The 288,358-nt window shown below is 48.7% G+C and overlaps 6 protein-coding genes and 1 non-coding gene across 14 annotated transcripts in view; 2 read left to right on the top strand and 5 right to left on the bottom strand.

Annotated features, from left to right (window-relative positions):
• Positions 1 to 3,637, bottom strand: part of DLST (dihydrolipoamide S-succinyltransferase) — a 10,143-nt gene extending 6,506 nt beyond the window's left edge. Inside the window, exons 1-5 of the mRNA XM_088447485.1 lie at positions 3,498 to 3,637; positions 503 to 536; positions 383 to 431; positions 174 to 229; positions 18 to 92 (exon numbers count right to left, since the gene is read on the bottom strand). Of these exons, the coding sequence (XP_088303611.1) occupies positions 18 to 92; positions 174 to 229; positions 383 to 431; positions 503 to 536; positions 3,498 to 3,554 (271 nt within the window). The 5' untranslated portion in view covers positions 3,555 to 3,637. The remainder of the gene's footprint in view (positions 1 to 17; positions 93 to 173; positions 230 to 382; positions 432 to 502; positions 537 to 3,497) is intronic.
• A 13,480-nt stretch (positions 3,638 to 17,117) lies between these two features.
• On the bottom strand, positions 17,118 to 17,307 carry LOC148505970 (U2 spliceosomal RNA). The gene has a single exon (XR_015869829.1). It is a non-coding gene; the product is annotated as a U2 spliceosomal RNA (small nuclear RNA).
• Positions 17,308 to 31,947: 14,640 nt separating this feature from the next.
• Positions 31,948 to 149,816, bottom strand: YLPM1 (YLP motif containing 1). The gene is given in 22 exon segments (XM_088447486.1): positions 31,948 to 32,186; positions 32,344 to 32,505; positions 32,635 to 32,756; positions 46,273 to 46,324; positions 59,120 to 59,239; positions 60,829 to 60,912; positions 61,495 to 61,578; positions 61,670 to 61,846; positions 61,933 to 62,052; positions 62,163 to 62,225; positions 62,336 to 62,463; positions 62,543 to 62,637; positions 62,717 to 62,915; positions 64,467 to 64,559; positions 64,643 to 64,835; positions 73,502 to 73,613; positions 74,257 to 75,047; positions 75,050 to 79,868; positions 122,426 to 123,336; positions 124,151 to 124,345; positions 142,176 to 142,418; positions 149,365 to 149,816. Coding segments are annotated over 21 exon segments (9,129 nt in total). The 5' UTR covers positions 149,746 to 149,816; the 3' UTR covers positions 31,948 to 32,186; positions 32,344 to 32,358.
• A 37,918-nt stretch (positions 149,817 to 187,734) lies between these two features.
• FCF1 (FCF1 rRNA-processing protein) lies at positions 187,735 to 198,210 on the bottom strand. 4 transcript variants are annotated; one of them, XM_088447490.1, is made up of 8 exons: positions 198,103 to 198,210; positions 196,169 to 196,236; positions 196,022 to 196,093; positions 190,407 to 190,555; positions 190,233 to 190,305; positions 188,781 to 188,868; positions 188,265 to 188,359; positions 187,735 to 188,153 (listed from the first exon to the last, which is right to left on the bottom strand). In XM_088447490.1, the coding sequence occupies exons 1-8, from the start codon at positions 198,103 to 198,105 to the stop codon at positions 188,105 to 188,107; spliced, it is 597 nt and encodes a 198-aa protein (XP_088303616.1). In that variant the 5' UTR covers positions 198,106 to 198,210; the 3' UTR covers positions 187,735 to 188,104. The 4 variants fall into 4 exon arrangements, with proteins under 4 accessions (XP_088303616.1, XP_088303617.1, XP_088303619.1 ...); XM_088447491.1 differs by lacking the exon at positions 198,103 to 198,210 and adding an exon at positions 198,007 to 198,044; XM_088447493.1 differs by lacking the exon at positions 198,103 to 198,210 and adding an exon at positions 197,931 to 197,951.
• A 22-nt stretch (positions 198,211 to 198,232) lies between these two features.
• AREL1 (apoptosis resistant E3 ubiquitin protein ligase 1) lies at positions 198,233 to 256,185 on the top strand. 3 transcript variants are annotated; one of them, XM_088447487.1, is made up of 19 exons: positions 198,233 to 198,338; positions 200,562 to 200,707; positions 202,874 to 203,100; positions 203,253 to 203,490; positions 203,570 to 203,733; positions 203,818 to 203,989; positions 204,223 to 204,440; positions 204,518 to 204,595; positions 208,483 to 208,624; positions 208,962 to 209,083; positions 213,685 to 213,760; positions 220,695 to 220,804; positions 230,368 to 230,547; positions 233,011 to 233,136; positions 236,611 to 236,740; positions 236,815 to 236,873; positions 250,985 to 251,074; positions 252,926 to 253,101; positions 255,661 to 256,185. In XM_088447487.1, exons 2-19 carry the CDS (start codon positions 200,692 to 200,694, stop codon positions 255,761 to 255,763), a joined length of 2,427 nt encoding a protein of 808 aa, XP_088303613.1. In that variant the 5' UTR covers positions 198,233 to 198,338; positions 200,562 to 200,691; the 3' UTR covers positions 255,764 to 256,185. The 3 variants fall into 3 exon arrangements, with proteins under 3 accessions (XP_088303613.1, XP_088303614.1, XP_088303615.1); XM_088447488.1 differs by lacking the exon at positions 198,233 to 198,338 and adding an exon at positions 198,346 to 198,378; XM_088447489.1 differs by lacking the exon at positions 198,233 to 198,338 and adding an exon at positions 198,444 to 198,462.
• Positions 256,070 to 267,293, bottom strand: NPC2 (NPC intracellular cholesterol transporter 2). Of its 2 annotated transcripts, none has more exons than XM_088447494.1 (5): positions 267,194 to 267,293; positions 257,130 to 257,325; positions 256,941 to 257,048; positions 256,678 to 256,850; positions 256,070 to 256,446 (listed from the first exon to the last, which is right to left on the bottom strand). In XM_088447494.1, the coding sequence occupies exons 2-5, from the start codon at positions 257,242 to 257,244 to the stop codon at positions 256,357 to 256,359; spliced, it is 486 nt and encodes a 161-aa protein (XP_088303620.1). In that variant the 5' UTR covers positions 257,245 to 257,325; positions 267,194 to 267,293; the 3' UTR covers positions 256,070 to 256,356. The 2 variants fall into 2 exon arrangements, with proteins under 2 accessions (XP_088303620.1, XP_088303621.1); XM_088447495.1 differs by having other exon boundaries at positions 257,130 to 257,222; positions 267,194 to 267,270.
• A 10-nt stretch (positions 267,294 to 267,303) lies between these two features.
• On the top strand, positions 267,304 to 284,166 carry ISCA2 (iron-sulfur cluster assembly 2). 2 transcript variants are annotated; one of them, XM_088447497.1, is made up of 4 exons: positions 267,304 to 267,408; positions 272,122 to 272,221; positions 273,424 to 273,539; positions 283,867 to 284,166. In XM_088447497.1, exons 1-4 carry the CDS (start codon positions 267,365 to 267,367, stop codon positions 284,039 to 284,041), a joined length of 435 nt encoding a protein of 144 aa, XP_088303623.1. In that variant the 5' UTR covers positions 267,304 to 267,364; the 3' UTR covers positions 284,042 to 284,166. The 2 variants fall into 2 exon arrangements, with proteins under 2 accessions (XP_088303623.1, XP_088303622.1); XM_088447496.1 differs by having other exon boundaries at positions 267,305 to 267,408; positions 272,119 to 272,221.
• The last annotated feature ends 4,192 nt before the right edge of the window (positions 284,167 to 288,358 follow it).

Genomic DNA, 288,358 nt, shown 5'->3' on the forward strand with positions numbered 1-288,358 from the left:
GGGGTCTCAAATCTCACCTTTTTCCCACCTGACATCTCCTTCTGTGACGGACTCGGCAAATGCTGGGGTGTTAACAGTCACCACATCCTGTCCTGGAGGAGGAGAAAGTGAAACAGGTTACAGCAAGGTCACTGCCTGTATTTCAGCTGTTCGTCCTCCCCGTGGGCACTTACTGTAGACTGTGGATGTCCGGTAAAACCTGGCTGAATTTAGGCCCGATGCGGACACTCTGCAAGGACAGAAACCAAATCAACAGCCAATGTTTCCTATTATCTGCCAAACTCCCCAGAAGCCATACCCCACAGCTCCAGACAATGCGAGGCGATGGCTAGAACTCCCAATAGCACTTATCCTGCAGTATACACGTCATACACACACTTACTGGTGGTTCCTATGGTCACTGACTGATGCGACGCGATACCCTGCGGTCTCTGAAAGACAAACATCATATGAGCAGTTGTACTGCTGTTGTCTCCAGGGTGATACACACTCACTTACTTACGTATAAGAGGGCGAATCTGAGTGTCAGCAGAGCCCTGGAAGAGAGGCAGCAAGTGTCAGATCATCAGGGCGACAGGATAATGATACGTGTATATTATATAGTAGGAATATACTTGGGGACCCTGGAAATACCACTGCATGCTCCAGATACCCCGACCTGCACTCTACCTACTGCCTCAGATCTGCAGGTTATTACACAAATGTGGGCAGGAAATAAATGGTTTTGCTGTAATCCCAATTACAGACAAATTAGGTGTAATCTGGGATTGGGTGTGATACACAACACCACGCAGCAACTCAGACGTGGGCGTGATACACAACACCCCACAGCAACTCAGACGTGGGCGTGATACACAACACCCCACAGCAACTCAGACGTGGGCGTGATACACAACCCCCCTCAGCAACTCAGACGTGGGCGTGATACACAACACCCTACAGCAACGCCTTACTAATAACAGCAGGAGGCAGCAATACAAACAACTTTTCAGCCTAATTTTACACTCAACCAGCAATCACCAGGCTGCAACTTAACATACACCCAGACAGTCACATAACCAGATATTAACAGAGACCACACACGCCAGCTGTCACTCACGGTGAGGGTTCTACATCCTTACTCCATGTGCCTAGGTGGTCCCGCATTGTACCAATGACATGTACCAGTCATGTGATCTGCATTACCCCCCTATGTATCAGTCATGTGATCTGCATTACCGCCCTATGTACCAGTCATGTGATCTGCATTACCCCCCTATGTACCAAGCATGTGATCTGCATTACCGCCCTAAGTACCAGGCATGTGATCTGCTTTACACCCCCTACGCACCAGTCATGTGATCTGCATTACACCCCCTACGCACCAGTCATGTGATCTGCATTACACCCCCTACGTACCAGTCATGTGATCTGCATTACACCCCCTACGTACCAGTCATGTGATCTGCATTACACCCCCTACGTACCAGTCATGTGATCTGCATTACACCCCCTACGTACCAGTCATGTGATCTGCATTACACCCCCTACGTACCAGTCATGTGATCTGCAATACACCCCCTACGTACCAGTCATGTGATCTGCAATACACCCCCTACGTACCAGTCATGTGATCTGCAATACACCCCCTACGTACCAGTCATGTGATCTGCAATACACCCCCTACGTACCAGTCATGTGATCTGCAATACACCCCCTACGTACCAGGCATGTGATCTGCATTATCGCCCTAAGTACCAGGCATGTGATCTGCTTTACACCCCCTACGTACCAGTCATGTGATCTGCATTACACCCCCTATTTACCAGTCATGTGATCTGCATTACACCCCCTATTTACCAGTCATGTGATCTGCATTACACCCCCTATTTACCAGTCATGTGATCTGCATTACACCCCCTATTTACCAGTCATGTGATCTGCATTACACCCCCCATGTACCAGTCATGTGATCTGCATTACACCCCCCATGTACCAGTCATGTGATCTGCATTACACCCCTATGTACCAGTCATGTGATCTGCATTACACCCCCTACGCACCAGTCATGTGATCTGCATTACACCCCCTATTTACCAGTCATGTGATCTGCATTACACCCCCTATTTACCAGTCATGTGATCTGCATTACACCCCCTACGTACCAGTCATGTGATCTGCATTACACCCCCTACGTACCAGTCATGTGACCTGCATTACACCCCCTATGTACCAGTCATGTGATCTGCATTACACCCCTATGTACAAGTCATGTGATCTGCATTACACGACTATATACTAGTCACATGATAGGAAGTTTACATAAATCAAGTCTTGATGTTTTAAGGAAGGCCATGATTCAGAATCAGTATGGAATATTTCAGGACAAATCAGGCCAATATAGGTAAAGTTCAATTACCATATTTATCCTTATGTTTGCAGATTTTCTTTTTTTTTTTTTTTTTTTTGCATAACTCCCTATGACGGTAATTACACCCCGTGCAGCAGTCACTTGGTCCGCATTTCACCCTGGCATACCAGTCACATGACACCCATTGGACCCTCATGCACAACACATGCGAAGCCCCCTGCACAAAAGTAATGTGATGCCCACTGCACCGGTCATGTAACGCCCATCGCACCCTCATGCACCAGACATGTGATGCCACTGCACCGGTCACATAACACCCATCGCACCCTCATGCATCAGACATGTGATGCCCACTGCACCGGCCACGTAACACCCATTTCAAAAGACATGCGATGCCGACTGCACCGGTCACGTAACACCCAACGCACCAGACATGTGATGCCCACTACACTGGTCACGTAACACCCATCGCACCCTCATGCACCAGACATGTGATGCCCACTGCACCGGTCACATATCACCCATTGCACCAGACATATGATGCCCACTGCTCCCCAATTATCAAGTGATGCCCATTGCACTAGTTACGTAACACCCATTACACCCCATGCACCAGCCATGTAATCCCCATAATCCATTACACCCCGTGCACCAGGAGGATTTGATCAAGGGTCAGATTTCCTACCTGTCCCAACCAAATGGAGCCTCCAGTTATGAAATCTTTCTGCCTATAGAACTGGAGGCCCATAGCGGGGACCCCAAATTTAGAATTACAGGGGAGAGCAGGGGGACCCCAAATTTAGGGATACAGGGGAGAGCAGGGGGAACCCAAATTTAGGGATACAGGGAAGAGCAGGGGGCGGGGCAACAAATTTACACATTTGCCCTAGTTACACTGCAGTAGAGAAAGGGGGTGAATGGAGGGGGGGGGAGGGTATAGAGAGGGAGTGAAAAGGGGGACAGTGAAAGGGGAGAGAGTTTCATCAGAAGCACTAAGGGGACATTTTATGGCAGAGGATAGAGTGGGGAGTACAGGAAGAGTCTTATGGGGGAGAGGGGCAGATTTGGGAGGGTTAGGTGGGGCTCAGGCAGGAAACTGAGAACCAAGCCCCGCCCATCCAGCGCCGCCCCCCCCCCCGGGACTCACCCGCCTCAGAGCGGTCACTGGGCATCGCAGAGCCCGGGCCAGGCAACGGGACAACATGGTTGTGACACGGCTCAAGGACACGCCGGAAACAGGACCGGACTGGAGTAATGACCCCAGCGGGAGAGGCGGTCACCACTTCCGGCAAGAGACTCTCTGAGTTCCAGCAAAATATGTCCGTGAATCCAGCGCTCAGGCGCCATTTTCCCGTAGTCCATGACTCATGGCGCTGTATGGTCGGGTCTTAGGGATGATGGAGCCTGCAGAGGAGACAGGAAGTGCGTGACTAACTGCAGAATGTACCACTGTTACAATGAGAGGGGGCACCGGAATGTTCCACTCGTGCAAGGGAGGGATAACTCTTTATTCTGGGGAGACCTGGGCTGCTGCCATCCCACTTCCTCTCTCATGTCCAGTCTCATAAACCCCAGCTATCCCAGTATGCTCATTATCTCTCATTTGTATATTATTATTATCATCATCTTTATTTATAAGGCGCCGTACGATGTAAACATAGAAAACAGTAACGGTATCAAAGCATAAATAAAATCGGTTACTTGTGTACTTTACGGACTCATTGCAGAGAGAACTCAATGAATGTTTTAAATGGTACATGTGTAATTTCCGTACACAAGTACCGAAAGTTGTCCCTGCGCGGGAGATGCCCACCTCTCTCCACTCCAATCTGTCCTCCATGCTGCTGCTTTGCTCATCTTCCTCTCCTACAAGCTCTCCACTGGCTCCCCTTCCCCTTCAGAACCCAATTCAAGGTTTATATACTCTCAAAACCCTCATCCAATCCTCTCCCATTTACATCTCTGACCTCATCTCCCTTCACACTCCTGCCCGCCCACTTCGCTCAACAAATGCACACCGCCTCTTCTGCATACTGCCTCTGGAACACTCTCCCTCTCCGACTCTCCACCTCTCTACAAATCTTCAAACAGGCTCTCAAGACTCACTACTTCATCCTAGCCTTCCAGCTCTCATCCTAACCCCCTGCTACATGCTCCTTCCTCCCTGTGTACCCCACCTGCTTCACACCCATTTGTTTGCCCCTTTAGAATGTAAGCTTTCACGAGCAGGGCCCTCTTCCTTCATGTGCTTCTCCTTACATATTGTTTCATCTACTTCCTTACTCCCCACAAGGGGACCTAACACTTGATTACTGATTCCCTGCTGCTTATTTTGAGTGTTATGATCGCTAATACAACAATGTGTATAAACCATGTCCTTGTCCTGCATTGTATTGTACTGTAAGTCACTGGTTTCTTATATGTTGTGGACAATGGAGGAGGTGCCCCTTCAGAGCTTGAGTCCAGCGGCAAACGCCTCCATTGTCTTCCATAATTCTGCCCCTACATGGGATGGTATCTGGGTGATCTCTGCTCATTTACAAATAGCAGTGATACATGGGTCTCACTGTGGTCACAGGCTGCTGCCGCTGACAGGTCAGGGAAGGGGGGCAGGCGTCAGACCCAGGTTCCTCTATCAAGCCTGAGTACCCTCTCCCATCTAAAAGAAATTAGACGCGTTTATAGGGTGCCAAGAAGGGGGGCTGTACTCTTTAACCATTGCCAGACCTGTTGGAAGAGCCCTGCAGACCTCACCACTGATGCAGCACTTCAGGTTGCTTTGTGCTTGGGAGAGAGGCTGCTGCAGCAGTCAGTCTTCTAGCTCCCTGCGTTGTTTGGGGGTGTACACATAAACCCCCACTCCCCAGTGGATTTTTTCTCTTTTGTAAAGAGGGGGTTTGGCCACACATCTCCAGGTTCGTCACGTTCCCTACCAGTACCGGGGCCCGTCAGAGTGGTTGGCAGCCCTGTTCATAGGTGCACAACTGGTGTGGTGACACTGTCCTCTGGTGATGGACTACCACTGTATGCCATCTTGCTGCTACTGCAGGCAAAAGTAGATGTTCTGTGCGCAGGAGGAGGGGTAAGGGGTGACAGGCATAGTGCTGCTGGTGCACTGGCAGGTTGGCTGGGATCTGTTACAGGGGGCAGCATAGGTAGGCCTGAAAGGCTCTTGCTGCTGGGGTGATCTATGAGCCCCAGCTGTGGCAATGTAGCTGGTTCCATCCATCTCCCTTTCAGCTGACTTAAGGCCTGATTCAGCAAGGATCGATATTCTGCTTATACGCACGCAACAGTTTGTGCACTGCTTCCGCATAACGCAACAATCAGCCGATTGTGTAAGTATAAGCAACTGCGTTCGTTGCTGAATCAGGGCCTTAGATAAGACATCATGAATCCTCCTCTCCACGGCCAGTCTGTTCTGTAAACCTTAACTTGGGAGTGACGCAGGCCCCAATAGCGTCCGTGCCATCAGTTCTCCATACTCTACTGGCTGATTGTAGCACTTGGTTGGCGAATGTCTCTGTTGCATTTCCCGCCTCACATGGTCACTTCCTATCCCTCCTAGGTGGTAAGCCCTGGGGTTACAGAACAGACTTGGGAGCAGGAGCATCATCAGTCTACTCTCGTCTCCTATGTAAAAGCTGATGGCTGAAAGATAAAAACGTCACGTCAATTTGTATTTCAACTTAATTTTGTGTTTTAATATCAACATTTTCTCTTTCCAGCACCCTTCAATAGCTATTGCCCAGGATTTCAAAGACCACTGGAATTTGCCCAATTGTGGAGAAGCCATTCAGAGCCAGATTAAGACCGCTCAGGGCCCTAGGTAAGATACTGCCTTGGGGCCTATATTAATGTATATATAAATAAACACAGTATATCTCCCTCACACAGCTCCCCACCCCCACAGATCCCACACACACACAACCCTCCTCTCGGTCCCCCACACATAGATCCCACCCTTACACAGATCTCCATACTTACACAGTCCCCCCCCCCCCCCCAAACAGCTATTCACTCCTCACAGACCCTGTCCTCTCACATAGTCCCCCAAACAGCTCTCCCCTCCACAGATCCTGCCCCACCACACAGCTCTCCTCACACAGACCATGTCCCCTCACATAGCTGCCCACACAGCTCTCGTCCTCTCATCAGTTAATAAAAAATGGTGGTCTATCATGAAACACAAGAGGAAAAAAAAAGGACTCTTAAAAAAACTTTGTGTTACCTTCTCCAGCCTGTCATTATTCTAGGACAACAGATGTGTGGTCTTCAGAAGATGGGGTGTGCGCAACCAAAAGCCTCATCATAAAATGGTGATTTGGGACTTTATATTACTCTTTAAACAGTGATTTTTCTTTTTGTTTTAACACAGAGGTATATTTACTAAAGGGCGGCTTTTTAGAAGTGGAGATGTTGCCCATAGCGACCAATCAGATTCTACTTATTTATCTAGCACCTTATAGAAGATAATAGCTAGAATCAGATTGGTTGCTATGGGCAACATCTCCACTTCTAAAAACCCGCACTTTAGTAAATATACCCACACGTTTTAAGGATATCCCTGCTTTACTTCAGATGGTTAAATCAAATTGATTGAGGTACTTAAGGCACCTGTGTTCAAGCATGGATATTCTTAAAACCCGGACTGTAATGGCAGAGTTTAGGTGCTCCTGTTGCTGCAACATGCAGAAATACATTGCAACACCGGATCCTATAGGGGTGCGTCAGCATGAAAACATAGCAAGGCCGGCAGCTTACTGTGACAGCGAATACATATGTAAATGAGTTTCTCCTTCATAGACTAAAAAAAAATAAAATGTCCCTCCTCCCACCTATACAAACATCTGGCTCATCTCTGACAACAGGGTGGATAGAGAAATGGGTGGATCCTTGAAGAACATTGAAAAAGAAAGTAAGGACATAAATCAACCACATATATTACACACAGTCCTGGATATTTAGAATGTTTTAAAGGAAAGTTGTGGAGAAATAAGCGCTATTTAATAACAAAACAATAAAGAAATCAGGAAATTACATCATGCAAACATTGGGCCTGATCCAGCGAGGAACGCAGTTGCTAATACGCACGCAATCGGCCAATTGTTGCATACTGTGCATGCATACGCATCGCAGTGCGCGAACTAGCTACTGACTACTGTCGAAGCTGGATAATTGGCTGAGACAAGATCAGCTTAAAATTAGATCATAACTACGCCATCTTGAAAATTAGATCACAAGACGCCATTTTGCGAATGGCCGCCCAGCGCCATTTTTGCTAAACTCACACTTAAGTACATATGGCGATGTTACTATTAGCATCATGCGATTGCATCTTTCACCATTTCTCATACACACATAAATATGCACAGTTGCGCTGTTAACTAGTCGCACATTAGCGAATGCATAAGACCCTGTATGAAAAACGCTGTTTATTAGCTTCATGCACACGCATCTGCCCCAAGTTAACTAGCGTCTTGCTATCAAACCGCACATACTTACACATTACATATTTACATACAAGGTTCCATAAGCTTTAAAGTATAAGATTCATGTTTGTTCATTTATTATAATTGCTGTGAAATAAAGGTTATTTGGTAGCTCAGGTTTAATACATGATAAGTATGCCGTACTTGGTATTATACTGATCTGCACCCTCTCCACAGCTTCCCGGTATCGTCGGTGGGAAGATCGCAACATGCATTCGCAACTTATGGACCGCAGAGACTTAAAGCACCGAAATGTACATTATATGACCAACTGTTTAGATTTGCATGAGGCGGGAAACAGAGGCAACCAGCTGTCAGAGGCCGGACCATGTCTATTTGAATCAACCTGTTAAATGCTCTGTAACAGATGCATCCCCCTTGGGAACCAATGGCATCAGCGACAAGCCTCTCTAATGTGTTGTCTGTTTCTGTGAGAGTATAAACGTGTGTGTTGTGACCCCAGTCTGAGTCTTCTTGCTGAATGCTGATTGACGGAGGTTTCTTGCTGATGCCAGGATCTGGCCCAGAGCGCTGCGTATGTATAACTGTACTTGGGTCTGTATAATTTCTTTGCGCTAAATTGTACTTAGATCATAGCGTGTAACTGACTGTACTTTTACTTGAATAATACTTTGTGCTTTGGAAACACAGGTTCAAGGTCTGGAGTCTTTATTTAATGTATGACTGCGTACGCAAATTGCGTCAACCTTAGAGGTTTATAGTTAGGATATTAGAAGGTATAGGTAGGAGTGTATAGAAGTTCAAAGTCAGTATCGTTACTACGTAGACCCATCACAGATTGACCGAAGTGCAGTTTGTGGGTGGTAACGGGGTGGAGGGTCAGCCGAACACAAGCGCACCAGTGCGTTTCAACGCCGTTGCAGGGGTGTGCATAAATTAGTCTCTGCGGTGCCCTACGCAGCCTGAGGCCTCATAGCGTGCCCTGAAGTTAGAGATTTCTGAGTGTGTGCGTGAGGCTGCGATGGTACTCGATTGTACCGATGGTTTTGCACTCTTGCTAAACATTACGGGTGTGTATAAGGTAGAGTGGGCGTCCTTATGTAGTGCAGAGGCAGCATTGCTTAGCATACTATCACCGTTGAACTGCGTGCGTAATCGCTATTGTATTCGCAGTTGCGTTCCATAGTGAATCAGGCCCACTGTCCATAAGGAAAGGCGCTCCTGGAGAAGCGGAGATGTTACAATTGGCTTTGCAGTGTACTGGTATCAAACTAATAATAGTAGTGCTGTATAGCTCCGGTTAGGGGACGCATTTTTTAGAGGGGGTGGGTGGGGTTTTGCAGAGTCGTACCTAGACTTTTTGGTGCCCTGTGCCATAGAGAACATTGGCGCCTCCCCATTTTTTAAATAGGGACATAAGCATCTGAAAAAGGACCATGGCCTTATATGGAAGTGTCAGGGAAGAGATAGGAGAGGCCAGGAGATGCTGGGGATAAATAGGGACATTATATAGTGCACCTGAGAGAGGGCCATGGCCTCATGGGGAAAGGCCAGGTAAAAGATAGGGGAGGCCAGGAGATGCTGGGGATCAATAGGGACATAGTATAGTGCACCTGAGAGAGGGCCATGGCCTCATGGGGAAGGGCCAGGGAAGAGATAGCGGAGGCCAGGAGATGCTGGGGATATATAGGGACATAGTATAGTGCACCTGAGAGAGGGCCATGGCCTCATGGGGAAGGGCCAGGGAAGAGATAGCGGAGGCCAGGAGATGCTGGGGATAAACAGTGACATAATATAGTGCACCTGAGAGAGGGCCATGGCCTCATGGGGAAGGGCCAGGGAAGAGATAGGAGGAGGCCAGGAGATGCTGGGGATAAATAAGAACATAATATAGTGCACCTGAGAGAGGGTCATGGCCTCATGGGGAAGGGCCAGGGAAGAGATAGGAGGAGGCCAGGAGATGCTAGGGATAAATAGGGACATAATATAGTGCACCTGAGAGAGGGCCATGGCCTCATGGGGAAGGGTCAGGGAAGAGATAGGAGAGGCCAGGAGATGCTGGGGATAAATAGGGACATAGTATAGTGCACCTGAGAGAGGGCCATGGCCTCATGGGGAAGGGCCAGGGAAGAGATAGGAGAGGCCAGGAGATGCTGGGGATAAATAGGGACATTATATAGTGCACCTGAGAGAGGGCCATGGCCTCATGGGGAAGGGCCAGGGAAGAGATAGGGGAGGCCAGGAGATGCTGGGGATAAATAGGGACATAATATAGTGCACCTGAGAGAGGGCCATGGCCTCATGGGGAAGGGTCAGGGAAGAGATAGGAGAGGCCAGGAGATGCTGGGGATCAATAGGGACATAGTATAGTGCACCTGAGAGAGGGCCATGGCCTCATGGGGAAGGGCCAGGGAAGAGATAGGAGAGGCCAGGAGATGCTGGGGATAAATAGGGACATAATATAGTGCACCTGAGAGTGGGTCATGGCCTCATGGGGAAGGGCCAGGGAAGAGAGAGGGGAGGCCAGGAGATGCTGGGGATAAAAGAGGAAGCTACAAGCGAGAATGGTAATAAATAGGAGAATTGACAGATCCAAACAGCGCCTCCCTGCCCTGCGGTGCCCTGTTCTATGGCACTGGTCACACTACCCTAGTTACGGCCCAGGGGTTTTGTATTAGGTATTAAACAGATAATAGTGCTACATAGCATTGGCTAGGATAACCATCAGTGGCTTTGGTTTAAATTGGTAATATAAGTGCGCCATACCACAACTGTACGACACTCATTTAATCATTGGGTTGGGGTGGTAATATCAGAGCTACATTGCTCTTTCCACTTTTAAATTAAAATCATTAATATTTGAAAACATATATTTGCATTTTTACACTATTTGTTCGGTTAGAAAACCTGTATTTAGGCTATACCAGGGCTGCCCAGCACAGGACGCAGGCTATTTTATTGTTACTGGTAGAACTTAAGATGCTATAAGGCACTGTTGGCTAACCTTGACACTCCAGCTGTTATGGAACTACATAACCCAGCATGCACTGCTACAGTTTTGCTATTAGGGCATGCTAAAACTGTGGCAGGGCATGCTGGGATATATAGTTCCACAACAGCTGGAGTGTCAAGGTTAGCCAACACTGCTATAGGGTAGTGTAGAGTACACATCAGCAGGTCACCTGCAATCATCCAAGTCAGGGGCATTCAACATGCTGCCATCCAACTGCTGTGGAACTAAACATCCCAGCATGCCCTGTCACAGTTTTAGCGTGACCTAAAAGCAAAACTGTGGCAGGGCATGCTGATATGTGTAGTTCCACACTGATGACATAATTTTCGACTATTGTAACCATCCCCGTATTCAATTACCAAGACTTTTCGCCGATGCGAAAAGTCTTTGTAAAAAATAGAGATAAGTTTTCTCCAGTGTTTAGCTGGCGAAAGAAAGTGCAGAATTGGGGTTTTGGGGTGCAGGCTTAAAAAAAAAAAAAAAAAAAAAATAGCCTGCACCCCTGGGAATAGTCCCTAAAATTAATGTATGTCAAAAAAAGTAAAAAAAAAAAAATTGGGACATCCCAAAAAGATATTTTACATTTTGGGGTAAAAAAAATAAAATAAGGTACAAACTTCTAAAATAGCTAAATGTAAACAGAGGGGTTCCCATATATGCGGCAGGTGTTTTCTTCATTGGGGGGAGTAGCGGCAGGTGCATTTTTGCAGAATTTAAAAAAAATCATTTTAGGGACGTAAAAATATGCTTGCACCCATTTTCATGTACCCCAAATTTGATGTGCAGTTATTTTTCCCCAAAAAACCCCGACTTCCCTTCAGCATGCAAAAACGGGGTACCCATAGTGATCCCCCATGTCTGGACATCTTTAGGGGGGTCCAAGGATGATTTCCCGAAAATTGACATTTTTTTTCACCGCTTCGTTTCACCCGGTCCCGTTTTCGCATCCATGGAAATTGAATACAGTGAATAGCGGGCACGCATGCGATACTTTTCCACCTGAAAAACAGGTGAAGGCGAAAAGTACAGCAGGCAAAAAGTCTGCACTTTTCACCTCAAATTGAATACGGGCCCTAGTCGCAAACTGATACAACATCCAGCTTCAGGAGACTGCACTGATTAATGTGATATGCGGCACTTGTATATCTGTGTGCAACGGAGCCTGTACACAAGGCACAATGGAACTTGGCGTGGCAAAAAGCAGCAGCATTATCGCTGCATACAGATTCAAAGACTCATCGCACACAGATATACAAGTGTTGTGACCAGGATGCCATTTAGGGTGAAGATGATGCCCGGGCCAAGTTGAGTCACATGGGCACTGGCACTCCAAGAAGGGTTGTGTAGCAGGACTGCAGCAAGTGTGTATGACACATCTGTTTGGCACAATACTCACTTTAAGGCATAAACAGAAGATATTGGGATTTATAAACGTGGAATAAAGCATATAGGTGTACAAACGTGTCTGATAAGCAAATAGAAGACACAATCTATGACTAGATCACTGCAGACTGTCACATGACCATCTCACCGACGTTCTTTCATTCTCAGACGAGGGGACAGAAGTGACATCAATGCGGATGTAATTACACACGTCAACTGTAGGCAGTAATGTGAGACAGATGGTCGCATTGTCCCCTAGATTGTAAGCTCCTAGGAGCAGGGTCCTCCTCCCCACAGCCTTCTTCTCTAGCACTTCTATGCCTGTCTTCACCTTCAGAGCTGTACTGTGTATGGAGAATTGTGTTGCTAATTGCTACTTGTGTAGTTTAGATTTTGGTTACTGTATTGCAGGGGTGGGGAACATTTTTTTTTCTGCCGAGGGACGTTTTGATATTTATAACATTATTGACGGGCCTGATGCAGGCCACGCCCCCTGTGTGATGTCACAGAGGGGGTGGGGCCACAATCGCCCGTGATTACATCAATGCCCGGAGCATCCCAAGGATGCTCCAGGGAGCTGTAAGGACAGCAGTGTGACCGTCTGAAGCACCCCAAGAATGCCTGAGGCGGCACGGCTACATAGATTCTGGCTGCAGGGTGGCATTCTAGGCATTCTACTAGCCAGATGAGGCTAACAGAAAAAAGCTCAGAGGGCCAGACCAAACTATTCCGGCGACCTTATATGGCCCTCGGGCCTGAGGTTCCCCATCCCTGCTGTATTGTAATGTAATGTTCTGTGTCCTCTTTACTGTACGAACGTCACTGCAGACCACTTATGGCACCCTATAAATAAACTGTAATAATTGTCTTGCAGGACTACGGACCAGAGGTTTAGGAACGATCATCGCTTCCGGTGCATAGCGCACACACTCAAATTCCCGGGCCAAATGGTTGTAAATCAGCTGTTAGGCCCAATTATTTTATAGTGTGTAACTAGCTAAAGACTAGGATTCTCTCGGATACTATAGAATTTAGTTGAACTCGACATAATACATATGTATTCTTGATGGAGATGCTTGCTCCACTGAACTAAACTTAAAGGTTAATAGTAACTATACTAAATTTAACAAGACGGGGCATCAGTATGATATATGTTGGGAAGGGAGTGATAATAAAATGATGAGCGAGCCAAAATTAAATGAACTTTTATGTATAAGTCGCCACTAAATGTCTGCACCGGACCATACAAGAGCTACAGGGGGGGGGGGAGATAACTGAGCACTCAGTGACACTGAACCCATCATAAAAGCAAGCATTGGGGAACTACTGGGGGGGATAACTGAGCACTCAATGACACTGTACCCATCATAAGAGCAAGAATTGGGGAACTACAGGGGGGGATAACTGAGCACTCAATGACACTGTACCCATCATAAGAGCAAGCATTGGGGAACTACAGGGGGGGGATTACTGAGCACTCAGTGACACTGTACCCATCATAAGAGCAAGCATTGGGGAACTATAGGGGGGGATAACTGAGCACTCAATTACACTGTACCCATCATAAGAGCAAGCATTGGGGAACTACAGGGGGGGATAACTGAGCACTCAGTGACACTGTACCCATCATAAGAGCAAGCATTGGGGAACTACAGGGGGGGATAACTGAGCACTCAGTGACACTGTACCCATCATAAGAGCAAGCATTGGGGAACTACAGGGGGGGATAACTGAGCACTCAATTACACTGTACCCATCATAAGAGCAAGCATTGGGGAGCTACAGGGGGGGATAACTGAGCACTCAGTGACACTGTACCCATCATAAGAGCAGGCATTGGGGAACTACAGGGGGGGGATAACTGAGCACTCAGTGACACTGTACCCATCATAAGAGCAAGCATTGGGGAACTACAGGGGGGGATAACTGAGCACTCAATGAGACTGTACCCATCATAAGAGCAGGCATTGGGGAGCTACAGGGGGGGATAACTGAGCACTCAGTGACACTGTACCCATCATAAGAGCAGGCATTGGGGAACTACAGGGGGGGGATAACTGAGCACTCAGTGACACTGTACCCATCATAAGAGCAAGCATTGGGGAACTACAGGGGGGGATAACTGAGCACTCAGTGACACTGTACCCATCATAAGAGCAAGCATTGGGGAACTACAGGGGGGGGGGATAACTGAGCACTCAATGACACTGTACCCATCATAAGAGCAGGCATTGGGGAGCTACAGGGGGGGATAACTGAGCACTCAGTGACACTGTACCCATCATAAGAGCAGGCATTGGGGAACTACAGGGGGGGGATAACTGAGCACTCAGTGACACTGTACCCATCATAAGAGCAAGCATTGGGGAACTACAGGGGGGGATAACTGAGCACTCAGTGACACTGTACCCATCATAAGAGCAAGCATTGGGGAACTACAGGGGGGGATAACTGAGCACTCAATGACACTGTACCCATCATAAGAGCAAGCATTGGGGAACTACAGGGGGGGATAACTGAGCACTCAATGACACTGTACCCATCATAAGAGCAGGCATTGGGGAACTACAGGGGGGGATAACTGAGCACTCAATGACACTGTACCCATCATAAGAGCAGGCATTGGGGAGCTACAGGGGGGGATAACTGAGCACTCAGTGACACTGTACCCATCATAAGAGCAAGCATTGGGGAACTACAGGGGGGGGATAACTGAGCACTCAGTGACACTGTACCCATCATAAGAGCAGGCATTGGGGAGCTGCAGGGGGGGATAACTGAGCACTCAGTGACACTGTACCCATCATAAGAGCAGGCATTGGGGAGCTGCAGGGGGGGGGGGGGATAACTGAACACTCAGTGACACTGTACCCATAAGAGCAAGCATTGGGGAACTACAGGGGGGGATAACTGAGCACTCAATTACACTGTACCCATCATAAGAGCAAGCATTGGGGAGCTACAGGGGGGGATAACTGAGCACTCAGTGACACTGTACCCATCATAAGAGCAGGCATTGGGGAACTACAGGGGGGGATAACTGAGCACTCAATGACACTGTACCCATCATAAGAGCAGGCATTGGGGAGCTACAGGGGGGGATAACTGAGCACTCAGTGACACTGTACCCATAAGAGCAAGCATTGGGGAGCTACAGGGGGGGATAACTGAGCACTCAGTGACACTGTACCCATCATAAGAGCAAGCATTGGGGAGCTACAGGGGGGGATAACTGAGCACTCAGTGACACTGTACCCATAAGAGCAAGCATTGGGGAACTACAGGGGGGGATAACTGAGCACTCAGTGACACTGTACCCATCATAAGAGCAAGCATTGGGGAACTACAGGGGGGGGATAACTGAGCACTCAGTGACACTGTACCCATAAGAGCAAGCAAATAGCATAATTGAAGAGGATTAAGACACAGCTAGTGTGGAGCACCAGTGACATATCTAGGGCTAGGGGGAGGACAAGAGGGAAGGGGACCTTCCTATGAGGGATTATACACTAAGGGGAAGAGCTGAACAGTTGGTGGGTGAACTGGGAAGGATACAAGGTGGAGTAGAGGAAATGAGTTATGAGGAAAGCCGGTAAACATTAAGAAAAAGTTGTCTAAAGCTGGGAAGACAGGTGGAGATTGACAAGATGAGCACTTGCATTCCAGATGGGGCACAATGAACAAAATCTCTGAGCCGAGCATGAAAGCAAGTGACCAGGGCTGGAGGGAGGGCCGCATTCAGACGCAGAGAGGAAAAAAGGGGAGTATAGAAATAAAGGGGAGGGTCTAATAAACAATGGTGAAGAGTGTACATTCTTAGGGGGATTGGGAGTAAGTGTAACAGGACGCTCATTATAGCGTCATTATTATTGTTTAGAAGCGATTCATATGTAACATTGTAATACATATGAATTGCTTCCAAACATCTAAGTGGGATATACTGAGTATGATCCATTTTATATCTTCAATTTTCCTACAATAAACATCCATACTGTTAACCTTGCAGTGCTAAATATGGGCTATATAATCTAAATTTATATATATTATTAAACTTACTCAGAGGAATACTGGTTTATTTACCATAAGCCACAAATAATTCTTAGAATTATAATCTTGCAGAGATAAGAGACTGCACTGGACGCTAATAAACAGATTATATATCTAATGCGTGCTCTGGTACAGTGTGATGTATACAAAAATGAATTGCAGAACACAGTGATACACTGTACCCTAATATGCACACCAAATATATTTATAATATGGCTAAAAAGACGACTTCTCTAACCTGGTTAAGTCCTTTTCTTCGAACTCCATAGGGGACACAGGCTTATACCATGGGTATAGGGTGCAGCAGGAAGAGTCCGGGCATAAACTAGTTAAACTTCTCCCAGCAGCCCTGGCTGCTCCCCCCCCCCTATACCCCGTCCCCAGGCGGGCCAGTTTAGTTAGCAAGCCCAAGCTTCGAACTCCATAGGGGACACAGGCTTATACCATGTGTATAGGGTGCAAAACGCGAAAGGAATACTGGAAACAAGAGTAAAAAAACAGGCAAGACATGTCTCCCTTTCCTCTTCACACTTCCATATGGGACACAGGCTTAGACCATGGGACATCCTAAAGCTGTCCCATTAAGGGAGGGGACGCGCCGCAGCTGCGCTGAGAACCCCTTCGGCCAAAAGTCGCTTCTGTGGCAGCGAAGGTGTCAAATGAACCGAACCAGAATAAAGTATGGGCAGAGGACCATAGGGCCTCTCCACAAACCTGCTCAGCCAAGGGCACCTCTGGCGAGCCAACCAAGAAACTCAATCTGGTGAATAAAATACGACTGTAAAGACCGAACAAAAAGGACCGCCATCGCCGAAATGTGAATCAAACGGAGCCAACTGGCTAAGTCCCATGTGGAGTCCTAACCACAAAGATCCCGAGGACCGGTCCAGAAAGTACTGCAATACCCGGTTAATGCATGGAGTGGACAGAGAAAGCTCTTCTTCCATCTCCCGGTTCTAAAAATCCATTCAATATAAAACCCCCAGATAGGGGGCGAATCAGATATTAAACTGATAAGAACAGAGACTACACTGGATGTTAGCCAAAGGCCGAGAAGCGATAGAAAATGAAGGACTACCGTAGGAAAGTAGCCTAAGCAAATTCAAAGAACAGCCCGATCCCAGTGAAAAAGCCCCAATGGGGGGGTGGGACAGGCAAGGCACTAAAGAGAAACACTCAGAGCATGAAAGCAGTCATCCGTGTAAGCAAACAAATGTAAGCAGAGTCCAAGGGCACGAAGAGTTCGAAGCACCAAAGACAAAGTCCAAGGACCCGTTGGACAACACCGTCCGATGAGAACACCTGGAGAGTTCGTACGTCAGGCATCAGAGAGGTGGAGGGACAATTCAGCCCCACCTGCAGAAGGTAGAGGAATAAAATTCCAGTCAGAACACCAAGCAAAATAAATCCGCCCAAGCAGTGACAAAGTCTTGCAGAGGAGAACTTATGGGCAAACAGCATAGTACGAATGACTGACTTGGAGAATTCTGAAGTGCTCAAGACAGAGTCAAGAACGAGATGGGCCAGATACAGATAGAAGCACGGGCCCGGAGACAGAAGATCCGGTCACAAGGAAGATACAGCAGAGCGTTGATAGAAGATCTGCGGACCAACTCACCAAGACCCATAGGAGGCAACCAGGATTAGCATGCCTCCCTCCCACCGCAGCCTATGGAGGACCCGCAGGATCCACAAAATCGGAGGGAAGACATGAGAGAATGAACTGCCGGACTGGCAAGAAGTTCACTCAAAGGGCTCCCGGAACCCTGGTACAGGAGCAGTAACCTCGGTAGTCTGTTTGTGCAGAGATGACAACCAAGGCGATGTCTGGCTACTATCAGCAAAGAACTAGGACCCAAAAGGCATCTGGACAAAGACCCCATTTGCCTGGGGAGATGCTCAGGTGGCCGAGGATGCTGAAACACTGCCATAATGAGAATGTGACTCTCCTGGAGTATGCCAGTCACGTTATCGGATGAAATCTGGACCATTGCTGTAGTAGCAGCGGAGCCAGGCAGAGAGCTCTGAAGATTGTTCAGAGATCCACAAAGTTGAACGGCACCCGGTTCACGAAAGTTGTTCACGGACCCTGGAAGGTTGTACCCCGTGTGGAATACTGAAGAAGGCGACCACTGTCTAAGTGGAACGTATGGAAAACAAGAGGAAGAGACAAAACTCCCAGGAAGGTGAGAGTTATTGGTGGGATCTGTTCCACAGAAACCACCCTCCATCTGAAGAGGCCGGGAGTGAAACTGAGCACGCTCCGCCATGAAGAATGTGGAGACAAAATGAGCCCAGGATTTGAATGTAAGAGTGTATTGACACTCAGCGATGACTCCTGGCCTATAGGTTCCAAGCTTTTCTGGTAAGACCACCCTCTGTACCTTGTAATCCAGCAAGGCCCCCCCCCAGATGGTACATCTCCTGCGATGAAGTCCAGGTGGAATACAATCCAAAAATGAGCTTTCCGAGGGACTGGAGAGACCGGTGTGATCCTTGAGAACATCCGGAGACCGGGAAAGGATCAGGTTGTTTAGAGAAGGTAGAAACCTGATGCCCCTGCGCGTAAATGATTTACCATGACTTTCGTTAAAAGTCAATGGGCTACCGCTCAGGCATCCTGCGCGGTAGCCATCCAGGTGATGGAAACAGCAAAAGCCGGCCTCTTGCGCTGGGTCCCCCCCCCATGTGTAGGTCTGCTTAGTCAAGCGCAAGCCTGTCAGTAGGCCTGGAGGAAGGATAACAGGTAGACCTGGGCTGTTTAGCTCAGGGCCTGGAAGAGTAAGCATTGACAGAGGTTGGCCCTTGGTCTTTACCTCCGAGGAAAGGAGCGAAAATTAAGTTAGGGACCTATGTAACAGAAGGGAGGAAGGTTGTCCTGGATGCCATCATTGTGGCTACAATCCTGTCCAAAACAGGATCTCAGTGAATGACCTGAAAGCGGCAGATCCCCTGTACTAAAGTCTGTCAGCTTGCCATAAATGAAGCCAGAGAGCTCATCTAACCGTCACCAAGGATATTGAAACCCTGAAGTCAGGACACCTGTAGCTATTGTTGCCCCTCCTATATAAAAGAGGGCACTCTCTGATGTTCCACCTGACGCAGCTCTTTCCAATGGGAAACTGAGCTGAGGCACTCCTAAAGAGCATCCGTCCAACAGCCAATGGCTTTAACTACACAAGCAGAAGTCAGGGATGAATGCGCATTAGCGTCTGCAGAATAAGTCCTTTTTGAGGAAAATTCCATTGTCCTGTCCGTCGGATCCTAAATTTGGACTAGGAAGGGTATCATTCTTGACTAGGCGGGCCAGGTGAGCATCCACAGAGGCGGTGGCTCATTATGCCCGGTCCACGGGAGCTAGAGAATTGAAGGAAGCAATGTGCTTAGAAGGGGAGGTGACTATTAGGGCGAGCCCTCCGTAGGTCCACATGCTGCGCGATAGATGGGAATTCCGCAGAAACCATCTACTGAAGCTTGAAAACCGAACCGCTAGTCTTAGGGGTCTGTAGCCTACCGCACCTGGTATTCCCATGCATCAAAGTACTGGTTAGCTTTCGAGATCAGACGATATCAGGCATATTCAAGGAGGTATGCCATAGGCCTCTGCAACTTTGAAGCGACAAACCGCTTTTATCCTGATAAACTGAGCGGCTACATCTAGCTGCAGTATGGAATAGACAAAGGTCTTGCCTGACATATCGGACAGTGTCCCAGTGAGCTGAGGAACTTCAGATTACCGGACAGGGATGCAGCATTATCTAGCTTGTTGCCTTAAGTGCGGTTCCTGTCCAGCCTCTGCTTAAGCAAGAAAGGTTGCATCCATGGCTTCTAAGGCAGATTTCTTTAACATACCCAGCTAGTGATACCAGTAGGGGCAGCAGACCCTGGGGTTGACAGTCATTGTGATGGATATTCTGACACTACAGAGGATGTTCAACTGCAACCTTACCTATGAGGTAGTCCAGGCCAGTTCCAGGTGGAAGTCGTGGCTGACGGACACTCTTGCTGCGAATCGCCAGACACAGAGACCCTCGTGGTATGGAGCCTGAGGAAAATGTACAGAGGTACAAACCCTGCAGTTACACAACAGTGAAGCACTCCCATCCCTGGGTGCTTTGCTCTTGGAAAACATGGTAAGCAATACAAGGCAGTCCCCACACAGGTAAACTACCATGTGCAATAACAGGGGGGAGTGCAATGAATGTGTCCTCACCCCACAATAGCAGGGATTTACAGGCTAGGGATTTACTAAACTGTCAGAAGACAATTTAGAAATAAAATGTACTTCTGAACACAAATACATGCACACAGAAACATTCAATGCTGTAACAATGGGCAATTAATGCTCAACAATCAGGAGCTTCATGTACGACCTGACTGCAAAGGAATAGGTATACAGGAGCCCTTTACTGAGACTGACTGAAGCACAGGGTAAAATGGCTCCTGTGTCTCAGTTGGGAGGTGAGAGAAGTAGAATCTCTGTTGCTGAACTAGATCCCCCCGAGCAATGGCTACTTCTAACGAAGCGCCCCATTGCCTGTGCCCTGGTTGTCTAGCGGAGGCGCCAGGCTGCCTGGGCGACCACGGTCAGCACCGCTGGTGGTCTCCCACACTAGCGTTAACAGCTGCTGCAGCGCGGATCCCTGTAAGCAGGGAGACACTCTTACCATAGAGCGCCATCCGTGCTCCCTTCCCCAACGTCTGGCTGCGGGACCAGTGTGCTTGGGGACCGGCTGATGTCACTGACCAGCTCGCCAGTGCGGGCGTCCTATAGGTCTTCAAGCGCTGTCCACTCATAGTAAAAAAATAAAATAAATTAGATTAAATTAGTGAAAATGAAAAGAACAGCCTCTAACATGTACCTTGCTATACTGCAGGGCACCAAACTGAACTGGCCTGCCTGAGGCTAAGAACGGAACCGTGGCTGCTGGGAGAAGCTTAACTAGTTGGTTCACTGGACTCCTCCTGCTCCACCCATGGTTTAAGCCTGTCTCCCCTATGGAAGTGTGAAGTATGAATACACCAGATGAAATATGAGTAAACTGTGTGTTAATTCTTTGATCCACATTAATAAGATCGAAGATAAAATACTTGGGAGACTAAGATATATTAATATTTGTTATATCGACTACTAACCTTAACCCCATTACTTTACTCACTTATATCAAAATACGTTTTCTGAGCAATTTTTAACCTTAGAGACACTTGTGGCGTGTGATTAACATATACTGCTGAAAAGTTGATACCCCCTATTAGCCCGTGCTTGTGCACACATCAGTAATAGGGAATACTTTTATCCCATAATACATTAAAATGTTTAATTCAAAATAAAATTATAACATATGAAAAAAAGACAGCAAGACCATAATATTTTAATCACATTTTCAAACTTTATTTCCTTATTTATGACAATTATATATATATATGATCTATCGTTTTTAATACTTCAGGCAGTTTTAAATTTATAAAAAAATTAGTTATGGTTTCTGGTTTCTTACCTTTGTTAACTCTTTCTTCAAAGTCCATAGGGAGACCTTGGGGTGTAGGTGGTGGTTGAGGACCGGGCACCACGCAGTTAAAGCTTTCAGCTCCAAGGATGCATAGGCCCACCCCCTATACCCCGCCCTTGAGGCACCTCGGTTCGTGACAAGCCAAAGGCCGGAGGAAGAGAAGAGAGAAGGAAGACTGGTACACACAAGAGTCACACTCTCACGTAGGAGACAGGAAACAGGTGACCAGAAACATGTGAAGCCAGGTGCGTCAGGGTGGGTGCCCTGTGGACTTCGAAGAAAGTTAACAAAGGCAAGTTTTATCACAACACATTTTCTTCAGGGTCCATAGGTTCCACAGTGAGACCTTGGGGATGTCCCAAAGCAGTTATTCAAGGGTGGGGACGCTCCTGCTCTGAGAGGAGAATCCGGCGTACAAATGAAGCATCCTGAGAGGCAAATATATCGAAGGCATAGAACCTCAGAAGAGTGTGAGCAGAGGACCACATGGCCGCCTTACAAAGCTGTTCAACTGAGGCACCACGGTGAGATGCCCACAAGAGACCCACAAAGCGAGTAGATTGAGCAGTAACAGTAGCCAGAACAGGAAGGCCTGCCTGCGTGTAAGCCTGCGAGATAGTCATGTGAAGTCATCTAGCCAATGTCTGTTTGTTGGCTGGCCACCCCTTCATGTGAAATCCATAGAGCACAAATAAGGAGTCTGATTTCCGTAGAGAACTGGTACAGTCCACGTTGATCCTGAGGGCATGGACCACATCCAAGGAGGCCTCACCTGCCGATAGGTCTGGTGATTGAAAGGCTGGGACTACAATTTCCTCATTAATGTGGAAACTAGTAACAACTTGTGGAAGGAAACCAGGACGAGTCCGAAGCACAGCCCTGTCCTGATGGAATATCAGAAATGGGGAGCGACAGGAGAGCGCTCCTAAATCCGACACCCTTCTAGCAGACACCATAGTCAGAAGAAAAAGTCTTCACTGTGAGCCACTTGAGTTCCACAGATCCCAGGTTTTCAAACGGAGGACATTGGTGGGCACGGAGAACTACTGACAAATCCCATGGAGCCACTGGAGGGACAAAGGGAGGTTGTATACAGAGGACACCCAGTAGTGGAGCAAGTCTACGCTGGAACCAAATGGATAGAGCAGAGGCAAGGCGGAGTCCAAGGTCCAATCCAGCTTGAAGGAAGGCCAGGACTCTGGAAATCCTAAACACTTGAGGGTCACTAGGAGTTGAAAAACCTCTGGGTGAAGAGACCATTACTCGGTATGCACGTCGTGACGGCTGAGGAAGTCTGCTTTCCAATTGAGAACTCCCGAAATGAACACCACAGAGATGGCCGGGAGGTGACCCTCGGCACATGTCAGAATGCGTGACTCTTCTGTCATTGCAGCCCGACTTCGAGTGCCTCCTTGATGGTTGATGTAAGCCACTGTTGTGGCATTGTCGGACTGTACCTGTACAGGTTTTCCATGAAGTATGTCCTGAGCCAGTATGAGGGCCCTGTAGACAGCTCGAAGTTCCAATATGTTGACTGGCAGGGGGAGGCCCGTCACATCATGCTGAGGGCTTGTCCTTGGATATTGAAGCAAGGGCGTCTGGTGGTCCAGGCCTGCTTGGTCCTGGGTTTGGAGGCCCTAGTGGAAGCAGACTGCCTAGCAAAGGACTGACCTTTAGGCTTTCCTGAGGACAAAAGGACCTAAAAGATGTAGAGGCTTTGTAGTAGTAGACGCTAAAGGCAGAAATGCAGTTCTTGATGCAGCCAATGTGGTTACAATCTTGTCAAGGTCTGGGCCAAATAAGATTTCCCCATTGTAGGGCAATACTTCCAAGTCCTTCTTAGAATCTGCATCGGCCTTCCATGAGCGTAGCCACAGGGTACGAGCGGGGAGACTCCACCATGGCTGAGACTCTAGAAGTTAGGAGACTGGCATCCAATTTCTCTTCTCCAATACAGTAGGAAGCGGCATCGTGTATGTAAGCTATGAAAGATATCTGATCCCTAGATGCATTTGAGGGAAAAAGAAAAGGAGTCTTAAAGTGCATCAACTTTAGCCACCCATGCAATAGCCATGGTCGGATGAGCAACAGAAAGAGTACTGTACATCGATTTAAGGCAAGCTTCAACTATTCTATCCATAGGGTCCTTCAGAGAGGATACTGTAGGGATAGACAATGTAGCGCTCTTAATCGCGTAACATGGGAATCCACCGCAGGGGGTCTCCCATTTTGAACAATGAACCGTGGGAAATTGATAACAGGAGGTCAGATGTTTTTGGGGCTGAAATCTCTTACTAGGTTGTCTGCCAGTTGATCCGACAGAGGGAATTCTGCTGAAGCCACTTTTTGTCGTTTAAACAGAGGGTTCTTTGATCTAGGGGCTGGTTTATCTTCTATTAGTAAAATGGATCTAACAGCTCGCACCAAAGCAGGAATATTAATTTTTGACTGACTCTTCCTCCCTTGGAGGGGAGTCTGTTAGATCAGCATCCTCTGCCTCCTCAGAATCGGAGAGCTGCATGGACTGTGAGGAGAACAGTACACAGACGTTTTACTGGGTAGGGCTTCTCACCTTGCAACATAGTTTGAAAGGCTGTAGAGATAGCCACCAAGCTCTGTACTGAGCTAGAAAATACATCTATCCATGGAGGGGGGGGGGGGGGGGGAGGAACAGGAGGTACCTGTACAATCTGAACCTGTTGTGGCAACCCCAGAGGGGGAATTACAGCCTGGTGTGACAACCTCATAGGGGGGATTACAGCCGGGACCGCTAGGCGGTCCGCAATAGTAGCTAGCACCTCAGAAACGGAAGCCCAAGGAGGCTCTTGTGCAGGAGCTGGGGGTTTGATGGGCCTGGTGGGGTATAACACTTAGCATATAACCCATCTTGTATCGAATCCTCCTCACTTAATCCTGCAGCACATAATTTGCATGATAGTAGTATGGGTGCAGATGCTTGCTTGCTACTCTTGCCCTTGCTAGACATAGCTGCAGAGTAGTATAGCACTCAATATGGCACTGGGTATAATGCAACCACTAGATATGTAGAATACAAGTAGGAATACAATATACTGATCCTGTCTTATACTTGGGCTAGCTGCAGGAGCGCACAGCACAAATATAGCAGTGACAACCCTCACAAATACAAGAGATTTAAGGCACAGGAAAACCCTGCACACACCTGTATGTCAGGGCAAAGTAAGGAAAAAAAAAAAGGAAAGGTATATAATGACAGTATAGAGAAATATACAGACAGGCAGCGCTAGCATAAGTCACATATAATGCAGAAATACAAAAGAACTGCAGAATTGCACTACAATCAACTACACAGATTCTGTGGTCAGAGACTCAACATCTGGTAAGGCTATAGCGCTACATAACCAGACTCCAGGGTGAGGAATGTAGGAGGACCAGACTCAGCATTTTCCTGAGAGCGCTGTGGCTGAGCCTGAGAAAATGGCCGCCAAAGACCTCTTAAGGGGCGTGGTCAGGAGAGCAGCTCAGGGAATGGCGCCCTGAGCTGAGGGGCCGCTTTAATTGGGAAATCTGACCTCTCCATGCTGATTGTTAACCAGGACGCTGGATTTTCGCTTCATATGTATCCTGGTGGTTTAGTGGATCACTGTGGACAAAGCCTGTGTTCACTCAGCACCTCCGGTCCGTCCAGAGACTGGAAGTAAGATTGCCAATGCGTGGGTCACCGCTACCTGTCCCCTTGTGTCCGGAATACAGTTTGGGTTAGTCTAGCAAGGTCCCCGGGATGTCCTGTGGACAATCTGCTGCTACCCGCTCAGCAGAAAAACTACAAATAAAAACAAAACATAAAAATAAAGCCATCTGGGCTGCCTAAGCAGCCCACTGCAAAATGGTGACCCGACTTCAGCAGTGTACCGACGAAACTGAGGTGCCTCTGGCTCAGGGGGATGGACCGATGCATCCTGGAAGCTGAAAGCTTGGTGCCTCAACCATATACACCCCAAGGTCTCCCTGTGGAGCCCTATGGACCCCGAAGAAGAAAGTCATTTCGTATTTCTCCTCTTGTGTGCCAGGCAAAAAGACCATTACTTTTCTCCTATGTTCAAAAATATTTGTCTTCGGCAGCACCCACAAATAAATGTATTATATATTGTAAATAACGATTTGGTGTTCAATATTACCTGCCAGTGTAGAAGTAGTCCCTTTGTCCCCAACCCCTATGGCAATATGGGCCTAATTCAGATCCGGAAGTCGAAGTTTCACGGAAGTGGAGCGATTGTTACCCATTGGGCATATGAGTAGGCAGGATTGGGCGTCCATATGCCCTTGGAGGCTTTGAAGATATCAGCATATTTTTGCTATTGTGATCTGTAAGAGATAGCAGCCGTGATAGCATTTGAATGTGGTTCCGAATCAGGCCCCATGTATGATACGGAACCCGTACAAGTGGATTTCAGTGCGTTCATGCTATGTATAGGCCCAGTATGTCAGGACACTACACGTCTTACACAGCAGCTGGAACCTAAAATAACACAAAGCCAGAGACACAAATCAATGTGAAATATTTTATTTAACATGATATAAAACAAGAATAGGTCCCCCCCCGTTCTGCAATATCTTCATGTACCATGGCATTTCTAAGATGAGTTAGTCTCATAAAGGTTCACAGGTCATTCTCAGACATACATGTGGAGCCAGCGTGTAGATCAGACACCAGTGGTGCGGTTTGTCCTCAGGACTTTCCTCATATACCCATGGACCAGACTGTCAGCCGCTAGTTTCCACCTTACAGATTAAAACAACCCCCACACTGTGATGTACAGGAAATGCTACGAGAGGTGGGGGGGATGTAAAACAAAGCTACCACCATCCAAAATCCATCCAGTCACCTACCTACATGGTTTCAGGAACGCCTTAGATGAGACTCTGCGCTGGTGTCGCACACTGAATCCACAAGGAGAGCGACAGGAAGTGTTGTCTTTCACATCAGACAGCAGCTTATTGTGTGTTTAGATTAACATTCTATGACAGAAAACAGGTGACGTGTAATGTATGGGGGAAAAACACAAACAAACACACTGGTCCTTAGAAGACAATACACCTAGCTCAAAAAGTTACAAAATGTGGAACTGACAGGGGTGACCATACATGCCCAAAAGTATTAGACAACTCTTTATAAACAATGCACGTCCATTTATTTACCGTGAAGTACAACATGCAGCGATGCATTGGTGTAAGATTGTATGTACACATGCCCATTTGGATTCCTAAACACCATGTGATAAAATGCAAATAAAGACTTGGTAATATATACAGTGACAGGTGGTTCATGAGAGCGACTACTACTCATTGGGACATTATATGGATCCACCTCAATGAGAGCTCTCTGGGGTCAACTCTGAAGCACATGGATCACCACGGTTTAGACTAAAATGTCCAGATCTGGCACATGTATGATCACCACAAACATAAATTCATGCAGTCACCATGCCACCGCATCCTGCCATCCAACCATTCCAAGTACTTGACTGAAAAGTAATGAAAACTGTCAATTTTCTCCTGGTCCTTCTAAGTGAATCTTCTTCCCGCATCTCTAACCTCATGACTTCTGCTGTTACCAAAACAGGATCCTTTTCATTTCTACAATTTCCTCTAAATAGATGTCCACCACTGCTGGGTGGCAGATGAAAGTCTGCCTAGTTGTCTTGTATGTATTTTTTTTTTTTCCCACAAGTGAATGTCCTGTACCAGGTAAATCATTTCAGCCTATAAAGTTTGTCAAAAGTATCAAGGTTTAACGCCTCAAAACGTGTCAAGAGCTTCCAAGTCTGCTCGATTTCCAACCACTCATTCTTTGGTGCTCCAAGAACTTCTGAGATGCACAAGCATCCTCTCAGTGCTCCAATGACCTAACAACTCCATTGCATCACACTGGTGCTCTGACGAGATCACACCGCCTTCTCATCGCCTGGTACTTCAGCTGTGTCACGCCACTTTAGGTCTACTGGTACTTCAGCAGCATCAAGTCACCATATGTCCTCTGATGCTTCACTGTAGGTCTTTTGCTGCTCCAGAAACATCAATACACCATATGTCTGCTAGTGTTTCAGCAGCATCAAGACTGCCAAATGCACTGGAGTTGACACCCTTAGGTAGTTGCACAACTAAAAACAGCACTGCTATGCAAAGGAAACGTGTTAAGGTGATTTTACTGGTTATCATAAAAGTGAGCATTTCTTAATATCAATACTGCTTAATTAACTGGTATCCCGAAACAACTCTTCCCCACTAGCTAATCCCAGCATGGCTCTTGCAGCCACAGGACAGAGAAATGCTAGCAGGAAAGCCAAAATATAATCTTGCCTCATAGTTTCAACACATACATACATACAGACCAAGTACTCCCCCAGCTCGATAGTCACAATGACCAATATACAAAAGGAACAATGTGTATTGTGGTTGTTCCTAGGCTGTCGACCGAGAGAAATAAAAAACAGAAAATGTGGTTGCATTATCTTGTTTATTGAATTGTATTTGTACAAAGCGCTTTGATGGTGGCCGACTTCAATCGTGTTGTGGGTAATGTTGCTTATGAGCGATGCACAGCAAAATATCCTTGCGGAAGCTAGGTCAAGACACCCTCACATTCACTGGTATCCCAGCTGCATCAAGACATAGTGGCATAGTCTGGCGCTTCAATAGCGTCCCGGGTCCTCTGGTGCTCCAACAGCAGCACGGGTCCCCTGGTTCTCAAACAGCAGCACGGGTCCCCTGGTTCTCCAACAGCAGCCAGAGTCCCTGGTTCTCCAACAGCAGCACGGGTCCTCTGGTGCTCCAACAGCAGCACGGGTCACCCGGTTCTCCAACAGCAGCCAGAGTCCCTGGTTCTCAAACAGCGTCCCGGGTCCTCTGGTGCTCTAACAGCAGCACGGGTCCCCTGGTTCTCCAGTAGCGTCAAAACTTCCAAACATTCCGCTGCACCGACAGAATTATTACACCCTTAGGTAGTTGTGCAACTAAAGCAGAATTGCTGGGCAAAGTAAATTTGGGATGTGAGTGATTTTATTGGCTATTTGATCTCTTAAAATGAATTACATAGTGTTGGTTTGGGAATTCAGATCATAACAAGATGGGTCCCGAACCAAATGTAATTCCAAACAATCACCAGGGTCCTCCTCCCCACTGTCTCACAGCCTTCTTCTCTAGCACTTCTATGACAGCCTTCATCTTCACAGCTGTACTGTGTATGGAGAATTGTGTTACTAATTGTTACTTGTGCTTATATTTTGGTTAATGTATTGTAATGTTCTGTGTCCCCTTCACTGTTTGTATGGCACTGCGGGTCACTTGTGGCGCCCTATAAATAAAATGTAATAATAATAATAATCACCAGCCGATACCAACATTCCTCCCCCATAAGCAGCCACAGGACGTCAATCATACACAAAGGCTGGCAGGTTTGGCGATATAAAATCATAAGGCTATTCTATTCGTAACACACGATGTCTCTTCATTAAGATAATTTGGTATTTAAGAGAAGCAGTTATTCTTAGGAAGTCGATGCAGATAAATAAAAACAGAAAACGTGTTGGCATGGTCTTTTTTTTTTAATCATATTTGTTCAAAATGCTTTCATGGTGGCTGACTTCATTTGGGTACTGTTGCTTAAAAGTCACATGATCCTCTGGTGGGAGCCAGGTTCCTACAGTATTACATGTCATGTCTACCAAAGGTTGGCGGAAACCACAAAGCGCACACTTGCAGAGTTCCACAAAATCACTGTTCATCCACCAATCTGGCAATAAGCAAATGTTACAGTGAACAGCAAGAATAAGCTGACCTATGGGTATGACTTCATTTATGATGAAACTAATCAGTCAGCACCACTGCATAGAATAGAAAAAGATATTATGCGATTTACATGATTGACCAATAGAATAATAAATTACAGAAGGGCCAAAAATATAGATTAAATGGAGGGTTCTGTGTGGCACACGGGTAACTAGACTATTACATTCAACTTTATATATTTTATTTTAACAAAGACTGTTACAACTATAGGTTAAGACACAATCACATTAAATTGGTAAACACCAGCATCAATACATACTGGAATAGTCTGGCGCCACAGCAATGACATTAAATCCCAAGACCTCTCATCAACAGTTCAGGTCCACTGGCATTCCAACAGGATCGACGGCCCAGGTCCTCTAGTGCCCCAAAGGTTTAGATCCTCTGGTGATCCGACAACCCAGGTCCCCTGGTGCTCCAAAAGCATCAGCCCAGGTCCCCTTGTGCTCCAAGAGCATCGACTACCCAGGTTCACTGGTGTTCCAATAGCAGCGACTACCCAGGTTCTCTGGTGCTGCAACAGCATCGACTGTCCAGGTCCCCTAGTGCTCCAACAGCATCGACTGTCCAGGTCCCCTAGTGCTCCAACAGCATCGACTGTCCAGGTCCCCTAGTGCTCCAACAGCATCGACTGTCCAGGTCCCCTAGTGCTCCAACAGCATCGACTGTCCAGGTCCCCTAGTGCTCCAACAGCATCGACTGTCCAGGTCCCCTAGTGCTCCAACAGCATCAACTGTCCAGGTCCCCTAGTGCTCCAACAGCATCGACTGTCCAGGTCCCCTTGTGCTCCAAAAGCATCGACTGTCCAGGTCCCTTTGTGCTCCAAAAGCATCGACGGCCCAGGTCTACTGGTGCTCCAACAGCATCAAAGGCAAAAGGTCTACTGGTGCTCCAACAGCATCAACAGCCCAGGCCTACCGGTGCTCCAACAGCATCGACGGCCCAGGTCTTCTGGTGCTCCAACAGCATCGACAGGCCAGGTCTTCCGGTGCTCCAACAGCATCAACAGCCCAGGTCTTCTTGTGCTCCAACAGCCCAGGTCTTCTTGTGCTCCAACAGCATCGACGGCCCAGGTCTTCCAGTGCTCCAACAGCATCGACGGCCCAGGTCTTCCGGTGCTCCAACAGCATCGACGGCCCAGGTGCGCCAACATCGACGGTCCAGGTCCTCTGGTGCTCCAGTGGCGTCAAGACATTCCAAGTCTTCTGGTGCACCAGTAGCATAAATGCACCCTTAGCTTGCTGTGCAACTAAAAAGCAGCATTGTTGGGCAAAATAAATATGTGGGTAGGTGATTTTATGGCTATGAATGATTTTTTTTAAAGTGAATGTTATATAGTGCTCACATAGGGAATTCATATCTTAACAGCAATATTGGTTACTAATGAAATAAAGTCCCAAACCACCTATCACCACTAGCTAATTCCAACAGGATGTCAAACAGACAAATGCTGGCGGGTACATAGATATGAAAACATAAGGCGAGATAACATACGCAATGCCTCTTCATAAGGTCAATTTGGTATTTAAGGTAAGCAGTTATTCTTAGGCTGTCAATTGAAATAAATAAAAGCAGAAAATGTGGTTTCATTGTTTATTGAAATGGCATTTGTACACAAGTGCTTTCATGGCGGCCAACTTTTCCTTTGTGTTGTGGGTTATGCTTCACATGATCAATCACACACAGCAAAATATCTTCAAGTGGAAGACAGGATCCTATAATATTACATGTCACGTGACCCAAGTGTTGACTGTGACCTCTGACACTTGGAAAGACCCACGAAAATCACGCTTCATCCACCAATAAACCAGTGTTACGGTAAACAGCATTAAGGACTGCTCCATGGATACAACCCCTTTTACGACAAAAATGCTTTGGTTACTTGTTCACTCCATAAAATTTAAACCACAATCAGAGCAAGTGCAGAAAAAGTTGGAAAAACGTAATTTGCAAGGTCAACCAAAAGAACAAAAATAAATGGAGGGGAAACTAGTAACTAGATGCCTGTGTTCAACAGTATTTACATATTTGTAAGAAAACAGTTACACAAAGCTCGATAAAAGAATGATGCAAGACAGATTTGCACCACAACTGTTCTTCCCCCCCCCCCTCGGCGCTTTCACTTGCTGATTTTTTGGTTCTTAGGACATTTCTGCTGTCCACTGCTAGGTGGAATTAGAGATCTGTCCAGAAGGTGCAAATCAGAAATCATGTGTGATTTGTGTAACTGCTGCTGTGGGCTATCCTGTGTCATATCAGGGAAGTTTCAGGACGTCTAATATTGAACTCCAGAGTCAAGTCTTCGGCTTGTCGAGAATAAGTCAACACAATTAATTTGTTATAAACAAGGACGAATCTGGAGCATTCCTGTGTCCAAAGATACTTTATTTCATTCTAATCACAGTAAACTAAATGAACATAATATAAAACTGAAAACATGCACAATTCAGGAACTGCATTGTAACTACAACAAATTCTATTGGCGCCGCTGCTGGACTTGTAGCACTTGTGCAGGATTCACCATTACATGAAGAAAATAAACAAAGATAATCTTCTGGAATGAAATACAGACATCTGGAACCCTGTCTACTTCTGTCGAAGACCTGCAATACAGAAATGACACAATAACAGCAAAAATAGGCGCATAGAACAGAAATTGCCAAGACGGACACTATGAATACAGTCCATAATATAACAGAGGAGCTGAGCGAGCTCTTGTTCAGATCTTCTGCACAGAGTTTTACAAATGGACGGGCTTACCTACACTGACAGAACTCAAATGTATTTAGTGCGGTTTAACGCTCGTTCAGCCAGGTGTCCACTTTTATCTGTAATCTTATCCCAGTCGGTCTGGCCAACCACAAATCCAATGGCCCTTTTCCTGTCCGCATCTTTCTTTTCTTCCAGATCTGCCCATCTGACCTAGTAAGAAAAGGGTCATCGAGTCATGGTTAGACTTTAGAAACACACAAATCCCAATGCTTTATTTATACAAACTACATATAGCATTACAAGACAGAGCGTACAAAATTGTGTCCTAGTCGTTTTTACCCTTTTCTTGCCAGGCTCCGACTCCCGAGAGTCATAATCGTCTGGAAGTTGCAGATAATCTTCCAGGCAACCAGTCATTGACTGCCAGTCACGCTTCCTGGTCTTTAATCCATCCAGTTTATCTGAGGAAGAGAAGCATGCTGTTATACCGCCCGGCTCACTAATGAATCCAGAGCTTACATTATAGTGTTTGATCTGGCATAAGAGAAATACAACACAACAGGTCCAGCAAGTAACAGTCAGCAAGCTAAAGATGGGATTTCCTATTGAGATCCATCTCATCAGTAATACCTAATCTGCCTTCTCACTCATATGCCAATGAACACAGGACCTGATTCAGATGGACGCAGAACACACGGCAGTCTGTTTCTTTGGACACAGGTTTGGGGGTGGGCCACCCACCCCCAAACCAAGGCTGTGGCTTTCAGACACTGCGAGCGTGTTTGCAGGATTTGTTCTACACATGCGCAGTTCACCCATCATCAAGCGGGTATGTAAACTATCGGATTTACGTACTAACCTGAATCAGGCCCACAGTCTAATCTCACATGATTTGGTCTTTCTTTTAGTAACCCACATATATGGGGACAACACTTCATGCCCTCCAGGCACATTCACAACGCTGAATGATTTAGCGCTAACAATTGGAGATGTCCCGAGTGCTGCTCATGTTGGGAAAAATATTCTAAACTATTGTGAGGATCATTCTGTCTTTGCTGCTAACAAAAAAAATTCTGAAGAAAATTACAAAAAAAAAAAAAAGGTACCATAAAAAAAAATAAATCTAAAAAATAAAATACAAAAATGTAATTTCTTGAGCAATGGATTAGCTTGGCCAGTATATACTTCTGTCCTTCCATAGTTAAGCATCCAGCACAACATCCGAGATAGCAAGGTGAGATTTCTGTATTACGACATCCGCAAATCTCATCATAAAAGTGTAGATTACACCAGTGGTTCTCAACCTCAATCCTCAAGGTTTTACCAACCGGTCATGTTATAAGGGTTTCTGTCTGTGGAAGCTGGTGGGATAACTGCTGACCCAGCAAAATATATTAACTCACCTGTGCATGATTAAAAAGAAAAATCCACAAAACATGACCAGCTTGTGATGTTTGAGGACTGGAGTTGAGAACCCCTGGATTGCACAGAGAATGTGGAGCGGAGGCAGCTCTTGAGCCTTGTACATGCTCGCGAGTAATCCAAACAAAACACAGTAGACTAGTCCACACTAGGAACCAAACCGCAGCTAATGAGCCAGAACATATTTATTTGACCGAAAAGGTGACATTTAAAACAAGGTGAAAGTGGTCCTGTAGCACCTGGCCATTTTACAATGACTCAATATTCCATTTCTAGGTCAAACCATATAATCAATGGGAAGGGAATGCCTACACTAACTCTTTGAGCTAGCAACCCGCCCAAGTAAAATAAGTGATTTCTTGTTTCTTCCTGTAATATGTACGGTTGGAGAATCTCTCTCGCATCAGTCTTTCCATTTTGGTTGAATTTAGATTACAGTAGTCACATGACCTAGGTGCTTCAGTCCACAATTCCCAGTTTTAAGCAGTCATGTGACCAGCAAGTTTTCGCTCTGTATGTCTGTGTGCAAGAGGGGGGCAGACAAGCCAAACCGGCTTTAAGTAATCGAGTTCCCAGATGAGCTTTCGTCTAACACTTTAGCCAAGTGTGCATGAAAAATGGACACTACTAAATGTGAGCAATGAAGGGCTCAGAGTCTGTGCGCAGAAATTTGTACCATTCGATAGGAGAGATCAATATCAACCCAACAAGGGGGACTGAATCACCACATGTAACAGTCATACATAAACCCCATTCCACGATACATCCCCTAATTTCATAGATAGACCCCACTGTGACACAGCAGAGCTTGTGGTACATGCATAGTAAGTGACCACAGAAAGAACATCTTAAATAGCTCACGGTTCTATAGAAAACAACAGTATATTAATAAGATACAAATATATTTTAATAGCTGATTAACCTGTTTAGCTAGTAGACACCAATACCACCGTATGTAAAATAAGATGATATTCCAGGACGGATGGAGAATATAGGCCAGATAAGCAATATACTCCCAGGAGAAGGGTTAACATTGTTAAAGAAAACAACCCAATATATGATTATTTACAGCTCCCCTTCTACCTAAGACAGTGTCTTTCACTGCTATCTCATCCGCTGTCCAATTCCTACAGACTGTGGACAGCAGAAGCAGTCAGACACTTTCACACCCGGAACTCTTTCTATCCCCTCTACCCCTAACACCTATAATATCTAATTGTAAGATGCATTAATGAATGCTGTACATCTATAACCAGGGAGTTGCATTATACGATAGGAATCTCTAGGATTCTATGCATTCACATACAGCTCTAACATTGTGCGGATTTAATTCACATATATTGTTGCTGTGCATTTTGAATTTGCAAGATTAATATACAAATCCTAAAGGTGCATACACACGTAACGATTTTTTGAACGATTTGTCGTTAACGTCGTTCTCATTCAAAAAATCGTTCCGTTTCGGAGTTATAACGATGAACGTTCAAGCGCGCTCCCGTTTCTAGTTATCGTTCGTTTCAGACTGTCCAACATAATGATTTTCATTAAGGGAAGGAACATTTTTCGTTCATCGTTGTAAAAATCATTCATTACACTTCAAAAAATCGTTCACTTTTTCAAGGGAAAATCTGACAGAAGATCGTTGGTTACAAAATTGTTACACGTATATGCACCTTAAGACTGTACTTACATGAATTATTACAATATGTATAAGAATGATCAACTGCATTATTTTCCCCTTTTTCTTTTGATTATATTGACCATTTTGAAACTCATTTGTGAAGTTTACATATTTTTGGCCATTTGGAATTCATTTGCAGATTTTTCCCACTACTATTTCCATTATAGCTGAACAACTGAATGTGTTCTCCTAATTAAGGCTTATGATTATTTAAGTTACGTTGATCAAATGGGGCTCATGTGACAATTTATGCTGTACCAGTCAATTAGGGAAACTTATTTTAAGATTTTCAGACATTCTAGAATACCGGTGACTAATTTCTATTGCACAGGGTAATTTATTAATTGACTGGCAGACTAAGGGTTAGAACTATATGTCTGATACAATTTTGTATTAGGACAATTGATAAAATACTAAGGGATTTATATTTTGACAAATGTATCTCAGTTTTGTAGGAATTAGTATTCCTTAATTTGTTTGTATACATTTTATTATTCCGTAAAACGTGCATCACCTTTAATATTTAATTATTATTTTACATACTAATTTCTTTTTCTATGTATTTTTATTGGGTATATAATACTTAAAAAGTTAATGTTATAATAACATATATATTCATCTATAATTCAAAGCTGTGCCCCAAAACAGGAGTTTTTTCTCTTTCCTCTTTTGCAACTGGTAATTGAGCTATTGGATTACACAAGCGTTTTTCAAGCGCTGTGCCCAAGTATGTCGCCGTAGAAGCCGAGCAATGCCCGCAAGTGCGCAGCCGCTGTTGTGGTCCTGGAGCGATCAAGACTGGCAACCACACCAGTTCCAACTTCGGGTCCGGGCAGTGTTAGGCTTCTCCAGACGGCACAGACTCAGCCCGAGTCGTGACCTATGGAGACGCAACACCGCCACGTCATCATCCAAACATTGCTCACTCTTGTCTCTGAGGCTGCAGCCACTGTTGGGTGCCTGTGCATGAGGGACTGGGAACACCTCTTCTCTGCTACTGACAGGTCAGGGAAGTTTTTTTGTGGGGGGGGGGGGGCAATAATGAATGTGTGTTTTAGTTTTTTCTATTCTTTTTTTTTTCATTTTCTGTGGGGACCACCTTTTTTTCGCATTTTCAGTGGGGGGGGGGAATGTTTTTTTTTTTTTTTTTTTAATTCTCTCTGGCGGACAATGTGGTTATTTTTATCTTCTTCGGGGGCCAGTGTGGTTTTTTTTCCCCCCTGCGGGGGTCAGTGTTTATTTAAATTTTATTTTCTGCAGGTGCCAGTTTTTTTTTTGTTATTATTATTATTATTATTTTCTGTGGGGGCCAATGTCCTTGTTTTTTTTCTGTGGGGGCCAACATGGTATTCTGTGAGGGCCAATTTGGCATTATTTGGAATGTGCCAAGGTGGGAACCAATGTGGTTTTTTTAATTTTTTCCGAGGGACAATTTGTTTTTTGTATTTTCTGTAGTGGCTATTTTTTTTTTCTTTTTGCGGGCCAATGTGTGTGTTTTTTTTGGGGGGGAAGCAATTTTTTTTTTGAGTTTTGTGGGGGCCAATGTGTTTTATTTTATATTTCTGTGGGGGACAATGTTTTTTTTTTTTATATATATATATATATTTGTGGAGGCCAATGTGTTTTATTTACTTTTTCTGTGGGAGCCATGCTTGTTTTCTTTCAAAGGGGTTAATGTGTTTTATTATTTTCTGTGGGGGGCAATGTGTTTTATTATTCTCTGTGCGGTTATTTTTTTCTGGGGGGGGGCAATGTGTTTTTTTTATTTATGAGAATGTCCATGTTTTTTTGTGCATTATTATTTTCTGTGGGGGACAATGTGTTTTATCATACGGTGAGGGCCAAAACCTGGAAACAGCAAACATCAACATATATTAAATATATGTCGATATTCGTTATAGATTATATTTGATATAAAAACTGATGCTGTGCCGTGGCAATTTTAAAATCCTGATCAGTGTGCCGCAAGTTGAAAATCACTGGATTACACTAAACCTTGGGCGCAGCACCAACCTTGTTGCATATCTTTTTTATATGGATAACATATATAATACAAATTATTTTCTACCATTCTTGTGCAGAATCATAGCTTTGTCGCTATTGTTTAGAAAAACACATTCATGGAGTCATACAAGTTATTGGGTTTCCTATTTCGTCATTTAGAAAGGGTTAACTAAACAAAGTCACCTCTACATTTTAGCCTCATAAAAGGAAAAATTAATTCCCGATCCAAAAATTGGCAATTGGCCCAATTACCGATGTCTTCTACTACAGGTGACTTGTAAAGACTACTTCAATCTATTTGTACTTTTTTTTTTGTGTATTTGCCATATGATAAAGAGAATGGCACAGAATAGCCTCCCTATCAGTCAGGACGCCCTCTTCCTATGCATTCATAACTAATGACTCCATGTATAGTCCTTGGTACAAAGTTCATTGGACACATTTTTTATCATCATCAGCTACATTTATACATATGTTAACCTCCAAGGTGCATTTAAAAAATAAAAAAAAACTAACTATAAACAAAAAAAAAAAAAAAAAATCAAGTCTACTTTTTATAAACACTTTTTAAATTATATTTGCTGAATTCCCTTTAAGGTTGGGCCCTCATACTATGTCTGCATGGCGTGAATTTATGATGAATTTTATACAACCCAGGATTATTTAACCTTTGCAGATGCTGCCCGACACTATGCGTTGTTACTCACCTTTCTACTAATAATTCCCAAATCCTTTGCTTCTCCGGTCTCTCATCGGAGTCCCATGTCATGTGAAATTAGTATTGGTATTATCCCAGCCGGGCGCATAACCCGACATATACCTACATTACATTTCAATGCCTTGTCTAAATGGGTCCGCAGCAAATTATTATCAGACTCTGCATTAATATGCTGGCATAACTCATCAGGTATGGACAAGTTACATTCTGGGCCATCAACAAGGTCATTAATAATAAAGGTGTCCAATAAACCCACAGTTAAAGCTTAATGTGATCAGCATACATACTTTTTTGGCCATCAGGACAGGGCCCAACACTGATCCCTATTCTACACACATGCCTTAGTGTTATCACCAGATAGGGACACGTTACATTCTGGGCAAAATGCTGATCCCAAACTTAAACAGTTACAGAAAAATGTAACTTCGCTGTGGAGGACGAGTCTCCTCATCATCATCCACATGTACACTTTAACTCTAGCTGAAGAGAGGGACTTGTCGCCCACTGTGAGAATGGCCGGTGGGAATATGCAGGCAGCCGACGGGGAGTTCATGGAAGTGCTGTCGGCGTGCACATGCACACAGACGGCACTATAATGAGAAACAAAGAAGGAAACAAAAATGTAAAAGGTGGGGGGGAGGGAATTTAAAATCACTTTAGTACCACCATCGTGTTACAAAGAAAAGGAGTCTCCTCTTTCAAACTATGCGACCTCACAGAAATTTATGCTTGGTGATCAGTGTGACACTAGGCATTAAAAACCTACAATAGAGAAACTTAATGGCATCCAGGAATGGGGGAAGGGAGTCTTCCACTTTCAAACAATATACCCCCACCTCCCTCAGTCGTTATCTGGTGATCTACAGACAATAACTGACAATACACAAATATTACAGTTTCCACAGATGTGGGGGATCTAAAGCCCATATCTCCCCCATCTGGTCTCAAACATATAAAAAAAATGAGCCCTCATATAATTCAGTAGGTTGTCTAGTTAATAAAACTGTAGGCCTTGTTGGGCTACCATTTTCTTCCTATATATAGGAAGTTTAAATAAATATAGCAAAAATTTTAAAAAATAAATCAAGTGAATTTTTATATAAAGTAGATTTTTTTTGCAAAAAAAACAAACTTTACACCAGTATATCTGATAAAGAGGACATTTGGAACGTGTGAAATATTAATTTGAGACTACATGACAAACACCATTATGTGCATTTCAAGAACAGCAACGCAGTGTATTCAAAACAGAATGTTAACAAGTGCTTGAATTCTCCCCTAATCACTGTTAAGAAATGTTTCCCCCTCCTTCCTTCTTTTAGAGAGTTCATTTGTGAAGGAATGACATGCTTGACATATCATTTATTACTTACTGTAAGTTTTAAAGGGATCACAAAGATTGTAATTTTATGTCCTGATTCTCCATGGATTCCCCTCCCCCTTCGTTGGGTGGACACATTTAAATATCTAGGGATTTGGATTAGTAACACCTCGTCAGTTTACGTTGCTTTAAAATGTCCAACCACACCTGGTTTATTTAAAGGCCAAAACCTGCTCATGGAGCAAATTGCCTCTCACTCTTACCGGTAGAGTAAACCTAATTAAGACGATAGTCAAACCCAAACTTTATATTTTTCATCACTCGCCTATTTATCTTCCAATATTCATTATTTCTTAATGTGGAGGGTCTGGTCTCTTCTCTGGTCTGGGTGGACGGCCGTGTCCGTATTCGATACAATACTCTTACTAGAGCCAAAACAGATGGGGGTTTAGCACTACCTCATTTTCGTTTTTATTATGCGGCTCAATTATCACATTTGAGGCTTTGGTTACAGAACACCTCAGTGGAGGCTCTGCACATACTATTAGTAACTCAGGCCACGCCAGGACATACACCTTTACAAGCTCTGCCTGCTGGCAAGGAATATCGATTGTGTCCTCAGTTGACAACTCAAGCTGTAAAAATTTGAACATCTGTTCATAAACTTGTAGGGTTCAAGGACATTGACCAGACATCCCTTTATGGAATGCTAAGTCACTGTCAGAACTATCCTCTCTTCAGGCTAGTGTTCTAGGGTAGCAGGGGTAAAGTTACACTGGGGCATATTTATGAGGGCAATGTGTTGAAATAATTCTCCCAGCTACGTGATGAGTACTTGCTCCCACCTAATATATTTTACGGATACTTACAGCTTAGACATGCTCTAACAGCTCAATTTTCAGGGACACCACCCAATATTCAGGACTCACCACTTAAATAATTTTTTTCATCTATTAGTTCCAAACAAACTCTCTCCTCTCTATATTCGTATATAATGGCGCCTCATCACTTCTAATTTACCATGCCTTAACTTATTGTGTGAGGAAGATGTGGGTCCCATGTGTGATGATTATTGGTCTAAGGCAGGGATTGGGAACCTCAGGTCCGGGGGCCGTAGTAGGCCCCCGGATTTATTTGGTCTGGCCCTCTGAGCTTTTTCCCGTTAGCCTCGTCTAGCTAGCAGGGTGCCTAGAATGGCACCGTGCAGCCAGAATCTATGCAGCAGTGCCACCTGGAGTGTCCTTAGGATGCTTCAGATGGTCACACTGCTGCCCTTACAGCTCCCCAGAGCATCCTCAGGATGCTCCGGGCATTGCTGTAATCACCAGCAATTGTGGCCCCATCCCCATGTGACATCACATGGAGGGGGTGTGGCCTGCACCAGGCCCGCAAATAATGTTCTATATATCAAAATAACCCTCGGCAGAAAAAAAGGTTCCCCACCCCTGGTCTAAGGCCTTGGGAAGTCTGAAAGAATCCACATCATCTATTAGATTCCAACAGATCCAACTGTTTATAATACACAGAACTTCTCACACCTGAAAGTCTTCTTAAATTTGGGAGTCTTACTGATGCTAAAATGTCTCAAGTGTGGGTGTACTACGGCACTTTTTGGCATCTCCTTTGGACATGCCCATAGGTTCAGAGTATCTGGGGACAGGCGATTAGAGTGCTTGCCTTTACCAGTATTTCTCAGTCTGTTCTCACACCGGCAGTTTGTATACTTGATCCTCTGGCAAACGTTACCATTGACCATTGTACCAGACAATATATTCTTAATTTGTGCTCCTTGGCCAAGGTTTGCATTACACGTACGCATGGCTAATACAGGTCCAGAGTTCCAGGAATGAGTTTCCCTGGTCAATAGCAGTGTGTCCCACGAACAATATCTATACATTGCCGGTAAGGCTGAACCCAAATGTAATCATATTTGGCAGAGGTGGTTACAGTCCAGGTAAAGTGTTGGATGATAGGTCCAACCCCCCCCCATATTCTGATAGCCTGAATCAATGACCAGGAGCACATAGTGACACTTTTATTGCCAGTAAAAAAAAATGTCTAGTGGCAGTTCGTTTTTTTTTTTTTCTTTTAAATGTTTTTTTTTTGTATACATGTTACATTCTGATGTTCTGTTTATGTCTCAGTGATGTCTTGCGATGTTACCAAATCTCTGTAGTCTGTGCTGTTTTTTTGTATTAATTTGATGTTTGAGTTTTGTTTTTAATTACAATTTTTTTTTTAAATTATTATAGGTGTATTATGTTTGTTTATTAAAACTAATAAAAAAAAACAACCAGTTTAAAAAAAAAAAAAAAAAAAAAAAGATACATTTTATAGCTGCAAAGTTTGACCCACTGAAAAAGCAAGATATTGGCGAAACCCAATTTAACTATAGTGTTTAATATTGAATTACTATTAACATTCTATTTATTTTTAATTCATTTTATTTATTGCCAATTATCACTCATTACGCCCTACAATTTCTGGTATTCAATCTGTATTATTCCCAGCAACTTAAGTATAATTACTCTCACGTTATCTACCACACTATTCCATCACCTACTCCCACAATTTGCCTCTCAACAGTCATAATCCCCCCATTTCCCAAATATACAGCTGCCCTCTATACATACTATATTCTTACCATACTCTCTACTGTCAAGTTTATTACCATACAATTTGCTTTTCTATTAAATTCTATTCTTTTACCTGGTTTCTTACCATTTTCTCCCACTTTCACTTGCACTTTTCTATGGAAATCACAATTCATGTTTTTCTGTCCTTAACCTAGTTTTTATCCAACACAATGGCCGCAACCCATAAACCAGTTCAGATGGCTCCTCCATGTTCTTCCTGCCACTATTACCCCTCCAATGCAATGATTAGCATACCCGCTAGGCTGTTTCAGCCGGGCGTCACGTCCTACCCGATTTTAAAGTGACAGAATGCACCCTGCCTTTTTGTGGCGCCCCGCTAAAAACAGTCTGCGGGTGCCGTCCCAACCTGTGGGCGGCAGTGTCCCGCGGGTGGGGAAAACTGTGGTGTAGCGATCAGTCAGTGAATAGATGTACCCGGCATCTATTCACAGAGAAGGGAGAGCTTGGGGGCAGCCTGGCATGTCCCCAAGAGTGATGAAAAGGGGGTGTGTCTTATAGACATGACCCCTTTCTCATGGCCATGCCCCCTTTTCGTGTGCGCCGGAGTGCCCTTCCTCTAGGTCAAAACACTACAATGATGTATTGATAAATGACAATATATAGGATTCTACATATTAGGAACAGAACATGGCTTAATGCTGGGACACTAAGGGAGCATTAAGTAAACTATAAGAATTACTACTGGAGCATATAGGAACAGTGCATAAGGGAATGAGTGCTACATGGGACAGTATGGCGAGGACAGAGATAATAAGGGAATAAATGTATGTGGACAACTTATAGTGAAATGGAATAATAAACTATGTGGCTTTTAATAGATACATATAGAAGTCTATGGAGGTAGTGATGCATATAAGATAAAGGGCAAACGTGAAGACGTATTCCAACATCTATGCTAAACGGTTTTCTATTAGGTGTAATATTGTTATTAAAGACTGCTAATGACAAAATGTTTTATGTTTAATTAAGATCTACATTGGCGTGACATATTTCCAGATTTTAGTACCATTGTCCCTATAATGCGTTCTATATATTGTAAGAGTAAATCGTTATCTACTCATACTGTATAAATCTATAGCACAATCTGTGTACATGTGTCAGCAAGGAAATATGAGTCATGTATAGGACTGTAAATCCCATGTCTCGGATGCTGTATATGGGGAACATGTGAATAAGCATGTAGTAATACATGGGCCAAACGCAGAGTGTTCATCCACAGTAGAAAAGGAACAGTATTTTTGTGCACATTGGAAACCACCTTTGCGAGTGGTTAATGAATGGTATTCATTATTGTTTAGCTAATAAATGTTACTATTAGCCTATTTCTCCTGTAACGGAATGGCTAAGAATTCTTGATCTGGGATTCAGATCATTTAGACCCTAATCACTAATAAATCCTTGTTGAAGTGCTGTGTTCCTAGCATAAACCAATGTATAAAGAACAAGGGGAGACTATTCATAAAAGCTTGGAGAGAGGTGATAAAGTACCAACCAATCTGCTCCTGTCATTTTACAGCATATGTTTGAAAAATGACAGCTAGGGCGTCAGACGATAAGGCCCCTGTGGTGTAGTGAGGACGCGGACAATCCCGGGCCCTGACAGCAGCGGCTTCTGGTGAGTCTCTGACACCAGAAGCAAGGACTGCTGCGTGCAATTCCCCGTAAGCGAAAAATCGCCTTACCTGACACCTCCGTATATATCCGTTTGCAGTCCAGGTCGCAGCATTGCTGCTAGCAAGCTTAGCCGCAACCTGCCGAAATCAGCAGCCTAGTTACTGGTGTTGCGGCCCAGTATATGCGTCTTAATTCAGACGGTTAAGCCGGCCATACATGGTGCGATATGGTAGCCGATCCAACGGATTGGCACGATATAACTGATATCGTACCGTGTATGGACATGATATCGTCCCGTGCGCACTCCCTTGGGGTTGTCCATTGCATCCCCAGATCTTACGGAAAATTCACTCGATCAGGGGATGCGATGTACGACCCCATGTTACGCTATGCGGATGACAGAAGGGGGTGCAGCCATATCGGGCGGTCGGCCACCACTTCGCTCGGTGTGGGGGGACCGCCCGATATGTCATGCATCGGATCGACCGTCGTCATACATGGTGCATATCGCACTGTGTATGCCCCGCTTTAGTATTGCCAACACAAAAACATGAAATAAAACATAAAAGCTTAGGACTGCCAGAGCAGTTCCCTGTTACAAAAAGTGCGTCTTGATCCTGCCACACCAAATGAGCAACTGAAGTCCTATGGCTAGGGGCGGGGTATATATGGAGGAGGACCCAAGGCATCCTGGGAGCTGAAGCTTTAACTGTTTGGTGCCTGGTCTCCAACCATAATATCCCCCATGGTATCCCTGTGAATCCCCATGGACCCTGAAGAAGAGAAGAGCATTTGTTTTGACACATACGCAAGATGTGCTAGACCATAGGTTCTCAAACTCGTTCCTCAGGACCCCAAACAGTGCATGTTTTCCAGGTCTCCTCACAGAATCAAAAAGTTAATTAATTAGCTCCACCTGTAGATCTTTAAACTGTGTCAGAGATTAATGACTGCATCTGTGCTCCTGCTGGGTGACCTGTGCAGGGTCCTGAGGAACGATTTTGAGAACCACTTGCTAGACAATGGCAGATATGTGGAACAGTGCGCTTGCATTTCTCAAAGGACAATGATTTGATATCAATAGGGTATTTGGCACGGAAGATCCAGCCAGAGTCCTTTCACAATGTCTTAGAGGCAAATTGATTCATCTCCTCTAAACCTTTTACTTGGGGCCAGAGTCTATGATCTGGAGGATCAATGTGTACGACGTCTACATGACAATTCCCAGGCCTGACCTCCATATACACCGTATGTCTCCGATACGGAGAGGTCTGTATGAGCCAAGGCTGGCTTTAATTTCATCTATCTCCACCCCACCCCCCCATTTCCATAATGACGCTGTCTTGTGTGTTTTGTTGGCGTATAAAACTTATGGATTTTTTTTACATTGACTTTTTGTACAAGGTTCATGGACAAAGGTGAGTTTTACAAAATATTCATTGAGAACATTCAACTTAAGAAAACTTGTCACAATAAAACACAAATGACATGTATCTGTTAGAACTAACAATAAGATGTGCAGACATGCGACGTCAAATTAAATGTTTCTTGTTTATCATTAGAGAGCTATGCTTAGCTGTGAGATTGTGGATTTTATTCTGCGTTTCTGTAGTTTGTCAGAGTTCCCCACATTCTAAAAACAGACTAAATAGATTAGTAGGATGAGAGTCGCACCATCAGACTACACACAGAAAATACACTTCCCCTGTGTATAATCCGTGCCAGGGGAGCATTCCATGGTTCTCTGTGGAGTCGCCTCTATTTTGACACTAGTGTATCACCATTGAGTAGATAGGATTTAAATTTATAGGGACTACACAGAACAAAAAATTAACATTGTTTTTCACGTTAATTTCCTTACTTACAGTCACGTAATGTACCTGCAAATCTACTCTGTGACTTGTAACTTTCTTAGCAATACTAAATTCTGCGTACTGTAGAAGAGGCCTGGTGCACAAATTTAACATTTTAACGTGTTTAACCCAGTTTATGTCGCACAATTTTTTTAAAATTATTATTATTTGAATCCACCTATAGCTATTAGCTATGGATGTACTGACTGAACAGGGGTGCATAGGAATGCAGCTAGGGAGCCAAGGAAGACACATGGGGGTGACAGGCTCCTGGAAATAGCAAGGTGAGCACTGTGCGGGTTCCCCCCGTACCTGGCATAAGAGGGACTTAGATACAGAACCTGAGACCCCCGTGACCCCATGTGCTCCAAGAATCTCCAAAGATTCCTTCACGTACTTTATATAGCTGCTCTGTTTATCAAACCTCTACATCCATGCATCGCTCTCTATAGACGCACACTCCCAGCAGAAGAGACAAGTAGTCACCATATTAAACACCTTTTCTCTCACTTGTTTTCTTTTTATAAAATGTTGCAAAGCGTAGGCGGTTTGGGATGACCGGAGGTGAATAAAGGAGCCAGTTTCTGGATTTTGTTTCAACAGATTTAGGGAGGACGTAAACATGACGCGTGTGGAGTGTAGTGATATTACACGTGTAACGATACCCTTATACCCTTTCACTGAGTATGGCTGCAACAGGCACTCACCAAGTTTAGCTTCAGAGGTATCCATCTCCCATTTGCTTTTCGGAATATAGCCCTGTGTCAGGGGAAAGAGAAAGCTGGAAGGGTTAATGGGAAACAATGACATCCTGTAATAAAAAAAAAATTATACTAGGAAACCCAGTGTACAAGAACATACAGAGTCAGTCATTACATGCCTCCGCAACAGGGGGCTTGTACAGGAACATACAGAGTCAGTCATTACATGCCTCCGCAACAGGGGGCTTGTACAGGAACATACAGAGTCAGTCATTATATGCCTCCGCAACAGGGGGCTTGTACAGGAACATACAGAGTCAGTCATTATATGCCTCCGCAACAGGGGGCTTGTACAGGAACATAGAGTCAGTCATTACATGCCCCCGCAACAAGGGGCTTGTACAGGAACATACAGAGTCAGTCATTACATGCCTCTGCAACAGGGGGCTTGTACAGGATCATAGAGTCAGTCATTACATGCCTCTGCAACAGGGGGCTTGTACAGGATCATAGAGTCAGTCATTACATGCCTCCGCAACAGGGGGCTTGTACAGGAACATACAGAGTCAGTCATTACATGCTTCCGCAACAGGGGGCTTGTACAGGAACATACAGAGTCAGTCATTACATGCTTCCGCAACAGGGGGCTTGTACAGGAACATACAGAGTCAGTCATTACATGCTTCCGCAACAGGGGGCTTTTATCAGTAGAAGGTGCTGCAGGTGACGTGCTGGACCCCACAGATGGATTCACAAAATGAAGGGATAACATTAAGTGTCGATGAGCCCTAAGACTCTGTACGGAAGATTCCAAATGTGGGATTTCTTTTGTGCTTACATTAAATCATTTTCTTGTAGTCCATTGGGGCACAGGCTTCTCCCCTTCTATATCTTACCCCCCCCTTTTTTTTTTAAGCAAAGGAGGGTATTCAATTAGGCTACGAAAAGCCGTTATTTTCGCCTGTTGCAATTATCCCCGTATTCAATTTCTAAGACATTTCACAGGTGCGAAAATTCTTTGTTAAAAACCGGGGATAAGACACATGGCGGAAAAAAAAAAGGTACAGAATTGGGGTTTAGGGATGCAGGCTTAAAAAAAATAACCTGCAGCCCTGGGAGAGTCCAATAAAAGTAATGTCAAAATTTAAAAAAAAAAAAAAAAAAAACCTCTGGACACCCCAAAAAATGTACTTACATTTTGGGTGCGAAAAAAAAAAATATTGGGGAAAAAAATTCTAAACTAGCGAAAATTCCCAAGTATGCGGCAGGTGTTTTCTAGAATGCAGGTGGTAGCGGCAGGTGCATTTTTGAAGAATTTTAAAAAATGACTTTAGGGACTTAAAAATATGCTTGCACCCATTTTCATGTACCCCAAATTTGATGGGACTAGTTATTTTTTACAAAAAAGTGCTATTCTTCGCCCCTTCTTCTAAAGCCACATTTATGCACATGCAGTGGCTATTAAAAACTGACTACCTTCAGTAGCTCAAAATCGGGGGTACCCATAGTGATCTCCCATGTCAGGACATCTTTAGGGGGGGTGACAGGAAGATTTCCCAAAAATTTAATGGACTTTGATACTCACCTTTCCCCCGGGTCCCGTTTTCGCCGGATCCTAATTGAATACTGGGATAAGCGGGCACGCGCCCGATACTTTATCCCAGTAAAAAAAATGGCGATGAGGGCGAAAAGTCAGACCTTCGACTTTTTGCCCCATATTGAATATGGCCCAAAGCCTTAAATAATAGGTCAGAAGTACAGTATTGTTGTCCTTGTTCTAACGAGCTTAACAATAAAATAAACAATGAGGTATAAAGGGAGGACATCCAGTGCTGCCCGATGGATTTCGCCAATGGGTTCCGCCAGAAGTATAAAAAACCTAATTTTCTCCAACACAAAGGTTTACCATGGGGTATCTCAAAGCTAATCCTAAGGGAAGGTACGCTGCAGTGTGCAACACCTTACAGAAAAACTAGGGTCTGAACGAAAAACGATTATTAATCTGCTAAATTTCGCGAAGCTTTGCACTAAAAGCCAGACGACCACACAGCCCCGATGGCTCCCACCAACCTGGTGGAATGCGCACTCGCTTTTCAAGTAACAGCTGATCTGCCACAAGGTAAGCATGGAAAAATGACCAAAGCAATCTTATTCAGCAATGGAAGCTAGGCAGCCTTTTGTGAATTATCCACCCTGTGCAAGGCATGGGTCTTATGGATATAGGCACTCAATGCCCTTACCAAATCCAGAGAATAAAGAGCCCTTTTCTTCAGGGGAAGCATCCCGGTTTAGAGACGGGATCACAGATGTCCTGAATCAGATGGAACTTGGAAGACCACGGTTGGCTGAGAGGAAGGCATGGTTCTAAGAACAGCCCTATTTGCTTGGAAAATGGAGAGGAGATCTGTAACAGAGCCCCCAAATGAGGTTTGAACCTTATTCCAGAACATCCTGCAGAAATAGCAGCAAATGGCCAAAGCAAAGAGTCTGGAAACCCCTGTGTTTTCACAACAAGCAATCGATGTGCCAATTACACAGGACCTGCTTTTGATCATGGTCTGGACCACACTGTGAGAAGAACCATAATGCTGGGTACAAATTTAACGATGTGTACCCAGCACGATTTTGTTAGTGATGTGACCAGTGAGGGTCCCAGCATCGGCAAGTGCATACACACTTACCGATGTCGGCAGTGACATCGCGACAACTAACCCCCAGCCCCCTCCCCCCGCTAACGATGTTGCCTGGTCCGACAGGGTGATTTTGCCGACTATGCGCGGGAGTGTACATAGTCAGTGACATTGAATGTATACTGAACAATGTTGCCGATATGTTGTCCGATTCAGCTGGATCTGAAGACTATAGTATTGCCTAGTGTGTACCGCTTTTAGGATTGTGGCTCAACTGCCTCACTGTTCGTGCTATGTGAGGGAATCTCTGGTCATGAAAAAGTCCACAACTTAAAAGATCGGGTCTTAGAGGCAGGTACCTTGCTGGGCCGTCTGCCATGCTTAGAATGGTAAAGCAGATTGACGTTCCAAGGAACAGACACAGCATCTACCAGAAACGCCTGCAGATCCTTCATCCTGGAGCAGAAATGCTCCACCTTGTGATACAACAGTGAAGCTATCATGTTAACATTTGATTGCACCCACTTGCCCACCAGCTGTTGAAAAGCATCAGCTAGTGAGATTGTCAGGATGAAGTTTGTCTGCTGAGTATATCTGTTTCTAAGATTTCCACTTCTGGGATGAATACCATGGCGATAACTAGAACCTTTTATTCCAAGCAACTCATGATGATGCTGGTCTCTCTCATGGCCAGGGCACTTCTGCTGCCTCCTTAGCGATATGTGTAAGCCACAGACATGGCACTGCCGGACTATCTGGTCAGACCTTCCTCGCAAGAACGGTTAGTTTTAACTCAAGAGACCAAAGAGCCTGTAACAGAGACTGAAGAACGATGGCCGGTTCCGAAATGGAAAAGAACAGGACTGAACAGCAAATCTGAGGAGGCACTGGTGTCCCCCTGAACATGTAAAAACACATCCTCGATCCATGCCGTTGCTAACTGTCCACGAAGATTCAATGTTGGACCTGTCCACCCTCAATCCAAGGATTCCAGGTTCTGAGGTTCTGATCAAATAAAAAGATGCGAGTAAAAACCCAGATGCTTCTGTTGGAGTAACTACTCATGCAGAAAGAAGGGACTAAATGCCACCATCCCTCAGGGCAAAAAAGATTTCATCTTGTTGCCTAAAAAACTGCCTTGTGTACAGCTATAATGTATCCCCAACTTATGATGCCTCTGAGCCAGGAGTCTAGCGTTCCTGCTAGGCTGTTTTATCGGGGCACCGCGCCCTGCCCTATTTCTAAAGGACAAAAAGCACCCTGCCCTCTGGGGCGGTGCGGGTCGCAGTGTCACGTGGGTGGGGAAAACGGCAGTGTTAGCAGTCATCGTCGGTAACTGACAGCAGCGCTTGGGGGTAGCCCAGCATGTCCGTAAGTGTCAGACACGCCCCCAAGAGTGACGAAAAAGGGACGCGTCTTAAAGACACATCCCTTTTCATTAGCTACGCCTTTTTTAGGGAGCACGCACATGTGCCCTTTCTCTAGGTCTGGCACCGGGCAGGGTGCCAGACCTAGAGTGAACACTAGGAGTCTACGGTGGAAATTAACCAATTATTCTGGAAGGGGAGTTGACTGGCACCCACTATTGGAATACCAGGGTGGGCCGCTCGCCTGTCAGACTGACTGCTGGATGGAGGGCTTGGGAGCTGGCAGCCTAGTTGCCCAAGCCCGCTCACCCCCCTGCACCCCTCCACGGGGCGGGAAGGATTGATCTCTGGAGATCGGACTCCTCGACACTCCGTAGAAAGTTGAAAAACTGAGAAAAGAACTATCCCACCAGTGGCCTGGGAAATAATATTATCCAGTCTAGGACCAAACAGAAGTGTAACAAATTGTTCTGGCTGGCGCCTTCTAGAAGAGATAGGCTGGCCTTAGTTTGCAGTCTTGGGGAGATGCAACCAATGTAAATGGATAATAAATCAAAACTAAATATGGATCATTCTTGTTACTCATACATATAAAGGGGATGGTACCGTCAGCAGCATCCCAACTGTCAGAATCCCGACAGATTGCGGAGGTAAGTATTATGGTTAGGGGGAGGCTTAGGCTATACGGAGAGGGTTAGGCTGCAGGACGGGAGGGTTAGGGTAAAGGTTATAATAAGTACAGAAATCCTTCGGTATTCCGTACCCAATCCATATAAAGTGAGCCGATTGTCAGTAAAAATGGTATACTAGTCTTAACTAAAGATTTTGTTTTTTATTTCACAATAGAAGCTCCCCAAAGTATGTGACAACAAATCAGATTTCACCACCCTCGTTGTCCCAAGGCGAAGCTAAGCTGAGTTTATTGGGTGCTCCTTAGCGGTGTAAAGGAGGCCTCAATTTCCTTGTGCTATCATGTAACAGCAGTGTTTAAAACAAGAGATATGGTAAGAACTTACCTTTGTTATCTCTGTTTCTACGAAGTCCATAGGGTCCACAGGGTTGACCTTGGGGTATAGCTGGATCTGGATCCACGGGCACCACGCAGTTAAAGCTTTGCTGCTCCCAGGATGCACTTGGGTCCGTCCTCCTCTATACCCCGCCCCGGCCACAGGCACCTCAGTTGGTAAGCAGCTAAGGCCGGAGGAGGAGACTAAACAGAGAGAAGGAAGACTGGAACACACAAGAAACCATACTCACAGAAATGGGAGACGGAAAACCGGTGACCAGCCACACAGCCCATTTGAAGCCAGGTGCGTCAGGGCGGGCGCCCTGTGGACCCTATGGACTTCGTAGAAACAGAGATAACAAAGGTAAGTTCTTACCATATCTCTTGTTTTCTACTTCAGGGTCCATAGGGGGTCCACAGGGTTGACCTTGGGGATGTCCCAAAGCAGTTCAACTAAGGGCGGGGACGCTCCTGTGCTGAAAGGAGTACCCGGCGCCCAAAGGATGCATCCTGAGAGGCGAAGGTGTCAAACGCATAAAACCTCAAAAACGTCTGAATTGAAGACCAAGTAGCCGCCTTACACAGCTGAACAGCGGAGGCGCCACGTCTAGCAGCCCAAGAGGGACCCACAGAACGAGTGGAATGAGCCTTAACAGAGGCTGGCACAGGTAAACCCTCCTGCGCATAAGCCTCACAAATAACTGAACGAAGCCAACGGGCTAACGTTTGCTTGTTGGCAGGCCAACCCCTCTTGTGAAAACCGAAGAGGACAAACAAAGAATCCGACTTCCTAACCGAAGCAGTCCGGTCCACATAGATTCTAAGTGCCCGGACCACATCCAAGGAAGCCTCACCAGCAGAAAGATCAGGTGACTGAAAAGCTGGCACAACAAGTTCCTGATTAATGTGGAACTTTGAAACCACTTTGGGCAAAAACTCAGGACGCGTGCGGAGCACTGCCCTGTCCTGGTGAAAAATCAGAAAAGGAGGGCGACAGGAAAGCGCCCCCAATTCTGAAACCCTCCTGGCCGAAGCAATTGCCAGGAGAAAAATGGTCTTAAACGTCAGCCACTTGAGCTCCACCGACTCAAGCGGCTCAAAAGGAGGACCCTGCAAGACCCTCAGTACCACCGTCAAGTCCCACGGAGCCACCGGAGGCACGAAGGGAGGCTGGATCCTGAGAACACCTTGGAAAAAGGTGTAAACATCTGGCAGTGTAGCAATCCGTCGCTGAAACCACACGGACAAAGCACACATGAACCTTCAGAGAGGCCAGGCGTAAGCCGAGGTCCAAACCCGATTGAAGAAATTCCAAGATTCTGGAAACCCGGAACACCTGCGGATCATAGTTTCTGGATTCACACCACTGAAAATAAGTGCGCCACATCCTGTGGTAAATCCGCGCGGAAGCAGGCTTGCGTGCCCTAAGCATGGTACCAATCACTGAACTGGAGAAACCCCTAGACCTCAAGACTGCTGTCTCAAGAGCCACGCCGTCAAAGACAGCCGACCCAGATCCGGGTAAAGGCAGGGCCCCTGAGACAACAGGTCCCGACGCTGAGGAAGAAGGTACGGAGCGTCGATGGAGAGGCACCTCAGATCGGAGTACCAAGGACGTCTGGGCCACGCCGGAGCCACCAGCACGAGCGTGCCGCCGTCCTGCTTGAATTTCCGCAGAACCCGAGGAAGTAAGGACATCGGAGGAAACAGATACGCCATGTGAAACGTCCATTTCACCGACAGAGCGTCTACCAGACAGGCGCCTGCGTCTCTTGTCCTTGACCCGTAAACGGGCAACTTGTGATTGTGACGGGAGGCCATCAAGTCCAGCTCCGGCAGCCCCCACCTGTCCACGAGTAGCTGAAACACCTCTGGGTGAAGCGACCATTCCCCGGGATGCACATCGTGACGGCTGAGGAAGTCCGCCTCCCAATTGAGGACTCCGGGAATGAAGACTGCCGAGATCGCTGGAACGTGACACTCCGCCCAAGCAAGAATGCGAGACACCTCCGACATTGCTGCCCGACTGCGAGTTCCCCCTTGGTGGTTGATGTACGCCACCGTGGTGGCGTTGTCGGACTGCACCTGAACCGCCCTTCCGTGAAGAGCGGGGCCGGACGACTGCAGGGCCCTGTACACAGCCCGCAGTTCCAGGATGTTGATGGGGAGAAGTGCTTCTTCCGCGGACCAACGACCCTGAAGCGATAATGAGCCGGTCACTGCCCCCCAACCCCGAAGACTGGCATCCGTCGTGAGCAGGACCCAGTCCGGGATCCAAAAGGGGCGCCCCTCGACCAGATGCGCCGTCTGAAGCCACCAAGCCAAAGACTGCCGAACCTCCGCGGACAACACCAGCATCTGAGAGCGGATCCGGTGAGGTAACCCGTTCCATTCCGATAGAATCAGCCCCTGCAGGGGCCGGGAATGGAACTGGGCAAATTCCACCATGTCGAATGTCGACACCATGGACCCCAGAACTCTCATAGCTGAATGGACCGACAGGCGGCAACTGCTCAGGCAACTGTGTATCCGCAGCTGCAGGGAGGAGACCTTCTCTGGAGTCAGGAAAATCCGCTGCTGACGAGAATCCAGCAGGGCTCCCAAATGAGCCATCCGCTGTGATGGAATCAGGGAGGACTTCTTCCAGTTTATCAACCACCCGTGTGCTTGAAGACAAGCAATGGTCAGGTGGAGATGTCGAAGAAGCACCTCCGGGGAGCTCGCCAGCAGCAGAAGATCGTCCAGGTACGGCAACAGACGTAGACCCTGACCCCGAAGGTGGGCAGCCATAACCGCCATCACCTTGGTGAACACCCTCGGAGCCGTGGAAAGGCCAAAAGGCAACGCCCGAAATTGGTAGTGATGGTTCAGGATAGCAAACCTCAGATACCGCTGATGTGCCGGTGCTATGGGCACATGGAGATAGGCGTCCTGGATATCGAGGGAGACCATATAATCCCCGGGTTCCATCGCCAGAATGATGGAACGTAACGTTTCCATCCTGAACCTGGGAACTCTGAGGTATCTGTTCAGAGACTTCAAATTCAGGATAGGGCGATGAGAACCATTGGGTTTCTGTACCAGAAACAGAGTAGAATAGTACCCCGTCCCGCGCTGAGACAGCGGAACGGGAACAATGACCCCTGCTTGTAGCAAGGATTCTATAGCTACCTGAATCTGACCAGCTTTGGTCTTGTCCAGAGAAGGACTCGTACAGAAAAACTGGTGGGGCGGCCTGAACCGAAAAGACAGGGCGTACCCCTGAGAGACTACTTCTCGAACCCAGGCATCCGTGGTGGTATTGTGCCAACACTGGGCGAATTGGAGAAGTCGGCCTCCCACTCTGGGGTCCCCCAGAGCGTCCCATCAGGCAGCAGGCTTATCCTCCTGCTTGGAAGAAGGGCGCCGAGCACTCCATGCCTGCTTCTTGGGCTTGGGTGCGGCCTTGGTCGCCGAATGTCTCGGGAAGGACTGGCCCTTGGCCTTACCCTGAACCCGAAAGGACCGAAAGGCAGAGCTCCTCACTTTAGCCGTCGCAGAGGCCGAAGGGAGAAAAGCCGACTTGGACTTAGCCAAAGTATCCACTATTCTGTCCAAATCCGGACCAAATAGTAAATCACCATTAAAAGGCAAGGCCTCCAGACCCTTTTTTGAATCTGCATCAGCCCTCCAGGACCTCAGCCACAGGGAGCGCCGAGCAGACACCGCTGCAGCCGACACCCTAGAAGTGAGCAGGCTGGCATCCAAAGACGCTTCCCCAATATAGGAAGCTGCATCCCGCATCTGTCCCACTAACGCTCTCTGGATATCCGGAGCCTCATCAGGAAAGGTATCCTCCAAGGCATTGGCCCATGCCTCAATGGCTTTAGCCACCCAGGAGATAGCCATGGACGGGCGAGCCACCGCCCCGGAAAGAGAATAAATGGACTTTAAACAAGTCTCCACCTTCCTGTCCGTGGGATCCTTCAAAGAGGAGATAGATGGCAATGGCAGCGTCGCGCTTTTGATCAAGCGGGTAACGTGGGAATCCACCGCCGGCGGAGTTTCCCATTTCCTGCAATGAGCTTCAGGAAAAGGATAGTTCGCCGCCAACCTCTTCTGTGGATGGAACCTCTTACTAGGTAATTGCCAGGCCGCCGCCATATGATCCGATAATTGATCAGACAGGGGGAACACAGTTGAGGTCACCTTGGCCTTTTTAAAATTAGGAAACTTCGACCTAGGAGCCGGCGCATCATCCTCAACATGTAGGATAGCCCGCACCGCCCTAACTAAGGCTGGAACATTAATGGAGGACTTAGCTTCCACCTCCTGCCCCATGACATCAGAGTCAGAGTCCTCATGGATTTCTCCATCATCTGAGGACACTTCCGAGTCCGACAACTGCGCAGCTAGTGAACTCACAACCGGACGTTTAGACACCCTTGGTGGCACATCACCTTGCAACATGGACTGAAACGCCGAGGATGAAGCCGCCAGACTCTGTACGGAGCTGGATAGAACATCCACCCAAGGCGGAGGAGCCGTCGGAGCAAAACTCTGCAAAGGCACTACAGACTGACGCGTCCCTGGGGAAGACTGCACATACACAGGCAGTCCCGAGTAAGAACCCACAGTCTGGGCCCCGGGGGAAGACCGCAACATTTGTGGAACCCTCGGGGAATGGGGGATGGTGGGCTGCGGTAACGCCCTAGAAGGGACCGCTGATGGGACCGATAACCGGTCCGCAATAGACGCCAGCACCTGTGAAAACATCGCCCAAGGAGGGTCCTGTGATACAGGGGGGTTGGAGGGGCCCGGTACCAGCTGGCACCGCCCGCACAGACCATCCTGAGATAAGTCCTCCCCATCAACTCCAGCAGCACAACGTCTGCAGGAAAATAGCACAGGAGCCACAGAGCGCTCAGTCTCCTCATCAGACATGATACCGTAAATCACAAGAAATAGGTATCACCAGAGGAATTACGGTTTTAACACCCGCGCACTCACCAGTATGCGACACAACAGCCCAGATATGGTACTGTGTAGCACACAACAGTATGTGACTGACCCCACAAATACGTGTTTTATATAAGTGAGGGTCTCAGAAAAACGCCCTTCCCCCACACACCTGCCGGGCCGTAGGAGAAGGAAAGGGATAGTTATAAGCTGACAGTAAGGAGAATAAGTCACAGACAGGCAGCACTAGCAATAGTCACATACAATGCAGAAAAGTTAGTACTCACTGCACCTTCCGCTACAATCAACCGCCCAGATTCAGTGTCTGGGAGGGCTATAGCGCTGTGTACACTGTCCTTTTGCAGGGGAGAGGTACACAGGGGGACCGGTCCACTTGATACCGCCTGGGAGTCTGCGATGTGCCAGTAAAGATGGCCGCCGGAGACCTCAGAGGAGGAGTGGCCGAGAGATAAGAGCAGCTCAGCGACGCCAGACTCCTAGTTGAAAGGCGCGCTGAGCTGAGGGGAGGAGCCGCTAGACAGGGAAGGCTGCCTCCCCTGGCTAGCAATTAACCCCCGGGTTGCCGGTCCCGCTACCAGCCTGATACCCTGGTGGTCTAGCGGACACGCGGGGTATTCCTCAATTGAGGGGGAGCCCGCCGCCGCCGCTAGCGCCTCCGGTCTGTCCCCAGAGACCGGAGGCTCCTGACTGCATTGAAGTATCCGCGGCCCGCGGCTTACCTGATCCCCGTCGCGTCCGGCAGCAGTCAAGGGAGTCCCCAGAGCCCGGCTAGTACAGGCTCTGGGGTCCCGCCGCGATCCCCAGAGCTGTACTGGCGTCGCGGCGCCAGCGGGGAGAAGGAGCGGCAGCGTGGACATCCTAAAGGACAGTCTGATGCTGCCGCTCTAACAGTGTAAAAAAAGTAGAAAAAAATAAAAAATTTCTCTTTTAAAATAAAGCTTAGGGGCTGCTCCTGCAGCCCCACTGCGACAGGGTGACCCGACTCCGGCCGGGCACCAACTAAAACTGAGGTGCCTGTGGCCGGGGCGGGGTATAGAGGAGGACGGACCCAAGTGCATCCTGGGAGCAGCAAAGCTTTAACTGCGTGGTGCCCGTGGATCCAGATCCAGCTATACCCCAAGGTCAACCCTGTGGACCCCCTATGGACCCTGAAGTAGAAAATTGGAATGCTGGTGACAAACAAGCAAGCTTTGGGGGCATCCACCTTAGGCGGGAATTACCATATCAGGGAGAAAATAGTTACTGCAATTTGCAGGATACTTGACATCTTCAACCAGGCATAATCCATCCTTTAGAAAACAGGGCCTTCAACTGAGAAGATGGGGAGAGAAAAAGTGAGGTTCTTTTTAAGTTTAAGCAGCGATGTGACCAGAATCGGATTCCCCGATGTCCCAGAGTTCTAATACCTGTCTGACAGGGCGCACTAGATCATGCACTTCCAGCTTCCCAGTGGAAACCACGTCAGGACACAAGGAAACCTCAGGGTCAGAGCCTTTCACCCCCTGCCAGCCTCTTGGCAGAAAAAGTCACTTGGATTCCTCCTAAGCATGGGGAAACATTGCAAGCTACTGCTCCTGTGGTCTTAGGGAGGTGGCAGATCAATAAAAAACAATTTGCACTAAAAGAGGCGGCAGTCATCATAACCTTCTCTATGGAAGGGGACAGTTGCATGAGACCCTGCACTGAGACCATGCAGAGTCATCAGGCGCCATCACAGTGGAGGCCCTGTCTGAGACACTGTGGGAAGCAACGGCACTTTTCTGTCAGTGCTATGACTCCCAACAAGAGGAACAGAGGAGGGAGAAGCCGTGCTTGCCTCCCAAGTGTGTCTGGATAGGCTGGGGCATAGAACTAGCAAAGGGCTGGCTATGTCATCTTAGGGTGAGTGGTTACTGGCCCTCTGACAAACATACGTTTGTAGCACAGGGGAATCCAACCACTCACTGAGCACAAGGAAAATGGCATCCGGAACAGGCAAACATTTTCCCACTGTATCTACTTCAAGCCTGAGATCTGGGCGAACCCTTCCCAGACAGATAAATGAGAGAAGAAAAAGGACATGACCACTGTAGGTTACACAATCCGGGAGTATGAGAAACAAAAAAAACAGCCCAGGGAAAACCCACCAAGTAGCAATGCTAACATGCCAAGTGCACAGCTACCAATTATACTTGAATCCCCCTTACCCCAGGAATCCTGCAACTACCTCACCCGTGTAGTACCAATTAAAGGGCTAAACGTGGCTAAAAATCTAACTCCATGCACCAGGAGTGGGTTGTTAGGTTCTGCACTTCATTGTATTATCCTGGGTACTACACGTAGTCTCCCATATCCAAAAATTCAGAGATACGGAATATTCCAATACATGGAATTGTTTTTTTTTACCATTACTTAGTGACTGATAGTTCACTGTACACTAACTATGCTTAATTATTAAAGATATTGTATAAAATGACCTTCAGGCTGTGTGTATAAGGTGTATAATGAAACAAATATCTCATTATGGTATGCAAATATTCCAAAGTACAGAATAATCCGATATCCAAAATACCCTGGTCCCAAGCATTTTGGATATGAGACACTCAACCTTTACTTATGGTGGCTGATGTATGCCAGTGAAAAGGGTTTCAAAATGTGACACACATCTATACATGGAATAACAGGTTACAACACATCAGCACATATATTGGAGACACTCTACAAATGTGGAGCCCCGGTATTACACTCAGCAAGCTTTAGGAGCAGAGAATGGGAAGATCAGACTCTTTGGGATCAGATTTGGCCAACAGGGCTTGGAGGTGGGGGGGAATGGGGGAGTGTCATAAGTATTCCAACTACAGAAGTGGAGGGGGATGGAAACGTGAACATGTTTGACACTGATCATTTCATACATTTCTCGAACTGTAGCCAGACATCGCAGCCGCTCCTACCCGATCACTCTCCTCCTCCTCGGACGGCCCCTTCGCATCTTTGTCTGCCTCTGTACTCGGCTCAGAATCCTCCATTTCAACCTGGATAAAAGAGAGAGAGTCAGGACACTGTATGCTTTTCTGTCTGAGTCTCATCAGGTCACCCAGAGCTGCTGGAGTCACTGTGCGCTCGGCCGTCTGCTTTCTGCTAATGCAGCCTCTATGACCGAACAGTGATTGGATCATGTGTCTTATAGCTCCTAACAAATCTACTCATTGGCTTTATAACAGAGGCAAACCAGGTCTAGCAAGCTAAAATTCAGCAACCATTCCGAACATCCTCATATCAAACAAGAGAAAGAGAATTGGTTATCATGACACGACTACCCCTTTTCTTTTCTCTTGTCGTTGGCAGCGCCCCTGAAACTGAATACCACATGGTTCATCCAGAAATCTTGTGACAATGTATCTAGGGCAGAAGTTTATTTTCTTTTCATGCAACATCCTCATAAGTCTGCAGTAACATGCCAGTAACTGAAGTGCAAAAGGCCATGGGCTAGCAGTATGTAAAGGTAATGGTAAGTGGCGTCACTGTTCTGTGAAATGCCCAGACCTGCATCAGTAGTAATCTGACATATCGTGAGTCAGTTTGACCACCAGCTAGGCTGCTCGTGGCAGGGCGACTTGAATTATCGGAGTTCAAACGGGGCATAATACTGGGTGCCCGACCTATGGGACATTCCATTTCCAAAGTTGTGCGAACAGCCATTATTCCTTGATTTACAGCGTCACGTGTGTATTGGGAATACTTCGTAGAAGGCATTACAGGTGCTTAACGATAGTGACCAGCGGCTTCTGGCCAGAATGGTCCGTGGCAACTGCGAAACTGGCTCGAATCACATCCAATGCAGGTACTAGCTAGACACATATCCAGCAGGTCAGTGCATTTTTCTTTATCTTCCATGGGATATGGGAGCAGAAGACCCACTAGAGTGCCCCTGTTAACACGACACCGCCGCCGGACACAGAGCCTCACCTGGGCTTGTGACATTGCTAATTGGGCTTTGGAGGACTGGTAACATATGGCGTGGTCCGATGAGTCACAGTTCCAGTTGTTTCAGGCTGATGGAAGGAATCGAATGTAGCACAGACCCAATGAGGCTATGGACCCTAGCTGTCAACAAGACACCATACAGACTGGTGGTGGTTCCATAATGGTGTGTTCCCGTGGCATGGGTTGGGTCCACCGGAACAAGTCATTGACAGATAACCACCAAGTTGAATTTGCAGACATTCATGAACCCGCAAAATGATGGAACACTCCAGTAGGATAATGCACCGTGTTGTCTTTCCCAAATTGTCCAGAATTGGCTAGAGGAGCATTCTGGAGAGTTCTAACAAATGGTAAGGCCACCACGTTCGCCCAACATGAGCCCTATCGAACATTTATGGTACGCGGTGGAGAGTTCCATGCGCACCCGTCCTGCACCTACAAATATCAGGGAGGTCATTCAATCCACTTGTGGAATCGATGCCATGTCGAATTTCTGCACTTCACCGGGCTAAAGGTACTACACGATTCTGGGTATCTATCCCATGACTTTAGGCACTTCAGGGTATAATGTACCCTGAAGTACATTATATGACATCTCCAGCCACGACCTATTATAATAGGGATTTGTTTCACTTACCTCCTCAATGGCGGCATCCTGAAGCAGGGAGCGGATATCTAAGCGAATCATGTGCCGCGGGGCTGATTCCCAGTTATCTGCCATCTGTAAGAGAACGGGTAAGTGAGGCGCCCTCGGTATGGAATCAGTATGCAATACCGCCGGCCGTACAGCGGTTCAAATCCCGATAGCGGAAGCCCAGCAGGGGGTGAAGATCCCTACAGCTGATTTTGATAAGTACCCCTAACTCTCCCCCTTAGGGGTGCCTAACCCTAACCATCCCCCCCTAGTGCCTAACACTAACCTCCCCCCTTCCCCGCAGCCTAAACCCAAGTCTCCCGGGGGGCGGTGCCTAACCCTAACCTCCCCCCCCGGGGGTGCCTAACTCTAAGCCCCCCTTCCCCTAGCCTAAACCTAACCATCCCAGGGGGGTGCCTAACTAAGTCCCCCCGGGAGCCCTAGAACCTAACCCTCCCCCCACCGCGCTCGATGCCTGGCTTACCTTCGTTCGGTATGCTGGGCGCTGGGCTCCCTGCATAGGTCTAATGACAGGCATCAGGATTTCGACACCTGTCATTAGTACCTTGCCGGGATTTGACAGTCGGGAAGCCAGCGGTCGCCATTTCGACAGCCGGCTTCCTGACTGCATCCCCTCAGTACAGGGCGCACAAGATCAATGACGTTTACCCTGTTAATATCCTTCAGCTTGCGCCCATGCATATTTCGTTTTGCACACGTCTGAGTGTCAGCAGCGATTTCAGCCAAGTAGACCTGCGACAGGAAGAAACATACTAAGCAACTACAAGCCTTTGATTCTGCAAAGAACACAAACACACCACAGCAGCCCAGAAAGTCACTTTACCTCAAAACCTTTGGTCTTCGCTGCACTCCAGAACTGTTCGAAGTGTCGCACACGGTCATGGATACTGTCCAAGATGATGAACGGGAAGAAGCCATCATCCAGTGTCTTTTTGAATGTTTTTAACATGCCACTGCGATAGGTCTCCTCCATTTCTGGTTCATACTCGTACTCCATGACCTGCAACAACGTAACGGACTTACAGCATGAGAACGCAACGCAGGGCATAAGTAGCGGCATCCTCTTCTCCTCCTCTCGTAACTCACCTTTCTTTTAACTTTTTTACCAGACTCTGGGTCTTTTTCAGTCTTCTCCACCTCTGTGATGAAATAGTCATCCAGACTCAAGACCCTGGGAGCAGAGCCACCACACTCCACCTCTTTATCCTGGATAAAGACAGAGAATGGATGAGTTTGTTTGCACGGAGGAAACCCAACCACCTGCACCAAAGGTCAGTCAGTAATGCTATACAATGGGGCAGGACAGATGCACTCACCCTGATCAGCTTGGCAACGTGCGTTTTGCCACTTCCAGGCAATCCCCTCATGATGACGACAATCTAGAAAAATGTAATTACGGGTCAGATCTAGGTAAGGTGAGTCGGCCAGTGACCATCTTGAGCAATTTGCAAATGACTATAGACATTAGGAGATGGAATCAATGTCTTACCCGATCTGGCCGGCTGCCACGGCCTGGTGGCTTCAGGAGATCATCCACATTTTTGGTCTCCGGCTTCTTCTCTGGCGGAGGGACAGACACAGGAGGTGTCCTTTCCTCTGAGTAACTCCTACGGGATCCTGCAAGGAAAACAACTGCCTTCAAATTCTGAGCCTCCCACCACGAGTCTTAAGAAACCAGTGGTCAAGTCTTCCTCACCTCCAAACGAGGGGGGTGGCACATCGTACGCTGCCCTCTCAGGCTTCCGGTCACTGCGACGGCTGGAGCTCTCTTTGTCACGGTAAGATGATGACCTGAACATGTATGGAAAGGTCACCAACACAAGCAAAGGAACCACAAGACAAATACCCTTTCCTCACAGTGATAACTGACCTTTCTTCTCGAGAGGAACGATCACGGTCAATCCTTTCTCGGTCATGTTCTCCTCGTTCTCTGTGTGTCTCTGAACGGTCACGGTCCCGTTCTCGCTCTCTCTCTCTTTCATACTCTCGGCGGTCAGGGGTTTTACTGCTTGGCCGCTCGAAGAAGGGATCCCGGTCCCTGAGGTCTCGGTCAAAGCAATCAAAATAATCTAGACAAAGAAAGCTTGCATGAGGGCATTTATAACCAGCCACATGGACGCTGCCGTAGCACACAATACCCCCCTCCCCCCACAGGTAGGTAGATAAAATGAGAACTGGAGAAGGCGACAGAAGGGAACCTAGTGCAAGGAGACAGGCTCTACAGTATGATGCAATACAAAGCACTACAATATAGATCAGTGAGTTACAGGCTGTGATCCCTGGACCTGGCCTTACCAAAGCCCTGGAAGGAAACCTGTGCCGGAGATCTATAAATTAACACGCCCCCGTCCAAATGCTAAAAGTAAAGCTGAGCACATCAGGCCGTTTGGGGCACATGGCTGGGGGCAAATACTCCTCTGCTAGTAAAGTGAGTGAAATGACAGTGACCAGTTGGATTCTCATGCACAGACAATGGTATGCCAAAATTAGTTAATGGGACAGTGTGTAGGCACTTTATATAAGAGCGTGCAGCAGTGGCATTGCTTTTACCATCACTGCCCCCTAAAGTAATGTGTGTTATAGCTGTATGAGCCGATAAACATCATCGTTCCAAAAATCCAGCTGTGTTCTTGGGACCAATCCACCCTCTGCTGGCCTGCATTCAGCCCAGTGTCCTACGGCAGCATTCCAACACCTACCCAGCGTTCCTGATTAAAATTAAGTGGTCAGGAAGGATTCAGCCAAAGCATCAACAAAGAGATGCTGCAGCAGCTACGTATTGCCCAAGTAGTGAGAGTGGGGCTAATGAAGGTGGCAGTGAAAGCCTCCTGTAACGGACACGGTTGTTGTAAACTTAATACACACAGCTGGTGAGGGGCTGGTTTGGCGAAGCAGCGTCCAAAGGACTATGTCAGTGACCAACACCAAATGTGTCACTAAAATAAAAAAAATAAAAAACAGTGAAACCATTAAAGCGTTTAGGTATGGACAGTGGCGGTTAAGTACCCTAACCCACCCCCTCTCCTCCCCCCTAACGTTCCCTTAGTGGTTCATAACTCTAACCTCCCCCTGGGGGTCCCTAAACCTAACCACCCCAAACGCCGCCCCATGGCTAACACCTAACATGCCCCACTTATCTTCGTTTGGGATGGTGGCTGTTGGGATTTCGGTGTCGGGCTAAAGATAGGCATTGAGTTTCAACGCCTATCTTTAATCCAGAGTAGGTCTTAATCCAGAGTAGGTCTTTCGACATCAGGATTCCGACCGCTGGTAAATTAACTACATCCCCCCCCCCTTAAAGCATCATGACAATGTCAGCCCTTCTGGTCACATACGGCATTGAGTGAGCTGAATGACGGGGGACACATGAAAGTGATGGGATAAGGCAAGCGTGGTGGCTTAGGGAGACGAGTACGGTGTCATGTGGTAACGTGATGTGTTCAGAGTGCTGTACAGGACATCTAGAATATGATCTACTGCTTAGCGTCTATATCCCTCTGATACTGTAAGAAAGTGAGAGCATCGGCTTCTCCATGTATGTAACAGAAGGTGATGCACACTGTGCCCCGAGATACTAAAGAGCTAATTAGGGTGACATGAGCTCTGCGGATGGAACTGACCTTTATGGAATGGTGGAGTTCCTCGCTCCAGCTCTGGTAGAAGCATCACCCTTTCCCCATATGCTGTCTGTTCTACTTTCCCAACTGTAAGATCTAGGGAGAGAAGGGGAGAATGAGACTTCCAAGTCTAGAACTTAGCCTGGCACATGGCAGGTAATGATGGGTAGATATCGCACCGCGCCCGTGTCCATAGTCTACAGTCTGCTGAATCCCGGACAGCTTGGAACCTCCTTGGAGACGACTCCTCTCTTCTTCCCAAAGCCCACTGAAAGAGTCCTCATCCCAGCAATCAGCAGCTCTTCTATCACCCTGGGGTGTATGCAATATGGTAGAGGCAGACTCTTCTCCCTTCACTAACCCATCAGAAGGCTGAGAAAAAAAAAAAAAAAAAAAGATTACACTAAATACAATGTACTTCAACAATCCGAAATTTACTATACAACACATGCTATCTGCATTTCTTATAAGCCATATGTACATCTAATGCTTTATCCTGTATTACCACTATATGCTCCTTACCTGGCATCTCACACCACCACTACACCCACTAACCAGTAACTGCAGGATAAATCGCCACTACATTATCCTTCCCTGTAACCAAAATCACACCCCATCACTACCACCTTCTTACCGGTAACCAACACTGTACCCCACCACTGTATGCTTCTTACCGCTAACTGGCATCACACTCCACCACTATATCCTGCTTACCGGTAACCACTACTGTATGCTTCTTACCGCTAACTGGCATCACACTCCACCACTATATCCTTCTTACCGGTAACCAACACTGCACACCACCACTATATGCTCCTTACCAATAACTGGCATCACACTCCACCACTATATCCTTCTTACCAGTAACCAACACTGTATGCTTCTTACCGCTAACTGGCATCACACTCAACCACTATATCCTGCTTACCGGTAACCAACACTGTATGCTTCTTACCGCGAACTGGCATCACACTCCAAAACTATATCCTGCTTACCGGTAACCAACACTGCACACCACCACTGTATGCTCCTTACCAATAACTGGCATCACACACCACCACTGTATGCTCCTTACCAATAACTGGCATCACACACCACCACTATATGCTCCTTACCTGTACCCGGCATCACACCCCCCCACTATATGCTCCTTACCAATAACTGGCATCACACACCACCACTATATGCTCCTTACCAATAACTGGCATCACACACCACCACTATATGCTCCTTACCAATAACTGGCATCACACACCACCACTATATTCTCTTTACCTGTACCTGGCATCACACACCATTACTATATGCTCCTTACCTGTACCCGGCATCACACACCACCACTATCTGCTCCTTACCTGTACCCGGCATCACAAACCACTATATACTCCTTACCTGTACCCGGCATCACACACCATTACTATCTGCTCCTTACCTGTACCCGGCATCACACACCACCACTATATGCTCCTTACCAATAACTGGCATCACACACCCCCACTATATGCTCCTTACCAATAACTGGCATCACACACCACCACTATATGCTCCTTACCAATAACTGGCATCACACACCACCACTATATGCTCCTTACCAATAACTGGCATCACACACCACCACTATATTCTCTTTACCTGTACCTGGCATCACAAACCACTATATACTCCTTACCTGTACCCGGCATCACACACCATTACTATCTGCTCCTTACCTGTACCCAGCATCACACACCACCACTATATGCTCCTTACCAATAACTGGCATCACACACCACCACTATATCCTTCTTACCAGTAACCAACACTGTATGCTTCTTACCGCTAACTGGCATCACACTCAACCACTATATCCTGCTTACCGGTAACCAACACTGTATGCTTCTTACCGCTAACTGGCATCACACTCCACCACTATATCCTGCTTACCGGTAACCACCACTGTATGCTTCTTACCGCTAACTGGTATCACACTCCACCACTATATCCTTCTTACCAGTAACCAACACTGTATGCTTCTTACCGCTAACTGGCATCACACACCACCACTATATGCTCCTTACCAATAACTGGCATCACACACCACCACTATATCCTTCTTACCAGTAACCAACACTGTATGCTTCTTACCGCTAACTGGCATCACACACAACCACTATATCCTGCTTACCGGTAACCAACACTGTATGCTTCTTACCGCTAACTGGCATCACACTCCACCACTACATCCTGCTTACCGGTAACCAACACTGTATGCTTCTTACCGCTAACTGGCATCACACTCCACCACTATATCCTGCTTACCGGTAACCAACACTGCACACCACTACTGTATGCTCCTTACCAATAACTGGCATCACACACCACCACTATATGTTCCTTACCTGTACCCGGCATCACACACCCCCAGTATATGCTCCTTACCTGTACCCGGCATCACACACCCCCACTATATGCTCCTTACCAATAACTGGCATCACACACCACCACTATATGCTCCTTACCAATATCTGGCATCACACACCACCACTTTTACCAATAACTGGCATCACACACCACCACTATATGCTCCTTACCAATAACTGGCATCACACACCACCACTATATTCTCTTTACCTGTACCTGGCATCACACACCACCACTATATGCTCCTTACCAATAACTGGCATCACACACCACCACTATATTCTCTTTACCTGTACCTGGCATGACGCACCATTACTATATGCTCCTTACCTGTACCCGGCATCACACACCACCACTATCTGCTCCTTACCTGTACCCGGCATCACAAACCACTATATACTCCTTACCTGTACCCGGCATCACACACCATTACTATCTGCTCCTTACCTGTACCCGGCATCACACACCCCCACTATATGCTCCTTACCAATAACTGGCATCACACACCACCACTATATGCTCCTTACCAATATCTGGCATCACACACCACCACTTTTACCAATAACTGGCATCACACACCACCACTATATGCTCCTTACCAATAACTGGCATCACACACCACCACTATATTCTCTTTACCTGTACCTGGCATCACGCACCATTACTATATGCTCATTACCTGTACCCGGCATCACACACCCCCACTATATGCTCCTTACCAATAACTGGCATCACACACCACCACTATATGCTCCTTACCAATATCTGGCATCACACACCACCACTTTTACCAATAACTGGCATCACACACCACCACTATATGCTCCTTACCAATAACTGGCATCACACACCACCACTATATTCTCTTTACCTGTACCTGGCATCACGCACCATTACTATATGCTCCTTACCTGTACCCGGCATCACACACCACCACTATCTGCTCCTTACCTGTACCCGGCATCACAAACCACTATATACTCCTTACCTGTACCCGCATCACACACCATTACTATCTGCTCCTTACCTGTACCCGGCATCACACACCACCACTATATGCTCCTTACCAATAACTGGCATCACACACCACCACTATATCCTTCTTACCAGTAACCAACACTGTATGCTTCTTACCGCTAACTGGCATCACACTCAACCACTATATCCTGCTTACCGGTAACCAACACTGCACACCACCACTATATGCTCCTTACCAATAACTGGCATCACACACCACCACTATATGCTCCTTACCAATAACTGGCATCACACACCACCACTATATGCTCCTTACCAATAACTGGCATCACACACCACCACTATATGCTCCTTACCAATATCTGGCATCACACACCACCACTATATGCTCCTTACCAATAACTGGCATCACACTCCACCACTATATCCTTTTTAGCAGTAACCAACACTGTATGCTTCTTACCGCTAACTGGCATCACACTCAACCACTATATCCTGCTTACCGGTAACCAACACTGCACACCACCACTGTATGCTCCTTACCAATAACTGGCATCACACACCACCACTATATGCTTCTTACCTGTACCCGGCATATCACACCCCCACTATATGCTCCTTACCAATAACTGGCATCACACACCACCACTATATCCTTCTTACCAGTAACCAACACTGTATGCTTCTTACCGCTAACTGGCATCACACTCAACCACTATATCCTGCTTACCGGTAACCAACACTGCACACCACCACTATATGCTCCTTACCAATAACTGGCATCACACACCACCACTATATGCTCCTTACCAATAACTGTCATCACACACCACCACTATATGCTCCTTACCAATATCTGGCATCACACACCACCACTATATGCTCCTTACTAATAACTGGCATCACACACCCCCACTATATGCTCCTTACCAATAACTGGCATCACACACCACCACTATATTCTCTTTACCTGTACCTGGCATCACACACCATTACTATATGCTCCTTACCTGTACCCGGCATCACACACCACCACTATCTGCTCCTTACCTGTACCCGGCATCACAAACCACTATATACTCCTTACCTGTACCCGGCATCACACACCATTACTATCTGCTCCTTACCTGTACCCGGCATCACACACCACCACTATGTGCTCCTTACCAATAACTGGCATCACACACCACCACTATATCCTTCTTACCAGTAACCAACACTGTATGCTTCTTACCGCTAACTGGCATCACACTCAACCACTATATCCTGCTTACCGGTAACCAACACTGCGCACCACCACTATATGCTCCTTACCAATAACTGGCATCACACACCACCACTATATGCTCCTTACCAATAACTGGCATCACACACCCCCACTATATGCTCCTTACCAATAACTGGCATCACACACCACCACTATATGCTCCTTACCAATAACTGGCATCACACTCAACCACTATCTGCTCCTTACCAATAACTGGCATCACACACCACCACTATATTCTCTTTACCTGTACCTGGCATCACACACCACCACTATATGCTCCTTACCAATAACTGGCATCACACACCACCACTATATTCTCTTTACCTGTACCTGGCATCACGCACCATTACTATATGCTCCTTACCTGTACCCGGCATCACACACCACCACTATCTGCTCCTTACCTGTACCCGGCATCACAAACCACTATATACTCCTTACCTGTACCCGGCATCACACACCATTACTATCTGCTCCTTACCTGTACCCGGCATCACACACCCCCACTATATGCTCCTTACCAATAACTGGCATCACACACCACCACTATATGCTCCTTACCAATATCTGGCATCACACACCACCACTTTTACCAATAACTGGCATCACACACCACCACTATATGCTCCTTACCAATAACTGGCATCACACACCACCACTATATTCTCTTTACCTGTACCTGGCATCACGCACCATTACTATATGCTCATTACCTGTACCCGGCATCACACACCCCCACTATATGCTCCTTACCAATAACTGGCATCACACACCACCACTATATGCTCCTTACCAATATCTGGCATCACACACCACCACTTTTACCAATAACTGGCATCACACACCACCACTATATGCTCCTTACCAATAACTGGCATCACACACCACCACTATATTCTCTTTACCTGTACCTGGCATCACGCACCATTACTATATGCTCCTTACCTGTACCCGGCATCACACACCACCATCTGCTCCTTACCTGTACCCGGCATCACAAACCACTATATACTCCTTACCTGTACCCGCATCACACACCATTACTATCTGCTCCTTACCTGTACCCGGCATCACACACCACCACTATATGCTCCTTACCAATAACTGGCATCACACACCACCACTATATCCTTCTTACCAGTAACCAACACTGTATGCTTCTTACCGCTAACTGGCATCACACTCAACCACTATATCCTGCTTACCGGTAACCAACACTGCACACCACCACTATATGCTCCTTACCAATAACTGGCATCACACACCACCACTATATGCTCCTTACCAATAACTGGCATCACACACCACCACTATATGCTCCTTACCAATAACTGGCATCACACACCACCACTATATGCTCCTTACCAATATCTGGCATCACACACCACCACTATATGCTCCTTACCAATAACTGGCATCACACTCCACCACTATATCCTTTTTAGCAGTAACCAACACTGTATGCTTCTTACCGCTAACTGGCATCACACTCAACCACTATATCCTGCTTACCGGTAACCAACACTGCACACCACCACTGTATGCTCCTTACCAATAACTGGCATCACACACCACCACTATATGCTTCTTACCTGTACCCGGCATATCACACCCCCACTATATGCTCCTTACCAATAACTGGCATCACACACCACCACTATATCCTTCTTACCAGTAACCAACACTGTATGCTTCTTACCGCTAACTGGCATCACACTCAACCACTATATCCTGCTTACCGGTAACCAACACTGCACACCACCACTATATGCTCCTTACCAATAACTGGCATCACACACCACCACTATATGCTCCTTACCAATAACTGTCATCACACACCACCACTATATGCTCCTTACCAATATCTGGCATCACACACCACCACTATATGCTCCTTACTAATAACTGGCATCACACACCCCCACTATATGCTCCTTACCAATAACTGGCATCACACACCACCACTATATTCTCTTTACCTGTACCTGGCATCACACACCATTACTATATGCTCCTTACCTGTACCCGGCATCACACACCACCACTATCTGCTCCTTACCTGTACCCGGCATCACAAACCACTATATACTCCTTACCTGTACCCGGCATCACACACCATTACTATCTGCTCCTTACCTGTACCCGGCATCACACACCACCACTATGTGCTCCTTACCAATAACTGGCATCACACACCACCACTATATCCTTCTTACCAGTAACCAACACTGTATGCTTCTTACCGCTAACTGGCATCACACTCAACCACTATATCCTGCTTACCGGTAACCAACACTGCGCACCACCACTATATGCTCCTTACCAATAACTGGCATCACACACCACCACTATATGCTCCTTACCAATAACTGGCATCACACACCCCCACTATATGCTCCTTACCAATAACTGGCATCACACACCACCACTATATGCTCCTTACCAATAACTGGCATCACACACCACCACTATCTGCTCCTTACCTGTACCCGGCATCACAAACCACTATATACTCCTTACCTGTACCCGGCATCACACACCATTACTATCTGCTCCTTACCTGTACCCAGCATCACACACCACCACTATATGCTCCTTACCAATAACTGGCATCACACACCACCACTATATCCTTCTTACCAGTAACCAACACTGTATGCTTCTTACCGCTAACTGGCATCACACTCCACCACTATATCCTGCTTACCGGTAACCAACACTGTATGCTTCTTACCGCTAACTGGCATCACACTCCACCACTACATCCTGCTTACCGGTAACCAACACTGCACACCAACACTATATGCTCCTTACCAATATCTGGCATCACACACCCCCACTATATGCTCCTTACCAATAACTGGCATCACACACCACCACTATATGCTCCTTACCAATAACTGGCATCACACACCAACACTAAATGCTCCTTACCAATATCTGGCATCACACACCACCACTATATGCTCCTTACCAATAACTGGCATCACACTCCACCACTATATCCTTTTTAGCAGTAACCAACACTGTATGCTTCTTACCGCTAACTGGCATCACACTCAACCACTATATGCTCCTTACCAATAACTGGCATCACACACCACCACTATATTCTCTTTACCTGTACCTGGCATCACACACCATTACTATATGCTCCTTACCTGGACCCGGTATCACACACCACCACTATCTGCTCCTTACCTGTACCCGGCATCACACACCACCACTATCTGCTCCTTACCTGTACCCAGCATCACAAACCACTATATGCTCCTTACCTGTACCCAGCATCACACACCATTACTATATGCTCCTTACCTGGACCCGGTATCACACACCACCACTATCTGCTCCTTACCTGTACCCAGCATCACAAACCACTATATGCTCCTTACCTGTACCTGGCATCACACACCATTACTATATGCTCCTTACCTGGACCCGGTATCACACACCACCACTATCTGCTCCTTACCTGTACCCGGCATCACACACCACCACTATCTGCTCCTTACCTGTACCCAGCATCACAAACCACTATATGCTCCTTACCTGTACCCAGCATCACACACCATTACTATATGCTCCTTACCTGGACCCGGCATCACATACCACCACTATCTGCTCCTTACCTGTACCCAGCATCACAAACCACTATATGCTCCTTACCTGTACCCAGCATCACACACCATTACTATATGCTCCTTACCTGGACCCGGTATCACACACCACTATCTGCTCCTTACCTGTACCCGGCATCACACACCACCACTATCTGCTCCTTACCTGTACCCAGCATCACAAACCACTATATGCTCCTTACCTGTACCCAGCATCACACACCATTACTATCTGCTCCTTACCTGTACCCGGCATCACACACCACCACTATATGCTCCTTACCAATAACTGGCATCACACACCACCACTATCTGCTCCTTACCTGTACCCAGCATCACACACCACCACTATATGCTCCTTGCCTGTACCCGGCATCACACACCATTACTATATGCTCCTTACCTGTACCCAGCATCACACACCACCATTATATGCTCCTTACCTGTACCCGGCATCACACACCATTACTATATGCTCCTTACCTGTACCTGGCATCACACACCATTACTATATGCTCCTTACCTGTACCCGGCATCACACACCATTACTATATGCTCCTTACCTGTACCTGGCATCACACACCATTACTATATGCTCCTTACCTGTACCCGGCATCACACACCATTACTATATGCTCCTTACCTGTACCCGGCATCACACAACATTACTATATGCTCCTTACCTGTACCCGGCATCACACACCATTACTATATGCTGCTTAACTGTACCCGGCATCACACAATTATACCCTCCTTACTAGTAAACGCACCTGCAAAACACCCGTAGAGGACGGAATTCCAGTGACCGATTTTTGCTGAAGGTCGTCGGGTTTTGTTTCACTCAGAAAATGCTTGAAGTTGTCCAGCTGCTCTTTCTGCTCCCTGCACAATGCAAACACACAGTTAAAAATGCCAACAGTCATGCAATGGAAACATTAATACCTGTATCTCATGGAATCTTTCATATGGAAAAAAGCAAAACAAATCTTAAAAATAAAGTAAATTGGTATAAAGATGTCTCCAATCATAAGGCATGTGTACCCCTGAATACACTCCTTGTCGTGATAGAAAGGGGAGTTTAACAAAATAGGTTGGGCTCTAATTTTCAATTCATCCAAACGCACAATCCCTTCCCCCACATATATGCTATCTTTTTTTAGCAATTAAAGTATTAAAACAAGAAGGGAAGTATTAATGATGCATTACTGTATGCAACATTTGCTGTACACTGAAAAGATGCAGATTGAATTTTTGGTCCAGAACCACTGCACCAACTTTATGCACAAGATCACTGTTATGCTAACTCGAAGCCGACTGGTTGCTATGGGAACTTCTCCACCAATCCACTTTTCACTGCTTGTGGAGGGGTGTGACCAGTACTTCCCAGGGTGTACAAAATAATCAGTACTCTAGGACCCCTCCGTGGTACCAGACACAGTATGTTGGTGGGCTACAGTACAGGGCTACTTTTCAGGGATTTCCAACATGCATTGTCACTATTAATGTAAGCAAACTGGTAACTTACCTGAGCATTTTCAGTTCTTGGGCTGCTTTCAGTATGATCTCATGCTGTCGTTGGCTCAGAGCCACCACGCTAGATGGAGTAGGTATGGGTTCAGAACCTGTTGGCTGTTCAGGGAGCATCAATGACACAGGAGCTATGGGAGTTTGAGGTGGAAGTGGATTCAGCCTGTCATCCACTATCCTTTCTTCTGGTGGATTCCATCGATCATCCCTAGGCTCAAGTTCTGGCCTGTCATGAAACGCAAGTTTCCTATCATCGTGCCACAAGGGACGTTCTGGGTATTCCCGAACAACGATCTCTCCACGATCACGAAAGTCTCTGTCCTCCAGATCTCTTCCAACTTTCAACAAATCCTCAACATACCTGTCGAGGGGTGGAAGCGGTGGTAGTGGGGAACGAGATCGAAGTGGGGAGAATGGACGTGGAGACAGGGGTCGTGGAGGAGGCATCCAAGGGATGTCTCTGCGGGGAATATCTATGTCTTCTGGAATTCTAGGATAATCTCTGCCGATTTCAGGTTCAAATAAATAACGTCTTTCTCTCCTTTCAAAATAACCATCTCTGTCCAGCTCCCTTTCCAGAAGCATGTCTAACCAAGGATCACGTAGAACATCTAGATCACGAGGCAAAGACTGCAGATGGAAAGGCAGTCTGTCATCCCTTAAATAGGGGTCTCTGGGGAAACCTGGCTCGTTATCTCGGCTATATCTGTCTCTTTCCCAATCATCAACCCTTTCTCTTTCCAAAGATAAATCTCTCCTCCCAACATCTAACATGGGTTTGAAAGGCAACACATCTCTCTCTCTGGAAACCTTAGCTCTCTTGGGAAATTACCTCTAGGAAAAGGTAGTAAATCATCTGGATCCTCTCTAAATGGTGGTCTACCATCTAAAAATGAATCCCTTGACCCAAAACCTCTATCGCCTGGGACGTCTATTACATCTCTATTTCCTGGTCTGAGTGGAACTCTATCATTAATAAATCCTCTTGATCGTCCCCTTCCCCGATACTCAAAGTGTGTTTCAAAATTCTCTCTTCTATGTCCCTGACTGGGCCAGTCGTCATCTGGATAAAGCTCATTTTCATCTGACTTATCAAACTCACTTAAACCTTCGATTGTGTCTGACTCACAGTGTTCATCTTCAGCAACGTTTACTTCTTGGTCAGAGTCTTGCCTTAAGTACATCTGGTGGGTTTCTTGGCCTGACTGGATTCCTGGTTTATGGATTACGGTCTCAGGATCATTCCCTCTATAAAGACCTGGGGACTCTTTATCATAAGTAGGTCTTGAATGGCCCACTGGCCTGACAGGCATTGGCATCTGGGGGGCTCCCGGCCTGACAGGCATAGGCATCCGGGGGGTTCCGGGCCTGACGGGGCCATGCGCCCGGGGAAATCCCGGCCCGACGGGGCCAGGCGCCCGGGGAAATCCGGGCCGGACGGGGCCAGGTGCCCGGGGAAATCCCAGCCCGACGGGGCCAGGCGCCCGGGGAAATCCCGGCCCGACGGGGCCAGGCGCCCGGGGAAATCCCGGCCCGACGGGGCCAGGCGCCTGGGGAAATCCCGGCCTGACGGGGCCAGGCGCCTGGGGAAATCCCGGCCTGACGGGGCCAGGCGCCTGGGGAAATCCCGGCCTGACAAGGGCAGGCGTCTGCAGGAGTGCCGGCCTGGTAGGGGTAGACGCCTTGGGGGCACCCGGCCTGACGGGGCCAGGCGCCTGGGGGGCAGCCGGCCTGACGGGGCCAGGAGCCTGGGGGGCAGCCGGCCTGACGGGGCCAGGAGCCTGGGGGGCAGCCGGCCTGACGGGGCCAGGAGCCTGGGGGGCAGCCGGCCTGACGGGGCCAGGCGCCTGGGGGGCAGCCGGCCTGACGGGGCCAGGCGCCTGGGGGGCAGCCGGCCTGACGGGGCCAGCCGGCCTGACGGGGCCAACCGCCTGGGGGGCAGCCGGCATGACCGGGCCAGCCACCTGGGGGGCAGCCGGCATGACCGGGCCAGCCGCCTGGGGGGCAGCCGGCATGACCGGGCCAGCCGCCTGGGGGGCAGCCGGCCTGACGGAGGCAGGGGCATCCTGCCTGACGGGGGTGGGCACCGCTGGCCTGACAGGGGCAGGCACCCGGGGTATATCCAGCCTGACAAGGGCAGGCGTCTGCAGGGGTCCCGGTCTGGTAGGTGTAGACGCCCGGGGGACTCCTGGCCTGACAGGGGTAGGCGCCTGGGGAGCTACCGGACTTGGCATCCGGGGGGCTCCCGGCCTAACAGGGCCTGGCACAAGGGGGGCTCCCGGCCTGATAGGGCCTGGTGCACGGGAGGCTCTCGGCCCAAAAGGCACAGCTGCACGAGGGGTTCCTTGCGTGGGAAGTAGTGGAGCCTGTGGTTCTCCTGGTCTGACTGGCAAAGAAACCTGTGGAGCACCAGGCTTTACAAGAGCATCAGCCTGTGGAGCATCCAACGTAGTGGGAGGGGCTGCTGGAGGGGCACTTGACTTATCAAAGGATGTTGTCTTATTGTCATTCTGCTTATTAAGGGAAGAGGTCTGAAGAGTAGCCACCTGCTTATTGGATGGACTTGAGACAGGCACCTGAGGGGCACTTGGCTTTGTAGCCTCAGGACTAGGAGTCTGTGAAGTGCATAACTCACTGGTACCAGACAACTTTGAAGAATTCAAATTACTGGCATTAGACTCATGAGGGCCAGCCAACTGAACAGCAGAGTCCAGAGAAACAGGCACTGATGCCTCAGGGTTACTTTCTTTATTGGGGTTAGGTAGCATTGGGTCAACTGGCGTACTACAACTAGGTGCCACAGTGTGATCAGTTTTTTTCATATCTGTTTTAGCCATACTAGAGTCCGTTTTCTCTAATTTGTTGATATCAGAAGAGGTTTTGCTGATGATTTTAGGAGACTCTTGCACTGCTGGACTATCACTTTTGCAATGCGAGTCTTCCTTGGAAGGTTTATCAACATTTTGCATTTCTACATCTTTGTGCTCCTGTCTAGCTTGGCCATGAGTACTAAAATCTGACATTTTCCCTAACTGGGTACTAGCTATCTTACCCACCTGATTCACTTTTCTGAACTGGCTTTGGTAAGAGAGTGTGGGATTGTGCGTTTTAAAATGTACACCAGGAAGATTAACTTCCTTATCAGGCCTTCTCTCTGGAGGAATAATTTGACCATCCATTTTGCCTTCAAGAGTAGTGCCAAAACCCTCTTTCTGCCTATTCGACGTTTCATCACGTTTCTCCAAGTTGGATTCGCTGCGGAATGGTTGTCTGCTATCCAACATAATATTTTCATGAGGCCACCTGTCCCTGCAAGTGTCCCTTTTATCAGCCCAACTGTCCTGAGACGAAATGTCAGGAGAGGCAAACCTGTCCTGTGCTTGTTTTTCGGAAAAGCTTAAATTATCCTCGTGTGTATCATCAAACTGCTCTTGAGGTGAAGGAATCCCAGGCCCGCCAAAGCGGTCCCGCGGTCCCTCGGGCCCGCCAAAGCGGTCCCGCGGTCCCTCGGGCCCGCCAAAGCGGTCCCGCGGTCCCTCGGGCCCGCCAAAGCGGTCCCGCGGTCCCTCGGGCCCGCCAAAGCGGTCCCGCGGTCCCTCGGGCCCGCCAAAGCGGTCCCGCGGTCCCTCGGGCCCGCCAAAGCGGTCCCGAGGTCCCTCGGGCCCGCCAAAGCGGTCCCGAGGTCCCTCGGGCCCGCCAAAACGGTCCCGAGGTCCCTCCGGCCCGCCAAAACGGTCCCGAGGTCCCTCGGGCCCGCCAAAACGGTCCCGAGGTCCCTCCGGCCCGCCAAAACGGTCCCGAGGTCCCTTTGGCCCGCCAAAACGGTCCCGAGGTCCCTCGGGCCTGCCAAAACGGTCCCGAGGTTCCTCAGCCTGCTTCCAATGCTGCTCATGCCCGCCGAAACGGTTTAGAGGTCCCTCAGACTGCTCCCAATGCCCCTCAGGCCCTCTTAAATGGTCTCCAGGCACCTCTGGCCCCATGAACCTGCCCTGCTGCGGAGGCATCTCTGGCCCTCCGAAATGGTCCCGAGGCGGAGGCACTTCCGGCCCCCCGAACCGGTCCAGAGGAGGAGGCACCTGTAGCCCCCCGAACCGGGCCTGAGGCATTGTCGGCCTGCCGAAACGGCCCTGAGGTGGAGGCACCTCCGGCCCGCCGAAGCGTTCCCGAGGCGGAGGCACACCCGGCCCTCCAAACCGAGGCGGAGGAACCTCCGGCCCTCCAAACCGCTCCCGAGGCGGCGGCACCTCCGGACCTCCAAACTGGTCCCGAGGCGGCGGCACCTCCGTCCCTCCAAAACGGTCCCGAGGCGAAGGTATCTCAGGCTCCCCGAACTGGTCTTCTGGAAGATGCTCTTGAAAACTAAACCGGTCCTGGAATGGATCCTTTGGAGCACCAAATCTATTCCGCGGGGGCCTCTCATGATTACCAAAATTTTCCAGAAATCGACCCTCTGGAACATTGAATCTGTCATGAGGGTGTCCTACAAGAATTCCAAATCTCCCACGTGGAGGCTCACCGGGAAACCTAGCTCTCCCTCGTGGAGGTAAATCAGAATGACCAAACCTGTCCTGAAATGGAATCTCAGGGGTACTGAACCTGTCCTTTGGGGGGCCTTCAGAAACATCATACCTATCAGAAGGGGGATTTGTGTGCTCTCCAAACCTTTCAATAGGTGCACCCTTAGAATCACCAAATCGGTCCAGTTGGGCGCCCTCAGGAACTCTGTCAGAGCTAAATTTATCTTCACCTATCCTGTCTATTGATTCATTTGCTGGAACTCCCCACCTATCTTGAGGTAACCTCTCAGGACTTTTCCACCTGTCTTGCAAGGGGTCTTTGGGATCATTCCATTGGTCACCAGGGGTTTTATCACATTTATTACCCATGTGTTCCCTTGTATTATCCACTCTGCCAAAATGAGAACTTTCAGGTACATGCCACATGTCCCTTGGGGAGTCCTCTACTGTATCAAAATTTTGTCTATCTGGATTATCGGACATGCCCTTAGAAGGCGCTTCCAACCTATCTAAAGTGAACGCACCTGATCTGTCCTCCCTATTAGTAAAAGATTCTTTGTTATCCCACTTATTTCTAGCAGCTCCTCCAGGCATGCCCCAACTACGTCCTTGAGGTAGGACAGATCCATCCCATGATCTACGTATATGTTCTTCTGGTCTGCCACATGTGTCTCCTGGTACACCCTGCTCTCCACCCCACTTCTTTTCTAAAGGTTCATCTGATCTGTCAATACTGTCACTAGTGTCCCATTTTTCAAGGTTTTTACTACCATCTGCTGAACCTAGTTCCCAGGTATCTTTACTTGTTTGCAACCGGACATTAGGCTCTACATATTGCGGTGTTTTATCCTTAGAAGTCTTTGCGGATTCAACTACACCAGATTCAGCCGGCTGCTCCTGTACCCAGTGTTGGCTCTGAACTGGGAAAGCATCCTTAGCAAAATGTGGAGGTCCTCCAGCTGATGTACTAGAATTTGACACCTGAATGTTCTTTCCAACTAGCATAGGACGAGGCCCATGAAAACCATGTAGTCCTTGAGGGCCAGGGGATTGAAATCTTAAAGCTGGGGAAACAGGACTTTGGGCAGCAAATCTGAAAAAGACAAGAATGAGACAATTAAACAAAGAATGCATCACAAAAATGTCAAGGATGACTGTGCTTTATATTCTAACATTTCTTTCTACCATATTTTATAGTTTCATCTTACAGAACTGTGTGGCGATCAGCACTGAGAAGTGGTATACAGCCATGTGATATAGAGCTTGTACTGAACACATTAATAAAACCGTGTGATAAAGGGCTGGTACTGAGCAGGGGGACACAACCATGTGATATAGCACTGGTACTGAGCAGCAAAATACAGCCATGTGTCGAAGCTGGATTATTGGCTGAGACAAGATCAGTTTAAAATTGAATCGCAGTGACACCATCTTGCGACTGGCCACGAGACGCCATCTTGGAAATGAGATCACAAGACGCCATTTTGCGAATGGCCGCCTAAGCGCCATTTTAGATAAACTCACACTTTAGTACATGTGGCGATATTACTATTAGCATCATGCGATTGCATCTGTGACCATCGCCATAAGTTACGGCGATTCACCAAAAGCCCATTTCATGACTTTACATAGTTTGGGTGCTCTGGATAAAGTGTATATTATTATAATTCCCCTAAAGGATATATTTTCAAAATTGGATTGCATTAGCTAAACAGAGCAAATGGCCACGTGACAACTAGCCTGTGTAGATAAGCTTCCTGGACATAACGTCTGCTCTCACTCCAGGTGGCCCTGCTCCAATTCAGCAACAGGGTCGTTTGCAGCACCTTACATTAGCAGGCTTCCTGCAATAAAATACCTTCAAAGCCAAGAGTGTTATCTGAGGTTTGGGTCTTGTACCTGTGCTAATTTGCATTTACACAAGAACCTGGGAGAACAAAAGACTGTGCTTTTGAGCCTGGGAAGGGTGGGGGCTGCTGAGAGAGAGGGGGGGGGGGGGGGGAGACATGTGGAACTATAATGCTCAGCATTCCACACTGCTAGGTGTTGACTTAATTTAAGTGAGATTTAAGTGCACCATTTCTCACACACATTAATGCGCACAATTGCATATTAGCGAATGCATAAGATCCTGTATGAAAACGCTGTTTATTAGCTTCATGCGCATGCATCTGCCCCAAGTTAACTAGCGTCTTTACATCACACCCTGCATACTTACACATTACATATTCACATAAAAGGTTTAATAAGCTTTAAAGCATAAGATTTAAGTTTGTTCATTTAGCATAAATGCTGTGAAATAAAGATTATTTGGTAACTAAGGTTTTATACATAAGTAAGCCGTGATTGGTATTGTACTGATGCGTACTCTTTAAACAGTATTCCGGTACCATCGGTGTGGAGATCGCATCATGCATTCTCAACTTATGGACAGCAGAGACTTCAAGCAACAAAATGTACATAATATGAACAACGGTTAGGATGATTGCAGGAGTCAGGAAACCAGAGACCCCCAGTTAGAGGCTGGGTTGTGTCTATTTGAATCAACCTGTTAAATGCCTTGTAACATATGCCCTCTCCTTTAGGTTGTTTATTTCTGGGGGGTATAAATATATGTGGGCTGACCCTGGGTTCCTAGTCTTTGTGCTGAATGCTGATTAACGAGGGGTTTCTTGCTGATGCCTAAAATCTGGACCAGAGAGCGCTGCGTATATATAATTGCACTTGGGTCTGTAAAATCTCTTTGCGCTATTATATGAGGATCATAGCGTGTAACTGCTGTACTTTACTTGAATAATACTTTGTGCTTTGGAACCACATGTTCTAAGTCTGGAGTCTTTATTTACTGGATGACTGCGTACGCAAATTAGCGTCATCCTTAGAGAATATTAGAAGGTATAGGCAGGAGTATATAGAGGTTCAAAGGCAGTATCCTTAGTTGGGGGCTCATAGTGAAGTCACTTACCTACTCACACGGCACATACGGTTATCGATATCTCAGCAAAGGGTAGAGTGGCCACATGCGGGGTTTACCTGCAACCGCTTTGTGCTGAAAGATCGCTATCCGTTTTCGTGTGAGCCAAGGAAGCTGACTAGAATCCAGGGACAAGAGAGGAAAAAGTTTGTTTTCCTTTGTTGATAGAACCTAACGTTTAAAGGAGTGCCGCAGTGCTGAGCACGCGGCTGAGTCGCAGTTTTGCGCACAGTAAAGACGCACTTTTGCGTACGCAGCTAAAAAGTTGTCATACGGTTGTGTGGTAGTCGCATTATTGTGTATGTGACTGGTCGCACAATAGCGTATACGTACTTCCGATTGTGCTGCCACGTGTTTAAATAAAGCCGTTGAGGTTTACATTTTTCAATTGTTATCAATATCTGGGTTAACGTGTATTTTTCTGCGCAGGAAAAAGTGTGTAACAGTGAGTATTAGTTGGTAGGGGTAACTTGTTCCCTACAGTTAGAGGTACCGTATGACCTTTAAGGGCTAAGTGCTAGTCGCTGGGTAAGCAGCTTACCGTTTTATACACAGTAGCAGGTGTACATGTTGTCTTTGTTGTAGAGAGGTGCGTGAAAATATGAGATATGGTAAGAACTTACCCTTGTTATCTCTATTTCTACGAAGTCCATAGGGTTCCACAGGATACCTTGGGGTATAGGTGTGACGTCAGTCGCAGGGCACCAAAGAGTTAAGCTTTCAGCCTCCCAGGATGCACTAGGTCCCCCTCCTATACCCCGCCCCCGGGCCAAGGCACCTCAGTTAGTTACCAAGCCATAGGCCGGAGGAGGAGAAGGAAGAGAGAGAACAAAGATCTGGACACATACAAGAATCACATTCTCACCAGAGGGAGACGGAAAACCGGTGACCAGAGCAAAGCCCATCTGCAGCACAGGTGCGACAGGGCGGGAGTCCTGTGGAACCCTATGGACTTCGTAGAAATAGAGATAACAAGGGTAAGTTCTTACCATATCTCATATTTTCTACTTCAGGGTCCATAGGGTATCCACAGGATACCTTGGGGATGTCCCAAAGCAGTATCCATTAAGGGTGGGGACGCTCCTGTGCAGAAAGGAGAATCCGCCGCCCGAAGGAAGCATCCTGAGAGGCGAAGGTGTCAAACCTGTAATACCTCACGAAGGTATGGACAGAAGACCACGTAGCAGCCTTGCAGATCTGAACTGCCGAGGCACCACGTCGAGCTGCCCACGAAGGACCCACAGACCTAGTGGAATGAGCCTTCAGAGAAGGAGGGACCGGTAGGCCTTCATGAAGATAAGCTTCAGAAATAGCCATACGGATCCAGGCTGCCAAAGTTTGCTTTGAAGCAGGCCAACCCTTTTTTCGGAAGCCAAAGAGGACAAACAAAGCGTCCGACTTCCTAAACGAAGAAGTGCGGTCAACATAAGTCCTTAAGGCCCGCACAACATCCAAAGAGGCCTCACCCACGGAAAGACCCGGTGAGTTAAAGGCCGGAACAACTATTTCCTCGTTAATATGAAACTGGGAAACAACTTTGGGAAGAAACTCGGGCCGAGTGCGGAGCACTGCCCTGTTCCCATAAAAAACCAAGAAAGGGGGTCTACAAGAAAGAGCCCCTAACTCAGAAACACGTCTGGCCGAAGCAATGGCCAGAAGGAAAACAGTCTTAGCTGTTAGCCATTTAAGATCCACTGAGCCCAGTGGTTCAAACGGCGGTCCTTGGAGAGCCCTCAGGACCACAGCCAAATCCCAAGGCGCCACAGGTGGACAAAGGGCGGCTGAATGCGGAGAACACCCTGCATAAAGGTGCGCACATCCGGGATTGTAGCAATCCTACGGTGAAACCAGACAGATAGGGCCGAAACCTGTACCTGCAAAGAAGCAAGGCGAAGCCCATGATCTAGTCCCGCTTGCAGGAAGGCGAGAATCCGAGACAGACGAAACTCCCGCGGTGCATAACCTCTCGGTCGACACCACTGAAAGAACGTATGCCACACGCGATGGTATATCCTCGCGGAAGACGGTTTCCGAGCTCGCAACATGGTACGCACCACAGAGCTGGAAAACCCCCGGGACCTCAGCATGGCCGTCTCAACAGCCACGCCGTCAAAGACAGCCGAGTCAGGTCCGGGTGAAGGCAAGGACCCTGAGACAGAAGGTCCGGTCGTAGCGGCAACCGCAGAGGAATGTCCACGGACAGACCCTGAAGGTCTGAGAACCAGTGCCGTCTGGGCCACGCGGGAGCTATCAACAGGAGCGTCCCTCCTTCCTGTTTGAATTTCCGGATTACCCGTGGAAGAAGGGAGACCGGAGGGAACAGGTATGCGAACCGGAACGTCCACCAGACGGACAGAGCATCCACCAGAGACGCCCCTTCGTCTCTTGTGCGAGACCCGTACACCGGCAACTTGTTGTTGTGCCGGGACGCCATGAGGTCGATTTCTGGAAGACCCCACCTGTCCACCAGTAGTTGAAAAACGTCCGGGTGCAGGGACCATTCCCCCGGATGAACGTCCTGGCGACTTAGAAAGTCCGCCTCCCAATTGAGCACTCCCGGGATGAAGACCGCTGATATGGCCGGAAGATTGCGCTCCGCCCAAACCAGGATCCGAGAGACCTCTACGAGAGCCGCCCGACTGCGAGTTCCTCCTTGCCTGTTTATGTAGGCCACGGTGGTAGCGTTGTCCGACTGGACCTGCACCGGGCGACCCTGGAGAAACCGCTGTGCCTGCTGGAGAGCATTGAAGACCGCACGGAGTTCCAAGATATTTATTGGAAGCTCCGCTTCTGTCGGCGTCCACCTGCCCTGGAACAAGTGTGGACCCGAAACTGCTCCCCAGCCCCGAAGACTGGCGTCCGTTGTCAACAGGACCCAATTTGGAACCCAGAACGGACGTCCCTTGTTGAGGTGGGTCGTCTGTAACCACCACGTAAGGGACAGGCGAACCTCCTGGGTGAGCACAATCGTCTGGGACTTCAGAGACTGAGTCAGCCCGTTCCACTTGGACAGGATCAGGTGCTGCAGAGGTCTGGAGTGAAACTGGGCGTATTCCACCATGTCGAACACCGACACCATGGAGCCCAGTAACCTCATCGCCGAGTGTAAGGACACCCGGCGGCTGTGCAGACAACTGCGCACCCTTGACTGTAAAGCAGAGATCTTGTCCTCCGTCACGAAGATCCTTTGCTGTCCCGAGTCCAATAAAGCTCCAAGATGCAGAATCCTCCGAGACGGGATTAGAGTGGACTTCTGCCAGTTGATTAGCCAGCCGTGCCGTTGCAGCAGTGCAATGGTCAGGTCCAAGTGGCGTAACAGGAGCTCTGGAGATCCTGCCACCAATAACAGGTCGTCCAAATACGGCAACATGCGGACTCCCTGCAGCCGCAGAGAAGCCGCCATGACCGCCATCACCTTGGTGAAAACACGTGGTGCTGTTGCCAGGCCAAAAGGTAACGCCCGAAACTGGAAGTGGTCGCTGCTGATTGCGAACCTGAGGAACTGTTGATAGCGCCAAAGAATAGGGACATGCAGGTAAGCGTCCTGAATGTCCAATGACACCAAGTAGTCCCCAGGTTCCAGCGCCAGAATGATGGACCGTAGGGTCTCCATCCGAAACTTCGGGACCCGCAAAGACTTGTTGAGTGCTTTGAGGTTGAGAATCGGACGATATGACCCATTGGGTTTCTGTACCAAAAATAGATTTGAATAGAAACCCTGGCCCCTCTGGGAGAATGGAACCGCCACTATAACTCCAGCCTGGAGCATAGTGTGCAATACCTTCCGCAGCTCCGTAGCCTTGTTCCGGTCTGATGGGAGACCCGTGGTGAAGAAGCGAGCCGGGGGTCTGTGCCGGAAGGAGAGGGCGTATCCGTGAGAAACCACCTCCAGAACCCAAGTGTCTGTCGTAGTGGTCGACCAACACTGGGCGAACTGTAGCAGGCGGCCTCCCACCCTGGGATCCCCCAAAGGGAGGCCCGGACCGTCAGGCCGCAGGCTTGTCATCTGGCTTGGGGGCCGGACGTCTGGTACTCCATGCCTGCTTCCGGGGCTTGACCGATTTCTTAGGGCCAGCCTGTCGAGGAAACGACTGTGGTTTGGGCCTGCCCTGGGCCCTAGATGACCGAAAGGACGATGGTCCCGAACCAGAAGGAGCAGCGGCCGACGGGAGACAGGCAGATTTGGCTGCCGCCAGCGTGGCCACAATCTTATCCAGATCCGGACCGAAGAGAACTTCTCCGGTAAACGGCAACGCTTCCAGACCTTTCTTGGAATCTGCGTCCGCCTTCCAGGATCGCAGCCACAAGGTGCGACGAGCAGCTACCGCTGCTGAAGAAATTCTAGACACCAGAGTACTAATGTCTAGAGCCGCCTCGTTGATGTAGGTGGCCGAATCACGGAGATTGCCAATCAACTCCGCCTGATCGGCCGGACAGTCGGATTCAAAAGAAGCCTCTAATGAATCCGCCCAGCGCTCCATCGCTCTGGCAACCCAGCAAATGGCCATAGCCGGCCGTGCTGCCCCCCCTGCAAGGGAATAAGCGGACTTCAGGCAGATTTCTACCTTGCGGTCCGTAGCATCCTTAAGGGAGGACATGGATGGCATCGGCAATGTGGCACTACGGACAAGACGGGTCACGTGAGAATCCACCTGTGGAGGGGATTCCCACTTCGCAAAATAATTATCCGCGAACGGATAAGCCACCGCCAGGCGTCTCTGCGGCTGATATCTTTTGCCAGGTTGTTTCCACGCCTCCTCTAAATGGTCCACCAACTGACCCGAAAGAGGAAAGACTGTGGCATCGCCCTTCACATCTTTGAAAAAGGCATACTTAGATTTAGCCGCTGGGGGAACTTCGTCCTCAATCACCAAGGCTGTGCGGACCGCCCGAATAAGTCCAGGAATATATACTTTGGACTTAGCATCAGCGTCCTTAGTATGGAGAGGTTCCTGATCGTAAGGATCTAGAATCTCCCCATCATCAGACGTCCCTTCGTCATCCTCATAAGGAGCGGACAGAGACGCCACCGACCTTTTATGAGACCGCATCACAGACTCCCCTTGCAACACATCCGACAAGTGCTGTACAGAACTCGTCAGGGAGTTAACCCACGCTGGCTCCTGAGAACCCGGGAGCTGGGAAATAGGGAGACTGTGGGGTACCACCAATTGTCGTGGGAACCCCTGCATGGGTGACGACACCACAGACTGCTGGGACAAACCCATCGGAGTAAACGCGGGCTGCGGAGCTAACTGGCCCACTAAAGCTGTTAACGCCTGAGCGAAACAAGCCCAGGGCGGCTCCTGTACCGGTGCTGTAACCGTAATAGGCCGCGCCATGGACAAACACTGCCGGCAAAGGCCCTCCGCGCTACCCTCCCCCTCCGCTAACGGTACTTTGCACGTGGTACACTGTAGCCGGAGGGGAAAATCACTTTCAGACATGATGGCACCACGTATGTGACCTCTCTCACCAATTAAGTATTAAATAGGCGAGAGACCACCCTGCAGCACCGCACCGCAAGGGCTTTAGCAGAAAGAACAGGGACAGTAATAAAGCTGACAGTTTAGATGAAGAAAAGATTACAGGCAGCAGCGCTAGCACAGTCACATACAATGCAGAGAAATAACAATTCCTGCACTAACAGCGCTGATCACTCAACTACACAGACACAGGGCCTGGTAGGACACAGCGCTGCATACACAGACCTGACCACAGCGGAGGAGAGGTATGCGGGGGGACCCAGACCACGATGCTTCCGTCCAGCGCTTCCAGCAGCGTTCACCATGCGTTCTGGAGAAGATGGCCGCCGAGGAGCAGAGAGGAGGCTGGCCTGGGGGAGGAGCGCTGCCACAGGACCAGTCGGCAGCATGCAGAGAGGGCTGTGTGCAGCGGGGGAGGCGCCGACTGTGAGACAGGGAAGGCGCGCTCCCCTGGCATGCATTTAACCCCTGGGACGCCGCAGCGCTACCGCTCTGCTGCGGTCCGCTGTCCCAGGGGGTAGTGGAAGCGCAGGTTGGTCGCCTGGCTCCACGCTGCAGCCAGTCCCCAGGGAGCCCCCTGCCTGGGGACTTAGGACCATGTGATCAGCGGGGACCCACCGCGGGACCCCGCTGCTTACCTCTGTCCCCCTTGAATCCGGCCATGGTCCGGAGCATCTGGGGTCACCGCTAGCTGTGACCCCAGACGCCCACCAGCATCCCCGGATCAGTACCGGCGTTCTGGTACCGGCGGGGTGTAGGGAAGACAGCATGGACGTCAGGACTGACTGTCCATGCTGTACATCCAGTTGTGCAGCCACAGCTGCATGAAGAATAAGCTTCAGGGGCTCTTCTAGCCCCCACTCCAACAGGTGCACCCGACTCCGGCCGGGCACCAAACTAAACTGAGGTGCCTTGGCCCGGGGGCGGGGTATAGGAGGGGGACCTAGTGCATCCTGGGAGGCTGAAAGCTTAACTCTTTGGTGCCCTGCGACTGACGTCACACCTATACCCCAAGGTATCCTGTGGATACCCTATGGACCCTGAAGTAGAAAGTAGCCTAATTAAACTTCCATAGGTGTGGAAGTTGCCTTTTTCATCTTATCCAGGTGTGTGGGCGCTGCCGTTTAAATCATCCACAGGTAAGTGAAAGTATCTTGATTGTCTTTCACCAGTTTAAATCTTTATTGAAAAGCATAGGAGTGGTCTCAGAATGGGAGCCATGCAAACAATAGAGATGTTAGACAATGATGTGCTGCTAATGGAAGCGCAGTTTGGATCGGCCCGTCGCATTATGCATACTAAGTACGGTACTTATGCGATAAGGTATTGTGATGTATGGTTTAAAATGACGATGAAGAGTGTTAAGACTGTTTCCCAGACTTGGTAGTTTTGATAAAAATGTATTAGATAATGTCCAGGATCACATCAGTCTGATGCGCTCCCGAGAGAAAAAGGTCAAATATTATGAATGTTTAAAGTTGTGGCAGCATGAAGGGGATGCGTGGCTCAAAAATGCACAAGCAACGCAAACTAGCGTTGCGAGCGCATTGCCAGAGAATACATCCGCGGCGCTGAATTGCAATACGGACGAGCCGCAAAATGGCGCGCACGTGCAGCAAGGTAGCGTTGTGGAGAGTATTGCCAGCAGTTCACGCTCCCCACCCCCACCTTATGTGGATGGAGATGCAAGTACAGTTACCAAAAATACCCATAAAAATGTAACAAGAAATTTGTACCCTCTCTTAAGCAACTATAAAGAAAATGTTCATGATGTGGATGATGAGCCTATTGTAATGTCTGCCATTTCCCATGCTGTGCAAATGATGGATGCTGCATCACCACAATCAGGAGTGGTGCCGTCATCTCCATCAGTAACAGTAAGGGAAGTGCTAACACCCTCTGCACCCGTAGAGGAAGTTGTTAATACCATACATAGCAGCAACATATTAAACCCCCAGCCTGGTAACAAGGTCAAAAGGTAGCAGCGCTGCCGGTCTGCATCCCATTCGGACAATAACCGTTCCAAATGGAAATGCAGATGCGAACGGTGTAGTGCCCATGAGGGAAGTGGTAATGCATTGTCCCTGGACAAGAGCATAAATCATAAATTATTTCCCCGATCCCAAAAAGGAACTAGCCAAATGTCAAAGATTTTTGAGAAATTTGGGTAGTTCTCATGAGCCAACTAAAAGATTGGCGGGTGGTGTTAAGGGCCTGTCTACCACACAATACCGACGTGACAAAATTTATCACGGATTGTGTATTGGATGGTGACGTTCCCTTAACAGACCAAGTAAACCAAGGTAACATTTCCCGCATTGTAACTGAATTGGATATATATTTTCCGGTAATAGTTAACTGGAACAAAATTTTCACCATTAAGCAAAAGGAGAGTGAATCTGCAGAAGATTATTGCGACAGGCTCTGCAGGCTATCACCCAGTACACTGGGGTAGAAAATATTACAGATAGCACTCACCACAGGGGAATGATAGTCATGGTACTAATGGACGGTCTGAAAGAGAATTTAAAGACTCGGGTTCAGACCTCACAACCTGGCTGGAGGGGAGTCACAATAGATACACTCATAGAATCTGCCATAGAACATGATAAAAACATCTCAAAGAAGAGAGAGACCCAGAGCGAAAAACTAATGGCTGTCAGTATACAAGCTCTGGAGGGAATGACGGTAACATCACAGCCAACAGACACACTTGCATCTACACACACACTTACACCTGAACAGTTATATGCCCTCACTAACCCCACACAACAACAAACACAGCTCTATTCCACAAACCCTATACAACCACAGGTCCCATACTACTCACAAACCTCATATCCCCCACAATACCCTTACCCTCCCTATCCTTACCCATATCCACCACCTTTACCCTCTGCTCAAACCTCACAACAACACATGTCTTCACCCAATCCACGAACATGTTTTAATTGTAAACAAACAGGACACTTAAGTAGAAACTATACAGTAAAAACAGTAGGAACCCCAAATCAGGGAAGACCTGGACATCCCCATAAGGGATATGCACAGAGACCAGCAAATGTCCAGCAGGCACCAGCTCCAATTGTGGCCGTAAATGCTTTATTGGAGAATGGTAGCCAACGCTAGGGGTCAGGTCATACCTGTAGTCTACAGATAGTCAGGTTAACGGGAAGTACTAGGGAAGAACCTGTCATGATGGTTGATGTAGCTGGTACTGAATATCCTTTTCTTGTAGACACAGGGGCGACCAGGTCAGTGATAAAATCTCCCTTTAATTTACAGGTGACCAACGAGACAGTACCAACAATGGGTGTAACAGGTAAAGTGGAACATTATCCTTTAACAAAGTCCACAGAGGTTACTATTGGGCCGTTGCATACCAGACATTCTTTCCTTCTGGCTGCTGCGACTCCTACTAACCTGCTGGGTAGAGACTTGTTATGTAAGATGGGATGTGTTATATATTGCACCCCTGATGGTGTATTTTTAGATATCCCAGAGAGTTGCACACGAGGTGCGGGATATGTTGGACACTCCCTAAAGGATAATGTATCACTCTACAAGTTTAAATGAAAATCCATCTCAGGTAGATGAAATGTTGTCCCAAATTCCAGATTCCCTTTGGACTAAGGATGGACAGGACACTGGATTAATGGCAAACGTAAGCCCTGTAATGGTAAATTTAAAAAGCGGTAGGCAAGCTCCAAAAATTCCCCAGTACCCACTAAAACAGGAGGTAGAATTAGGGGTTTTTCCAATAATTCAGTGATTATTGCAACAGGGAATTTTAGTTCGTACAGCTAGTGCAGCCAACAGTCCCACCTTCCCGGTGAAGAAGAGTGGTGGGAGTGGTTATAGGCAGGTACACGACCTTAGAGGTGTTAATAAGGTAGTAGAGAGCCAATTCCCTGTAGTGCCAAATCCAGCTGTCATCCTGATGCAGACCCAACCAAATGCAACCCATTTCACTGTCATTGACCTCTGTTCTGCTTTCTTCTCTGTGCCTCTCCACCCTGACTGTCAGTATCTATTCGCATTTACATACAGAGGTGTACAATACACATGGACACGGTTACCCCAAGGTTTCATAGACAGCCCCAGTATCTTCTCCCAGGCATTGCACGACTGTTTACAATCTTTTCAACCTGCCAATGGATCTGTTCTAATTCAATATGTGGACGATTTATTGCTATGTTCTGACTCGTTTATGTCATGTTTCAATGATACTAAACTTTTGATGCTTCATCTCTCGCATACAGGACACAAGGTGGCTAAGGACAAACTACAGCCGTGCCAATACAGAGTAAAATATTTGGGACACTGCCTAACCCAGGGGTTACGACATCTTACAAATGATAGAATCCAGGCCATACAGAACATGACACTGCCGCAGAATCAACAGCAAATTCGTACCTTCTTGGGAATGTGTGGATTCTGTAGATTGTGGATCCCAGGTTTTTCTATTTTGGCCTTGCCTTTACAGGAATTAGTCTCTTCCTCAAAGCCTGATCGTTTCATACACACAGAGGAAACAGAGCAGGCTTTTCTTAATCTTAAGGATAGTCTGACAAAAGCTCGTGCATTGGGAATACCTGATTATGAAAAACCTTTTGAATTCTATTGTACGGAAGCCGATGGTTGTGCTGCAGGTGTCCTTACACAAAAACATGGTGATGCCAGTAGGCCCGTAGCATACTACAGTGCCCAAATGGACACTGTGGCAAGATCACTCCCCACTTGTTTGAGAAGTGTAGCAGCTACCGCTTTATTGGTGAGTAAAAGTGAGGACGTAGTATTGGGTCATGATATGATTGTCTACACTCCCCATGCTGTATCTGCTCTGTTGAACTCAGCTCAAACCAGACACGTCTCTTCGGCTAGGTTTACCAAATGGGAACTAACTCTAATCGCACCCGCAAACTTCACTGTTTACGTTGCAGCACGCTGAATCCAGCAACGTATTTACCATATGTACAACATGATGTACAAAGGGTGGAAGGAGGCGAGTTGCTGGCGGGAGGTGAGTTCAGCGGACATAATGATATGCACGATTGTATGGAATATCTGAATCAGACCTTTACTGCTAGACCTGACATACACGACACACCTTTAGAGAATGTGGATGTGACTTTTTATACGGATGGGAGTTGTCAGACAGACACAGGTGAATTATGTACAGGTTATACTGTTGTAAATGACAGACATAGAAGCTAAACCTCTTGGTCCTCCTCACTCAGCCCAGGTGGGAGAGTTAATAGCACTAACTAGAGCGTGTGAAATGGCAGCAGGCAAATCTGCTAACATTTACACTGACTCGAGGTATGGGTTCGGGGTGGTGCACGATTTTGGGGCTCTATGGCGTCTGAGAAACTTTATGACAGCAGCAGGCACACCAGTTGCACATTCCCGACACATAAAACATCTTTTAGAAGCAATCCAACTGCCCAAAGCGGTGGCAGAAATTAAATGTAAAGCCCATACATGTGAGGATGATCCGGTGTCACTGGGCAACAACAGAGCCGATGAAGTTGCAAAATGGGCAGCAGGGTTAAAAATGTTCTCCAACTGAAAAAGTTATGTCTTTACAAACAATTGATATGCTGAAATTGAGATGCAAAATTTGTGTTCAATTCAGGAAAAATCCATTTGGAAGTCCAAGGGATGTGGGCAAGAGTCCTCCGGGCTCTGGAGGGACAGACAAGGTAAACCAGTAGCCCCCAAGGCATATTACACCCCAGCCTGTCTGAGGCAGCACACGGTCTGACTCATCTGGGAAAACAAGGTATGTGCAAATTGGTGAGAGCATACTGGTGCGCACCAGGTTTTTCTTCACAAGCAGAAAAGATAGCAATGTCCTGTCTGACCTGCTTGAGGAAGAACATAGGGAAAGCGATCCCTACCGAACCGTCCCACCGACTGATGGACCTTTCCAGGTGATACAAATTGATTTCATCCAATTACCACCCTGCAGGAATCTTATTAATGTATTAGTGTGCACTGATGTATTTTCTAATTGGGTTGAGGCCTACCCAGCAGCCCCTAATACTGCTGCGTTTACTCCCAAGAAAATAGTTCAGGAATTTGTATGCACGGTATCCCTAAATCATTGAGTGATAGGGGTACTCATTTCACAGGTGATGTTTTTCAAAATATGTGTAAGCTGATGGGTATTAATAGCCGACTTCACACCCCCTACCGACTGCAAGCCAGTGCCAAGGTAGAGAGGATGAACGGGACTATTAAAAATAAGTTAACTAAAATCATGGCAGAGACTGGACTAGGATGGCCAGAAGAGTTACCTTTGGTCCTACATAGCATAAGGACCACTCCTAGACCCCCTCTAAATCTGTCTCCATTTGAAATACTGTTCGGTAGACAACCTCATTTGATTATAAGTCCACAGGAAGACTTGAAGGGTGACAACGAGGTAACTGTAAAGTATCTTATATCAATGAGTAAGCAGTTAAAGCAACAGCAGCAGAAACTGAAATTGTTGTCCCATGATATGTCTGAAACTAACTGTCATGATGTTGAACCAGAAGAATATGTTATGATCAGAAATTACTTGCGTTCAGGTTGTTTGACTGATCGGTGGGAAGGTCCGTACCAGGTGCTGCTGACGAGTACTACATCTTTGAAGGTGGCTGAGAGAGATACCTGGGTCCATTCCACTCTCTGCAAAAAGGTCAGTCAACCGGTGGAGAAACAAGTCGGAGACAAGGCTGATAGCGTGGACCTGCCACTTGCAAGCTTGTTCCGGGAGGATTGAAAAGGTCGTAGTGAGATACCTGAACTAAGAGAAATTTGCAGGTCTTGTTGTGACAATGGACGGGCCTGCTGTGTTCATTTTCATATTCTCTTTTAGAGTGTTCACCAACCTGGTCGGTTCGGGAATATCCAGTTTCTGTGATGGGAGACCGATTGAGGAAATGGGAGCTGATGGCAGTGCTGATGAAGTGGAGTCAGGAGGAGTGCAATGCCAATCAGGGGAGTGTCTGACCAATCTTAGTACTGTTATTGTTAAGAGAGCTGTCATTCCGGATAGTCGGGGACAGTTTGGAGGTTTATCGTCTGAAGATTCCTGTATTTGTGAGCTTTCTGGGTCCCTAGTTGATGAGAACTGTATCCAACGGTGCCCACCTAAATATAACGCGTACTGGGGTGGGTATCCTTTAGAGGATTATCATAGCATGGTAGGCAAAGTGTTAAATCAAACTGATTGCTGGGTGTGTTCACATGTGCCACAGGGACAGCTTAATGCAGGGTTGCTGCCATTTCCGCTGAATATCACGGAAATTTTAGAATTACAAAAAGGGAAAACATTGGATGGAAAATTTCTCTCATCCAAACCACCTAATTTCAAACTATATCAATTCCAAGTAGATAGATCACTTTTGTGTTTATTATTTATTATTATTATCCTTTATTTATATGGCGCCACAAGTGTTCCGCAGCGCCTTACATAGCACATAGAACTAAAAAGTGAACAAGAAACAAGTAACTTACAGTACATTACAGTGCAGGACAAGGACACAACTTATATACATTGCTGAAATAGTGATTAAAGCACTCACAATAAGCTGCCGGGAGTTGGCAGTCATGTGTTAGGTGCCCTATGGGGAGTAGAGTAGAAGAAAATGTAAAGAGAAGCACATGAGGGAAGAGGTCCCTGCTCATGAGAGCTTACATTCTAAGGGGAGGGGCAGACAGACAGGCGTGACATAGAAGGGGAAGATAGGAAGGAAAGAGCATGATGTGGGTTAGGATGAGTGCTGGAAGGCCTTGATGAAGTAGTGGGTCTTGAGAGCCCGTTTGAAGATTTGTAGAGAGGTGGAGAGTCTGATGGGGAGAGAGAGCATTCCAAAGGTAGGGAGCAGCACAGGCAAAATCTCGGATGCGGGAGTGGGAGGAAGTAATCAGTTGGCATGAGAGGCGGCATGCATTAGTTGAGCGAAGTGGGCAGGCGGGAGTGTGAAGGGAGAGAAGGTCAGAAATGTATGCGGGAGAGGATTTGGTGAGGGCTTTGTAGGCGAATGTAAGAACCTTGAATTGGCATCTGAAGGGGAAGGGGAGCCAGTGTAGTGCTTGAAGGAGAGGGGAAGCAGATGTAGAACGTCTGGAGAGGAAGATGAGCCGAGCAGCAGCATTAAGAACAGATTGTAGTGGAGAGAGGTGAGAGACTGGGAGGCCAGCTAGGAGAAGGTTACAGTAGTCCAATCTGGATATGACCAGTGAGTGGATGAGGGTTTTAGTGGCATCCTGGGTGAGGAAGGGTCTAATCCTGGAGATATTTTTTAGGTGAAAACGGCAGGACTGCGAGAGGTGCTGAATGTGCGGTTTAAAGGAGAGGGAGGAGTCTAGGATAACTCCAAGACAGCGCACTTTGGGGCTAGAGGAGATAGTTGTGCCATCAATAGATAATGAAATTGTGGAAAGTGATGTAGTGGAAGAGGGTGGGAAGATGATCAGCTCAGTCTTAGACATGTTAAGTTTAAGAAAGCGCTGGGACATCCACGAAGAGACAGCAGAGAGACAGTTGGAGATACGGGTAAGGAGCTCAGGGGTGGAAAGGTAAATTTGAGTATCATCTGCATAGAGATGATATTGGAGGTCAAAGGAGTTAATGAGTTCACCTAAAGAGGATATATAGGGAGAAAAGGAGAGGTCCAAGAACAGAACCTTGGGGAGCTCCTACCTTTAGCGGAAGTGGAGGGGAAGAGGAGTCATGAGAGGACACAGCGAAGGAACGATCATAGAGGTAAGCCAGGAGAGGGCAGTGTCACGTAGACCGAGAGAGTAAAGGATTTGCAGGAGGAGAGGGTGGTCTACAGTGTCAAATGCAGCAGAGAGGTCAAGGAGAATGAGCAGAGAGTAGTGGCTCTTGGATTTGGCAGCAAGGAGGTCGTTGCTGACTTTCGTGAGGGCAGTTTCAGTAGAGTGGAGAGATCGGAAGCCAGATTGAAATGAGTCAAGGAGGGAGTGGGAGGAAAGAAAGGTGGTAAGGCGGTTGTAGACAATACGCTCAAGGAGTTTGGAAGCAAAAGGGAGAAGAGAGATGGGTCGATAGTTGGAAAGTATGTTAGGATCAAGGGTAGGTTTTTTAAGAATGGGGGAGACAAGAGCATGTTTGAATGCAGAAGGGACAGTGCCAGATGATAGGGAGAGATTAAGGAGGTGAGCCAGATGTGAACAGGAAGGAGACAGGTGGGAGAGAAGACGGGAAGGGATAGGGTCAAGAGGGGAGGTCCGGATGAGGGCCATGACTTCCTCTCCAGAAGCAGGGGAGAAGGATGTCAGAGTTGGTGAGACAGAAGGGGAGGGGTGGTAAGGGCAAGGAGGGGGAGGAGTGCTGAGGGTCTGATGGGATATGATGTCCTCACGTATGGAGTCAATTTTAGATGTAAAGTAGGTGGCAAAGTCAAGGGCAGAGAGCGAGGAGGGAAGGCAAGGAGGAGAAGGGCAGAGTAGGGAGTTGAAAGTGGCAAAGAGACGCCAGGGGTTTGAGGACTGGGAGGAGACGAGGTTCTTGAAATATGTTTGTTTGGAGACAGGGCAGCACTGTAGGAAGAGAGAATAAATTTGAAATGGAGGAAGTCAGCCTTAGAGCGTGACTTTCTCCACTGACGTTCTGCAATTCTTGAACACTTTTGTAGGTATCTGGTGCATTTGGAATGCCAGGGTTGTGGTGTGGATCTGCGAGGGTGAGTGGTTATTGCTGGAGCAACAGAATCAAGAGCAGAAGTAAGGGAGGAATTGTACAGGGAAGTAGCTTGTTCAGGACAGGAGAGAGAAATGATAGGGGAGAGAAGAGAGTCCAGCAGGAAGGAAAAAGCAACAGTGTCAATAGCCTCAATATTACGCTTATTAATGGTAGCCTTAGGAGTTAGAGGAGGGGAAGGAGGGATAGGTTAAAAGAGAGAAGGTGATGGTCAGAGAGGGGGAATGGGCAATTGGAGTAATCAGAAATATCACAACGGTGCGTAAAGACCAGGTCAAGTGAGTGCCCACTCACATGGGAGGGTGAGGAGGTCCCTTGGGCGAGACCAAATGAAGAGGTGAGGGTAAGGAGTTTAGCTGCAGAGGATTCTGTGGGAATGTCAATAGGAATATTAAAATAACCTAGGATAATGGAGGGAAGATCTGAGGAGAGAAAGTGAGGGAGCCAGGAAGCGAAGTTGTCAAGGAATTTGGAGGGAGAGCCAGGGGGACGGTAAATGACAGCTACTCTGAGGTTTACTGGTTGGAAGAGGCGTATAGCATGAACCTCAAATGTGGGGAATGTAAGGGATGGTTTAGAGGGTATTAGCTGGTAGGAGTAACTGGTGGATAGAAAGACCTCAACACCACCACCATGGCGACCCCCAGGCCGGGGGGTGTGGGAGAAGGCAAGGCCCCCAGAGGATAGAGCAGAAGGAGAAGTGGTGTCAGAGGGTGAGATCCAAGTTTCAATGATGGCTAGGAGATTCAGAGTTGGAGATAAAGAGGTCATGGGAGGGGACCAGTTTATTACAGACTGACCTGGCATTCCAGAGGGCACAGGATAGAGAGATGGCATTTGTGGGGGAGATGTGAATAAGATTATCCGGGTTGCTGTAACGTGGAGGTAAGCTTAATTTGGGGGACCAATATGAAGCGAGTTTAGTGATGGTGCGGGCACCTGAGCTAGAAAGGAAACCTATTGGAGGTGGGCAGGGAGGGAGATGTGGATGGCAGTGGGGTGAAGTGACAGGGAGAGTAGTGTAGGAGGAGGGTTTGGTGGTGGGGTAGTAGGACAGAGGGGGGGTGGAACAGGAAGAAAGTGGAGTAATGGGTGAGGAGTGAAGAGTGGGCAGACAGAGGAGGGGGGAGAAGGGGAGGAGGAGGTGGAAGAGATAAGGGGGAAAGGATAAAGGTGGAAGCAGGGGGCAGAATAGAGGATTAGGTAGAGACTGAGTGAAGGAGGGAGTTGACGAAAACCTTGTCATGGTGTTTATAAGTAAACAAGAGGAATGAAATTTGGAAATGTAAATGAGATATGAGTGCAAGAGATTTGTAGGAAAGCAAGTGAAAAAAAACAGTGATGTATCAAAAAACAGTGTATTAATATGTATGCAGATTAACAAGATTGTTATAGGGAGGATTAAAAGTGGGGTTCTAATGTGTGCGGAATATGAAAAATAATGCAGATTGTAAGCAGATAGAGGATGTGAGGCTAGGCAAGAGAGCTGAGATAAAGGACAGTGTTTCAAAGTAGATAGATGTAAACTGACATGGGAAAAAGTACGATAAGCATTGATTTGTAAGCGAGAATCAGAAGGCCAGCATTATTAATAGCAATAGAAGTGTTCTTGCCGTGATTGTACAGGGAGTCCAGTTGTAGTCTGAGTCTTTAGATTGTTGAGGTTTATTGCTTTATGGACCTTTTTCTCCTCGGTGTAACGCAGGTCTAACGCTAGTTATGCACTTAAATACACTGCACTTTGAAAAGCTGCACCCAGCCAAGGCTTTACCAGCCAAACTACTGACACTTAAACAGGGATGCAAGCAAGTGTGGACACTAATTAATGAAAACCCCCAATTGGCCAGCCAGAGAAAGCTAGCAATAAAAATGGCTTAAGTCAACAATGACCACATACCATACATCTAAGGCTACAAATAAATCAAGCATTCAATTTAGTCAATAGACTGAGAGAATCCTTGATACAATTTAACTATTTCAAATCATAAGGCATTAGAAACTATAGCATAAGGATTCAGTAAAGAATAAGCTAGTTACCTATGATTATTATTAATAAAGGAGGCACAGGAGGTGAAATACTTTGCAGTCACAGTGTTTAAACATAACCAACTCCAATAAACCCGGGAGTTGGGAAGTGACGGGGAATAATCAGACGATGACCTTCTCACAAAGAGCTGATAATGAGTCCATAAACCATGATCTGTTACGCTCAATTAAATCTAGTGGGAAACATTTTAGGTATCGGTATACACTGAGTTCCACCAAAGAAATTATTGGTAAGGTGCCAGATGGTTATTGTGCTAAAATAATACAGCCAGAAACTTGCATGTACCAGATGGATGGAAGACCCAGAAATAGGATTGCTTGCAAGGGAAATGTGCTTAATGATAATGATGCATACCATTCCTTATGTTCTCCCTGATAATGTATATTTTATATGTGGAAGAAATGCGTATAAGTGGCTCTCCCCGAGTTCCGAAGGTTTGTGTTACCTGGGAAGAGTAGTCCCAGAAGTTATGACCCTCACACATGTTGAAATGCTTGGTATCCATAAAATACACATCACCATATCTTCACACACAATATGAACACAGAGGCCAACGAAATATGATACCTGGTGACGTACACAAAGCCACTCAGTTAATTGGTGAGACAACTGGCTTTCAAGTTTTAGTCGCATTGGATCCCACCAGGATCGCTCGGGGTACATTAAACTTTAGATATATTCAGGAACTTGCTAAATTGATAGATAATATCACCGAGATGTACGATGACACATTCAGGTATACAGGGAGAGAATTGCAAGCGTACAAGAAAGAACTGGTGCAACACAGGCTAGTGTTACTGGAGGGTATTGCGTAACGTTGGCCACCCAATTTGGAGTAAAATGTTGCACCTATGTCACCAATGATACCAGCGACCCCAAGTAGGTGATAGACCGGAAGATGGATGAAATTCTGCAGCTAAAATGGGAGTTTCGTAAGAACCATAACGCTTCAGTGGCTGAAGTAAGGGAGAAGATAGAAGGATGGGTTTCATGGCTGAACCCAGTGAAATGGTGCTCAGGTCTAGGGGAATGGGTCCAAGAAATGATCGCCAGTATAGGCAAATTCTTAATCCTTATACTGATTGTCATCATAATAATTGGCATGTGTGTCAGGTGTGTTCCTATTGTGTTGAAGTGTGGAAAACTTAAAAATAGAGTAAAACGAAAGAACGAAATTATGATGGTGGTCAGTATGAATACAGAGGTAAATACAGAACTGCATTACAACCCTGAACTAGGAAATACCATAATTTAATGTATTATATTTAGTCATGCATAGAATGTATTATTGAAATGTTATTTTTAAAAACACCTCAGATAATGAAAAGTCTCAATTCCCCTTCAAGACTTCCTTTATAGGACTGGTGTATCCCTACACATTTCACATGATCTTCCAATATCCGCGATGTGCGTATAATAGTAGTTTTATTTCCCCACTCAGAGACACATTATTGATGGATTAAGAACCACCTTGTGCCATCCCATAACACCACTAAATAGTATATAAATGTAAGCCAAAATTATATTTTAAAATCAGATTGTGATAGCATGTTGTTCGCTATCAAATGGTGGACTGTCAAAGCTGGATTATTGGCTGAGACAAGATCAGTTTAAAATTGAAACGCAGCGACACCATCTTGCGACTGGCCACAAGATGCCATCTTGGAAATGAGATCACAAGACGCCATTTTACGAATGGCCGCCTAAGCGCCATTTTAGATAAACTCACACTTTAGTACATGTGGCGATATTACTATTAGCATCATGCAATTGCATCTGTAACCATCGCCATAAGTTACAGAGATTCACCAAAAGCCCATTTCATGACTTTACGTAGTTTGGGTGCTCTGGATAAAGTGTATATTATTATAATTTCCCTAAAGGATATATTTTCAAAATTGGATTGCATTAGCTAAACAGAGCAAATGGCCACGTGACAACTAGCCTGTGTAGATAAGCTTCTTGGACATAACGTCTGCTCTCACTCCAGGTGGCCCTGCTCCAATTCAGCAAGAGGGTCGTTTGTAGCATCTTACATTAGCAGGCTTCCTGCAATAAAATACCTTCAAAGCCAAGAGTTATCTGAGGTTTGGGTCTTGTAGCTGTGCTAATTTGCATTTACACAAGAACCTGGGAGAACAAAGGACTGTGCTTTTGAGCCTGGGAAGGGTGGGGGCTGCTGAGAGAGGGGGGGGGGCATGTGGAACTATAATGCTCAGCATTCCACACTGCTAGGTGTTGACTTAATTTAAGTGAGATTTAAGTGCACCATTTCTCATACACACAATTGCATATTAGCGAATGCATAAGATCCTGTATGACAACGCTGTTTATTAGCTTCATGCGCATGCATCTGCCCCAAGTTAACTAGCGTCTTTACATCACACCCCGCATACTTACACATTACATATTCACATAAAAAGGTTTAATAAGCTTTAAAGTATAAGATTTAAGTTTGTTCATTTAGCATAAATACTGTGAAATAAAGATTATTTGGTAACTAAGGTTTTATACATAAGTAAGCAGTGATTGGTATTGTACTGATGCGTACTCTTTCAACAGTATTCCGGTACCATCGGTGTGGAGATCGCATCATGCATTCTCAACTTATGGACTGCAGAGACTTCAAGCAACAAAATGTACATAATATGAACAACGGTTAGGATGATTGCAGGAGTCAGGAAACCAAAGACCCCCAGTTAGAGGCTGGGTTGTATCTATTTGAATCAACCTGTTGTTAAATGCCTTGTAACATATGCCCTCTCCTTTAGGTTGTTTATTTCTGGGGGGTATAAATGTGTGCGCTGACCCTGGGTTCCTAGTCTTTGTGCTGAATGCTGATTGATGAGGGGTTTCTTGCTGATGCCTAACATCTGGACCAGAGAGCGCTGCGTATGTATAATTGTACATGGGTCTGTATAATCTCTTTGCGCTAAGATTATATGAGGATCATAGCGTGTAACTGCTGTACTTTACTTGAATAATACTTTGTGCTTTGGAACCACATGTTCTAAGTCTGGAGTCTTTATTTACTGGATGACTGCTTACGCAAATTAGCGTCATCCTTAGAGGTTTATAGGAAGGATATTAGAAGGTATAGGCAGGGGTATATAGAGGTTCAAAGGCAGTATCCTTACATGTGATGGAGAAAAAGTACTGAGCAGTGGTATTACAACCATGGGATATAGCGATGGTTCTGAGCAGAGGGATACAACTGTGTGATAGAGCGATGATATTGAGTAGCATGAATACAGTTGTGTGATAAAGATCTGATAATGAACAGATGGGACACAGCTGTGTGATAAGTGGATTTTTGTACTCACCGTAAAATCCCTTCCTCAGAGTCCATCTTGGGAACACTACGGTTTGCCATCACATGTGGATAAGAGGTCTAGGTATAGGAAACTGGCACTGAACTAGTTAATAAATACAGAAACTGGAACCCCGCCTCCACTAACCCCTCCATCCTGCGCATAACCTCAGTTTCGATGTTTAGCAAGGCCGGATAGAGGAACTAGAAAACTAATTATTTGAAAAATACATTAGTAAAAGGGCTGTAGCCCCAAACATTACCTCGACACCATATCATGGAGGGATCGCAGTGTTCCCCAGATGGACTTCAAGGAAGGGATTATACGTTGAGTACAAAAATCCAATTTCCTCCATCATTCATCTGGGGAACACTGCGGTTAGCCATTACACGTGGGACCTCCCAAAGCCAGCTAACAAGGGGGGGGGCGGGGGGAAACGGCTGGTAGGGCCACACGAGCGCCCCCCCCATACAAAAACCAGTAAAACTTGATGAAGGTATGCACAGAGGACAAGATAGCTGCTCTGCACAGCTGCTCCACCGAGGCCCCATGGCGTACAGTCAAAAATGCTCCAACTGCCCGGGTAGAATGGGCCCTGAGAGAATCTGGAACATCGAAAAACACGCAAGCCAGACGAATGGCAGAAGTGACCCACAGCGCAAGAGAGGCCCGGGAAGCAGGCCAACCTCCCTTTGGGCCATTGAATAATACAAAGAGCGAATCTGTACGCCTCATTGCACTTGTTTGATCCAAGAAAATAGAGAGCTTGGGCCATATCCAACAATAGTGAGGAAGAAGCTGTAGAAGACGAATCCTTGGAAAAAGCCGGGAGAACTTTATCTTAATTAAGGTGAAATTTAGACACCATTTTAGGAAGAAAGGATGACTTTGTACACAAAACCACCTGATCCAAATGAAAAATTACCAAAAGGTGGTCTACAAGATAGGGTGGCCAACTCAAACTCTTCTGACTGAAGTGGTAGCCAACAAAAATGCCATCTTTAAAGTTAGGTAACAGAGTTTTACTGATTCAAGAGCCTCTTGAAGAGCCTCCAATACCAAGGTTAAATCCCAGGGGTGGACAGGAGGTACATATGGGTGTTGAACAAGTGAAAACGTCTGAACTTCTGGAATATTGGCAAAACTACGCTGAAATAGGATAGAAAGAGCCGACACTTGCCCTTTCAAACACAACTGAAGACCTTGAGAGAATCTATCCCGAAGAAAGGACAAAAGATGCAGTAAGTGAAAACCAGCGAGTGAAAGACCTCTTCCTTCACAGCAGGAAATGTAATGCTTCCAGACCAGATGGTAAATTCTGGAAGTTATAAGTTGACGAGCTTGAATCAGTCTACTGACAGAGAACCCGTAAGCTCTTAAGGTTTTGGTTTCAAGAGTCATGCCGTCAAAGCCAACTGACTTCAATTTTGGTGTAAGCAAGGATCTTGTTGGAAAAGGTCTGCCCGTAGTGGAAGACGGAACGAATATGCGGCCAGCATACTCCAAAGGAGAGAGAACCACTGGTGACAAGGCCAGTCTGGGCCAATGAGAATGACCGGAAGACCCTCCCGCCAGATTCTTTGAAGTACTAGGGGTAACATGGACAGAGGCGGAAACAGAACCTAGATTGAAGGTCCAAGGAGCAGACATTGCATTCACTAAGACCGCCTGGGGGGCTCCAGATCAAGCGCCATAGTGAGGTAGTTTCTTGTTAAGCAGAGAGGCCACAAGGTCTAGGTCTGGAGGCCCCCACCTGTCTGCAATAGCCTGAAACACCTTTTGATGTAACTCCCACTCTACGGGATAAATAGTGCGGCAACTAAGAAATTCTGCTTCCCAGTTGTCCACTGCGGGAATTTGTACTGCCGAGATGGCAGGAACCTAAAGTTCCACCCGACGTAGGCTGAGATTTTATACCTCCCAGTTTCCATGCTTCAAGTCCCACCTTGTTTGTTTACATAAGCAAACGCTGTGGCATTGTCCGATTAAATACGAACCGGATGGCCCTGTAAGAATGTCTGAGCTTGTAGCAGAGCAAAGCGAATTGCCCGCAACTCAAGGATATTGATGGGAAGAACAGACTCCTGAAAAGGCCAATGCCCCTGAAAACGTTGATCCAGAAGCACTGCACCCCATCCTGTTAGACTGGCATCTGTTGTGATGATCACCTAATTCAAAATCTGAAAGCAGAAGCCCTTTGTCAGATTCTAAGAGTGTGAAGTCACCAATGTAGGGAGTCTGTCTATTCGAAGACTTTTTGTGAACCAAATGAGAAGAATCTGGTGTTGAAGTGGTCTGGCATGAAACCTGGAGAATGGAACTGCCTCGAAGGCTGCTACATATCTTCCCAGAGCTTGCATGCACCTGAAAACAGACTCGATGCAGCTTAAGGATCGTACTCTGGATTGTAGGTCCTGTATCTTTTGTGAAGGAAGGAAAACTCTGAGAAACCGTCGAATACGAGACCTAGACACATCATCCGCTGAGCCGGCAACAGGCTCGATTTTTGGAAATTCACGATCCAGCCATGAGCCTGCAAGATAGAGATCGTGATCTGTAGCTGTTGAAGTAGAAGGTTCTCCGATGGAGCCCTTAGTTAGAGATAGTCTAAATATAGAACTATGGTTACCACAGCAATCCTTACTAAAGAGACCGTATGAGCCATAACTTTCGTTAACACTCTTCGAGCTGTAGAAAGTCCAAAAGGATAGGACCCAAATTGAAAATGCTGATCCCCAATGCAAAACGGAGAAGGTGTTGATGCCCTCTCCAAATGGTGATGTGGAGGTAAGCGTCCTTGATGTCTATTGACGCTAAGAACTGGCCCGCTTCCATAGCTGCAATAATGGAGCGCATTGCCTCCATTTTGAATTTTGCCAGAAAAAAGGTATGGATTTAAAAATTTGAGATTCAGGATAGGACAAAATGACTAGTCTGGTTTGTCCACTAGAAAAAAGTTGGAACAAAAATCTCCTTGTTGCTGAATGGGAACCAGAGTGATAAATGCCAAATCTGAAAGAAAACGAATCGACTGCAGCAAAGCCAGACGTCTGCCTGGATTTTGTGGTAAAGGAGTTAAGAAAAAACGGTGTGGTGCGTAGTCGTCTAAATCGAGAATGTACCCTCTGGTTATGATGCCTTGCATCCACCATTCCAGATTTGATTGAAGCCAAACATCTCGGAACTCGAGGAGGTGGACCCAAACGACCTGAGAGGGTTGCTGGGTCCCCAGACAGTCGTGCAGAAGGCTTCTCTGTAGGCTTGGCGGCAGGTCGACGGGTATTTGTTGTACCTCATGCTCGAAAGGGTCCCCTACGGGGATAATTGAATATTCCTTGAAAGGACTGAAAAGATCCTCTTCCTTGTGGTCGTTAGACACGAAAACAAGGGGCTCTAGTCTTAGGAGTAGAAAACGGAAGATACGAACTCTTGCCCCCAGTAGCTTGTGAAATGATCTTCGTAAGCTTGGAACTAAATAGAAACAAGCAAAGCCAGATCGACCTCTGGGCCGAAATCGCTAATGCAGAAACTCTTGACTCCATGGAAATTGTGTTCAACGAAACATCACCCACATAAATAAGGGCCTCTTGTACTTGTTCAATAAGAGTACCTAATTCAGAATTTTCATCATCAGATGGAAAACAGACGACATCTGGATTACCCAGGCCTCAACCGCTAAAAACCGGCGCTAGCTAAGACAGGACGAAGAGAAGCTCCTGTATGGGTAAAAGAGATATGGTAAGAACTTACCTTTATCTCTTTCTACGATGTCCATAGGGTTTCACAGGATACCTTGGGGTATAGGCGATGGATGGTGTTCAACAGGCACCGCATAGTTAAATTCTTCTCCCAGGATGCACTGGGGTCCCTCTCCTATACCCCGACCCCAGGTCAAGGCACCTACAGTTACGTAACAAGCCATACGCCGGAGGAGAAAAAGGTAATAAAGTCTGGAACACTCAAGAATCACATTCTCACAAGAAATGAAACTGAAAACCGGTGACCAGAGCAAAGCCCACCTGAAGCACAGATAAGACAGGATGGGAGTCCTGTGGAACCCTATGGACTTCGTAGAAAGAGATAACAAAGGTAAGTTCTTACCATATCTCTACATCAGGGTCCATATGGTATCCACAGGATACCTTGGGGATGTCCCAAAGCAGAACCTTTAAGGGTGGGGATGCTCCTGTGTAGAAAAGAGAATCCGACGCCCGAAGGAAGCATCCTGAGAGGTGAAAGTATCAAAGGCATAATACCTTACAAAGGTATGGACAGAAGACCACGTGACCACCTTACCAAGCTGAACAGCCAAGGCGCAACGCCGAGCTGCCCATGAAAGCCCCACAGTCCTAGTAGACTGAGCTGTAACAGAGGGCGGTACTGAAAGGCCCTCATGAGCGTTAGCCTCAGTTATCGTCATACGAATCCACCTAGCAAAAGTTTGTTTATTGGCTGGCCATCCCTTCTTGTGGAAACCATAGAGTACAAACATGGAGTCTGACTTCCGAAGGGAAATGGTACAGTCCACATAAATCTCGAGACCACATACCACATCCAAGGAGGCCTCACCTGCCGAAAGGTCTGGAGAGTTAAAGGCTGGCACTATTTCCTCCTTAATGTGCAAACTTGACAACACCCTAGGAAGGAACCCAGGGCAGGACCAGAGCACCGCCCTGGTGAAAATCAGAAACGGAGGGCGACAGGAGAGAGCCCCCAAATCTGACACCCTTCTGGCAAAAGCCAGAAGAAATACAGTCTGCGCTGTAAGCCACTTGAAATCCACTGAGCCCAGGGGTTCAACTGGAGGGCCCTGGAGAGCCCTCAGGACCACAGCCAAATCCCAAGGAGCCACACTACTGGAGGAACAAAGGGAGGCTGAATGTGAAGAACACCTTGCATAAAGGTGCCGATATTAGGAAGAGCAATCCTACATTGGAACCACACCGATAGGGCAGAGACATACACCTTCAGTGAGGCAAGGCGGAGACCATGATCTGAACCCGCCTACAGGAAAGCCAGAACTCTGAATATCCTAAACACCTGGGAATCGTACCCTTTAGGGTGACCCCATTAAAAGCAGGAATGCCACACCCAGTGGTAAACCCTGGCAGAAACCGATTTCCGAGCTCTGGGCATGGTGTTAACCACAGAGCTGGGAAAACCTTTGGACCTCAGGAGGGATGTCTCAAGAGCCACGCCATCAAAGACAGACGACCCAAGTCCGGGTAAAGGCAAGGACCCTGAGACAACAGGTCCGGATGTTGAGGCAACAGCAAAGGAGTGTCGACAGAGACACTCTGAAGATCCTGGAGTAATGTAAGCCACCGTCATGGCGTAGCCTGACCGAACCTGCAAGGGCTTTCCGTGAAGTACGAGTCTGGCTTGCTAGAGGGCCCTGAAGACCGACCAAATTTCCAATATGTTGATTGGTAGGGCATGCTATCCACCGACCCTGAGAGAGTGTGGACCTGTCACTGCGCCCCAACCAGAGACTGGCGTCCGCCATCAGGGGGACGCAGTCCGGAATCCAAAAGGGGTGCCCTTTGGAGAGGTGACGTCTGTAACCACCAGGCAAGAAACCGACACCTCTAGAGAGAGCACCATCAATTGTGCTTTTATCCGATGGGATCTGTTCCACCTGGAGAGGATCAATTTCTGCACAGGCCTGGAATTAAACTGGGCATATTCCACCATGTGGAATGACGATAGCATGGGTCCCAGCATCTGCAGAGCTGTGTATTTACAGTCGGCGACTGTTTAGGCATCTGCATACTTGAGTCTGCAAAGTGGAGATCTCTTCAGCGGTCAGAAAGATCCTCTGCTGTTGTGAATCCAACAGAGCTCCCAGATGGAGCATGTCTGAAGCACAGACATAAGTAGCTGCAGATGGTGGGGAAGTACTTCTGGAGACCATGCCAACAGCAAGAGGTCGTCCAGGTAAGGCAACCGGCAGACACCCTGCATCCACAGATGGGCCGCCAGGACAGCCATAACTTTGTACTGCACCTCAAGTGTTTCCCAAACGGCAGAGCCCGAAACTGGAAAGGTTGCTGCTGTAAAGCAAACCTGAGAAAAGGCTGGTGAGAGGAAGCAATTGGAATATGCAGGTATGCAACCGGACTATCCAGCGACACCATAAAATCCCCAGGTTCCATAGCCAGTATAATGGAGCTTAGGTTTCCCCTCCAGAACCGAGGTACCCTGAGAAAATTGTTCAGAGACTTGAGATTAAGGATAGGCCGGAAAATCAGTTCGGTATCTGAACCAGAAAGAGATTAGACATCCCGTTCCTCCCTGAGGGAACAGGACAGGTACCATGACTCCTGCTAGAAGCAAGGATTGTATTGCTTTCTGGATTTGTAGGGCCTTGTCATAGTCTGACTGAGGGCCCGTGCATAAAAACTGATGGGGAGGCCTTCTACGTAAGAGACGCACCCCTGAAAGACCACTTCTCTTACCCAAGTGTCTGTGGTTGTCTGAGACCAGCACTGGGCGAACTGAAGAAGTTGGCCTCCCACCCTGGGATCCCCCAAGGGGAGGCCTGTCCCATCAGGCTGAGGACTTATCCTCGGACTTAGCAGCCGACGTCTTGTACCCTAGGCCCGCTTCCTGGGCTTGAGTCTTTTTGAGGACTGTGTCTAGGAAAAGGCTGACCTGTAGGCTTACCCTGTGGCCGAAAGGACGAGGTCCAGGACCCAGAAGCAGTATACACCGAAGGCAGACACACATACTTAGCCGCTGCTAACGTATCCACAATCTTGTCCCAGTCCGGACCAAACAAGATTTCACCATTATAAGGCAAACACTTCAATCCTTTCTTAGAGTCCGCATCTGCTCTCCAATAGCGCAGCCATAAGGAAGAGCGAGCTGACACAGCAGCAGCCGAAATCCAGGAAGCTAAGAGACTGACATCCAAAGCAGCCTCATTAATGTCTATGCGGCTGAATCTTGGCGCTCACTCCCCCAGTGTGTCCTGATCTCTGGTGGCATCCGAAGGAAGGACTCCACTAGGGAGTCTGCCCCAGAACTCCCCTAGACCACCCAGAAGATAGCCATAGCCAGCCTGAAGCCATCTGAATGGCAATAAATCGACCTTATTATCCATAGTATCTTCTAGGGAAGATATGGGCGGCATAGTTTTGTAAAGCAGCACTTTTAAATAAGCGCAGCACATCCATTGCATTTGGAGGCGATTCCCAGTTGGTACAATATTCCTCAGAAAAAGGGATAGGCATAAGCCAGACGCCTTTGAGGCTGAATTGGTGATATCCAAGCTACTTCCATGTGCTCTACTAGCCAATCAGATAAAGGAAACACCGAAGTAGTAACCGTTATTTCCCTGAACAGAGAATGCTTTGACAGAGTAGTTGGCGTTCGGCCTCCTCTAAAACCAAGGCAGGGCGGTAACTTACTTAGTCTCCGCCTCTCGTGGAGAGGACTCGAATCAGAGACATCTATAATCTCCCAGATGTCACGTTATCGTCATCAGTGTAGACTGAGGTGACGGCATAGGCCTCAAGGCCGGTTCAAGGGGTTTATCCTCCTGTATCAGAACCTGGAGGACAATCCGCCAGGGTTTACCCTGTAGTAGAGAGAGTATTTACCCATGGAGGCACAGAGCATGGGTGTAACGTGTTGAGACGGGCCCTGTGAGGGCAAAACCGACCACTGTGGGAACCCCATCGGGGAAAACACAGGTGGTACAGCCAAACGTCTCACCAGGAACGTCAATGCCGGAGCAAAGGACGACCAAGGAGGCCTCTGCGAGGTGGCTGAGACAATAGAGAGGCCTGGAGGATAACACCTCTTGCACCATGTCTCCCATACGAGACAGAGTAAACCTCAAAACCTATGTTAAACCTCAAATACGTGCAGTATAACACACCCCCGACACCACCTATACTGAGTAAACCTATGATAAACCTCAAATACGTGAAGTATAACACACACCCCGACACCACCTATACTGACTGATATTACTGGACAGCAGGACTGGGGAAATCATTCACATCATCCTCACTTACAGTACATAGCAATGAAGGAAGTGGGCACAGTTTGTGACAAACCACACAATAAGTATATAAGTATATATCTGTACAGATGTGAGGTATATTAAACACCCTGACAACACTTGTTGTGAGGACTACAGAAAAACGTATAGCTATTTAGTTTGACAGAAAGTTAGATATACAGAGCTAGCATTTTAAAATCACATATAATGCAGCAAACATCTGCATAATGGCACTATAATCAAAGACACAGAGTCTGGTAGGAATAGTGCTGCACACACTGACCTTATGAGGAGAGGTATGCAGGGGGACCCGGACCAGGTATCCACAGAGACCAGCGTTCTGCTTGTAGAAAATGGCTGCCGCAAGATCAGAGGAGGCAGGCAGGCCTGGGGGAGGAATGCTGTCACAGCCCACCAGACCGCAGTGGCAAGGTGCTGTGAGCAGCAGGGGAGGCGCCCGCTGTGTGACAGGGAAGACGTTCTCCCCTGCAATGTTATTAACCCCCGGGCTCCACGCGCAGCCTTCCCTAGTAAGCCTCCAACCCTGGAGACAATGAAGGACCATGTACCAGCGGGCACCTACCGCAGACGCCCGCTGCTTACCTGCAGTACCCCCGTACAGCCCGGCCACAGTCCCGGGCCCTCGGAGTTCCCCAGAAGCCCGCCGAGATACCCGGGTCAGTACCGGCGTGTCTGTGCCAGCGGGGTGTCGGAGCGGCAGCACGGACAACAGTTGGACTGTCTGTGCGGTCCGCTCTGAAGATCTTCTGGGGCTGGTAACATCTTCCTCCATGCAGTGACCCGACTCCGGCCGGGCACCTACGAAACTGAAGGTGCCTTGGACTGGGGGTGGGGGTATAGGAGAGGGATCCCAGTGCATCCTGGGAGAAGTTTTTAACTATCAGTGTCCTGTATCTGAAGTGTGACGGAGCGCCTCAAATAAATGTTTAACGCCCGAGGAAGCTGGAGAATCTTCCTCCCAGGCAGAAGTATACTCCCAATCAGGATCCCCCTCCTCAGGAGATGAGTCAGCCGCTCCAGAATCCACGGGAAAAGCGGGTAATTAAGGGCGGAGCCGCACGCCGTGCGGTAAAATGGCACCCCGCCTCCGCAGCACAACCACCTCCAGAGCCACGTCTACACTTATGGAGGCGCTACTCGGCGTCTCAGTCCATCCTCTTGTGCTGTCAAAGCACTCAGCTTTCTCCTTCTCAGACTGCTGCCGGTTAGTCCGTAGACCGGTTCAGTGACCCCACAGAGGCAAAGGTGGGAGTAGGCTGTAACTAACGCTCACTCCCTAGAGCATGGAGTCTTCTGCTAGCAGGGACTGAAGCGCTGAAACAGGTTTAATTTATAATAATTTTCTAACTAAAAAGTCAGGGACAAATAAAAATGTGCCTTACTCCTGTGGCACTAAACTAAAACTGAGGCTATGTGCAGGAGGGAGGGGTTAGAGAATGCAGGGATTCCGTTTGTTTTTATTAACTAGTTCAGTGCCAAGCTCCTATACCTAGACCTATTATCCACATGTAATGGCTAACCGCAGTGTTCCCCAGATGGATGATAGAGGAACAAGCCATGGTAATGAACTGACAGACACAGCCGGTGATAAAGCTCTGGTTATGAATAGCCGTGTGATAAAAGAAAAGATATGGTAAGAACTTACCTTTGTTATCTCTCTTTCTACGAGGTCCTTAGGGTCCACAGGTGACCTTGGGGGTATAGGTGGATGACGTAGGCATCGGGCACCATGCAGTTAACATCTGTCCCCCAGGATGCACTGGTCCCCCTCCTTAGCCCACCTCCCAGCCAGGGCTTTACTCAGTTTAGTAGCAAGCCAGAGGCCGGAGGAGAGTACTGTGAGAGAGAGAAGGAAGTCTGGAACATACAAGAATCACATTCTCGCTAGGAAGGAGACAGTCTGTAGACCAGACAACACCATAGCTACCGTACAGGGCGTAAGGGCGGGTGCCCTGTGGACCCTAAGGACCTTGAAGAAAGGGAGATAAAAGGTAAGTTCTTACCATATCTCCTCTTTTCTACTTCAGGTTCCTTAGGGTCCACAGGTGACCTTGGGGATGTCCCAAAGCAGTTCCCCTTAAGGGTGGGTACGCTCCTGTACAGAAAGGAGGTCCCGCCACCCAAAGGAAGCATCCTGAGAGGCGAAGGTATCAAATGAATAATACCTCACAGAAGGTGGAGCTGGAAGGCCCTCCCTAGAGTAGGCCTCCGAAATAGTCAGACAAAGCCATCATGCCAAAGTCTGCTTCGTGGCAGGCCAACCCATTTTTATGGAACCCAAAAAGGACAAAGAGGGAGTCTGACTTACTTTATTACAGAGAACGGTCCACAAATTCTGAGGGCTCGCACCACATCCAAAGTGGCCTCACCTGCTGAAAGACCCAGCACCATAATTTCCTCATTAATGTGGAAACTTGTCACCACCTTAAGAAGGAAACCAGGGGGAGTACGAAGTACTGCCCTGTCCTGGTGGAACACCAGATATGGAGAGCGACACGAAAGGGCCCCCAAATCTGACACTCGTCTAGCCGAAGCAATGGCCAGAAGGAAAACGGTCTTAAACGTAAGCAATTTCAAATCCACTGATTCCAGTGGTTCAAAAGGCGGGCCCTGCAAGATCTGAAGGACAACCGCCAAATCCCCAGGCTCCACCGGAGGCACAAAGGGTGGCTGAATCCACAACACACCTTGTAAAAAGGTGCGCACATCCGGCAGAGTCGCAATCAGTCTCTGAAACCACACAGACAGGGCCGAGGCCTGTACTTTCAGAGAAGCCAGGCGGAATCCTAGGTCCAGGCCTGCCAGGAGGACAGCCAGTATCCTGGAAATCCTAAACGTCCGAATATCATACCCTTTAGGGGTGCACCACTGAAAACAGATGTAAACCCAAAAAATGGGTATGCACCTAGCGCTCACTCGGGTGTTACTGTTCTAAAAGAAAGGGCAGCAAGGTGCTGAAGAGATACCCCTTGTATCTCACAATGAATACACTTACAAGATTGTATGTGGTAGCATACAATATAATAGACCTGCGCCTGTGGTGTATCGATAAATTTAGAGGACGTGAATAAACGTATCTAAGATGGAGAGTTGAAGTTATGCCTGAGTAAGGTTATACACAAATGGATGTCACAGAGAGTGGTGTTAAATCTAATTTATTGATTAGATTAATAATAAAATAGTGCAGCTTAGCAATGCTTTTCAGGGGGGAGCAAACTGTAGTAGGGTAGATATAATGCGCCAGTGGGAGAATGGTGATGAAGAGGGGAAGGTAGTGGTAGGTAGGCTGTGTAAGGGCAGGCGTCCCTGACCCTTCCTAAAAGTCACTAGTCCAGGGTAAAGATGCAAAAGTCAATGGCAGAAGTCCTTTGATACTGTTGAGGTCTCACCTGTCTTTTCAAGTCCTGTCGCTGTATCTTCTTCTTGATGATCTGGACCTGCTGGCGATGGGCGCGCGCCTGCGCTAATAGCAGTTATCTCTGTCCGGTGTGCACCTGGCCTTAGCTACTATTGGTGGCGCGGCATCAAGATGTCGCGAACCAGATAGTGCCCGGCTCCGGTGGTCCCGCTCGTGAGTGCCGGCGTGTAGCGCTGCGTCGCTTCCAGCTGATCCCCGCAGTGCGTCCTGGAACCTCCGTCACTTCCGGCTCGGCGGTATCTAAGGATCCCGTGTTCCTGAAGGACTAAAGTGCTCCGCGATCGACTCACCCTTTGGTGGAGACTTTCTCCTGAAGATATCCTGTGAGGAATGTAGTGGTGTAAAAGATGTCCTCCTACGCGTCCTGGCCATTTGGCCTTCCTGTGTTATATGAAGCTAAAAAGTAGGAGTGCCACACGCTGTGGTAAATCCTAGCAGAGGCTGGCTTCCGTGCACTCATCAAGGTGTTAACCACCGCACCAGAGAAGCCCTTTGACCTTAAGAGGGATGCCTCAAGAGCCATGCCGTCAAAGCCAAGCGACCAAGATCCGGGTGAAGGCAGGGATCCTGTGACAACAGGTCCCGAAGTTGAGGTAAGAACCACAGAGTGTCTTATCGACAGACTCTGAAGGTCTAAGTACCAGTGCCTCCGTGGCCATGCTGAAGCCACCAGCAGGAGCCCGTCTCCTTCCTGTTTGAACTTTCTGAGTACGCGAGAAAGAAGGGACACCGGAAAAAAAAAAAAAAAGGTACGCGAACCGAAAGGTCCACCTGACAGACAGAGCATCTACTAGTAGAGCGCCTGCGTCTCGTCCTCGATCCATACACTGGTAGCTTGTAATTGTATCGGGAGGCTATTAGGTCCACGTCCGGAAGGCCCCACCTGTCCCACCTGTCCACCAGGAGTAGAAAACACCTCCTGGTAAAGAGACCATTCCCCTGGATGCACGTCGTGATGGCTGAGGGAGTCCGCTTCCCAATTGAGGACTCCGGGTATGAACACTGCCGATATGGCCGGCAGATGGCCTTCTGCCCATGTCAAGATGCGTGACACTTCTCGCATGGCTGCCTGACTTAAGAGTTCCTCCCTGGTGGTTGATGTACACCACCATCGTGGTGTTGTCTGATCGCACCTGCACTGGTCTTCCTTGTAGGATGTCAATTGCTCTTGTGAGAGCCAGGAACACTGCCCTTAGTTCCAATATATTGATTGGAAGGACGGTTTCCTCTAGCGTCGACCGACCCTGAAAAGAGTGGGGACCTGACACTGTGCCCGAACCCCGCAGACTGGCATCCGTTGTCAGTAGGGTCCAGTCCGGTATCCAAAAGGGGCGTCCCTGGGTGAGATGCTGAGTTTGCAGCCACCAAGCCAGACACGACCTGACTTCCGAGGATAGCACAATTGTCTGTACCTTCAATTTCCGAGGTGATCTGTCCCATCGGGCAAGGATCAATGTCTGTAGAGGACTCAAATGAAATTGTGCATACTCCACCATGTCTAACGTTGACACCATTGACCCCAGCAATTGTATTGCTGCATGCACAGAGACCCGGCGACTGTGGAGACATCTGCGTACCCGCGTCTGCAACAGAGATCTTGTCTGATGTTAGGAAGAGCTTTTGCTGTTGTGAGTCCAATAGAGCTCCTAGATGCAGCATCCTCTGCGACTGAGTTAGAGACAACTTCTCCCATTTTATGACCCATCCATGTGACTGAAGCACCGAGATGGTCATCTGGAGGTGATGGAGAAGTACCTCTGGAGATCCTGCCAGGAGCAACAGATCATCTAGATATGGTAATAGGCGGATCCCCTGCAGCCACAGATGGGCCGTGGATAGGCCAAAGGATAAAGCCTGGAACAGCAAGTATTGCTGTTGCACAGCGAACCTGAGAAACCATTGATGTGAAGCAGCAATAGGGATATGCAGATAGGCATCCCGGATGTCCAGGGATACCATGAAATCCCCCGGTTCCATAGCCATGATGATAGTAGGTAGCGTCTCCATCCGGAAACAAGGAACCCTGAGGAATCTGTTTAGGCACTTTATGGTCAGGATAGGATAGGATGGCAGGTCCCATTGGGCTTTTGCACCAAAAACAAGCTGGAATAAAACCCCATGCCCTGCTGGGGCTCTGGTACTGGGACAATATACCGCCTCCTGTATCAGTAAGGCTTTGTCCTTGTTGGAGACATCCGAGTGGAAAAATTGGTGAGGGGTCGGCTGCGAAATGAGAGGGCATAACCCCGAGAGACCACTTCTCTTACCCAGGTATCTGTTGTGGTCTGATGCCAGCACTGGGCAAACTGAAGTAGTCGGCCTCCAACTGTGCGGTCCCTCAAAGGGAGGCCCGTCCAGTCATGCTGTGGACCTATTGTCTGGTTTAGAGCTGGACACCTTGTACTCCAAGCTTGCTTTTTGGGTCTGCCAGTCTTCCCGACAGCCGTCTGCTTGGGAAATGACTGGCTTTTAAGCCTAGTCTGAGCTCTGTAGGGCTGAAAGGAGGGAGTTCGGGAACCAGAGGGGACCGAGGCTGATGGCAGACGAGCCGACTTGGCCGCTGGTAAAGTGTCCACGATCTTGTCTAGATCTGGGCCAAACAATACTTTCCCGTTGTAGGGTAAAACTTCCAGTCCCTTCTTAGAGTCCGCATCCACCCTCCAGGAACGGAGCCATAAGGACCTGCGCACTGTGACAGCTGCGGCTGACACTCTGGAGGATAACAAACTGACATCCAGAGCTACCTCATTCATATAGGTAGCAGAGTCACGTATCTTGCCCACCAGGGACAGCTGATCCTCTAAAGCATCAGGAGACAGGAACTCCTCCAACAGATCTGCCCAGGATTCCATGGCCGTAGCTACCCAAGAGATAGCCATAAACTGTCTGGCCACTGCTACTGACAAGGAGTAAATGGACTTTAGGCAGTTTTCCAAGTTCCGATAAGTTGAGTCCTTTAAGGACGCAATGGAAGGCATAGGTAAGGTCGCACTTCTGACTGTCGAAACTGGATTATTGGCTGAGACAAGATCAGTTTAAAATTGAATCGCAGCGACGCCATTTTGCGAAATGGCCGCCTAAGCGCCATTTTAGATAAACTCACACTTTAGTACATGTGGCGATAATACTATTAGCATCATGCGAATGCATCTGTGACCATCGCCATAAGTTACGGCGATTCACCAAAAGCCTATTTCATGACTTTACGTATTATAAAGGATATATTTCAGAAATGGCTTTACAGTATGTCAAAATTGGATTGCATTAGATGAATAGAGCAAATGGCCACGTGACAACTAGCTTGTGTAGATAAGCTTCCTGGACAGTGTCTGCTCTCACTACAGGTGGCCTGGCTCGAATACACACCTTACATTAGCAAGCTTTCTGCAATGAAATGACTTCAAAGACTTGAGTGTCATCTTAGGTCTGTCTCTTGTAGCTGGGCTATTTGTATTTCACGCAAGAGACTGGGAGAATAGAGTTTTTTTCTTTTGAAGCCTGGGACAGGTGGGGGCTGCTGACAGAGGGGGCATGTGGAACTATCAGGCTCAGCATGTCACACTGCTAGATGTTCACTTAGCGAGATTTAAGTGCATCATTCCTCATACACACTAATACGCACAATTGCGCTAACTAGTGGCATATTAGCGAATGCATAGGACTTTGTATGAAACCGCTGTTTTATTAGCTTTATGCGCACGCATCTGCCCCAAGTTAACTAGCGTCCTTATATCAAACCCCGCATACTCACACATTACATATTCACACACAAGGTTTAATAAGCTTTAAAGTATAAGATTTAAGTTGGTTCAGTTAGTATAAATACTGTGAAATAAAGATATTTGATAACTAAGGTTTTATACATGCTAAGAAAGCCGTGTTTGGTTTCGTACTGATGCGTACTCTTTCAACAGAATTCCGGTACTATCGGTGTGGAGATCGTATCATGCATTCTCAACTTATGGACCGCAGGGACTACAAGCAACAAAATGTATATTTTATGAACAACTGTTAGGATGACTGTTAGGGGGAGGGAGGGCAGAGACCCCCAGTTGTTGGGAGGCTGGGTTGAGTCTATTTGAACCAGCCTGTTAAACGCTCTGTAACAGATGGTTCCCCCATGGGAACCAATGGAATAAGCAAGAAACTTCTCTATTGTCCTGTCTATTCTGGGGGGTATAAACATGTGTGCTCAAACACTGGGTCTTTAGTCTTCTTGCTGAATGCTGATTGACGGAGGTTTTCTTTCTGAATGCCGGGATCTGGTCCAGAGCGCATGCGTATGTATACTGTACTTGGGGTCTGTATAATTCCTTTGCGTCTAATTGTGTCTGGATCAATAGCGTGTAACTGACTGTACTTTTTACTTGAATACTACTTTGTGCTTTGGAACCACATGTTCTAAGTCTGGAGTCTCTATTTACTGTATGACTGCGTATGCAAATTAAGCGTCATCCTTAGAGGTTTATAGGTAGGATTTTAGAAGGTACAGGCAGGGGTATATAGAGGTTCAATTTCAATATCGTCATGACCAAGCGTGTTACATGGGAGTCAACTACAGGAGGTGAAACCCATTTCTTGAAGTACTCCTTAGGAAAGGGGTATGCATTGACCAGACGATTTTGCACCTGGAACTGCCTCGCCGGAGACTTTCACGCCTCCTCCAGAGGATCCACTAACTGATCTGACAGAAGGAAAATGGCTGTAGAACTTTTAACCCTCTTAAACAAGGGGTGTTTAGATTTAACAGCCGAAGGAGTATCTTCCTCCTCAATGATCAACACCTCTTTTACTGCTAGGACCAGGCCCGGAATGTAAACACTGGACTTGTGCTGCTCATCCCTTGGGGATAGTTTTGAGCCAACCTCTGGAAGCACCCCATCGTCCTCAGACGACCTGTCATCCTCGTCCACATAGGGATGGCGAGGAGACAAAGAAGGCCTTTTTGCCAGCACCCTAGGGGTCCTAGATAGTGAATCATGGTCAGAGACCGCAGACAGGTTGACCTGAGACCCTTGTGGTACATTAACCACCTGCACTGCCAACTGGATCTGTGGCATAGGAGCCAGAACCAGCGGTTGCTGTGAAGACCCCACTTGAGGGAGCATAGGGGGCACAGCCATGCAAACCATAAGCGTGTGCAGTGCCGGAGCAAAGCACGCTCACGGGGGTTCTTGCACAGTCCCAAGGACTGAAGAGGGACCTGGAGGGACATAACACCTGCCGCATAAACCCTCATGCAGCACATCAGTCTCCCCAATGCCCGCAGCACAACGCACACAGGACTGCAAGGTGGGGATAGACACCCGGGTATTATCCTCACCGCTGGACATGGTGAAAGAATATATGTGTGTAAATAGGGGGATACACCAAAACTGACTGAGACCTAACCAGACCTAGACAGCAAGTCAGAGGTTAAACGTAAAAAACAGTGTACAGCAATATTTTTAGTAGAAAGTAAAGCAGACACATTCAGATGCTAGCAGTCACAAACAGTGCAGGAGAAAAACTCCACGCTACCTGGTACTTTAAATCAACCTTAAAGTCACTGAAGGCTGAAAGGGTTAAAAATGCTGCAAATCAACTTCAAAACCAAAAGGGTTAATGAAGGCTGGAACTACGTACCAGATCCGGAAATCAAAGTATGTAGGGGGACACAGGACACCAGCTACTCACCGCTGCCTGGGAGTCAGAAAATGGCCACCAAACGCTTGCTGGAGGGCGGTGCCTGTAGGGAGAGTCCACTTCAGCATGGCCTGAGAGCAAGGCAAAGGCGCGCTGAGTGGGGGGGAAGGAAGGGGCCGGCTGATGTGCAAGCGTGCCATCTTCCCTGGCCAGACTAAGAACCGCCGGGCTCTGGCGGTCTGGTGGACGCCGGGGTATGGGGGGCCGAGCGCCACTGCTGACCGGCGCCGGGCGTCCCCTACACCCGGCACTAACTGGCTGCCCCGCGGCGGCTCCCGTCCAGGGATACCGCGCACAGTATTCTTTACCTAACCTCCCTTCCTGCAGCCCTGGGAGTAGACATGTCCCGCTAGCAGGGACAACGCTCCTGCCCAGACTCACAACTCTGTGCAGTGACGTGGCTCCGTCGGGGTATCGCCCCCCCTGCGATTCCCCGTGCTCCCCAACCTCTCCGGCCGGGGCCAGTAATGCCCTGGCTGGGAGGCGGGATATGGAGGGTGACCAGTGCATCCTGGGGGAGAGAAGTTAACTGCATGGTGCCCGATGCCTACGTCATCCACCTATACCTCAAGGTCACCTGTGGACCCTAAGGAACATGAAGTAGAAAGCTCTGGTAATGAACGGACAGACAACTGTGTGAAATAAGGAGACTTGTGTCTTACCTGGTTAGGTGCATTTCTTAGAACTCCGTAGGGGACACAGGCTTATACCATGGGTATAGGGTGGAGCAGTAGGAGTCCGGCACCAACTAGTTAAGCTTCTTCTCTCAGCAGCTGGTGGCGGGGTATAGGGCAGGGGGTTCTAGTTTAACTAGTTGGTGCCTGGACTCCACCTGCCATACCCTATACCCATGGTCTAAGCCTGTGTCCCCTATGGAAGTATGAAGTAGTAAGCAATGCTAATGAGTGGTGGGATACAGCAATTATACTGAGCAATGAAGCACAACTGTCTGTCCCTTTTTCCGCTTTTTGTTATGTTACAGCCTTATTGCAAAATGGAATCATTTCATTTTTGTCCTCAAAATCCTACCACAACACCCAACAATGACAACTTGTAAAAAGTTTGAGATTTTTGCAAATTTAATAATAAAAAAAAAAAACACTAAAGCTGCATACACAACGATTTTTTGAACGATTATCGTTAAACAATATCGTTTGAAAAAATCGTTCACTTTGAGTCAAACGATGAACGATTATCGTTCATGCGCGTTCACATTTGTAGTTTGTAGTTCAGTCAGACTTGTCAACTCAGCGATTTTCATTAAGGGAATATGCAAAAATTGTTTGTACTTCAAAAAAATCATTACACGACATAAAATCGTTGTGTGTGTATGCAGCTTAAGAAACCACATGTACATAAGTATTCACAGCATTTGCCATAAAGCTCAAAATTGAGCTCAGGTGCATCCTGTTTCCATTGATCATCCTTGAAATGTTCCTACAGCTTAATTGGAGTCCACCTGTGGCAAATTCAGTTGATTGGACATGATTTTGAAAGGCATACACCTGTCTATATAAGGTTCCACACTTGATAGTGCATGTCAGAGCACAAGCCAAGCATGAAGTCCAAGGAATTGTCTGTAGACCTCCGAGACAGGATTGTCTCGAGGCACAAATCTGGGGAAGGGTACACAAAAAATATCTGCTGCTTTGAAGGTCCCAATGAGCACAGTGGCCTCCATCATCCGTAAATGGAAGCAGTTCGGAACCACCAGGACTCTTCCTAGAGTTGGCCGGCCGTCTAAACTGAGCGATCGGGGGAGCAGGGCCCTAGTCAGGGAGCTAACCAAGAACCCAATGATCTCTCTGTCAGAGCTACAGCATTCCTCTGTGGAGAGAGAACCTTCCAGAAGGACAATCATCTCTGCAGCAATCCACCAATCAGGCCTGTATGGTAGAGTGGCCAGACGGAAGCCACTCCTTTGTAAAAAGCACACGGCAGCCCGCCTGGAGTTTGCCAAAATGCACCTGAAGGACTCTCAGACCATGAGAAACAAAATTCTCTGATCTGATGAGACTCAGATTGAACTCTTCGGCGTCAATGCGAGGCGTTTTGTTTGAAGGAAACCAGGCACCGCTCATCACCAGGCCAATACCATTCCTACAGTGAAGCATGGTGGTGGCAGCATCATGCTGTGGGGATGTTTTTCAGCGGCAGGAACTAGGAGACTAGTCAGGATAGAGTGAAAGATGAATGCAGCAAGGTACAGAGACATCCTGGATGAAAACCTGCTCCAGAGCACTCTTGACCTCAGACTGAGGCGAAGGTTCATCTCTCAGCAGGACAACGACCCTAAGCACACAGCCAAGATATCAAAGGAGTGGCTTCAGGACAACTCTGTGAATGTCCTTGAGTGGCCCAGCCAGAGCCCAGACTTGAATCCAATTGAACATCTCTGGAGAGATCTGAAAATGGCTGTGCACCAACACTTCCCATCCAATCTGATGGAGCTTGAGAGGTGCTGCAGAGAGGAATGGGCGAAACTGCCCAAAGATAGGTGTGCCAAGCTTGTAGCATCATATTCAAAAAGTCTTGAGGCTGTAATTGCTGCCAAAGGTGCATCAACAAAGTATTGAGCAAAGGTTGTGAATCCTTATGTACATGTGATCTTAGTTTGTTTCTTTTTAATTAAATTTGCAAGAATCTCAAAAAAAAAAAAAAAACTTTTTACAAGTTGTCATTATGGGGTATTGTGTGTAGAATTTTGAGGACAAAAATTAATTTATTCCATTTTGGAATAATGCTGTAACATAGCAAAAAGTGGAAAAAGTGAAGCACTGAATACTTTCCGGATGCACTGTATAGTATAGAGGTGTCTAAACATTTGGTTTATATTACTTTAAAGTTTAAATATGTGAAGTTATTACAGGATTAAAGCATGCTGGGAGCTCTGTGGTTCTTCCACAAGAGTCACCAGTCTGGTGGGAAATGAGGTTCTGTACTCACTCACGGTTCAGACTGTAAATACTAGCTTACCTTGGACCCCCTCTATTCATCTGAGGACCAGACGGTGATTGCTCCAGGTCAGGAAGCTTTGATTGCCCAGACGAGGTCTTTAAAAGTGATGTGTCTACATCTTTGAGTCCAGAGTGTTTCGCCAGTGATTTGGAGCCAGGGAGATTTGCGGTAGGAGCTTCTGGTGGAGGATTAGGGGAAGGAAAAGGAGGGACATTACTGACAAGGGGAGGACATCTTTTGTGATCTTGCTGCGTCTGATAGGGAAGACTTGACTTCTCATCTCCTGCGACTGATGGTACACTTGAGTTTTCTGTAGATGAAGGTTGAAGCCGGGTGGCAGAAGGCTCTGGGAGATAGGTAACTGGAGGTGGTGGTACCTCAGCACAGACTGTGCTACTGACAGGTGGCAACGGTGGTTGCATGGCTTCAACAGACGGGGTGGCGACAGGTGGTGGTGGTGGTGGTGGTGGCATTGGTGGTGTGGTAAGGGGAGGGAGAGGAGGCAGAGGCTCAGAATACGTTGCTGTTGGTGCAGAAGGGAAGGAAGGTGGAGGAACACTGCTGTAGAGTGGCAGTCCTGGGGTAAAAGGTACGTTTATTCCTGTTGGTACAGTCGGTGGAACTGCAGGAGCCATGACTGGCGGGAATGCAGAGTACTGAGGAGCCACAGCAATGTAGTGACTGCCTCCATAGTGCTGCTTCAAACTTCTCAGAGAGGTCACTTTGTCTTTTAGCTGAGTTCTGGTGGATTTCATCTGTGTCTGCCACTGTGCCCACTGTACGTGGTAACTCTGCAGCAGTTCCTTGTGTGGGTAGGTCTGGAGTAATTCCTGCCACTTTTTGAATTGATGTTCCCACTCCTGCTGGAGGGGTAGGAACTGTTTCTGTTGCATCTCATGGTGTTGTAGCTGAACATCCACAGACATTGCCTGTCACAAAAGACACAGGAAGAGAGTCATGCGCAGCTCATTGGGTGCTGCACCCAGAGGGTGCTACAGTCACAAGGAGTTACCCCTCTCAATCTATCCAGCACCTGCTTGACTGACCAGCTGACTACAGAGTACATACCATCTAAAGTCCCGAGTCCCAGTGTCAGCCAACTATATATTCTCATCCTTTTGTCTAGTTGATGCCTTCTCTATACCTATAGTTATAGTGTGTGTGTGTGTGTATGTATGTATACGCCAGCCAGTCACACGGTACCAAAGCCAGTCACACAGTACCCCGTAGCCGCCAGCAAGGCACATGATGCCAAAGCCAGTCACACAGTACCCCGTAGCCGCCAGCAAGGCACACGATGCCAAAGCCAGTCACACAGTACCCTGTAGATGCCAGCCAGGCACACAATGCCAAAGTCAGTCACACAGTAGCGGGTGGACGCCAGCCAGTCACATGATGCCAAAGTCAGTCACACGGTACCCCGTAGAAGCCAGCCAGTCAGACGATGCCAGAGTCAGTCACACGGTACCCCGTAGAAGCCAGCCAGTCACATGGTACCCTCTAGACATCAGCCAGTCACACGATCCTCCCCTCTCACCAGCACCCACCAGACGCCTGCCACTCACGCGATTCCCCCCACCCCAGCCAATCAGTTACAGTATCTCACACCCTCCCGAAGCAAGTCATACGAACCCCCCCCCCCAACCGATCCTTCCCTACCAAAAGCCAGTCCCACAATCCCCTCCATAGACACCAGCCAGCTCCCTCTACACCCAGCTTAGGAGTCAGACACCCGACACTTACAGCAAGATGTGGTGGCTCCTGTAGGATCTGCTGGTAGCTTTGGAGAAGTTGCTGCAAAGTGCTGTGTTTCTGAATGATCCCCTGGTACTGGAAGCCCAGGCGGTGCTGCTCATGCTGCTGCCAGTGAGCGGCCGCTTCCTGCAGGGTCTTCAGTCTCTGAGCCTGCTCTGGGTCCTCTGTCAGGTTTATATTCGGCTAAATGGGCAAAACAAGAGCATTACCATTTGTATCCACAGGGGACAGTATGAGCGATTTAACTACTGAGCATGAATAGAAGGAAGACAAAACTGAAGGTGGGTGACAATACTCACACGCATAAAGCTAGACTAACAATGGCCATAGTGTGACAATCCTGCCATTACTAAAACCAGCTCAGGATAGATGCAAATGTGCCCTAAGAGCATTATTCATACAGATTTACATGTATTCCCTGTAGTGCTCAGTCTGTACCTTATATATACTCTATACCATTAGGATAGACAAGCAAAGCACCCCCATATTTCTGCTTCATTTCCTCTAACACCACATGAGATTAATTACTTGCCAACTGAGAGTGGAAGAGAGGTGCCCTTCTCACCCATACTGTAGCATAAATAAGAGCAGCTCCTATACACAGAGAACCCATACAAAGTGTCCACAAAAAAATAAAATAATAATAATGTTTAAAATATATCCACACTATGTGCATCACTAAAGGGGCAATTCATATCGGAAAGCAAGGTAACCAGGTTTGATGCAACAGTCATCCCCTGGCTTTAATAATCCACTATTCCCTCACTGAAGTGGCAGGAAAACAGGAGATATGGTAAGAACTTACCTTTGTTATCTCTGTTTCTACGAAGTCCATAGGGTCCACAGGGTTGACCTTGGGGTTATAGCTGGAACAGGATCCATGGGCACCACACAGTTAAGCTTTTAGCTCCCAGGATGCACTTGGGTCCTCCTCTATACCCCGCCCCCGAGCCACAGGCACCTCAGTTGGTAAGCAGCCTAGGCCGGAGGAGAATATGGAACAGAGAGAAGGAAGACTGGAACACACAAGAAACCATACTCACAGCAATAGGAGACGGAAAACCGGTGACCAGCCACACAGCCCATTTGAAGCCAGGTGCGTCAGGGCGGGCGCCCTGTGGACCCTATGGACTTCGTAGAAACAGAGATAACAAAGGTAAGTTCTTACCATATCTCCTGTTTTCTACTTCAGGGTCCATAGGGGGTCCACAGGGTTGACCTTGGGGATGTCCCAAAGCAGTACAACTAAGGGCGGGGACGCTCCTGTGCTGAAAGGAGTACCCGGCGCCCAAAGGATGCATCCTGAGAGGCGAAGGTGTCAAACGCATAGAACCTCAAAAACGTTTGAATTGAAGACCAAGTGGCCGCCTTACACAGCTGAACAGCAGAAGCGCCACGTCTAGCAGCCCAAGAGGGACCCACAGAACGAGTGGAATGAGCCTTAACAGAGGCTGGCACAGGTAAGCCCTCCTGTGCATAAGCTTCACAAATAACGGAACGAAGCCAACGGGCTAACGTTTGTTTGTTGGCAGGCCAACCCCTCTTGTGAAAACCAAAGAGGATAAACAAGGAATCAGACTTCCTAACCGAAGCCGTCCGGTCTACATAAATTCTAAGCGCCCGGACCACATCTAAGGAAGTCTCACCAGCTGAAAGATCAGGGGACTGAAAAGCTGGCACAACAAGTTCCTGATTAATGTGGAACTTCGAGACCACTTTGGGCAAAAACTCAGGACGAGTGCGGAGCACCGCTCTGTCCTGGTGAAAAATCAGGAAAGGAGGGCGACAGGAAAGCGCCCCCAATTCAGACACCCTCCTGGCCGAAGCAATTGCCAGGAGAAAAACCGTCTTAAATGTCAGCCACTTGAGCTCCACCGCCTCAAGAGGCTCAAACGGAGGACCCTGCAGGACCCGTAGCACCACCGCCAAGTCCCAAGGAGCCACAGGAGGCACAAAGGGAGGCTGGATCCTGAGAACACCCTGGAAAAAGGTGTGAACGTCTGGTAGTATTGCAATCCGCCGTTGAAACCACACGGACAAGGCGGACACATGAACCTTCAGAGATGCAAGGCGTAAGCCGAGATCCAATCCTGACTGAAGAAATTCCAAGATCCTGGAAACTCTGAACACCTGAGGATCATAATGTCTGGACTCACACTACTGAAAGTAAGTGTGCCACACTCTGTGATAAATCCGTGCTGAAGCAGGCTTGCGTGCCCTGAGCATGGTACCAATAACCGAACTGGAGAAGCCCCGAGACCTCAAGACGGCTGTCTCAAGAGCCACGCCGTCAAAGACAGCCGACCCAGATCCAGGTAAAGGCAGGGCCACTGAGACAACAGGTCCCGACGCTGAGGAAGAAGGTACGGAGCGTCGATGGAGAGGCTCCTGAGATCGGAGTACCAAGGACGTCTGGGCCACGCCGGAGCTACCAGCACGAGCATGCCGCCGTCCTGCTTGAATTTCCGCAGAACCCGAGGAAGCAGGGATAGCGGAGGAAACAGATACGCCAGGTGAAACGTCCATTTCACCGACAGCGCGTCCACCAGACTTGCGCCTGCGTCTCTTGTCCTTGACCCGTAAACGGGCAACTTGTGATTGTGACGGGAGGCCATCAAGTCCAGCTCCGGCAGTCCCCACCTGTCCACGAGTAGCTGAAACACCTCTGGGTGAAGCGACCATTCCCCGGGATGCACGTCGTGACGGCTGAGGAAGTCCGCCTCCCAATTGAGGACTCCGGGGATGAAGACCGCCGAGATCGCCGGAATGTGACCCTCCGCCCAAGTCAGGATACGAGACACCTCCGACATCGCTGCCTGACTGCGAGTTCCGCCTTGGTGGTTGATATACGCCACCGTGGTGGCGTTGTCGGACTGCACCTGTACCGCCCTTCCGTGAAGGGCCCTGTATACTGCCCGCAGTTCCAGGATGTTGATGGGGAGAAGTGCTTTTTCCGCTGACCAACGACCCTGAAGCGACAAAGAGCCGGTCACTGCCCCCCCCCCGGAGACTGGCATCCGTCGTGAGCAGGACCCAGTCCGGGATCCAAAATGGGCGCCCCTCGACCAGATGAGCTGTCTGAAGCCACCAAGCCAAAGATTGCCGAACGTCCGGAGACAACACCAGCATCTGAGAGCGGATCCGGTGAGGTAACCCGTTCCATTCTGATAGAATCAGCCCCTGCAGGGGCCGGGAATGGAACTGGGCAAATTCCACCATGTCGAATGTCGACACCATGGACCCCAGAACTCTCATAGCCGAATGGACCGACAGACGGCAACGGCTCAGGCAACTGCGTATCCGCAGCTGTAGGGAGGCGACCTTCTCCGGAGTCAGGAAGATCCTTTGCTGACGCGAATCCAGCAGGGCTCCCAAATGAACCATCCGCTGTGATGGAATCAGGGAGGACTTTTTCCAATTTATCAACCACCCGTGTGCTTGCAGGCAAGCGATCGTCAGGTGGAGATGTTGAAGCAGTACCTCCGGGGAGCTCGCCAGCAACAGGAGGTCGTCCAGATACGGCAGCAGCCGTACATTCTGGTTCCGAAGATGTGCGGCCATGACCGCCATAATCTTCGTGAACACCCTTGGTGCCGTGGAGAGGCCAAAGGGTAGCGCCCGGAACTGATAGTGGTGTTGAAGGATAGCGAACCTCAGATACCGCTGGTGTGAAAATGCTATCGGAACATAGAGGTAGGCGTCCTGGATGTCCAGGGACACCATGTAATCCCCCGGTTCCATCGCCAGAATGATGGAACGTAACGTTTCCATCCTGAACTTGGGAACTCTGAGGAATTTGTTCAGAGACTTCAAGTTGAGGATAGGGCGATGAGAACCATTGGGTTTCTGCACCAGAAACAGAGACGAATAATACCCCGTCCCTCGTTGTGATAGAGGAACGGGAACAATGACCCCTGCTTTCAGCAAGGACTCTATAGCCTCCTGAACCTGTAACGCCTTGGTCTTGTCCTGAGAAGGACTTGTGCAGAAAAACTGGTGGGGTGGTCTGTGCCGAAAAGACAGGGCGTACCCCTGGGAGACCACTTCTCGAACCCAGGCATCCGTGGTGGTATTGTGCCAGCACTGGGCAAATAGAAGAAGTCGGCCTCCCACTCTGAGGTCCCCCAGAGGGAGGCCCGTCCCATCAGGCCGCAGGTTTATCTTCCTGCTTGGAAGAAGGGCGCCGAGCACTCCAGGCTTGCTTCTTGGGTTTAGAGGCAGTCTTACTCGCAGACTGTCTCGGGAAGGACTGACCTTTCGCCTTACCCTGAACCCGAAAGGAACGAAAAGCCGAACTCCGAACCTTAGCAGGCAGTGCCGCCGAAGGGAGGAAGGCCGACTTGGATTTAGCCAGGGTGTCCACTATTTTGTCCAAGTCCGGACCAAATAGTAATACCCCATTGAAAGGTAAGGCCTCCAGACCCTTCTTTGAATCAGAGTCCGCTCTCCAGGACCGCAACCACAAGGATCGGCGGCCAGACACCGCTGCAGCCGATACCCGCGAGGTCAGCAGACTAGCATCTAAAGAAGCTTCACCAATGTAAGAAGCAGCGTCCCTCATTTGTCCCAACAACGCCCGCTGGACATCCGGAGCGTCGTCTGGGAAGGTATCTTCCAATGCATTGGCCCACCCCTCAATGGCCTTGGCCACCCAGGAGATGGCCATGGACGGTCGGGCCACCGCCCCGGAGAGGGAGTAAATAGACTTTAAGCAAGTCTCAACTTTCCTGTCCGTGGGATCCTTCAGCGAGGATATCGACGGTAATGGTAAGGTGGCGCCCCGAGTTAAACGGGTGACATGGGAATCCACCGCCGGTGGAGTTTCCCATTTTTTACAATGTGCCTCAGGGAAGGGGTAATTAGAAGCCAACCGCTTCTGAGGAAGGAATCTCTTACTGGGCGCCTGCCAAGCTACCGCCATATGATCCGTCAACTGATCCGACAGGGGAAACACCGCAGAAGCCACCTTAGTTTTTTTGAAACTAGGAAACTTCGACTTAGGAACCGGTGCCTCATCCTCTAGAAGAAGAATAGCTCGCACCGCCCTAACTAGTGCTCGCACATTAATGGACGACTTGGTATCCATTTCCTGGACCGAGGCGTCCGAGTCAGTGTCATCAGGGACCTCCCCATCATCTGAGGAACCCTCTGAGTCCGATACCTGAGCAGCCCGTGTCATGAGTGGGCGTTTTGAAATCCTAGAAGGCATGTCAGTCTGCAACATTGACTGAAAAGCCGAGGAAGCGGCCGCCAAATTTTGCACGGAGTTGGAGAGCACATCCACCCATGGTGGAGGAGTCGCCATAGGGGCCTGAAAAGGTACCACAGGCTGCTGCGGCACAGGGGAAGCCTGTATATACATAGGCAACCCCGCATAGGGACCCACCGACTGAGACCCAGGAGGACTCCGCAATAACTGCGGGACCTCCGGGGAATGGGGGATGGTCGGCTGGGGCACCGCCCTAGTAGGGAGAGCAGTCGGGACCGACAGACGGTCCGCAATAGACACCAGCACTTGAGAAAACATCGCCCACGGTGGTTCCTGCGCCAGAGAAGGTCTGGATGGGCCAGGAGCCACCTGGCATCGACTACACAGGCCATCCTGTGACAAATCCTCCCTATCTACTCCTGCAGAACAGCGTCCGCAGGAGGCCAACACCGGAGCCACTGAGCGCTCAACCTCCTCGTCTGACATGACAGAATATATTATATATCTGGCACCAGGGTAGAAGTAAAACGCACTCACCGGTGTGCTGAACAACAGCCCACAATATGGCACTGAGTAGCACACAACTGTATGTGACGGACCTCACAAATACGTGATCTATATAAGTGAGGTCAGTAGAAACGCCCCTCCCCCACACACCTGTAGGGCTTGTAGGAGAAGTAAAGGGATAGGTATAAGCTGACAGTAAGTAGAAAATAAGCACAGACGGCAGCACTAGCAATAGTCACATACCATGCAGAAGATATACTCACTGCACCTTTACACTACAATCAACCTGCCCAGATTCAGTGTCTGGGAGGGCTATAGTGCTGTGTACGCTGTCCTTAATCAGGGGAGAGGTACACAGGGGGACCGGTCCGCGTGCTCCCTGAGATCTGCGCTGCCACTGGGAAAATGGCCGCTGGAGACCTCAGAGGAGGAGTGGCCGTGTAACTGCAGCTCAGCGACGCCAGACTACGTGCTGAAAGGCGCGCTGAGCTGAGGGGAGGAGCCGCTGACAGGGAAGGCTTCCTCCCCTGGCTGGCCATAACCCCAGGGATGCTGGCTTCCCGCTTGCCCCTTTATCCCTGGTGGTCTAGTGGTCCCACGGGTTATGGGGGGGCCCGCCGCCACTGCCAGCAGCCTCCGGTCTGTCCCCAGGACCGGAGGCTAAAGGACTGCATTTAAGGCATTCCGCGCGCCGCCGCTAGCCAGCGACGCGCGGCTTACCTGAATCCCCGGCGACTCCGGCAGCAGTCCTGGGAGGTAGACAGAGTCCGGCTAGTACGGACTCTGCCCTCCCGCCGCGATCCCCAGATCAGTACTGGCGTCGCGGCGCCAGTCGGGGATCAGAGCGGCAGCGTGGGCGTCTGTACAGACAGCCCTTCGCTGCCGTCTGTAGTAAAAAGATTAAAATAAATAAAATCTAACTTAAAATAAAAAAAGCTTCTGGGGGCTGCTCCTGCAGCCCCCCTGCGTGGTGACCGACTCCGGCCGGGCACCAGCTTACACTGAGGTGCCTGTGGCTCGGGGGCGGGGTATAGAGGACGACCCAAGTGCATCCTGGGAGCTAAAAGCTTAACTGTGTGGTGCCCATGGATCCTGTTCCAGCTATAACCCCAAGGTCAACCCTGTGGACCCCCTATGGACCCTGAAGTAGAAAGAGGATTTCTTACTCACGTTTCATAGGGGGTACAGGGACTACGCTGGGTAGAGGCTGGCAGATGGAGTTTGGGCACCAATTAAATTCTTCAAACTTGAGCAGCCCAGGCTACTCCTCCCCTATACCCTGCCCCCAGCCAGGCCGGTGTCTAGTGTGTACCGTCCTCAATAGAGACGGGATCTGGCGGAGTGCCACCATCGGCAAGTGCATACAGGTCCGTGGGGTGACACTAGCTGATATGCTCGATATGGTCGGTTCCTCATTCTGAGTCCATAGGGACACTGGAGACATTGAGGTATATTGTGTTATATCCAGTAGTACAGGTAAACTAATTATAAAGCCCTGAAAAGACCTCAGTTATGATTAAATGAGCCCCGCAGGACAGAATAAATGAACAAGGAGGAGGAAGAGAACTATGTTCTCAGACATCAAACAAAAGAGGAGAATAAAAGCGAACAATAGTTGGTGCCTAGGGTCCCCCAGTGGACTGAAAAGGATTTAACACAACTATATTTTCTTCATCACTGGGGGACACGGGAGAGATTAGGAAGATCCCAATGTTGCCTCTATCAGTTGGTACACTTAGTGGGGGCGTCATGCTGCCCAGGAGGCACTCAGCAATCTAGTAAAAAATGCCTCCCAGCCCAACTGTAAGCAACCAACTTCTCCTCTGCACATTATAGACGATGAAGAGCCTCCGTCTTGTGGACATCACTTCTCCTCTGGACACAAGTCCTTAATGCCTGACCGCATACAATGAACAAAGAAAGCCATTAACCTATTATTGCCTAGACCCAGAATCACACCAGATACCCTAGTCCTCACGGAAAATGAGGAGACTCCCTAGCTCTCAAACACTACTAGCAGTAGAAATGGCCAGGTGAAAAACAGAAACCTCTCAGTCTTGGGAGACTTGGAAGTCCCTTGAGTAAAACGTCACATACTAAACCACCTTGAAGGTCTCCAAGGACTTTATGCAAAAATTAAAAGATGGTAGGGATTTATAAGAAAAAGAAAGTGATTGAGGTGTACATTATCACCGCTAGCCTTAAGCTGGGTACACGCTTAAGCGATATATCTGCAGATGATGGTCGTTCATGCACACTGAACCACCATCATCTCCATGCTGCAGCGGTTCCCGGCGGGTGGGGGAATGTCCCGCTCCCCTCCCCTGCCGCTGTGTGTGTACAGGCGGTCTGCTGATCGCCCGTACACACCTCACGATGGACAGATATGTCTGCAGACGGATTTTCGCCTGTAATTGAATACGGGCCTTAAACTGGGTACACGCGTAAAGATTTTCTGTCCAACCATGCAACTAGTTGATTGGTTGGAATGAAACCTGGTAAGGGATGAAAGCAAATGACAATCAACAATTTCCTCCCAAACACAGGAAAATGGACAAAAACTGTTGTTAGAACAATTTGTTTACATCAAACATTTAACAAACTCGTCTGACCGACCATTTTCATCTGTTTTCTGGCATTTAGGAGCAAAATTGCTGATCATCATTTACTCCCATACGTTACCAGATTTTCATTCCAACCAATCAACAAGTTGGACAGAAAATCTTTACGTGTGTATGCAGCATTAGTCTTAGATTGGTAACATTTGGAGTTCAACTTTGAAGTCCTGTAGCATAACCTAACAGATAGCACATTTATAATAATCATACAGAGCTAATACTTGCTAAGTGGTTAATGAACATAATATGATCACATGTCCATAGAACACTAATATTAAATACTGGCTTAAAAGAAAAAGGAAAAATTAACAGGTTTACAATAATAATTAGTGATTTTTAACTGTGAAATGAAAAAATAGTGGTTGTTGGAACATACAGGTTAAGGATAGGATATGGGCTACTTGGGTTCCACCAGTGTCTGGGACTAACATAACCTGGGAATTACCTGATAGCACTAGACGAACCCTAGACACCCTATGATACACACAAAACTTGTACAGTTATCAGTAAGACTGGCAATGTATGAAACAGAACTTTTCCACAGATGATAGGAACGAATGACATCTAGGGGCATATTCAATAGGTGCGGAAAGTCCCGTACTTTTCACATACCGCACTTGCGCGTTTTAGTCGCGGAAACTTATCGTGCGCGCCCCCGCTATTCGCCGTATCAGTGTAGATGTCCCTGATCAGCCCCCCTGGAGCTATTTGGGGTGCTTTAAATTGCCTCTATATAGCGTCTTTGCACAAGTGGTGAAGATTAGCATTTAGCAGTTTTTGGAGAAAATTACTAGTTCTAGCAAACTTGGGGTACATGAAAATAGGTGCAAGCATGGTTAAAAAATGCAAAGTGAAGTCTTAAAAAATGTTAAAAACGTACCTTCAGCAAGCACATGCAATAATAATAAAAAAAAACACCTCCCCCATACTTGGAGATCCCAAAAAAGTTTATTTTGCTAGTTTTTAAGTTGGTACCCCAACTTTCTACTTTTTCACCCCCATTTTCAAAGTGCTTTTTTTTCCCCCCCCCCCCCCCGTCTTTTCACGCAGTTATCCTTTTGGGGGGTCTGCCCAAAGGGTGCAGAGTGGTTTCAGCACCTTTACACTCCAAAACCGCAATTCTGGACTTTTTTCCCGCCGGGTATTCATAGGCGAAACTTTTTCGTCAATTACACTGCATTTACTTTCTGCCTACGCGAAAAGTCTCTGCAATTGAATACGGCGAAAAGTTTCCGCCTGGTGAAATGACGTCATCTGCAAAACTTTTTCGCAGATTACGGCTTTTCGCCACTAATTGAATACGGCCCCTAGTGGGGAAAGGGAGCGTATGTGCTACACTTTTGAAACATTGTATAAAATTATTACAAACCTGACACTAATAGGGGTATTCAATATGGGAGCGATAACATCGTTTTTGCGTTAATATCGCACTTATGATGTCATTATCGCAGGTTTTAGTTTTACACCGTATTCAATTTCAAAGACTTATCGCAGTTTTGAAAAGTCTTTGATAAAAAACAGTGATAACTTTTCACCATTGAATAGGTGTCGAAAAAAAGGTGCAGAATTGGGGTTTAGGGGTGCAGGCTTAAAAAAAAATAGCCTGCACCCCTGGGAATGACATTTAAAATAGAACTGTGTCAAAAGAAAGTTTAAAAAAATAGGGACACCCCAAAAAAATTAATTTAAAAATTGGGGTGAGAAAAAAAAAAATGGGAAAAAAATGATTAACAATAGGGAAATAGGTTCAGGGCTATTCTGCAAGTATGCGGCACGTGTTTTCTAGAATAGATTTATAGCGGCAGGTGCACAAATGCAGAATTTTTAAAAACTGACTTTAGGGACTTAAAAATATGCTAGTGCCCATTTTCATGTACCCCAAATTTGATGGGACCACTTAAAAAAACGAAAAAAAAAAACCTAAGTGCTCTTCTGCATTACTTCTTCAATGTCGGGAAAAAACACCTGCTGCGGCTACTTAAATCCCCGACTTTCATTTAAAGGCTAAAACGGATCCCCCATGTTTTTACAACTTTAGGGGGGTCTTACAATTTTTTTAAGGAAAAATTCGTAACTTTACGCAAATCCAACTTCGGAGGCTCCCGTTTTGGTTAATTTTATATTGAACACGGGGATAAGCGGGCGCGCGCCCGATACTTTAACGCAGGTAAAAACTCCGATATGAAACGTTAACTTCGACAGTGAAGTTAACGTTTCATATTGAATACCCCTCTTAATAACTAGACTAGTATATCATCCTTTTTACATGGATAAAAGTGAAACATTTTGAGACACTATACAGAATAACACGGAACACTGAATAGAGGAATAAAATACTCTGGGATTCATACAAATGGATTCAGGCCACTGAGCATTTATTACTACAACTATAAGAAGAGAACAATTAAAGACAGAAGCCACAGCATTGACCTTCTATATTTTATTTTCACAATTTATCTTTACTCACTAAAAATGTTTTTTTTAAAACATTTCACCTAATTATGATATCATGACGATTATCTTATTAATGCATACTAATAAAGATTAATTCCTTTAAATAACTAGTTAATATCGTTCATATAGTCTATTGTGTATGTGGCATAAAAACTGCTTCGGGATAGCGTGCTGTTTTAGGATGTTAACAATTAAAAGACCACGGACTGTGAGCCAATAAGGACTTTTCCAAGCCCTGGGAGACCAGAGTGCAAAAAGGCCCGAGATAGCCATACGAATCCATCTGGCCAAAATCTGTTTGTTAGCAGGCCAGCCCTTCTTATGGAATCCATAGGACAAATAGAGAATCTGTTTTCCTAAAGGAACTTGTAAGGTCCACATAGATCCTGAGGGCATGGACCACTCCCAAGGAAGACTCCCCAGCCGAAACATTGGGTAAACAGAAGGCCGGGACTACAATTTCCTCATTGATATGGAATTTAGAGACCACCTTGGGAAGAAAACCAGGGCGAGTACGAAGAACCGCCCTATCTAGATGAAAATTCAGAAAGGGGGTGCAACAAGACAGTGCCCCCGAGTCTGACACCCTTCAGGCAGAAGCAATAGCCAGAAGATAAGTCTTTGCTGTTAAACATTTGAGATCCACTGATTCCAGGGGTTCAAATGTAGGGCCCTGAAGAACCACAGACAAATCCCAAAAGGAGCCACCGGAGGGACAAAGGAAGGTTGAATGCGGAGAACACCCTGTACAAAGGTGTGAACATCCGGTACTGTAGCAATCTTGCATTGGAACCAAATAAAGTAGAGACATGAACTTTAAGTGAGGCCAGGTGAATTAAAATTTCCAGTCCAGCCTAAAGGCAGGCAAGGATTCTAGAGACCCGAAAAATTTGCGGGTCATAACGTCTGGCACTACACCACTGAAAGTAAGCATGCCACACTATGTGATAGATCCGGGCAGAAGCTGGGTTTACGCGCCCTGAGCATAGTCTGTACTACAGCAGGAGATAATCCCTTAGTTCTTAAGAGGGATGTCTCAAGAGACACGCCGTCAAAGCTAGACGACCCAAGTCCAAGTGTAAGCAAGGACCCTGAGACAAGAGATCCGTCTGTTGAGGCAGCAAAAGAGGAGCCTCGATGGAGAGGCTCTGAAGGTTTGAGTACCAATGTCGTCTGGGCCATGCTGGAGCCACCAGCAGGACCGTGCCTCAGTCTTGTTTGGACTTCCAAAGAACTTGAGGAAGGCGCGAGACCACAGGAAACAGGTACGCCAATCGAAAGCTCCACTTTATGGACAATGCGTCTACAAAGGCTGCTGCGGCGTCACTTGTACTTTATCTGTACATCACCAGTTTGTGATTTTATCGAGAGGCCATGAGGTCTACCTCTCGGAGACCCCACCTGTCCGCAAGAAGTTGAAACACTTCCGGGTGAAGAGCCCATTCTCCGGCCTGCACATAGTGACGGCTGAGGAAGTCCGCTTCCCAATTCAGAACTCCGGGAATGAACACGGCTGAGATTGCAGGAAGGTGTTTTACGGCCCATATGAGAATGTGAGCCACTTTTGACATGACTGCCCGACTAAGAGTACCTCCATGGTGATTGAGGTAGGCTACTGCTGTGGCATTGTTGGACTGTAACCTGCACAGCCCGTCCATAGTGAGGGCTTTGTATACCGCTCGAAGTTCCAAAACGTTGATCGGTAGGGTTGTCTCGACCGTTGTCCAACGGCCGTGGAATGAGTGCGGGCCAATCACCGAGCCCCAACCCCGGAATCCGTCGTTATGATCACCCAGTCCGGGACCCAGAAGAGACGACCTCTGGTTAGGCAAGACGTCTGGGAGAGACGAACCTTTGGGGAGAGAATCATCGTCTGAGACATTAGACGATGAGGCAATCCATTCCACCTGGAGAGGATTAAGAGCTATAGGGGTCTTGAGTGGAATTGGGCATATTCCACCATGTCACCATGTCGAAGATAGTGACTATGGATCCCAGGACCTGCATCGCTGAGTGAATGGACATACGACGAGTGTGGAGGGGAAGCAATCGGGAAGCCGACTGCCTAAATACCGGCAGCCGGATTCCCGACTGTCTTATCCCGTCATGGATGTAGACGCCCGCATTTCCCCGACGCCGGGAGACTGGCGCCCGGCATCACGATCGTAGTGATGCCGGGCGCCGCGAGCGGACAGCCGTGGGGGGGCAGGGTTAGGTTTAGGGCTCCCGGGGGGGACTTAGGGTTAGGCCCCCCCCCGGGAGGGTTAGGCTAGGGGGAGGGAGGGTTAGGGTTAGGCACCCCCCCGGGGGACTTAGGTTTAGGCAGCGGGGAAGGGGGTGGTTAGGGTTAGGCACAGAGGGGGGATTAGGGTTAGGCACCCCTAAGGACAGTTAGGGTTAGGGGGGTTAGGTTAGTCTATACTTACCTATCCACGATCGGGATTTCCAGCGCTGTCGGGCTTCCGCTGCTTCGAACCCTGCTCCTGTCGGGCTGCCGCTGACGGGAATCATACCCATTCCGTGTGGAGTAGTCTGCAGTGTGGAGATTTTGTCTGCTGTCAGGAAGATTATTTGAACCGGAGTACCTAGAAAAGCCCCTAGATGGACCATTCTTTTAGAAGGGACCATGGAGTTTTTTTCCAATTGATTAACCAGCTGTGATCTAGCAGAAAGGTTAATGGTAACCTGAAGGTGCTGTTGAAGAACCTCTGTGGAGTGTGCTAATAGCAAGAGGTCATCCAGGTACGGTAGCAGTCTGACTCCCTGACTGAAGGAGGTGAGCTGCCATGACAGCCATAATTTTGGTAAAGACCCGTGGGGCTGTAGAAAGCACAAAGGGCAGAGCCTGGAACTGAAAATTTTGTCGTTGAATAGCAACCTGAGAATTTTTTGGTGAGAAGGCGCTATAGGTAATATGGGTGCAGCAGCTACTCTGTTACCCTTGCCTGTGTTAGACATATTGCAGAGTAAAATAGCACAACAGTATGAGGCAGAATATCACCACTATGTTGATAACACAAGAGGGAAGTAAGGGAAATAGCTAGTTCAAGCCTGTATAAGACTGTAGAACTTTAGCACATATATGGCACTATGGACCTCATTCAGACCCACTCGTGACAAATTCACTCGCTCCGGGGCTCGCTACAAAAGGGGCGGCTGTCGCTGTTGATCAACAGCTCGCCCCGTTTTGTATTCGGGAAGGGGGGGTGGCCAGACAAACGGAGGCATTCCTGAAGGAACGCCTGCCGTTTGTAGGCGGCCCTACTGACAATCAGCAGTGATTTCAGTTGGTAGCTTCCTGCTCTGTTAGTGCAGGAAGCTACCTGGGGCTTGCGGGAGACGTGTCCCGGCGCCAAGGGTCTCATCGCAAACTACCCCGATGGTCGCGACCATCACCTGGTCACTCGCTAAAGCTGTGGGTGGTCACCCACAGCTTAGCGAGCGGCCAGGAGGCCGGATTTTAAAGAGGAAGCGGCCGCCCTCATTCAGAGTGAGGGCTCGCATTTTGCGAGCGGCTCTGAAAGAGGTCCTATGTGTAGTGCAACTGCCCCAGAATGCGACAACTTCACAACTCCAGTGAAAAATGAATTATATATGGTCCCTGAATACACCGGTATTGTAAGGGACCGAGAGAGAAAGAAAGTGATAGTCAAAGTTTGACAGTATAGGAAACATCAAAAAGAGACAGCGCTAGCAGATCGCATACAATGTAGAAAAGTAACTGCATAATTGGCACTAAATACAACTACTCAGCCTGTAATGTCTGGTAGGCAATAGCGCTACATAACCTGGCTCCAGGGAGAGGTATGTAGAGGTACCCGGACCCTGCGTTCCCGCAGAGGGCTGTGGCTGGGCTGAGAAGATGGTCGCCGGAGGTCTGAGGGGGCGTGGCCGGAGAAGAAATGCAGCTCAGAGCAGATTAGACCCTGCGGAATGGCGCCCTGAGCTAGGGGAGGGGCCGCTTTAACAGGGAAAACTGGGCTGCTCTGGATGATTGACACCAGGGATGCTGGTTTCCCGCACCATGTGTACCCCGGTGGTCTTAGTGGAGCATGCGGACTTCCCCGATGTAAACACCCAGCGTCCTCTGGTCTGTCCCGAGACCGGAGGAAAGACTGCCCGCGTACGGGTTACCGCAAGCAGTAACCCGCCTTACCTGTCCCGTGTCCGAGTTGCAGTCTTTGGTCATCCCGCGGGGCCAGCTAGCAAGGTCCCCGGGGAGCCCGTCGAAAGTACCAGATGGAACTGGAGTTGCAACGCCCGGAGGGTTGATGGAGCGTCAGCACAGACGTGTCAGACAGTGTGATGCTGAATGCTTGTACAATAATAAAACTATTAAATCAAAGAAATAAAAACGCAGTGCACAGTCTAATACGGTGGTCTTACTCCTGCAGACACCAGTACTAACTGAAGGGCCTCTGGCTTAGGGGTGGGGTATAGGGGGAAGGACCAGTGTATTCTGGGAGCTTTAACTGTCTGGTCCTAATCTCCACCTAAACCTCAAGATAGTGTTCCCGCTAGGCCTTGCCCTATTTCTGAAGGGCAGAAAGCAGACTGCCATCCAGTGCGGCGCACCTCTGAAACAGCCTGCAGGTTCTGTCCCCCCAGCCGCAGGCCGCAGTGGGCAAAACGGCAGAGCTGCGGTCACCGACATTCACAGTGACCGCGGAGCTTGGGGCAGCCCAGCATGTCCGCAAGTGTCGGGCAAGCCCCTAAGAGTTACAAAGACAGAATTGTCCTTGCTCTCGGTCCGGCGCCTCCAAGTTGGAATCGGGAAGCAGCCGGGAAGCCGGCAGACGAAATCCCGACTGCCGGCTTCCCGACTGTCTAATCCCGGCAAATGTCTATTGACAGGCGTCGAAATCCCGGAGCCTGTCATTAGACCTACGTCGGGGGCCGACAACCGGCTTACCAATCGAAGGTAAGTCGGGTGCAGACAGCCGCGGGGGGTGGGGGTGGGAATGGGGGGGTGCTAGGCTAGAGGCTCTCGGGGGAGGGGGGGGGGGCCTTACGGTTTGGCACTGGGGGGGGGGGGGGATTAGGGTTACGCACCCCTAAGGGAGGGTGGGGGGGTGGAGGTTAGGTTAGTAAATAGAAAATATACTTACCTGTCGGGATCTTCATTGCCGGGCTTCCGCTGTCAGGATTTGAACTGCCGGCCATGCGGCCGGCGGTAAATCATACCGATTCTGTTGGAATCAGCTGCCACACTGCCCTCCGCATGGTATGGAGCCTCAGTAATATGACTAATAGCAAGCCTAGAGGCATTAATCAACCCCTGCACTGATGAGGCAAAACATCCAACCTAACAACTCCTGAGCAGCAATCACAGGAACCGAAGGATCCTGGCAGACCAAACTTAGTACATCACTGCCTATTTTAAAGGGTTTCTATATTATTACAGAGTGTACGCTATTGTGACTTCCAGTTACTGTTCCAGCTCTAGGTTGAGTATTTTGATATATAGGATATGATATTAATGTGGGAAGTACAATACCGATATATAGAGGAAAAGATACAGCTCAGCGTACACGGAAAGAAAGATCACTGGTGAGCACAGTAGGAGATCCTCTGGAAGGGCACAATAATCCCCAATACTAGGGTCCATTCTACGGCACATGGAACAGGAGGTGTACCCCCAGGTGACTTCATTAGTGGTTACATTTTGAATGCTACTTTTAATTTTTTTACTGGTGTGTGTATTTTTTGTGTTTTGTCTTGTGAAGGTAACTCTTCCCTTTCATGCACCTAGTTCACCTTATAAACTGACTTGCACAACTTCCAATAGATGTACCACAGACCGAGAAGCATATGTGTGATCAGCAGCTGTCAGGGAATGCTGGCTCATGTAGTGTCACATTGACTCTTGGGTCACCTTCCAGTAAGTAAGCGCAAACAAATGTAGGACCCAAAAGAGAGACTCTCACTGTTTAGCTAAAACCGCTCTTAGCAGAAGTACGTGAAGTGGGCGAGAGGTTTATCATAGATTTGCAAATGTATGTAGCTAACACTTTTGCATTTTATTCACACAGAGTTCTAGTTTATTTTTACTGTATTATTGCAGTGTGCTGGGGGTTGCTGGTGTTTTTGTAGTTTCACCTTGAATAAGTCTTCCCCCTAGGATAGGGGTGGGCATTAAGCCAGCCCCCCCCCCCCCCCCCCGGTTGTAGAACTACACATCCCAGCATGCCTTGCCACACTGTTGCAAAGCATACTGGAATTTGTAGTTCAACAACGGCTGGAGGGCCGCTGATTGCCCACCCCTGCCCTAGGAGATGTAAGAAATAGTGCCGCCCATTGAAGAAACTGCATTCCTAAAAAACTGGGAGTGCATAGAAAAGTTGAAGGGGTGTGGTCAGGAGGAAACACCATGAGGGGCCGAGTGGAACCCTAATCTATGAAATGGGACAGGTTTTTATGTTGGGAGTATTGTGGCTGTGAGAGAGGGGAGGGCTGCAGCAGAGACTGCACTGCTGAGTGTCAGAGCTGCATTAGAGGGGTCTATACTACTGCCCCATGTGATGGAGAAGGGGGGCAGATGCGTTTGTGACCATCTGTATATTGCTGGCCCTCATCGAGCAGAGGCAGATGTGTGTGTGACCATCTGTATATCGTTGGCCCTTAGAGTGAGAGCAGAGAGGGGCAGAGTGAGACATTCTGTACATTGTCTGCTGAGAGGCAGTGAGCAGTAGCACACAAGTGAGGAATAATGTACTTGCATAGGGTGCGCCCTGCATTAAAGCAGCAGAGATGAGAGCGGCTGCAGATTTGTGGCAAGCTGGAGAACTAAGGGCACCCGCCAGCAAAGTGCCAGCTGGACCCATTTGTGTAAAGTGCAAAACATTTACAGTAACTATTCTTTAAGTCGGTGCTGGTGGAGACTATATCCATAAGATCGTTAAATGCCATCTGACATGCCAAGTATCTGTTGCAGGAGGGAGAGGAGCTGCTGTAACCGTTCTCTTGTGAAAGTCATGTGCAGGAGGAGAGAGACAGAGAGATCATTTTATAAGAGAAGGTCTGAAGCTCAAATCATTCCATCATAGAACTGTTACCGCATCTGTCTACACCGATGTCTGCATGTGTGACTGTTACAGAGCCTGCATGGACAGGGAGCCCCTTCTCAGGTACTGCCCAGACCCTGGAGAGCTAGCCTGGGGCAACGAGATGTGTATCACTACATATGCACCTTTCACCACACTTATTGGTTACACAAGTAACTTACCTGATCGTCCTCTGCAGGTGGCGGTGGCTGAGTCTCTTGCACAGGAGGCAGCGGTGGTGGCTCTTGAGCAGATGGTGGGGGAGTATAGCCAGTGGACACATACAGCCTGCTGTCCTGGGCCTGAGGAGCGCTGTGTGTGTTACTACCTGCAGCCGCTGCAGCGGCCGCTGCCTCCTCCCTGGCAAGATCCTTCTTTCGTTGCAGACTTAGGAGGTGCTGCTTATAATAGTATTGCTGCTGCTCCTGAAAGATCAAACAATGCATCACTGCTGGGACCACTTCACATAGGGGACCCATGTGTGTTGCTAGCTACTATATAAATATGCAGTGGCTTGCAAAGGTATTCAACCCCCAAAAGAGTCAAATTTTTCTGTATTAAACACCACTTGCACAGATTGTATTATACACTATTATTATGAAGCAGTTAACTTCACGGAAATTTTCAACTACAAAATTTATTTGCCTGCAAAATATTAAAAAAAGAAAAAAAAAAAAGAAAAGTGCTGCTTGCATAAGTATTCAACACCATGCAGATTAGAACTTGGTGGAATCATCTTGTGCAGCACATACAGGTTGGTTGAATGACATTTGTGAACTGCAAATCACATTTTCAATTGGATTGAGATCTGAACACTGACTTGGCCATTATTGACATTTACCTCTTTGGGCCATATTCAATTTGAGGCGGAAAGTCAGAGGTCGGACTTTTCGCCATCATCGCCGTTTTAGGAGGGGATAAAGTATCGGGCGCGTGCCCCCTTATCCCCGTGTTGGATTAGGATCCGGCGAAAACGGGACCCAGCGGAAACGTAAGTAACAAAAAGTCCTCTCCTCCTCTTTACAATCCTTCAAACGGGCTCTCAAGACCCACTACTTCATCAAAGCCTTCCAGCTGCCATCCTAACTTTCTGCAACATGCTCCTTCCTCCGCTTACCCCATCTGTGTCACCCCTGTTTGTCTGCCCCTCCCCTTTAGAATGTAAGCTCTTACGAGCAGGGCCCTCTACCCTCTTGTGCTTCTCCTTACTTTACTTTCACCTACTTCTTACCCCCCACCAGGGCACCTAACACTTGGTTGCTTATGCTCTGTTGCATATCTAGGTGTTATGGTCACTTATGTATCAATGTATATTATCCATGTCCTATTTTTTACTGTAAGTCACTTGTCAAATTATTTGTTTATGTACTTTTTAAGGCGCTGCGGAACACTTGTGGCGCCATATAAATAAAGGATAATAATAATAATAGTAAAGTCCTGACAATTTTGGGGAAATCATCCTGGCACCCCCATAAAGATGTCCTGACATGGGGGATCACCATGTGTACCCCCGAGTTGGCCTGCTGAAGGTAATTGGGGTTTTTAAATAGCAGCGGCAGGTGCATAAATGCGCCTGTGAAGAAGTGATGAAGAATAGCACTTTGCTTTTATTTTTGCAAAAAAAAAAACTACTTTCATCAAATTTGAGGTACATGAAAATGGGTGCAAGCATATTTCTAAGTCCCTAAAGTGATTTTTGAAAATTCTTCAAAAATGCATCTGCTGCTACTACCCGCAATGAAGAAAACACCTGCCGCATACCTGGGATCCCCCAGGGATTGATTTCACTAGTTTAGAAGTTTGTCCTCCAATATTTTTTTTTACCCCCAAAAAAATGAAGTACCTTTTTTGGGGTGTCCTAAGGAACTTTTTAAACATTTTTTGACACAGATTACTTTAATGGGACATTACAAAGGCTACATGCTTTTTTTTTTTTTTATCTGCACCCCAAAACCCCAATTCTGCACTTTTTTTCGCCACCTAAACAGTGGTGAAAACTTATCACCGTTTTTTAACAAAGACTTTTTGCACCCGCGAAAAGTCTTTGTAATTGAATATGGGGATTAGTGAGACAGGTGAAAATTACGTCACATTGGCGATAAATTTGGGTTTTCGCAGGCTAATTGAATATGGCCCTGTGTTGTTCAGTCACACCAGTGTTACTTTGCTTGGGATCATTATCCTGCTGGAAGATGAACTTTCTCCCAGGCTTTAGTTTTCTATCAGACTGAGGGGGGAAATTCAAATGGGCACGCTATTGAATAGCGACGGGAGGGACTCCTGAAACTATTCAACGAACTGCGCTGTTTAGTTGCGCTAAGGATTTCTTCTCGCACCCCCCTGGGGAAGCGAGGAGAAATCCGACCAAAGTGCCGGGCACGCAGCAGTTTTTCTGCATAGCGCTGCACTAACAGTCGCGCGCCCGGCACTTTGGTCAGAGAATGCCAGTTAACGCACCTTAACACCCTTGTTAATGCACGATAGGCTCGTTAACCGGCAATTCTCCGACCACACAGCGCAGTGTATTGAATAGCTTCGGGAGTCCCTCCCGTCGCTATTCAATAGCGCGTTCAACTGAATTCCCCCCTGAATTCGGTGGTCATGCAGTATCTCTCCTTTTAAACAAAACGCCCAGACCCCACTGAGGATAAGCATCCCCACAACATGATGCCGCAAGCCCAATAACTCGCTGTTGCGATGGTGTTTGCTGAGGAATGGGCAGCGTTAGGTTTGTGCTACGCATGAATTGGGCCCAAAAAGCTCTATTGTTGTCTCATCTGACCACAAAACCTTATCCCAAACTGGCTCACGCATTTGTTTTTTTTGTTTTTTTGGGTTTTCTTCAGCAATGGCTTCTTTCCAGCCATTTTCCCATAAAGGCCAGTTGTATGCAGAGCTCTTGATATAGCTGACTGGTGCACACTCACTCCAGTCTCAGCCACTGAGCTCTCTAGCTCTTGCAATGTGAAAGCTGCCTCTGTTTGGCACCCTCTTGCTTTGACTCTGAGCTTTGCGGGACCGTCTTGTCTAGGCAGTGCCTGGGGGGGGGGGGGGGGGGTTTACGGCAGCTTCCATTTCCTCAAAATTGATACGACATTGCTCATTCAGAAATAAAAGCATTAGGATATTATTTTGTAGCGGTTTCCTGTCTTGCGCATGTCTGTAATTTTAGCTTTTATTTTCTTAGAATGCTCTTCTTTGGTCTCATTGTCACAGCTATGACCAATGTTATATGAGGGAGGGGGGACTTATCTGTAAAAGCTTTTTACAATCATTCACAGGAGGAGGCCAATTTAAAGCCAATTCTCAATATCTTCCATCTGTGTAAGCTTGGAGCTTCCACAGCACATAAGTTGAATACTTATTCAAGCAGCATTTTTTTAGTTTTTATTTTATTTAAAAAATAAAATAAAATAAATCAACAAATATTAAATAAGGTTGAAAGGGGGCTACTGTATGTATAAACATAGATACCAACATCCCTCATTTCCTACCCGTATAGTGGGTCAATTTCTCTCAAGTGGTCAAATTTTATATTTTTAGATTGCTTTAGATGGTAGAGCCTTGGAACAAAAAAACAAACATTGTTCTCAGCAAAGTTTGGGCTACATTTTTGATAGCACACTGATTACCTTATCTCACTCTTTATTAACTGAAAAAAAGGGGCCCACCAGAACAAAATATTTGTGAAATGACGACGTTACAGTGCCACTATATCCGTTTTGAAAAATACCTCAGGTTTCAGGGGTCTATTTACTAAGCCTCGGATGGAGATAATGTGAATGGAAAGTACCAGCCAACCACCTCCTCACTCATTTTTTTTAAACACAGCCTGTGACATGGCAGTTAGGAGCTGATTGGCTGGTACCTTATCTCCTTTCACTCTATCACCATCCAAGGCTTAGTAAAAAAAAAAAAAAAGACCCCTCAGTTTCTTGTGGAAGCTAAATATACACTAGTAATTTGAAATTATATTTTTTCAAAATTTTACCTATTTTAGGCCTAAATATCTGGTTGGTTGAAGTCAATGTTTATATGATACTAAGCTACTGCGAAAATTTCAAGTTTGAGGCAGAATCTAAAATTAAATATTTTTTGAAATAATTCATTTTTTTTAATGAAACATATCTTCTAGAAATGTATTATATTTTTTAATTGTAATAAACAAAATTAGGTCTTAAAACAGATAAAACACTAATATACTAAGGTGTAGGGTAATAGTTTGAATACATATGGGTGGCACAATACCACCTTATTTTTTGTTTGGTACTTAACGCTAGTTCCACTTCAGTCTAATGCTGGGTACACACTGGCCGATATATTGGTCGATCAATTGATCGGCCAATATATCTGGTGCCCGTCGGCCAGTGTGTACAGACAATATATCTGTGAAGTGCGTCATTCACAGACATATCGCATCGGCTTTAGGCCCCCATACATCAGAGATTGATTGCAGCAATTGTGCAATTTGCAATCGATTGTGTATAAAAATCTTTCCCTTTTTCAATCGATTGCAGATTGTAGAATTGCCACAATCGATTGAAAAAAAGGGAATTTTTATACACAATCGACTGCAAATTGCACGATTGCTCTAATCAATCTCTGATGTATGGGGGCCTTTTGCTGCACAGCCAATGGACAGATATGTCTGCAGACAAATCTGTCCATCGGTAGGTGTGTATGGGCGGTCTGCAGATCGCCTGTGCGCACACAGCGGAAGCCACGGAGGGGGGCGGCCCCGCCCCCCTGCCAGCGGGACCTGCGGCTGCCGGACAGATGATGGCTGTTCAGTGTGTATGAAGTACAATCTAAAGATATATCTGCAGATCACTCGATCGGCAGATATCTTTCAGGTGTGTACCCACCTTAAAACATTTTTCCGATGTTGCCAACAAAAGATATTTAGGCCTAAAACAGCTAAATAAATGTAAAAATAAAAAAGTTTTAAAACAAGTTGTACACAAATCTGACTTTTTTTTTTTTTTTTGCAACAAATGCCAAGTGTGTATGTAGCTCCCACAAATAACTGAAACCTGAGATCTATTTCCCAGCAGAGATGGTGGCACCTTGAAAAGCCTTAATTTCACAAATACTTTGTTCTGATTGAGCCCCTTTTTTACAGTCATTACAAAGTGAGAGAGTAATCAATGTGTGACCAAAAATGTAGTCCAAACTTTGCTGAGAACAATGGTTCTCACAATGGTGTCCTATAGCTCAATCATCTCCCAGTCCATGAAAGTAGATGAAAATCTGTCTCCCATGAGGTCATGAAGGCTGCTATTCCTAAACAGAAGTAAAGGGGAGAATTCTGACACACTGGCATTTTTTTATTTTTAAATATAGTTAAGCAACCTTTGTTGGACTACTTCATTTAGATTGCCCCCGCCCCATCGCTACAATAGCGCGGGTCCCCCCCCCCCTGCCCATACCTCATCGCTACAATAGCGCGGGTCCCCCCCTGCCCATACCTCATCTCTACAATAGCGCGGGTCCCCCCCCTGCCCATACCTCATCTCTACAATAGCGCGGGTCCCCCCCTGCCCATACCTCATCTCTACAATAGCGCAGTTCCCCCCCTGCCCATACCTCATCTCTACAATAGCGCAGTTCCCCCCCTGCCCATACCTCATCTCTACAATAGCGCAGGTCCCCCCCTGCCCATACCTCATCTCTACAATAGCGCAGGTCCCTCCCTGCCCATACCTCATCTCTACAATAGCACAGGTCCCCCCCTGCCCATACCTCATCTCTACAATAGCGCAGGTCCCCCCCCTGCCCATACCTCATCTCTACAATAGCGCAGGTCCCCCCCTGCCCATACCTCATCTCTACAATAGCGCAGGTCCCTCCCTGCCCATACCTCATCTCTACAATAGCGCAGGTCCCCCCCTGCCCATACCTCATCTCTACAATAGCGCAGGTCCCCCCCTGCCCATACCTCATCTCTACAATAGCGCAGGTCCCCCCCTGCCCATACCTCATCTCTACAATAGCGCAGGTCCCCCCCTGCCCATACCTCATCTCTACAATAGCGCAGGTCCCCCCCTGCCCATACCTCATCTCTACAATAGCGCAGGTCCCTCCCTGCCCATACCTCATCTCTACAATAGCGCAGGTCCCCCCCTGCCCATACCTCATCTCTACAATAGCGCAGGTCCCCCCCTGCCCATACCTCATCTCTACAATAGCGCAGGTCCCCCCCTGCCCATACCTCCTCGCTACAATAGCGCAGGTCCCCCCCTGCCCATACCTCATCTCTACAATAGCGCAGGTCCCCCCTGCCCATACCTCATCTCTACAATAGCGCAGGTCCCTCCCTGCCCATACCTCATCTCTACAATAGCGCAGGTCCCCCCTGCCCATACCTCATCTCTACAATAGCGCAGGTCCCCCCCTGCCCATACCTCCTCGCTACAATAGCGCAGGTCCCCCCCCTGCCCATACCTCCTCGCTACAATAGCACAGGTCCCCCCCTGCCCATACCTCCTCGCTACAATAGCACAGGTCCCCCCCCTGCCCGTACCTCCTCGCTACAATAGCACAGGTCCCCCCCTGCCCATACGTCCTCGCTACAATAGCACAGGTCCCCCCCTGCCCATACCTCCTCGCTACAATAGCACAGGTCCCCCCCTGCCCATACCTCCTCGCTACAATAGCACAGGTCCCCCCCTGCCCATACCTCCTCGCTACAATAGCACGGGTCCCCCCCTGCCCATACCTCATCGCTACAATAGCACGGGTCCCCCCCTGCCCATACCTCATCGCTACAATAGCACGGGTCCCCCCCTGCCCATACCTCATCTCTACAATAGCACGGGTCCCCCCCTGCCCATACCTCATCTCTACAATAGCACGGGTCCCCCCCTGCCCATACCTCATCTCTACAATAGCACGGGTCCCCCCCTGCCCATACCTCATCGCTACAATAGCACGGGTCCCCCCCTGCCCATACCTCATCGCTACAATAGCACGGGTCCCCCCCTGCCCATACCTCATCTCTACAATAGCGCAGGTCCCCCCCTGCCCATACCTCATCTCTACAATAGCACAGGTCCCCCCCTGCCCATACCTCATCTCTACAATAGCACAGGTCCCCCCCTGCCCATACCTCATCTCTACAATAGCACAGGTCCCCCCCTGCCCATACCTCATCTCTACAATAGCACAGGTCCCCCCCTGCCCATACCTCATCTCTACAATAGCACAGGTCCCCCCCTGCCCATACCTCATCTCTACAATAGCACAGGTCCCCCCCTGCCCATACCTCATCGCTACAATAGCACAGGTCCCCCCATACCTCATCTCTACAATAATTGACATACCCCCTCCCTCCCATGTCCCGTATATACACCGTCGCTGCTGGCCACTTACCTCTAGGGCGATGCTGTTGCCATCGGGCGGAGGAGGGCCGGTCTCTGCGGAGGGGGGAGGCGGCTGTGGCAGCTGCTCCGGGGCGGGCGGCGGCGGGGGCTGCTCGGGCTCCGGGGGCGGCGGCTCTGTCGGGGGAGCGGGGGGCTGGTATCCGGGGGAAGGCTGGGCATACCCATAGGCGGGAGGCGGGGGGTAGCTGTAGGCTGCTGGCTGGCGGGCGGCCGGTGGGGGCCCCACTGGCAGCACACTCTCCAGCTGGCGCTGGTGCATGCGCTGCAGCTGCTGGAGCTGGGCCAGGTGTTGGTCTCGGAGACTCTGGTATCCGGGGTCGGGCGGGGGCGCCGGGGGGCCGCCATGGTGAGGAGGCCAACCCGGGAACATGGCGCAGAGCTCGTCCTCCCGTTGTGGGGCTGCTCTCGTACAGGACGTGACGTCACGCGATAGACGCAGGCGCGGTGGGACCCAGGTCATGTGACTGCGTTGTCTTGCACTGCGTAGGAGCATGCGCGGCGGCCATTTTGGGACACCTTGAAGCACACAGCCGCCATGTTGTTACTCTCAGAGGAGATGGTTGCTGCTATTTCCTATGTGGCTGATGGACCTCTGTGACGTTTCCACCACGTGACCGCTGCAGGAGGCTGGACCGCTCCTGCGTTACCATCCACTAGGGCAGTGGTTCTCAAACTCGGTCCTCAGGACCCCACACAGTTCACTTTTTCCAGGTCACTCAGCAGGTGCACAGGTGTATTCATTACTCACTGATATGTCGCAGCAAGCTTGCGAGGGGACACTTTTGGTCCCCCGTTAGCATCCCCGCCCCTCCCCTTTTCAGCCATCAGCCTTGTATAGTCTAGACCTAACCGTGAGGAGATGTAGGGGCCTGAGTCAGAGAGGTTCGCAATGGCGATTTTTACGCAGATCAATAGTTTTTTTATTTTTGCTGTTGCGCATGTAGCAAAGTCGCACTGTGCATACACAGCGATTGTCTTGCGATTCGGAACGCACAGATAAAGTGACAGGTGGTCAGTGTTTGGGTGAGGTAAGGGGGGGGTTTAGAAAAATGTAGGTGCTTCTGACCGGTTAAATGCCGATACATGAGCATGCATAAATTAGTCATTGCGATCGCCTAAGCAGCATGAGAGCTCCCCTTCCGCCTGGTGCCCAGTACAGACCCTCCCAAAGGTCCCCTTCCACCTGGTGCCTAGTACAGACCCTCCCAAAGGTCCCCTTCCACCTGGTGCACAGTACAGACCCTGCCAAAAGGTCCCCTTCCACCTGGTGCACAGTACAGACCCTCCCAAAGGTCCCCTTCCACCTGGTGCCCAGTACAGACCCTCCCATAGGTCCCCTTCCACCTGGTGCCCAGTACAGACCCTGCCAAAGGGCCCCTTCCACTTATGCATATAGTGCCCCTCCTCCATGTCCCTTCCACCTGGTCTCCAGTACTGGCCCTCCAACATGTCCCCTTCCACCTGTTGCTCAGTACAGACCCTGCCAAAGGTCCCTTTCCACCTGGTGCCCACTACAGACCCTGCCAAAGGTCCCCTTCCACCTGATGCCCAGTACAGATCCTCCCAAAGGTCCCCTTCTACCAGGTGCCCAGTACAGACCCTCCCAAAGGTCCCCTTCCACCTGGTGCCCAGTACAGACCCTCCCAAAGGTCCCCTTCCACCTGGTGCCCAGTACAGACCCTGCCAAAGGTCCCCTTCCACCTGGTGCCCAGTACAGACCCTGCCAAAGGTCCCCTTCCACCTGGTACCCAGTACAGACCCTCCCAAAGGTCCCCTTCCACCTGGTGCCCAGTACAGACCCTGCCAAAAGCGTTCCTTCCTTCTGATCCCCTGTACAGACCCTGCCAAAGGGCCCCTTCCACTTATGCATATAGTGCCCCTCCTACATGTCCCTTCCACCTGGTCTCCAGTACTGGCCCTCCAACATGTCCCCTTCCACCTGTTGCTCAGTACAGACCCTGCCAAAGGTCCCTTTCCACCTGGTGCCCAGTACAGACCCTGCCAAAGGTCCCCTTCCACCTGATGCCCAGTACAGATCCTCCCAAAGGTCCCCTTCCACCTGGTGCCCAGTACAGACCCTCCCAAAGGTCCCCTTCCACCTGGTGCCCAGTACAGACCCTGCCAAAGGTCCCCTTCCACCTGGTGTCCAGTACAGACCCTCCCAAAGGTCCCCTTCCACCTGGTGCCCAGTACAGACCCTGCCAAAAGCGTTCCTTCCTTCTGATCCCCTGTACAGACCCTGCCAAAGGGCTCCTTCCACTTATGCATATAGTGCCCCTCCTACATGTCCCTTCCACCTGGTCTCCAGTACTGGCCCTCCAACATGTCCCCTTCCACCTGTTGCTCAGTACAGACCCTGCCAAAGGTCCCTTTCCACCTAGTGCCCAGTACAGACCCTGCCAAAGGTCCCCTTCCACCTGATGCCCAGTACAGATCCTCCCAAAGGTCCCCTTCCACCTGGTGCCCAGTACAGACCCTGCCAAAGGTCCCCTTTCACCTGGTGCCCAGTACAGATCCTGCTGATAAAGGGGATTTCAACAGACCCCCTGTCCTCCATAGCTCACTTCGAGTGGTCAGTCATTCAATCATCTGCTAGGCATGCATAACAGCTGAAGAGCTACAGCACACAACAAGTTTGCGTGTTACCAAGATCATTCTGACATTTATTCTGAACAAACATAATACTTCATAGCACTCTGATTTGCTTAGGGACAAAGAAAATCACACTGCACATGTCATGTGCTAGAATTTGCTTATCTGCTATTTTAAATATCTATGAATATGTGTTTAGTATATTTCAAGCATTACATACTGTACATCGTCAGTAGGTTACAGTATTGCCTAACTTATTAATAAGCAAATACTTGCATCATTAATTCTTGTTTGACACATCATTAAAAGATTCTACTTGTTATCTCCAGCCTTTTAATTTGTAAGTTTAAGTTGCCAAGCACTTGCTGGTACTTTCTTCACTGCTCTTAATAGATGCTAGAACATCTTATCTAATGTATAAATAAATCTAAACTAAATACAATGTGTATACACTTTGCTATTTCTTATTTTATTATAAATATATCTCTTCTAGTTTTAACTAGCTAACATGAGCAGGGCCAGATTATAGGTGGGCAGATGAGGCGATCATCCAGGGCCCCCACACAGCAAACCTGGTCCTGAACCGGGCCACTCTGGATCCTCCCTGGCCGGCTCCTGTCACTCACTGATGGACTTTTGATGATTTAAGAAGGAGACAGCAGGCTGCAATTGCCCAGGGGTGATAGACTGCTTCCCTGCTGACCGTCCCAATTATAGAAAACAAGGGGCCTGATTCAGACCCACTCGCGAGCGGCTGTCCGCTCGCAAGTGGGTCGATGTTATGGACTGAGCATGCGCACGACGGAGGGAGCTCCGTCGTGCGCATGCGCCAGACGCGACGAGCGAAGGAAAGTCCTTCGCTCGTTGTGTCTGATCAAAGGGGGCGTGCTGTCGATGTTGATTGACAGCACGCCCCCTTTGGTAGGCGTGCCGGGGGCGTTCCCACGGGAACGCCTCCCGTCAGAAGCCGGCCCACTGACATCACTAGTGATGTCAGTGGGAGTGATTTTGGCTCTGATAGAGCCAAAATCACTCCGAAGCTTGCGGTTGAAAACCTCAACCGCAGGCTCCGGCTCGCAATTTCGATGGTCGCGATGGTCTCGACCATCGCGGCCATCAAAATGCACGCTCGTATAGCCTGTGGGTGGTGACCCACAGCTATACGAGCGTCCAGAAGGATGCTCCATTTTCATGGAGGCCGGCCCTCATTCAGAGCGTGCGCTCTGCTCAGAGCGTACGGCTCTGAATGAGGGCCAAGGTTCGTAAGCGCTTTGTTTTTCAAACATTGGATAGCAAATATTCCTCATCTGCTAACTCCAACCATATGAAATGGTTTCAATGGGGAGAATATAGGGAAAAACAAGGTAATTCCACCATTTATAGTGCTCCTGTTGATCTAGGTGTTCTCTGCTCACCTCATTCAGACTCGGGGTAGTTCTACTTATCGCTCCTTTAGTATCTTGTTTCTAATTGTTCTTACATGTATTAAAAGTTTTCTTTTATGTCTATGAATCAGATGTTTGTAAGCTGACCAATGATATTCTGATTTGTGATGTCTGGCTTCCCCTTTATTTTCTGTATACTCTTTTTTTTTTTTTTTGTACTAAATTTTTAATAAAAATTATTATGAAAAAAAAAAAAGGAGACAGCAGGAGCTTTTCTTTGTCTATACAGTGGGTGGCCACTGGCCGGCAATGACTGCCGATCTCTAAGCCCCGCCCCCACACTGATGATGCCGTGATTTGCGGGTGTATGGGTAGGGGGTGGAGCCTAATGTTGTGACATGCCCACCCCTGTCAGGAATATGAAGCTGAAACAGGTAGTGTGTGTGCTTGTGGTCTCCCTCCTTCTTTCCCTCTGTCTCCCCCTCCCTCCCTCTGTCTCTCTCCTCCTATCTTTGTCTTCCTCCTCTCTTCCCCTCTCTTCCTCTCACCGTCTTTCTACCTATCTCTTTCTTCCTCTGTCTCTCTCTCCCTCTATTTGTCTCCCTCATCTCCCCCACTTTCTATCTCTCTCCCCTTCTCTATTTTATTCTTTCCCCCCTCTCTCTCTCCCTAGGTAAAGGGCATAGTAGTAGTGGCTGCAGGGGGCCACGGAAATTTTACTGGTAGGGCCCCCCACAACTTAGTTGTCCCGGCGTTCCCACAAGCCTTAATCCATCCCTGGACATGAGTCACGCTATATGAATCCATCTTTCAGGGATAAATGTCTCATACAGTCTAGTTTTTCCTCTTAGCATTTGAACAACAAAATTGAGTCCTGTAATAACATGGGTTTCAGCTCTGTCACTGCCAAAGGTCCCTTCCACCTGGTGCCCAGTACAGACCCTGCCAATGGTCCCCTTTCACCTGGTGCCCAGTACAGACCCTGCGAATGGTCCCCTTTCACCTGGTGCCCAGTACAGACCCTGCCAATGGTCCCCGTTCACCTGGTGCCCAGTACAGACCCTGCCAAAAGCGTCCCTTCCTTCTGATCCCCTGTACAGACCCTGCCAAAGGACCCCTTCCACTTATGCATATAGTGGCCCTCCAACATGTCCCCTTCCACCTGTTGCCCAGTACAGACCCTGACAAAGGTCCCCTTCCACTTGGTGCCCAGTACAGACCTTGCCAAAGGGCCCTTTCCACCTGATGCCCAGTACACACCCTGCCAAAGGGCCTCTTCCAACTGGTACCCAGTACAGACCCTGTCAAAGGGCACCTTCCACCTGTGCCTATACCATCCCTCCTTCATGTCTGCATCCACCTGGTTCCCAGTACTGGCCCTCCAACATGTCCCCTTCAACCTGTTGTCCAGTACAGACCCTCACAAAGGTCCCCTTTTACCTGGTGGCCAGTACAGACCTTGCCAAAGGGCCCCTTCCACCTGATGCCCACTACACATCCTGCCAAAGGGCCTCTTCCACCCGACACCAAGTGTGAACCATGCCAGAGGTCCCCTTCCACCTGATGCCAGTATAGACACTGCCCAAGGTCCTCTTCCACTTATGCCTATGCTGGCCCTCCATGTTCTCTTCCACATGTTGCCCAGTGCGCAACCTCCAACATGTCCCCTTCCACCTGGTGCCCGTTACTCACCCTGTAACATGTCCCCTTCCACCTGATGCCCAGTACTCACCCTCCAACATGCCTCCTTCCACCTGGTGCCCAGTACAGACCCTGCCAGAGGTCCTCTTCCACCTAGTGCCCAGTGCAGACACTGCCCAAGGTCCTCTTCCACTTGTGCCAAGGTCCTCTTCCATTTTTGTCCATTAATCACCCTCCAAATGTCCCCTTTTACCTGGTGCCTAATAACCTCCAACATGTCCCCTTACAACTTTTGCCCAGTATTAACCCTCCATCATGTCCCCTTCCACCTGTTGCCCAGTACAGACCCTCACAAAGGTCCCCTTCCACCTGGTGGCCAGTACAGACCTTGCCAAAGGCCCCTTCCACCTGATGCCCACTACACATCCTGCCAAAGGGCCTCTTTCACCTGGTACCAAGTGCATACCATGCCAGAGTTCCCCTTCTACCTGGTGCCCAGTACAGGCACTGCCCAAGGTCCTATTCCACTTATGCCTATACTGGCCCTCCAATATGTCCCCTTCCACCTGTTGCCCAGTACTCACCCTCCAACATGTCCCCTTCCACCTGTTGCCCAGTACTCACCCTCCAACACGTCCATTTCCACCGGGTGCCCAGTATTTACCCTCTAACATGTCCCCTTCCACCTGGTGCCTAGTACAGACCCTGCCAAAGGGCCCCTTCCAACAGATGCCCAGAACACACCCTGCCAAAGGGCCTCTTTCAACTGGTGCCCAGTGCAGACCCTGCAAGAGGTCCCCTTCCACCTAGTGCCCAGTACAGACACTGCCCAAGGTCCTCTTCCACTTGTGGCTATACTGGCCCTCCTACATGTCTCCATCCACCTGGTTCCCAGTACTGGCCCTCCAACATGTTCCCTTCCTCCTGTTGCCCATTAATAGCCCTACAAATGTCCCCTTTCACCTGGTGCCTAATACCCTCCAACATGTCTCCTTCCACCTGGTGCCCAGCACTCACCCTCCAACATGTCCCCTTCCACCTTTTGCTCAGCAATAACTCCCAACACGTCCCCTTCCACCTGGTATTAATTATTCTAAAACATAACATTTATTATAATTCCTTAATAGTTATACTTTGTTCCTATGAATAAGCTGACAGCGAAGCACATGGCAGGTTCACACACTGCACACGCTACGTAGCGTGTCCTGTGTCTTTATAATACTGTTTGTCACTAACCACACCAATATGTTGGATTTATGTGATTACACCTAGATAGATGTTTGTGTGACCTGTTATTGCTACAGGCTGGGCGCTCTGCTATTCAATGTCCTATATGAACTACAGTACAGGAAATATTAATAGGGCATGATATTAGGGTTACGTAATATATAATCCTACACATAATTAAAGGTGAGCAATCAATCTCTCTGTGTATACAGCCACTGTGAGATTTTAATTGTTACTATTTGAGGTGTAATACAATGACATCCATAGCACCAGGCAATGGTAGCATAGAATGATATATTAGTAACACATGGTATGCGAATGGTAGATAGACAGTCAATAGTTTGACACCAGTTTGTCGACTGCGGAAGATGACAGGGTTTGGCACCAGGGGGGGGGTTAGTGTTAGGCACCAGGGGGAAAGTTATGGTTAGGCTGCCAGAGGAGATGGTTAGGGTTAGGCACTTGGTGTAGGGTTAAGGTGCCTACACACGGTATGATGTTGTTAACAATCCAATCTCGTTAACGATCTCCCTTGAACTCTTCCCGGCAGCTCCAGTGCACGATGTGCAGCAAAAGCTGCACGATGTTCACCAGATCTATCATGCACGATCTAATGATTTGCATATTCATTAGATCGTGTGCGATAGCAGACAGATGCATGCACGGATGCACGGTACTGGTTGTGCTAAATACATGTGACAAACGATGTAGGGTTCACCTGTATTAAGCACAACCAGCGTCAGGCTATTCAGAACCAGCCCTGGTTGCCAAAATACAGGGGACAAACGACGTAGGAGTCCCTTGTCAGTTCGTGATTTTTGATTTTTCTTTAACTGGAATTGGATGATGACTCTCACCACATCCTCAACTTTATTTCCCCAAGTGTCTTCCACTTTTCTGAGATTCCTATCCCAGATTGTGGCTGGACTTAATGCTGCCATTAAGCAGCGTCGGGTTTTGTCACTTAAACGTTTAGCCCCTGATATTGTGTTATTGCAAGAAACGCATTGGTTGTGAGGTCCTCAGGTTACCCTTCAAAGTGCCTGGATTCAGGAATGTGTTTTAGCTTCTATTGAAGACATTTTGTTTCATAGAAATCTTCAATATAATATTATTGAGGTGGTGCCTGATAAAGAGGGTTGTTTCCTGTTGTGCATTTATCGATCCATGGTGAAAATTTTACAATTAATATTTACGCTTTTTACAAAAAAATTCAAATTTACTTATGAAGCAAGATAACCCTAATTTAATTGGTGGAGATTTCAATTCTCTCTGAGACCGTCTCCTAGATCACTCAGCTCAACCCCCTGCCATCTCCCAATAACGAACAAATGGTACTGATTTCTTGTGTTCCCATCATGATATATTGTAGTTGATCCCTGGAGATGGCATAATCCTTCCTGTAGGTCACGGGCCGCACTGGAGCACCGCGGGGAGTCTGGGACTTACCTGTCCAGGCACTGTGGCAGGGACCATCTGGTGGGGATACAGGCTGCTGGTGCTTAGCAGGGTATGCGGTCCGGTCCCTGAGAGGCACCACCTGGGTCTCTGACACGGTGGAGATGTGGTGGCTGGGTCTCTGTACAGACACTGCAGGGGGTTCTGGGCGTCGCTATCTTCGAGCAGGTCACATGTCAGGAATGAGCCAGTCCAGTCTACATGGTTCTCAGTGGGCTCTGACAGCCAATCCAGCTTCAGCACTTTTTAGGGCTTCCTGAGAGTTCTAAAGTTGCCAGTGTAACATCTTACACAGCTAGTCTGTGTGCTAGTTCTCTGTGCTCCTTAGTCTCGTTTTTGTACCAGCGTTCCTGTTTGCAAGTACTCAGTTGGAGTATTCCTCTGCTACCTGCTCTACTTCAACGTGTCACTGCCAGTTGGTCTGTTCCGTCTCTGTCCTGGTGACCTACACCGCTGCCTTTTGCTACGTTACAGAGGGGTCTATTTACTAAGCAGTGTTAGGAGACAGAGGGACTGATTCAGAGCCGGACGCTCTGACCAGAGCGCTCGCTCTGAATCAGTGCCCTCCTACCTAAAACTGGAGCGGCCTCTTGGACGCTTGCATAGCTGTGGGTTACCACCCACAGCTTATGCGAGCATCCATGATGATGGTTGCGATGGTCAAGAAGTGACCACCCACAGCATATGCGAGCGGCCAAAAAGATGGTCGCGATGGTCAAGACCATCGCGACCATCGGGCTTGCGACGAGACCCTGCGGTAGGGTCTCGGTGACCGCAAGCCCTGGAGTGATTTTGGCTCTATCAGAGCCAAAATCACTCCCACTGACAAAGTGGGGCCGAACTCAGACAGTAGGGGTTCCCATGGGAACGCCTCCATCTGGCAGCCACGCCCCGGCACGCCCACCAAAGGGGGCGTGCTGTCACTCACCATCGACAGCTCGCCCCCTTTGGTGCGAGACCCCAAGCGACGTATTCCACGTCGCTCGCCGGGTCTCGCGCATGCGCACGACGGAGCTCCCTCCGTCGTGCGCATGCGCCCAACATCGACCCGCTTGCGAGCGTCCTTCGCTCGCGAGCGGGTCTAAATGACCCCCACAGTGAAAAGTGATAAGAAAGTGATAAGGTGCCAGCCAACTGCCATCTCACAGGCTGTGTTTGAAAACTTACAGTTGAGAGCTGAATGGCTGGCATCTTGTCACTTTCTTATCACTTTTCACTCTGTCTCCTAACATTGCTTAGTAAATAGACCCCAGAGTCTCCTCCACCAGCAGCCGCAGCCAGCATCAGTTCTAGGTTCCTGCACCTCAGCTGCTCCAGGAGTGGAGTCCTGTAACCCCCAGAGGGGTTTAACTCTTCATTTCCCTCATATGGATCTCCGTCCTCCATTTCTTCTGCAAAGGCAGAGACATTCATGAACAGATATCCTCTTCGTCCAGCCTCATTCCAATTTCAGGAAACTGCTCGCAAGGACTTCCCTGCACCCAGTCCCGGTCTACTTCCTAGTTTGTGTTTACGAGAACTGCTTATCTGCTGGTGGACGATTCTTTCTTTTCTCCTGTCCATAACATCCTCATTGAATCTATCATTATCTCAGATCACGCCCCTATACTTTTTGACTTATCTGTAACTCATCTTTGGCGCAAGTCCCGCTTTTGGCACTTCCCCTCCTTTTGGGAGGCTTCCAAAAGGGGTGATGTGAGGTCATGTGATTTCCCATGTTGCTAAACGTAAGCCCGCCTATAAATCTGATTTGTATACTCTTCAAGTTCCTCTGAAAGACGCTTAGCGCCATTACCTTAGATTTACAACAGCGGATAATGAGAAACTCTGGGCCTCATTCAGAGGCGGTCGTAGGATGCAAGCGGTCGTTCAGAAACAGGGCGGCCGCTTGCATCCTGAACGGCCACCTCCATGTCGGTCGTTAGGCTGTGGGTTAACACCCACAGCTCTAACGACCGCTAAGGGACATGGTCGCGATAGTCAAGACCATTGCGACCATCAGGGCTCGCTCGCGACCGACTCTGAATAAGGTCCACTATCTTCAGCACAAACACATTTTAGAGACTTCTCTTTTAAAAGAAGCCAAATTTAGGATAGATTATACTAATGCTGCCCATCCACTACACGACATAGAAACAACAGCATGATTACGACATTATAATCGTGCAGTCGTTTGTGAGTCTATGATGAGCCTGCACTGAATGAGCAGTCGTTCAGTGCAGGCTCATCATTCATCTGGCAACATGCTGAACCTGACGTTATCGGCAGGTTGACCAGCATGTTTGCCCGATGATAGATGTCCAATACGACCAGTGTGCACGCGCATCGCTGGTTGTATTAGACATTAAACTGCACGATTTGCGGACAATTACCAAGCGATTGAGCGATAACGATGGCCGTAATCACTCAATCGCTAGGTTTAATCGCCTAGTGGATGGGCAGCATAAGTATACTTATTTCTGTCAGGGAGGCAAATCTATTAAGGTTTTGGCTAATATGGTGAAGCGGCAGCAGAATAAGCAATTTATAATGAAGTTGCCTGACCCTGCTGCCAATAGTGTTGTCACTTCACCTACTGACATAACTCATCTCTTTCACTCTTATGGCACAAAGCTGTGTGCACACTCTCCCATTCACCCGGAATTGTCGTTCTTTTTTTTTCAAGAGGCTTCTTTACCTGAGGTCAGGGCTGCCATCAGAAATGGTGGGGCCTGGTACTGACAAATTAGGCAGGGCCTCCCTCGCCCCGGGGTATGGGGCAGAAGTGGGCGGAGCTGTGGATGTGGGTGGAGCTACTTTGGGGGTGAGAGACAGGGAGGGCTGGACCCATTGGGGGCACAGATTAATCGTTTGTAAGTTCTGTTATATTACTTGCTGTGCTGACATTTTTATTTGCATGTTTTTAATTTAAAATATCTAAGCACAAGATGTTTTGTGTGTGTGTATACATATATATATATATATATATATATATATATATATATATATAAAAAACATACATGCAAACACAAAAGCCTCTGGTGCTTAGCTATATTAAATTAAAAGCATGCAAATGTAAGTAATATAACAGAATTTACCCACATTGGTATGATTATGTATATATGTATATACACTGTATATATACTGTGTGTATATATATATATATAATATGAGATATGGTAAGAACTTACCCTTGTTATCTCTATTTCTACGAAGTCCATAGGGTTCCACAGGATACCTTGGGGTATAGGTGTGACGTCAGTCGCAGGGCACCAAAGAGTTAAGCTTTCAGCCTCCCAGGATGCACTAGGTCCCCCTCCTATACCCCGCCCCCGGGCCAAGGCACCTCAGTTAGTTACCAAGCCATAGGCCGGAGGAGGAGAAGGAAGAGAGAGAACAAAGATCTGGACACATACAAGAATCACATTCTCACCAGAGGGAGACGGAAAACCGGTGACCAGAGCAAAGCCCATCTGCAGCACAGGTGCGACAGGGCGGGAGTCCTGTGGAACCCTATGGACTTCGTAGAAATAGAGATAACAAGGGTAAGTTCTTACCATATCTCATATTTTCTACTTCAGGGTCCATAGGGTATCCACAGGATACCTTGGGGATGTCCCAAAGCAGTATCCTTTAAGGGTGGGGACGCTCCTGTGCAGAAAGGAGAATCCGCCGCCCGAAGGAAGCATCCTGAGAGGCGAAGGTGTCAAACCTGTAATACCTCACGAAGGTATGGACAGAAGACCACGTAGCAGCCTTGCAGATCTGAACTGCCGAGGCACCACGTCGAGCTGCCCACGAAGGACCCACAGACCTAGTGGAATGAGCCTTCAGAGAAGGAGGGACCGGTAGGCCTTCATGAAGATAAGCTTCAGAAATAGCCATACGGATCCAGGATGCCAAAGTTTGCTTTTAAGCAGGCCAACCCTTTTTACGGAAGCCAAAGAGGACAAACAAAGCGTCCAACTTCCTAAACGAAGAAGTGCGGTCAACATAAGTCCTTAAGGCCCGCACAACATCCAAAGAGGCCTCACCCACGGAAAGACCCGGTGAGTTAAAGGCCGGAACAACTATTTCCTCGTTAACATGAAACTGGGAAACAACTTTGGGAAGAAACTCGGGCCGAGTGCGGAGTACTGCCCTGTTCCCATAAAAAACCAAGAAAGGGGGTCTACAAGAAAGAGCCCCTAACTCAGAAACACGTCTGGCCGAAGCAATGGCCAGAAGGAAAACAGTCTTAGCTGTTAGCCATTTAAGATCCACTGAGCCCAGTGGTTCAAACGGCGGTCCTTGGAGAGCCCTCAGGACCACAGCCAAATCCCAAGGCGCCACAGGTGGAACAAAGGGCGGCTGAATGCGGAGAACACCCTGCATAAAGGTGCGCACATCCGGGATTGTAGCAATCCTACGGTGAAACCAGACAGATAGGGCCGAAACCTGTACCTTCAAAGAAGCAAGGCGAAGCCCATGATCTAGTCCCGCTTGCAGGAAGGCGAGAATCCGAGACAGACGAAACTCCCGCGGTGCATAACCTCTCGGTCGACACCACTGGAAGAACGTATGCCACACGCGATGGTATATCCTCGCGGAAGACGGTTTCCGAGATCGTAGCATGGTACGCACCACAGAGCTGGAAAACCCCCGGGACCTCAGCATGGCCGTCTCAACAGCCACGCCATCAAAGACAGCCGAGTCAGGTCCGGGTGAAGGCAAGGACCCTGAGACAGAAGGTCCGGTCGTAGCGGCAACCGCAGAGGAATGTCCACGGACAGACCCTGAAGGTCTGAGAACCAGTGCCGTCTGGGCCACGCGGGAGCTATCAACAGGAGCGTCCCTCCTTCCTGTTTGAATTTCCGGATTACCCGTGGAAGAAGGGAGACCGGAGGGAACAGGTATGCGAACCGGAACGTCCACCGGACGGACAGAGCATCCACCAGAGACGCCCCTTCGTCTCTTGTGCGAGACCCGTACACCGGCAACTTGTTGTTGTGCCGGGACGCCATGAGGTCGATTTCTGGAAGACCCCACCTGTCCACCAGTAGTTGAAAAACGTCCGGGTGCAGGGACCATTCCCCCGGATGAACGTCCTGGCGACTTAGAAAGTCCGCCTCCCAATTGAGCACTCCCGGGATGAAGACCGCTGATATGGCCGGAAGATTGCGCTCCGCCCAAACCAGGATCCGAGAGACCTCTACGAGAGCCGCCCGACTGCGAGTTCCTCCTTGCCTGTTTATGTAGGCCACGGTGGTAGCGTTGTCCGACTGGACCTGCACCGGGCGACCCTGGAGAAACCGCTGTGCCTGCTGGAGAGCATTGAAGACCGCACGGAGTTCCAAGATATTTATTGGAAGCTCCGCTTCTGTCGGCGTCCACCTGCCCTGGAACAAGTGTGGACCCGAAACTGCTCCCCAGCCCCGAAGACTGGCGTCCGTTGTCAACAGGACCCAATTTGGAACCCAGAACGGACGTCCCTTGCTGAGGTGGGTCGTCTGTAACCACCACGTAAGGGACAGGCGAACCTCCTGGGTGAGCACAATCGTCTGGGACTTCAGAGACTGAGTCAGCCCGTTCCACTTGGACAGGATCAGGTGCTGCAGAGGTCTGGAGTGAAACTGGGCGTATTCCACCATGTCGAACACCGACACCATGGAGCCCAGTAACCTCATCGCCGAGTGTAAGGACACCCGGCGGCTGTGCAGGCAACTGCGCACCCTTGACTGTAAAGCAGAGATCTTGTCCTCCGTCACGAAGATCCTTTGCTGTCCCGAGTCCAATAAGGCTCCAAGATGCAGAATCCTCCGAGACGGGATTAGAGTGGACTTCTGCCAGTTGATTAGCCAGCCGTGCCGTTGCAGCAGTGCAATGGTCAGGTCCAAGTGGCGTAACAGGAGCTCTGGAGATCCTGCCACCAATAACAGGTCGTCCAAATACGGCAACATGCGGACTCCCTGCAGCCGCAGAGAAGCCGCCATGACCGCCATCACCTTGGTGAAAACACGTGGTGCTGTTGCCAGGCCAAAAGGTAACGCCCGAAACTGGAAGTGGTCGCTGCGGATTGCAAACCTGAGGAACTGTTGATGGCGCCAAAGAATAGGGACATGCAGGTAAACGTCCTGTATGTCCAATGACACCAAGTAGTCCCCAGGTTCCAGCGCCAGAATGATGGACCGTAGGGTCTCCATCCGAAACTTCGGGACCCGCAAAGATTTGTTGAGTGCTTTGAGGTTGAGAATCGGACGATATGACCCATTGGGTTTCTGTACCAAAAATAGATTTGAATAGAAACCCTGGCCCCTCTGGGAGAATGGAACCGCCACTATAACTCCAGCCTGGAGCATAGTGTGCAATACCTTCCGCAGCTCCGTAGCCTTGTTCCGGTCTGATGGGAGACCCGTGGTGAAGAAGCGAGCCGGGGGTCTGTGCCGGAAGGAGAGGGCGTATCCGTGGGAAACCACCTCCAGAACCCAAGTGTCTGTCGTAGTGGTCGACCAACACTGGGCGAACTGTAGCAGGCGGCCTCCCACCCTGGGATCCCCCAAAGGGAGGCCCAGACCGTCAGGCCGCAGGCTTGTCATCTGGCTTGGGGGCCGGACGTCTGGTACTCCATGCCTGCTTCCGGGGCTTGACCGATTTCTTAGGGCCAGCCTGTCGAGGAAACGACTGTGGTTTGGGCCTGCCCTGGGCCCTAGATGACCGAAAGGACGATGGTCCCGAACCAGAAGGAGCAGCGGCCGACGGGAGACAAGCAGATTTGGCTGCCGCCAGCGTGGCCACAATCTTATCCATATCCGGACCGAAGAGAACTTCTCCGGTAAACGGCAACGCTTCCAGACCTTTCTTGGAATCTGCGTCCGCCTTCCAGGATCGCAGCCACAAGGTGCGACGAGCAGCTACCGCTGCTGAAGAAATTCTAGACACCAGAGTACTAATGTCTAGAGCCGCCTCGTTGATGTAGGTGGCCGAATCACGGAGATTGCCAATCAACTCCGCCTGTTCGGCCGGACAGTCGGATTCAAAAGAAGCCTCTAATGAATCCGCCCAGCGCTCCATCGCTCTGGCAACCCAGCAAATGGCCATAGCCGGCCGTGCTGCCCCCCCTGCAAGGGAATAAGCGGACTTCAGGCAGATTTCTACCTTGCGGTCCGTAGCATCCTTAAGGGAGGACATGGATGGCATCGGCAATGTGGCACTACGGACAAGACGGGTCACGTGAGAATCCACCTGTGGAGGGGATTCCCACTTAGCAAAATAATTATCCGCGAACGGATAAGCCACCGCCAGGCGTCTCTGCGGCTGGTATCTTTTGCCAGGTTGTTTCCACGCCTCCTCTAAATGGTCCACCAACTGACCCGAAAGAGGAAAGACTGTGGCATCGCCCTTCACATCTTTGAAAAAGGCATACTTAGATTTAGCCGCTGGGGGAACTTCGTCCTCAATCACCAAGGCTGTGCGGACCGCCCGAATAAGTCCAGGAATATATACTTTGGACTTAGCATCAGCGTCCTTAGTATGGAGAGGTTCCTGATCGTAAGGATCCAGAATCTCCCCATCATCAGACGTCCCTTCGTCATCCTCATAAGGAGCGGACAGAGACGCCACCGGCCTTTTATGAGGCCGCATCACAGACTCCCCTTGCAACACATCCGACAAGTGCTGTACAGAACTCGTCAGGGAGTTAACCCACGCTGGCTCCTGAGAACCCGGGAGCGGGGAAATAGGGAGACTGTGGGGTACCACCAATTGTCGTGGGAACCCCTGCATGGGTGACGACACCACAGACTGCTGGGACAAACCCCTCGGAGTAAACGCGGGCTGCGGAGCTAACTGGCCCACTAAAGCTGTTAACGCCTGAGCGAAACAAGCCCAGGGCGGCTCCTGTACCGGTGCTGTAACCGTAATAGGCCGCGCCATGGACAAACACTGCCGGCAAAGGCCCTCCGCGCTACCCTCCCCCTCCGCTAACGGTACTTTGCACGTGGTACACTGTAGCCGGAGGGGAAAATCACTTTCAGACATGATGGCACCACGTATGTGACCTCTCTCACCAATTAAGTATTAAATAGGCGAGAGACCACCCTGCAGCACCGCACCGCAAGGGCTTTAGCAGAAAGAACAGGGACAGTAATAAAGCTGACAGTTTAGAGAAGAATAGTTACAGGCAGCGCTAGCACAGTCACATACAATGCAGAGAAATAACAATTCCTGCACTAACAGCGCTGATCACTCAACTACACAGACACAGGGCCTGGTAGGACACAGCGCTGCATACACAGACCTGAGCCACAGCGGAGGAGAGGTATGCGGGGGGACCCAGACCACGATGCTTCCTTACAGACTTCCAGCAGCGTTCACCATGCGTTGCAGAGAAGATGGCCGCCGAGGAGCAGAGAGAAGCTGGCCTGGGGGAGGAGCGCTGACACAGGACCAGTCAGCACAGTGCAGAGAGGGCTGTGTGCAGCGGGGGAGGCGCCGGCTGTGAGACAGGGAAGGCGCGCTCCCCTGGCATGCATTTAACCCCTGGGACGCCGCAGCGCTACCGCTCTGCTGCGGTCCGCTGTCCCAGGGGGTAGTGGAAGCGCAGGTTGGTCGCCTGGCTCCACGCTGCAGCCAGTCCCCAGGGAGCCCCCTGCCTGGGGACTTAGGACCATGTGATCAGCGGGGACCCCCCTGCTTACCTCTGTCCCCCTTGAATCCGGCCATGGTCCGGAGCATCTGGGGTCACCGCTAGCTGTGACCCCAGACGCCCACCAGCATCCCCGGATCAGTACCGGCGTTCTGGTACCGGCGGGGTGTAGGGAAGACAGCATGGACGTCAGGACTGACTGTCCATGCTGTTCATCCAGATGTGCAGCCACAGCTGCATGAAGAAAAAGCTTCAGGGGCTCTTCTAGCCCCCACTCCAACAGGTGCACCCGACTCCGGCCGGGCACCAAACTAAACTGAGGTGCCTTGGCCCGGGGGCGGGGTATAGGAGGGGGACCTAGTGCATCCTGGGAGGCTGAAAGCTTAACTCTTTGGTGCCCTGCGACTGACGTCACACCTATACCCCAAGGTATCCTGTGGATACCCTATGGACCCTGAAGTAGAAATATATATATACATACACTGTATATAATACATAAGTTAAGCACTCCCTCCCTACAACAGAGCCCAAACTTACCTGGACACTCGGCCATCTCCGTGACTCTGGGAGCTCCCTCAGCGCAGAGTGATGTGAGGTACCGCGTGGTGGAATGCACCGGCAGCTGCCAGAGAAGAGGAGAAGAGTCTCGGTGGCTTTTAATACATGGAGCCGGTCGCAAGCCAATCACAGCCCACAGAACAGCGGCCAGCCAATCAGCAGCGGTCGCTGCTGATTGGCTGGATGCTGTTCCACGAGCTGTGATTGGCTCGCGGAACTACAACCAATCAGCAGCGGCCACTGCTGATTGGCTGGCCGCCGTTCCGCGAGCTGCTGTGATTGGCTTTTGGCCGGCTCCATGTATTGAACGCCACCAAGTCTCTTTACTTCTTTGGCTGCCCCCGATGCATTTGAGCAGTGATGTGCGGTACCGCACATCACTGCATTTCATAATTTCACACCTCCGCTACCCGGGCCCCCTCTCTCTCCGGGCCCGGGACTGGAGTCCCCGCAGTCCCCCCCTGATGACGGCCCTGCCTGAGGTATCGACCCAACAGAGGGAGCTTCTTAATAGTGTCATAACGGAAGATGAGGTAGGCTTTGCCATTGGTCTGCAACTTAACAAATCACCAGGCCCCAATGGCTTTAATGGCAACTATTACAAAATTTTATAAGATGACTTAATTCCCTCTCTCACTAACGTTTTTCAAAATATTCAGAAAGGGGGTTTACAATATCCTACTTTTAATAATGCTTACGCAATTCTTTTATTATAACCTAATAAAGAGCCAGACTCTATTAATTCCTATAGACCCATCAAGACACTTGCAATGGCCATTAATACCTGACTTCGTAGAGAGAGTCTAAATTAGGTGGTTTACAATGGGTGGAGACTGATTCCTTATCTGGGGATCCGCCTTTTCCAAGAATATCCATGACTTGTATACAATTAATATTACAAATGTTTTAGATACAGCTCTTACAGAATTGGATGATTGGAATCATTTACAGTTGTCTTATTTGGGCAGATACAACCTTATTTCATTAATTACTTTTCCTAAATTGCTTTATCCTCTGCAGGTCTTACCTGTAGTTCTTACTAAAACAGAGGATAAGCCAATTGATGCAGCCTTACGGCAATTTATTTGGAAGAAAAACAAACCTCGACTCAGTTTGCAATTGTTACAGCGTAATAGATTGGAGGGGATATTAATTCCCAAGTATGGCACTGTATAATTATGCAGATATTTTCAGACACATCAAGGATTGGATTTCATGTTCTAACTTATGTACTAACTATTTGATAGAGAAATCCCTCCTAACAAATATGGACTTAATGTGCTTCTTACATCTAAATAAGTTTGATTTACCTGCGGATGTATTAGACAATCCGTTATTAATGTCTGCATGGTCAGCCTGGCACACTATACATAACAAATGGTACCTAAATACCTCTTACTCCTTATTTGTCCCTCTGTTGGGTAATACCAGCTTGCTACATGTTTGGCCTCCTCTGATGAAACATTCTGGGCCTCCAATGGTCTTAGTACAGTTCATCAGCTTACAGATCTGTCCTCACATCACCCACTGTCTTTTTCTCAGGCTCAGACTCTTCTCCCCTTTTTGCATTCTCATAACTTATTATTTTTGCAGGCGCAGCGTTATACCTCTAAGGTGGTTACGTTTCTTTCCCCTATAGATTGGATGAATCAACTGGATACGACTCTCCTCTATTGGGTCTAGGGGTGCCATCTCCTTGGTTTATAAAATATTTAGGGTACCGTGTTACAGTGGTCATTATGACACTGGAATAACACGTTGACTGAAACACTTTCCTGATTTTAGTGAATCAAAGATTCTAAATGCTCTTTTATACTCCATCCAGTCTTGTCTGCTACAACGTATCAGGAAATGTTTGATAGAGGATATTTTTCTCCCTCTCGTAGCCATTTAGTTAGATTTTCCCCATCGTCCGCTTGTCCAAAATGTACGAGACCAGATGCTTCCCTTTATCTGTGTTTTTGGGATTGCTCTTCTATAAAAGTATTTTGGCTTCAAGTTATCGGAATTAGTAAATTTTTTACCGTTGACCCCAGAATGGGCCATTTTTGGGGCATTATCACAACCACCTGTACAGTGTCATTGGGTTGTCACAGGTTACTTCTGATTCTCTCGGCCATGGCGAGGAAGTGTATATTACAGCAATGGATACAATCTTCCCTCCCGCTATACACATGTGTAAGGAAAAGCTTTTTCAGGTGTTCAGGATGGACTGGGTGCAGATGTACTTACCTAAAGAACAACGACTGGAAAAACAATTCTCTATATGGGAATCTTTTATTGTTACATTAAACATTTCAATGAAACAACAAATTTATAATTGTTTTCGTTCTACGTTACGTGATTTTATCTCATCCTTCATTTCTATTGGGCTAAACTAATGGCCCCAGTAATAGATGGTATTGGGAGGATATTGTGCTGGGACTATTCTCTGATCTTACATTTCACTCTGTATGTTATTTGGATCCTTAAAGTACTGTTCTTGTCCTTCCAAACCATGCAAATTGAATATTTTGGTAAAGATGAGTCATCCTTCTTCTTCTCCTTCTCCTCCTCCTCTTCCTCATTATCTTGCTGGGCCCTGTGTATCACCTCATCAGTGTTGGCTGATACGCCCTCGCTGAGCTCCCTGACTGGGTCACTGACACTTTGATATCCTTCTGATGAAACTAAAGATCTGTCACCGGTATCCTGTTCTGAGCTGTAAAACAGAGAGAGTTACTATGTCAATCGCTTCTAGACAGACAGAAAATTATTCCCTCTGGATTTAGGAGCGTATTGCCTGACAATGGCGCCCCGCACACAGGCCGTGCCACACTTTTCTTTCTAAATGTATTTATGAATTATTCTCTTTTCAGAGATGTCCGTTATCACCAAGCTGCCGAATGTTTGTGCAGCTGAATCTATCAGGCGATCACCTGCATTAGCGCTGATTTATGCTGGTTATGATCAGCCTGATGTGGCCGAGTTATCCTATGCATACGGAGGAGTCCTAAATGTGCATACACCATAATAATAATAATACTGTAATACGAGCAATTATAGTATAAACATTATAACTTTTTGTCGTTCAAACCATTATCTGTCAGCTAAATATAAATAGTGCTTATTTGACACTTACGTTTCCTTGGCCTCCTATGTCGGTAAAGCAGATGTCTGACCCCGATACACCAATATCCAGGGGCTGGCTGGCAACTTTCAGCCTAGGGGGCAAACAAGAGCAAGTGGCCCAGTTTTTCTACCAGCGAATAGAATTTTAAAAATGGGCGTGACAATAATGTTGGAGGTGTGGTTTGCGTAATGTGGGTATGGTTTAAATAGCAAATGAAATATGAAAAGTTGTTATGACAAAGAGCTATCAACAAATATATCATGTACCAGCCCCATATGACTAATGCTGGGTGCACACTGATAGATATATTTGTAGAGCATGATCGGTGTGTAAAAATGATATGTCTATTAACTATGTCATTCACAGACATATCGCATCTGCCCTACAGCACAGCTAATGCCGATATATCTAAATGCTTTGATGCCGATACTGGCCCAAAGCATTCAATCTGCTCCATATCCTTCAGGTAAAATCATGTACTGTCCTGACTTGCAGTCACAGGGGGAAGCTGTATGTCTGGGTGTCCCTCTCCAGCTTGTGAGGATTAGGCTGCTGGAGGCATGTAGTGGGAGCCCTGGATTCCACCTTCTATTGCATGTGCCTCCCAGGGGCTGGGTTGAGAAGCTGCCCCCGGACCTTTGTTCCACCTCCCCTTTTTGCATTGTCTGTGTCTGCTGTGGAAAAGGCGGAACCATTTATTACAAAACAGGAAGGGTGCATTTCACGATTAACAAAATGGACAGTGGGAACACACATACATATATATATATATATATATAAATAAATAAAACACACCAATGACGGCGGCACTCGGTGATTTGAAAAAATACAGCACACACGTAGATACAGTCTAGTCGACATTTCAATGCACCAGCATTTTCATCAGGACACAAAGAATACAAACAAGACTAAAACTTAAAAATAATTGCTCCCCCTCAGCATGATTCCGTGTTCATCCTCCCAGCTTCTGGACGGAATCCCATCAATGCGCGCATCGTGACGCCATCACCAACGTGCACCCGTCACCATGGTAACAGTTAGTACACAGCAATGCAGCCACCAGTAACCATACAGCGAATAAAATATTCAATGGTACAACCAGGATATACAAACATGATAACAGATGACTAAAACATCCCAGCAACCAGCACACTGTGTATATAAACCAAGAAAACTGAGTAAGATGAATAATTATTGTAGTAATAACTCACTTTCAGGATTGTGGCAACCTAATACAAAACTATACGATTCTAATGTTGTTATTAATAACTTTAGATGAAAATGCCACATCCATGCAAGCAAGATACCACAGGTGTAAAATAATCTATATTTAAAGCTACGTCAAATACATAGTAAGTTTATAAAAAACAATGCAGCCCCATCGTTTCATTAATAGCCCATTTCCACCTAAATTCCGGGTCTGACCCGGAGTTGGAACAAAGTTCCTATCCGGATCAGACCCGGAATTTTGCCGGCGCTGACTCGGGATATTCCCGAGTCAGCGCTGCTCACACCGCAGTCGGGTCTGCATAGACCCGGCTTTTGCGGAGTGAAAGTGGACGCTTGGAGATGACGTCATCTCCAAGCGCCACTGAAGCCGGACCAATCGGCCGGCTAGCAGCGCACTCCAGGTCATCGTGACCCGAGTGCGCTGTTCCCATAGCAGGGTTTCACGGGCTACGCCCGTGTTAAACCCTGCTAGTTACCTGGGTTGGATTGCCGGGTCACTCGACCCGGCGATCCAACTCTCTCCCCTTTTACACCAGGGAGCTGCCCGGGTTAACCCTTCAAAAACCCGGGTTTTAGCTCCGGTGTAAAAGGGGTATTAGTCACTTTGGGCTTAAGGTATCCAAAATAAAAATCCACTTGGCTTCCCAAAGGGGGAATATGATCAATGACCATATGTCTCATTGTCGTGAGAGAATGTCCTGCACTGGCAAAATGTTTCGCCACAGGTTGTTCTCCTGTTCCTGAGAGGATGGCGGCACGGTTCGAAGACCTGTGCATCGCCATCCTCTCTTTGAACTGACTATCGGTCTTCCCAATATAGTATTTACCGCAGGACATATAAGTGCATACACCACAAACTTACTAAAACAACACACATGGTGGGAGGTTTTAAAAATGTTAGCAGAGTATGGATGTTTAATCATGCGGCCAGTGAGCATATACCCACAGGTAACACACTCCGGACATTTGAAACATCCTTTTTTAAGTGGACCCAAGACATTCTTTATACTGTTTTACCCAGATGTGTCACGTCTGTATGCACTAAGAAATCGCGTGTATTTCTGCCCCGAGAATAGCATGTAAGAATACGTTTATCATGAAGTACAGACAAATCCTTATCACTAGTAATTAGTGGCCAATAATTCTTAATGGCTACGCAGGCTTTAAAGCTAGCTGTATTATAGCTATGTGGCCATGGTATCCTCTTGGTGATACAGTGGACAGTGATATAGTGTGTGTATGTGTATATTTATATTAGGGATGTGCAGGCTCGGATAGGTTCGAGTTTGCACGTGGAGTTCGGATTTTTCCTTCCAAAAAAACGGAACTCAGAACGAGGCAAAACGTCATCTTACATGGACGAACATCATCATTCCTGGTCTTTTGTCCAGGAATGATGATGTTCGTCCATGTAAGATGACGTTTTGCCTCGTTCTGAGTTCCGTTTTTTTGGAGGGAAAAATCCGAACTCCACGTGCAAACTCGAACCTATCCGAGCCTGCACATCCCTAATTTATATATATATATATATATGTATATATATATATATATATATATATATATACACACACACACACACACACACACACACACAGATAGACAGACAGACATACAGACACATGCATACATACAGACACAGAAAGACAGACACATGCATAGACAGACAGATATACATACAGACAGACACACACACAAACACATAGACACACTTAGTCAGCACACACATATTTGAAATAACAAAACAACGCCCCCCTGCAAAGTTTATGCCATTGTGACATATATATATATATATATATATATATATATATATATATATATATATATATATGCCCCACTCCACCCTCCACTTACCTGGTATGGGTGGAGAAGAAAGGAAGCAAGCAGGATCTCCTCCACTCTGAGGCACTCCCCATCACACGCTGCCCTCTCTCTCTCTTTCCTCCATGGGTGCGGTGCCATTTCAGCTCTTCTCACTTCTCCGATAAGCCACGCCCCCTTTTACCATTCTCTCTAGCCTCTTGGATTTCTGGGTAAGGAAACCTTGCTTCCCATTGGTCGACAGCGGCCATCTTTTTGTAGCCTGATATGGGGCAGCCATTTTCTCTTAGCCCCTACTCCATGAATCGGATCTCTCTCTCAAGCTCGGCAGCGGCCGGGGAGCAGGAGCATCCTCTGCCTGCGCGGCCTGGCGGCCCTGAAGTACTAGAATTGTACCGGCCCGGGGGGCAGTTGGCACCCTGCCCCCCGGCCCAGCCCACCCCTGACGTCATCTGTGGTTCCAGTTATGCCGGTCTCCGTTGAATCCCGATCACCACCTGAGACAGGTAACTCACAGACACCATTTGTGACAATTCACATATATCGTACCTAAAAAAATCCATTTTACGTTACTATCAGAACAGGCAGACAAGTGTGATTATATCACTATACATAAGGAACGTCCTCTTCTGCCCAGCATCCATTATAAACATGTGTCACTGCTTTCTATGCGGAGCTCACCCAGGCTGCACTAACCACTTCTATGCACATTTATATATGATGGTCTCCAGGGCCATACCTAGCGTATACTTGCCGACATTCAACTCCCTCTTTCAGGGAGAGCGCTTAATGTCTGCGCACAGCGGGGGGCATGGCCGTGTAATGATGTGGCATTGGGGGCAGAGGGCGGAGCCACGATGACGCAGTCGTGTGGTCCCGTCCCCTTTTCACAATGCCGAAAATATTGGCATTGTGAAGCAGGGGGCGAGGCCACAATGACGCGATTCAGCGCAAATCCCGTCACTGGCCCCTGTGGGGGTTTCTATGAGTAGCAGGGGGGGCAGGAGGCAACCGGGAGGTTTGCCTGCCTTTCCAGTGGGTCGGGAGCGGCACCCGATATTCGGGAGGCTCCCGACCGAATCGGGAGGGCAGGCAAGCCTGACCTAGTGGTGTGCAAGCGATACTGTCTCCCAGGGGGCAGCTCCATGGGGCGGTACTGTGGCTGCCCCACGGCATCTGCACTTGGTTTGCAGGGAATGGCCGTCTGCAGCCAGTAATGCTATTGCAGAAGCACCCTGTAACCTTTAGAGCCACCTGGAGCAATCTAAGATGCTTCAGATCAGTGGTCAGGGAACAGGGGTAAATTACCCCACATGGGGTAAAAATTTAATTCCTGGGGGAATGGACAGACAGCCGGGCATGCATATGAATCATTCTATAATGACGTCTCTCCCATAGTTCCGAGGAGAAGCCGGGCGGACAGGACGGCGGTGGATGCAAGAGCGGGGATTAAGGTGTTTTTTTTTTTTTTGTACAAGCGGCACTACAGGGGCATTACATGGGGGCACTACTACAGGGGCATAACTATGGGGGCACTACTACAGGGGCACTACTATATGATTTCCTTCCTTTCAAATCAAGGGAGTAACGTCTGCGTATCTAAATATATTTTGGGGTAAAAGGTAAAAAAGTTCACTGACCCCTGCTCCAGATAGTGCTCTAATTCCTAGATGAGGGCAACCCTGCCCCCTCAGTGTGACATCATGACAGCACGTGATTGGGGGCGGGGCCGGCACAGTGCACAACGCCCTGCTACAGCACTAATGGTCTCGCCAACTGCCAAGTAATGGGCATAATGTACATTTTCTGTATTCTACTGCTGAAATCACAGGCAGGAGTATCATTTATGTATCACGTAATACAGTAACACAAAGGGAAAGTCATATTTACGTACAATGGAGCAGAAAGAAAAGTGTAAAACACAAATCTCTATTAATTTATATGAAAGGCCAATATAATGAAATGCAGCAAGACAACTCAGAGTAATTACCTCCAGCTTATCATCATCATTATCACCACTATTACATAACACTGTAGCCACTGCTATATTTAAAGGGCCACGAAAATACAAGTTTCCCCAGGTTAAAAGCAACTAATAAATGTATTTACAACATTAATGTCATTACACTGAGGACCTTTTCCTTGTTAGGTACAAGCAGTGTGGTACAGAATGGCAGGTACTCATCAGTGCCCAATGTTACAGGTATAAGGGTACATGAGAAGACTGGAACAGTCAAGAACCACACTCACAGAGAAGGAGACTGGAAAACGGTGACCAGTAACACAGCACATATGAAGCCAGGTGCGTCAGAGCGGGTGCACTTTGGACCCTGTGGACTTCGAAGAAAGAGAGATAACAAGGGTAAGTTCTTACCATATCTCTCATTTTCTTCTTCAGGGTTCATAGGGTTGACCTTGGGGAAGTCCCAAAGTAGTCCAATTAAGGGTGGGGATGCTTGTGCGCTGAGAGGAGAATCCGGCGCCCAAAGGAAGCATCCAAAGAGGCAAAGGTATCCAATGCATATAACCTTAGAAAGGTCTCGTGGGCGCCACAGTGAGCCGCCCACGAGGGGCCCACAGCCCGAGTAGAATAAGCTTCAACAGAAGTCGAAACAGAAAGACCTTCCTGTGTGTAGGCCCCTGAGATAGTCATACGAAGCCATCTAGCCAATGATTGTTTATTGGCCGGCCATCCTTTCCTGTGAAATCCATAGAGCACAAATAAGGAGTCTGATTTCCGGAAGGAACTGTCCATGTAAATTCTGAGCGCCCGGACCATAGTCAATGATGCCCCACCAGACGCGAGGACTGGTGACGGAAATGTCGGTACAATAAGTTCCTGAATAATATGGAACTTAAAAACCACATTAGGAAGAAACACAGGGCAAGTGCGACTCACAACCCTGTCTTGGTGAAATATCCAGAAGAGGGAGCCACATGAGAACGCTCCCAATTCCGACACTCTCCTGGCAGATGCAAACGCCATAAGAAAAGAGTCTAAGCTATAAACCACATAAGGGCTATCAAAACTAGTGGTTCAAATGGAAGCCCCTGAAGGGCACGAAGAACTACTGCCGCACTTTCAGAGAGGCCAGGCGGAGGCTAGACCCAATCCAGCTGGATGGAATGCCAGAACTCTGGAAAACCTAAACACTTGAGGATCGTAGCTACCGCTACGATACCATAAGGAATATGTATGCTGCTCACGTTCAAAATGATGGATCCCAGCAGAAGCTGGCTTATGAGCTCTAAACATCCTGATGATGACAGAGACAGATAATCCTTTGGACCACAGTAGGGACGCTGTCAAAGACAGACGATCCAGGTCCAGGGAAAGGCAAGGACCATGAGACAACAGGTCTGGACGTTGAGGCAGCAGGAACAGAGTGTTGATGGAGAGACTCCGAAAATCTATGTGCCAGTGACGTCTGGGTCAGTCTGGAACCACCCGCAGGACAGTACCTCCGTCTCGATTGAACTTCCGAAGAACTCGAGACAGAAGGTAGACCAGAGGAAACAGGTACGCAAATTCACTGACAGGTCCACTTCACTGACATCTACGCATCATTGAAGGTTGCTTCAGTATATCTAGTTCTGGACCCTAACACCGGCAGTGTGTGATAGAGTCAGGAGTCCATGAGGACCACCTCTGGGAGACCCCATCTGCTCACTAGGAGTTGAAACCTTTTGGTGAAGAGACCAGTCTCTGGGATGCACGTTGTGACGGCTGAGGAAGTCCGCTTCCCAATGAAGAACTCCTGGAATGAACACTGCAGAGATGGCTGGGAGGTGACCCTTGGTCCATGTCAGAATGTGTGACACTTCTGTCATTGCTGCCCAACTTCAAGTGTCTCCTAGATGTAAGCCACTGTTGTGACATAGTCGGACTGAACTTGTACAGGTTTACCGTGAAGCACGTGTTAGGCCAGAGTGAGGGCCCTAAGACAGCTCGAAGTTCCAATAAGTTGATTGGCAGGGTTGAACCGGCCGACGTACAATGGCCCTGAAAGGAGTGTGGACCGGTCATTGCGCCCCAGAGACTGGTGTCCGTTGGGCGAACCTTGGTTAGATGAGATGGCCATAGCCACCCAGATAGAGACAGACGCACCTCTGGAGAAACCATCATCGTCTGAACATTTATCCGATGGAGAAACCCGTTCCACCTGGATGGGATCAGATTTTGCAAAGGCCTGGAATGGAACTGAGCATATTCCACCATTCTGAAGGTAGACACCATGGAAAGGCCTAGGAAAGGACTGGCCTTTAAGCTTTCCTTGAGGACAAAAGGACTTAACAGATGTAGTCCGAGGCCTTGTAGTGGAAGTAGCTGAAGGCGGAAATACCGTTTGTGACACTGCCAACGTTGCTACAATCTTGTCAAGGTCAGGGCCAAACAAGATCTCCCCATTATAGGGTAATCCATTTAAGGCCTATCTTGGAGTCCACCTCTGCCTTCCATGAGCTCAGCCATAGGGTATGGCGGGCAGATACAGTCGCGGCTGAAACCCTGGAGGTTAGGAGACTGGCATCCCATGTAGTTACTCCAACATAGGAACTGCATCTTGAACGTGAGCATTAAAAGACATCTGATCCCCAGGAACTTTTGAGGGAAAAAGGTCTACAAATGCATCAGCCCATCTCTCAATAGCATTAGCAACACCTGCGATAGCCATGGTTGGACAGGCAACAGTCCCTGAAAGCGAGTATATTGATTTCAGGCTAAGCTACCACCTACCTATCCGTAGAATCCATCAGGGCAGGGGATGGGAGGCGTAATAGCACTCTTAATCAAACGAGTAACATGAGAATCCAACACAGGAGGTGATTCCTATTACTTGCAATGACCCTCAGGGAATGGGTAACATGAGGCCAAACGCTTTGGTGATACCTCTTATCTGGCGATTGCCAGACCTGCTCCATGTGATCCACCTGCTGGTCAGAGGGGGGAAAAAAGCCGAAGACACTTTAAGGCTTAAACTGAGGGTGATGTGATCTAGGTGCAGGTTCGACATCCTCTACAACTAGGATGGACTTGACCGCCAGCACCAAAGCAGGGATATTAAATACTTGATTTAGGCTCATGTGAAAGGAATAGGAGTCAGACATCATCCTGTGCACCCTTGGCTGACGATCTGTGTTAGACAGCAGTGCAGACTGAGGAGACACCACAGGGCGTTTATTATGCCATCTTGTGTTTCCTAGAAACAACATCCACCCAGGGTGACTGTTGTGGTAATCCCTGCAAGGAAAATGACAGACTGTTGTGGTACCTGAGGGAATTGCATGTACTGTGAAAAACCCTGGTAGGGTACGACAGTCTGTGTCACAGGGGTAAACTGCAAGAACTGCGAGATACCCTGAGAGGGAAGGGTAGCATGTTGAGGTGACCCCAAGTGGGTTATAACTATGAGGGGCCGCCAGGCGGTCCGCAATGGAGGCCAGGGTCATAAGAAAAAAAACACCTAAGGGGGGTCCCTTTAAGGGGCCCGGCCCCTGATGGTACCTTATACATAACCCTTCCTGAGTTAAATCCTCCTTACTCACAACTGCAGCACCTGACTTTCAGGATAGCAAAAATGGGTGCAGCATCGTGCTCCATTTCCTAGTCAGACATATCTGAATAACAATCAATGTGGAAATATCAAGCAGCGCTATACTGGTCCTGACTGGCGCTAAGATTAGCTGCAGGGACCCACTATCAGCGTATGCAACACACAGTTCCATCTAAAATATGGCAACGTGCAGCACGCAACAGTATGTGACCAACTTCACAAATATTGACAAGTATACAGTATATATGTGAGGTCTCAGAACCATCCAAAGTACATGTGTATTAGGGCAGATTGTAAAGAAAAGGGATAGATATACACTGACAGGTGAGAGAATAAAGCACACACAGGCAGCGCTAGCATAAGTCACATACAATGCAGAAATATATATACATAAACATTACATATAATATACTGCAAATGGCACTACATTCAACTGCCCAGATTCAGTGTGTGGGGAGGCTATAGTGCTGTGTACACTGACCTAAATTGTGAGGTACGCAGGGGGACTGGACCAACTGCCGACCAAGGAGATCTGCAAAGCACCACAGAGTAAATTGGCCGCCGGAGACCTCAGAGGAATTGTGGCCCAAGGAAGATGCAGCTCAGCAACACCAGACCTCAGAAATGTAAGGCGCGCTGAGCTGAGGGGAGGAGCCGCTGTAACAGGGAAGGCTGCCTCTCCCGGCCCGCTATTAACCCCCGGGACGCCGGCTCCCGCTGCCGAACTTTAAGTCCCTGGTGGTCTAGTGGACACGTGTGGTATGGGGGGGGCCCCACCGCCACTGCCAGCACCTCTGATGTGTCCCCAACAACCAGAGGCAATAGACTGCATAAATAGGCGGATCACCACAAGCGGGTATACGCGGATCACCGCAAGCGGTGACCCGCAACCTTACCTGTCCCCGTCGATCTGACAGCAGTCCTGGGAGCCAGCAGAGCCCGGCTTGCACAGACTCTGTGGTCCAGCCGTGATCCCAAGATCTGTGCTGGCGTCGCCACGGAGTGGCAGCTTGGACGTCAAATGGACAGTCCGACGCTCCCGCTCTGAAGTGTTTAAAAGTAAATAAAAAACTCATGAAATTAAAAAGTCGCTTAGGGGCTGCTAATCAGCCCCCCCTGCATTAATGGTGACCCGACTCCAGCCGGGCACCAACTTAAACTGAGGTGCCTCTGGCTTGGGGTCGGGGTTATAGGAAGAGTGGTCCCAGTGCATCCTAGGAGCAGAAAGCTTTAACTGCGTGGTGCCCGGATTTGGTTCCCAACCTATACCCCAAGGTCAACCCTGTGGACCCTCTATGGACCCTGACGAAGAAATGTGAAATATGTCTCCAACACACATACAGTTCCGCCAGCAATACTTTGACGGAGCAGGCCACATTATGTGTAATCTGGCTGAGATGAAGTGTTACCGCTGTACTGTAACTCCAAATGGTTGTAGCATTTGGACAACTTGTGGGCGGTTAGATAAATAGATTCCCATTGCTGGGGCTTGTAGGACTCCTGGAGATCCAATTCCCACTGAATTTGGGATTTGGTCTTAACTGCTGAACCAACCCCAAGACAATGGGCATACCAGAAGCCAATAAGCCTTTTAGAATTACCTCTCGTTATTTTAGCTAAAATATCTGGTGAGGGCAACTCTGAAGAGCCGCTCACTCGGACAGGACTAGCCACCCAATGTCAATAGGTAGGTAGGTAATTCACCTGGCGGTAGATGGAATTCAGATTGGATTTGTGGAAAGGGGATGAGTGTGTTAGTCCTCAAAATGTCTGCACTGGTTGCAAACGCTCGGGAGCACCAGGCCACTACAGATAAATCTGGGATTAGACGAGAGAGAGCAACCATGGATAAAGTTTTAGCTGGTCATTTAAAATATTTAGGCTGGGTACACACTAAACAGATATATCTGCAGATAATGGTTATTCGTACACACTGAACAACCATCACCTGCCGCTACATGTATTCGGGTGGTCTGCAGACTGCCCGTACACAGACTGCCCGATGGACAGATATGTCTGCAGATATATCTGACCATCAGGCTGTGCAGCAAAGCCAATGCGATATGTCTGTGAACAACGTCGTTCACAAACATATCGCGGGTACACACTGGCCGACGGGCAGCAGATATATTGGCCGATCAATTTAACTCACAACCCCCCCCCCCCTGATTTTTAGGCCTAGGTCAACATTGATAAGCCAACCGTGGTGCCTTGCCCTTCCAAATATAGGACACCATCAACTTACGAGCGGGGATTAGGTATTGTTTTGGGACCAAGAAAGGAATGGTGCGGAATAAGTACAGTACATTGCGGCAGGACCATCATTGTAAATGCCGCTAGACGGCCCAATCAAGAGACCCCAAAGCCCAACCAGCTGTTCAGCAACTCTGCTATATGCTTAAGGATCGGATCAAGATTTATCTCAGCAAAGCCATCATGACGATTTGGTTTATTTATACCGAGATAAAGGAAGGTAATCCGATTTCCAAACTGTGCCTAATATGTTAAAAGGCAGCGCCTCGGTCTTAGTAGTATTTAACTTATATAGAGAAGCTGCCCTATATCTATCTATCATTTCATGCAGGATGGGCAATGAGGTATCAAGGCTGGTTACCAACCAAAGTATATCGTCTGCAAACAGACATCATTTGTGGGAGGCTGGGCCAACATCCACACCATGGGAGAACGTGGAGCTTCGAATTGCAGATGCAAAAAGTTTCAATAGCTAATATGTACATCAAGGGAGAGAGGGGGCATCCTCGTCTAGTGCCATTCCTAATGAGGAAAGGGGAAGATAAACAACCATTACTAAAAACCCTGGCTGTAGGGTTGCTATATAAAGCCTTAATAGATTGCAAAATTGTACCCTGAAAACCAACGCACAACCATGCCTCATTCAGAAACTGCCAATGAAGGCGGTCAAACGCCTTCTCAGCATCCAGGGAAAGGAGAATGACGTCCTTAAGCCGCTTCAACATCAGATCATGACATTGGCAAATCTGGCTGGGGATTATGGTTCTCTCTGGACTGCCCAGGAATGACGTATAAGATTTATCACCAAGCTTGAGATGACTTCTGCCAAAAGGTAAAATATCTGCTGAACTTTACGTAGTGCCATGTGCCCACTGAAAGCCATGTGGTCCTTGGGCTGTATTCTTTTAACTAACGGCTGGCACCTAAGGAATACATACCTGAGGTGGTTAAAGTACTGGTCTACCGTGCACAGGAATTGTATTCCTGAAAGTGCTACAGCCATGTGTTGATTTGGGTTCAAAATTATTTGAAATAGTGTGAAATTGTGTACCAGCTTTAATAGTACCAGGTAAAGGAGAAGGCTGAAGTGGAAGCCCACTGGTGCTTATTCGGAGCTGGTGTTGCCCCTGGTTCAGTCTGGGCACCTCTTCACCACCTGCCATGGGTAAGAAGCCAATCGGAGCCCCGGCAGGGAATCCACTAATGATGCTGTAGGTTTCAATCTTACAGTGGCTTAAGCCAAAGCAAGGTTGAATAAGCTCTGTTATCTCATGCTGCATATACAAGGGATTTAAGACCATTGATGCGGAACGATTATCCACAGCCCACGGATTATAACTGATGAGGTGAAATATGTAATTTTAAGTCCATTTTCTGTCCGTTTAATATTGAATTTAGGGGATCTGCGATTATTCCTAATTAGCAAGAACAACACTAATTGTATCATATTTGTTGTATGACAAACAGCTGTTAATACACATCCATAATATTTGCTGTAACATAAACAGCTGAAAGTGTATAAGACTGTATTAAGGGAATTTGCAATTATTCCCAATGAGTAATCACAGAATTAACTATTTTGTACTTACTACACTATAAACAGCTGGGAGTATATAAGGGGATCATTGTGCCTTAGCTACAAATATGGTATATAGCAGCAATTTATAAAACTAGCAATAAATATCAGGATTTTGGTACTTACCGATAAATTCCTTTCTCCGATTCCACAGGGGACACTGGAGTTCAAGACAGTGGGGTATAGACGGTGGTAGAGTAGAGCCTGGCACTTTAAATAATTTAGAAGTGTGACTGTCTCCTCCCCCTCTATGCCCCATCAGCCCCAGTTTAAGAACTGAGCCCGAGAGGAGACTGAGGACAATAGGAAAATGAGAAGAAGGAGAGGACCACAGAACGGAACAATACCGACCGAAGGAGAACAGAGGAACTCACTGCAGGGAACGCATGCAGTCACACAACCATATAACGAATCAAACAACACAGCAGGTACGCAGCGCTGGGCGGGCGTCCAGTGTCCCCTGTGGAATCTGAGAAAGGGATTTATCGGTAAGTACCAAAATCCTGATTTCTCCTTCATCCCCTAGGGGACACTGGAGTTCAAGACAGTGGGGACGTCCCAAAGCCAACCTCCCGGGTGGGAAGCGCGGAGAACTCGCCGACCCTTGGGCAAACCCGAAAACCAGGAGCGCCAAGAACTGTAGACCCAATGGAAAGGCAAGAGCTGAGGATCAAGTGTCGCAGAGGAGACAATCACAACTCCCTGCTAAACAGCGAAAGAATTCCACAACTTACAGCGTAATTCGAATGTAATAACGGCTAATGTAAGCTCAGCTGAAAACAGACCCAGGCCAAACCAGAGTCGAACATAGGAAGCTGTATAATTCGCAGACAGCAGCAACCCAGCACTGCTGGACAGAATTCATATAGATATACGTATATAATACCAATCTACAGATACAGAGCTGATCCTGTCCACAGACTCCTAATAAGGAGTATACAACGAGGCAACAGACCGCCTCTATTGCAGAGAGTAGGCTCACTGTAAATGACAGCCGCAGCAAGGCACCGCACTGTCACAGGTGCAGGATAGTGGTGTCCCTGCCCAGAGAGTGCAGGAATGCTATTACAGTCCTTCTCATGAGGGAGATTTCGACTGGGAAGCGCGACTATATGCGGGGTGGCTCCGCCCCCCGTGTTAACTCTGGCATAAAGAACATTTTCTATGCCGGCCATAGAACCGGGGACCTTCTAAAATAAGGACCCAGGTTGGTAGTTTGCTGAGCTCAGTAGTTCAGCTATATGGGGGCGGAGGGGCCGCAGATCTAGTCCCCCGCTAGTCAGGGGAAGAGATTATACTTACCACTGCTGGCATCAGGGCTGCGGCTAGGCATATGGAAGCACGGACACAGCTTCTATATTAAGCTGTGGCGTGTCCCTCCCTGAGCTACTGCCAGGGTGCCTGGGACCCGGACACGCACTCTTTATTAGTGGTGGCGGGTCTCCTGATCCCTCCATGTAGCAGGCTGACAGACGCAGTTCTCTGTCAGCCTGTCCTCAATGCTTTGTGAAAGCTATAAAATAAAGTGAAAATAAAGATAAAAATACTAAGTGTGGGCTGGAGCTCAGCCCTATGTGACCGGCTCTCCCGGGCACATTCTAAAAACTGGGGCTGATGGGGCATAGAGGGGGAGGAGCCAGTCACACTTCTAAATTATTTAAAGTGCCAGGCTCTACTCTACCACCGTCTATACCCCACTGTCTTGAACTCCAGTGTCCCCTAGTGGATGAAGGAGAAAGGGGATATACAATTATTCCTAATTAATAAAGGAGAGCAACAATTCTATAATAAACACAACATCAACTCTATACACTTACCATATTACAAGAAGTGCATAAGTGGATCGTTGTGCCTTAGCCACAATTGTTACTATTAAGTTATGTAGCAACATTATATAACAACTATTACCAAAGCATTTCTGGACACGAGAGATCATTATTGAGAAATAGAGCCGAGCGCTCAAGAATAAACGTATATTATACAGGAATATAGCAGTGGGAGTCGCCAGCAGAGCCGCAATCAGATTTTTGGGTGCCTTGTTCCAGAGAGAGCATTGACGCCCCCCACCATTTTTTAAATAGGGACATGGCCTCATGGGGAAGGGCCAGGGAAGAGATAGGGGAGGCCAGAAGATGCTGGGGATAAATAGGGACATAATATAGTGCACCTGAGAGAGGGCCATGGCCTCATGGGGAAGAGACAGGGGAGGCCAGGAGATGCTGGGGATAAATAGGGACACAATATAGTGCACCTGAGAGAGGGCCATGGCCTCATGGGGAAGGGCCAGGGAAGAGATAGGGGAGGCCAGGAGATGCTGGGGATAAATAGGGACATAATATAGTGCACCTGAGAGAGGGCCATGGCCTCATGGGGAAGAGACAGGGGAGGCCAGGAGATGCTGGGGATAAATAGGGACACAATATAGTGCACCTGAGAGAGGGCCATGGCCTCATGGGGAAGGGCCAGGGAAGAGATAGGGGAGGCCAGGAGATGCTGAGGATAAATAGGGACATAATATAGTGCACCTGAGAGAGGGCCATGGCCTCATGGGGAAGAGACAGGGGAGGCCAGGAGATGCTGGCGATAAAAGAAGAGGAAGCTACAAGTGAGAATGATAACAGGAAAATTCACAGGCCCAAACAGCGCCCCCTGCCCTGCGGTGCCCTGTGCCATGGCACTGGTCTAACTACCCTAGTTACAGCCCTGGTTGTCAGTATAACAGCGATTACCAACATAACACACGTCCATATTATTTGGGACCTAAGGAAGATATCAGATTACCCTGACGACACCCATTCTATATTTGGATTACTCTCATATGTGGTAAAATAGAATATACACTATGGAATAAATACTATAGATCTAGCCGGTGGCAATATTTTAACTCACTTTCACATGATGTGTATTTTTTTTTTTTTTTTAATGTGATATTTTGCTGATCCTTTTAGGGACTGGATAAAAAGTTATGTTTTTTTCTATATCTTTTTGGCATTCTAGATCAGTATTCAGAGATGGATGGATTTGCAGAGCCACACACAACCAGCTGTACAATTCCGTCCATTCCAGATGCAGGAGGAGGTATCAGACACCCCCTTGCTGCATTTGCAATCCCAGCACTGCGACCAACGCGACAGGCTGGGATCACCGCTCACGATGGTTGCTCCTTTGGCTTCATCTCCCGCAGCCTGGTCACACAGGAGGCAAGGAATCTGCGTCCACGACGGGCCTCAGTTTCTGGGATCAACGCCCAGGCACATCCTCAATTCGCTGCAGTGGTCTGCGAGCGTGTTCTCAGGACCCATTCTGCATGGCGCAGACCCTTCAACATTGGAGAGGTGCATTGATCCTCGGATGAACGTACATCACTGAATCAGGCCCTAGGGTCTGAACATTTGATAGTTGATAAAGATGACCATATTTGATCAGTTTGTGAGCGCCCCATAACAGATATACTTTTCATAGACAATACAATAGGGGAAAGGACGACCTCTACCCATGGTGTGTGCGGATTATATTTTCTTTGTGCTGATGTCAGGTGCAGCAGGATGGATTTATCGTCAGTCCCCCTGACACACACTCTGCAAGTGTGGAGGGAGAGGGGTTATGCCCCATATTGGTGGGGGGGGGGGGGGGTATTACCTTGTTGGGGGTCGGTCTATACATTCAGTCAGTGTAATGAAGGCCGGGGGGGGGGGGGAGGCAGCGCAATAATAAAACAAAAAAATTACACCAGTCACAGGGCAGGAGGAAGGGGGGTGCAAAAAAAGTGTGTGTGGGGGGGGGGGATTCACAGGGGGTAGGGGTCCATGAACACAGGGTGGGGTCTGTTTATCAAATATAAAACAAACTCAACACTTTGATTTGTTTGCTGGGTCAGTGATTCTCCCACCTGCTTCCACAGACAGAAATCCTGTAAACATGACCTGTTGGGGGCACTTGAGGGTTGAGTTTGAGGAGCGCTGTGTTAGACACTGCTCATTCATCCTGGTACGAAGAAAGGTTACAACTGTCCTTAATATAAGACGCATCTGTGAAGTTCTATAAGTGTTTTTACTTTAAGAATAACTATAGTGTTCGGGCCAGACCCCTTTATATACCCTCAGTGGCCACAACAGTAGGCATAAGGTCTGCGGGCAGATGCATTATGTGATAAGTTGTTTGTCGGCTGAGCCAACGACATATAACATAGTATGTACCCAGCATTAGATCATATTTCGTCCTAAGTTTGCTATATGGTCTGAACAACAACATAGGGCCGCATTAAATTTGGAGTGAAAAGCCGTTTTCAGCTAAACTTTTTCGCCGATGACATAATTTTGTCCGATTCCATTTATCCCCGTACACAATTTGTCAGACTTTTCTGAGATAAGTTTGTGTCTTGTAACCTGTGGAAAAGTTTCACCACTGGATTCCCGATGGAAAAAAGTTCAGAATTGGGGTGCAAAATTGCGGCAACCCCCCTAAACCACACCCTACCTTGATGCTAATTGCGTCAAAAAACGCTAAAAACACCCACAAAAGACACCCCAAAAAGCACTTTGAAAAAATGAGGGGGGGGGGGATCAAAGTGGAGGTACAAAATAAAAAAAAAATCTAGCGAAACCGCCTTTGGGGGGTCTGGTAGTATGGGGGGTTTTTTTTTTTTTTGGTTTGCTGGTGTTTGCTGAAGGTGTGTTTTTGGCGCTATTTAATGCTTGACTTTAGCAATTTTAAAATATGCTTGCACCCATTTTTAATGTACCCCAAATTTGATGGGAATACTTATTATCCCCCCAAAAATTGCTAAGTGCTATTCTTCACCACTGTCCCAAATATGCTAAACAGCGCCTATTGAGACCACTCAAAGACCCCAAATACCTTCAGCAGGGCTAATCGAGGGTACCCATAGTGAACCCCCCCATGTCAGAGCATCTTTTGGGGGGTGTCAGACTGATTTCCTCAAAAATGACATCACTTTTTGCTCATTTCATTCTCCCTGGGTCCAGTTTTCGCCAAATTGGAATTGAATACGGGGATAAGCGGGGACACGCGTGATACTTTTCGCTCCAAATTGAATACGGGACTAAATCTCTTGCCCAAGTCTAAATTCTTTAATGCATCCAATTGCTTCCACATGATGGGAGGATTACACATGTGCAACAAGCAGGTGTACCCAATAAAGTGTGAATAAACATGACCCAATGAAAGAGAATCAAACCTTAATGCCCCCCATACATCAGAGATTGATTGCAGCAATCGTGCAATCGATAGAAAAAGGGAAAGATTTTTATACACAATCGATTGCAAATTGCACGATTGCTGCAATCAATCTCTGATGTATGGGGGCCTTTAGAAAGACAGACTGATGTAGGAATGTTACATTTACTCCCATAAAACTTTTATTCAACAGCTTTACAAGGGTATATATACAGGATAGTTTATTACTGGTAGAACCTTTCATCCACAAACACCACTCTCAGCTCATCAGTCTTGTGAGTGATTTGCACAATGCACTGACATGTTCCCGCCGCTATGTATAGTTACAGGTGAGAGGGACCCAGCTCTTACATCCCTTTTACTGAGACAAGAAATACATAAGACTGCGAGATGTCATCGCTGTTCTGTGTAGGGTCAATCAGAGGCACTTGATGAAAGCAATATTACTGTGTGCTGCCCAGGGTGCAGACGACTGAACCGTCCAAAAATGGTACAAATCCAGAGCTCCATAGTAAGAGGGACCGGAATCCTAAAAGCGCGGAGCCCCGTAGTCATCCGGCATCCTCTCAATATTGTACCTACAGGAGAGACGGACACGATTAGCTCTGGAACAAAAACTGGTACTCTGATACTCTGGGAAGGATGCTTAAGGGAGGGAACCCGGTGATCACCATCGCCCCAGTTCTAACCTGTGGTTTGAGATGTACATGATAGGAACCCCAGGAATCTTTCGGATTCTCCTTTTAAGGTCTCGGTCCACCGTGGCCACAATGTAACATTTGTGCTGTTGAAAGGGAATGAAAAACGTTAGTCAGAATGTGCCGTGGTGCCATTATTTTTTTAGGTCTGTGTATATCACCCAGCAATATATACAACCTACCTTCAACACCAAAACAAAGGAGGATGCCAACGATTAGAATACAGGCGCCGGAATCCTGACACCCGACAGAATTCTGGCACCGAAGATAAGTAGTGGGGTTAAGTTTAGGCACCAGGGAGGGAGGGTTAGGATACTGACCGACAGGTGTCTGTATCCTAACCCTTTTGAAATGCCGGAGTCGGGATTTTGACCTCCGGGATCCCCAGCATCAGCATTCCGTACCCAACTCCTGACACGTTCACCCCCCACTCCATCTAATCCTATGTCACAAACATGAGCACCCGCTACAGTCAGAGATACAATGTAACATTACTCTGTTACTTACCTGAGTGACTCTCTGTACAAGGCAGTCATCTGCATAGGTTCCCTTGTGAGTACACGGCAGTCTCTCAAATGTTGGATCCTTGGCTATCCTACGAGAGATAATCACAATGTACTGAGGCAGCTGGCCCCGAGAATCTGCCGTCTATGTAAGCTGTACCCAGATACTGCATTACACCAGCTGCACAACGCTGTACCAAAGACACTCTTCTGTCTGTATTACAGCAAGTACTTTATGTCGCTCAGCCAGAGGGAGAAAGGAGATGGGTCTACACGCTGTGGTGGAAGCTGGCAGACTCAGAAGAAAAGGGTTCTGCCAGTCTACCAGCCGAGTTCAACCTGAACTGAGCAGTTCTAGTTCCTGCAACCCTCTTGTAGCATCTAAGACAGGAAGGTTCTGCTCTCCGCAGTGCTAGTGACTGGCGATTATAACCACTACACACAGGGACTGATCCATGTCCATGCTGCCCGGGGTCACCTCAACACTTACTAAGCAGCACAAGCAGCTGGCAGAAAGGCCTTATGGGTAGTCAAGCGGTATACTGACACAGTCCTTGCAAAACCCAGTGCCTTCCCCTCCCGCAGCTGGGAACGTTCATGTCCACACCCTACAAGTCCAGGGAGGGATGTTCCCGAACGATCAGGTTATGAAGGGTTTTGCCCTCTACTTAACTGATAAATGGAAAACTTTATTAATGTCCTATAAGTGTGTGTGTTCAGTAAATGGGATTTTAAAGAAGAGCGCCAGTCTTCTGCGCACATCAGTCAGAGCACAGCGGTGCTGCCTGGGGCATTCTGCTGACGCTCACCCCCTGACTCTGGCTCAAAGAGGACTCTGGGCCTGATTCAGTAAGGAACGCAGTAGCTTATACGCACGCAATCGGTGGATTAATTTGCACTGCGCATGCATCACAGTGTGCTGGGCGCGGCGTTAGGAATTGAGAACGCAGTGACTACGTAGACCCATGGCAGAGTGATTGACAGGAAGTTCTGTTTGTGGGTGGTGACGGGGTGGGGGTTGTGTGGGCGAACGCAGACACGCCAGTGCATTTCAACGCCACTGCAGGGGCGTGCATATATTATCCACTGCGATACCAGATGCCGCCTGAGGCGTCATAGCGTGCACATAGGTAATTCCTGAGTAAGGTCTGTGCTTCTCTCACTGTCCGATGTTACCGATTGTTTCACTATGTTGGCCAAGTATATGGATGCGAGTAAGGGGCAGTGGGCGGCCTTATGTCAGACTGCGAACGTTTACGAATGTAACATTTAAATAACACCGCCGATATCATCATAGCAGTTGCGTGCATATAAGCGGAATAGCGATCCGTAGTGAATCAGGCCCTCTGTGACCAATTGTGAGATGTCTTGTCCAATCTCCTAAGATCAGACAACCAGACCCAGCCTTCTTCTATGCCCATTACAAACAAGCCCCTGCATTCCCAGCAGCACTTACCTGAGAGCTACTCTATATTTCTGTCCCAGTTTCTCCAGCTCCGCCATGACACAGTCGGTAATACAAGGAACACCTGCGATATTCAAAAAGGCAACAGAAGAACAGAATCAGTCACCACGGAAACTTGCAGAGATCCCATGGCGAACGCGCCCAGTAAATAAAGGGAATACTCACACTTAGCATAGAGACAATCCATCATGGATTGTACAATATCCAGCTTCGCTTTGATAGAGAAGTTAATGAAGTTCGTATCCACCAGGATATAGTAGGGAGGTCCCAGGTTAGTGTTATATTGGAAGAAAAGGCAGGATGGAACCTGAGGGCTAACAGAGGAGAGCAGCTATCAGTCAATGACTAGGCATGTCATCTACTACCTGAGGACTAACAGGAGAGCAGCTATCAATCAGTGACTAGGCATGCCAGCTACTACCTGAGGACTAACAGAGGAGAGCAGCTATCAGTCAGTGACTAGGCATGTCACATACTACCTGAGGACTAACAGAGGAGAGCAGCTATCAGTCAGTGACTAGGCATGTCACATACTACCTGAGGGGTAACAGAGGAGAGCAGCTATCAGTCAGTGACTAGGCATGTCACCTACTACTTGAGGGGTAACAGGAGAGCAGCTATCAGTCAGTGACTAGGCATGTCATCTACTACCTGAGGGCTAACAGAGGAGAGCAGCTATCAATCAGTGACTAGGCATGTCATCTACTACCTGAGGGCTAACAGAGGAGAGCAGCTATCAGTCAGTGACTAGGCATGTCATCTACTACCTGAGGGCTAACAGAGGAGAGCAGCTATCAGTCAGTGACTAGGCATGCCAGCTAGTACCTGAGGACTAACAGAGGAGAGCAGCTATCAATCAGTGACTAGGCATGTCATCTACTACCTGAGGACTAACAGAGGAGAGCAGCTATCAATCAGTGACTAGGCATGTCATCTACTACCTGAGGGCTAACAGAGGAGAGCAGCTATCAGTCAGTGACTAGGCATGTCATCTACTACCTGAGGGCTAACAGAGGAGAGCAGCTATCAGTCAGTGACTAGGCATGTCATCTACTACCTGAGGGCTAACAGGAGAGCAGCTATCAATCAGTGACTAGGCATGTCATCTACTACCTGAGGACTAACAGAGGAGAGCAGCTATCAGTCAGTGACTAGGCATGTCATCTACTACCTGAGGACTAACAGAGGAGAGCAGCTATCAGTCAGTGACTAGGCATGTCATCTACTACCTGAGGGCTAACAGAGGAGAGCAGCTATCAGTCAGTGACTAGGCATGTCATCTACTACCTGAGGGCTAACAGAGGAGAGCAGCTATCAGTCAGTGACTAGGCATGTCATCTACTACCTGAGGACTAACAGAGGAGAGCAGCTATCAGTCAGTGACTAGGCATGTCATCTACTACCTGAGGGGTAACAGAGGAGAGCAGCTATCAGTCAGTGACTAGGCATGTCATCTACTACCAGAGGAGAGCAGCTATCAGTCAGTGACTAGGCATGTCATCTACTACCTGAGGACTAACAGAGGAGAGCAGCTATCAGTCAGTGACTAGGCATGTCATCTACTACCTGAGGGCTAACAGAGGAGAGCAGCTATCAGTCAGTGACTAGGCATGTCAACTACTACCTGAGGGCTAACAGAGGAGAGCAGCTATCAGTCAGTGACTAGGCATGTCATCTACTACCTGAGGACTAACAGAGGAGAGCAGCTATCAGTCAGTGACTAGGCATGTCATCTACTACCTGAGGGGTAACAGAGGAGAGCAGCTATCAGTCAGTGACTAGGCATGTCATCTACTACCTGAGGGGTAACAGAGGAGAGCAGCTATCAGTCAGTGACTAGGCATGTCATCTACTACCAGAGGAGAGCAGCTATCAGTCAGTGACTAGGCATGTCATCTACTACCTGAGGGCTAACAGGAGAGCAGCTATCAGTCAGTGACTAGGCATGTCATCTACTACCTGAGGGCTAACAGGAGAGCAGCTATCAATCAGTGACTAGGCATGTCATCTACTACCTGAGGACTAACAGAGGAGAGCAGCTATCAGTCAGTGACTAGGCATGTCATCTACTACCTGAGGACTAACAGAGGAGAGCAGCTATCAGTCAGTGACTAGGCATGTCATCTACTACCTGAGGGGTAACAGAGGAGAGCAGCTATCAGTCAGTGACTAGGCATGTCATCTACTACCAGAGGAGAGCAGCTATCAGTCAGTGACTAGGCATGTCATCTACTACCTGAGGGCTAACAGAGGAGAGCAGCTATCAGTCAGTGACTAGGCATGTCATCTACTACCTGAGGGCTAACAGAGGAGAGCAGCTATCAGTCAGTGACTAGGCATGTCATCTACTACCTGAGGGCTAACAGAGGAGAGCAGCTATCAGTCAGTGACTAGGCATGTCATCTACTACCTGAGGGCTAACAGAGGAGAGCAGCTATCAGTCAGTGACTAGGCATGTCATCTACTACCAGAGGAGAGCAGCTATCAGTCAGTGACTAGGCATGTCATCTACTACCTGAGGGCTAACAGAGGAGAGCAGCTGTAACCTCAGAGAGAGCTTAAACATTTCATTTGGTGATGTTTACAACATGCTAAGGCTCTGATTGGCTACAGGTAACCCTTTCCCACCTCATCTGATATAAATCATTAATTTACTGTATATATCTTTATATTTTCGCAATGTGTTTTAACCATTGCAAATTTTACACTAATTTCACCCAAAACTGAAAACCTGAAATATCAAAAGTGAAACCTGCTCCTCTGGGTCCTGTGCTTGTTAGATTTGCTGGGTCCCCTGGCATTACCGGTCACTACTCCTCTCGCTCATGAACGCAACCCACTAGCAGCATATTTTCATGGACAATAAATTGCCTTCCGAGAGAGCGCGATGGCACGAGCAAGGAGAGTGCGGCAAAAATCTCTCCGCCCAGCACTCAGATACCAATAACATGCTGCCAGATAAGACACCTTTGAGGACCGACTTGCACTACAATTCCAGTAGTTAGAACACTTTCACAGAGCACCTGTCATCTACACACAGTGATGGCAGCCATTCTCATTCATCACTTCACCAGGAGCCAGTGACCAGACAGGAGGACCTCATGAAGAGTGCAGGGCTGGGGCTCATGTCAGGAGGAGGAATATAGAGGGACCTCATGAAGAATGCAGGGCTGGGGCTCATGTCAGGAGGAGGAATACAGAGTGATCTCATGAAGAGTACAGGGCTGCGGCTCATGTCAGGAGGAGGAATACAGGGGGACCTCATGAAGAGTGCAGGGCTGGGGCTAATGTCAGTAGGAAGAATACAGGGTGACATCATGAAAAATGAAGACTGCAGGGCTGGGGCTCATGTCAGGAGGGGGAATACAGAGGGACCTCATGAAGAGTGCAGGGCTGGGGGCTCATGTCAGGAGGAGGAATACAGAGGGACCTCATGAAGAGTGCAGGGCTGGGGGCTCATGTCAGGAGGAGGAATACAGAGGGACCACATGAAGAGCACAGGGCTGGGGGCTCATGTCAGGAGGAGGAATACAGAGGGACCTCATGAAGAGTGCAGGGCTGGGGCTCATGTCAGGAGGAGGAATACAGAGGGACCTCATGAAGAATGCAGGGCTGGTGGCTCATGTCAGAGGAGGAATAGAGAGGGACCTCATGAAGAGTGCAGGGCTGGGGCTAATGTCAGAGGGAGGAATACAGAGGGACCTCATGAATAGTGCAGGGCTGGGGGCTCATGTCAGAGGAGGAATAGAGAGGGACCTCATGAAGAGTACAGGGCTGGGGCTCATGTCAGGAGGAGGAATACAGAGGGACCTCATGAAGAGTGCAGGGCTGGGGCTAATGTCAGGAGGAAGAATACAGGGTGACATCAAGAAAAATGAAGAATGCAGGGCTGGGGGCTCATGTCAGAGGGGGAATACAGAGGGACCTCATGAAGAGTGCAGGGCTGGGGCTCATGTCAGGAGGAGGAATACAGGAGGGACCTCATGAAGAGCGCAGGGCGGGGGGCTCCTGTCAGAGGGAGGAATACAGAGGGACCTCATGAAGAGCGCAGGGCTGGGGGCTCCTGTCAGAGGGAGGAATACAGAGGGACCTCATGAAGAGCGCAGGGCTGGGGGCTCCTGTCAGAAGGAAGAATACAGAGTGATCTCATGAAGAGTGCAGGGCTGGGGCTCATGTCAGGAGGGGGAATACAGAGGGACCTCATGAAGAGTGCAGGGCTGGGGCTTATGTCAGGAGGAAGAATACAGGGTGACATCATGAAAAATTAAGACTGCAGGGCTGGGGCTCATGTCAGGAGGGGGAATACAGAGGGACCTCATGAAGAGTGCAGGGCTGCGGCTCATGTCAGGAGGAGGAATACAGGGGGACCTCATGAAGAGTGCAGGGCTGGGGCTAATGACAGTATGAAGAATACAGGGTGACATCATGAAAAATGAAGACTGCAGGGCTGGGGCTCATGTCAGGAGGGGGAATACAGAGGGACCTCATGAAGAGTGCAGGGCTGGGGGCTCATGTCAGGAGGAGGAATACAGAGGGACCTCATGAAGAGTGCAGGGCTGGGGGCTCATGTCAGGAGGAGGAATACAGAGGGACCACATGAAGAGCACAGGGCTGGGGGCTCATGTCAGGAGGAGGAATACAGAGGGACCTCATGAAGAGTGCAGGGCTGGGGCTCATGTCAGGAGGAGGAATACAGAGGGACCTCATGAAGAATGCAGGGCTGGTGGCTCATGTCAGAGGAGGAATACAGAGGGACCTCATGAATAGTGCAGGGCTGGGGGCTCATGTCAGAGGAGGAATAGAGAGGGACCTCATGAAGAGTACAGGGCTGGGGCTCATGTCAGGAGGAGGAATACAGAGGGACCTCATGAAGAGTGCAGGGCTGGGGCTAATGTCAGGAGGAAGAATACAGGGTGACATCATGAAAAATGAAGAATGCAGGGCTGGTGGCTCATGTCAGAGGAGGAATACAGAGGGACCTCATGAATAGTGCAGGGCTGGGGGCTCATGTCAGAGGGGGAATACAGAGGGACCTCATGAAGAGTGCAGGGCTGGGGCTCATGTCAGGAGGAGGAATACAGGAGGGACCTCATGAAGAGCGCAGGGCTGGGGGCTCCTGTCAGAGGGAGGAATACAGAGGGACCTCATGAAGAGCGCAGGGCTGGGGGCTCCTGTCAGAGGGAGGAATACAGAGGGACCTCATGAAGAGCGCAGGGCTGGGGGCTCCTGTCAGAGGGGGAATACAGAGGGACCTCATGAAGAGTGCAGGGCTGGGGCTCATGTCAGGAGGGGGAATACAGAGGGACCTCATGAAGAGTGCAGGGCTGGGGCTTATGTCAGGAGGAAGAATACAGGGTGACATCATGAAAAATTAAGACTGCAGGGCTGGGGCTCATGTCAGGAGGGGGAATACAGAGGGACCTCATGAAGAGTGCAGGGCTGGGGCTAATGTCAGTATGAAGAATACAGGGTGACATCATGAAAAATGAAGACTGCAGGGCTGGGGCTCATGTCAGGAGGGGGAATACAGAGGGACCTCATGAAGAGTGCAGGGCTGGGGATCATGTCAGGAGGAGGAATACAGGAGGGACCTCATGAAGAGCGCAGGGCTGGGGGCTCCTGTCAGAGGGAGGAATACAGAGGGACCTCATGAAGAGTGCAGGGCTGGGGGCTCATGTGAGGGGAGGAACAGAGGCACGTCAAGCTTTGGTAACAATATTTCGCCTCACACACTATAATACACGGGTGTTACATAGTTATTTCCACACAACAAAACTTACACTTCTCTCTCTTTTATGACGGACGGATCTTTCTCCTTCTTCTGCTGAGTCTTTGCCCGATCACTTTCTTTACTAGTGAAAAAGAGTAATGAGTATGAGGCACAGATTAGAGTTATAGCCGCCGGTACCCGCCATTACCACACTCACATGCGCTGATCATGGAGGCTAATCCGCTTTTTCATCACAGCGTATTTCCTAGTTTTCTTTTGCTTCCCCTGAAAACAGAAAGTAGCCGAGTGTTAGATGTAAGGGGATAAGAGATTGCAGATGATCCCTATGTACCTCGCAGCCTCATATTAGGGTAGGGATCTATAAAGCATGTCCCACACAGGCTAATGAACCATAGCCAGACATATACGGGGGGGGAAATTCAATTGCTGCGTAGGAGGTGATAATTATTGAGCGCCCAGTTTTGCAATTCAGTTGTTCTTGGCACTCATTACTTATCACCCTCTTCGCGCCCTATCAGACCGGGTTTAGCCATGTAAAAACAGCTAAACCCCCGTCTAAAGTCCTGGTTAGGGTGCCGTCACTGCGGTTAGGGCGCCCCAACAACGGGTTTCTTGCACATTTTTTTGCTCGCACCCTCCAGAGAGTGTGAGCAGAAGTGCCGGCGCCTATCGCGCTCAGACGGAGCAACAATTGAATTGTTCAGTCAGGCAACTTATAAAAAAAAAAAAAAAACACCGGCCAAACAATTGCATCACCCCCACAGAATTGTACAATGCTGCAAAGATAATCAGAGCCTAAATACAAATTGCAATATGGATGAAACAATACTCGTGCAGAGCAGGAGATAAACCACAAATGAGAGGATTACAGAGAGAACAAGTCCCAACTCACACCTAAAAATCGCACAGCAGCCAAAGGCTGCGAGAGAGAGACGAAGAGATGTGCGCAGGGCAAGGCATGCCATGGGGTCAGACGAAAACACTGCAGGGAACACCAGTCTCCAGACTTATGGTACTTTTGAACAGCAGTACGACTAGTGTAAAGGTACCCAAGAGAGATAGAGAGAGAGAGAGAGATATACATACACACACGGTATCAGTAGTTATTCTGTATTAGTCTGCATAACTCTCCATCACACTACACTGCTCCACTTTGAGCAGCATAAAAATCAGCTTCACTTTGCACATTCCAGAAAGTCAGGGCGCGGGCAACTGAAAGCTGGGAAAGCTGCTGAAAAGGGTTATAGTTTATGCCCTGAACAGAAAGAACTGGGAAGCCTTGCTACTCGCTGCTTAGGAGCAACAATGACGGACATCACACTATAATGGACAGGAATGAGTCTCCTGAGCCATAACAAACAGACCTGTAGCCCCAAAGTGACAATCCCCACACTGCCCCCAATTCCTTTAGAGACCAAACTGTGCTAACGTACACCAATGTCCAGACAACAGCAACCCCTCCCATACAGTGTAACCCCAATACCCTGACACCTGTAACCGCACTATACAGTGTAACCAAAAATACCCAGACACCTGTAACCGCACTATACAGTGTAACCCCAATACCCAGACACCTGTAACCGCACTATACAGTGTAACCCCAATACCCAGACACCTGTAACCGCACTATACAGTGTAACCCCAATACTCAGACACCTGTAACCGCACTATACAGTGTAACCCCAATACCCAGACACCAGTAACCGCACTATACAGTGTAACCCAAATACCCTGACACCTGTAACCGCACTATACAGTGTAACCCAAATACCCTGACACCTGGGTAGAGTGTACAGAAGGGGGGGGGGGGGGGGAAATCAGTTTCCAGGATATTGGGGTCACCCTGTACCTCAATATCCTGACACCTGTGATTCCCAACTTACAGGGTGCCCCCAATATCCTGACACCTGCGCTCTCCCCCTCAGAGTTACTCCAATGCAGCCCCAATATCATGGTACCTGTGATCCCCCCTTCCGTACAGAGTGATCCTAACATCTCAGCAGGAAACTCTCCCAGGCCACACTGAACACATACCAAACTCTGAGCCCGGACCCCGTCCCGGCACAGTGACCCTATCCCTCCCCTCCCCGGGCGCACAAGAAAAACTCAGACGAGACCATCCCTCCGTACCATGCTTCTGCTTCAGCTACGTTCTGTCGCACGATGATTACGTCACACCATCGCCAACCGCGCATACATCGTCCCCTTTGCCCGGTTACCATAGTGACGATGGATTGGCACCTAGTACCGGAAGTCCCGCCCACTTATACGGAACCGGCTCTCTCGCTGTCACATGACGTCACGAACCCAAACAAACAGAGGAGGGAGCCGGTGACCTTTCACCTTCCGCATATATTCCCCAGAGGGTAAGAATGGAGATAGCGGGTTGGAGGAAGAGGGGGAGCGGTAATTAGACGGGAGGGCGAGAAGAGGGGAGCGGGAAGACGGTTGGGTAATAAGCGAGAAGAGGGGGAGCAGGTGTTGGGAAGGGTGAGAAGAGGGGGAGCAGGTGTTGGGGAAGTGGGTGGTGTGGGGAAGGGTGAGTAGAGGGGGACGTGGGCGGTGTGGGGAAGGGTGAGAAGAGGGAGAGCAGGTGTTGGGGAAGTGGGTGGTGTGGGGAAGGGTGAGAAGAGGGGGAGCAGGTGTTGGGGAAGTGGGTGGTGTGGGGAAGGGTGAGAAGAGGGGGAGCAGGTGTTGGGGAAGTGGGTGGTGTGGGGAAGGGTGAGAAGAGGGGGAGCAGGTGTTGGGGAAGTGGGTGGTGTGGGGAAGGGTGAGAAGAGGGGGAGCAGGTGTTGGGGAAGTGGGTGGTGTGGGGAAGGGTGAGAAGAGGGGGAGCAGGTGTTGGGGAAGGGTGAGAAGAGGGGGAGCAGGTGTTGGGGAAGTGGGTGGTGTGGGGAAGGGTGAGAAGAGGGAGAGCAGGTGTTGGGGAAGTGGGTGGTGTGGGGAAGGGTGAGAAGAGGGGGAGCAGGTGTTGGGGAAGTGGGTGGTGTGGGGAAGGGTGAGAAGAGGGAGAGCAGGTGTTGGGGAAGTGGGTGGTGTGGGGAAGGGTGAGAAGAGGGGGAGCAGGTGTTGGGGAAGTGGGTGGTGTGGGGAAGGGTGAGTAGAGGGGGAGCAGGTGTTGGGGAAGTGGGTGGTGTGGGGAAGGGTGAGTAGAGGGGGACGTGGGCGGTGTGGGGAAGGGTGAGAAGAGGGGGAGCAGGTGTTGGGGAAGTGGGTGGTGTGGGGAAGGGTGAGAAGAGGGGGAGCAGGTGTTGGGGAAGTGGGTGGTGTGGGGAAGGGTGAGAAGAGGGGGAGCAGGTGTTGGGGAAGTGGGTGGTGTGGGGAAGGGTGAGAAGAGGGGGAGCAGGTGTTGGAGAAGTGCGTGGTGTGGGGAAGGGTGAGAAGAGGGAGAGCAGGTGTTGGGAAAGTGGGTGGTGTGGGGAAGGGTGAGAAGAGGGGGAGCAGGTGTTGGGGAAGTGGGTGGTGTGGGGAAGGGTGAGAAGAGGGGGAGCAGGTGTTGGGGAAGTGGGTGGTGTGGGGAAGGGTGAGAAGAGGGAGAGCAGGTGTTGGGGAAGTGGGTGGTGTGGGGAATGGTGAGAAGAGGGGGAACAGGTGTTGGAGAAGTGGGTGGTGTGGGGAAGGGTGAGAAGAGGGGGAGCAGGTGTTGGGGAAGTGGGTGGTGTGGGGAAGGGTGAGTAGAGGGGGACGTGGGCGGTGTGGGGAAGGGTGAGAAGAGGGGGAGCAGGTGTTGGGGAAGTGGGTGGTGTGGGGAAGGGTGAGAAGAGGGAGAGCAGGTGTTGGGGAAGTGGGTGGTGTGGGGAATGGTGAGAAGAGGGGGAACAGGTGTTGGAGAAGTGGGTGGTGTGGGGAAGGGTGAGAAGAGGGGGAGCAGGTGTTGGGGAAGTGGGTGGTGTGGGGAAGGGTGAGTAGAGGGGGACGTGGGCGGTGTGGGGAAGGGTGAGAAGAGGGGGAGCAGGTGTTGGGGAAGTGGGTGGTGTGGGGAAGGGTGAGTAGAGGGGGACGTGGGCGGTGTGGGGAAGGGTGAGAAGAGGGAGAGCAGGTGTTGGGGAAGTGGGTGGTGTGGGGAAGGTTGAGAAGAGGGGGAGCAGGTGTTGGGGAAGTGGGTGGTGTGGGGAAGGGTGAGAAGAGGGGGAGCAGGTGTTGGGGAAGTGGGTGGTGTGGGGAAGGGTGAGAAGAGGGGGAGCAGGTGTTGGGGAAGTGGGTGGTGTGGGGAAGGGTGAGAAGAGGGGGAGCAGGTGTTGGGGAAGTGGGTGGTGGGTAGAAATTAATAAGTGTCAGTGAAAAAGGAGGGGTGGTCAGAGAAAATGATTGGTGAGGTGAGCAGGAGTACAGTAGAGCTAATAATATAGGTAGGGAGGGGCGAATAAGGGTAACTGTAAAGGGCTAGATGGGGTGAGTTGGAATTACAGTAAAGGTGGGGAGGGTAGAGTAGGGATCATTTATTAACAGTTACTAATCTAGCACCAATATATTCTGCTGCGCTTCACAATTGGGATGAGATTAAAGTTGGGAGTGTAGAGTGGGAATGGGAGTAGGCATCACAATAGAGGCGGGGAGGGAGTCTTCTAATATTCACCATCTTTCTGTAGGTTTCCATAGCCTCTGATTTGGACGTAGAGGTCACTCCCGGTATATCTCAGCAGAAGATAATCTCTGCCTTTTCTGAGACATGTGGAGGTGGAGATGCTATGAAGAAATCGCCTTTCGTTCTGCGCACTGATGTTGTACATTATTGGTAAGGCATCAAGATCAGTCCCGCACATTGAGGTCTTGAGTCTCTGTAATACAGCCCTGTCCCTTATACTGCCCTCTAACACAGAGGTGTTTCCCATCCTCACGGAACAGTGTATGCCTGTTATTCCTGCGCTCTGGATGATTTCTGTTCCAAGGGCTAGTTCTCCCCCGACTACAGGGTAGCTCTTCTTGCGTTGCGGCACGGGTACTGGATAGCAGCTACACCTAGATTATATCGGTCTAGTCTAAATGTGCTGCTTCCATCTAGTCCTGGGGGGGGGACTGTTTCATCCAGGTACAACCTGCACAATGATTGTTGGTTTCAGAAGAGGCTTTACATGCTATACACCAGTGGTCTCCAATGTTAATTGAGGTGTGAGCTACGTTAGAAAAATGAAACCTCCTGAAAAGCTACTAAAATTGTAGAAAAAAAAAAATCTGGCTAATAACCGGACAGTTGAAGGTCATTTAATGATAATGAAGAAATGTTTCATAGAAAACAACAATGCACTTAATTATTACACTGATATTGTTGTAGTTTGTAAATACAATTACGCACAGGCACATTTCACTGTTAATTACCGGCTCCGAGGAGGTACGTGCAGGAGAGGAGCAAAAGATATAGGCAGGGGTGCTGTGTGATTTTCCGGTAGGGCTGGGTGGGAGTCACTCGCTTCGCCGTAGTGTAGACGCCATGGGTGGAGCCACGGGGAAGCACATCAGGTGATTGCTGTTGAGGCTGCGGCAATCACAGATTCTACTTAACATTTAACTAGCACATTCTAGAAGATAATAGCTAGAATCTGATTGGTTGTTATGTGCAACATCTCCACTTCTAAAAGCTCTCACTTTAGGAAATTTACCCCTAAAAGTCCTGAGTGACCAGCTGCATAGAAAGCAATGGGGGAGATGTAAGAAGCCCTGAAGCGGTATCGGCGCACGTTATGAGAACTGATACCGCTTCACCCCAATGTATGATCGGGAGGTTGGGCGGTAAATGACAGGCGCTATGCGTCCCTGTCGTAATCGACACTGCTATGTACAAGATAGCAGCGCCGATAGCCTGGGCCATGTATGAACGGTCAGGTCGCCTGACCGTTCGGCCCGCTGTCGCTATCGACGGCTACAGCCTGGCGCTGCCCTTTCCCCACAGCAGGGACAGCGCTGTCCCTGCTGCGGCGGCTGCCGGCTCCAGGCTGCACGCGGGGATCTCGCGAAACTTGCGAGATCCCGCGCATGCTCAGTGGCCGGGATTGAGACAGAGCTCATCAGCACTAGGCTGATGGGCTGTGGTCTCTAGCAGGTAGCACTGAAGGGGGGAGTTATCGGTAAAAAGGAGAAGCAGGAAGCAATATAGCAGCACGGTAAGTGCCGCTATAATACATCTACATCTACCCCAATCTACCCCAAGAAGAGCTGTTTTGTCTATTACAAACTAGCCCATATGGGACAGTAAAGCACAGACCGTGCAGGCAACTTGGACTCCATGATCTGTTCATGACTCGGACATTAGTCATCAGATTGTTTGCTTCCATTTCCACACCACCCACTGACGATGGAACTAAGGGCCTGATTCAGACCCGCTGGTAAGCGGGTCAATAGCCGGGCAGTGCACACGCGCGAGACCCGTAGCGAGTGAATGGACTCACTACAAGAAGGGGCGGCTGTCGATTGTGATTGACAGCTCGCGCCGTTTTGTAGGCGTGCAGGGGGGGTGGCTGGACAAACGGAGGCGTTCCTGAAGGAGCGCCTGCCATTTGTGGGCGGCCCTACTGACATCACCAGTGATGTCAGTAGTGAACTTCCTGCTCTATTAGAGCAGGAAGTTCACTTGGGCTTGCGATGGACGAGACCCTACCACAAGGATCTCGTCGCAAGCCTGATGGTCGCGATAATCGCAACCATCGTCAGGCCGCCCGCTAAAGCTGTGGGTGGTCACCCACAGCTTAGTGAGCGGCCTGGAGACCAGTGATAAAGAAAACCGCCCCCCCCCCCCTGATTCAGAGCGAGCGCCTCTGAATCAGGGCCTAATTTCCACGTGTCGTATTCCCCGGATGTTATTTGCATTGTATGTATGGTGGATGCTGCTGTCCTCATTACGCCCTGCACAGGACTCTTTATAGTGCCCAGATTCTCAGTGTTCTCCATCTGTTTCTGTCCCCCACAGGCAGCGTCACGGGCTTGATGTGCGTGCTTTTGATCACCATTAAATTCCTGTTTGAACTAAGTTCCAGAGTCCTTACCTTCTGGCACCATGACGGTCGGGAACGTGGCACAGAGCGTACCATATATAACTATGTGCGGGGAAAATACCTGGAGCCCCGCTCCTGCCAAGTGTCGTGGGACTGGAATGAGCCCTGCGAGGTGGGACAGTCCATGGGATTTCGAGTGCATGTACGTAGACTGAAGCCTGCATAATATTTCTCTCCTGTATTATTCTCTCGCCTTGTCTCATTGTTCCATCCCTCGTCCCTGGCGCTCGTGTCTCTGCCCAGCCATCTCCGCCGTCGCTCCTGACACTGCTGTCTAATGCTGCCGCTTCCCAGTTGTATTACAGGAATGGACACCCGTTCCCGGTCATGGGGACTGGTGCCCTGCGGGTCCGGGTCTCGCACACTGAGCTTTCGCTTGAAGTCCCGGTGACTCTGGAGATTGTGCAGGATCCCATGAGGAATGTGGTGAAAGCTGCCTTCACAGTACGGAGGTCTGGGAGATATCAGATCAGCATCAGCGCCGGTGGTCTTAATGTCGGCTATAGCCCTTATTACAAGGTCTTCCTCCCAGGTAAGAGGGGAACGTTGCAAATGAGTAGGGAATAGTTGTCCTTTATTGTGGCCATGATATCACCGCTGGTTCCTTGTAGGCGTGGTAGTCCCAGCAAAGACGCAGATTGTCGGTCACTTTTCCACGCTGGTCCTGACCTGTGGGGAGCAGCATCTGCTACAGATCGCGCCGCGTGACCAGTACGGCAACCCAGCGAGTGACAGTGTGAGAGGCCTGGAGGGCTACACGTTGACCCTGAGTGAGGTGAGCGGGATGTCTCTGTGAGCCCTGTGCTGGTTGTTGCCATTTCCCTAAATTCCTGTGAGTGATCTGTTTCTCTTCCGCTAGCTGGGTGTGGTGGGTATGGCTGACGGCTGCTGTCAGACAACTGTTTGTATCGGGAAACAGAACCGGGTTCTGCTGCACCTCACTCTGCTCCAGACGGGATGTTTCCAGGCCACGCTACGTTACCAGGGACAGCCGATCAGCAACGGACACTTCAATATCATTGTTCTGAGTGGTGAGGTCCTCCCCTGGAGTGTGGTGCATGTAGCTTTCCTCAGATGTCCATGTATAGAGCGGACACAATGTTTTAGTGTATTATCTCTCTAGTGTCGCTGTGTCCAGGAGTCAGACAGCAAGGAACTTGGACTCTAGTTTCCCTGTCATTACAGCCAGTGTTAGCGGGCAGCCCGTGAGTGTTGTGTTAGTGCGCTCTCTCCACCCACATGAGCTGTTACTCTCTGCCCGTAGATGCTGAGAAGTCAGCTGTGGATAATAATGTGTCGCGGTCCGGAGTAGGCGTTTTCTTCGAGGGGTACCTGTATCCTCCTTCGAGTCCGCCAAATGTCTCTGGACAGCAAAGTCCCTCATCCCCCAGCCAGAAAGAGGGAGGCGGCTGCTCACTTAGTGGAAATGCTCCAGAGAGGATGAAGAAACCTAAAAAGGTCTATTTCTACATCTCCCCCAAAGTGAGTAGGCGTTTTTGTTGAAGTTAAGGGAGCAGCCGCTTATTCTTGTATCCTGATCCCTTTCGTGTCTGTTGCAGCAACTGTCAGTTAAAGAGTTTTACTTGCGGTTAATTCCTTGGCGTCTCTTCACTTTCCGAGTGTGTCCTGGGACCAAGGTGAGCTCGAGTCCCTTCTCGTGTTTTTTATTTCCCATTGTTGTGTATCACGCCCACCACTGATTTTAAACCTCAGCCCATCCTGTACAGCAAAATGTTACTCTTGTTTAGACATAGATATTTCTTTGTCCTCCAATTTGGGGGACACTGCCATCCTTGGGCTGTAGAGGGCACGGTCAGGTGTGGGCACATTAAGTCCTCTCCCATTACATCCCACCAGCCCCTCTTAGCCAGCCGGATTTCCGTTCCTAATTTTATCAAATTTGATACTCGCCGATAAATCCGTTTGCCTTACTTCATTTGCGCTTCCTCCCTCTTGTTGTACACGCTGTGTTTAATCTCAGGTTAGAGTGTGGCTCTGATTGAGTGTTTATTCGTTAGGCTCTCCTATGAGCTTTCAGTGTAGACAAACATCTGGTTGGCTAAGAGGGGCTGATGGGATGTAGAGGGGGAGGACTTAGCTTTAAACAAGATTAGTTTAATGTGAAATCTCCTCAGAGCTCCCTCTACAGCCCAAGGTTGGTAGTGTCCCCTAGATAGGGGAAACAGATGTAACGGTAAGTAACAATAGTCACTGTTTAGGGATGTGTGAAAAATGATACTCTTATCTGTCTATACACTATACTTACCCCTCACTGCCTGTCTCTGTCCTACCCTCTGCACTCTCTTATCTGTCTATACACTATACTTACCCCTCACTGCCTGTCTCTTTCCTACCCTCTGCACTCTCTTATCTGTCTATACACTATACTTACCCCTCACTGCCTGTCTCTGTCCTACCCTCTGCACTCTCTTATCTGTCTGTATCTGATACTTACCCCTCACCGCCTGTCTCTGTCCTATCCTCTGCACTCTCTTATCTATCTGATACTTAACCCACACTGCCTGTCTCTGTCCTACCCTCTGCACTCTCTTATCTGTCTGTACTCTATACTTACCCCCTCACTGCCTGTCTCTGTCCTACCCTCTGCACTCTCTTATCTGTCTGTACTCTATACTTACCCCTCACTGCCTGTCTCTGTCCTTTCCTCTGCACTCTCTTATCTGTCTATACTTACCCCTCACTGCCTGTCTCTGTCCTACCCTCTGCACTCTCTTATCTGTCTATACACTATACTTACCCCCTCACTGCCTATCTCTGTCCTACCCTCTGCACTCTCTTATCTGTCTGTACTCTATACTTACCCCCTCACTGCCTGTCTCTGTCCTTTCCTCTGCACTCTCTTATCTGTCTATACTTACCCCTCACTGCCTGTCTCTGTCCTACCCTCTGCACTCTCTTATCTGTCTATACACTATACTTACCCCCTCACTGCCTATCTCTGTCCTACCCTCTGCACTCTCTTATCTGTCTGTACTCTATACTTACCCCCTCACTGCCTGTCTCTGTCCTTTCCTCTGCACTCTCTTATCTGTCTATACTTACCCCTCACTGCCTGTCTCTGTCCTACCCTCTGCACTCTCTTATCTGTCTGTACTCTATACTTACCCCTCACTGCCTGTCTCTGTCCTTTCCTCTGCACTCTCTTATCTGTCTATACTTACCCCTTACTGCCTGTCTCTGTCCTACCCTCTGCACTCTCTTATCTGTCTGTACTCTATACTTACCACTCACTGCTTGTCTCTGTCCTACCCTCTGCACTCTCTTATCTGTCTGTATCTGATACTTACCCCTCACTGCCTATCTCTGTCCTACCCTCTGCACTCTCTTATCTGTCTGTACTCTATACTTACACCTCACTGTCTGTCTCTGTCCTACCCTCTGCACTCTCTTATCTGTCTATACACTATACTTACCCCTCACTGCCTGTCTCTGTCCTACCCTCTGCACTCTCTTATCTGTCTATACTTACACCTCACTGTCTGTCTCTGTCCTACCCTCTGCACTCTCTTATCTGTCTGTGCACTATACTTACCTATTGATTCCTACCTATCTATACACCCTAAATGTCGCTATTTAGCGTTATAAGTCTCACAAAAAATAATTGCTTTCCAGACTTTGATTGTGTTTCCAAAGCACAAAAAGATATTATTCACCAAAAAGCAGATAGTTACACGCTGTGATCTAAATACAATTAGCGCAAAAGATTATACATAAACAAGGTACAGTCAATACATTACGCAGGCGCTCTGGATCCAGATTTCCGGCATCAAAGGTGAAGCCTCCGTCAACAGAAAGAATATGATGACTGACTAGCCGGTTGAGGGTGCTTGTATATAAACCCTTGCAGAGATTAGGCAATACAATAGAAACAAGTTGGCATAATCCTATTGTTTCTTCTGTCATAGGTCAGTTGGTACAATGGTAGTTCAGCCCTCCAATGGCTCTTTGTGTGTGTTTTAACTAATCAATAGACACTACATACAAAGTACATTCTGACACATAATTCTCTATAATCCATAACTTGCAGGCGCATGTTGCGATCTCCTTGCCGATGGAACCAGAGATCTGCAAATAAAATGTGGTTTAGAATAGCACCAAACACGATGTGGCTACTACATACTAAAATTTGGATATCAAATATATGCGTTTTATAACATTATACACTAACAAATAAACCGTCTAATATTAGCCTTTATATTAAGTGTAAGAGAATCTTGTGTAAAGTTGCTAATATGCATGGTACGTTTATGTGTAGAGTGCTTATGATAAACAGCGCAACTGTGCGTAATGTGCGGTGTTTATGCATCTACGTCTATGTGTGTGTTTTATGCATTTAAGTCTGAGTGTGTGTTACGCAATTCAGTGTATTTATTATGGATTTAATATATATATTCTCCCTTTCTAACATATTTTAAAACTACAGTGCAAGGTGTTACAAGCAGTGAGGTTCACTTTCAAGCAGGGTGGAGACCCCCAGCTGACTGCCGTTGCCACTTCGTCTGTTAGCTAATTCAAAGGTTTTCCTCTGCCTATTTAGAATACACTTGCCAGTACTTCTTAAGCAAACCTCCGCCAATTGTTTCTAACTTCTCATTCAGACAAATTCAATTGTGCATATCAGTGTCTGGGTTATATTTCAATTGCCACAGCCATACTTGTCTGTATGCGGGGCTTCCCAATTTATATGTAAAACACTCACAGTATAGTATTGTATTTTTTTTTAATTTCTTTTCTCAGACATGTATACAGAAGCTGTTTCTCATTACTAACTAAACCCTGCAGGAATATTGTGTTTGTCAGTGTGAGAGTGTTGTATATTATTCGCTATTTAGTGTTGTGTGGATACGTGCGCACACTGGGTGCGTGCACATGCAATGGTGCGTCCTGGATTGTACCAACATAAATCGGACAGCAGACGACCAAATCGTCCGATAACGGTTTAATTGCGGTCGCATGCAATTATTCGGCTTCGGCATACTCAGTCACTGCCTGTCTCTGTCCTTTCCTCTGCACTCTCTTATCTGTCTATACACTATACTTACCACTCACTGCCTGTCTCTGTCCTTTCCTCTGCACTCTCTTATCTGTCTATACACTATACTTACCCCTCACTGCCTGTCTCTGTCCTACCCTCTGCACTCTCTTATCTGTCTATACACTATACTTACCCCTCACTGCCTGTCTCTGTCGTTTCCTCTGCACTCTTATCTGTCTGTACTCCATACTTACCCCTCACTGCCTGTCTCTATCCTACTCTCTGCACTCTCTGTTTGTACTGTATACTTATCACATGCGGTCTGTCTCTGTCCTACCCTCTGCACTCTCTTATCTGTCTCTACATACTTACCCCTCACTGCCTGTCTCTCTTGCCAGAACCCAATACCCATTTCCCCCATCTTATATCATGGGGATATCGCTGTGTGTTTCCGGTATGTGCGATTCTATGGAGAACCCTACAGTCAGTCTCTTCTATCTGTAATCAGGTCTCCAATCTTTCCCGCAGTTCCTGTACCTCCCCCCAGACCCCCTGCATGGGCTGCTCTCCTTGCAGGTGGATGATGGGCTGCAGCCCCCTATAGAGATCAGCTGCAAGGATCGGAACATCATGGCTGCCACATTCACCCGTTTCCTGCACCTGAATATTGGTAAGAAAATAATATATGTGTCTCGTACCTATAGCCGTCATGTTGACACCACATAAACCTTACCGACCAACTCCAGAGGAATCACCAGCGGGAGACGCCCGTCTCCACAGCGTCTGGCATTGTACACTCCCACACAATCCGGGATTCAGTCCTGGTTGTAGAACGGTCTTCAAAAATGTGGACAAGTTGGGCGGTGAGCAGAAAGTACAGGTATGGTAGGAATGATGTGTTTAAGGAAAGGGGCAGGGGGTTACCGGGGGGCCGGATCTTGGAGGATGAATGATGGTAACGTCTGATGACAGCGCCTGACAGGTGTTACGGTCACTTTCTGTCCTAGGTGGATCTGAGATGTTCCAGGATAAAGTCAGTTTTTTCCAGAAGGAGCTGAAACTCATTCATAGCAAGAAGAACCGGAGCAAAATAACTCTGAGAGTGAGCAGACACTCGCTACTGGAGAGTGTGAGTAGTAACCATGCCGACGTGGTCTTAGTACAGTAATACAAGCAATCCATATAGTCTACGAGGGTTGTTCAAAAAGTAATGCCTAAATGCTCACAACTCAAATTATATTATAGATACAGATTTGAAAATTTGCAGTAAAATACTTTGAAGTCTTAGTAACAGAATGACTCTACTCAAAAATTCACCATCTGCCCTCAAACATTTTCTCCACCTCTCAACCCAAGCTGTGAATCCACTTTGGAAAAATTCCAGTGGTTGGTATTTGACCCAGGAACGTATGACGATTTTAACAACCTCTATGTCTTCAAAATGTTCACCCTGGAGACAGTATTTGAGAGGGCCAAACAGATGAAAGTCAGAAGGGACTAAATCAGGACTGTATGGTGGATGTGGCATTATTGCTACCCCATTTTGGCAATGGCCGCAGATGTTGCCATCGAAGTGTGAGGTCTGGCATTATCGTGGTGTAAGATGACATTTGACAGTCGAATTGTTGACCTTCTTTTGCGGATGGCTTCTTTCAGCTTCTTAAGTGTAATAATGTATCGATCACTGTTGATTGATTGGTTTTGTTCCAAGTAATCGATGAGAATAACACCTCGGCAATCCCAGAAGAATGTGCCCATGACTTTGTTTACGGATTACTGTGATTTAAACTTTTTTGGCCTAGGTGAACTTAGGTGTTTCCATTGCTTTGATTGGGCCTTTGCTTCTGGGTCATAAAGGAATACCCAGGTCTCATCTCCTGTAATGACATTTTCCAAAAATGTCTCAGGGTCGGCTTCAAAGTTGGTGAAAAGGTCATTGCATACTTCCACCCTCTGGGCCTTATGATCCCTGGTTTATTGCTTTGGAACCCATTTAGCACACACTTTACAATATCCCAAATCATTGATTAGTGTTTTACAGCGCCATGGCTACATTCAAGGTCATCACTGATATCTGATGGTCACACAATGGTCTTTCTGAATCATGGCATCGACTTTGTGGCGGTTCTCTGCTTTCACTGCGGTTGATGGTCTGCCGCCATGAGGTTTGTCGCACACGGACGATTCTCCCGTTTGAAAACGCCTCATCCACCTTCTGACATTGCTATGGTCATTTGTACGCTCACCATACACTTTTTTCAGTCTTCTGTGGATTTCTGTAGCACTGCAGCCTTCTTTTTCCAGAACTTCAATGACGGCTCTTTGTTTCATCTTGGATTCCATGGTATTTCTTGGACTACCTAAACAAAACTACATATATAGTTAGCAGACATATTAAACTTCAAACTGACAAAGTTTCAAATAAATGTTGCATATTATTTCAGAGTTATGAGCATTTAGGCATTGCTTTTTGAACAACCCTCGTACAAAGCATTAACCTCTTATCCAGATAATAACACACATTCCACAGCTTTACATTAATAGAAGTATCCACGGATTTATCTTAAATGATATGTAGTGTATTCCTGTTCCCTGTAACTGATGCAGAGGATCTGCCGCTTCCCTGTAACTGATGCAGAGGATCTGCCGCTTCCCTGTAACTGATGCAGAGGATCTGCCGCTTCCCTGTAACTGATGCAGAGGATCCGCCGCTTCCCTGTAACTGATGCAGAGGATCCGCCGCTTCCCTGTAACTGATGCAGAGGATCCGCCGCTTCCCTGTAACTGATGCAGAGGATCCGCCGCTTCCCTGTAACTGATGCAGAGGATCCGCCGCTTCCCTGTAACTGATGCAGAGGATCCGCCGCTTCCCTGTAACTGATGCAGAGGATCCGCCGCTTCCCTGTAACTGATGCAGAGGATCCGCCGCTTCCCTGTAACTGATGCAGAGGATCCGCCGCTTCCCTGTAACTGATGCAGAGGATCCGCCGCTTCCCTGTAACTGATGCAGAGGATCCGCCGCTTCCCTGTAACTGATGCAGAGGATCCGCCGCTTCCCTGTAACTGATGCAGAGGATCCGCCGCTTCCCTGTAACTGATGCAGAGGATCCGCCGCTTCCCTGTAACTGATGCAGAGGATCCGCCGCTTCCCTGTAACTGATGCAGAGGATCCGCCGCTTCCCTGTAACTGATGCAGAGGATCCGCCGCTTCCCTGTAACTGATGCAGAGGATCCGCCGCTTCCCTGTAACTGATGCAGAGGATCCGCCGCTTCCCTGTAACTGATGCAGAGGATCCGCCGCTTCCCTGTAACTGATGCAGAGGATCCGCCGCTTCCCTGTAACTGATGCAGAGGATCCGCCGCTTCCCTGTAACTGATGCAGAGGATCCGCCGCTTCCCTGTAACTGATGCAGAGGATCCGCCGCTTCCCTGTAACTGATGCAGAGGATCCGCCGCTTCCCTGTAACTGATGCAGAGGATCCGCCGCTTCCCTGTAACTGATGCAGAGGATCCGCCGCTTCCCTGTAACTGATGCAGAGGATCCGCCGCTTCCCTGTAACTGATGCAGAGGATCCGCCGCTTCCCTGTAACTGATGCAGAGGATCCGCCGCTTCCCTGTAACTGATGCAGAGGATCCGCCGCTTCCCTGTAACTGATGCAGAGGATCCGCCGCTTCCCTGTAACTGATGCAGAGGATCCGCCGCTTCCCTGTAACTGATGCAGAGGATCCGCCGCTTCCCTGTAACTGATGCAGAGGATCCGCCGCTTCCCTGTAACTGATGCAGAGGATCCGCCGCTTCCCTGTAACTGATGCAGAGGATCCGCCGCTTCCCTGTAACTGATGCAGAGGATCCGTCGCTTCCCTGTAACTGATGCAGAGGATCCGCCGCTTCCCTGTAACTGATGCAGAGGATCCGCCGCTTCCCTGTAACTGATGCAGAGGATCCGCCGCTTCCCTGTAACTGATGCAGAGGATCCGCCGGAACCCTGTAACTGATGCAGAGGATCTGCCGCTTCCCTGTAACTGATGCAGAGGATCTGCCGCTTCCCTGTAACTGATGCAGAGGATCTGCCGCTTCCCTGTAACTGATGCAGAGGATCTGCCGCTTCCCTGTAACTGATGCAGAGGATCTGCCGCTTCCCTGTAACTGATGCAGAGGATCTGCCGCTTCCCTGTAACTGATGCAGAGGATCTGCCGCTTCCCTGTAACTGATGCAGAGGATCTGCCGCTTCCCTGTAACTGATGCAGAGGATCCGCCGCTTCCCTGTAACTGATGCAGAGGATCCGTCGCTTCCCTGTAACTGATGCAGAGGATCCGCCGGAACCCTGTAACTGATGCAGAGGATCCGCCGGAACCCTGTAACTGATGCAGAGGATCCGCCGCTTCCCTGTAACTGATGCAGAGGATCCGCCGCTTCCCTGTAACTGATGCAGAGGATCCGCCGCTTCCCTGTAACTGATGCAGAGGATCCGCCGCTCCCCTGTAACTGATGCAGAGGATCCGCCGCTCCCCTGTAACTGATGCAGAGGATCCGCCGCTCCCCTGTAACTGATGCAGAGGATCCGCCGCTTCCCTGTAACTGATGCAGAGGATCCGCCGCTTCCCTGTAACTGATGCAGAGGATCCGCCGCTTCCCTGTAACTGATGCAGAGGATCCGCCGCTTCCCTGTAACTGATGCAGAGGATCCGCCGCTTCCCTGTAACTGATGCAGAGGATCCGCCGCTTCCCTGTAACTGATGCAGAGGATCCGCCGCTTCCCTGTAACTGATGCAGAGGATCCGCCGCTTCCCTGTAACTGATGCAGAGGATCCGCCGCTTCCCTGTAACTGATGCAGAGGATCCGCCGCTTCCCTGTAACTGATGCAGAGGATCCGCCGCTTCCCTGTAACTGATGCAGAGGATCCGCCGCTTCCCTGTAACTGATGCAGAGGATCCGCCGCTTCCCTGTAACTGATGCAGAGGATCCGCCGGAACCCTGTAACTGATGCAGAGGATCCGCCGGAACCCTGTAACTGATGCAGAGGATCTGCCGCTTCCCTGTAACTGATGCAGAGGATCTGCCGCTTCCCTGTAACTGATGCAGAGGATCTGCCGCTTCCCTGTAACTGATGCAGAGGATCTGTTACACACACATTCCGCAGCACATATCCTAACCCACTGCTCCATGCTCCTTCTTCACTATCTACCCCTCTGTGTCGCCCCTGTCTGTCTGCCCTTCCCCTTTAGAATGTAAGCTCTCACGAGCAGGGCCCTCATCCTCACGTGTTTCTCCTCCCCCTACTTATAGTATCATTTACTCCTAACTCCCCACAACGGCACCTAACACCTGGTTGCTCATGTCCTGCTGCTTGTGTTTTGCAGCTGAGTTTATAACCTTGTCCTTGTCCTGCATTGTTTTGTATTACTATTAACTGTTTTTCTTGTGTGCTCATTTATGTACTGTGTAAGGCCTTGCGGAATCTTTGTGGCGCCATATAAATAAAGGATAATAATAATAATAATAATCTGCCGCTTCCCTGTAACTGATGCAGAGGATCCGCCGCTTCCCTGTAACTGATGCAGAGGATCCGCCGCTTCCCTGTAACTGATGCAGAGGATCTGCCGCTTCCCTGTAACTGATGCAGAGGATCTGCCGCTTCCCTGTAACTGATGCAGAGGATCTGGGAGACTCTCACTTCTCTCTTCCCCAGTCATAGAATGACACATTATTTCCTCTTTTCTTACAGTCACTAAGAGCAACAAGGAACTTTTCTGCCTCTGACTGGAGCAAAAATTTTGAAGTGATTTTTCAAGATGAAGAAGGTGAGAGCTGCCATGTCTGAGAGATGAATGAAGTGTCTGCTAATGCTGAATAATAGGCCCTAAATGACCCCTCACATCCAGCCACCTCTCCCTTCTAAGCCGATAAGTCACATGTGTAGGGTTGTACTTGGAAGTTCCTGTCATTTCTTTTTTTTTAATTTTTTTTTTATGATGCCATTAAATATATATTTCTAAAAAAAAACAAGGCGTTAGGCACTAAGGGGGGGAGGTTATGTTTAGGTTGCAGGAGGAGGGTTAGCTTTAGACACTAGGTGGAGGGTTAGGGTTAGACACTAGGGGGAGGGTTAGGGTTAGACACTAGGGGGAGGGTTAGGGTTAGACACTAGGGGGAGGGTTAGACACTAGGAGGGAGGGTTAGACACTAGGGTTAGGGTTAGACACTAGGGGGAGGGTTAGACACTAGGGGGAGGGTTAGGGTTAGGCACTAGGAGGGAGGGTTAGACACTAGGGGGAGGGTTAGACACTAGGGGGAGGGTTAGGCACTAGGAGGGAGGGTTAGACACTAGGGGGAGGGTTAGGGTTAGACACTAGGGGGAGGGTTAGGGTTAGGCACTAGGAGGGAGGGTTAGGGTTAGGCACTAGGAGGGAGGGTTAGACACTAGGGGGAGGGTTAGGGTTAGGCACTAGGAGGGAGGGTTAGACACTAGGGGGAGGGTTAGGCTTAGACACTAGGGGAGGGTTAGGGTTAGACACTAGGGGGAGGGTTAGACACTAGGGGGAGGGTTAGACACTAGGGGGAGGGTTAGGGTTAGGCACTAGGAGGGTTAGGGTTAGACACTAGGGGGAGGGTTAGGGTTAGACACTAGGGGGAGGGTTAGGGTTAGGCACTAGGGGGAGGGTTAGGGTTAGGCACTAGGTGGAAGGGTTAGGGTTAGGCACTAGGAGGGAGGGTTAGACACTATGGGGAGGGTTAGGGTTAGACACTAGGTGGAGGGTTAGGGTTAGACACTAGGGGGAGGGTTAGGGTTAGACACTAGGGGGAGGGTTAGACACTAGGGGGAGGGTTAGGCACTCGGAGGGAGGGTTAGACACTAGGGGGAGGGTTAGGGTTAGACACTAGTGGGAGGGTTAGACACTAGGGGGAGGGTTAGGGTTAGGCACTAGGAGGGAGGGTTAGACACTAGGGGGAGGGTTAGGGTTAGACACTAGGGGGAGGGTTAGACACTAGGGGGTGGGTTAGGCATGGGGAGGGTTAGGGTTAGACACTAGGGGGAGGGTTAGGGTTAGGCACTAGGAGGGAGGGTTAGGGTTAGGCACTAGGAGGGAGGGTTAGACACTAGGGGGGTTAGGGTTAGACACTAGGGGGAGGGTTAGGGTTAGGCACTAGGAGGGAGGGTTAGACACTAGGGGGAGGGTTAGGCTTAGACACTAGGGGGAGGGTTAGGCTTAGACACTAGGGGGAGGGTTAGGGTTAGACACTAGTGGGAGGGTTAGACACTAGGGGAAGGGTTAGGGTTAGGCACTAGGAGGGTTAGGGTTAGACACTAGGGGGAGAGTTAGGGTTAGACACTAGGGGGAGGGTTAGGGTGAGGCACTATGAGGGAGGGTTAGACACTAGGGGGAGGGTTAGGGTTAGACACTAGGGGGGAGGGTTAGGCTCTAGGAGGGAGGGTTAGACACTAGGGGGAGGGTTAGACACTAGGGGGAGGGTTAGACACTAGGGGGAGGGTTAGGGTTAGGCACTAGGAGGGAGGGTTAGGGTTAGACACTAGGGGGAGGGTTAGACACTAGAGGGAGGGTTAGGGTTAGGCACTAGGAGGGAGGGTTAGACACTAGGGGGAGGGTTAAGGTTAGACACTAGGGGGAGGGTTAGGGTTAGGCACTAGGAGGGAGGGTTAGACACTAGGGGGAGGGTTAGGCACTAGGAGGGAGGGTTAGACACCAAGGGGAGGGTTAGGGTTAGACACTAGGGGGAGGGTTAGGGTTAGACACTAGGGGGAGGGTTAGACACTAGGGGGAGGGTTAGGGTTAGACACTAGGAGGGAGGGTTAGACACAAGGGGGAGGGTTAGGGTTAGACACTAGGAGGGATGGTTAGGCACTAGGAGGGATGGTTAGGCACTAGGAGGGATGGTTATACACTAGGGGGAGGGTGAGACACTAGGGGGAGGGTTAGGGTTAGGCACTAGGAGGGAGGGTTAGACACTAGGGTTAGGGTTAGACACTAGGGGGAGGGTTAGGCACTAGGAGGGAGGGTTAGACACTAGGGGGAGGGTTAGGGTTAGACACTAGGGGGAGGATTAGGGTTAGGGACTAGGAGGGAGGGTTAGACACTAGGGGGAGGGTTAGGGTTAGACACTAGGGGGAGGGTTAGACACTAGGGGGAGGGTTAGGGTTAGACACTAGGGGGAGGGTTAGGCACTAGGAGGGAGGGTTAGGGTTAGACACTAGGGGGAGGGTTAGGGTTAGGCACTAGGAGGAAGGGTTAGGCACTAGGAGGGAGGGATAGACACTAGGAGGAGGGTTAGGGTTAGGCACTCGGAGGGAGGGTTAGACACTAGGGGGAGGGTTATGGTTAGACACTAGGGGGAGGGTTAGACACTAGGGGGAGGGTTAGGGTTAGGCACTAGGAGGGAGGGTTAGACACAAGGGGGAGGGTTAGGGTTAGACACTAGGAGGGATGGTTAGGCACTAGGAGGGATGGTTAGGCACTAGGAGGGATGGTTATACACTAGGGGGAGGGTTAGACACTAGGGGGAGGGTTAGGGTTAGGCACTAGGAGGGAGGGTTAGACACTAGGGTTAGGGTTAGACACTAGGGGGAGGGTTAGGCACTAGGGGGAGGGTTAGGCACTAGGAGGGAGGGTTAGACACTAGGGGGAGGGTTAGGGTTAGACACTAGGGGGAGGATTAGGGTTAGGGACTAGGAGGGAGGGTTAGACACTAGGGGGAGGGTTAGGGTTAGACACTAGGGGGAGGGTTAGACACTAGGGGGAGGGTTAGGGTTAGGCACTAGGGGGAGGGTTAGACACTAGGGGGAGGGTTAGGGTTAGGCACTAGGGGGAGGGTTAGGGTTAGGCACTAGGAGGGAGGGTTAGACACTATGGGGAGGGTTAGGGTTAGACACTAGGTGGAGGGTTAGGGTTAAACACTAGGGGGAGGGTTAGGGTTAGACACTAGGGGGAGGGTTAGACACTAGGGGGAGGGTTAGGGTTAGACACTAGGGGGGAGGGTTAGGCACTAGGAGGAAGGGTTAGGGTTAGGCACTAGGAGGGATAGTTAGACACTAGGGGGAGGGTTAGGGTTAGACACTAGGGGGAGGGTTAGACACTAGGGGGAGGGTTAGGGTTAGGCACTAGGAGGGAGGGTTAGGGTTAGACACTAGGGGGAGGGTTAGACACTAGAGGGAGGGTTAGGGTTAGGCACTAGGAGGGAGGGTTAGACACTAGGGGGAGGGTTAGGGTTAGACACTAGGGGGAGGGTTTGGGTTAGGCACTAGGAGGGAGGGTTAGACACTAGGGGGAGGGTTAGGCACTAGGAGGGAGGGTTAGACACCAAGGGGTGGGTTAGGGTTAGACACTAGGGGGAGGGTTAGGGTTAGGCACTAGGAGAGAGGGTTAGACACTAGGGGGCGGGTTAGGGTTAGACACTAGGGGGAGGGTTAGACACTAGGGGGAGGGTTAGGGTTAGATACTAGGGGGAGGGTTAGGCACTAGGAGGGAGGGTTAGACACTAGGGGGAGGGTTAGGGTTAGACACTAGGGGGAGGGTTAGGCACTAGGGGGAGGGTTAGGGTTAGGCACTAGGAGGAAGGGTTAGGCACTAGGAGGGAGGGATAGACACTAGGAGGAGGGTTAGGGTTAGGCACTCGGAGGGAGGGTTAGACACTAGGGGGAGGGTTATGGTTAGACACTAGGGGGAGGGTTAGACACTAGGGGGAGGGTTAGGGTTAGGCACTAGGAGGGAGGGTTAGACACAAGGGGGAGGGTTAGGGTTAGACACTAGGAGGGACGTTTAGGCACTAGGAGGGATGGTTAGGCACTAGGAGGGATGGTTATACACTAGAGTTAGGGTTAGGCACTAGGAGCGAGGGTTAGACACTAGGGTTAGGGTTAGGCACTAGGGGGAGGGTTAGACACTAGGGGGAGGATTAGGGTTAGACACTAGGGGGAGGATTAGGGTTAGGGACTAGGAGGGAGGGTTAGACACTAGGGGGAGGGTTAGGGTTAGACACTAGGGGGAGGGTTAGACACTAGGGGGAGGGTTAGGGTTAGGCACTAGGGGGAGGGTTAGACACTAGGGGGAGGGTTAGGGTTAGGCACTAGGAGGGAGGGTTAGGGTTAGACACTAGGGGGAGGGTTAGGGTTAGGCACTAGGAGGAAGGGTTAGGGTTAGGCACTAGGGGGAGGGTTAGGGTTAGGCACTAGGAGGGAGGGTTAGACTCTAGGGGGAGGGTTAGGGTTAGACACTAGGGGGAGGGTTAGACACTAGGGGGAGGGTTAGGGTTAGGCACTAGGAGGTAGGGTTAGGGTTAGGCACTAGGAGGGAGGGTTAGACACTAGGTGGAGGGGGAGGGTTAGACTCTAGAGGGAGGGTTAGGGTTAGGCACTAGGAGGGAGGGTTAGACACTAGGGGGAGGGTTAGGGTTAGACACTAGGGGGAGGGTTAGGGTTAGGCACTAGGAGGGAGGTTTAGACACTAGGGGGAGGGTTAGGCACTAGTAGGGAGGGTTAGACACTAGGGGGAGGGTTAGGGTTAGACACTAGGGGGAGGGTTAGGGTTAGGCACTAGGAGGGAGGGTTAGACACTAGGGGGCTGGTTAGGGTTAGACACTAGGGGGAGGGTTAGACACTAGGGGGAGGGTTAGGGTTAGACCCGAGGGTTAGGGTTAGACACTAGGGGGAGGGTTAGGCACTAGGAGGGAGGGTTAGACACTAGGGGGAGGGTTAGGGTTAGACACTAGGGGGAGGGTTAGGGTTAGGCACTTGTAGGAAGGGTTAGGGTTAGGCACTAGGAGGGAGGGTTCGACACTAGGGGGAGGGTTAGGGTTAGGCACTAGGAGGGAGGGTTAGACACTAGGGGGAGGGTTAGGGTTAGACACTAGGGGGAGGGTTAGGGTTATGCACTAGGAGGGAGTGTTAGACACAAAGGGGAGGGGGAGGGTTAGACACTAGGGGGAGGGTTAGGCACTAGGGGGAGGGTTAGACTAGGGGGAGGGTTAGGGTTAGGCACTAGGAGAGAGGGTTAGACACTAGGGGGAGGGTTAGGGTTAGACACTAGGGGGAGGGTTAGGGTTAGACACTAGGGGGAGGGTCAGGGTTAGGCACCAGGAGGGATGGTTAGACACTAGGGGGAGGGTTAGACACTAGGGGGAGGGTTATGGTTAGGCACTAGGAGGGAGGGTTAGACACTAGGGTTAGGGTTAGACACTAGGGGGAGGGTTAGACACTAGGGGGAGGGTCAGGGTTAGGCACCAGGAGGGATGGTTAGACACTAGGGGGAAGGTTAGACACTAGGGGGAGGGTTAGGCACTAGGAGGGAGGGTTAGACACTAGCGGGAGGGTTAGGGTCTAGGAGGGAGGGTTAGACACTAAGGGGAGGATTATGGTTAGGCACTAGGAGGGGGAGGGTTAGACACTAAGGGGAGGGTTAGGGTTAGACACTAGCGGGAGGGTTAGACACTAGGGGGAGGGTTAGACACTTGGGGGAGGGTTAGAAACTAGGGGGAGGTTTAGGGTTAGAGACTAGGTGGAGGGTTAGGCACTAAAGGGGGAAGGTTATGTTTAGTTTGCAGGGGGAGGGAGGTTTAGGCAGGGAGGATTAGGGGTAGGAAGAGGGGGAGGGTTAGGATACTTATCGACATGTGTTGGTATCCTAACCCTGTCAGGATGAGGATGCCGGGCTTCTGACAGCCAGGATCACGAGCGCCAGCATCTTGTACCCAACCCGATAACACTACTCAGAATAAAGGAGGAAATTTGCTCCAGAACCACTAAGTTGTTATACAAGTACATTTATATACAGTATATTTTAATGCTTGGAAGACTCTTCAGCGCGTCTCACACAGATTCCGGGCGGCTGCAGCCTGTCGCACACAGATTCCGGGCGGCTGCAGCCTGTCGCACACAGATTCCGGGCGGCTGCAGCCTGTCGCACACAGATTCCGGGCGGCTGCGGCCTGTCGCACACAGATTCCGGGCGGCTGCAGCCTGTCGCACACAGATTCCGGGCGGCTGCAGCCTGTCGCACACAGATTCCGGGCGGCTGTATTTTGTACAGCCAGTTATTTTGGTGATGCTCATATGTTTGATAAAAATATGTGTGTGCGGACTCAGGGCCTGATTCAGACCCGTCGCAAGTGCGCAAGCCCTGGAGCGAGAGAGAAATTCTCTCGCTCTGAGACTCACTACAAAAGGGGCGGATGTCGATGTTGATCGACAGCTCGACCCGTTTTGTAGGCGTGGTGAGGGGGTGGCTTCACAAACTGAGGCGTTCCCATGCGATTGCCTGCCGTTTGTGTGCGGCCCCACTGACATCACTCTATTAGAGCCGGAAGCTCTCTGGGGACTTGTTGCCAGGAGACCCTACCACAAGGGTCTCGTCGCAAGCCCGATGTGGTCATCCACAGCTATGCGAGCAGCCAGGAGGCCGCACAAAACTAAAAAAAAAAACTCCATGATTCAGAGCGATCGCTCTGTCAGAGCGTCCGGCTCTGTATCAGGCCCTCATTCCCCCTCTGTTTTATCTGTAAACTTGTGATTAAAATGTAATCCTGATGTAGAGATTTGTTTACATTGCAGTGGCGACTTTTGTCAGCCTGCACTCGCACATGTTGCAGTGCCCGCTACTGTCAGCCTGCACTCATACATGTCGTAGTGCCCACTATCGTCAGCCTGCACTCATACACGTTGCAGTACCCGCTACTGTCAGCCTGCACTCCTACATTTTGCCGTCAGCTATTGTGTTCTGTCTGCAGCTCTGGACTGGGGTGGACCGAGCAGAGAATGGTTTGAACTGATCTGTAAAGTTTTATTTGACACAAACAACAAACTCTTCACTCGTTTCAGTGAATCCAACCAGAGCCTGGTGAGTGAACTCCCCATTGTACAGTAAATCCTCTGTTTCATGTGTCTTGTAATGGAAGAGATAGGACCAGATAAGTTTCCTTTAAAGGATAACTGCCTTCAGAGCATGAATGTGTTACAGTAAATGCTGGTTTATTGCAGACTACTGGATTAATTCATATTACTTGGAATATGATTTCTGCCTGAAATCTGCAGCTCACAATTCACCTCCGGAAACATAAAAACAGTCTGTTTCAATCCACCGATCGTTTCCATAGATTTATAGGTTAAGGACACTCTTTAGCAACATTGCTGTCATTTAGAAGCAACCTTGTTTTTGAGTTTTAATCTGCCAAATTCAGGCTAAAGTCTTATTTCAATTTATTTAACTAAATTGTAACATTCAGCATAATGATCTTAAATAAACAAAATAATTTCTACATCAGGGTCCATAGGGTATCCACAGGATACCTTGGGGTATAGGTGATGACGTCAGTCATCGGGCACCATAGAGTTAAGTTTTCAGCCTCCCAGGATGCACTAGGGTCCCCCTCATAACCCGCCCCCGAGCCAAGGCATCACAGTTTCGTTGGTCCCCGGCTTGGAGTCGGAGCACCTGTTTAGAGGGGGGCTAAGGATAGCCACTGAAGTTTTCTTCGAGGCAGCTGTGGCTGCACATCTGGAAGTACAGCATGGACAGTCACTACTGACGTCCATGCTGTCTTCCCTACACCCCGCCGGTACCAGAACGCCGGTACTGATCCGGGGATGCTGGTAAGCATCTGGGGTCATGGCTAGTGGTGACCCAAGATATTTCGGACCATGGCCAGATTCAAGGGGCAGCAGGTAAGCAGCGGGGGTCCCGCAGTGGGTCCCTCCTGAAAGCACATGGTCCACAGTCCTCAGGCAGGGGGCTCCCTGGGGACTGTCTGCAGCATGGAGCCAGGTAACTAACCTGTGCTTCCACTACCCCCCTGAGACAGCGGACCGCAGCTGAGCGGTAGCGCTGCGGCGTCCCAGGGGTTAATTGCATGCCAGGGGAGCGCGCCTTCCCTGTATACAGCCGGCGCCTCCCCCGCTGCACACAGCCCTCTCTGCGTTGCCGATTGGTCCTGTGGCAGCGCTCCTCACCCAGGCCAGCCTCCTCTCTGCTCCTCGGTGGCCATCTTTGCATGGTGAACGCTGCTGGAAGCTGTGATCGGTGGCATCGCGGTCTGGGTCCCCCGGCATACCTCTCCTCCGTTGGCTTAAGGTCAGTGTATGCAGCGCTGTGTCCTACCAGGCTCTGTGTAGTTGAGGAACAGCGCTGATAGTGCAGGGATTAATTTCTTCTGCATTGTATGTCTACTGTCAGCCATTTTACTGTCCCTGCTCTTCTTCTGCTAAAGCCCTTGCGGTGCGGTGCTTGCAGGGTGGTTCTCCCACTATACTAACGAGTATGAGTGAGAGGGGTCACATACTTACCATCATGTCTGAGAGTGATTTTCCTCTCCAGCTTATGTGTACTAAGTGCAATGTACCAATAGCGGAGGGGGAGGGGAGCGCGGATGGGCTATGTCGGCAGTGTTATTTATTGACGCGCCCAATTACTGTCACGGCTCTGGTACAGGAACCTCCCTGGGCTTGTTTCGCTAAAGCGCTTACAACCCTAGTGGACCAGTTAGCTCCGCCACCTGCGTTTTCCCAGATGGGATTGTCCCAGCAGTCAGTGGTGTCGTCACCCATGCACGGTTTCCCGAGACAACTGATGGTATCCCACAGTCTCCCTATTTCCCCTCCCCAGGTTTCACAGGAGCCTGCGTGGGTTAATTCACTGACAAGTTCGGTACAGCATTTGTCGGACGTGTTACAAGGGGAGTCTATGTTGCGGCCACATAAGCGGCCTGTGGCGTCTCTGTCTTATGAGGATGACGACGTGATGTCCGATGATGGTGAGATTCTGGATCTATCTGACCAAGAACCTCTCCGTACTAAAGAGTCGGACGCTAAGTCCAAGGTTTATATTCCTGGCCTTATTTGGGCAGTCCGCACGGCTTTAGTTATTGAGGATGACGATCCTCCAGTGTCCAAGTCCAAATATGCCTTTTTTAAGGATATTATGCCTTTTAAGGATACGCAACAGTGTCTTCGGCAGCTGTTGCTGCTCGTCGCACCTTATGGTTGCGATCTTGGAAGGCGGACGCTGATTCCAAAAAGGGCTTAGAAGCTTTGCCTTTTAATGGAGAAGTCCTATTTGGTCCGGATCTGGACAAAATTGTAGCGACGCTGGCGGCAGCCAAATCTGCATGTCTCCCGTCTGCTGCGGTCCCTTCACGTTCGGGTACGTCGGCCTTACAGGGCCCAGGGTAGGCCTAAAGCACAGTCTTTTCCCCGGCAGGCTGGACCCAAGAAATCGGCCAAGCCCAGGAAACAGGCCTGGAGTACCAGACGTCCGGCCCCTAAGTCAGATGACAAACCTGCGGCCTGACGGTCCGGGCCTCCCTTTGGGGGATCCCAAAGTGGGAGGCCGCCTGCTGCAGTTCGCCCAGTGTTGGTCAATAACCACGACAGACAATTGGGTTCACGAGGTGGTTTCTCACGGGTATGCCCTCTCCTTTCGGCACAGGCCCCCATCCCGATTCGTCACCACGGCCTTCCATTAGATCGGAACAAAGCCTTGGAACTGCGGAAGGTTTTGCACACTATGCTCCAGGCTGGAGTTATAGTGCCTGTTCCATTCTCCCAGAGGGGCCAGAGTTTCTATTCCAATCTATTTTTTGGTGTAGAAACCCGATGGGTCGTACCGTCCGATTCTCAACCTCAAGGCCCTCAACAAGTCCTTGCGGGTACCGCGGTTTCGTATGGAGACCCTACGGTCCATCATTCTGGCGCTGGAACCTGGGGATTACATGGCGTCATTGGACATACAGGACGCTTATCTGCATGTCCCTATTCTCTTGCACCATCAGCAGTTCCTCCGGTTTGCAATCCGCAACTATCACTTCCAGTTCCGGGCATTACCTTTTGGCCTGGTGACCGCACCACGAGTGTTCACCAAGGTCATGGCGGCTTACCTGCGGCTGCAGGGAGTCCGCATGTTGCTGTACCTAGACGACCTTCTGTTGGTGGCAGGATCTCCAGAGCTCCTTCTACGCCACTTGGACCTGACGATTGCAGTTCTGCAACGTCACGCCTGGTTAATAAACTGGCAAAAGTCCACCCTTATCCCGTCTCAGAGGATTCTGCACCTCGGAGCCTTATTGGACTCCAGACAGCAGAGGATCTTGGTGACGGGGGAAATGATTTCTGCCTTACAGCTGAGGGTGCGCAGTTGTCTGCAGAGTCGCCGAGTGTCTCTGCACTCGACGATGAGGTTACTGGGCTCCATGGTGTTAGTATTCGACTTGGTGGAATATGCCCAGTTTCACTCCAGACCTCTGCAGCAATTGATCCTGTCCAAATGGAATGGACTGCCTCAGAGTCTAAAGTCCCAGACGATGGTGCTCACTCCGGAGGTTCGCCTTTCTCTAGCCTGGTGGTTGCAGACGACCCACCTCAACAAGGGTCGTCCATTCTGGGAGGCGAACTGGGTCCTGTTAACAACGGACGCCAGTCTTCGGGGCTGGGGAGCTGTCACGGGTCCACACTTGTTCCAGGGCAGGTGGACTCAGGCGGAAAAGGAGCTTCCAATAAACATCTTGGAACTCCGCGTGGTTTTCAGTGCTCTCCAGCAGGCACATTGGGTTCTCCAAGGTCACCCCGTGCAGGTCCAGTCGGATAATGCCACCACCGTGGCCTACAAAAACCGACAAGGAGGAACCCGAAGTCGGGCGGCACTCGTAGAGGTGTCCCGCATTCTGGTCTGGGCGGAGCGCAATCTCCCGGCCATATCAGCAGTATTCATCCCGGGAGTCCTCAACTGGGAGGCGGACTTTCTCAGTCGCCAGGACGTACATCCGGGGGAATGGTCTCTGGACCAGGACGTCTTTCAACTTCTGGTGGACAGGTGGGGTCTTCCAGAGATAGACCTCATGGCGTCACAGCACAACAACAAGTTGCCGGTGTACGGGTCTCGAACAAGAGACGAAAAGGCGTCTCTGGTGGATGCTCTGTCCGTCCAGTGGACGTTCCGGTTTGCTTATCTCTTTTCTCCGTTTTCCCTTCTTCCGCGGGTAATCCGGAAATTCAAACAGGAAGGAGGTACACTCCTGTTGATAGCTCCCGAGTGGCCCAGAGGGCACTGGTTCTCAGACCTTCAGAGTCTATCCGTGGACATTCCTCTGCGGTTGCCGCTACGACCGGACCTGCTATCACAGGGTCCTTGTCTTCACCCGGACCTGGCTCAGCTGTCTTTGACGGCGTGGCTGTTGAGACGGCCATGTTAAGGTCCAGGGGGTTTTCCAGTTCTGTGGTGCAAACCATGATAAGAGCTCGGAAACCATCCTCTGCGAGGATATATCATCGTGTGTGGCATACGTTCTTCCAGTGGTGTCGACCGAGAGGTTATGCCCCTCGGGAGTTCCGGCTGTCTAGAGTGTTATCTTTCCTACAGGTGGGGCTAGACTATGTGCTTCGTCTTGCTTCTTTGAAGGTGCAGGTGTCTGCCCTGTCTGTCTGGTTCCATCGTAGGATTGCTGCGATCCCTGATGTGCGCACCTTTATGCAAGGTGTTCTTCGAATTCAGCCACCTTTTGTTCCACCAGTGGCGCCTTGGGATTTAGCTGTGGTCCTGAGGGCTCTCCAAGGACCGCCGTTTGAACCACTGGGCTCAGTGAACCTTAAATGGCTGACAGCTAAAACAATATTCCTTCTGGCCATCGCTTCGGCCAGACGTGTTTCTGACTTAGGGGCTCTCTCCTGTTGACCCCCTTTTCTGATTTTTCATAGGAACAGGGCGGTGCTGCGCACTCATCCTGGATTCCTTCCCAAAGTTGTTTCAAGTTTCCATATCAACGAGGAAATCGTTGTGCCGGCTTTTAACTCACCTGATCTTTCAGTGGGTGAGGCCACTTTGGACGTTGTGCGGGCCTGCGGGCCTTAAGGATTTATGTTGACCGCACTTCTTCGTTTAGGAAGTCGGACGCCTTGTTTGTCCTCTATGGCTTCTGTACAAAGGGTTGGCCTGCTTCAAAGCAAACTTTGGCAGGTTGGATTCGTATGGCAATTTCAGAAGCTTATCTTCATGAAGGCCTTCCGGTTCCATCCTCTGTGAGGGCTCATTCCACTAGGTCTGTGGGTCCTTCGTGGGCAGCTCGGCGTGGTACCTCTGCAGTCCAGATCTGCAAGGCTGCCACGTGGTCCTCTGTCCCATACCTTTGTGAGGTATTACGCTTTTGACACCTTTGCCTCTCAGGATGCTTCCTTCGGGCGGCGGATTCTCCTTTCAGCACAGGAGCGTCCCCACCCTTAAAGGATACTGCTTTGGGACATCCCCAAGGTATCCTGTGGATACCCTATGGACCCTGATGTAGAAAATATGAGATATGGTAAGAACTTACCTTTGTTATCTCTATTTCTACGAAGTCCATAGGGTTCCACAGGACTCCTGCCCTGTCGCACCTGCGCTGCAGATGGGCTTTACTCTTGTCACCGGGTTTTTTCCATCTTCCCCTGGTGAGAATGTGATTCTTGTGTGTGTCCAGATCTTTTTTCTCTCTTCCTTCTCCTCCTCCGGCCTATGGCTTGGTACGTAACTGAGATGCCTTAGCTCGGGGGCGGGGTATCGGAGGGGCACCCTAGTGCATCCTGGGAGGCTGAAAACTTAACTCTATGGTGCCCGATGCCTGACGTCATCACCTATACCCCAAGGTATCCTGTGGAACCCTACGGACTTCGTAGAAATAGAGATTACAAAGGTAAGTTCTTACCATATCTCATATTTTTTGACAGTACCGTTACCCTTCAAGTTGGTTAATGAAATTAGATTGAATTTTACTGTGCTTAAATACCTTTGTTGGGACATTAAATTAACCACATATAAATAAATTAGTTTTATATAAGCAATAAATAAAACAAAGCAAAAATAAAAAGCATAACAATGTTACAACATTCTTATAGACATCTCATTAAAACAAGAAAAATATAACATACAAATACTACTTTGAACAAATTGACTGTAATCAAAAAAGGAGCTGATCAGGCTCCTCTATTGAATAGTTCAAGTGCAGATAACACTGTACAACAAATTAATACTTTTAATTTGTTTCCTTTCTAAAAATAGTCATACATTACTAATTTGAGGTCAAGAAAAACTAAAATGATTTCAGGATGTTTTTACTAGCTCTATTTTTTGAGCTACACTACTTATACTATACTGTATGTACATTAGTAATATAGTCATAGTGAAAAGCTATTTTAAAATAATCTGATATTTTCTTGATAGAAAATAAATAACAGTTGTTTTAATTCAATCAATCACAAATAAGAACACAAAACGAAACAAACATACAGCATAGGAAACAAACATACAGCATAGGAAACAAACATACAGCATAGGAAACAAACATACAGCATACGACACAAACATACAGCATACGACACAAACATACAGCATACGACACAAACATACAGCATAGGAAAGTACTATGTAATATAGTGGCCTATTCATGGGGGAGCTCTCTCTTTGCTTGTCGCTCGTACTCCTCTTCTGGGGCATCTCTTGTCACTGTAGAACACTAGTGATCACCTACCCTGATATCTTTGTCCCATTGCTGAGATGTCTTGGTGGAGTCGCTCACTATGCTGTCACTCAGTGCACCACAGTTATCTTGTCTGGGGAATCCAGTGAATCGCATATATTTGAATAGGGGAGGGGACAAATAACTGATTCATTTAATTGGGTCATTAAGCCCCGCCCCCTCTGCGCGGAACGCAGATTGCTGGTAAGACTCTCTCCATTCTGCCCACTTCACTAGGAATACCCCTACATCGTCATAAATGGGCTATATCTCGGAACTCAGAGCTAACTGAGAGTTTTAAATGTCATATTCATTCTTTGCATGCTGACATCAATTAGCAGTAACTATTTTCACATCTGAAACATTTTCATTGTTGTGCAGTGTAATGGTCTCAGAGCCTGATTCAGCAGTGATCGTAGATTCCCGATGTTCGGGAACCTGCGCAGGCGCCAGACCCATTCTGCGCATGTGCAGAACGGGTCTACGAGGCCGCATGTAAACTGTCAGCAGACTGTCAGTGATTGACAGTCTGCTGCCGTTTGTGGGCGGGGAGGGGGTGGCGATGCCCTCCGTTTCCTAAACGGAGACATCTCGCCGCCTTTGTGGGGGAGGGAAGTAGCCAGGATCTCCGTCGGGTGACAGAGATTTCCTGGCCTCTTCCTGTAAACTGCGGTGGCCGGCTGCGGGACCCCATGGGTCACTGCAGCCGGCCGATGGTACGCATATTAACCGATGCTGCGTTGGACAACGCAGCTCGGTTAAGTAATGCACAGCAGGCGTGATGCCTCCTGTGCATTACCATATCTGCAAGGATCGAAGCTGCCTGCATGCATACATCATATCTATAGCCTGCGTGCATACATCATATCTGTAGCCTGCGTGCATACATCATATCTACAGCCTGCATGCATACATCATATCTATAGCCTGCGTGCATACGTCATATTTGTAGCCTGCGTGCATACATCATATCTACAGCCTGCCTGCATACATCATATCTATAACCTGCGTGCGTACATCATATATCTATAGCCTGCGTGCGTACATCATATATCTATAGCCTGCGTGTGTACATATCTATAGCCTGCGTGTATACATCATATCTATAGCCTGCGTGTATACATCATATCTATAGCCTGCGTGCATACATCATATATCTATAGCCTGCGTGCATACATCATATATCTATAGCCTGCGCGCGAACATCATATATCTATAGCCTGCGTGCATACATCATATCTATAGCCTACGTGCATACATCATATCTATAGCCTGCGTGCGTACATCATATATCTATAGCCTGCGTGTATACATCATATCTATAGCCTGCGTGTACACATCATATCTATAGCCTGCGTGTGTACATCATAAATCTATAGCCTGCGTTCAGCTTTGCAAGTACGATCCTTACAGAATCAGGCCCTCAGTGCAAAAACAAATATTCAGCTAGAATATTCTCAATAAGCCGAAAGGTAACTTGTTAATTATCCTGATTCCAGGCTTTGATTTTGTTAGATACAAAATAGCTAACATTTTTGCAAATTATATGGAAAAAAACAATTCACTGGGGGTTCTCTCCAACATGTGCACATGATTTTGTATATCGTTTAAACCAGTTCTGTGTATTATGAGATAGATGTATAGTCCGTCTCAGTAGGCCTGCATATCCGTTGCTAAGTGTGATCAGCAGAGTGTATGATAAACTTATCTCATTTGTTAAAGGACATCTGGTTACATCACCTTAGCTCTCTGTGTAGGTCTCTTATATACACGATAGTCCAGGCCAGTACCCAGTGGTCTCTATCGCCGGCAGCTCTGAATAGTGTCAGTCGTGCTGTGCAGGCACAGTGTAATTGCATGAGCAGTGTAGTGTTGCGGCTGTCTCCGGTCCCTGTAGCTGTATAAGACTTGTAGAGGGCAAGCAATGGATACCAGAGTGTAGTTTGTAGCCGGTGGCTGGAAAGATGGAATACCCAGTGATCTGTAGGAGAGCAGCAACGCGTTTCGGCTACCACCGTAGCCTTTCTCAAGCTGTCAATTTGTTCAAAGTAGTATTTGTATGTTTATATTTTTCTTGTATTAATGAGATGTCTGTTAGAATGTTGTAACATTGTTATGCTTTTTATTTTTGCTTTGTTTATTGCTTAAATAAAACTAATTTATTTATATGTGGTTAATTTAATGTCCCAACAAAGGTATTTAAGCACAGTATAATATGTTATTTTTTTCGTTGCTAGTGAGGTTGGCAAATACCTCTCTAGTGCTGCACTAGTACCTGGGCCTCTCCTTTGGGCTAGCGCCTGATGTTCTTTTTTGCGAATGACATTAGATTGTCTCAATATTCGTCTTTGTTGTATACAGGTTATTTCTCTGTATATAGGGCCTGATTCAGCAACGATCGCAGCTGCGAATTCGCACCGAACATAGACGCCCACTGCTGATTTCTCATATCCGTCCACTGACGCTTTTCTGCGTAAACATCGGTACCATCAACCACTCGTGAAGGATTTACACCTTGTCTGACCAGCCGCAGGCAGTGCCAGTCTCTTCGCACGCAATGAGTACTCAAGCTGCCGTATGCCGTCGCAGTGGCTAATTTATGCAAGCTCAAGCAACGGCGTTCAAATGGACAGACACGCCTGCGTTTCTCAAAACCACTCCCCCTTCACCACCCCCCAAACGCTAACAGCCTGTCACTCACTCTGCGATAGATTCCTCTGTGTGCCCATAATCGTAGTGCGATCGCAGTGCGGTTTATGCGCCCGCGCAATAGCAAAGAATCACTCAATCTGCCTACGTAGTTGCACTTGCCATCGCTGCTGAATCATGGCCCATAGTGTTGTCTTCTCTCTATTCTCTCACTAGAGCTTTCCCTGTATGTTAGATGTTCCTTCTCCTAATACTCGTCTTATTGTGCCTTCTGTTCTAGGTACACCCCAATCCAAGCCGCCCGGCCGGGTTACGGCTGAAGCTGTATGAGTTTGCGGGCAGGGTGGTGGGCAAATGTCTGTTTGAATCTTCTCAAGGAGGTGGATATGAACAGCTGGTGAGAGCCAGGTTCACCCGTTCCTTCCTGGCGCAGATCATTGGACTTCGCGTGCACTATAAGGTACCCTAAGAGCCACAAACCCAGAGACACACCACTGGGATCACATCTAGCTTGTTATTCTAGTTTAATAATGCACAGGTCAGTCTACAGACAGGTCTCTGCTAGCATGTAAGAGAGCAACGCAGTCTCCAGGGTCAGCAACATAAGGGTGCAGTAATCTAGTCTCCTTATTCCGCTTGCACTAGGGGGAGGAGGACTGTAGACTGTGGGCCTGATTCAGCAAGGATCGCAATTGCAAGGCTGCACACAGGCTATAGATATATGTATGCACACAGCCAGCCTTCCAATTGCGATCCTTGCAATAATGCAAAGGCAGCAGGAGGTGTATGACGCCCTCTGCTGCATTTGCGATCCCAGCACTGCGACGGAAGTCGCAGGCTGGGATCACCATCGCGACTATCTGTGGTCGATGGTCGCAATGGTGGTCGGCCGGCCAGCTGAGTAAGCCTTTCGCTTACTCAGGCTGGCCGGCTTTGCGAGCCCAGCTGACTGCGTACGTCCACGCAGTCTCTGGGCTGGCCACTCCTGGGAAACGGGGCGGACACGGCCTGTTTTCGGGAACGCTGTCCGACCCCGCCCTGTTATCGGGAACGCTGTCTGACCCCGCCCCCTTAAATGCCTCCGCCTATCAATCAGGCAGAGGCATTCAAGGGCTTGCATGCGTCTTAGCAGGACCCATTCTGCACACGCGCAGATTCCTGATAATGGGGAACTTGCGTACAGTGCTGAATCAGGCCCTGTGACAATAGTAGGGATCTATGAGGCACAGAGATAAGTCTCTGGGCCTGATTCAGAGTCGGTCGCTCTGACAGAGCGCTCGCTCTGAATCAGGGCCAGTCCTTTTTTTTTTTTTTGTAGAACGGCCTCCTGGCCGCTCGCATAGCTGTGGGTGACCACCTACAGCTATAGCAAGCGGCCAGGAAGATGGTCGCGATGGTCAAGACCATCGCGACCATCGGGCTTGCGACGAGACCCTTGTGGTAGGGTCTCGTTGCCGCAAACCCCAGAGAGCTTTCGGCTCAAACAGAGCCGGAATCTCTCCCACTGACATCACTTATGATGTTAGTGGGGCCGCCCCCAGACGGTAGGTGTTCTCATTGGAACGCCTCCGTCTGGGCAGCCACCCCCCCTGGCCCGCCCACCAAAGGGGGCGTGCTGTCACTCAACAGCGACAGCATGCCCCCTTTGGTGCGAGACCCGGAGCGACGGCTTGCCCGTCGCTATCCGGGTGGTCTCGCGCATGCACACAACGGAGCCGGCTCCGTCGAATGCATGCGCTCTGGGCCACCATCGACCCGGTTGCGAGCGCTCAGCGCTTGCGACCGGGTCTGAATCAGGCCCTCTGTGCCAGACTTCAGCCAGGGTGTATTGATCAGCTCTTTCCCCTTTTTCCTTTCTAGATTTTCTGTTAGGAAGATAATGATTTGCAGCACTACCCAATGTCTTCCTGTAGTTCCAAAGCTTTTTCATTAAATAGCAATCACAGACATGTTCTTATTGCTTAATTTCCTTTTTGTCCCTTCTTAAACATTAATTTGATCCTTTTCCTTGTTCTTTACCTGCCTCTCTCCTCTCTCGCTTCTATTCTGTACCTACCTATCTCCTGTACTGTACCTCTCTCGCTTCTATTCTGTACCTACCTATCTCCTGTACTGTACCTCTCTCGCTCCTATTCTGTACCTGTCTCTCTCCTGTACTGTACCTCTCTCGCTCCTATTCTGTACCTACCTATCTCCTGTACTGTACCTCTCTCGCTCCTATTCTGTACCTACCTATCTCCTGTACTGTACCTCTCTCGCTCCTATTCTGTACCTACCTATCTCCTATACTGTACCTCTCTCGCTTCTATTCTGTACCTACCTATCTCCTATACTGTACCTCTCTCGCTTCTATTCTGTACCTACCTATCTCCTGTACTGTACCTCTCTCGCTCCTATTCTGTACCTGCCTCTCTCCTGTACTGTACCTCTCTCGCTTCTATTCTGTACCTACCTCTCTCGCTCCTATTCTGTACCTGCCTCTCTCGCTCATATTCTGTACCTGCCTCTCTCGCTCATATTTGGTACTTGCCTCTCTCCTTCTCTCTCTCCCTCCTGTTCTGTACCTTTGCCTCTCTCTCATTCTGTACCTCCCTATCCTCTTCCTCCTTTTTTTTTCCTCATTCCCTCGCTCCTCCTCCTTTTCTCCTGTACCTCGCTTCACCACTCCTCTTTTGTACAACTCTCTCGCTCTGTAACCTCCATCTCTCTCAATCTGTATCTCCCTCTCTCTTCCTCCTCCTGTTCTGTACCTCGTGCTCTCTCCTCCATTCTATACCTTCCTCTCTCCTCCTTCTACTCTGTACCTCTGTCGCCTCCTGTTCTGTACACCTCTCTCCCCCTCCCTCTCTCCTCCTGTATTGCATTCCCTCTATTCCCTGTCTATGTGATGCTCCCTTACACCTTGTTGTGATTTCTTCTGCAGTACTTTGAGACAGATGACCCAGACTTCTTTCAGTCCAAAGTTCTCTACCTATTAACCCACGATGTCTCTGACACAGACCTGGTCTTTGCTGAGGACAAATATGGACGTGGGGGGCAGCTAGAAAAGGTGAGTGCATTATTACACATACTCTGTCTCTCAGTATGGAAGAAGTGCTGAATATATCGCTATATGTTACATACAGAGCAGATTACGCTACGGCCACTGATCAGTACGTTGCATACAGAGCAGATTACGCTACGGCCACTGATCAGTACGTTACATACAGGGCAGATGACACTACGGCCACTGATCAGTACGTTTCATACAGGACAGATTACGCTACGGCCACTGATCAGTACGTTACACACAGGGCAGATTACGCTACGGCCACTGATCAGTACGTTGCATACAGAGCAGATTACGCTACGGCCACTGATCAGTACGTTGCATACAGAGCAGATTACGCTACGGCCACTGATCAGTACGTTACACACAGGGCAGATGACGCTACGGCCACTGATCAGTACGTTACATACAGGGCAGATGACACTACGGCCACTGATCAGTACGTTACATACAGGACAGATTACGCTACGGCCACTGATCAGTACGTTACACACAGGGCAGATTACGCTACGGCCACTGATCAGTACGTTGCATACAGAGCAGATTACGCTACGGCCACTGATCAGTACGTTACACACAGGGCAGATGACGCTACGGCCACTGATCAATACGTTACACACAGGGCAGATGACGCTACGGCCACTGATCAGTACGTTACACACAGGGCAGATGACGCTACGGCCACTGATCAGTACGTTACATACAGGGCAGATGACGCTACGGCCACTGATCAGTACGTTACATACAGGGCAGATGACGCTACGGCCACTGATCAGTACGTTACATACAGGGCAGATGACGCTACGGCCACTGATCAGTACGTTACATACAGGGCAGATGAAGCTACGGCCACTGATCAGTACGTTACATACAGGGCAGATGACGCTACGGCCACTGATCAGTACGTTACATACAGGGCAGATTACGCCATGGCCACTGATCAGTACGTTACATACAGGGCAGATGACGCTACGGCCACTGATCAGTACGTTACATACAGGACAGATGACGCTACGGCCACTGATCAGTACGTTACAAACAGGGCAGATGACGCTACGGCCACTGATCAGTACGTTACATACAGGGCAGATGAAGCTACGGGCACTGATCAGTACGTTACATACAGGGCAGATGACGCTACGGCCACTGATCAGTACGTTACATACAGGGCAGATGACGCTACGGCCACTGATCAGTACGTTACATACAGGGCAGATGAAGCTACGGCCACTGATCAGTACGTTACATACAGGGCAGATGACGCTACGGCCACTGATCAGTACGTTACATACAGGGCAGATGACGCTACGGCCACTGATCAGTACGTTACATACAGGACAGATGACACTACGGCCACTGATCAGTACGTTACATACAGGGCAGATTACGCTACGGCCACTGATCAGTACGTTACATACAGGGCAGATGACACTACGGCCACTGATCAGTACGTTACATACAGGGCAGATGACGCTACGGCCACTGATCAGTACGTTACATACAGGGCAGATGACGCTACGGCCACTGATCAGTACGTTACATACAGGGCAGATGACGCTACGGCCACTGATCAGTACGTTACATACAGGGCAGATGACGCTACGGCCACTGATCAGTACGTTACATACAGGGCAGATGACACTACGGCCACTGATCAGTACGTTACATACAGGGTAGATGACACTATGGCCACTGATCAGTACGTTACATACAGGGCAGATGACGCTACGGCCACTGATCAGTACGTTACATACAGGGCAGATGACGCTACGGCCACTGATCAGTACGTTACATACAGGGCAGATGACGCTACGGCCACTGATCAGTACGTTACATACAGGGCAGATGACGCTACGGCCACTGATCAGTACGTTACATACAGGGCAGATGACGCTACGGCCACTGATCAGTACGTTACATACAGGGCAGATTACGCTACGGCCACTGATCAGTACGTTACATATAGGGCAGATGACGCTACGGCCACTGATCAGTACGTTACATACAGGACAGATTACGCTATGGCCACTGATCAGTACGTTACATACAGGGCAGATTACGCTACGGCCACTGATCAGTATGGTACATACAGGGCAGATTACGCTACGGCCACTGATCAGTACGTTACATACAGGGCAGATGACACTACGGCCACTGATCAGTACGTTACATACAGGGCAGATGACGCTACGGCCACTGATCAGTACGTTACACACAGGACAGATGACGCTATGGCCACTGATCAGTACGTTACATACAGGGCAGATGACGCTACGGCCACTGATCAGTACGTTACATATAGGGCAGATGACGCTACGGCCACTGATCAGTACGTTACATACAGGACAGATTACGCTATGGCCACTGATCAGTACGTTACATACAGGGCAGATGACGCTACGGCCACTGATCAGTACGTTACATACAGGGCAGATTACGCTATGGCCACTGATCAGTACGTTACATACAGGGCAGATGACGCTACGGCCACTGGTCAGTACGTTACATACAGGGCAGATGACGCTACGGCCACTGATCAGTACGTTACATACAGGGCAGATGACGCTACGGCCACTGATCAGTACGTTACATACAGGGCAGATGACGCTACGGCCACTGATCAGTACGTTACATACAGGGCAGATGACGCTACGGCCACTGATCAGTACGTTACATACAGGGCAGATGACGCTATGGCCACTGATCAGTACGTTACATACAGGGCAGATTACGCTATGGCCACTGATCAGTACGTTACATATAGGGCAGATGACGCTACGGCCACTGATCAGTACGTTACATACAGGACAGATTACGCTATGGCCACTGATCAGTACGTTACATACAGGGCAGATTACGCTACGGCCACTGATCAGTATGGTACATACAGGGCAGATTACGCTACGGCCACTGATCAGTACGTTACATACAGGGCAGATGACGCTACGGCCACTGATCAGTACGTTACAGACAGGACAGATGACACTACGGCCACTGATCAGTACGTTACATACAGGGCAGATGACGCTACGGCCACTGATCAGTACGTTACACACAGGACAGATGACGCTACGGCCACTGATCAGTACGTTACATACAGGGCAGATGACGCTACGGCCACTGATCAGTACGTTACATACAGGGCAGATGACGCTACGGCCACTGATCAGTACGTTACATATAGGGCAGATGACGCTACGGCCACTGATCAGTACGTTACATACAGGACAGATTACGCTATGGCCACTGATCAGTACGTTACATACAGGGCAGATGACGCTACGGCCACTGATCAGTACGTTACATACAGGGCAGATTACGCTATGGCCACTGATCAGTACGTTACATACAGGGCAGATTACGCTATGGCCACTGATCAGTATGTTACAGAGAATATTTTTCCTCTTTTACCTGAACCCCCTTAATCTGTACCACGTGAAGTAATTGACTCCATGACATTCCCTGCCCCTCCAGGTGGTGGAGCTCATTCCTGGGGGCTCTCAGATTTTGGTCAGCAACGAGAATAAGATATACTACTTGGATCTCCTGGCTCAGTATCGTCTCTGCAGCCAGGTTCGTGAGGAGGTGGAGCACTTTCTGAAAGGTAATACGGTTGGGTGGTTCGAGTTTGGGTGTCTGCTGGGTGATGCCATCTACTGAAACCTTTTCTAATCTCAGGACTGAATGAACTTGTCCCGGACAATCTGCTCGGTATCTTTGATGAGAATGAATTAGAGGTCAGTATAAGCGTCATGTTTAATGGACCACTCACTCACTCCTTTTTGTAAAATGATATATTGGGTCTCCAAGAGACCAGCATAGATATGGAATCATCCTATAAATGCAAAAACTACTCTGTAACAACAAAGTATAGAGCAAGATTTACAAACCTGAGTGCGATAAAGGAAATGAGAGAGACCGCTTAAGGATGAAGCAGGGGGCAGGACCTTGCAGGGGTTAAGTCAGAGATGCCAGGGGAAAGGGAGGAGGGGGGGGGGGGGATTTGGGGCAATCCTGAAGTCTATACAGTTATTTTCATATTCCGTTAAGATACATAATAACGTCCTATTGTTTCCACATTGTGGCATCATAATAACACGGCAAACAAGTGATATAATTATGATGTGCAAAGCAAATGCTAAAAACTGTTGCAGTCGTTCCTATATAAATATATATTAAGTACTTGTTAAGTGGTTTTCTAAATAGAGAAGTGACAGTAATAAATCCCTGGCAGACCCACAGTAGCCAGAAAGCAGTATTTCCTTGGCTTCAGCTCAGTGTGCTCAGTGTGGATCAGGTGGAGGACTATAAATCTATACTACTCTGTTGTACTACAAGAGACAGGCATAAACTTATCCTATGCACTAATAATCCCAGTGTAATCACTGTACAGTTCCATATAACCATGTCATACACTGGGGAGTTGATAAGACCTTGTAACTCGCACAGCGTGTAGGTAATATTGTAGCGTCACCTACGTCTTCTAAGAACCCTACTATAAGAATGTCTTCCATCATCTACTAATTATGAAAAGTAACATTGTAGCTATAAAATTGTGTTGCATGCGTATAGAGAAGCTGCAGTCAGTACAGATAGATGTACAGGAACCTATATATGAAGCTGCCCCATGCTGGCTAAATTATGGATGGACGATCTGCAGTCAGTACTGATAGATGTACAGGAACCTATATATGAAGCTGCCCCATGCTGGCTAAATTATGGATGGACGATCTGCAGTCAGTACTGATAGATGTACAGGAACCTATATATGAAGCTGCCCCATGCTGGCTAAATTATGGATGGACGATCTGCAGTCAGTACTGATAGATGTACAGGAACCTATATATGAAGCTGCCCCATGCTGGCTAAATTATGGATGGACGATCTGCAGTCAGTACAGATAGATGTACAGGAACCTATATATGAAGCTGCCCCATGCTGGCTAAATTATGGATGGACGATCTGCAGTCAGTACTGATAGATGTACAGGAACCGATATATGAAGCTGCCCCATGCTGGCTAAATTATGGATGGACGATCTGCAGTCAGTACTGATAGATGTACAGGAACCTATAAACGTAGCTGCCTCATGCTGGCTAAATTATGGATGGACGATCTGCAGTCAGTACTGATAGATGTACAGGAACCTATATATGAAGCTGCCCCATGCTGGCTAAATTATGGATGGACGATCTGCAGTCAGTACTGATAGATGTACAGGAACCGATATATGAAGCTGCCCCATGCTGGCTAAATTATGGATGGACGATCTGCAGTCAGTACTGATAGATGTACAGGAACCTATAAAGGTAGCTGCCTCATGCTGGCTAAATTATGGATGGACGATCTGCAGTCAGTACTGATAGATGTACAGGAACCTATATATGAAGCTGCCCCATGCTGGCTAAATTATGGATGGACGATCTGCAGTCAGTACTGATAGATGTACAGGAACCTATATATGAAGCTGCCCCATGCTGGCTAAATTATGGATGGACGATCTGCAGTCAGTACTGATAGATGTACAGGAACCTATATATGAAGCTGCCCCATGCTGGCTAAATTATGGATGGACGATCTGCAGTCAGTACTGATAGATGTACAGGAACCTATATATGAAGCTGCCCCATGCTGGCTAAATTATGGATGGACGATCTGCAGTCAGTACTGATAGATGTACAGGAACCTATATATGAAGCTGCCCCATGCTGGCTAAATTATGGATGGACGATCTGCAGTCAGTACTGATAGATGTACAGGAACCTATATATGAAGCTGCCCCATGCTGGCTAAATTATGGATGGACGATCTGCAGTCAGTACTGATAGATGTACAGGAACCTATATATGAAGCTGCCCCATGCTGGCTAAATTATGGATGGACGATCTGCAGTCAGTACTGATAGATGTACAGGAACCGATATATGAAGCTGCCCCATGCTGGCTAAATTATGGATGGACGATCTGCAGTCAGTACTGATAGATGTACAGGAACCTATAAACGTAGCTGCCTCATGCTGGCTAAATTATGGATGGACGATCTGCAGTCAGTACTGATAGATGTACAGGAACCTATATATGAAGCTGCCCCATGCTGGCTAAATTATGGATGGACGATCTGCAGTCAGTACTGATAGATGTACAGGAACCGATATATGAAGCTGCCCCATGCTGGCTAAATTATGGATGGACGATCTGCAGTCAGTACAGATAGATGTACAGGAACCGATATATGAAGCTGCCCCATGCTGGCTAAATTATGGATGGACAATCTGCAGTCAGTACAGATAGATGTACAGGAACCTATATATGAAGCTGCCCCATGCTGGCTAAATTATTGATGGACGATCTGCAGTCAGTACAGATAGATGTACAGGAACCGATATATGAAGCTGCCCCATGCTGGCTAAATTATGGATGGACGATCTGCAGTCAGTACTGATAGATGTACAGGAACCTATATATGAAGCTGCCCCATGCTGGCTAAATTATGGATGGACGATCTGCAGTCAGTACTGATAGATGTACAGGAACCTATATATGAAGCTGCCCCATGCTGGCTAAATTATGGATGGACGATCTGCAGTCAGTACTGATAGATGTACAGGAACCGATATATGAAGCTGCCCCATGCTGGCTAAATTATGGATGGACGATCTGCAGTCAGTACTGATAGATGTACAGGAACCTATAAACGTAGCTGCCTCATGCTGGCTAAATTATGGATGGACGATCTGCAGTCAGTACTGATAGATGTACAGGAACCTATATATGAAGCTGCCCCATGCTGGCTAAATTATGGATGGACGATCTGCAGTCAGTACTGATAGATGTACAGGAACCGATATATGAAGCTGCCCCATGCTGGCTAAATTATGGATGGACGATCTGCAGTCAGTACAGATAGATGTACAGGAACCGATATATGAAGCTGCCCCATGCTGGCTAAATTATGGATGGACGATCTGCAGTCAGTACTGATAGATGTACAGGAACCTATATATGAAGCTGCCCCATGCTGGCTAAATTATGGATGGACGATCTGCAGTCAGTACTGATAGATGTACAGGAACCGATATATGAAGCTGCCCCATGCTGGCTAAATTATGGATGGACGATCTGCAGTCAGTACTGATAGATGTACAGGAACCTATAAACGTAGCTGCCTCATGCTGGCTAAATTATGGATGGACGATCTGCAGTCAGTACTGATAGATGTACAGGAACCTATATATGAAGCTGCCCCATGCTGGCTAAATTATGGATGGACGATCTGCAGTCAGTACTGATAGATGTACAGGAACCGATATATGAAGCTGCCCCATGCTGGCTAAATTATGGATGGACGATCTGCAGTCAGTACTGATAGATGTACAGGAACCTATAAACGTAGCTGCCTCATGCTGGCTAAATTATGGATGGACGATCTGCAGTCAGTACTGATAGATGTACAGGAACCTATATATGAAGCTGCCCCATGCTGGCTAAATTATGGATGGACGATCTGCAGTCAGTACTGATAGATGTACAGGAACCTATATATGAAGCTGCCCCATGCTGGCTAAATTATGGATGGACGATCTGCAGTCAGTACTGATAGATGTACAGGAACCTATATATGAAGCTGCCCCATGCTGGCTAAATTATGGATGGACGATCTGCAGTCAGTACTGATAGATGTACAGGAACCTATATATGAAGCTGCCCCATGCTGGCTAAATTATGGATGGACGATCTGCAGTCAGTACTGATAGATGTACAGGAACCTATATATGAAGCTGCCCCATGCTGGCTAAATTATGGATGGACGATCTGCAGTCAGTACTGATAGATGTACAGGAACCTATATATGAAGCTGCCCCATGCTGGCTAAATTATGGATGGACGATCTGCAGTCAGTACTGATAGATGTACAGGAACCTATATATGAAGCTGCCCCATGCTGGCTAAATTATGGATGGACGATCTGCAGTCAGTACTGATAGATGTACAGGAACCTATATATGAAGCTGCCCCATGCTGGCTAAATTATGGATGGACGATCTGCAGTCAGTACTGATAGATGTACAGGAACCTATATATGAAGCTGCCCCATGCTGGCTAAATTATGGATGGACGATCTGCAGTCAGTACTGATAGATGTACAGGAACCTATATATGAAGCTGCCCCATGCTGGCTAAATTATGGATGGACGATCTGCAGTCAGTACTGATAGATGTACAGGAACCTATATATGAAGCTGCCCCATGCTGGCTAAATTATGGATGGACGATCTGCAGTCAGTACTGATAGATGTACAGGAACCTATATATGAAGCTGCCCCATGCTGGCTAAATTATGGATGGACGATCTGCAGTCAGTACTGATAGATGTACAGGAACCTATATATGAAGCTGCCCCATGCTGGCTAAATTATGGATGGACGATCTGCAGTCAGTACTGATAGATGTACAGGAACCTATATATGAAGCTGCCCCATGCTGGCTAAATTATGGATGGACGATCTGCAGTCAGTACTGATAGATGTACAGGAACCTATATATGAAGCTGCCCCATGCTGGCTAAATTATGGATGGACGATCTGCAGTCAGTACTGATAGATGTACAGGAACCTATATATGAAGCTGCCCCATGCTGGCTAAATTATGGATGGACGATCTGCAGTCAGTACTGATAGATGTACAGGAACCTATATATGAAGCTGCCCCATGCTGGCTAAATTATGGATGGACGATCTGCAGTCAGTACTGATAGATGTACAGGAACCTATATATGAAGCTGCCCCATGCTGGCTAAATTATGGATGGACGATCTGCAGTCAGTACTGATAGATGTACAGGAACCTATATATGAAGCTGCCCCATGCTGGCTAAATTATGGATGGACGATCTGCAGTCAGTACTGATAGATGTACAGGAACCTATATATGAAGCTGCCCCATGCTGGCTAAATTATGGATGGACGATCTGCAGTCAGTACTGATAGATGTACAGGAACCTATATATGAAGCTGCCCCATGCTGGCTAAATTATGGATGGACGATCTGCAGTCAGTACTGATAGATGTACAGGAACCTATATATGAAGCTGCCCCATGCTGGCTAAATTATGGATGGACGATCTGCAGTCAGTACTGATAGATGTACAGGAACCGATATATGAAGCTGCCCCATGCTGGCTAAATTATGGATGGACGATCTGCAGTCAGTACTGATAGATGTACAGGAACCTATAAACGTAGCTGCCTCATGCTGGCTAAATTATGGATGGACGATCTGCAGTCAGTACTGATAGATGTACAGGAACCTATATATGAAGCTGCCCCATGCTGGCTAAATTATGGATGGACGATCTGCAGTCAGTACTGATAGATGTACAGGAACCTATATATGAAGCTGCCCCATGCTGGCTAAATTATGGATGGACGATCTGCAGTCAGTACTGATAGATGTACAGGAACCTATATATGAAGCTGCCCCATGCTGGCTAAATTATGGATGGACGATCTGCAGTCAGTACTGATAGATGTACAGGAACCTATATATGAAGCTGCCCCATGCTGGCTAAATTATGGATGGACGATCTGCAGTCAGTACTGATAGATGTACAGGAACCTATATATGAAGCTGCCCCATGCTGGCTAAATTATGGATGGACGATCTGCAGTCAGTACTGATAGATGTACAGGAACCTATATATGAAGCTGCCCCATGCTGGCTAAATTATGGATGGACGATCTGCAGTCAGTACTGATAGATGTACAGGAACCTATATATGAAGCTGCCCCATGCTGGCTAAATTATGGATGGACGATCTGCAGTCAGTACTGATAGATGTACAGGAACCTATATATGAAGCTGCCCCATGCTGGCTAAATTATGGATGGACGATCTGCAGTCAGTACTGATAGATGTACAGGAACCTATATATGAAGCTGCCCCATGCTGGCTAAATTATGGATGGACGATCTGCAGTCAGTACTGATAGATGTACAGGAACCTATATATGAAGCTGCCCCATGCTGGCTAAATTATGGATGGACGATCTGCAGTCAGTACTGATAGATGTACAGGAACCTATATATGAAGCTGCCCCATGCTGGCTAAATTATGGATGGACGATCTGCAGTCAGTACTGATAGATGTACAGGAACCTATATATGAAGCTGCCCCATGCTGGCTAAATTATGGATGGACGATCTGCAGTCAGTACTGATAGATGTACAGGAACCTATATATGAAGCTGCCCCATGCTGGCTAAATTATGGATGGACGATCTGCAGTCAGTACTGATAGATGTACAGGAACCTATATATGAAGCTGCCCCATGCTGGCTAAATTATGGATGGACGATCTGCAGTCAGTACTGATAGATGTACAGGAACCTATATATGAAGCTGCCCCATGCTGGCTAAATTATGGATGGACGATCTGCAGTCAGTACTGATAGATGTACAGGAACCTATATATGAAGCTGCCCCATGCTGGCTAAATTATGGATGGACGATCTGCAGTCAGTACTGATAGATGTACAGGAACCTATATATGAAGCTGCCCCATGCTGGCTAAATTATGGATGGACGATCTGCAGTCAGTACTGATAGATGTACAGGAACCTATATATGAAGCTGCCCCATGCTGGCTAAATTATGGATGGACGATCTGCAGTCAGTACTGATAGATGTACAGGAACCTATATATGAAGCTGCCCCATGCTGGCTAAATTATGGATGGACGATCTGCAGTCAGTACTGATAGATGTACAGGAACCTATATATGAAGCTGCCCCATGCTGGCTAAATTATGGATGGACGATCTGCAGTCAGTACTGATAGATGTACAGGAACCTATATATGAAGCTGCCCCATGCTGGCTAAATTATGGATGGACGATCTGCAGTCAGTACTGATAGATGTACAGGAACCTATATATGAAGCTGCCCCATGCTGGCTAAATTATGGATGGACGATCTGCAGTCAGTACTGATAGATGTACAGGAACCTATATATGAAGCTGCCCCATGCTGGCTAAATTATGGATGGACGATCTGCAGTCAGTACTGATAGATGTACAGGAACCTATATATGAAGCTGCCCCATGCTGGCTAAATTATGGATGGACGATCTGCAGTCAGTACTGATAGATGTACAGGAACCTATATATGAAGCTGCCCCATGCTGGCTAAATTATGGATGGACGATCTGCAGTCAGTACTGATAGATGTACAGGAACCTATATATGAAGCTGCCCCATGCTGGCTAAATTATGGATGGACGATCTGCAGTCAGTACTGATAGATGTACAGGAACCTATATATGAAGCTGCCCCATGCTGGCTAAATTATGGATGGATGATCTGCAGTCAGTACTGATAGATGTACAGGAACCTATATATGAAGCTGCCCCATGCTGGCTAAATTATGGATGGATGATCTGCAGTCAGTACTGATAGATGTACAGGAACCTATATATGAAGCTGCCCCATGCTGGCTAAATTATGGATGGATGATCTGCAGTCAGTACTGATAGATGTACAGGAACCTATATATGAAGCTGCCCCATGCTGGCTAAATTATGGATGGACGATCTGCAGTCATTACCGATAAATGTACAGGAACCTATAAACGTAGCTGCCTCATGCTGGCTACATTATGGATGGACGATCTGCAGTCAGTACTGATAGATGTACAGGAACCTATATATGAAGCTGCCCCATGCTGGCTAAATTATGGATGGATGATCTGCAGTCAGTACTGATAGATGTACAGGAACCTATATATGAAGCTGCCCCATGCTGGCTAAATTATGGATGGACGATCTGCAGTCAGTACTGATAGATGTACAGGAACCTATATATGAAGCTGCCCCATGCTGGCTAAATTATGGATGGACGATCTGCAGTCATTACCGATAAATGTACAGGAACCTATAAACGTAGCTGCCTCATGCTGGCTACATTATGGATGGACGATCTGCAGTCAGTACTGATAGATGTACAGGAACCTATAAACGTAGCTGCCATTCCGCAGGGTCTAAACCGCTCTGAGCTGCATTTCCTCTCCGGCCACGCCCCCTCAGAGGTCTCCTGCGGCCATCTTCTCCAAGGCTCAGCCACAACTCTCTGAGGGAAAAGCTGGGTCCGGGTCCCCCTACATTCCTCTCCCTGGAGCTAGGTTACGTAGCACTATAGCCTACCAGACAGAGTAGTGCCAATTGTGCAGTTACTTTTCTGCATTGTATGTAATTTGCTAGCGCTGTGTGTGTCTGTTTTGATATTCTCATATTCTGTCCAACTTTGCCTATCACTTTTTTCTCTCTGTCCCTAACAATACCGGTGTATTAAGGGTCCATATACACTTCATTTCTCACTGGAGTTGTGAAGTTCTCGCATACTGGGGCAGTTGCACTATACATAGTGCCATAAATGTGTTGAAGTTCTACATCTTAATACAGGCTTGAACAGGCTATTTATATTACTTCCCCTTGATTTTGACTTTTGTCACATACTCAGTGGTTGTATACTGCCTCATACCATAGTGCTATACTACTCTGCAGTATGTCTAACACAGGCAAGAGTAACAATAGCTGCTGCACCCACACTGCTCTCATGTACGTCATGGGCAGCAGGATTACATGTGGATGATTTAATCCAAGAGGGACTTTGTGCCACCTGTTATAATACCCCAGGCCCATCAGTTCCCCCAGCCCCTGTCCAAAGCCCCCCCTGGGTTTCCTTTACTCAGGTGCTAAATACACCACCTAACAGTCCCGGCAGTAATTCCTCCTTTGGGGCTGCCACAACAGGTACAGGCTGTAATTCCCCCTATGGAGTTGCCACAACAAGCACAAACTCTACCAGTGCCTCCTGTGCCAGCTACCTTTAGAGATGATGGTATCCACAGCTGTTTAAAATTTATTACAGGGAGAGAAATCCACTTCCCAGTAAAAATAAATGTCCTCTGGTTTCCTCTCATTCCACGTTCCTGACGAGGCAGGAAAGGCTGACTTATCTACTACTGAGTCTCCCTCAGGGGAGGAGGAACTGCAGGCAAAGATTAATATCCCTGCCCTAGTACCAGCGGTTAGAGATATACATCACATAGAAGATGATGAACCCGCTGCAAAGTCAAAGCACCCTCTTTTTAAAAAACAAAAGGTTAATTCTGCAGCGTTCCCTATATCTGATTAGCTAGTTGACCATGTGATGGCTGCCTGGCAGACGCCCAGTAAAAGGTTTCAGCCACATAAAAGACTGACCCATTGTTATCCTTTTCCAGCTGATCATTGTACGAAGTGGGAGACTCCCCCTGCAGTGGACTCTCCTATCACGCGGTTGATCAAGAGTTCTACTTTACCTATTCCTTCTGCTTCCTCGCTGAAGGATCCAACAGATATAAAGGTAGAAGCGGGTCTGAAATGTATGTATTCTCATTCAGGAGCCTCTGCTCGCCCATCCATGGCTATTGCTTGGGGTGGATGGAGACTCTAAGAAGGCCTTAGAATCGCTCCCTTACATGGAGGACATTCTTTTTGGCCCTGACTTGGACAAGATTGTCACCTCTTTGGCGGCCTCTAACACTGCTTTTCTGCCATCTGCAACGGCTGCTAAAGGGACAACGTCTTTTAAAGTCTTTCGTCCCCAAGGAAAACCTAAGTCAGCCAAACCTCGGCCCAAGCAGGCCTGGGCCACCCTCTGTCCTACTGCTAAATCGGAGGCTAAACCGACCGCCTGACGGGGCGGGCCTCCCTCTGGGGGATCCCAGGATAGGAGCCTTCTTCTCTTTGCCCAGCGCTGGCGTCAAATTACCTCAGACGCTTGGGTACAGGAAGTGGTCTCTTACGGGTACGCCCTCTCTTTCCTAAGACGACCACCCCACTATTTTTTCTGCATAGGCCCTTACTTGGACCCAATTAAGGGCCTGCTATTCAGTCATTACTGCAGGCGAGGGTGATAGTTCCGGTCCCTCTATCTCAGAGAGGGACAGGTTATTATTCCACCTTGTTTCTGGTCAGAAGCCAAATGGGTCTTACCGGCCTATTTTCAACCTCAAATTCCTGAACAAATTTATCAGGGTGCCCAGTTTTCAGATGGCAACCCTGCACTCTATAGTCCTAGCTATGGAGCCTGGGGACTTTATGGTGTCACTGGATATTCAGGATGCTTACTTACATATACCTAAAGCGTCTTCTCACCAGATATTTCTCAGGTTTGCTGTTCTACAGCAACAATTCCAGTTCCAGGCTCTGCCCTTTGGACTTTCTACAGCCCCACGGGTTTTTACCAGGATTATGGCAGTTATGGCAGCTCACCTCCGTCAGAGAGTCAGACTGCTACCATACCTGGGCAACCTCTTGCTATTAGCACACTCCCCAGAGGCTCTTCAACAACACCTTCAGGTTACCATTGCCTTTCTGCAGAATCACGGACGGTTATCTTCCTTGGTTCCTTCACAAAGAATGGTCCATCTGGGGGCTCTCCTAGATTCTCATGCTCAAAGAATCTTTCGAACAGTGGACAAGATCTCCACACTGCAACAACGTGTACGCAAACTACTCAACAGTCACTGAGTGTCCATTCACTCAGCAATGCAGGTCCTGGGATCCATGGTCTCCACCTTCTACTTGGTGGAGTATGCCCAATTCCACTCAGGACCTCTGCAACTCCTGATCCTCTCCAGGTGGAACGAATTGCCTTATCTATTAAAGTCCCAAACAATGGTTCTCTCTCCAAAGGTTCATCTGTCCTCCTCATGGTGGTTACAGACGTCTCACCTAACCAGAGGACGCCCCTTCACAGTCCCGGACTGGGTGATCCTGACGATGGATGCCAGTCTCGGGTTGGGCCGTGGTGACCGGGCTGCACTCCATCTTGGGCCAGTGGACACTGATCGAGACAGCTCTACCAATCAACGTGTTGGAACTCCGAGCAGTATACAAATCCCTCACTCTGGCGCAACATGTTCTTCAGGGACGACCTATACAGGTACAGTCCCACAACGCCACGGCAGTAGCCTACCTCAATCGCCAAGGAGGCACTCGTAGTCGGGCAGCCATGTCAGAAGTGGTTCACATTCTCACATGGGCAGAAAAAAAACAACAGGACAGGACGCAGCGCAGGAAGATCCAGGAAGTCACCGCGGCAACGGATCTCCCATCAACAGCGGCGGGGAAGGAGACAGACTGCGAGAGGAGCACCAGGTGAGTCCCATACAGTGGAAGGGGTATGCGGTAATGGTTTGAGAGAACCTGCACCACACTATCCCCTCCCCAGGCAACGGGAGTCTCGGTCCGTATCAGGCACCTGGGGGGTCGCAGGCTGACAGCTGCTCACCTCCGACGGTCCCATACGGGCACCGAAGCCTAGCCAAGGGTCTCCCTACATGCATCCAGCCACTACTCATCTTACCCCTCAAGACCCTGCTAAGAACATCTGCAGACCACTCCGACCCAGGGACACAGCGATAACGTACATAGATACCGGACACTACAGGACGCCGTAATCTGGTCAATCAGACTTCAGTATACACACTATAATAAGGAAGAGGAGTTCTTTTTAACCATCGTTTGACTGGCAAAACACAGTCTTCCTTCTCTCCTGTCCTCCTCCTGCCATTGGCTTGCTAACTAACTGAAAGGCCTCTGGCTGGAGGGCGGGGTATAGGGGGAAGGACCAGTGCATCCTGGGAGTCAACAGCTTTAACTGTCTGGTCCTAACCTCCACCTAAACCCCCATGGTATCCCTGTGGACCCTATGGACTTCGAAGAAAGAGAGTTAACAAAGGTAAGTTTTACCATAACTCTTAATTTTTTCTGTATCCTCTTTCTGGAAGTCTACCTGTTATTTATTTGATCTTTGGACAATTTACTTGGGATACTTGCTTGCATATAGAGGACCTTACTGAGCGCAGGTCCTCTATATGCATGTAACAAAGTCGTAGCCACATTTGTACATTTCATGATTAGCGGTGGATGGAAAAGCCAGGCTCGAGGCCTGTTCGACCAGTGCGGCTGAACAGGGGCGCCACCCCGTAGAGGGCGCACCCCTCCCAACCATCCCGATTTCTGCGGGACAGTCCCGCTGTTCCAGCCGTGGGTGGTCAGGAGGTTGGGCACCCCCACCCCCGCAGCTGTGCGACGGTGCCGGACCCCGGGAAGAAGCTGAATGGATGCTGCACGCATGTGCGCGGCATCCATACAGTGCAGGGAGAGAGCTGGGGGCAGCCCAGCTAGTGACGGAGTGCTGGGCTCGTCCCCAGCCTGTTACACGGGAGGCGTGCTATGCGGGCACGCCCCCCAAATAAAGTCATGTAGGGGGTGTGGCATATGTTAATTAGGCCACATACCCTTTCCGATCGCAGGGACTACAGGCGCCTCCATCTCGTTCGGCACAGGGAGAGGCTCCTACTGAAGCCGGCCCTGGGCAGAGTACCTTGTCCTTGGGTTCTTATGTGACCGCTACAATATCTGTTACAATGTATGAGAGTTACATGGCAAAGATCAGCCTAAGTTACCCTCTGACAAAACATGTTATATGGCATTATACTGGTAGTACATTAGAGCTTTATACTCATGTGATTCAGCACAGTGACTGGTGAAGCCAATCAGATGCTGCCTTCTGATTACTGCTGGTCAGTCAGGAATTTATTACTGTTATATTTGTATATAGAAAGCCAAAGCACATAACGAGAGACTGTAACAAGGGTTGTGCAACTAGTACCGCTACACAGGGCCGAGGGAAGGTGGCTTACCTGCTGCCCTGATGGCGCCCTTTGGGTGCGCCCTGCATAACAATATATATTTGTGTGTGGATAATAACAATAGGTCATTTGCAACAGTTTTTAGCACATAATAATGTAACTTATTTATGGTTTTTAAAGTTCCTCAAAACACCGTGGAACATAAAGACGTTATGTTTTGTTTCTCCTTCATGCTCCATAGGGGACACAGGGAATTTGCCCCTAATCAGAATGCTCTCTCTCTCTCCATTGCGTATAGTTACCTGATACTTGGACAGGAGAGTGCATCCGATCTGTACAATAAATAACCCAGACCAAAGGAGGACATTCCCCTGACCCAGGGAGGAGCATTCGCAACGCGCACTAGATTCCTATCCAGGACTGTCCTGGGGCGCTCAGGGAATCCCTGTTTAGCTTCACTAGGATCAGACACAGTGGATGAATAATTTTAGCATCTTAATAGTCTGGGTATCATGTAAGGCAGGGAGCAATGAATTCCACTCCTGGTGACCAGTCATTATTTTATACAACTGGGAGAGCATTATCGCTAAGAGTAACCTCCCACCGCTGCCCCTCAATAAGACACATTCAGAGGACATCCCTAATGGTGAAGAGTATCCCACCCCCTCCTCATCCAGGATAATTTCACGTCCCTCGTAACTATCCCTGACATCTGGGTCTATAGAAGAGTAGGCATTGGCTCTATGTCCACCACTGTCTGTGGCAAATGTCCTACGTGGGCCCCAGCCCTTGTATAAGCTGCAGGTATGGGTGTATGTATTACGGGTCTAAAAACATATGAGCTTTAGACAAATAGTGGAGAGCACAGATGAATATAACATTTTACCTGCATTCCAAGTCCATCAATCCGCTGGTGGAGTAACTGTGAGCGAGAAATCTGTCTGTATAAGGAGGATGAGAATCATTGGCGTCAGTAACTGGCAATTACTATCCATAGACTCAGCAGCTCGGGGTACTTCACAGGAACTATTCCTCGTCTCTCCCATAGTCAGGAGCGCTGGTGACCAGTCTAAGACCTGCAGCTGGACCCTGTGCACTGGTTCTGGGTATGGGATGGCTGGAGAGTGTCTGCTTATTGACGTTTCCTTTTGCAGCTCCTGATGTGCGGCACCGGGCACATTGCCGTCCAGGACTTCCAGGCTCATGCTGTGGTCATTGGAGGGTCCTGGCTCTTCCGGGAGAAGGTAATGCTATCAACTTACTATGAACATTTCCCCCCAGACCCTTTCTGACACTTGTGATTTAATTGGTGTAAACCAACCACCAGCTAAATTGTGTCTTCAGCCCTTTGTTCCTGATTGTGTCATTAGCTATTACATAATCAATGGGTTATAATCGTTTATCTCTAGCAACAGAAGTAACGTTCATCATGCTCCGCACCTCTACCATCCTGTTGTAGCCTTACGTGCCCACAGCCCCTCTTCCCAGCATGTGGTACTGCTGTACATTGCCATCTTGTCCTGTTCCCATCCTTTGGTACTCTTTGCCATCCCCTTCTATCACGTGGTGTGGCTCCTCACCATCCTGTGGTACTCTTTGCCATCCCCTTCTATCACGTGGTGTGGCTCCTCCTCACCATCCTGTGGTACTCGTGTGTTGTGGCTCCTCCGCGCCATCCTGTGGTACTCGTGTGGGGTGGCTCCTCCTCTCCATCCTGTGGTACTCGTGTGTTGTGGCTCCTCCTCACCATCCTGTGGTACTCGTGTGTTGTGGCTGCTCCTCTCCATCCTGTGATACTCGTGTAGTGTGGCTCCTCCTCTCCATCCTGTGATACTCATGTGGTGTGGCTCCTCCTCTCCATCCTGTGGTACTCGTGTGGTGTGACTCCTCCTCTCCATCCTGTGGTACTCGTGTGGTGTGGCTCCTCCTCTCCATCCTGTGGTACTCGTGTGGTGTGGCTCCTCCTCTCCATCCTGTGGTACTCGTGTGGTGTGACTCCTCCTCTCCATCCTGTGGTACTCGTGTGGTGTGACTCCTCCTCTCCATCTTGTGGTGTGGTTCCTCCTCGCCATCCTGTGGTACTCGTGTGGTGTGGCTCCTCCTCGCCATCCTGTGGTACTCGTGTGGTGTGGCTCCTCCTCGCCATCCTGTGGTACTCGTGTGGTGTGGCTCCTCCTCTCCATCCTGTGGTACTCGTGTGGTGTGACTCCTCCTCTCCATCCTGTGGTGCTCGTGTGGTGTGACTCCTCCTCTCCATCCTGTGGTACTCGTGTGGTGTGACTCCTCCTCTCCATCCTGTGGTACTCGTGTGTTGTGGCTGCTCACCATCCTGTGATACTCGTGTGGTGTGGCTCCTCCTCTCCATCCTGTGATACTCGTGTGGTGTGGCTCCTCCTCTCCATCCTGTGATACTCGTGTGGTGTGGCTCCTCCTCTCCATCCTGTGGTACTCGTGTGGTGTGACTCCTCCTCTCCATCCTGTGGTACTCGTGTGGTGTGGCTCCTCCTCTCCATCCTGTGGTACTCGTGTGGTGTGGCTCCTCCTCTCCATCCTGTGGTACTCGTGTGGTGTGACTCCTCCTCTCCATCCTGTGGTACTCGTGTGGTGTGGCTCCTCCTCTCCATCCTGTGGTACTCGTGTGGTGTGGCTCCTCCTCTCCATCCTGTGGTACCGTGTGGTGTGACTCCTCCTCTCCATCCTGTGGTACTCGTGTGGTGTGGTTCCTCCACGCCATCCTGTGGTACTTGTGTGGTGTGGCTCCTCCTCTCCATCCTGTGGTACCGTGTGGTGTGGCTCCTCCTCTCCATCCTGTGGTACCGTGTGGTGTGGCTTCTCTCCATCCTGTGGTACTCGTGTGGTGTGGCTTCTCCTCTCCATCCTGTGGCACTCGTGTGGTGTGGCTCCTCTGCTCCATCCTGTGGCACTCGTGTGTTGTGGCTCCTCTGCGCCATCCTGTGGTACTCGTGTGGTGTGGCTCCTCTGCTCCATCCTGTGGCACTCGTGTGTTGTGGCTCCTCTGCGCCATCCTGTGGTACTCGTGTGTTGTGGCTCCTCTGCGCTATTCTGTGAGTTACATGCGTGGCATTATTTTACAGGTCATGCACTGGTTCTGGGCTGTAGTTTGCAGCTTCACACAGGAGGAGTTGGCCCGTCTGCTGCAGTTTACGACAGGATCCTCTCAGCTTCCCCCTGGCGGATTTGCAGCCCTGTGTCCAAGCTTTCAAATCATTGGTTCCCCTGCCCATGGCACGCTGCCTACTGCCCACACCTGGTAAGTAGTCAGTGTCCTGGAGACAGCTCTTGGGTTTTGTATTAATAAACTCTGCTGTACAGCTATTTCCCTCCCTCCTGGAGAGACTGCACTATCCAGCTTCTGATTAACAGGCAGCAATCATCCAGTTGGAGTTGGGTTAGCTTGGTGCATTGGATCCTTATTCGCTGTACTAGTCTCCAGTAAAGGTCCTTAGTACCAGTACTAGGGAAAGCTTCCATGGGCTGTACGAGTGTAGGATAAGGGGATGGATGCAGTTTTTATAACTAGCTGGGTGAGGAATAAAAGATAGACACCAGATGTTAGACACAGTAAGTCGACACTAAAGGTTGACATGGAAGGTCGACCGGTACAACCATCCCTTCTAGTTAGGCACTAAAAGGGACGGTTAGGGTTAGGCACCAGGAGGGAGGGTTCCCTCCCTAACCTTCAGGTAAGCGCCTAACAAAAAAAATGTCAACCTACTGACTGTCTAACATCTAGGGGTAAATTTGCTAAAGTGAGAGTTTTTAGAAGTGAGTTTTAAAAGTGATGTTGCCCATAGCAATCAGATTCTACTTAACATTTAACTAGCACCTTCTAGAAGATAATAGCTAAAATCTGGTTGCTATGGGCAACATCACTTTTAAAACTCACTTCTAAAAACTCTCACTTTAGTACATTTACCCCCTGTTGCCTATCTAGACATTGTCGACCTTTTAACTATCTATAGTCCGGATACCGAATTGGCCTCAGGAACCAGTCCATTTTGAGCAACCTGCTGACCATTGGGACCCACATAAGGCTCAATTCAATGCACATTGAATAGCGCCGGGAAGGAGCTCTCAGAGCTATTCAATTCAGCGTGCTCCTGTCAGAGAATGCCCGTTCTCGCGTCCCCTAAACATGGTGTTTAGACGCGAGAACCGGCATCCTCAGACTAAACTGCCCGGCGCGATGCTGTTTCAGCCTCGCTAAGGGCAGAAAACGGCATCGCGCCAGCAGTTTTGCCAGACTTCTGCTCGCACCCAAGGAGAGATGCGAGAATAAATCAGTCAGGCGGGCGCAACAGCGCGCTGAACTGAATAGCTCCAGGCACTCCTTCCCCGCACTATTCAATTCGCCTTGCACTGAGCCCACAGTGTTATACTGGTGAACCTAAAATAATTGCATATTACCCTGCAAGTTCCTAGTGACACGTTATACCAATGTGGAAGTGTATCTCCCTCCACTAAAAGAACTGGGAGTTTATACGTGAGGAGCTGCAATAGGAGCGCAGCACAGGATTAGGGGTATGTGTGGTTAAGTTACTTTGCCACCCTGGCAGGAGCTGTACAGACTGTTTAATGTTACTAACCACTTCTCCCGGTGGGGTTTGTTTAAGGCCTTTGTAGCACAGTCCAAATGAAACGCGTTTCGCAGAGGGTCACCACCGCTTTTTTTAACCCCATCTGCCTGAAGAAGCAGCGGTGACCCTCCAGGAAATGCAGACTACACGTGAGACCCTAACTCTGTTTTTACCATTCATTTTATGGTTTATATTGTTTTGCTTTTTTCTATTTTTAGTTTGTGTGGTTTTTTTTGTTTAAGTCTTTTAAATGGGGGGGGGGGGGTGTTATGTAACAGGCTGCATGCTGAGTGAAGCAGCATAACTTCAGCTGTAGATTTAAAGCGGAAATAATTTAAAGAGCAAAACCGCTGCACTTCTCAGCGTTCATAAATGACAATAATGTTCCATATTTAGGTTGGATTTATTACCCCTGTCCATCGGTTGTGTCAGAGACGGCGCCAGGGTTTGTCTGTCCTATAAACGAATGTTATAGCAGCAGGCAGTTAGTATTGACACCTTAGTGGTAGGACAGACCACCCCCCTCAGCTTGAAATGTAAAAGGTTTAGGGTGAGATTTATCAAATCTTAGAAGATGGTTGGTTGATACTTTCTCTGTCATTTTACAGGCTGTGCTAGACAAATGACAGAAGCTGGTTGGTTACTATGAGCAACCATAGCAATGTGTGCTATTGAACACATTGTCCTCTTATTTCAGGCTTAAAACACATCAGGACTCTGAGTAAATAAACCCTTTGGACACTGTCCTCCTATGATGCATTGTAGGTAATAGTTACACATAAAGGGGAAGTTGTACTAGGCTCTGGGAAGTGATAAATTGGAGAGTGATAAACTACCGGCCACTAAGCTCCTAACTCATGTTATGGTGCATACACACGGTCAGATTTGTTGTCAGATATGAACGATAATTATTTTAAAAATCATTCAGATCTGAAAAAAATGTAACACGTGGGTTCTGCAACAATGAACGATGAGCGTTCCCACATGTCAGATAACGATATCTGACAGTCTGTGTTTGAAATCGTCAAAATCTGACTGCAATCATTTTAATACTGTCTGACATCATTGGTAAAATCGTTCATCTGACAGATCTGACGCTGTGTATGCGCCATTACAGGCCGTGTTTGAAATATGACAGTTAGGAACGGATTGGTTGGTAGTTTATCACGTTCCAGGGCTTAGTACACCTGCCCACAAAGTTTCTTTAAAAAGGATCTTTCTTTCTCCCTTAGTTTCAACCAGCTTTGTCTGCCCACCTACGATTCCTACGACGAGATGCACAGGATGCTGAAACTCGCCATTAGCGAGGGCTGTGAAGGATTTGGGATGGTGTAATGGACCCTGGCTCACAGTTCACCCACAGTGGGTGTTGATTCTACTGAAGTTCACAAATATGACGTTCCCATATGGTGGAACGAACAGCACCTAAGAGAAGCACAAACTCCTGCCTAGATGTGATGCCAAGGCTTACACTGGATGGGACAAAGCTCCGAGCCATTCCTAGGCTTCCGCTGTCACACTGGGACGTCAGGGTGTGAGAACATTACCCCTCATCTCTGGCTAAAGAGCACAACGACAGACCCCAGTGTCTTCCCCTGGGCATATGGACTTACCGTAACTCATGGTGGAAAGAAACAGCTGTTCTAAAGCAACACAGACAATACTTTATTGGCTTAGTTGATCATTACCAGAGCATCGAACACGTGTTAATTGGCAGTTCATATCAGTTGGAATTTATTTTTTTTTTTTATTAAAAATCTTAGCAAAAATACATCATTGTCCCCTTTTATTTTTACTATGAATCTAAAGGCTTAAAGTGTTATAACTGCACAGCAGTCGAGAGAGAGCGAGAGACACACAGAATTATTACCAGATAAGTTAAGATAGGGACATAGATTGCTGGTTGAAGCATTAGAGTTGCAGCGTCTTTAGCCATCGATGATGCGTACGGGAATGTCCCAGCAGAAGTAATTCGTGTTAGCGAAATCCCGCAGCTCCCAGCGCACAATCAGCCTCACCTAAGGGGAGAGAGGGTCGTCTCAGTCATACAGTGTCATTACCACAAGCTACCAAAGCCACCCTGGGCTATATCCCACCACCTCCTGCAGTACTGTCCCATTGTTTCAGGGGGCTGACACAGGGCATACGTAAGACTTAAAATGTCTATTCTAAACAAAGATGTGGATGAATGATTACTCTGCTGACGCTGACATTTAATTCATTACTAATGAAGCCCGGGGGTGACTCACTTTAGGGTACGCTGGCTTGATAAACATCTTGGTCAGGTAAGTGTATGTTTGACCATTCTTCACAGGGCAGGAAATCCCACTTTTACACCCATCTGATTCTGGAAGTGGGAACGGCACAGGTACTCCAGCAATATAACCGTACACGATCGCCGAACAGTTCGGGGAGTCCTCATCTACAAAAACGATACAAAGCAGCTGAGTTACAAGGATCACCCACACACAGAGAGAGAACGCAGCAACACGAGACAAGAATCACAGCTTACTGCTGGTAAAGGTCACATTGATGACGTAGGTGTTGCCTCTCACTAGGGGACACGGCTGTGTGGGACAAGGAGACACATCCACGCTGATCAGTTTTCCCTGCTCGCAGCCTGGAAGTACAATCAGAAGGTCATTAACACAGCCTTATTATTATTACTGGTCAGTCCCACCCTTCTCTCCACTATACTCACCACAGTCCTTGTAGACCAGAGGCTCACTCACTGCTACTGCCACAAAGACAATGGACCACAGGACCGCCACTTTCCAGAGAGACATGTCCACAGCTGGGGAAGAGCAAAGCACCATACGTTTATCCCACGGCCTCCTCCAGATACTAGATCCCTGAACTTCCTCCAGTCTGTGTCAGTACAGACAGACACTACGTTTCTGAAACGTAAGAGGGTGAATAGCTCATTAATGTATTGAGGAATAACAATGAAAGGTGTACCCGGATATTCCCTGTCTGACACAGTCCATGGCTGTCCTTATAACAATTGAACGGCCAATATGTTGGTCAGTGTGTACCCAGCATAAGCCTGGTACACACTATTCCGATCACTTAGCAGATCAGATACTCTGAACAATTATCCGATGAGTGTGTGCCCCGTACACAGAGTTAGCTCTAGCTGAGTGCTACGTTCCGAAAAATATCGGGAGGTCAGGCATCTCAAATATTAAACTGCTCATAAGATGCGATCTCCCAATCAGACCATCTGCAGGAGCATTTTAAGCAATTATTCTAACAGAGGCTCCTATTCCTTTATCTCTTGCAAATTTCTACCCCATCAAATTTAGCTGCTGCACATTTGGTTGAAAGACTGTACACCAAAAACAACAGGTCTGGACAAAGCAGTAGAGGCCATGGTTCCTCCTGATGCACCTCCTGGGCCAAGTGTAACCATGCCAGGTGCCGTGGTCAGAATGGATGAATTGCCATCGCTCTTCCTCCTCCTTAGCAGGACATGGACAGAAAGTTGCAGAAGATTGTTGATGCATCTACCCCTTCTGTCCCTGGTTCATCGGCATTCTGCTTTATTACCAGATTTGTCCATCTGAGGGAAACTATCAGCATTTGGAAAGCTTCCTATTGTAGAGCCCATTCCTTGTGCTGACTTGCCTCCGGCCTGTATGATCATCCATTGCTTTCTCATTGGCTGTGACATGGAAAGCTGAAAGGGACTGAAGTTTTCATTCACTCCAGTCGGTTAGGGTACTTACCGCCCCAGTCAGGATTTGAACCAGCATCAATTCAGCCGCCTACTATTCACACCAAACCCGTTGTAATCTTTAGTATTAGACTCCTGTTATTCTCCACTGACTGATGTGCCGGAAAGACACTAGCCTTGCAGCTGCATGCCATGAAAAGAGATCTTAGTGGTAAAGCCACTACCTCTGGAACGCTCTCCCTCTCAGACTCTCCTTCAGCTCTCAACAAATCTTCAAACGCGCTCTCAAGACCCACTACTTCATCATAGCCTTCCAGCTCTCATCCTAACCCACTGTTACATGCTCCTTCCTCCCTTTGTACCCCATCTGTCACCCCTCCTCATTAGAATGTAAGCTCTCACGAGCAGGGCCCTCTACCCTCTTGTGCTTCTCCTGACATTTTCATCTACTCCTTACTAGGGTACCTAACACTTGAAGTAGTGTTCCCGCTAGAAAGTGGGCAGGGCACTTCTGCACATGCCGAAGGCGTGGCCAATCGGGGAGGGACGTTTCTTTGTGACATCTCTAAATTGTCACACTTGGGGGTGTGCTGGGCTACCCCTAAGCTCTCCCCTCATGGTGAAGAGATGCTGTGTGCATTGTGAGGAAGGCTCAGGGCAGGCTGTTTTAGCAGGGCGCCGCTAATACAGCGTAGCGGGAGTACTAACTTTGTTGCTTACTTGAATGTTATGATTGCTAATCCAGCAAAAAATATATATACACACATTGTCACTGGTTTCTTGTACACTTCCTTGTTTTTAATGTACTTTATAAGGGACTGCGGAACCCTTGTGGCGCCATATAAATAAAGGATAATAATTATACGGATTCCATTAATTCAGTCACTTACATAGGTTTTTCAGTAAAGATTCCGCATTATGTTTTACAGGTGTTTATTATTTTCCTCTATTGTACAGAATATGCTAGTGGGCTATAAATGTTAATAAACAAATTAACGGAGAGGATTCTCTGCATTTTTTCCCATCTTGAACGTTATCGGCACTATTTGTAGCGCTAATCAATTACTGTGGTTGTTTATCACAGACATCATGCCGAGACATCACATATAATAATAATAACAGGCTCTCCTGGAGATGACTTTCCCCAAGACTCGTGCGCAGCTCGCATATCACCTGGTTCAGCGGATACGGCTGCTATAATGGCATCTTCTGGGTCTGGTGGTGACAACCTGATGACTTCCAGCGTAAGTATCGCTAATTCTAACCTCCAACTCTCCACCTAGTGCTTAACATAATGCTCCCCTCCCACAGCCTAACCTTCCCTCTAGTGCCTAACGCTCCCCTCCCACAGCCTAACCTTCCCTCTAGTGCCTAACGCTCCCCTCCCACAGCCTAACCTTCCCTCTAGTGCCTAGCGCTCCCCTCCCACAGCCTAACCTTCCCTCTAGTGCCCAACGCTCCCCTCCCACAGCCTAGCCTTCCCTCTAGTTCCTAACGCTCCCCTCCCACAGCCTAACCTTCCCTCTGGTGCCTAACGCTCCCCTCCCACAGCCTAACCTTCCCTCTAGTGCCTAACGCTCCCCTCCCACAGCCTAACATTCCCTCTAGTGCCTAACTCTCCCCCTCCCACAGCCTAACATTCCCTCTAGTGCCTAACTCTCCCCCTCCCACAGCCTAACCTTCACTCTAGTGCCTAACTCTCACCCTCCCACAGCCCAACCTTCCCTCTACAGTAGTGCCCAATCCTAATGCTGCCCTCCCACAGCCTAAGCTTCCCTCTAGTGCCCAACGCTCCCCTCCCACAGCCTAACCTTCCCTCTAGTGCCCAACGCTCCCCTCCCACAGCCTAACCTTCCCTCTAGTGCCTAAAGCTCCCCTCCCACAGCCTAACCTTCCCTCTAGTGTCTAACCCTAACGCTCCCCTCCCACAGCCTAACCTTCCCTCTAGTGCCTAACGCTCCCCTCCCACAGCCTAACCTTCCCTCTAGTGTCTAACCCTAACGCTCCCCTCCCACAGCCTAACCTTCCCTCTAGTGCCTAGCCCTAACGCTCCCCTCCCACAGCCTAACCTTCCCTCTAGTGTCTAACCCTAACGCTCCCCTCCCACAGCCTAACCTTCCCTCTAGTGCAGGGGTCTTCAAACTTGGCCCTCCAGCTGCTGTGGAACTACACATCCCAGCATGCACTGCCACCTTTTTGATATAACAGCATGCTAAAACTATGTGCAGTGCATGCTGGGATGTGTAGTTCCACAGCATCTGGAGGGCCAAGTTTGAAGACCCCTGCTCTGGTGCCTAACGCTCCCCTCCCACAGCCTAACCTTCCCTCTAGTGCCTAACGCTCCCCTCCCACAGCCTAACATTCCCTCTAGTGCCTAACTCTCCCCCTCCCACAGCCTAACCTTCCCTCTAGTGCCCAACTCTCCCCCTCCCACAGCCTAACCTTCCCTCTAGTGCCCAACTCTCCCCCTCCCACAGCCTAACCTTCCCTCTAGTGCCCAACTCTCCCCCTCCCACAGCCTAACCTTCCCTCTAGTACCTAATCCGAATGCTCCCCTCCCATAGTCTAGTCTTCCCTCTAGTGCCTAACTCTCAACCTCCCACAGCCCAACCTTCCCTCTACAGTAGTGCCCAATCGTAATGCTGCCCTCCCACAGCCTAAGCTTCCCTCTAGTGCCTAACGCTCCCCTCCCACAGCCTAACCTTCCCTCTAGTGCCCAACGCTCCCCTCCCACAGCCTAACCCTCCCTCTAGTGCCTAACGCTCCCCTCCCACAGTCTAACCTTCCCTCTAGTGTCTAACCCTAACGCTCCCCTCCCACAGCCTAACCTTCCCTCTAGTGCCTAACACTCCCCTCCCACAGCCTAACCTTCCCTCTAGTGTCTAACCCTAACGCTCCCCTCCCACAGCCTAAACTTCCCTCTAGTGCCCAACACTCCCCTCCCACAGCCTAACCTTCCCTCTAGTGTCTAACCCTAACGCTCCCCTCCCACAGCCTAAACTTCCCTCTAGTGTCTAACCCTAACGCTCCCCTCCCACAGCCTAACCTTCCCTCTAGTGCCTAGCCCTAACGCTCCCCTCCCACAGCCTAACCTTCCCTCTAGTGCCTAGCCCTAACGCTCCCCTCCCACAGCCTAACCTTCCCTCTAGTGCAGGGGTCTTCAAACTTGGCCCTCCAGCTGCTGTGGAACTACACATCCCAGCATGCACTGCCACCTTTTTGATATAACAGCATGCTAAAACTATGTGCAGTGCATGCTGGGATGTGTAGTTCCACAGCATCTGGAGGGCCAAGTTTGAAGACCCCTGCTCTGGTGCCTAACGCTCCCCTCCCACAGCCTAACCTTCCCTCTAGTGCCTAACGCTCCCCTCCCACAGCCTAACATTCCCTCTAGTGCCTAACTCTCCCCCTCCCACAGCCTAACCTTCCCTCTAGTGCCCAACTCTCCCCCTCCCACAGCCTAACCTTCCCTCTAGTGCCCAACTCTCCCCCTCCCACAGCCTAACCTTCCCTCTAGTGCCCAACTCTCCCCCTCCCACAGCCTAACCTTCCCTCTAGTACCTAATCCGAATGCTCCCCTCCCATAGTCTAGTCTTCCCTCTAGTGCCTAACTCTCAACCTCCCACAGCCCAACCTTCCCTCTACAGTAGTGCCCAATCGTAATGCTGCCCTCCCACAGCCTAAGCTTCCCTCTAGTGCCTAACGCTCCCCTCCCACAGCCTAACCTTCCCTCTAGTGCCCAACGCTCCCCTCCCACAGCCTAACCCTCCCTCTAGTGCCTAACGCTCCCCTCCCACAGCCTAACCTTCCCTCTAGTGTCTAACCCTAACGCTCCCCTCCCACAGCCTAACCTTCCCTCTAGTGCCTAACACTCCCCTCCCACAGCCTAACCTTCCCTCTAGTGTCTAACCCTAACGCTCCCCTCCCACAGCCTAAACTTCCCTCTAGTGCCCAACACTCCCCTCCCACAGCCTAACCTTCCCTCTAGTGTCTAACCCTAACGCTCCCCTCCCACAGCCTAACCTTCCCTCTAGTGTCTAACCCTAACGCTCCCCTCCCACAGCCTAACCTTCCCTCTAGTGCCTAGCCCTAACGCTCCCCTCCCACAGCCTAACCTTCCCTCTAGTGCAGGGGTCTTCAAACTTGGCCCTCCAGCTGCTGTGGAACTACACATCCCAGCATGCACTGCCACCTTTTTGATATAACAGCATGCTAAAACTATGTGCAGTGCATGCTGGGATGTGTAGTTCCACAGCATCTGGAGGGCCAAGTTTGAAGACCCCTGCTCTAGTGCCTAACGTTCCCCACCCACAGCCTAACCTTCTCTCTAGTGCCTAGCCCTAATGCTCCCCGCCCACAGCGTAACCTTCCCTCTAGTGCCTAACATTCCCCACCCACAGTCTAACCTTCCCTCTAGTGCCTAACCCTAATGCTCCCCGCCCACAGCCTAACCTTCCCTCTAGTGCCCAACGCTCCCCTCCCACAGCCTAACCTTCCCTCTAGTGCCTAACGCTCCCCTCCCACAGCCTAACCTTCCCTCTAGTGCCTAGCCCTAATGCTCCCCGCCCACAGCGTAACCTTCCCTCTAGTGCCTAACATTCCCCACCCACAGTCTAACCTTCCCTCTAGTGCCTAACCCTAATGCTCCCCGCCCACAGCCTAACCTTCCCTCTAGTGCCCAACGCTCCCCTCCCACAGCCTAACCTTCCCTCTAGTGCCTAACGTTCCCCACCCACAGCCTAACCTTCTCTCTAGTGCCTAGCCCTAATGCTCCCCGCCCACAGCGTAACCTTCCCTCTAGTGCCTAACATTCCCCACCCACAGTCTAACCTTCCCTCTAGTGCCTAACCCTAATGCTCCCCGCCCACAGCCTAACCTTCCCTCTAGTGCAGGGGTCTTCAAACTTGGCCCTCCAGCTGCTGTGGAACTACACATCCCAGCATGCACTGCCACCTTTTTGATATAACAGCATGCTAAAACTATGTGCAGTGCATGCTGGGATGTGTAGTTCCACAGCATCTGGAGGGCCAAGTTTGAAGACCCCTGCTCTAGTGCCTAACGTTCCCCACCCACAGCCTAACCTTCTCTCTAGTGCCTAGCCCTAATGCTCCCCGCCCACAGCGTAACCTTCCCTCTAGTGCCTAACATTCCCCACCCACAGTCTAACCTTCCCTCTAGTGCCTAACCCTAATGCTCCCCGCCCACAGCCTAACCTTCCCTCTAGTGCCCAACACTCCCCTCCCACAGCCTAACCTTCCCTCTAGTGCCTAACTCTCCCCCTCCCACAGCCTAACCTTCCCTCTAGTGCCTAACTCTCCCCCTCCCACAGCCTAACCTTCCCTCTAGTGCCTAACACTCCCCTCCCACAGCCTAACCTTCCCTCTAGTGTCTAACCCTAACGCTCCCCTCCCACAGCCTAACCTTCCCTCTAGTGCCTAGCCCTAACGCTCCCCTCCCACAGCCTAACCTTCCCTCTAGTGTCTAACCCTAACGCTCCCCTCCCACAGCCTAACCTTCCCTCTAGTGCAGGGGGTCTTCAAACTTGGCCCTCCAGCTGCTGTGGAACTATACATCCCAGCATGCACTGCCACCTTTTTGATATAACAGCATGCTAAAACTATGTGCAGTGCATGCTGGGATGTGTAGTTCCACAGCATCTGGAGGGCCAAGTTTGAAGACCCCTGCTCTGGTGCCTAACGCTCCCCTCCCACAGCCTAACCTTCCCTCTAGTGCCTAACGCCCCCCTCCCACAGCCTAGCATTCCCTCTAGTGCCTAACTCTCCCCCTCCCACAGCCTAACCTTCCCTCTAGTGCCCAACTCTCCCCCCTCCCACAGCCTAACCTTCCCTCTAGTGCCCAACTCTCCCCCTCCCACAGCCTAACCTTCCCTCTAGTGCCCAACTCTCCCCCTCCCACAGCCTAACCTTCCCTCTAGTACCTAATCCTAATGCTCCCCTCCCATAGTCTAGTCTTCCCTCTAGTGCCTAACTCTCACCCTCCCACAGCCCAACCTTCCCTCTACAGTAGTGCCCAATCCTAATGCTGCCCTCCCACAGCCTAAGCTTCCCTCTAGTGCCTAGCCCTAACGCTCCCCTCCCACAGCCTAACCTTCCCTCTAGTGTCTAACCCTAACGCTCCCCTCCCACAGCCTAACCTTCCCTCTAGTGCAGGGGTCTTCAAACTTGGCCCTCCAGCTGCTGTGGAACTACACATCCCAGCATGCACTGCCACCTTTTTGATATAACAGCATGCTAAAACTATGTGCAGTGCATGCTGGGATGTGTAGTTCAACAGCATCTGGAGGGCCAAGTTTGAAGACCCCTGCTCTAGTGCCTAACGTTCCCCACCCACAGCCTAACCTTCTCTCTAGTGCCTAGCCCTAATGCTCCCCGCCCACAGCGTAACCTTCCCTCTAGTGCCTAACATTCCCCACCCACAGTCTAACCTTCCCTCTAGTGCCTAACCCTAATGCTCCCCGCCCACAGCCTAACCTTCCCTCTAGTGCCCAACGCTCCCCTCCCACAGCCTAACCTTCCCTCTAGTGCCTAACGCTCCCCTCCCACAGCCTAACCTTCCCTCTAGTGCCTAGCCCTAATGCTCCCCGCCCACAGCGTAACCTTCCCTCTAGTGCCTAACATTCCCCACCCACAGTCTAACCTTCCCTCTAGTGCCTAACCCTAATGCTCCCCGCCCACAGCCTAACCTTCCCTCTAGTGCCCAACGCTCCCCTCCCACAGCCTAACCTTCCCTCTAGTGCCTAACTCTCCCCCTCCCACAGCCTAACCTTCCCTCTAGTGCCTAACTCTCCCCCTCCCACAGCCTAACCTTCCCTCTAGTGCCTAACTCTCCCCCTCCCACAGCCTAACCTTCCCTCTAGTGCCTAACGCTCCCCTCCCACAGCCTAACCTTCCCTCTAGTGCTTAGCCACCCCTATTATTTTATCGTCATGCCCAACCTGAATCTCTTCTTCAGCAACAAACACTTCTTTCATCCATTCAAATTTGTCTGCATGCGCTGAATACCGGTCTTATAGTCTTGGCACGCTAGTTGTAAATGTAACGACAGATCAGCTCCCAGTGGCAGTAAGCACTGTGGTGTACCCAGGTTAGCCAGCCTGGCCTCAGCTTGCAGTATTACAATAGGGCTGAAGAGACTGTATAGCACCTGACCAAGCTAGAAACAGGACAAGATGCAAGGGACGAGCCACATTATATAGCATCCGTTAGACCAGTGCAAAGGCTGCTATGCATTTATGAAGGAGTACACCAGTAGCAGACAGCAAAAAGTCCATGATAGCAAAGATAGTTGCCTACACAGAACAGTAACACATACAATCTATTTTACTATTGATTTAGATCCGGCGAGTTATCCTGTATTCGTAAAGCGACAATTTAAAGTGTAAAAAAAATAAAATAAAAAAACACACACACACAACAGGTTGGTTTTGCTTTTTAAATCAGCGTCTCTTTAAAAATACAGGTTGACTCGCTGCAATCCCGCCTGTGCCTGCATAACAGTCTACAACATAAGGCTCGATTCAGTTCTCTCTCCCCTTCCAGTAAGCGTGGCAGTATGTTACACTTACGGTAACCCCGGACTTGCAGATTTGTACGCGGTGGCAAGATGAGAAGCCACTGCCGGCATTTCCACACAAGTGCAAAAGCAACAAATGGGGAATTGAATTGACCCCTGAGGGTCAAAAGTGTGCACCTGTATTTTGCATTGTGAATTGGATTTTCAATCATAGCAGGGTTAGTAAATCAACTATCTGATAGAGATCACATTGCAGTGATAGATGGGCATCCACCATTTGAACGTGCCCTAAAAACCTCATGTTTATTGTAAATGTTAGTTTGCAAAAATATAGATTTTTGCAGTTCAATCATCCGTTATTTTATTTTTGTCTATATATCTATATACACATCTTATAGAGAACCTCCCCTGCCATTGTGCTGTATTACACTACACACTATCTGCAACTTCTACATTCTTTGTAACCACTTCCGCTAGATGAACAACCTCATGTACTCAGACATTGGTCATAGGACCCAGGACTGCCACATATACAGGTTATTAAAGGACAGTCAGAAGTCACTAGAGCACAAGTAAAACATTAAACTATAATACCCCCAACATCCGGCACAGAACACCGGCTCCCAGCATGCTCCCAACTAATACAGAGCACCCCTTAACATGGTGCCATACACCCAGCATAGAATACTGCCCCCTCCCCAGCCTTCTTTAGCCCCACACCCCAGAATACTGTCCCCACATCTCAGAATACTTACTGCCCCCCTCCCCCTGCCAACATGATCGCCACACTCCAGGATACTTACTGCCCCTGCCAACATGAGCCCCAGAATACTTACTGCCCCCCTTCCAACAGATTCCAAACACCCAAGAATACATACTGTCCCCACCATCAGGATCCCCACACCCCAGGATACTCACTGCCCCTCCCCCTTCCAACATGAGCTTTAGAATACCTCCTGCCCCCCCATAATGCTCCCACACCCCAGAATACTTACTGCCCCCCCGCCCACATAATCCCGACATCCCAGAATACTTACTGCCCCCCGCCCACATAATCCCGACATCCCAGAATACTTACTGCCCCCTCCCCCTGCACAATGATCCCCACACCCCAGAATACCTACTGCCCCACTCCCTGTCCCCCCTGGCATCAGAATCCCCAGAATATTTTCTACACCCCCCCCCACACACACACACACACACACACACACGATACCCGGACTACTGCCCCCCGCCCACATAATCCCCAGACTACTGCCCCCTCCCCATGTTCCATGGTCCCCAGAATACTGCCCACCCAAATACTACCACACAGAATACAGCCCCCCGGCCTTTCATAGTCTACGGATCAGAATATTGACCCCACCCCAATCTCTGCCCGGGTACACTATAATGATGCCCGTATGCGCGGCGGGCGGCACAGGGAGCGGCTTCCTGGCACTGACACCCTGCCGCCCCTACTCCTCCGGTACCGCGGCTAGTGTCCCCACTGACACCCTAGAATGATGGTGAAAGAGTATAGCGGGCGTGTGACCCGGGCCCCGCACTGTACTCACATCGCGCCCGCTCCGGGTGACACTACTTCTTCTCTGTTTCGGGTCTTGTGACTTCCTGGTTATCAGCCCGTACATAAACGTCACCAACATGTGAGGCACGCCGTCCAATCAGGCGGTGGGCAGAATAGGAGAGGACCAATCAGAACAGAGTGGGCGGAACCGAGGTGTAACATGGCGGCAGTACGGCTACTGTCACTGCTGAGACCTGCACGGAGGTGAGAGGGGGAGGGGCCATCGCCCCGATACCTAATATCGCCGTCCCGACATCATCGCCCCCACACAGACACTCTACTGACCAGTCCCAGCTCCAGGCCAGCACATGTCAGGGCCCCGGAGAATGCGGCCACACTGCACTGGACACAGGGTATAGGTCTATGCTGTGTGGTGATGGCGCAGCCGTCACTGCTAGGCAGGATACTGACCCCCAACATGGATCCCTACACTGATCATTGACCCCCACCAACACGGCTCCCTGCAGCTGAGATCACTGAGCCCCTCATAATCTTTTACACAGATCACTGATCCCCAACATAATCATTGCCCCCTAAAGAGATCACTGACCCACAATAGCCAACACAGGTCACTGACCCCCTTATGGCCTCTTACACAGATCACTGACCCCCGCAACAGTGAACCCTAAACAGATCACTGACTCGCAACCAGGACTGTAACTAGGGTGGTGCGACCAGTGCCATGGCGCAGGGCAGGGGGCGCTGTTTGGGCCTGTCACTTTTCCTATTATCAGTCTCACTTGTAGCTTCCTCTTCTGTTATACCCAGCATCTCCTGGCCTCCCCTATCTCTTCCCTGGCCCTTCCCCATGAGGCCATGGCCCTCTCTCAGGTGCACTATATTATGTCCCTATTTATCCCCAGCATCTCCTGGCCTCCCCTATCTCTTCCCCATGAGGCCACGGCCCTCTCTCAGGTGCACTATATTATGTCCCTATTTATCCCCAGCATCTCCTGGCCTCCCCTATCTCTTCCCTGGCCCTTCCCCATGAGGCCATGGCCCTCTCTCAGGTGCACTATATTATGTCCCTATTTATCCCCAGCATCTCCTGGCCTCCCCTATCTCTTCCCCATGAGGCCACGGCCCTCTCTCAGGTGCACTATATTATGTCCCTATTTATCCCCAGCATCTCCTGGCCTCCCCTATCTCTTCCCTGGCCCTTCCCCATGAGGCCATGGCCCTCTCTCAGGTGCACAATATTATGTCCCTATTTATCCCCAGCATCTCTTGGCCTCCCCTATCTCTTCCCTGGCCCTTCCCCATGAGGCCATGGCCCTCTCTCAGGTGCACAATATTATGTCCCTATTTATCCCCAGCATCTTCTGGCCTCCCCTATCTCTTCCCTGGCCCTTCCCCATGAGGCCATGGCCCTCTCTCAGGTGCACTATATTGTGTCCCTATTTATCCCCAGCATCTCCTGGCCTCCCCTATATCTTCCCTGGCCCTTCCCCATGAGGCCATGGCCCTTTTTCAGGTACTCTAGCTTATGTCCCTATTTTAAAAATGGGGGGGTGGGGAGCGCCAATACTCTCTCTGGCATAGAGCACCAAAAAGTCTCGCTTCTGCTCTGCCCACAATAGCCGATACAGGTCATTGACCCCCTTATGGCCTCTTACACAGATTACAGACCCCAACATTGGTCCCTAAACAGATCACTGACCCACAATAACTGACACAAGTCACTGACCCCCAATATGACCCCTACAGCCGACACAGGTCACTGACCCCCTACAGCAGACAGGTCACTAACCCCCAACATTGCTCTCTAAACAGATCACTGGCCCACAATAGCCGACAGGGGTCACTGACCCGCAACATGACCCCGACAGCCAAAACAGGTCACTGACCCCCAACACAACATCCTGCATCTGACACAGTTCATTGACCCCCAACACGACTCTCTGCAGCTGACACAGATCACTGACCTACTCATTACTCCCTACAGGCGTCATATATCACTGACCCCCAACACGACTCTCTGCAGCTGACACAGATCACTGACCCCCCCAACACGACTCTCTGCATCTGACAATGATCACTGACCTACTCATTACTCCCTACAGGCGTCACAGATCACTGACCTACTCATTACTCCCTACAGCCGTCACAGATCACTGACCTACTCATTACTCCCTACAGCCGTCACAGATCACTGATCTACTCATTACTCCCTACAGCCGTCACAGATCACTGACCTACTCATTACTCCCTACAGCCATCACAGATCACTGACCCCCAACACGACTCTCTGCAGCTGACAATGATCACTGACCTACTCATTACCCCTACAGGCGTCACATATCACTGACCCCCAACACGACTCTCTGCAGCTGACACAGATCACTGACCCCCAACACGACTCTCTGCAGCTGACACAGATCACTGACCCCCAACACGACTCTCTGCAGCTGACACAGATCACTGACCCCCAACACGACTCTCTGCAGCTGACACAGATCACTGACCCCCAACACGACTCTCTGCAGCTGACACAGATCACTGACCCCCAACACGACTCTCTGCAGCTGACACAGATCACTGACCCCCAACACCACTCTCTGCAGCTGACACAGATCACTGACCCCCAACACCACTCTCTGCAGCTGACACAGATCACTGACCCCCAACACGACTCTCTGCAGCTGACACAGGGCCTACTTCAGACCCGCTCGCGAGCGCAGGACGCTCGCATGCGGGTCGATGGTGCCCTAATGCGCATTCGCACGACGGAGGGAGCTCCGTCGTGCGCATGCGCGAGACCCGCATAGCGACAGCCAAGCTGTCGCTCGGGGTCTCGCACCAAAGGGGGCGTGCTGTCGATGGTGACTGACAGCATGCCCCCTTTGGTGGGCGTGCCGGGGGCGTGGCTGCCCAGACGGAGGCGTTCCCATGGGAACGCCTTCCGTCTGGAGCTGGCCCCACTGACATCAGTAGTGATGTCAGTGGGAGTGATTTTGGCTCTGATAGAGCCAAAATCACTTCAGGGCTTGCGGCCACGAGACCCTACCGCAGGGTCTCGTTGCAAGCCCGATGGTCGCGATGGTCTTGACCATCGCGACCATCATCATGGATGCTTGCATAAGCTGTGGGTGGTAACCCACAGCTATGCGAGCGCCCAAGAGGCCGCTCCATTTTTAGGTAGGAGGGCCCTGATTCAGAGTGAGCGCTCTGGTCAGAGCGTCCGGCTCTGAATCAGGCCCACAGATCACTGACCAACAACATGGCTCTCTGCAGCTGACACAGATCACTGTCCCCCAACATGGCTCTCTGCAGCTGACACAGATCACTGACCTACTCATTACTCCCTACAGCCATCACAGATCACTGACCTACTCATTACTCCCTACAGCCATCACAGATCACTGACCTACTCATTACTCCCTACAGCCGTCACAGATCACTGACCTACTCATTACTCCCTACAGCCATCACAGATCACTGACCTACTCATTACTCCCTACAGCCGTCACAGATCACTGACCTACTCATTACTCCCTACAGCCGTCACAGATCACTGACCTGCTCATTACTCCCTACAGCCTTCACAGATCACTGATCAACAACCCGACTCTCTGCAGCTGACACAGATCTCTGACCCCCAACATGGCTCTCTGCAGCTGACAATGATCACTGACCCCCAACACTGCTCTCTGCAGCTGACACAGATCACTGACTCCCCCCACACGACTCTCTGCAGCTGACACAGATCACTAACCCCCCAATACGGCACTCTGCAGCTGACACAGATCACTGACCCCCAACACACGGCACTCTGCAACTGACACAGATCAGTAACCCCCCAATACGGCACTCTGCAGCTGACACAGATCACTGACTCCCCCCACACGGCACTCTGCAGCTGACACAGATCACTAACCCCCTAATACGGCACTCTGCAGCTGACACAGATCACTGAACCCAAACATTGACCCCTAAACAGATCACTGACCCACAACTGCTGATGCAGATCACTGAACCCCAACATGAACCCTTTAGCCGACACAGGTCACTGCCCCCCAACATGATCCCCTACAGCCAACACAGGTCAGTGACCCCAACTTGACCCCCTGTTGCTGACACAGATCACTGACACCCAACATGACTCCATACAGCCTACACAGATCTCAGACCCCTTATACCCAGCACAAATCACTGACCCATAACAAGACCCCCTGCACCTGACACCGATCACTGACCCCTCCGAACATTAACCGCTATACCCAAAGCAGATCACTGACCCCCAACATGACTCCATACAGCCGTCACAGATCACTGACCCACTATACCCTGCAGAGATCCCTGACCCCCTATACCCAGCACAGATCACTGAACCCTAACATAATAATGATCATTCAGCCATTCCTGTAACCGGTATCTGTATCACCTGGCAATTCTTGACCAAAAAAAAAAAAAGGAGGGGAAAATAAAGGTTACACCACTGGTGGATAAGTCCATTCAATGAATCACTATGTAGGCAGCGCTAATCAAGTTCAAAGCATGGAGTCCGCAAATATGTTCAATCATCTGAGATTACAGCATTCGGGAGTAAGAAGTTAGCGATGAAATCCCATTATCCAATGCCCAATTGAAGTTTGTTCTTTGCTAGCCTGCAAAGACCGTACGTCATATGCAGATTCAGGAATGAGCAGCTGGAATACTGAGGAGATGTCTGCTCTATCCCGTATGTATACACCTGTATCAGTGACCTCTTCAGGTGTCTGAGGGTGAGAAACATCATTTACTCATCTGCCACTGAAAGCGCAGTACTACCCTCTGATGGGGGTCACACAGATCCAGAGACTTATGTCATGTTTGTTATTCCTAAATGATAAGCTTTCCCTGTGTTTGTGACCTCAGACTATTGAACATTCTGTAAACATTTCCTGAGTATTTACACCCATTGTGTGTCTCCAGCAGGAGCCTGCTTTCCTCACTGATCACGTGTGAGCCACCTGCACGATGCCTGTCTCAGACTCCGGCAGACGGAGAAATCCACCTCACGGAGAGCTGCCTGAGAGTAAGAAACATTTCCACCATCCACGTTATACCGGCCACATATAGGACATAACATTACTGTCTGACCTCCTGACCATTATACCGGCCACATATAGGAAATATCATTACTGTCTGACCGTTATACCGGCCACATATAGGAATTATCATTACTGTCTGACCGCCTGACCATTATATCGACCACATATAGGAAATAACATTACTGTCTGACCGTTCTACCGGTCACATATAGGAAAAATCATTACTATCTGACCGCCTGACTGTTATACCAGCCACATATAGGAAATATAATTATTGTCTGACCGTTATACTGGCCACATATAGGAAATATCATTACTGTCTGACCGCCTGACCATTATAACGACCACATATAGGAATTATCATTACTGTCTGACCGCCTGACCATTATATCGACCAAATATAGGAAATAACATTACTGTCTGACCGTTCTACCGGTCACATATAGGAAAAATCATTACTATCTGACCGCCTGACTGTTATACCAGCCACATATAGGAAATATAATTATTGTCTGACCGTTATACTGGCCACATATAGGAAATATCATTACTGTCTGACCTCCTGACCGTTATACAGGCCACATATAGGAAATATCATTACTGTCTGACCTCCTGACTATTATACCGGCCACATATAGGAAATATCATTACTGTCTGACCTCCTGACCATACCAGCCACATTTAGGAAATAACATTATTGTCTGACCGTTATACTGTATGTGGCCGGTATAATGGTTAGGTCAGACAATACTAAAATTTCCTATATGTGGCCGGTATAATGGTTAGGAGGTCAGACAATAATGATAATTCCTATATATGGCCGGTATAACGGTCAGGAGGTCAGACAGTAATGTTATTTCCTATATGTGGCCGTTATAACGGTAAGGAGGTCAGACAATAATAATATTTCCTATATGTGGCCGGTATAATGGTTAGGAGGTCAGACAATACTAATATTTCCTATATGTGGCCGGTATAATGGGTAGGAGGTCAGACAATACTAATATTTCCTATATGTGGCCGGTATAATGGTTAGGAGGTCAGACAATAATGATATCATCATTGTCTGGTCTCCTGACTGTTATACCAATAGGTACCCTATTCCATACCCACAGATTCAATAAGAATAACATAGAAGGGAGATGTATGCCAAGCAGTAACACAGAGATGATATTTCTAACTGCAGAGGCTACGTGAGGTCACCAGCGGTTCTGAGTTCCTGAGGCTCCAGGTGGAGAGTGGAGGTTGTTCCGGATTTCAGTACAAATTCTGTCTGGACACAAACGTGACTGAGGAAGACAGGTGAGAGGGAATAGATGGAGTAAGGTGGGCAGAATTGGAAGTAGGAAGTTATGGACTGGAGTCAGATATATTCTTCCATGGATCCGGGGGAGAGGAGAATTTATCTGTGAGATTAAACACAGAATGTGAGGAGCATTATTGGGGTTAGAGGACACTGTAATGTAATGTTAAGGGATAACAGTGAGAAGCCTATTAGAACTTGGTAATGTGGATACTGGGCTGTGTAGTACAGAAGTTGGAATGTTACTGCAATACATTTAGCAGGGTCCGGGAGTGCTCTGATTTGGGGAGTGCAGGTGTCTGGTTATGCAGTGATGCCAGTGTCTTGCTGTAGGTGCTCTTTAAAGCAAGTATTATTTATAATATATGCACTAAGGTGAGTATCATGACTAGGGAACATGGTAAGGTGGGTATTAGGCTAAGGGAATGTGGTAAGGTGGGTATTAGGGTTAGGAAACATGGTAAGGTGGGTATTAGAGTTAGGAAACATGGTAAGGTGGGTATTAGGGTTAGGGAATGTGGTAAGGTGGGTATTAGGGTTAGGGAATGTGGTAAGGTGGGTTTTAGGGTTAGGGAATGTGGTAAGGTGGGTATTAGGGTTAGGGAATGTGGTAAGGTGGGTATTAGGGTTAGGGAATGTGGTAAAGTGGGTATTAGGGTTAGGAAACGTGGTAAGGTGGGTATTAGGGTTAGGAAACCTTTTAAGGTGGGTATTAGAGTTAGGAAACATGGTAATGTGGGTATTAGGGTTAGGGAATGTGGTAAGGTGGGTATTAGGGTTAGGGAATATGGTAAGGTGGGTATTAGGGTTAGGGAATGTGGTAAGGTGGGTTTTAGGGTTAGGGAATGTGGTAAAGTGGGTATTAGGGTTAGGGAATATGGTAAGGTAGGCATTAGGGTTAGGGAATATGGTAAGGTGGGTATTAGGGTTAGGGAACGTGGTAAGGTGGGTATTAGGGTTAGAAATTATGGTACGTTGGGTATTAGGGTTAGAAAATATGGTAAGGTGGGTATTAGGGTTAGGAAACATGGTAAGGTGGGTATTATGGTTAGGGAATATGGGTAGGTGGGTATTAAGGTTAGGAAATCTGGTAAGGTGGGCATTAGGGTTAGGGAATGGTAAGGTGGGTATTAGGATATAGAAAACCTGGTAAGGTGGGTATTAGGGTTAGGGAATATGGTAAAGTGGGTATTAGGAAACCTGGTAAGGTGGGTATTAGGGTTAGGAAACATGGTAAGGTGGGTATTATGGTTAGGGAACGTGGTACAGTAGATGTGTGGGACTATAGTATAATAATAATTTCTACTTCAGGGTCCATAGGGGGTCCACAGGGTTGACCTTGGGGTTATAGCTGGAACAGGATCCATGGGCACCACACAGTTAAGCTTTTAGCTCCCAGGATGCACTTGGGTCCTCCTCTATACCCCGCCCCCGAGCCACAGGCACCTCAGTGTAAGCTGGTGCCCGGCCGGACTCGGTCACCGCGCAGGGGGGCTGCAGGAGCAGCCCCCAGAAGCTTTTTATTTTTCTAATAGATTTTATTTCTTTTAGTTTCTCTTTTTACTACAGACGGCAGCGAAGGGCTGTCTGTACAGACGCCCACGCTGCCGCTCTGATCCCCGACTGGCGCCGCGACGCCAGTACTGATCTGGGGATTGCGGCGGGAGGACAGAGTCCGTACTAGCCGGACTCTGTCTACCTCCCAGGACTGCTGCCGGAGTCGCCGGGGATTCAGGTAAGCCGCGCGTCGCTGGCTAGCAGCGGCGCGCGGAATACCTTAAATGCAGTCCTTTAGCCTCCGGTCCTGGGGACAGACCGGAGGCTGCTGGCAGTGGCGGCGGGCCCCCCCCATAACCCGTGGGACCACTAGACCACCAGGGATAACCGGCAAGCGGGAAGCCAGCATCCCTGGGGTTAATGGCCAGCCAGGGGAGGAAGCCTTCCCTGTTCAGCGGCTCCTCCCCTCAGCTCAGCGCGCTTTTCAGCCTGCATGTCTAGCGTCCCTGAGCTGCAGTTCACTCGGCCACTCCTCCTCTGAGGTCTCCAGCGGCCATTTTCCCAGTGGCAGTGCAGATCTCAGGGAGCATGCGGACCGGTCCCCCTGTGTACCTCTCCCCTGGTTAAGGACAGCGTACACAGCACTATAGCCCTCCCAGACACTGAATCTGGGCAGGTTGATTGTAGTGTAAAGGTGCAGTGAGTATATCTTCCTGCATGGTATGTGACTTTTGCTAGTGCTGCCTGTCTGTGCTTATTTTCCGCTTACTGTCAGCTTATACCTATCCCTTTACTTCTCCTACGGGCCCTACAGGTGTGTGGGGGAGGGGCGTTTCTACTGACCTCACTTATATAGACCACGTATTTATGAGGTCTGTCACATACAGTTGTGTGCTACTCAGTGCCATATTGTGGGCTGTTGTTCAGCACACCGGTGAGTGCATTTTACTTCTACCCTGGTGCCAGATATATAATATATTCTGTCATGTCAGACGAGGAGGTTGAGCGCTCAGTGGCTCCGGTGTTGGCCTCCTGCGGACGCTGTTCTGCAGGAGTAGATAGGGTGCCAGGTGGCTCCTGGCCCATCCAGACCTTCTCTGGCGCAGGAACCACCGTGGGCGATGTTTTCTCAAGTGCTGGTGTCTATTGCGGACCGTCTGTCGGTCCCGACTGCTCTCCCTACTAGGGCGGTGCCCCAGCCGACCATCCCCCATTCCCCGGGTGTCCCGCAGTTATTGCGGAGTCCTCCTGGGTCTCAATCAGTTGGTCCCTATGCGGGGTTGCCTATGTATATACAGGCTTCCCCTGTGCCGCAGCAGCCTGTGGTACCTTTTCAGGCCCCTATGGCGACGCCTCCACCATGGGTGGATGTGCTCTCCAACTCCGTGCAAAATTTGGCGGCCGCTTCCTCGGCTTTTCAGTCAATGTTGCAGACTAACATGCCTTCTATGATTTCTAAACGCCCACTCATGACACGGGCTGATCAGGTATCGGACTCAGAGGGTTCCTCAGATGATGGGGAGGTCCCTGATGACACTGACTCGGACGCCTCGGTCCAGGAAATGGATACCAAGTCGTCCATTAATGTGCGAGCACTAGTTAGGGCGGTGCGAGCTATTCTTCTTATAGAGGATGAGGCACCGGTTCCTAAGTCGAAGTTTCCTAGTTTCAAAAAGACTAAGGTGGCTTCTGCGGTGTTTCTCCTGTCGGATCAGTTGACGGATCATATGGCGGTAGCTTGGCAGGCGCCCAGTAAGAGATTCCTTCCTCAGAAGCGGTTGGCTTCTAATTACCCCTTCCCTGAGGCACATTGTAAAAAATGGGAAACTCCACCGGCGGTGGATTCCCATGTCACCCGTTTAACTCGGGGCGCCACCTTACCATTACCGTCGATATCCTCGCTGAAGGATCCCACGGACAGGAAAGTTGAGACTTGCTTAAAGTCTATTTACTCCCTCTCCGGGGCGGTGGCCCGACCGTCCATGGCCATCTCCTGGGTGGCCAAGGCCATTGAGGGGTGGGCCAATGCATTGGAAGATACCTTCCCAGACGACGCTCCGGATGTCCAGCGGGCGTTGTTGGGACAAATGAGGGACGCTGCTTCTTACATTGGTGAAGCTTCTTTAGATGCTAGTCTGCTGACCTCGCGGGTATCGGCTGCAGCGGTGTCTGGCCGCCGATCCTTGTGGTTGCGGTCCTGGAGAGCGGACTCTGATTCAAAGAAGGGTCTGGAGGCCTTACCTTTCAATGGTGAATTACTATTTGGTCCGGACTTGGACAAAATAGTGGACACCCTGGCTAAATCCAAGTCGGCCTTCCTCCCTTCGGCGGCACTGCCTGCTAAGGTTCGGAGTTCGGCTTTTCGTTCCTTTCGGGTTCAGGGTAAGGCGAAAGGTCAGTCCTTCCCGAGACAGTCTGCGAGTAAGACTGCCTCTAAACCCAAGAAGCAAGTCTGGAGTGCTCGGCGCCCTTCTTCCAAGCAGGAAGATAAACCTGCGGCCTGATGGGACGGGCCTCCCTCTGGGGGACCTCAGAGTGGGAGGCCGACTTCTTCTATTTGCCCAGTGCTGGCACAATACCACCACGGATGCCTGGGTTCGAGAAGTGGTCTCCCAGGGGTACGCCCTGTCTTTTCGGCACAGACCACCCCACCAGTTTTTCTGCACAAGTCCTTCTCAGGACAGGACCAAGGCGTTACAGGTTCAGGAGGCTATAGAGTCCTTGCTGAAAGCAGGGGTCATTGTTCCCGTTCCTCTATCACAACGAGGGACGGGGTATTATTCGTCTCTGTTTCTGGTGCAGAAACCCAATGGTTCTCATCGCCCTATCCTCAACTTGAAGTCTCTGAACAGATTCCTCAGAGTTCCCAAGTTCAGGATGGAAACGTTACGTTCCATCATTCTGGCGATGGAACCGGGGGATTACATGGTGTCCCTGGACATCCAGGACGCCTACCTCCATGTTCCGATAGCATCTTCACACCAGCGGTATCTGAGGTTCGCTATCCTTCAACACCACTATCAGTTCCGGGCGCTACCCTTTGGTCTCTCCACGGCACCGAGGGTGTTCACGAAGATTATGGCGGTCATGGCCGCACATCTTCGGAACCAGAATGTACGGCTGCTGCCGTATCTGGACGACCTCCTGTTGCTGGCGAGCTCCCCAGAGGTACTGCTTCAACATCTCCACCTGACGATCGCTTGCCTGCAAGCACACGGGTGGTTGATAAATTGGAAAAAGTCCTCCCTGATTCCATCTCAGCGGATGGTTCATTTGGGAGCCCTGCTGGATTCGCGTCAGCAAAGGATCTTCCTGACTCCGGAGAAGGTCGCCTCCCTACAGCTGCGGATACACAGTTGCCTGAGCCGTTGCCGCCTGTCGGTCCATTCGGCTATGAGAGTTCTGGGGTCCATGGTGTCGACATTCGACATGGTGGAATTTGCCCAGTTCCATTCCCGGCCCCTGCAGGGGCTGATTCTATCAGAATGGAACGGGTTACCTCACCGGATCCGCTCTCAGATGCTGGTGTTGTCTCCGGACGTTCGGCAATCTTTGGCTTGGTGGCTTCAGACAGCTCATCTGGTCGAGGGGCGCCCATTTTGGATCCCGGACTGGGTCCTGCTCACGACGGATGCCAGTCTCCGGGGTTGGGGGGCAGTGACCGGCTCTTTGTCGCTTCAGGGTCGTTGGTCAGCGGAAGAAGCACTTCTCCCCATCAACATCCTGGAACTGCGGGCAGTATACAGGGCCCTGCAGTCGTCCGGCCCCGCTCTTCACGGAACGGCGGTACAGGTGCAGTCCGACAACGCCACCACGGTGGCGTATATCAACCACCAAGGCGGAACTCGCAGTCAGGCAGCGATGTCGGAGGTGTCTCGTATCCTGACTTGGGCGGAGGGTCACATTCCGGCGATCTCGGCGGTCTTCATCCCCGGAGTCCTCAATTGGGAGGCGGACTTCCTCAGCCGTCACGACGTGCATCCCGGGGAATGGTCGCTTCACCCAGAGGTGTTTCAGCTACTCGTGGACAGGTGGGGACTGCCGGAGCTGGACTTGATGGCCTCCCGTCACAATCACAAGTTGCCCGTTTACGGGTCAAGGACAAGAGACGCAGGCGCAAGTCTGGTGGACGCGCTGTCGGTGAAATGGACGTTTCACCTGGCGTATCTGTTTCCTCCGCTATCCCTGCTTCCTCGGGTTCTGCGGAAATTCAAGCAGGACGGCGGCATGCTCGTGCTGGTAGCTCCGGCGTGGCCCAGACGTCCTTGGTACTCCGATCTCAGGAGCCTCTCCATCGACGCTCCGTACCTTCTTCCTCAGCGTTGGGACCTGTTGTCTCAGGGGCCCTGCCTTTACCCGGATCTGGGTCGGCTGTCTTTGACGGCGTGGCTCTTGAGACAGCCGTCTTGAGGTCTCGGGGCTTCTCCGGTTCGGTTATTGGTACCATGCTCCGGGCACGCAAGCCTGCTTCAGCACGGATTTATCACAGAGTGTGGCACACTTACTTTCAGTGGTGTGAGTCCAGACATTATGATCCTCAGGTGTTCCGAGTTTCTAGGATCTTGGAATTTCTTCAGTCAGGATTGGATCTCGGCTTACGCCTTGCATCTCTGAAGGTTCATGTGTCCGCCTTGTCCGTGTGGTTTCAACGGCGGATTGCAATACTACCAGACGTTCACACCTTTTTCCAGGGTGTTCTCAGGATCCAGCCTCCCTTTGTGCCTCCTGTGGCTCCTTGGGACTTGGCGGTGGTGCTACGGGTCCTGCAGGGTCCTCCGTTTGAGCCTCTTGAGGCGGTGGAGCTCAAGTGGCTGACATTTAAAATGGTTTTTCTCCTGGCAATTGCTTCGGCCAGGAGGGTGTCTGAATTGGGGGCGCTTTCCTGTCGCCCTCCTTTCCTGATTTTTCACCAGGACAGAGCGGTGCTCCGCACTCGTCCTGAGTTTTTGCCCAAAGTGGTCTCGAAGTTCCACATTAATCAGGAACTTGTTGTGCCAGCTTTTCAGTCCCCTGGTCTTTCAGCTGGTGAGACTTCCTTAGATGTGGTCCGGGTGCTTAGAATTTATGTAGACCGGACGGCTTCGGTTAGGAAGTCTGATTCCTTGTTTATCCTCTTTGGTTTTCACAAGAGGGGTTGGCCTGCCAACAAACAAACATTAGCCCGTTGGCTTCGTTCCGTTATTTGTGAGGCTTATGCACAAGAGGGTTTACCTGTGCCAGCCTCTGTTAAGGCTCATTCCACTCGTTCTGTGGGTCCCTCTTGGGCTGCTAGACGTGGCGCTTCTGCTGTTCAGCTGTGTAAGGCGGCCACTTGGTCTTCTATTCAAACGTTTTTGAGGTTCTATGCGTTTGACACCTTCGCCTCTCAGGATGCTTCCTTTGGGCGCCGGGTGCTCCTTTCAGCACAGGAGCGTCCCCGCCCTTAGTTGAACTGCTTTGGGACATCCCCAAGGTCAACCCTGTGGACCCCCTATGGACCCTGAAGTAGAAAACAAGAGATATGGTAAGAACTTACCTTTGTTATCTCTGTTTCTACGAAGTCCATAGGGTCCACAGGGCGCCCGCCCTGACGCACCTGGCTTCAAATGGGCTGTGTGGCTGGTCACCGGTTTTCCGTCTCCTATTGCTGTGAGTATGGTTTCTTGTGTGTTCCAGTCTTCCTTCTCTCTGTTCCATATTCTCCTCTGGCCTAGGCTGCTTACCAACTGAGGTGCCTGTGGCTCGGGGGCGGGGTATAGAGGAGGACCCAAGTGCATCCTGGGAGCTAAAAGCTTAACTGTGTGGTGCCCATGGATCCTGTTCCAGCTATAACCCCAAGGTCAACCCTGTGGACCCTATGGACTTCGTAGAAACAGAGATAACAAAGGTAAGTTCTTACCATATCTCTTGTTATAGAATAATATAATAATAACAGTAAGGTAGATGGTAGGTGAGGTGGGTATGAGGATTAGGGAATGTGGGACTATAGTAAGGTATATGTGAGAGGTATGAGGATTAGGGAACATGGTACAGTAGATTATGTGTGGGACTATAGTAAAGTAGATGTTGGGTAAAGTGAGTATTAGGGTTAGGGAACATGGTACAGTAGATGTGTGGGATTATAGTAAAATAGATGTTGCGTAAAGTGGATATGAGGATTAGGGAACAAGGTACAGTAGATGTGTGGAACTATAGTAAGGTAGATGTGAGGTGGGTATGAGGATTAGGGAATGTGGTGCAGAAGATGTGTGGGACTATAGTAAGGTAGATGTGAGGTGGGTATTAGGGTTAGGGAACATGGTACAGTAGATGTGTGGGACTATAGTAAAGTAGATGGTAGGTGAGGTGGGTATGAGGATTAGAGAACGTGGGACCATGGTAGGTGAGGTGGGTATGAGGATTAGGGAATGTGGGACTATAGTAAAATAGATGGTGGGTATGAGGATTAGGGAACGTGGGACTATAGTAAGGTATATGTGAGGGGTATGAGGATTAGGGAACGTGGTACAGTAGGTGATGTGTGGGACTATATTAAGGTAGATGTGAGGAGTATGAAGATTAGATTAGATATGAGGAGCATGGTATTAGGTTTAGGAAGAATGATGATGGATGTATTAAGGTAAGTATTTAGGTATTATGGTTTTGTAAAGTGAGCATTAGCGTTAAGGAGCGCTGTAATGTAGAGATAAGGGAATTGATGAAGTAAAGTAGGTATTTAAGATTATGTAGTTTGGGTATAATGATTAGGGAGTGTGGTCAAGTATGCACTAAGGTTACATGAGGTGTATTTTGTGGTTAGGGAATGTGGTAAAATAGATGAGGAATATGGCAAGGTAGACATTAGGGTTAGGGACATGGTATGAGCTTAGGTTAGGAAATTTGCTAAAGTAGAAATGAGACACTTGTAAAGATAGGTGCAGATGTGACCACATACACGTATCCTCAGATTGCTCCAGACAGCCCTGTTTGGTGCACCACGGACCTGCATGCAAAAATATAAATAAATGTATTTGCCCCCCTCTCATTACCTTCTTCCTACACTTATATTGCTTCTATTTACCCTGATGCCTCCACGTGCTGAGATTTGTTTGTCCACCAATTCTTTTTATTTATTCTATTGTATATTATATGCGCTTATTTCATGTTCCTGGTCTGTGAATTGGGCCGACAAGTTTGTTCTGATTGTTTCAGAAGTCTTATTTATTGTTTGATTTATTCAGCAACTGTATTTATGTCATGTTTTACTTATTTTTTCTTTCTGTTGACAAACTCAATAAAGATTTACTTGATAAAAAAGTAGAGAAGGTAGGTATGAGGGTTAGGGAGCGTGGTAATATAGATATGAGGTACGCTGTAAGGTAAGTATGAAGGATAAGTAAGGTGGGTGTAAGGACAAGGGAACGTGGTAAAGTAGAGATGTGGGATGCGGTAAAGTAGATATTCAGGTTATGTAAACTGTGTATGAGGGTTAGGGAGCGTGGTCATGTAGATATGAGGTATGCTGTGAGGTAGGTATGAAGGAAGAGGTAAGGTGGGTGTAAGGACTAGTGAACGTGGTAAGGTAGAGATGAGGGATGCGGTAAGGTATATATTCGGGTTATGTAGGGTGGGTATGAGGATTAGGGAGCGTGGTAATATAGATATGAGGTACGCTGTGAGGTAGGTATGAAGGAGAAGTTAGGTGGGCATAAGGACTAGGGAACATGGTAAGGTAGAGATGAGGGATGCGGTAAGGTAGATATTCAGGTTATGTAAACTGTGTATGAGGGTTAGGGAGCATGGTAATATAGATATGAGGTATGCTCTCTGAGGTAGAGATTAAGGATAAGTATGGTGGGTGTAAGGACTAGGGAACATGGTAAAGTAGAGATGTGGGAAGCGGTAAGGTAGATATTCAGGTTATGTAAACTGTGTATGAGGTTTAGGGAGCGTGGTAATATAGATATGAGGTATGCTGTGAGGTAGGTATGAAGGAAAAGTAAGGTGGGTGTAAGGACTAGTGAACCTGGTAAGGTAGAGATGAGGGATGCGGTAAGGTATATATTCGGGTTATGTAGGGTGGGTATGAGGGTTAGGGAGCGTGGTAATATAGATATGAGGTACTTTGTGAGGTAGGTATGAAGGAGAAGTAAGGTGGGTGTAAGGACTAGGGAACGTGGTAAAGTAGAGATGTGGGATGCGGTAAGGTAGGTCGGGGCCACAGTATTTGTAGTTTTGGTATTGGTGTAAGGAATTATTTTTATTATCCTTTAATTATATGGCGCCACAAGGGTCCCGCAGCGCCTTAGAATATCAAATGAGCAAACAAGAAAACTGTTATTAACAGCACAAAGCAAAGTAGGACAAGGACACGGTTTATACACATTGCTGCATTAGCGATCATAACACTCAGATAAGCATCAGGGAGTCAGCAACCAAGTGTTAGATAGTACAAGCAAGGGAAGGAGAAGCACAAAAGGGAAGAGGGCCCTGCTCTTGAGAGCTTACATTCTAAAGGAGAGGGATGGACAGACAGACAGGGGTGACACAGATTGGGGAGACAGCGAGGAAGGAGCACGGAGCAGTGGGTTAGGATGAGAGCTGGAAGGCTTTGATAAATAAAGAATGTGAATAAAACTGATTATATCACAGGAAAGTGAGTTTGGTGCTGGGGATATGGATTCGGGCCATGTAGAATGATATTAACGTGGGCGTTAGGTTAAGGAGAGCAGTGGGTGATGTTGGGCTGCAATATGTGGGTCTGTGGGATAGCTGGTATCATGGTTGGAGGACACAGTACGCTGCACTTTGGGGCTGGGGGACTCTGTAAGGGGACTAGTCTATCAATGACGCCTTTTGCTTGGTCTGCAGAGTGTTTGGAGTGGATGGCGCCCTCGTGGTGGTGGATGTCCAGAGTCTCCAGCTGGTCAGAGGAAGCACCATTGAATATTGTGAAGAGCTGATCCGAAGCTCCTTCCAACTGGCACACAACCCCCAGGCTGAGCAAGGCTGCTCTTGTGGATCCTCCTTCTCCATTAAGCTGTGACCCCGATATTATGGACTGACGCCTGTGAGGAATATGGGGGGTCCGTGGTCTTCTTATGCTTCAGTCACATAAGATTCCCCCATCCTACCCGCTTCCCTGTGTAAATAAAAGTGTATGATACCTCCTCCTCCAGCTCTGATTGCCTCCACGTGTCAGGATAAAGTCTGCAGGCTGTTCCCAGAGTTGGGCAATGAGGAATTATGCTGTGTACAATGGTTTCTGGTAACTGTAAACACTCAGCTATTGTGCAACAATGTCCTCAGATGCGGAAACCCTTCAGCGTGGAATGTGCTGACTGATGGCCAATGTGAGGGGGTTGTGTCTGTATAAAGGACAGATCTCGGTGACCTAGTGCCCTCTACAGTAACTGAAAGCAGAATTAAGCAGGTTATTGGTACAGTAAATACTACTTGTGTTTATGTCACTCTGCAACAGTTCAGCAACTATTCTTTGTTTGAACACCAGCAATGAGCTAAAAACACAAATTGCGCACCTTGTAGAAGAAACAGAAAACATGGCTGCAGCTTACACAAACATACTGGTCTTGATTCACTGCGGTATGCAATATTGCGTACGCACGCAGTTCAACTGCGATAGTATGCTAATCCATTGCGATCGCAATGCAAACTCAGCACTACATAAGGACGCCCACTTTACATTGCAAACATCCGTAATACTCAGCAGAATAACGAAACCATCGGTACAAGCGAGTGCCATCGCAGCCTCACGCACACTTGCACAATCTCTGGGCCTGATTCAGAGCCGCTCGTAAGCGGCCGCTCGTTCGCTCCGAGCGATGTTTGCCCAACTGCGCATGCGTACGGATCGTTATACGCATGCGCGAACCAGTCAGTGCGGCCGAAATTCATGTGCTCGCAAAATAGCGAATGCCTGATAATTTGAGTGACAGAATGAGGCGTATGTGGGTGGTAACAGGGGAAGGTGCTTGAAAACGGGGAGTGGAGATCAGAACGCAGGCGCGCTTAAAGGTCAAAACGGGCGTTTTATGGGTGTGCATAATTAATACAGCAGCGTCATTGACCACGTCACTGGGTTATTTTATAGTCAGAACTGCTCGCAAGATTGTGGTAGCAAAAGCCAACCACAAGAATAGCGAGCAGTTCATACGCTGGTCGATGTACTCGATTAATCTAATAAATAGCGGACATGACGTAGGATGCAAGCAGCCAGGGGGCGTATTTATCCAAAAAACAAACCACAAGAATAGCGAGCAGTTCATACCCTGGTCGATGTACTCGATTAATCTAATAAATAGCGGACATGACGTAGGATGCGAGCGGCCAGGGGGCGTATTTATCCAAAAAACGACCGCAAGTTTTGTTCGCTCGTTCAGACCTAGAGGCGTGAACAGACCGCAAAGAGCGAACGGTTCATTTGAATAGCCACCCCTATTTTCTGGACGAGCGAGCGCTAATTGCGTCCGGCTCTGAATCAGGCCCTCTGACCTTACTGAGAAATTGCTAACAACCACACACGCTAAGAGGCCTCAGACTGCGTATGGCATCGCAGTGGATAATTTATGCACGCCCCTGAAATGGAGTGCAAACGCTCTAGCACGCCTGCGTTTCCCCGACCACCCCCTCGTCACCACCCACAAATGGTGCTTCCCGTCAATCAGTCTGCGAGGGGTCTGTGCGGCCTCTGCAATCACAGTCCCAATCGCAATAGCTAGTTCGCGCACTGCGATGCATGCCCAGTACTCAACAATCGGCCAATAGCGTGCGCATAAGCCACTGCGTTTCTTGCTGAATCAGGACCACTGTACATTGTCAATCCGGCATCTTGGCCGTTTTAAGACCAAGTGCGCCGGTATCGGGCAATCTATGTCAGCACAGTCTGTTACCAGCTAGTATCCTCCACCTTACAGCCACTAAATATTAACTTCGTTGAATCCTATTTCTACCATTTTGTCCCCATCACATGCCCCATCCCTGGCTTACAGACATGCCTGGGCCGGCCTCCTCCTCATTTGTACACCGACAACGGTTTGCTGCATACCCCACCTCACACCCGCTGCCAGCACCCCCTGCTGTGACATGTGACAATTCGGTAATGTTTTAGGAGAGCAGGATGGGTTTGGGGGACATTGTATACTGACCAGGTTGGTGCACACTTTGGGGCCTATTCTGAGTTGTGCACAAAGTGGCTGAAGCTGCCGGCAGTCGCGGAAGCCATATTTACTACCGTGTGCTAATGCAAGATTCCATAGGGCTAATGTGGGGGTCTGTACGTCTGCAACTGGAAATCTGCACCGCCCACTGATTATGCGCCAACAGCGCAACCATCATCATTCGTACCACCACTTGCACCAGCCCCATGCTGGGTGACAGAGATCCGTAGACACAGGCCTCAGAATTACATGGAGCTTTAGATACTCACCCACGACATTCGCATAAGTCAGGGCGGCTCTCTGCGATCACATTGTAGCTGCAGGTCCCACCCAAAACGCCCTATTTCAGGGAAAGACTGATCTGGCTGATTCCCGTCCGACTCAGAATAAGATGGAAATACGCAAACCCGACACTTGCACCCATGCACAGAGATCCCTCCGACTGAGAACATGCCCCACAGTGTCTATGAATATTGATTCACTATTTTTAAAATGTCTTCCTACATCAAGACCAGTATTTCCCAAACCCGGTCCTCAATGGCCACTCGCAGTCCAGGTACTAAGGATATCCTTGCACAAGCACAGGTGGCTTAATTATTACCACAGTCAGTTTGGTTTACACACCTGTGCTGAAGCTGGGATATCCCTAATGTCTGACCTGTGAGTTGGCCATGAGGGCCGGTTTCGGGAAACACTGATCTAGACCAAGATTAAAAGGTTCTTCGCCAATGTAGAAATTAACCTATAATTTCTACATAACCTATAATGCAGAGGTTCCCAAACTCTGCCATTACAATCCAGGTTTTAAGTATATCCTTACTTGAGTCCAGATAGTTAAATTAATTGTCTGAGGTACTAATTAAGTCACCTGTACTCAAGCATGCATATCCTTGAGACTGGAATGGCAGATTTTGGGAACCTCTGCTGTAGTGAATCTAGGGGTATACTTACTAAAGTGAGAGTTTTTAGAGGTGGAGATGTTGCCCATAGCAACCAATCTGATTCTAGCTATTATCTGCTATAAGGTGCTAGATAAATGTTAAGTAGAATCTGATTGGTTGCTATGGGCAGCATCTCAACTTCCAAAAACCCATGGTACGTCCTAATGCGCACATCAGGGGTTAAGCGTCGCAGCCGATGGGCACCTCTGTATGAAGTCCATCGCTCGCGGCATTAGCATAAAGATGCAGTCATGCTGCGACAAGAGACAGTCATAGCTACAATAGCGTCCACCTCTGCATTACGCCCTAGGTTCTTACAAATCACTGTAAAGGTCTCCCAAGTGTCAAAAAGCGGAGGCACCCTGCGATTATCAGCAGACGGAGCGTGTGACGCACCTTGACGGAGGATACAAGAGTGGATGGTTCACTCATGCATGGCTGAACATTTCCAGGCGGCAAATGGGCAGTTACCATGCGGGTGCATGGAGCTATGTGGTGGGAGTGTAGCACGACTTCTGTGCTTGTTTGAGGCCTGCGGACGGACACGGGACGTCTGTTTTACATGGATCTCTTGTACCCAGCTTACATTGTAGGAGTAAGCGCTGAAAATAATTATGGCGGCTTCAGAAAAACAGTGGGCAGCACGACGATACACATGAAGACGAGCGGATAATCACAGACGGCTGGATACTCGCATGGTTGATGGTTTTACAATGCAATAATGTACAGTATACACATATGTTAGTTATTAGCGTTTGCCCGAAGCTTTGCTCGCGTGGATGTCGGTTATTGCTCAGCGGAACTAATTGTACAAAGACAGTAGTGGCACCTAATATTGTGATGTGTATTTTATATTGTAGACATTGATCACAAAATATCTCTGTAAACAATATTTGCAGTTTTTCCTTCAGGGATTAACACAAAAAGATGCTTGCTGGCTAGTAACTCGTGAGCAAGCCACGTAAAGCTGCTCAGCTGGTCCTGAGATCTACGCCTGCAGCCCTGAGCGTTTGTCCCTGCGACTTGTTGATCATTATAGCAAAGCAGACACTTACAGGAAACTGCAGGTGTTTGAATTGAAAAGGACAATTGTTGGGGATAAGGGCTATACGTGGTATAATGGGATCTGTGCCAGATCCCATTAGAACCTGTGCCTCAATTATGTTCCTCTGTAGAGCAGTGACTTTAAGTCAAGTTCCGCAGAAGCATCATTGGCACACCAACTTTCAGTGCAATGCTGTGCGC

This window comes from Taudactylus pleione, unplaced genomic scaffold (genome assembly GCF_031769625.1).
Source record: "Taudactylus pleione unplaced genomic scaffold, aTauple2 ptg000433l, whole genome shotgun sequence".
NCBI lineage: Eukaryota > Metazoa > Chordata > Amphibia > Anura > Myobatrachidae > Taudactylus > Taudactylus pleione.

What these genes read in the sequence shown, in the direction of transcription:
- FCF1 (XM_088447490.1), bottom strand. An exon ending in AAATATAGAGTAGCTCTCAG is followed by an intron (nt 188,869 to 190,232) that starts GTAAGTGCTGCT and finishes TATCTCTCGTAG; the next exon opens with GATAGCCAAGGATCCAACAT. An exon ending in ATGTACATCTCAAACCACAG is followed by an intron (nt 188,154 to 188,264) that starts GTTAGAACTGGG and finishes TCTCTCCTGTAG; the next exon opens with GTACAATATTGAGAGGATGC.
- AREL1 (XM_088447487.1), top strand. An exon ending in GATTTTTCAAGATGAAGAAG is followed by an intron (nt 213,761 to 220,694) that starts GTGAGAGCTGCC and finishes TTCTGTCTGCAG; the next exon opens with CTCTGGACTGGGGTGGACCG. An exon ending in GTGGGGGGCAGCTAGAAAAG is followed by an intron (nt 233,137 to 236,610) that starts GTGAGTGCATTA and finishes CTGCCCCTCCAG; the next exon opens with GTGGTGGAGCTCATTCCTGG.
- NPC2 (XM_088447494.1), bottom strand. Translation starts at nt 257,244, where the DNA reads ATGGTGCTTTGCTCTTCCCCAGCTGTGGACATGTCTCTCTGGAAAGTG. An exon ending in TCTGGTCTACAAGGACTGTG is followed by an intron (nt 257,049 to 257,129) that starts GTGAGTATAGTG and finishes TTGTACTTCCAG; the next exon opens with GCTGCGAGCAGGGAAAACTG. An exon ending in TCAAGCCAGCGTACCCTAAA is followed by an intron (nt 256,447 to 256,677) that starts GTGAGTCACCCC and finishes CTCTCCCCTTAG; the next exon opens with GTGAGGCTGATTGTGCGCTG.
- ISCA2 (XM_088447496.1), top strand. Translation starts at nt 267,365, where the DNA reads ATGGCGGCAGTACGGCTACTGTCACTGCTGAGACCTGCACGGAG. An exon ending in TCACGGAGAGCTGCCTGAGA is followed by an intron (nt 272,222 to 273,423) that starts GTAAGAAACATT and finishes TTCTAACTGCAG; the next exon opens with AGGCTACGTGAGGTCACCAG. An exon ending in AACGTGACTGAGGAAGACAG is followed by an intron (nt 273,540 to 283,866) that starts GTGAGAGGGAAT and finishes CTTGGTCTGCAG; the next exon opens with AGTGTTTGGAGTGGATGGCG.